This window comes from Camellia sinensis, chromosome 13 (assembly GCF_055761805.1).
Source record: "Camellia sinensis isolate YWXY chromosome 13, ASM5576180v1, whole genome shotgun sequence".
NCBI classification, from domain to species: domain Eukaryota; kingdom Viridiplantae; phylum Streptophyta; class Magnoliopsida; order Ericales; family Theaceae; genus Camellia; species Camellia sinensis.
Window position 1 is genome coordinate 48,012,581 of NC_138973.1, and position 288,358 is coordinate 48,300,938.

At 38.6% G+C, this 288,358-nt stretch overlaps 7 protein-coding genes and 2 long non-coding RNA genes across 15 annotated transcripts; 6 read left to right on the forward strand and 3 right to left on the reverse strand.

Moving 5' to 3' along the window:
- Window positions 1-694: 694 nt before the first annotated feature.
- LOC114279887 (FCS-Like Zinc finger 2) lies at window positions 695-2,299 on the forward strand. Its single transcript, XM_028222171.2, has 2 exons — window positions 695-1,240; window positions 1,767-2,299. The coding sequence occupies exons 1-2, from the start codon at window positions 918-920 to the stop codon at window positions 1,957-1,959; spliced, it is 516 nt and encodes a 171-aa protein (XP_028077972.1). The 5' UTR covers window positions 695-917; the 3' UTR covers window positions 1,960-2,299.
- Window positions 2,300-11,580: 9,281 nt separating this feature from the next.
- On the forward strand, window positions 11,581-16,286 carry LOC114279869 (FCS-Like Zinc finger 2). Its single transcript, XM_082903822.1, has 3 exons — window positions 11,581-12,049; window positions 12,575-12,748; window positions 15,908-16,286. The coding sequence occupies exons 1-3, from the start codon at window positions 11,727-11,729 to the stop codon at window positions 15,924-15,926; spliced, it is 516 nt and encodes a 171-aa protein (XP_082759948.1). The 5' UTR covers window positions 11,581-11,726; the 3' UTR covers window positions 15,927-16,286.
- Window positions 16,287-27,513: 11,227 nt separating this feature from the next.
- Window positions 27,514-178,530, forward strand: LOC114279888 (pleckstrin homology (PH) domain-containing protein). Of its 6 annotated transcripts, none has more exons than XM_028222172.2 (64): window positions 27,514-28,011; window positions 34,967-35,070; window positions 38,621-38,755; window positions 38,842-38,895; window positions 50,658-50,752; window positions 50,826-50,943; window positions 51,999-52,100; window positions 52,186-52,371; window positions 52,459-52,619; window positions 55,293-55,463; window positions 74,857-74,949; window positions 75,046-75,367; window positions 75,476-75,580; window positions 75,661-75,756; window positions 78,241-78,308; window positions 79,164-79,284; window positions 79,376-79,582; window positions 79,697-79,900; window positions 79,987-80,096; window positions 82,043-82,139; window positions 82,250-82,348; window positions 94,151-94,315; window positions 94,413-94,487; window positions 94,570-95,046; window positions 95,123-95,470; window positions 95,602-95,733; window positions 98,004-98,117; window positions 98,202-98,395; window positions 98,593-98,701; window positions 98,995-99,138; window positions 99,272-99,562; window positions 100,610-101,260; window positions 101,358-101,549; window positions 115,245-115,348; window positions 115,656-115,945; window positions 116,072-116,156; window positions 116,239-116,544; window positions 120,825-121,184; window positions 121,305-121,794; window positions 124,172-124,335; window positions 150,246-150,408; window positions 150,519-150,788; window positions 152,621-152,818; window positions 155,194-155,236; window positions 155,888-155,991; window positions 156,117-156,626; window positions 157,367-158,140; window positions 158,250-158,323; window positions 158,419-158,770; window positions 158,846-158,944; window positions 159,023-159,178; window positions 160,552-160,733; window positions 160,827-161,348; window positions 161,825-162,002; window positions 162,087-162,223; window positions 165,701-165,827; window positions 166,768-166,989; window positions 167,072-167,431; window positions 175,521-175,679; window positions 175,799-176,083; window positions 176,157-176,372; window positions 176,470-176,522; window positions 177,193-177,301; window positions 177,669-178,530. In XM_028222172.2, exons 1-64 carry the CDS (start codon window positions 27,915-27,917, stop codon window positions 178,014-178,016), a joined length of 13,077 nt encoding a protein of 4,358 aa, XP_028077973.2. In that variant the 5' UTR covers window positions 27,514-27,914; the 3' UTR covers window positions 178,017-178,530. The 6 variants fall into 6 exon arrangements, with proteins under 6 accessions (XP_028077973.2, XP_082759951.1, XP_082759949.1 ...); XM_082903825.1 differs by having other exon boundaries at window positions 156,120-156,626; XM_082903823.1 differs by having other exon boundaries at window positions 27,639-28,011; window positions 38,597-38,755.
- LOC145806525 (uncharacterized) lies at window positions 40,572-41,865 on the forward strand. Its single transcript, XM_082903829.1, has one exon. It carries the CDS (start codon window positions 40,935-40,937, stop codon window positions 41,646-41,648), a length of 714 nt encoding a protein of 237 aa, XP_082759955.1. The 5' UTR covers window positions 40,572-40,934; the 3' UTR covers window positions 41,649-41,865.
- LOC145806526 (uncharacterized) lies at window positions 170,821-172,182 on the reverse strand. Its single transcript, XR_014349844.1, has 2 exons — window positions 172,065-172,182; window positions 170,821-170,920 (listed from the first exon to the last, which is right to left on the reverse strand). It is a non-coding gene; the product is annotated as an uncharacterized LOC145806526 (long non-coding RNA).
- Window positions 178,531-178,621: 91 nt separating the features above from the next.
- On the forward strand, window positions 178,622-187,950 carry LOC114279889 (uncharacterized). Its single transcript, XM_028222173.2, has 8 exons — window positions 178,622-181,235; window positions 181,315-181,395; window positions 181,481-181,555; window positions 182,545-182,619; window positions 182,714-182,779; window positions 184,881-185,489; window positions 186,146-186,217; window positions 187,599-187,950. The coding sequence occupies exons 1-8, from the start codon at window positions 181,122-181,124 to the stop codon at window positions 187,830-187,832; spliced, it is 1,326 nt and encodes a 441-aa protein (XP_028077974.2). The 5' UTR covers window positions 178,622-181,121; the 3' UTR covers window positions 187,833-187,950.
- Window positions 187,951-227,185: 39,235 nt separating this feature from the next.
- On the forward strand, window positions 227,186-232,208 carry CT-BMY (chloroplast beta-amylase). The gene is made up of 4 exons (XM_028228048.2): window positions 227,186-228,414; window positions 229,136-229,346; window positions 230,597-230,707; window positions 230,985-232,208. Exons 1-4 carry the CDS (start codon window positions 227,882-227,884, stop codon window positions 231,774-231,776), a joined length of 1,647 nt encoding a protein of 548 aa, XP_028083849.2. The 5' UTR covers window positions 227,186-227,881; the 3' UTR covers window positions 231,777-232,208.
- Window positions 232,209-255,563: 23,355 nt separating this feature from the next.
- Window positions 255,564-257,732, reverse strand: LOC114285055 (uncharacterized). The gene is made up of 2 exons (XR_003637143.2): window positions 257,331-257,732; window positions 255,564-255,903 (listed from the first exon to the last, which is right to left on the reverse strand). It is a non-coding gene; the product is annotated as an uncharacterized LOC114285055 (long non-coding RNA).
- A 9,198-nt stretch (window positions 257,733-266,930) lies between these two features.
- On the reverse strand, window positions 266,931-278,002 carry LOC114285054 (Protein kinase superfamily protein). 2 transcript variants are annotated; one of them, XM_028228045.2, is made up of 5 exons: window positions 277,001-278,002; window positions 274,269-274,529; window positions 268,431-268,553; window positions 267,259-267,747; window positions 266,931-267,169 (listed from the first exon to the last, which is right to left on the reverse strand). In XM_028228045.2, exons 1-5 carry the CDS (start codon window positions 277,355-277,357, stop codon window positions 267,164-267,166), a joined length of 1,236 nt encoding a protein of 411 aa, XP_028083846.1. In that variant the 5' UTR covers window positions 277,358-278,002; the 3' UTR covers window positions 266,931-267,163. The 2 variants fall into 2 exon arrangements, with proteins under 2 accessions (XP_028083846.1, XP_028083847.1); XM_028228046.2 differs by lacking the exon at window positions 268,431-268,553 and having other exon boundaries at window positions 277,001-277,979.
- Window positions 278,003-288,358: the final 10,356 nt, after the last annotated feature.

Below are 288,358 nucleotides of genomic sequence, written 5' to 3' on the forward strand. Positions count from 1 at the left end.
CCAAACGGAGGCTGAATATATAATTAGATTTTCCAAGGGTAAAATTTTTAATTTGATAAAATATAAACTAATTTGACAAAAATAAATGTCAAACAAATATTTTTGAATTTTTAAAAGTTATTTATACCTACTAAAAATAAAATTATGTAAAATTGATAAATTTTTTAGACATTTATTTATTTTTTTTATTAAATTAATTTTTATTATGTGTTTAGATGATGATCATGTAAAATTAATTTTAAAAAATTAATTTTGTAATTTTTATTAATTTTACATAATTTTATCATTGGTGGATAAAAATAATTTAAAAATATTAAAAATATTTTTTTGACATTTATTTTTGTCAAATTAGTTTATATTTTATCAAATTGACGATTTTACCCGTAAAAAATCTAATAATATTTTCAATTGTCCTTATTTAGAATAAGATTCAAAATTTAGAATCAAATATATCACAATTAAAAAGTCAAATACCAAAGTGATACAAGTTCCAAACTACAAAAACTTTTAATATAATTAATCCAAAATTATATTATTAATTTTTTTACATGACAGGCTTAGCTTAAGCTACCTCTAATATGTAAATAATTATAAACATAATTAGTACATATAGCGCACGGGTGGAATAGTTACCTTTTAACCCGATTGCCAAGTAGTTGTTTGATTAGTCTTGGCATTATAGTAAATTATTGGCAGATTTAATGGCATTCATGTAAGTGTTCTGGGCCAATAGATTCACTCTCACGGATTCTCGAAACCCGCCGTGGTTTTGCACCTCTCTCTCTCTCACTCAGAGTCTTTCACACCAACCTTCCTTATAAACCACCTCTCCAGCTCTCTCCTCCCAGCTTCCTCTCCCCATCTCTCTCTCTCTCTCTCTCTAACTCAGCAAAACCCACATCAGTAAGAACACATTCATGGACTCTGCATCCACAAGAAGGCCTTGTTTCATTGAAGAAGACGATGGTCTTGCCTCTCTTGCAGACATGGAAGCTGGGTTCTCTGGAAACCATCAACATCCACACCCTTTTGTGTCTAGGCCACTCTATTACACATCCTCCTTGCAGAGAAGAGGTAGCATCAGAAACCTTTCATCGTTCTCTTCCTCTGTTTCTTCTCCCAGATCTGGAAGGTTCTATGATGCTAATAGATTCTATGAAGAACACCAGCCCCATTTCTTGGAGGCTTGTTTTCTTTGCAAGAAGACCCTTGCTAATAACAAAGACATCTTCATGTACAGGTTTGTCCCATTTTCTCTCTCTTCTTTTGAATTTGAGAACCCTCTTTTATGTTTTCTCTCTGTTTTTTTATGGGAAAGTCGAATTTTCTGGGAAAATTTTGTTTAATCACAGAAAATTCTATATATGTTTGGGGAAAGTCCAATTCTTTTTGCTCTACAAAATATGGGCTTACTAATTGGAGATGGGTTTAGGATAGAATAGGAAATTAATGAGATTTTGCTCTTATTTTCCGTTCACTGTGTTTGGATGTGGAGAAAACCAAGTCAAATGAAAGGGGAAAATTTGAAGCAGTAAATGTTTCTTATTTTGGTCTCTGAAAATTGAGAAACTCAAATAAATAAATAAATTGATTGGACCCATGAGAGTTTGCTTTCAGTTTGGGAAATTCAAACCCAAAATTTTAATTTGATCTATTATCATTACATTTTCTCAGCGACCAAACAGGATTGATTCTTTTGTTCTCTTACAAAATTTTTATCTTTGTTTTTGGGGTTATTCTAAATTTGTATGGTTTTTGAATTACAGAGGGGACACTCCATTCTGTAGTGACGAGTGCAGACAAGAGCAGATAGAGATAGATGAAGCCAATGAGAAGAATTGGAAGATCTCTGCTTCCATGAAAGCCTTGAGGATTGATCAGAAAAAACCCAACAAATCCTCCTCTCCAAACAAGACCCAAAACTACCCTCTCCGAGCAGGCGCAGTGATAGCTGCTTAATCACATCATCAGCCAGCCGAGAAAAGAAAAGAAAATGAAGGAAAATGTATCATGGTTTCTGTGATTCTGTCCATTGGAAGAGGAGGGGCCAATTTGAGAGAAGCACAGGAGAAAGAAGACCCATTTTGAGGATTTTTGTTTTTTTTTTTAATTTTCATATAAATAAATTGTAAATCCTTATATGAGGCTTTTTGTGGGGTAAGGGATGCTCTGTAAATAGTTTTATTATTTTTATTTTATTTTGGGTATTCTGCTGAAGTTTTCTTTGTTTCTTGATTTGGGTATTCTCATCATGGTCATGAGAAGCTTTATATAATACAAGGAAATTTCTCCCACCAAATACTGGACCCTTTTAGTGTTTCTCTTTTTTCTAGAGGTAAATAATCCCAATTATTGTTTCGAATCACTTGTTTTGGGATTTGCTTATTTTTTAACTTTTTTTTTTATATTTATTTTCATTTTTAGTGAATTTTATTTTTAAAAAGATTTAAATTAAAATTTTTAGATTCAATTGGATAAGACAAATAGAAAATTTATAATTTTTTTAAAATTTCAAAAAAGACAAAAATAAGTATTTTTTTTATACTTATTTTAGATTTTTAATTTTTTTTTTGAAATTAAAAAAAAAATTAGACTTGTCTTGATAAGTCGAAAAAAATAAAAAATTTAATATTTTTTTGAAAAAAAAATACTAAAAACATAAAAATTCAATTTTTTTTTTTTTTTTTTTTCGAGTCGTCAAAAGAGGTTGTGTGGACCGTTTTGAAGTACACGATTCTTATCTCAAACGGTGAGTAGAATTCTTTGTAGACAATTTAAATACGCGACGAGATATTATAAATAATAGAGTGACTTTGTTGCAACGATCCACTAAGATTCAGCCATGCATTGTTCTGATTCATCTCACCTCCTTCCCTCATAACTAATCACACTTGAGGTTTTGGAACAAATAATATAGTCAAGTGTGTGCCTTAACACATAAAAACAATTTATGTGCATGCCGAAATGAAATGTCTAAGTCTTAAGGGGATTACAAACACTTTACAATGAGTTGTGCATTGGCAAGATACAAAGGCTGGCATCTGGGCGGCCTAGGTTGCGGCACTTGGAAAGGTCGAGGCTTGGCGCACGACCTGGGCAACAGCTAAGGCTGTGGCATTTGGTAAGGTCGTGGCCTGGCTAGTATGCCCATGGCCTGGGTTGCGACAATTTTCAAAGCCATAGCTTGGGCTTGCATGCACGCGGCCTAGGCCTGGTGACTTGACAAGACCGCGTCCTAGCTTCTATGCACGCGGCCTGGGTTGTTGCCAAGGCTGTAGCACTTGGCAAGGTCATGGTCTGGCTAGCATTCATGCGGCCTATGTTGTAGCACTTGGCAAGGCCGCGGGTTGGTATGCATGCGCGCGGCCTATGTCACAATCGAGTGTCGCATGGCACTTGGCAAGGGCACGCCCTGGCTGGCATATGCGCGATCTGGGCTAGCAAGCCTGCGACCTAGTTGATAGCTTGACATGGCCTTTGACATACGTCATGGCACTCTTATTTACCCTTATCGAGCATGTCTTGGAATTCTAGTTGGGACATATGGCGAATGTCACTCAATGCAACCAATGGCCTCTCTTCAATTCAAAATTCTAAAAAGTGAATCATTCTTATAAACTATCGATTTTGCAAAAATGAGGTTTGGTCGGGCAATATCTATTATTTGGCGTGCACTTAATGTTGTTGGATAAGGCACTAACAATACAAACTTAGCTTGGCAACAAGATACAAAAAGCATGGCCACAATGTGAAGGCAATCCAACGATGAACGGCTAATTGATTAAACGAGTATGTCGTCATACATCGAACCGCAATCACTTCTTGTGGCATCATCTTCTTCTCAAAATGTAAATTATTACATGTTGCAATGAACTGGTTGTTTTCTGTCATTTTTTGTGTATTTTTTTCGCTTTGTCTAATAATGTATCATATTTCATACATTTTTACTATTTTATTGAAGACGATTTTGAACATGATCCTTTCATATTTTTATCTAAATCATGGCATATAATTAATAATGCACTAGTATTGATTTTAAATGTTATTTATTTATTTATTTTCTTGAATTTTTTTTCTTTTTTTATGATTATTTATTTATTTATTCAAAATTAAATTAAGATAAATAAAAATTAAAAAATAATATAAAAATTATTATAATTACTGGTGCCTCATCCTTTAATTATTGGAATCATTTCTACTATTTTTTTTCACTATTTTTACTAATTTTTATTCTTTTTTAAATATTAAAATAGAAATAAATTATTCCGATAGCTAATTTTTTTTTTTTATGGTGTCTTTATTTATTTCCTTCAAGTCATTATTAAAAATTAATAAAAGAAAATTATATTTAAAAAAAAAATCTCATTATGAATTCTCAAGTATGGATGATGTTTCCTCCTGCTAGATATAAAAGGGCTTAAGAAGCTATTTTAAGAGGGTAACTCTTTCAAGGTTGGCCAACAAGGCCAGGCGACGCCCATGCCAGGGCGTGTTCTGGGCGTATGTGTGATAGCCCTATCCCGTTTTATGCTAATTGGTCCTTATTATGAATGTGATTATGTGTTTGATATGATTTGGTGTGCTATTCGTATAAATATATGTGGTTTTGAATTTCTATCTGTTCACTGTAAGAAAATCTGTTTGACTTTCTGCTTTGGAAGTTAAATTGAAGGCCTTATCGGCCATAAAACCCGAAATTGACTGCGCCATTGTGATTGGCGTAATTTTTAGAGCCTACGGTGAAATTTAATTGAAAATTGATTCGGATCAAATAAAATAGATTAAATTGGTGTTATGGTGCTCAATTATGTAATCTTAATTAATTGTGACTATTGGGACTTATAAAGAGGGGCACTACACACTCAATTTCTCTCTTTGTTCATTTGAGCCGAAAATGTTCTAAGGAAGGAGAGTGAGGGTCGGCTAGAGAGAGAGAGGGAAACAATTGAAAGTTTGATCTTGAAGCTTGATAATTTGAAAACCAACTCAAGATTTGACCATAAATTGGGAAGATTAAGGCTCCTGGGTGAATAATCCACCTTTTGCTCATGGATTTCAGTTTGTAATTTGTAAATTCAAAGTTGAGGAATGATAAAGAACATGAATTGAGTTGGTTTTGTGGAATTTGAAGTCAATAGATGCATGCATGTAAGAAATTGCTATGAATTTCCATGTTTGAGCATAAAGTGTGTAATCCATGTTGAATTTTGATTGAAGTCCATGTATTTGATCATCTCTTCACCAATTAAGTTGAGAATAATGAGTATCTCCCACATGCAAGTGCAAATCATGGAGGTGTGAGTCTTGAATGTTTGAATTTGGTGTGTTGGTGATGAGTTTGGGATAATTTGAGACATGCATGTAATTGATTCATGGAAATTGAACCTCATAGTGATGTAATTTAATGTTTGTATCATGTTAACATATGTATATGAGGAATATGGGCTGTAAAGTGCAAGAAATACCAACTTGAATGCATGTTTGAAGCTCAAGAACAGTTCTGAAAAACCCATAATTCTTGACGTCTGCTCGAACGGGGGAACCGCCGCTCGAGCGTAAAATATGAGCTCCCAGAATATGTTGCAAGCATGATGTCCGCTCGAGCGGGGAGCTATGTAGACCGACCTTCCGCTCGAGCACCCGACTTCACGCTCGAGCGTAAAAATGCTGTAACCAGTACTTTTGCAGACCCAATGGGTCCGCTCGAGCGGGGAATTCCACGCTCAAGCGGGAACCCCTGTTTTAGAAATTTTGTAAATGTGTTCTGTGTTTCGTTTTCCGTTCTCTTTCTCTTCTAAGCACTCTTAGGCATGCATTAAGCATTGTAAATGAGTTAAAATGATAAGAATGAAGCCTAAAGAAGAATATGTGAATTAAGAACGAATTAATTTGTTTGCAACCCATTGTGTTCATGGAATGTGTAGGGTCGAGCTCCAGGGCAAATCATCCAGCCGATCACTGTGAGTAATATCTTAATAAAGATATCCGAAATATGCTATTTGTCCAATTGCTCATCTTTTTATAAGTCTGTTAAATTGAATTGTGCCAAAAGAATGATTGGGCCGAAGGACACTCTGAATATGAATGAAAGTCTGAATGGGCCAAAGGCTAGTTTGACATGAATAAAAGTCTGAATGGACCAAAAGCCAGTTTGACATGATTGAAAGTATGAATGGGCCAAAGGCCAGTTTGACATGATTGAAAGTATTGATGGGCCGAAGGCCGTTTGACATGAATGGATTGGGCCCGAGGCCGTTCGATGTGTTTGGAACCGCAATTACTTTATCTATATGTATAATTACACTAGTTAGAAATATGAATTGGGCCTAAGGCCGTTTGATCTATGTTGTTTTAATGTATCTTCTTTATTTGATATTATTCACTGGGCTTTCGCTCACGCTCATTCATGTGTTTGTAGGTGAGCCAAGAGAGGTCCAAACCCAGCCTCAGTGAAGTCTGTGTGGAACAACCAAGGTTTTGAAGAGTCAGCCCTTACGTCTCACGCACGAGACCAGTCTCCGCCCTTTTGCTATTTTGTTTTATTTTGTCTTGTGGACGAGGACTTTGGTTTATGTTCGTATATAGTATAATTGACGGACCTAGACTTGAATGATCCTGTATGTACAGAGCTTTGTGTTAGTACGTATGTTTGATGTGAGTTATTATCATGTATATGTATGGATTGTTATGACGTGCCATATAAGCACAGCTTTATGGACAAAAGTTTGAAATTGCTTCCGTTTGGCCCCTTTACTCTGTTGAGTTATGTTTGAAATGGTTTGAGGCCATGGGTAATCCTTCGATTACTGGCCGGTTATGTCCTTAACCCATATGGGCGGGTTCGGGTCATGACAATACGTTAGTACTTGGTTTATGGCACTGAAATTCCATAGGCAAGCATGAGATGTGTCGAGTGACGGCCTGCAGTAGTCTTGGTGGCATGCCTACCTTTGCTGGCAGTGCGACATGGTATGTACGCGGCCCGGTTGGCATACCAGCATGGCGTGCATGCATATAACATGGCATACTTATGGCCTTGGTGGCCTAGCATGTCCACTCCTAAGGTTGCAACCTAAGCAATCTAGCAGCTTGTCATGCGCATGGCTTGGGCTCCGACCTTAGCGGCATAGCAACCTGGCATGCGCATGGCCAAGGCTGCGATCTTGTCTGCAGCCTGGGCAGCATGGCATCCTGGCCTATGCTCGGCCTTAGTAGCATGGCAGCCTGGACTGCACGTGGCCAAATTTGCGACCTGGGTATAAGAGTAGCCTTGCTTGTATGCAGTCCAGCCGTCCCCCACGGTCCATACCAACCTATAGTCTCTTGGTTGTAGGTTCCCTCTCCACAGAGGTCCCCCCTCCTCCTAGTCTCTTGTTTGCGTGCGGTCGTAGCCATTCCCCTGTGGTCTATAACAACTTGTAGTCACTTAGCTGCATTGTTCTCCTATCCGCGGGGTCCCCTCTCCTCCTAGTTCCTCATTTACACGCCGTCTAAACCATTTTGTAGTCTTTTAGCTATAGATACCCTCTCCACGATGTCCTCCTTTCCAGTCCCTCGTTTGCCTACGGCCGCAGTCGTTCCCCCACGATCCATAACAAGCTACTATCTCTTTGTGGCAAGTTGTCCCTCCGCAAGATCTCCTTTCCTAGTGCCTCATTTGCGCACGGGCATAGTCGTTCCCCCGTGGTCCAAAACAACATGCAATCTTCCCCGTCCACAGGGTCTCCCCTCCTAGCCCCTCATTAATGTTAATAAATTTAAAAGAAGAATAAAATAAAATAAAATAAAAAATCATATTATTTTAGTCTTTAATTTTGTCAAAAAGAATAATATTTCTGGATAATAAAAATAAAATAAGATATTAATATTTTGAGACAGATGGAATATAAAATTTATTTTTTTTGGTCAAAATTTTAAAAAGTAGCTATCAATTGATAAATAACACGGAGCATTATTTCAAAATCATCAAATAACCTATGTAGGCCCTTGTTGAATAAGTTATTAGCTGATCTTAAAACAAGGTTATGCGATGTCTTAGATGAGTTGTGATTGATAAAAAAAATGAGATCTATAATTTTAAGTTAAGTTATTAATTAAAGATATGATTACGTGATATGTGAGACATTTAAAAAGAAAATTAATAAATTTTTTAAGACTTCTAATATTTTTCACTCCTTGACTTTGAATTAAATATTTTTTTGGATGATGACATGATTGAAAGAGACAATCATTGGAGGTGCGTAGGGTGGGCCATAATAAGAAACTTTTTTCTGGCTTTAGAAAGGAAAAATCAACAAAAATGAAAGGAAAATGTTATAACTTGAAATAATTTATTAAAAATTTTAATAATTTATTTAGAATCATAACTCAAAAAAACGTCTGGAATCTTTTTTTTTTTGAGATTCTATAATTCTTTTAGATCTCAATTATTGATATATATATATATATATAAGATTCACTTATATATGTATAACGCCTACATATATATATTAGTGAGTCTTGTACATACATGAGTGTGGAATCACACAATGTGAAACTCATACTCATATAAGACATTTAGTATAATTTTTAATAATTTTTTTGATATATCTAATATTTTTGAAAAAAAAATAATTTTCAATCATTGTCGTAACTCAAAAGCAAACGAAGCAATCTTCTTCATGCGGGCAGTTATTTGGGTCAGGAAGGGTTGGAGTCCAGATCCTCTGCCGTGTTTGCCTGCGGTGCCCCAAAACAACGTCATTTTGGGGCCAAAAAAAAAAACCAGAACTAGAGGAAAACAAAAGAGGGAAAGAAGAAAGAAGGCACGACAAAGGATTTCACTATTTTGCAGCCATTTTTCTCTGTACTTTCTTCTCCAAAACCCTTCATTTCTCACCATCACCCATAAGAACACCAACATTAACAACCATTCAAATAAAAGTTTGAGGTTAAAAAATCTGATATATATATATATATATATATATATACACATACATACATACATACATATTAACACTTTGAACATCTATATTTACATACATATGTTCATGTTTCTCTCTCTCTCTCTCTCTCTCTCTCTCTCTCTCTCTCTCTCTCTCTCTCTCTCTTCACCATCCGATTCTCCGACGTCTCCTCCTCCGATTCTCTACCGCCCGATCTTCTCCAACAACCCCCTACTTGATTCTTCTGTTTGTTTCCTGAGAATTTTTTTGAGCAGTTTGTGTTTGGTCCCAGCAAAATAGTGCTTTTTTCAAGCATATCGGAATTATTTGTCAAATTTGAAGTTGGAATTTGAAGGTTAGTAAAGTAAAAAAATTACAAGTTCGTTTTTATGCATTTTGAGCAGAGAGAGATTTGGATTCAATGTGAAAAATAGGTAACTTAAAGGTGTGAAAAAGGGGCACTTAAAGGTGTTTGTTAATTTGCAGCAAAGAAAAAGTTTTAATGGTTTGAAAAAAGGATCGAGATGGTTGTTGGCCGTTGGTGGCGAGACCGACGAACCCATCTTTCTACTTGATTCTTCTCCTCCTCTGTCTTCCTCTGGTTTTGTTTCTTTTTCTTTCATTTTTTTTTTTTTTGAAATTTTGCCTCAAAACGACGTCGTTTTGGAGACCGCAGGACACCACCGCAAGCAAACACGACAGAGGATCCGGACTCGGAAGGGTTGGGCCTAGAGGCTCGGCCAACTGGAATGAGCGGATTCCGAAATGCCCGCCCACACTAACACTACGACTTTCATTCTGTTGCCTCCAACTTTCACCTTAACTACCAAAATGCCATTTCATTTTCCTCCTCTTACAAAAAAAATTATTTTATAAAAATGATGGATTGATAAAAAAATTCTTTCTAAATAGAAGCTTTGTTATGTCATTCTATAATATATATTTTTTTTTATGTGAATTGCATATCAATTGAGAAAAGTAAAATATAATTGTATAAATATAGAGATGTAAGTGAGTTTATGCTCTATTGTAACTGAAAATTGTGACCTTGTTTAACAAAGACTCAATTCATACCTTCATGATTAAGTTTCGGCATTTCTTAAAAAAAAAAATCAAAAAGTAAAAAATTCCTATAACATTTTATTTGTTTGGCCGAAAAATATTTTTTTATATTTTTTGATGTTTAGTACAATAAAAAATGAAAGTCAATAAAAAATATTTATTATAATCAACAGAAAACAAGTCTATATGGCTAAAAAATATTTTTCATTTTTAAAAGATGAAGAATATTTTTCGGACTAAAATCTTACCAATATCATCACACTATCACCGTCACTTTCACCTCCACTACCACACCCAATGCCACCATCATCGTCGCTCTCACCATCGTTGCTGCCCTACCACCATGTCACCATCTCCACCTCCATTTTCGTTTCATCCCCACTATCGTCAAAAATGAAAATAAAAATATTTTTTCTATCCAAATAAATATAACGTAAATTGTCGCATTACTCTTTCTAATTTGTTTTATATATATATATATATATATATATATATATATATATATATATATATATATTTTAAATCCAAAAAACAAGAAAAAAGAAAAAAAGAAAGTAACCCTCAAACACCTTCTATATTTTAGTAGTTACCGTTTTAACAATTTCTTCTAATTTTTTTTTAACAAATTGCATTTCAATAAAATAATAAAGATAATTACACTATAAATATTCAAAAAAAGGGTACAAATTATACCTGTATTTGAAGCTAAACTTAGGCCCTGTTTGGGAAAGAGTTATTTGGATTAAAATAGTCAATAAAAACAAAATAAACTAAAATAGTTAATAAGATAAAATATTACATCTAATCCATAGTTATTTTATTTTTTCTCTTAGAACCATTAAATCAATTAAAAAAATCAATTAAAAAAATCAATTATCTTTATAAACATAACTTTTTTAACGTAGTTAAATCAAAAATTCAAAAATTTCAAATTCAAAAAAACCAAATAAAACAGTCAACTTTTTAAACGAGACCTTACATTAAACACAAATGTGACATGCACAAAGATATATCATGAAAATGCCTTTTTTCTTACAATTTTCTCATGGATAAACTATTAATAGATCTTAATTAGATTTAATTCCCATCAAATTATATTTAAAATAATAAAATAGTAGCTAAAATAATTTTTTTAGACTTTTTTTTACATATGTTGTTAAAAATTGACAATTAGTGATTTTTTTTGTTACTGTTTTTATAAATTATTGATAAAACTTACAATTAGTAACGTTTTTTGTGATAAATTTTTAAAATTGTCAGTGAAAGTTAAAAATTAATGGCTTTTTTATATTTTTTTAAAATTATCATTAAACTCTATAATTAGTGACTTTTTTTATAACAAAAATTTTAAACTATTGCTAAAAATTAATAATTAATAATTTTTTAATAATATTTAATGAAAAATTTTATTAATTATTGTAAAATTTATTGATCAATAAATCTAACTTTCAGTAGAGTAATCCTTTTTTTTTTCCCTTATTTTGTTTGATTAGTCTTGGCATTATAGTAAATCATTGGCAGATTAATGGCATTCATGCAGGTAGTCTCGACCAGTAGATTCACTCTCACGGATTCTCGAAGCCCGCCGTAGTTTACACCTCTCTCTCTCACTCCCTCACTCAGTCTCTCACACCAACCCTCTTTATAAACCACCTCGCGAGACTCTCTCCTCCCAGCTTCCTCTCATCATCATCATCATCTCTCTCTCTAAGCAAAACCCACATCAGTAAGAACACATTCATGGACTCTACAGCCACAAGAAGGCCTTGTTTCATCGAAGAAGACGATGGTCTTGCCTCTCTTGCAGACATGGAAGCTGGGTTCTCTGGAAACCATCAACATCCACACCCTTTTGTGTCTAGGCCACTCTATTACACATCCTCCTTGCAGAGAAGAGGTAGCATCAGAAACCTTTCATCGTTCTCTTCCTCTGTTTCTTCTCCCAGATCTGGAAGGTTCTATGATGCTAATAGATTCTATGAAGAACACCAGCCCCATTTCTTGGAGGCTTGTTTTCTTTGCAAGAAGACCCTTGCTGATAACAAAGACATCTTCATGTACAGGTTTGTCCCATTGTCTCTCTCTTCTTTTGAATTTGAGAACCCTTTTATGTTTTCTCTCTGTTTTTTTATGGGAAAGTTGAATTTTCTGGGAAAATTTTGTTTAATCACGGAAAATTCTATCTATGTTTGGGGAAGGTCCAATTCTTTTTGCTCTACAAAATATGAGCTTACTAGTTGGAGATGGGTTTAGGTATAATCGGAAAAGAATGAGATTTTGCTCTTATTTTCCGTTCACTGTGTTGGGATGGGGAGAAAACTAAGTCAAATGAAGGGGAAAATTTGTAGTAAATGTTTCTTATTTTGGTCTCTGAAAATTGAGAAACTCAAAAACAAAAATAAAAAATGATTGGACCCAAAAGAGTTTGCTCATAAAAATGGGAAACTGAAACCCAAAATTTTTATTTGATCTATTATCATTCTATTTTCTCTGCAACCAAACAGGATTTATTTTTTTTGTTCTCTTGCAAAAATTTTCATCTTTGTTTTTGGGGTTATTCTCAATTTGTATGGTTTTTGAATTTGCAGAGGGGACACTCCATTCTGTAGTGAAGAGTGCAGACAAGAACAGATAGAGATAGATGAAGCCAATGAGAAGAATTGGAAGATCTCTGCTTCTATGAAAGCCCTGAGGATTGATCAGAAGAAATCGAACAAATCCTCCTCTCCAAACAAGACCCAAAACTACCCTTTCCGAGCAGGCACAGTGTGTTGAATTCACCCATGTGTGGTGATCATCCAAGTCAAGTTTGGTTGGTCAACAATGGAAGGCCACCAACCATCTTGAAGAGTCAAGGATGGAGGCTGCCCAAAGGCTCTCCCACCTACTCCCTCACCTATAAATGGAGGTTGAGAGGAGAGAGCAAAATGTGAGTAAGTGAGCAAACCGTGAGACAACAAAGAGAGTGAGAGATGTGAGGCGGAGAGACCGTCTCCCTCGGTGTGAGCGAGGGAGACGGGTGAGTGGCTGAGTGAGGAGAGTGTGAGCTCCTCCTCTATTGTAATCTTTCTGTAATCTCCTCATTGGTATAGTGATAACCGGTTACTCTCCCGTGGACGTAGGCATTGGGCCGAACCACGTAAAATATTGTGTCTCCTTGTGTGTGGGTGTGTTTTTCTGCTTGCAATGATTTCTATAAGGTCTTGGGCGGGATCCCAGATCCCAACAAGTGGTATCAGAGCCTCGTCGGTGGCGTTTCGGAACAAAAACAGCGTGTTGTCCGAAACTGCCCAGAAATCAAGTTGCCCGAAATCAGGTTTTGAACATACCAGGAGCAAGGGCTCGAGAAGAGGAGTCCAACCATATAAAGCAGACACCCAGAGGAGTTGGCACGCGCCCCCACGCGCCTCCTGAAGAAGGCGCGTGAGGCCCAGTCTCGGCACGCGCCTCCACGCGCCGTGAAGGCAGCCGGCGCGTCGGCCCAGTCGCAGGCACGCGCCCCACGCGCGGATGAAGGAAGAAGACGAGTGGGGGAGGCGCGTGTGTGGCACGCGCGTGCCACGTCAGCAGCCACGTCATCTGCCACGTCATCCGAATGAGGAAGAATCCTGTGTTTCGCGGCTACGGTGCAGCCGCAGATCTGAGGCGTACAAAATGTTTTGGCTAGATCGAAGCCATTTGGAGTCCGTTTTTGGTGATCCAATAGTGGTTTCCGACTATTTGGAGTATTCCGGACACATCCGTACGGTCAGATTTTGGAGACGGAGTTTCTGTAAAAAGAAGGCAGATTAGAGTGGCAGACGGCGTCAGGGACATTGGACGGAATATTCTGTTGGTACGCGGAATATTCCCTGAACTTCTGAAAATTGTAATTTGGTCCAGAATTTTCAGAAAATTGTGGTGTGGCCCAGTTTTCGGGGAAAGTTTTCAGTGAGGTCCCTGGAAGTGCAGCGAAGGTTGGTCCTAGCTAAACGGACCGCTCCGGACGCAACCGCGAGGTCAGAATAGTGAAATTCTGAATGGTTTGGAAAGATTGTCAAAACATGGGAGTTTGTCATCTTCAATACTCGAAGGAAGGTTGCCGGATATTGTGGAACGCTGCGGATTCACTGAAAAGGTTAGAATGGGCAGATTCTGACCCGATTGGACAACCAGATACAGATTGAGATAGATCATTGAAGACCAGAGGAGATCAGGCTTGATCAAATGGCAGATCGAGGGAGATCAGGATTGGTCAGGGGCGATCAGAGGATTGCAGACATGATTATCTCAAAGGTCTAGGAAAGTTCTGTCAAAAAGACACTGTCTAAGGAGACTGGTTCTTAAGTGGGACCGGTTGTGACCCCACCAGTCTTTCCTGGGAACTTTCCTGGTTGTTGAGGTGATTGGAGGATCTGGTTCAATCAAAAGAGAAGACCATTCATCGACGGATAGATGATTTGGCAACCAGTACAGGCTCAGGGAAATACTGTGGCTGTTGGAGCTACTGTATACGAGAAAGTACTAATGGTATGTGGACATGTAGAACAATAGTTGCAGAGGAGCATACTAAGCGCAGAAGTACAATTGCAGACGTGCAACAGTGCAAGGGTACGCTAGAGTGTCATACAGAGGCGCGAGAAGAGTGTGCAGCAGCAGGTTGTTAACAGTTCACAGGAACTTCCAGACAGAGAAATTGAGACAGGTAAAACGCAAGAGTGCGTGCCAAGGAGTGGCAAGTCTTATTTCTCTATGGTGGTTTCTTTAGTTCCATGGCAGCAGATGATAGAGTTGATGTAGATCTCTCAAGCAAGCTTGACGCAGGGAGACCAGAAGCCATGGGTGCGAGCACTATGCACGGAGTTGCATAGTGGTAACTTGTACAGACCGGTGGAAGTTGTCTTGACAGAAGGGCTAACTGTCAAACATCAGTACGAACAAGTGAGACAGAACCGAACATCAGGGATTGCAGCACAGACAACAAGCGTATGTGGAAACGCCAGGAGGTTGTTCAGAAGTGCAGAATGGCAAAGGCTGGTTGTTCAGAAATAAGCTCCGAGCAAGGAAACTTGAGGATGTTGATGTGTCAAACTCTGAAGTTTTCTAGTTGCTCCAGTGTTCATCATGCAAGGAGTTGCATGATAGTCAAAGAGCATCCAAGCAGGGGGTGCAGGACATCCAATCAGGGGGTGTCGGATATCTTGGTTGCGCAAGTTCAAGGATAGCAGGTATAGACATCCGAGACAGGAAGCATGGAAGAGATCTGTGGGAGATAGGAGCAGTGGCTCTCTCCAAATCAGAGAGTGGTGTGAGTTGAGTTGAGGATGTCGGATTCCCTCCTCCTCTTGTATCTCTGGTGTTTTATCTCTAGCTTCAGGGGATGCAGCGTCTCAGTGAAGAGATGCAGACTATGTTGAATTTGGGCGTGACAAGATTAGCAGCAGTGTGTGCAGTGGATCACCTCACATGGGTTGAGGGGGTGATTTGTTGAATTCACCCATGTGTGGTGATCATCCAAGTCAAGTTTGGTTGGTCAACAATGGAAGGCCACCAACCATCTTGAAGAGTCAAGGATGGAGGCTGCCCAAAGGCTCTCCCACCTACTCCCTCACCTATAAATGGAGGTTGAGAGGAGAGAGCAAAATGTGAGTAAGTGAGCAAACCGTGAGACAACAAAGAGAGTGAGAGATGTGAGGCGGAGAGACCGTCTCCCTCGGTGTGAGCGAGGGAGACGGGTGAGTGGCTGAGTGAGGAGAGTGTGAGCTCCTCCTCTATTGTAATCTTTCTGTAATCTCCTCATTGGTATAGTGATAACCGGTTACTCTCCCGTGGACGTAGGCATTGGGCCGAACCACGTAAAATATTGTGTCTCCTTGTGTGTGGGTGTGTTTTTCTGCTTGCAATGATTTCTATAAGGTCTTGGGCGGGATCCCAGATCCCAACACAGTGATGGCTGCTTAATCACATCATCAGCCAGCCGAGAAAAGGAAAGAAAATGCATCCTGGTTTCTGTGATTCTGTCCATTGGAAGAGGAGGGGCCAATTTGAGGGGAAGCACAAGAGAAAGAAGACCCATTTTGAGGATTTTTTTAAAAAAAAATTCATATAAATAAATGTGAATGCTTATGTGAGGCTTTGTTTTTTTTTTTTTTTTTTTTTTTTTTTTTTTTGGGGGGGGGGGGGGGGGGGAATGCTCTGTAAATGGGTGTTGTTTTTTTTTTTTTTTTTTTGGGTATTGCGTTGAAGTTTTCTTTGTTTCTTTTTTTGGTATTCTCGTCATGGTCATGACAAGCTTAATACAAGGAAATTTCTTCCACCAAATACTACACCCTTTTAGTGTTTTTCTTTTCTTCTAAAGGTAAATTATTTACCCCTCAATTATTGTCTCGAGTCACTTGTTTTGAGATTTCCTTGGTTTTTGACTTATTTTGTTGCTTGTTTTTGTTTTTAGTAAATTATTTATTTTTAAAAAAAATTGAGTTTTTAAATTCAGCTCAATTTAAAAAATCAAAAATGACAAAAATAAGTAATTTTTTTTATTTATTTGGATTTGTCTCGATAAGATTGATGGAAAAAAATTTTGACATAATTTAAAAAAATTACTAAAAATTAGAAAAATTCAAAAATAAAGGTGAACTTGATTTTGAGTTGTCAAAAGAGATAATCTCTCTCAACTAAAAATTATAATGCTTAATTCTTATATCATTTCATTAATAGGGTAAATTATAATTTACTTATTTAAATTATTATTCAATACCATTTTACCCTCTCAATTAATAAATGTTACATTTATCATTTTAAATTATAAATTTATATCATTTATAAATATTTTGTTAATGATCTGTCACTTAAATAATAAAAAAATTTGACATGTAACGTATATGTAGCATTTTGGATAGAATGTGTAAAATGATATTATTAGTCCATTTAATATAATTTTTAGTGACAAATATGAAAATATATCATTTTTTTTATTTTGTATTTTCTTGTCCATAGTAAATTTTTTAAAAATTATAACTAACATGTGAACAGAACATTAAAAACAAAAAAAATGCTAAAAATTAAAAACAAAAACTTAAAAATTATATTTTAGCTTAAAAATCAAATAATTATTTTCAGTTGAGGGTGTGAAGTGATAGTTTAAGGGGGTAAAGTGTAATTTACTCTTATAGTTTTTCATCATTAAGGTTCAACTTGAAAATAATTAATAAATGAGGGAATGAAGGCCAAGTTTGGGAACTTGTAAAAAAGCTAAAAAGTTAAAAAGTTACTCAAAAAGTTAAAAAGTTAACACTATTCATCAAAAATCAACAATTACGGCTGCACAACTCCCAATTAGAATTTTTCTCTACAAATCAATTTTTACAATTTTTTATTATACATTTTTTTATAAAAGTCAAAAAGTTAATCCAAACATCCATATTTTCAACCTCAATTTTTTAGTCCAAAAAGATAAAAAGTGCACTTATTTAGGACACTCCAAACAACCCCTAAGTGTTATAATTTTTAGTTCAAGAGAGTAAAGTGATATGAGATTTGTTCTAATTTTAATTTATCATTTCTAGAATTCATGGCACAATATCCTTCAACTTAAAAATGTATGTTTGAACTCTTCAATTATATAATTGCATCAAGAAAGGGTATTTATATATTTTTTTAGTAATTGAAGTGTTTGATTTTAGAGTTCTAAAATGAATGAAATAAAGTAATATTTAGTGGTAATTGAAAGATTGTTTGTGTTTTGTTATTTTGTTATTTTATTTTTTAGAAATGCTTCCGACCCAGTGGGGGCGACCTCCAGTCAGACCCCAGTGACGTGTCAACTTGTTATTGGTTAAAAAAAATAAAAAATAAACAGTTTTTTCACCGATCACAGCAGACCCCAGCACCCACAGGGAGTCAGAAGCTTTATTCTTTATTTTTTGTGTTGCTGTTTGAGGGGGGCTTGCTTTTGCTTTCAATGTGCCGTTTGGGTTGGGACTGGGAATTTGCTGGTAGGCAAGAGTAGTGCCCTTGATGTGAGAGTGCATGAATGGTGGGTCTTGATCATCCTGATATTTTGGTATGTGTGTGAGCTGTATCAATCTTGATGCACCTTCAGATTTGACACCCTTTGGATGCTCTATGTATCATTGAAGTTAATGGAATTGACTCTCAATTGATTTTTGTAAATGTCTCTGTTGCGTATGTTATTATGTATGTGAGCTGTAACCATCCTTGGTGAACTCCAATCATAGAGGAGAGGTTATGGAGTGGAGATATTATAATTTGTTATAGGGCAGCATCACACACTGTGCTCTTATATTCCATTTTCATTAACTAGGTCATTTGTTGATGGATTGTGTCAATATATTATTATTCATTCGTTTAAGTATCTAATAAATTATTAGAATGTCAGATAATCTTGATCTTGGATCACCCAATAATTTTTTCATAAAATAATCACGTGACATATTTATTTAGACTCATATATGTTGGGATGTAAATGTGAACCTATATAAATGTATGACAATTGTTATTTATCATGTGTTTTGGTATGGAAGTTACAATTTACACAATAATTCTCTCTTCTTGCACCATAATATGTTCGTTATGTTAGAAATTCTAAATGAGAATATTTTAACCCAATATAGCATAATATTCGTTGATAATTTCCAAATGGCATAGTAAATGCAAACTTCAAATTTCATCTATAATTCGTACTTTTTATTCATATTGAACTTAGATAAAAAAATTATAACTCCATGTATTCTTCCTAATAAATCCTTTTTGTTAGGATATCTTGTCCTTTTTTTAACATTTTAACTATCACACGATAAATGTTTGTGAAGATGTTTGTTCAAAGTGAGTTATGGAACGTTCAATAGTGCTCTACGCGATTAAAAATGTAGCCTGCATAAAGCCGATCTCTAATGAACATGTCCACAAGCAGATAAACATTGTGTTCGGTTATGGGATTTGAAAAGGAAAAGAGAAAATGCGTGTGAAACTAGGTGAAACATAAGCATATTTTATTTACGTTTCACCTACCTTTTCTATTTCTTTTTCCAAATCCCTTCCCGAATCTTTCAACCAAACACAACATTAGAGAAAAAGAGCATAGGGACATGAACACTCTCATGTTGTATTTGGAGTATAGATTTGGATTGAGATTTGAAAATTAAAAAAAAAAATTATAAATAAATTATAAATATATTTCACTTACATTTCATTCACCTTTTTTTTTGTTAACTTTTTATCAAATTTCTATCCAAACTCATACTTGAAAGATGGTATTAGAGTGAAAGCAACTTATTGAAATTACCTGATTGTAGATAGCGGAAACTGTTCTGATTCTGTTGAAATCAAATGTTGGGCTCCTCTTTCGAGTTCCACATCTTTATTTATAATTCTCACATTCATTGGGCTACATAATTGCATTGTGTGCTTGGAGCCCATACTAATTGGGCCAAACTTGTACAAAAACTACCTCCATTCTTAAAATTATAAGGACAATAATTTTTTTTTTTTACTGAAAATGAAAGGACCACAAAAACACATCATCATTATGTATAAGAATTTTGCATAAAAACTCTATTAATATGTTATTACGCATAATAAAATTTATTTATTTTTATATTTATTATCTAAACATAAGCTGGAATAATAATTTCTATCATCAAACCTGGACAAACACATAAGAGAGCTGTTGTCCTTTTTTTTTTTTATTTTTTTTAGGATAAATTACAAATACATCCCTGAGATTTACTTAAAATATAAATTGTCCCTTGTAGTTTAAAAAATTACAAATATCTCACTATCAGAATTTTTTATTTAACAGAATTAACTAAAAAAATAAAATTTTTAACTGTTCATCTATACAACAATAAAATTATCTTAATTATTAATTGAAATAAAATTTTAACATTATTAAAAAAATATTAATTAACTTGATGATTTATTAATAAAATAACCTATTTGTTATGAAATTAGAAACTTTAAGAGGCATAATATAATTTGTAAAGCTACAGGGAATAATTTGTAATCTAAGTAAATTTCAAGAGATGTGTTTGTAATTTATTCTTTTTTTTACTATAAAAAATGACGTTTCATGAGGGTGTTATAATATCTATTTGTACTCCCTGACTCCTAAAAAACTAATTGACGACAAAATTTAATTTAATTCATAGAAAAAAATCCACCGCTAAAACAACAATGGACCTCATCCACCCTTCATAACAAAAAACAGAGTCGCAATCAAAATACAAGACAATTTTTATACCTTCAAATTTGGAGCCCTACTCTCCCATGTGAAAGACTAGGCCAAGTTTGGTAATTGCAAAATAATCTATCTTTTTATTTTTTTTTCATCACATCATTTCTCTACTTTTCTGCACATCTTTTTATAAAAACACAAAAAATATACTTATTTAAATCATCCCAAACAACACGCTACCCCCACCCCGTGGTTTTTGTCCGCCCTTGAAAAAGAAAACTGAATGCCCAACTTTTGTCCCATAATAATGCTTATTTTTTACCCTTTTTGTCCCATAATACTTATTTTTTACCCTTTTTCCACGAGGGGGTCCCCTATGACCATGCTCGGCTAAATCTTTGCCAAGACGACCTCAAAGGCCTAGGGAAGATGGGGCCTACTGGGGATAGATTTAAGATTTTATCTATGAACAAAAATTGAGTCTAATTAATATGTTTATTTAGGGCACATTTTTAAATAATTTAAAAATAATATATATTTATTATTGTACATTTTTTCATATAGTATGTGTAATTTTTTAAAAATATGTTGACATGTTTTAAGAGTACATGCTAATAAAATTTATAAACCAAAATAAAAAATAAAAAGTCTAAAAGTGCCATGTTGAAAATGAAAAATAAAATATAACGATAGCATAGAGTAGAAGCGTATGCATCTTGCATAACAGGTGTATTAATCAATCTCACGTAAATATGAACTCTACAATTGTGGGCTTTGCATATATATGTAAGAGAAAAATACACCATTGTATTATAGTCATTACACGAATTGTACCACCTCAAACAGTAGCGGAGTTAGAAATTTAGTGAAGAGGGAGCATAAATTAATGATAATGCTGATTTTATTTTTTTCTCATAGTAAACAATAATGAAATATTACTAAACGTAAATATTAAGAGTTTATTTAGATAGATGTGAATTTTAAATTAAAGGATTTGAGGTTAAATTTTATACAAATATTGTGGAGTAATTATTTTAGGTGGATTGAAAAATTAAAAAATAAGATAAGTTGAGATATAAAACACACTACAAAAAAAAATATTTATCATATGTCGCAGGTATGATCTTTGTGATCTTTAGTTATGACACATTATAATGTTGGATATAAATTAGTTATAACTTCTTGTGATTGTTATTTTGGTTATGATCGAAGAAGTCTTTGATTATACATCAAGTAATGATTCGTAATAGCTCATTATGATATTAATTATGACTAATTGTAAATTTTTCTTTCTTTTTTTTGTTATAATTGAAGATGTGTGTTTAATTATAATTTATATAGTAATTATTTTTGTTATGAATGAAAATAATTTGATTATGAAAATATATAATTTCAATATCATAAAGTAATAACTAGTATATGGCACACCCTTTTTGAAGGTGTATGATAGGAGGACTTATTTTAGTAGGTTCATTGTAATTAGAAAGAAAATTTATAATAGAAGGACTATTATACTTTAAAAAATATATATTATAATAATTTTATAAAAGATATAATTATCAAAACTTGAGGCACGTACCCCCGGACATACACTGCCTCCGCCCTGACCTCAAAGGAGAGAGATTGCCTAGAAAAAAAAAAAGAGTAGAGAGATTGAAGCTATAAAATATGGAAATAAAAAAAATGGATCAAGAAAAGCTTGGAATAATATCGCCTTTTTATTTTGTGGATATGCTTGGAATTTGTGGGGTTTAAAAAAAAAAAATCAATCAATTGGAAAGTATTACACTGTCACAAATATAAAGACAATATCAAACTTGCAAATCAACCTTTAAGAAAGTTCAACAATACATATTCACAAGTTTAACACTAAATTTTTTTTATCAAATGTGTAATATATTAAATCTTGTCCTTTCTCATAATTTTTTTTGGAATAATTTTACATAATACAAGAAAGAAGAAAAACTCTTATAAGGAAAAAGAAACAAACAAATAAAGAAAAAACCTATGATGAAAAGAAAATAATAATGATTGACAACTTTCGCTGTTATTGAGATTTGAAAAATATATAAATTTTATATTTTTAACATAATTATATTGGCTTCTTTTAAAGTTTTAATTTACATAATAATTAAATAATTTTTCATTAATAATTCATAAGATGTAGCAATGAAACCACTATATATCATCTATTTTTTACTAAAATATATATATTTATATTTATATTAGTTTATTTCAGTATTTATCTACTATTTATATTAATTTCAGTTAATTTAATTTTACTAAAATAAAGATAAACATAATTATGTTAAAAATATATAAATTAATTATATATTTTTTAATTTGAAAGAATGTGAGCATAATGTTACCCTATTTTTTTAAATAATATATAATATATTAATTAATAATCAAACGAAAGCAGGGCTTGAATCTTAAGTGAAAATTTTTGGTGCCGACATGAAATCCATCGCCATCAGTTACCTGCTAGTCCACAACTGTCTCCTATCACCATTAACTGGCTAATGCCATTTACAACCGCGATTGCCTTTTCCAAACTTGGAAAATATCCCTAAATGCCTACCGACATCAATTGTAGGATAATCACCGGGTGGTACACGTGTTTTGTGGGTAATTTAGATACGTAATAATTAAAATAAATAATAGAGAAATTAAAATTATAATATATATATATATATATATTACTTAAGTAATAAGGCTCTTATTAATCAAATCCAATACATTGTTCAAACCTTCTCCACCTCTAATAATAACTTTTTATTTTAGGTTAGAAAAAAAAAATGTCATGTGGCATGATGTAAAGATTTGGACACTAAAACTTACCTTCACTTAATAATAAGTATATATAGATAGATAAATATAAAAGAAGATATAGGTAATCCTCTTTGATAAAATATTTAATAATTCATTTAAGTTTCGTTTGACATTGGTTACGGTAGTCAATTTTTTTGTATTTAGACTTTTTTAGCCTCGTTTGATTTTTATTTTTGGATTTTTTTTTTTTTACTTTTGTGAGACAAAAAATGTAATGATTATGATTTAGATGTGACATTTTATCTTATTGGCTTATATAGCCTATTTTATTTTTTTGTACGTTTTTAGTTCCAAAATATTTACCAAATAACAAAAATAAAATACATTCATTCATCAGAGTTCGTATTACAAAAGATAACACATATAATATACATTCATAAATATATACCATGAATCTATAGCATATAGTATCAGTTAATGATCAACAAAATAAATGTCCTATGGGCTTACATCTTTCCAAGACATTACTTGGTTACAACAAAAAAGAGTCATAAGCTCTATACATATAAAGTCATTGGCTTGAATAAACATTTAAACACAAAATAACAAAATAGAGCCTCTAACTCCTAGGTCCTCCCAAGCTATGTTCTTGGAGGAAACATATCACTAATACCTAAAAATGGTTTCCCAAGTAGGGTCAGCCAAAGCCCAATAAAAATAATCCAACACAATATATAAGATTTAACGAAAATATAAGTGCAATGTGTATATACAAAGGCCAAAAATAAAACATTCACATTTTTTTTATATAGTCATAGAATACTAAGGCCATATTTTATTTAATTCCCTTTCAATTTATTTCAATACATGAGTTAATTTCATTATTTTTCTATAACCCAAATGAGACTACAATTCAATAGTTCTACAATCACACCATTAACACACAAACACTTCAATCTGCCATTTTACGAAAATTTCGTCCACGGGATCAGCACCCATATATAAATTTTAGGACTTTCACCCAGGACACTCTGGTCAATTTAATTATAATGGAGTCCATCTGATTTCTTCTCCCCAACAATGGAGTACATCCCCTTTCTCTTCCTAAACAATCATACATATACGATGTATTTAAGCACATAATCATACCTGGAGTACATTCCCTTTCTCCTCCCAAACAATCATATATATACAATGTATTTACAACATGATCATATTCAATGATAACCAATTATGGATTAGTTTAATTTACCTAATCCTCATGCAATTTCTACAACAATCATAACTATCCACCACCGATAGCTCAATACAGTTATTTCTAAACAAATATATAATCTCAAGACATATAATTTATTCAAATTTTCCAAAGATGAGACGTATCATTCACTCAATCCCACCATGTATTTCAATACTCGTCCAATTTCATGTTTACAAACACCAATTTCATTATTTATACAAAACAAATATTATAACCATTTTAGGGCAAACTCCCTTATTTTCCCAAGTTTCAACCATGTACCAAAATCGACAATTTTGACACCATACAACATCAGTATCAAACCCCACAATCATTTTCCTCTCATTCACCAAAAAACCTTCTTTCCATTTTACACCCAAACCCTAGGTTTGTTCACATTATCCCCAAATCCCACCATTGTTATACAACTACACATAACCAAGTTAAAAACCATATTAAAGTGTAGGAAATCCCTACCTTAAGAAGAGAAGACCAAGCAAAGCAAAGTGAAACTCTTAACAACGCCAAAACCAAGTTCCAATCGAATCAAAATGAGGCTCTTGGAATGCTCTAACTTTTTATCAAAGACACTAGGGTAGAGAACCCAAAGGATCTATGTCAAAATGTAGAGAGAGATAGAGTGTGTTTTGGAGAGAAATAGTCAAGATAAAGATTTTTGGAAAGTTTTAGAGAGAGAGAATAATGAAAAAGTGATATAAAATGTTGTTTTCGTGATCTGATATACGCACAGTCCGCTTGAGCGGAAGAGTTGACACTTGATCGTCAGACATAAAAATTTGTTCCGCTCAAGCGCAAAAGTGGCCCGCTTGAGCGCAGAATACACACATTCAGTACTTTTGCAGATATCATATAAACCGTTCGAGTGCAAGAAAGTCCGCTCGAGCGCCAACCCGGTCGAGCGTGGAAAACACCCCTCCAGTACTTTTGTAAACGTACAAAGTATTGAGAGTTTGCAAATCCCACTCGAGCGCAATAAAGACTGCTCGAGCAGAGAACCAAAACTCTGGACAGAACAAGGTTTGAAAATCAAGCAACCAACTTGTTCCAAACACATTTAAAACTCCCAAATAACCAAATTTAAGGAGAAATAAAGAGGAAAAGACAATGAACAACATTCAGAAACCATAAACCTGAGTCCAAACTACCACAAGTGTTGGGTTAAAATTGGGATCGCTATACCAAACGAGGACTTAGTATTTGAGTATTTTTTAAATATTATTACTTAAATTTTTTCAAATAATGTGTAAAATATTTAATAATTTATTTAGAGTTCCAATAGTTTTGAAATATTATCACTTATAATTGTTTCCCTTTGTATCTTTAAACAAAATTACCTTTTTTAGACAAAAATTTTAAACTTTCATTTATCAATACATATCACTAAATCACTACCATCAACTTCCACCACTCCAATTGCTCCATCTCCTTTATAACACCATGGTTGCTTCATTACCTCACAACCACCATAATTGCAACAACCACCCTTGACGACCACCACCATTGCAACTCCACTCTCAACGATCTCCGCTTTTATGACGTATTACCCATTATTTTCTTATTCTTTTACTTTTTTTTTATTTTTTTCATCCTCCTCATTCTTCTTCCAACATCTTAGATTTGAAAATCCTAATATCTACAATTCATGGTAGAGGAGGGCTACGATGGATTAAGAGATAGTGGAAGAGTGGAGTCATAGTGAGACTAGGATGATGGGTTAGGTATTCATGATGACGGAACAAGAAAAGAGAAAAAAAGAATGAAGAAAAGGTGACAACGATAATAGATGAAAGACGAAGACAATGGGATAATTAAAACAAAAACGATTAACTAAAAAAAAATAAAATTTAAGATTTCACGTATTTTTCACTTTAAAATTTAATATTTTAATTTTAACAAATTAAATTTTAGAGTTTCATCCATATTTCAATTTGCCAATTCCATCAATCTCTGTCTGTGTAAGGTAACAGAGGAGGTTTAAAGTGAAAAATACTAAGGTTTAAAGTAAAAAATGCGTGAAACCTTAGTTTTTTTTTTTTTTTAATTTTTAGTGTGTATAATTAACCATTTAAAAAAAAAATTAAATCACTAAAAAAAAGAGATTAATTTCAAAATAAATCTAAGGGTTTCATTTGTTTTTCACTTTAAACTGTCTTCGTTATCCTATAGAGACGGAGATAGACCAAAGAGACAAATTGAAACACGGATGAAATTTCAAGATCTAATTTGTCAAAATTGAAGTACTGAGATTTAAAGTGAAGAATACGTGAAATCTTAATTTTATTATTTATTTTTTTATAATTAACCTAAACAAAAACATGTAATGGTGTAAATTGAAAAGATCAGTGGTAAATAAATGAAATTTGACATGTCTACTACAAAACTCCAACGGGTTAATTATAAACCATTATTTAAGTGATTGTGTAATACCATTTGATAACTTAAGATTATAAATTTATTATATCAAAAGAAATTGATACCTTTCTTTTGGTTGTTCTACCTTCTCTAGTATCTAACATCTACTAAGGCCAAGTTTGGGAAGACTAAATAAGTGTACTTTTTGTCTTTTTAGATTAAAAAATTGAGGTTGAAAATATGGATGTTTGGGTTAACTTTTTGACTTTTTATTGAAAAATGTGTAATAAAAAATTGTAAAAATTGATTTGTAGGGAAAAATTTGAATTGGGAGTTGTGCAGCCGTAATTGTTGACTTTTGGTGAATAGTGTTAACTTTTTAACTTTTTGAGTAACTTTTTGGCTTTTTGACTTTTTGGGAACATCCCAAACTTGGCCTAAGTCTCTGTTTGGCAGCTTCTGTTTGGCAATGTGGTTGGAATTAGGCCTCGTTTGGGAACAGGCTAATTTAGTAACTTTTTGGTTATTTGGCTAAAAAAGTAGGTAAAAAAAACTTATATGTTTGAGATGCTTTTTTGACTAATTATGAAAAGATGTGTAAAAGTAGAGAGAAAAGACAATCTTTGACTTTTTGGTATGAGTTGTTGACTTTTTGGCTAAAAAGATAACTTTTTGACTTTTTAGCTAAAAAGATAAGTCTCCAAACGGAGCCTTAGGTTAATATATTAAAAAATAAAATAAATTAAAAAATATCATATATAAATTATAATTATTTTATTTTATTTTTCATAAAATTATTAAAAAGTCAAAAATTCGTCCATGCCAGGACTTTTTAAAGACAAGTTAAAAAAATTAAAAAATGAAGTTAAATTTTATTTTTTTTTCAAACGAAACCTCAACTCCCACGGTGTATATAATAGACATATGGAGTGAAAAAAAAAACCCATCCGGAACCAATTACGAACCGCTACTCAAGTCACGTGATTGAACGTTACAAGAAATCCATCATCAGGTGACCATATTGCGACCTTACGTGGCCCGCCACAAACTCTCCACCTGTCATGTAGTTCTTTACCAACGAGGCTTTGCGTTGCGTTGGGTTGGGTTGCGTGTCAAAGAGGAGGGTCTTTAGCTTTTATTCTCTCGACTTTCTCTCTCTACAATCGTCTCTGCTCGCACAATCTCCCCCTTGCTCTTCCCAAATCCCCAACATCTCTCTCTCTCTCTCTCTCTCTCTCTCTCTCTATGTATGCATATATTCACACACACCACACATACATACAACTACACATATATACACACACTTGAATTGTGTACATATGCATAGTCTCTCTCTTTGTCTGTCTATGTATCTTCCACAATCCATTTGAAGATGTTGGAAGATCAGGTGGCATCTCTGTTGCAGAGATACCTCGGCAATTATGTCAGAGGTCTCAACAAAGAAGCTCTCAAGATCAGTGTCTGGAAAGGTTCGATTACTCCTCCTTCACTTCTTCTTTTTCAATTTCAATTCGTGTTTTTTTAATAGATTCGATATCGTGATTGGTCGCCTTCTTTATCGCTGTGATTTTGAAGTAGAGTAGAGTGAATGCCCAGGGTTTGAAATGGTTGAATGTTTAATTGATGATCGAGTATGCGAATTGTGGTGTGTCAGTTGGGTGAGAGTGAGAGAAATGGAAATGCGGACTAACGTTGGGTTTGGTTGGGGATTTGGAAAGGGATATGAAAAGAGAAATGAAAAAGTCTCACCTAGTTTCACGTATATTTTCCTTTTGCCTTTTCAAATTTCTTCTCAAATCCTTCAACCAATTACAACATAAGTGTAATTTGTAGGGATTCAACATTAGGATGATTTTTGTATATATATATATACACACAAATTATCACTCTAAACACGGAACTTGTTCATTTAAAGTTTTTTTATTTTTTTATTTTTAAGTTAAAAACTTTAGAACGATCAAGGTCAATGTTTGATTAAAAAAATAAAAGCTTTAGAGGATCAAACATTGAACTTGGGAAAAAAAATTTAGAATGATTAAACATTGAACTTGATCATTAATTTTTTTATTTTTTATTTTTTTTATCAGGGAAAAAAAAAAAACTTTAGAATGATCAAGTTCGATGTTTAGGGTGATAATTTGTGTCAACCAAAGTGGACTCTTAGTGAATATATATATATATATATAAATGTCAATTGTTTAGGTTGAGTGTATGTGTCCTGTGTGTGTGTATATTGAGCATACTACAATGTCTTTAAGATTTCATTCATTTTATAAGGTTACTTTATTGAGGTGAATAATTTTGAGGCCTTTACACAACGCTGGTCTTGCCAGTGGCTGCACTTGGGTTAGTAGTATTGAAATGTGATAGTTTTAGAGAAATAGAAATGCAGTTCAAATACCACACATTTTTACACGTGGATGAATAATAAATATGGAGGGAGAGAGGGAGATGATGTTGATTATTGACTATGGTTGATCATGTTCTAATAGTTACTTGCAGAGAGATGTATGGAGCACTAGCTTAATAAGAAGCACATACACTTTTAAGAAGGCGGCGTGTCCATGTTCATTGGACACTTCATATACAAGTCAGACCTTAGTTGCAGGAATCGTGCAACCAGGTGACGAATCTTCGTAAGAAACGCGATTCCGCGTTTCTTAAAAAGAAACGTGTAAGAATCGCGTTTCTGTAGAGAGAGAAACGCGATCCTGTCCAAGATGGGATCGTTGGTGGAAATAAAACAACTCAGAAACCTAGATAGAGAGAAGGCCTAACCCATTGAAGACAGAGAAAGAGAAAACAGACAGAAACCCTAACCTATTGAAGACAGAGAAAGAGAAAGGGAAAGGGGAAAAACCTGTTGAAGCCCTAATCGAGACTAGATTAAGGTATGTTCTTCTAATCTATGTGGGTTCGACTATCTCTCTCCCTCTGTTCATCGTCGAAGTCGAACCTGTTTATCTTCTTTGACTCTATCTCTCCCTCTGTTCGATGCTCTTCATCATCGTCTCCTTCGTCCTTCGTATCTCTCTCTCTCTCTGTGTTCATCTTCGTCTTTGTCTTCTCTCTCTCTCTCTCTGTTCGTCTCTCTTGTTCCTCCCCTCTATTCGACTCCTCTCTCTTCCCTCTTCGTTGCTGTCTCTCTCTCCCTCCCTCCCTCTTTCTTTTATTCTTTATTTTATTTTTTTTACCTTTTTTTGTTTTTAGTAATAAAAAAATCATTTTACATCTTTTATTTATTTTTTTATATTTTTAATATTCTCAATATCCTAAACATTAACATACAGAATAAAAAAATTATAAAATAAAATCATATATAATAAAAAAATTATAAAATAAAATATCTAATTTTTCTTTTTGTTTATTTTAACATAATTTATTATTCCTTATTTATTATAATTTTTTATTTATAATATATATCAATTAAAAATAAAAAAATAAATTAACAATAATACATTATTTAAAAAATATAATAAATAAATAAAATATTTAATGTGTATTGAAATAAAAATATTTATAAAAAACTTCTAATGTGTATTAATATATATATATATATATATATATATATATTACCGCTCCCTGATGCGCTCCCAACCTAAGAAACTTCTGTTAGCTCACGCTTCCTTGCTCCTGCCTCCGCTCCCGCTTCGTGCAACTAAGAGCCAGACACCCATCCAAATGTGTGACATTATTTTTAATTTTTAATTTGGACACGTCCAAACAATTGCTGAATAGGCTGAATACTTCAATTTGGGAGTGGTCATAGGCTTCTTTGGGGTGTAATGGAAAAGGTGTTGTAGTAAAATGCTTTGATTGGTCAATTTATTTGAAAATTTGAACTTGATTACTGGAGTCTTCCATTTCTTTCCCATAATGTCGTTATGCATATGTAGTGTATGATTGTTTCCATAATGGTTGCACCTACTGTTGCCATTATATGACTCTATATAAAACTGCCACATCAACGAGTAACAAAAAAACATATTTTGATCTTGGAAACCAGCAAAGCTTCCCATATAAATTTTCTTACTAGACTATGCAAGAACTTTACTGACGACTATAGACAAAATTGAAGGTGGTTTATCCTTGTCAGGAAGAGTCAAGTAACATGAGCATGTAACAGGAGCCCACAAGATCTGAGTAGGCATTATGAGTGTTGGAATAAAGATGCTCTTATTTGATTCGGCAACTTCAGTCGCAGGGAAGTGTGTTAAAGGACCAATATCTTTGATCTCAAACTCCTTAGCTAACCTTGCCTTGAGTTGAGTTACTTTCTCCAAGTCATTGCCGGTCACCACTATGGCATGCACATAAACAATAGGAACAATAATTTTATTCTCATCTCATTTAACAAACATACCGTGATCTGCATTACTTTACTTGTACCCAATTGGTTGCATAGCTCTAAGAAAAAAAACAAACCAAGCTTCAGTAGATTGTTTCAACCTACAAAGAGTTCTTCAACCTACAAACTTTTTCAACAATAAACAGAGATGAGAATCCTGGTGGCACATTCATATATAATTCCTTCTTTAAATCAGCCTGAGAAATGCATTCTTAACATCTACTATTGTAATGGCTAATCTAAATTAGTTGCACAAGAAAGAAGGGTACGAATAGTATTCGTCTTTGCTATAGGAGGAAATGTCTCTTGTTAGTCAATGCTAACAAGTGTTGTCTTCTATCTCTCAATTGTTTCATTTGCTTTTTTGCTTAATGGTAAACACCCTGTAGAGACAAATTTCGAAACATGAAGCGTTTGAGCACATTTCGGAATTCATGTTACAAATGCCCACTATTTAGTTTTTGGACTAAACATATTGATTATTTGAATAACAGGTTCCTATTTCCGATCTGTATTCCAGATCGTTAATTACACATTAAATGAAACCTCTTATTAATAAAGAACAAAAAATTAACAAAAGACAGTTTAAGGAAAAGAAATATTTTATTGAATTGTTGTGGGTTTTTAACCCATGAATACAAAGTACAATTCTTGGGCTTGGAACCCTTTACTTATTGATTGCCATTATCCGTTTGTAGCGTAGGCTCTTGAATTCTCCCGATTTCTCATTCTTCTTCTTCTTTTTGAAGACTTCTTTGACTACTGATTTCTCTCTCTCTCTCTCTCCTTATATCTCTGATTCTTGATCCTTTGATTTTTGATCTTTTGATCTTTGATTTTCCCACCCCCCCTCCTTGTGTAATGGTCCTCATATTTATGGAGGGTCATCTATGTGATAAGAGCTTGCTATCTTCAATTTGAATTACAAATTGAATGATATGCCACTTAAATTTGGCATCATCATATCTAATTAATTGTAATATGATTAACCATACTAATCATTTGGATTTCATCCCATGCGGTGTCCTTGCTGTAGGTTCTACAGGTGTCATCTTTTGTAGGCTCTACGTGTCTTTTGAGTATTTTGGATAACATTGTTGAGATATGACATCGTTTTATTACTGCACTTCAATGGATCATATTGATCATTTTAGGAAGTGATTACCTACAACATTCCTATCATAGGCTCTATATGTGTCATTGACTGATTGACTGTACTTGAAATTTTAACATAAATTTGGTTGAAATTTGTGCCAACACACCCATTTACACCTTACTCCTTACACCTTATTGATTTCTTTCCATCTGGAAGAGGAATCAACTTTCAAGTTTCATTATTGCTTAAAGCTTTCATCTTCTCCGCCATAGCATATTTTTACTTAGGATCATTGATAGTTTTCTTTAAATCTTGTGGAATACACACAGAGGACATAGGTGAAACAAATGCACGAGACAAAATTCAAATTATAGGAAACAAATCAGATATAGAGTGCTGAGTGCAAGTAGTAAACCTATTGGGAGATCAAAATCACTATTACCTGATCGTCTCTAACAAAAGTAATAATAAGAGATTCATTACTTGACAGTTGAGTGAGAGGATTTGAAACTGGTGTCAAGGATGATAGTCGGCAACTTGGCATGGTGGCATGTTACATGTTTGTTCTTTATTTGAGAATCAATTTTGAGATCAATCCTAAGTAATCGCCTACCAATGTCAGGCTCAGGCTTAGGCTCCCCCTTAACTCGTATCATACCCTCCCCCTCATCATAAATAATAGCCATCTAAGTAGGAAGGAACACTGTAACTCCTGTTGAGCAATTGACATCTCTTCCCTTGTATTACTCTCCTCCTAAAGAGATGGCTGAGGTAAAACAGAAAAAAAAAGGTCTTAGCTTTGTGAAAGGTGACATCCATACTGACATACACTCTGTGACCTTGAGGATCATAGCACTTATATCCATTATGGGAAGTAGAGTACCCAAGAGACGCCTCAAAGCCTTAGGATCAAGTTTCCCATGAGTGTATTTTTTATTATGGACAAAGCAAGTATATCTAAATGTTTTTGGAGGAACAAAAGAAGTGGCAAGAGTCATGGGAAGAAATGCGAGAGGAATTTTAAACTGGAGAATACCAGTATGCATAGGGTTAATAAGATAACATGTAGTAAGAACTGCATCGTTCCAAATAGACTGGAACCTATGAAGCACGGACACAGACACGGATACGGATACGGACACGGACACGGACACGGTACACGGCAATTTTCAAAAAATGGGGACACGGACACGGCGGGGGACACGGCGAATTTTATTTTATTTATTTTATATATTTTTATGTGTTATGTAGATTCATATTACATTCATCCTAAATTAAAATTAACAAACACTAACATAGTAACATTAATTGAATAAACATAACTATTACATTTAAACAAATTAATAGATCATCCATTCACAAAAAATTCACAAAAAAGTCATAATAAACGATAACAAGAACTAAGACGAGAAGGGGAAAACATTCAACATCCAACAATATTTTTCACAAAAGCACTAAATAAGAGAGGCAAAAGATTAAAAAAAATAAAAAAAAATTAAATTAAAAAAAAATAAAAATAAAAATAGCCCTGCCGTGTCCCCGCCGTGTCCCATGCTGTGTCCCCATATGGACACGCGTGTCCCCGCCGTGTCCCTGCCGTGTCCCCTGCAAAAAAATCATTAAATTAAAGGGACACGCCATCTGGCGTGTCCCATACGTGTCCCCGGCGTGTCCCCGTGTCCCCGGCGTGTCCCCGTGTCGGACACCGCCACGGCACTAATTTTGGAGTGTCCATGCTTCATAGACTGGAACATTCATACTAAACACAAGAAAGCCAGCAACTTGAAGGAGATGGCCGTTTTTTCGTTCACCAAGCTCATTTTGTTTTGGAGTACCTACATAACTAGTTTGATAAAGAATATCATTTTCCTCAAGATAGGCCCAAAAAGCCTGATCGATATATTTAGAACTCATTCCTATTGTCACTTCGAAGGAATTTGATTTTGGCATCAAATTGGTTTGTTAGCATCTTATGAAAAGTTGTAAAACAAGAAAAAAAATTCACTTTTAGTATGACTTATCTAAGTAAAATGAGAATAATAGTCAATAAAGGTAACAAGGCAACAATAACTAGAAAGAGAGATAACAAGGAAGCTCCCCACACATTAGTATGAATAAGCATAAAAAGAAAATGACTTATTTTATTAGCCGAATGATTTATGTAATGTTGGACCTTCATTTCATTATGAAGTGAACATAGTGTGTTAGCTGTTATTTATTTTTCCATTTTTTTGTTTTTTTTGAAGATTCTATATAAATTTCTATATGAAACTAAGATAGTTACTTTTCAGAACATTCTAACGTTAGGGGGAAATGCCTTTATGGGCCCGCTATGCCAAAATTCAACAGAAACCTCCCTCTCTTTTCTTTTTTCGCCCTCATGTTGCCAATGTAGACTGCTAATAAATATTTATGTCAATCCATAGCAATTAATTTGTTCCTATCAACTCAGTCAACTCTCTCATTCACCAAAGAAAAGAAATACTAAAAATCGAACTAAAAGTCTAAAAATATATATAATTCTCATTTTTTGTTTTTATGGTTCACCCTTTGGATGATGGTTGATCCCAGATACTCTATATATTAAAATAATACACTCCATTGTAACAACAAAATAATGGCCGGTTGACCTCGATGTACCCTATGAAGTAAAATATGGAGCATCATGGGATCTTTTAGTACTATTTGTACTGGGTGTTGGGTGGGGTAATCATATTGTTGAGCTTGATAACAGATACTTAACGAAGTACTTTATCTATTGTTCTTGTTGGTTGATGGGGGGAGCGAGTGAACGGTAGTTTATTTCATTGTAAGTACAAAGATTTACTGTATACTTGCTACTTAGTGGGTGGGATATTGTGTTGTTGGCTCACTAATCTAATAGTTGCTTATATACTTTGTACCTTATTGGTGTATTTATTTTGTGATTGTTTCTTAATTTGTTTATATCTTTTGACTCATTGCTTTAAAACTGTAACAGGTGATGTAGAGCTAACAAATATGCAATTGAAGCCAGAGGCATTGAATGCATTAAAGTTGCCTGTGAAGGTTAAGGCAGGATTCCTTGGGTCAGTGAAGTTGAAGGTTTGTGAAGTCATACTAGTCTTGTGACTCGTCTATCACTTAGATCAAAATGACAAGTGTATATCTAGAAAGTGTTTGTTGAAATAAATATCTTATAATCTGACAGACAAATATATGTTGCATCAAGCTTTCTTGGAAGTTTCCAAATTTTTTTCCAAAATGATGGGAGTTTTCAAACTTTTATTTGTTTTTGTTTCCGAAAAACGAAAAATGGAAAAGAAGAAATTTGTCAAATAAAAAAAAAACCCCCCGAAAACACAACCAAACAGACCCAGATTTTTCTGTCAGGATTTAAGAGTGTTAGAATTTACACTCCACCTATTTACACTCCACCTACCACCTCCACTACCACACACTCCACCTACCACCTCCACTTCACTCCTACACCTACTACCACATTTTCTTCTATATATAGGAATTGTAAATATAGCAATAAATCAATCAATCAGAAAACAATCAATAATACATTGAATTTTACATGGTATCAGAGTAAGCTTAAGAAGCTAGTAATTCTGCTTCCCCGGCGGGCGGCAGCCTCGCCTTGGCCGCCCGCCGGACCTCTACACACTAACCGTCTCTCATCTCTCTCTCTTTCTCTTACTCAAATTTCTGTCTCTCCTTCAATCTTGCGTCAGCTACGGAGGAGCGTCGAACCTGTCAAGCGTGTATTCATCAAGATCCGTGGGCGATAGTTTCTTGTCGGCAGACTCGTCCTTGCGCGGCTCTTCCCGATACGTCGGCGGCGCAGATCCGCTGGGAGGATGGACACCGCAATCTGCTTTCTCCCCGACGAAGACCTTTGAACTGTATTCGTACCTACTATACCGTGGTGAAGATGAAGCATTTTTGAGCCGAAGTTGCCGCAACCCATCCCTTTAGCGTCGTCAATCAAAGAATTTGGTTCTTGTGATAATATCTCATTGTTTGCTGGTTTTACTCTATTTGTCTGTGCCACTGGAGACACTACCAACTGCTCGAGTTTATGACTGGGAAGCTCTCTTGGAGTGAATATGAAGGGGCTGCAGCTATGTTCAAGGTTATGAGAGAGAGCCCATCCATACCCGAAACCTTGTCACCTGAAGGCAAGGATTTGGTACTAGAATTGCGGTTAAAAAAAAAAAAAAAAAAAAAAAAAAAAAAAAAAAATTTGGCAGAAAGCAGACCTATGCACATGGCCACACACTTTCCACACACTCCTGTTGCCCCACTCAAACTTTCTTTTACTTTATCTATGCCCCACGATATTCCACTTTAAAACAAAAAAAAAAAAAAAAAAAAAAAAAAAATCCATACGCACTACCACAACACTATGTGATTTCTTTATTTCTTTCTTTATTTTTTTTTATCTCTTCTTTTTTCAGACATAATCATCTCCCCTCATCCACTTGTATATTCTTTCATTATACATATCTTTTATTATTTTAATATTTTAAACTATGTTAATGTCATATCCCCACTCCATGATACCCATATTCATATTATTATTATTATTTTCAAAAAAAAAAAAAAAAAAAAAAAACAAACCCAAAAACACACCTCATTTTATTCATCTCGGGGCTCACCCCGATCACCATTTTACATAAAAAAAAAAAAAAAAAAAACCCCACACCCACAACGGGATTTTTCTTCTCTACTCTGCTGCAGATCTTTTCTTCTTGCCTCCGTCCTGGGCGGTCCTTGACGGTGCTGCCTCCGTGCTTCCTAGGCTACCCAGCAAGTTGCCTCCTGCCTGCTCCTCCACTGCAGCATATGGCGGACCTCCAAATCGGAACATCACGGTGGCCTTCCGCTTCAGCTCCTTATTTTCTGCTTTCAGCACACTTATCTCTGCTCGCGCATCCTTATACATGCGTTGGAGCAGAGCCAGTTGGGCGTTTAAATGCTGCACCTCATTTGTCCTACTCTGCAGCCGGTTCGACAAGTTTGTGACCGCCGTCATGCTTTCCACACATGCCTTCAAAGTATACTGATTGGCCTCCACATCCGACTGCACTGCCATTCTTTGCTCCACAGACCGCATCGGAAAGTTCAACGGAGCAAACTCCGGGGCGCTTGGTTGAGGTTCCAGTGCCACCGCACCAGTTCTCTCTCTTGTTGACTCGTTGAGGTCGGGAAAGAGAGTGAGCAGACCACGGGAAGAGGAGGCCATGTTCTGGGTAGCTGGACGGGAAGAAGAGGCCATGTTGCTGAGTGTTTCAGAGACGGGTTGGTTACAGAGTATTACAGAGTTTCTTTTTCAGCAACACGAAGGATTTTTCAGAGGTTTCTCTCAGTTTTTCTCTGCCTCAGCCTCTGCCTTCGTCTTAGTTATATAGCCAAGGCAGCCACGCGTATCATGCGCCGCTTGGCGCTAGCCGACAACCTGGGCGCGCAAGCCAAGTCACGCGCCTCGCCATCATGTCCGGTACACCTTTTGATAAAATGGGCACGCCTTTTGATGGCACGCCTTTTGACAAATTGGGCACACCTTTTGAGGGTGCGACTTTTTAAGGGTCCGACAAGACTCTGTAAACTGTCCCGACATTGATTCCGGTTAGCTCCTTTATGGGTCCGACAAGACTCTGTAAACTGTCCCGACATAGATTCCGGTTAGTTTCTACAAGGGTCCGACAAGACTCTGTAAACTGTCCCGACATTGATTCCGGTTAGTTTCTACAAGGGTCCAGCAAGACTCCATAAACTGTCTTCTACAACGGTCCGACATGACCCCATAAACTGTCTTCTACATCGGTTTGACACCCCCATACAGTGTCCTCTACCACGTTATGACACCCCCATACAGTGTCCTCTACACCGTTATGACACCACCATCCAGTGTCTTCACCAACGGTCTGACACGACCATACAGTGTCTCCTATCCTTTTTTATTTTTATGTATTTTCTTGTTTTGTTCCTCTCTTCAAACTCAAGTTGGTTAGTTTCTATCCTCCTTGAGTTTGCGGGGGGCTGTTAGAATTTACACTCCACCTATTTACACTCCACCTACCACCTCCACTACCACACACTCCACCTACCACCTCCACTTCACTCCTACACCTACTACCACATTTTCTTCTATATATAGGAATTGTAAATATAGCAATAAATCAATCAATCAGAAAACAATCAATAATACATTGAATTTTACAAAGAGGTTCTTTGTCGCTTGCTATGTCTTTCAATTAGTTATTTGTCTACGAAAGTGAAAGAATACTCATCTGTTGCATGTTTTCCATTTTTCATATGGCAAAGGTACTTGGGTGGTGAACCTGGATATTAGAAACAAGTGCACACTGCTGATTTAAAAAAAAGAAAAGAAAGAAACGAGTGGACACTACTTGTTAAATATTCTTGGCTTTTTAGATATAATGGAGTTCTGCAAATCACCAGTAAACTTTGAAAAAATTATTAAATTTGGTCAATACCATGAGACAGTGAATAATATATTTTTTTCCGTCAATCACTAAATTAATCTCCATATTACTACAAAACTCAAGCTGCTAACTGTGTATGACTAATATCAATTTCTGTATTCTTCCGCAAAAAGGTGTGTCATGTTCCTTCATTTCAGGTCCCATGGAGTAGGCTTGGCCAAGATCCAGTTTTAGTCTCCCTGGATCGTATTTTTGTGCTAGCTGAGCCTGCAACTCAAGTTGAAGGGTGCAGTGAAGATGCTGTCCAAGAAGTTAAGAAAAGCCGAATACTGGTAAGACATTTTTCTAGTTTGTCAAATTCGATTGTCTGCTTCATGTGGATGTTTAAATGTCTGATTTATTGCTTCCTCTTTGATAGGAAATGGAAATGAAGCTTTTGGAGAGTAGACAACTATTAAAGTCAGAAGAAATGGTATGCTTTCTGATAGTTCTCTTGGAGGGTTATGTAAACATTTGACATAAATTTGCTGATGATACTACTTTATGTGTTAGGGATTCTTAGGTTGTGTTTGGCTGAGCTTTTGTTAAGCCGTAAGTGGCTAATGCATCTGAATTATGGAAAGCAGGTTGCTGCTTATGCTTATAAAGCTTACTTAACAAGTCACTTTAGATCTTTTCCAAAATTTGAAAATTCAAGCTTTTGAGAGTATTCATTTCTGTCAACTTCCCAGCATCCTGCTCAAGCGAAGGGCCACAGAAATCTATCGAGGCTTCTTATGGCTATAGGCTTCATTTTGACTTGTGCTTAGAACGTTTAGATAAGGGCATATCCTTGATAACTGTAATAAGAGATTTAGGCCTCGTTTGGGAACAGGCTATTTTAGTAATTTTTTGACTTTTTACGAAAAGATGTGCAGAAAAGTAGAAAGGTGATGTGACTAGTTTTAGTTAACTTTTTGACTTTTTGGCTAAAATAGCCACTCCCCAAACGAGGCCTTAATGTGATTGGGAATAAAACCGTTTGTTTCTTCTCAATTACAATGCTAAACTCAGCCTTATTGTAGAAAGATCAACTTTGATTGTACTCATTTACTCGTTATTACTTCAATATTATGTTTAAATTTATGGCGGATGTATTACTTCATTTGAATGTGTAAGATATAACATGAGTGGTCCCAGTAAGTCAGTTTTACTCTTTCACCAGTTTGAAAAGTATATCTTGAGTCAAATTTATGAATAGATTGCATTCTAAGTGTCATGGATATGAACATGAGACAGATCCAACAAGATATTGATACGTCAATATGACAATTTTTAAAAAATCAGGATATGGTGTGCCTGATACACAGCATCACACACACACACACATATATACATATATATATGTATACGTGAAAATAATAACTATTTTTGTATTTTTTACGTTACAAATACTTTTTATTTTTTTATATCGTTAAATCATTTTTCACATTCTACATATTGGAAAATTAAGTGTCAACAGAAAGTTGCAATATCTATCTTTGAAAGCTCTGTTCATAGACAAATTGGAAGTTTTGGTCTTTTGAGTTCCTAAAATTGAAATGGAGAATTGGAAGTCAAAGTTTGTTTTATTTTCTCAATATTATCGTTGTGAACATAAAATGGAGAAGTGGCACATACCAATTTCGCTGTAGAAGGGCTGAAAGGGGAAAAAGTAAAACATAAATATGATTGGATAGGTTTCAGCAATTGTATTCCATTGCTGCTGGTTGTTTAAAATATTCCAGAACGCTTTAGCATTCTCAAGAAATCTTAAACACGAACAATCATAAGCAACAACTGAGAAGAGGAGTGGAAGATAGCATGAGGACAGGTGCATTATTTTATGGCTCCTGCAATAATAGGGCCTCCTGTTATTTGGAGTTGATTCAATTAATTTTGATGCTTGGTTGTTGTTCTATATATATATATATATAATAAGAAACAAGATAATGGAGATTTTTTTTCTTCTTTTTTATATCAGTGAATAGAACATTCTAAAACAGATGCACAGCAGTTGAGAATTTGCATTTATCATTGCATACTTTATCTTTTGTTAAGCAGTTTTAAGTTTCATATCAATTATTCTTTGTGGTTCCATGCCACTTCTGCGGGGAATTTTTTTGTGTTAGAATTTACCTTCACCTACACCACTACCACCTCACCTACTACCACTACCACCTCACCTACTCCACTAAACCTAACCCACTACACCACTACCACCTCCACTTCACCTACACCACTACCACCTCCACTTCACCTACTACACCTATATCTCCTATATAAGGAGCCTCTCACATTTGTACTAAAAATATCAAACAATAACATCAATCAATAAATATATAAATTCTTACTTGGTATCAGAGCAAGGTTAAAGATCTTAGTGTTCTTCGCCTTCCGGCGGGCGGCAACCTTGCCTTGACCGCCCGCCGGGTCTCAACCAATTCAAACCTCTCTCTGTTTTCAAATCTCTGCTTTTACACGGTCTAAGATATGGATAGTTTCCTCTTCAACTCGAAATCACCAAAATCCTTCCAAGAAACTTCCGGATCTGACGATTCCGGAGCAACGTCCTCCTTTTACAGCTTTCCTCCGGTGATCTTCGATGCTTCGTCGTCAGGAATCTCTCGGCTGAATGAGATTCGCCGGACCTCAACCAACTTGAGGCTCGCTCTCTGGCGCTACAAGCCTCCTCCTAAGGCGCCTCCAAGGAATCACCCACTATTACTTTTGTCTGGAGTCGGTACGAATGCAATCGGATATGATCTCTCTCCTGATTCATCATTTGCACGTTACATGTCCAGCCAAGGATTTGATACATGGATTCTTGAACTTCGTGGTGCTGGGTTGAGCACTGAAGGAGTGAGATTTGCAGAGGTCAATGAGCCTGTCAATGCTATTTCTGAGAATATCAATCCAGAAACAGGGGTCTCTCCCTCCACAGGTGAAGGGACAGCGAGGGTTACTAAATCTGAAAAATCGCGGTTGGTGACCAAGTTGACTAAAAGTTTAATGAATTTGTCAGAAAGACTCTATGGCTGGCTAGATGAAGGTTTATTAGTGGCAGGGAAAAATTCTGTTATTGCTAGCCAAATCAGGGATTTGCGCCAAAGGCTCATAAATATCATTGAAGATGGTGAACAATCTCCTTTCTCCCACAGAGGCATATATGTGATTCATACCCACACACCCTGTTTCTCTCATTGATGGTCTAACTTTTTATTTTTTTATTACTATTATTATTATATCACATCCTCCCTGCACTCCTGTTCCACATTCTGCCCAACTTGTGGAATCTTGTTGCAGTATGAGTGGTGGTCTCTGCAACGCACATGGGGCACCCACTCAATCTCTCTCCCTCTCTCCTCACGGACATACACTGGTCACCCACTCAATTTCTTTATTTTTTCTTTTATTTCCTTTACACCAAGACAGCCATGTGACTTGTCCCCTCTCTCCTCCGTTTCATTCCCAATTCATTATTTTTATTTATTTTTATTTATTTCTTTACACCAATTTAAAAAAAAAATAAAAAATAAAAAATAAAAAATAAAAAAAAAAAGACGAAGATGACCTGCACACCAAACTCCTTTTATTCATGTCGGGGCTCACCCTGTTCACCATTTTTACATAAAAAAAAAAAAAAAAAAAAAAAAAAAACAACCACACCCACAGTGGGATTTTTTTATCTCTACTCTGCCGCCGGTCTCTTCTTTTTGCCTCCGTCCTGGACGGCCCTTGCCGGTGTTGCCTCTGTATTTCCCACTCCACTTGGCATGATCACTACTCCCTGCTCCTCCACTGCAGCATATGGTGGACCTCCAAATCGGAACATCACGGTGGCCTTCCGCTTCAGCTCCTTATTTTCTGCTTTCAGCACACTTATCTCTGCTCGCGCATCCTTATACATGCGTTGGAGCAGAGCCAGTTGGGCGTTTAAATGCTGCACCTCATTTGTCCTACTCTGCAGCCGGTTCGACAAATTTGTGACCGCCGTCATGCTTTCCACACATGCCTTCAAAGTATACTGATTGGCCTCCACATCCGACTGCACTGCCATTCTTTGCTCCACAGACCGCATCGGAAAGTTCAACGGAGCAAACTCCGGGGCGCTTGGTTGAGGTTCCAGTGCCACCGCACCCGTTATCTCTCTTGTTGACTCATTGAGGTTGGGAAAGAGAGTGAGTAGACCTCGGGATGAGGATGCCGTATTCTGGGTAGCTGAACGGGAAGAAGAGGCCATTGTTCAGATGTTTCAGAGAAGGGTTGGATACAAAGTCTTTACCGAGTGTTTCAGAATGACAATGTTCAGAGGTTTCTCTCAGTTTTTCTGTCTCAGCCTCTGCCTCAGCCTCAGCCTCCGTCTTATAGCCGAGGCAGCCACGCGCATCGTGCGCCTCTTACCACCAGCCGACAAACAGGCGCGCCAACCAAGGCACACACGTGCCTCGCCATCATGTCCGGCACATCTTTTTATGACTTGGGCTCGCCTTTTGATGGCACGCCTTTTTATGGATTGGGCACGCCTTTTGATGGCACGCCTTTTGAAAGATTGGGCACACCTTTTGAGGGTGCGACTTTTTAAGGGTCTGACAAGACTCTGTAAACTGTCCCGACATTGATTCCGGTTAGCTCCTTCAAGGGTCCGACAAGACTCTGTAAACTGTCCCGACATAGATTCCGGTTAGTTTCTACAAGGGTCCGACAAGACTCTGTAAACTGTCCCAACATAGATTCCGGTTAGTTTCTACAAGGGTCCGACAAGACTCTGTAAACTGTTAAAATCCACCCACTACACCACTACCACCTCACCTACTCCACTAAACCTAACCCACTACACCACTATCACCTCCACTTCACCTACTCCACTAAACCTAACCCACTACACCACTACTACCTCCACTTCACCTACTCCATCTACCACCTACTACCACCTACTCTTCTATATATAGGAATCATTGTAACATTCAATATATCAATCAATAATACAATCATTTCTCTTTATACATTAAATTTCTACATGGTATCAGAGCAAAGTTAAGAACTTAGTATTTTTGTTAAAATTTATCACCTACTTCACCCACTTAAACCTACTCCACTAAACCTAACCCACTACACCCACTTAAACCTACTCCACTAAACCTAACCCACTACACCACTACCACCTCACCTACTCCACTAAACCTAACCCACTACACCACTACCACCTCCACTTCACCTACTTCTTACCTACTACACACTCACCCTCTTCTATATATAGGAATCATGAATCATTGTAATATATATCAATATATCAATCAATAATAATACATACAATTTATTCTCTCTCTTTCTCTATACATTATTTCTTACATGGTATCAGAGCTGGTTTAAAACCTAGTATTTTTGCTTCCCCGGCGGGCGGCAACCTCACCTTAGCCGCCCGCCGGACCTCAACCTATTCCGCTGATAAAATCAACAAAGATTTGTGCAACTGTAGTCATGTGTGAGGCTGATGGAGAAGAATTCTTCACCTCATATGACGAGACAGTCTGGAACTGGAAACACTGCAACATTCTGCTCTGGAATTCTGCAGCAGCTAGATTATAGCTTGGTTGAGTGCCAAGCTTTGGTTCTTCCACCCACTCTTGAACTTGCCCAGCAAAGTGTGAAGGTTCATGCTTGTGTTGGAGGGACTAGTGTGCGCGAAGATCAGCGCATTCTCTCCAGTGGGGTTCATGTTGTTGTTGGTACTCCTGGTCGTGTGTTTGACATGTTGCGGAGATAATCACTTCGCCGTGTTTACATCAAAATGTTTGTCTTGGATGAAGCTGATGAAATGCTGTCACGAGGTTTTTAAAAATCAGATCTATGATATTTTCCAGTTGCTGCCACCCAAAATCCAGGTTGGGGTGTTCTCAGTTGCTGCCACCCAAAATCCAGGTTGGGGTGTTCTCTGCCACAATGCCACCAGAGGCTCTTGAAATCACCAGGAAATTCATGAATAAGCCTGGAAAGAGAAAAAGCTCATGCTAGGATTTGCGAAGTGATTCGCTGCAGGAATTTTGGCTTTGGATGAAACCCTTACCATACTCCACTCATTCTCTCCAACTGTTCTAACTTTTTATTTTTATTATTATTATTATTATATCAAATAATCAATGCACTCATGTTCCCCACTAACAGTGTCCACTTTTGACCCAAACCATTTTCAATCCATCATTTCTCCTTCACCTTTTGCACCCCACTCACCGACTCTCTCTCCACTTTATCACATGGGTTTGTCCCTCTCTCTCCTCCATTTGATTTCAAAAATCACTTATTTTTATTTATTTTTTCCAAGTCACTTTTCCTCTTTTTTAAATACCCCACTTTATTTTGAAACAATCGCACTGATGTTTTTCATATAATCCATCTATAAATATTTTTTATCTATTTTCTTTCTCCCTTGTTTTCTTTCATTTTATTTTTATTTTTTTAACAAAACACTCCAAAAAAAAAAAAAAAAAAAAAAAAAAAAAAAAAAAAAAAAAAAACAACAACAACAACAACAACATTTTACAAACTTGTCATTTCTTCATGCCGGGGATCAACCCCGATCAGCATTTTACACCATAAAAAAAAAATAAAAAATAAAAAAATAAAAATAAAAATAAAAAAAAACACAAAACAAAACAAAACACAACCACATTCACAGGTGGGATTTTTTCTTCTCTACTCTGCCGCCGGTCTTTTCTTCTTGCCTCCGTCCTGGGCGGCCCTTGCCGGTGTTGCCTCCGTGTTTCCCACTCCACTGGGCATGATCACTACTCCCTGCTCCTCCACTGCAGCATATGGCGGCCCTCCAAATCGGAACATCACGGTGGCCTTCCGTTTCAGCTCCTTGTTTTCCGCCTTTAGCACACTTATCTCTGCTCGCCCATCCTTATACATGCGTTGGAGCAGAGCCAGCTGGGAGTTTAACTGTTGCACCTCATTTGTCCTGCTCTGCAGCCGGTGCGACAAGTTTGTGACCGCAGTCATGGTTTCCACACATGACTTCAAGGTATACTGATTGGCCTCCACATCCGACTGCACTGCCATTCTTTGCTCCACCGACCGCATCGGAAAGTTCAACGGAGCAAATCCAGAGGTGTTTGGTTGAGGTTCACGGGCCTCCGCACCAGTTATCTCTCTTGTTGACTCGTTGAGGTCGGGAAAGAGAGTGAGTAGACCACGGGATGAAGAGGCCATATTCTGGGTAGCTGAACGGGAAGAAGAGGCCATGTTTTTTGGGTTGCTGAGTGTTTCAGCGAAATAGCAATTTCAGACTGATAATGTTTGGAAGGGGAGTGTTTCAAGATTTGCAGCTCTTAGAGGCAATCTCTCAGAAAAACGAATATCTCTCTCAGAAAATGAAGAGTTTTTCAGAAGTTTTTCCCAAGTTTTTTTGTCTTCGCTTCTGCCTCAAGCACAGCCTCCGCATTGGTTTATATCGACACTGACGACGCGGCCGACACGCCACTCTGTCGCTCACGTGCCTCGCCGCGTCTCCGGCTCACCTTTTGATGGCTCGACGCTTTCTGTCGGGCACGACTTTTGATGAAGTGGGCGCGCCTTTTGAGGGCGCAACTTTTGATGGCACGCCTTTTGAAAGATTGGGCACACCTTTTGAGGGTGCGACTTTTTAGGGGTCCGACAAGACTCTGTAAACTGTCCCGACATTGATTCCGGTTAGCTCCTTCATGGGTCCGACAAGACTCTGTAAACTGTCTCGACATTGATTCCGGTTAGCTCCTTTATGGGTCTGACAAGACTCTGTAAACTGTCCCGACATTGATTCCGGTTAGCTCCTTCATGGGTCCGACAAGACTCTGTAAACTGTCCCGACATTGATTCCGGTTAGCTCCTTCATGGGTCCGACAAGACTCTGTAAACTGTCCCGACATTGATTCCGGTTAGTTTCTACAAGGGTCCAGCAAGACTCCGTAAACTGTCACAACAACTGTCACAACATTGTCTGCTACAACGGTCCGACATGACCCCATAAACTGTCTTCTACATCGGTCTGACACCGCCATCCAGTGTCCTCTACACCGTTATGACACCACCATACAGTGTCCTCTACATGGTTATGACACCCCCATACAGTGTCCTCTACAACGTTATGACACCACCATCCAGTGTCTTCACCAATGGTCTGACACGACCATACAGTGTCTCTTATCCTCTTTTATTTTTATGTATTTTCTTGTTTTGTAACTCTCTCCAAACTCAAGTTGGCTAGTTCCTATCCCCCTTGAGTTTGCGGGGGGCTGTTAAAATTTATCACCTACTTCACCCACTTAAACCTACTCCACTAAACCTAACCCACTACACCCACTTAAACCTACTCCACTAAACCTAACCCACTACACCACTACCACCTCACCTACTCCACTAAACCTAACCCACTACACCACTACCACCTCCACTTCACCTACTTCTTACCTACTACACACTCACCCTCTTCTATATATAGGAATCATGAATCATTGTAATATATATCAATATATCAATCAATAATAATACATACAATTTATTCTCTCTCTTTCTCTATACATTATTTCTTACAATTTTTCGCCTCACCGGCGGGCGACAACCTCGCCTTGGCCGCCCGCCGGACCTCAACCTAGTCCACTAGAATTTTCTACACATACCTTCACTCTTTTTCACTTGAACCTTCACTCCCACTGTCATCACTTTTGGAATAGACTCCATTAGCAGATCCTCCTGAGGTTTTACCAGGTTCATTATTGTTTTCCTGTAATCATATTCAAACTGCCCAAACTTCCCTTAGATCTCTTGATGGGTAGCTTTTCCTTCCCCTCAGATAACTTAACATCAGCTTCCATGCTGCTAGGCGTGTTCCCAGAAGCCTCAGCAATGCCATTAGGGGAAGGAATAGCAAAAGGCTTGAGGGATTGATGCCAAGAACCCGTGTGGAGGCATAGGAGAATATGCCTGAAAAACAGCCAGTCTGGAGCAGCTGTGCCAGTGGGTGTAGATGAAGACTGTTCCTGCGTAGTAGGCGTCTTAGACTCCTTCGCCTCCTTTGGCACCTTTGCAGGTTTATCTATCTCACTACTACCCATGATTCAACAGCACCAACACCCCATCCAATGAGAAGAAAGACCCTCCAAAGCCACCTGTCAAAGCACAGGTTGTTGGTTGGCCACCAGTTAGGTCATACCGAAAGAACATAATGACTCAGACGACTACCACCGAGGAGGTTTTCTTGGCCGAATCCTTGCGCATCACCTTCTTCGGGTACTTGTTTCCATGATGAGCGTGGTCTTTTGTTAATGGAAGCAGCAGCATCTTCACGAAGGACTCTCTCTCTCTCTCGGGTTTTCTCTCTCCCAAGACCCCTTGTGTGCGTATCCCTCTTAGCCACTGATCCGTGCCTTCTCCTCATCTTGATTATTTTTTTATTGATCTCCTCCTTCCACCAAAGAGAGAACCCATCCTGGCAAGAGAGAGCACATGCACATGTGTGTTGCTTTTCTCTCTCCCATGTGACCCACCCACTGTGAAAGGTCACCCAATGCACACCATCATTCAACACGTTCCCCGAAGACATCATGTTGTTCCCCACTTTTTTTATTTTATATATATATATATATATATCTCTTTTTATTATATTACATTAAAAAAAAAAAAAAAACCAAACACAATTTACCAATTTGCACAACAAATCATATTTTATTCATCTCAGAGATCAACCCCGATCACAATTTTACAAAAAAAAAAAAAAAAAAAAAAAACAACAACAACAACAACAGCAACAAAAACAAACAACACATCCACAGGCGGGATTTTGCTTCTTTACTCTGCTGCGGGTCGCTTTTTCTTGCCTCCGTCCTGGGCGGCCCTTGCCGGTGCTGCCTCTGTGTTTCCCGCACCCACTCCACTGGGCACGATCACTACTCCCTGCTCCTCCACTGCAGCATATGGCGGACCTCCAAATCGGAACATAACGGTGGCCTTCCGCTTCAGTTCCTTATTTTCCGCCTTTAGCACACTTAGCTCTGCTCGCGCATCCTTATACATGCGTTGGAGCAGAACCAGTTGGGCGTTTAACTGCTGCACCTCATTTGTCCTACTCTGCAGCCGGTGCGACAAGTTTGTGACCGCAGTCATGGTTTCCACACATGACTTCAAAGTATACTGATTCGCCTCAATATCTGATTGCGCTGCCATTCTTTGCTCCACAGACCGCATAGGAAAGGTCAACGGAGCAAACTCAGGGGCGTTTGGTTGAGGTTCAAAGGCAACCGCACCGGTTATCTCTCTTGTGGACTCGTTGAGGTCGGGAAAGAGAGTAAGCAGACCACGGGAAGAAGAGGCCATGTTCTGGGTAGCTGGACGGGAAGAAGAGGCCATGTTTTTGGGTTGCTAAGTGTTTCAGAGAAGCAGCGATTACCGATTGGTACTGTCAGACAGGGTTGGTTACAGAGTGTTTCAAGATTTGCAGCTCTTCGAGACAAGCTCTCTGAGAATGCAGAGGTTTCAACTGGTTTGTTATGCTTCCAAGCCTCAGCCTCCGCTTCGGTTTATAAAGACCCTGACGAAGAGGCCGACACGCGTTCTGTCGGTCACGTGCATCGCCGCGTGTCTGGCGCGCCTTTTGATGGCTCGCCGCTCGATGATTTCTGTCGGGCACATCTTTTGATAAAGTGGGCGCGCCTTTTGAGGGCGCGACTTTTGCGGGCTCGATATATATATCTACATGTATATCTTTTGGGCAGCCTATATACACACTCATACAGTGTCTTCTACATCGGTCCGACATGACCCCGTAAACAGTCTTCTACAGCGGTCCGACATGACCCCATAAACTGTCTTCTACATCGGTCTGACACCGCCATCCAGTGTCCTCTACACCGTTATGACACCACCATACAGTGTCCTCTACAACGTTATGACACCCCCATACAGTGTCCTCTACAACGTTATGACACCACCATCCAGTGTCTTCACCAATGGCCTGACACGACCATACAGTGTCTCCTATCCTCTTTTATTTTTATGTATTTTGTTGTTTTGTTACTCTCTCCAAACTCAAGTTGGTTAGTTCCTATCCCCCTTGAGTTTGCGGGGGGCTGTTAAAATCCACCCACTACACCACTACCACCTCACCTACTCCACTAAACCTAACCCACTACACCACTATCACCTCCACTTCACCTACTCCACTAAACCTAACCCACTACACCACTACTACCTCCACTTCACCTACTCCATCTACCACCTACTACCACCTACTCTTCTATATATAGGAATCATTGTAACATTCAATATATCAATCAATAATACAATCATTTCTCTTTATACATTAAATTTCTACATAAACTGTCCCGACATTGATTCCGGTTAGTTTCTACAACGGTCCGACATGACCCCATAAACTGTCTTCTACAACGGTCCGACATGACCCCATAAACTGTCTTCTACAACGGTCTGACACGACCATACAGTGTCTCCTATCCTTTTTTTATGTATTTTCTTGTTTTGTTCCTCTCTTCAAACTCAAGTTGGTTAGTTTCTATCCTCCTTGAGTTTGCGGGGGGCTGTTAGAATTTACCTTCACCTACACCACTACCACCTCACCTACTACCACTACCACCTCACCTACTCCACTAAACCTAACCCACTACACCACTACCACCTCCACTTCACCTACACCACTACCACCTCCACTTCACCTACTACACCTATATCTCCTATATAAGGAGCCTCTCACATTTGTACTAAAAATATCAAACAATAACATCAATCAATAAATATATAAATTCTTACTTTTTGGATATGCGTATTATACAGATGTATCCTCCTTGTCTATTGGAGTTCTTCCTGCAGGGGTGATTCTCAACAAATTCTTAGTCATACTGTTATTAATTTTTTGTAGTGATTATTACTGTTTTTAATCATTTGTACATGGTCTCTTTACTATGTTGCTGCTCCAGACAAGAAAATTATTAGTTATCTTCATGCTTTTACTTGCTTTGGTCATTCCTGTCCTCGTCCCCATTTCACATGTGAATTTAGTTACTGTTGTTTCTTGTAATAGGCAATATAGTACTGAAAATTGAATACTTGTAGGCCAATTCATTGAAACAAAATAGTTAACTTTCTTGTGTACTTTAATTATTTTCTCTAGAGTCTTGTTTGTGATATGGTGTGAATTTAACCTCCTGTTGCTTGGTTGTTTTAAAGAACAAATCATGGCTGGGGTCATTGATCGACACAATAATTGGTAACTTGAAGCTTTCGATTTCAAATATTCACATCCGATATGAAGATCTTGAGAGGTAAATAAGTTTGAATCCTGATTTCTTGTAATTTAATAACTTGTGTATAAACCTCATGATTCCCAATTTGTAGCAATCCCGGTCACCCATTTGCAGCTGGTGTAACCTTGGAGAGGCTGTCAGCTGTGACAGTTGATGATAACGGAACAGAGACTTTTGTTACAGGGGGTGCACTAGACCGCATTCAGAAGGTTCTCTCTCTCTCTCTCTCTCTCTCCTTTTTTTATTATTTTAAAAATTATTTTTATTATTTTTTTACACCATTAACTAGTGTTAAAAGGAATTTCCTCTTTTGTCAACTTGCTGCCATATTTGTCTAGGTTCACAGTAAATGTTTAATTTTCTAAGAAATGAAGTCGTTGGTGATTGTTATATTATTGCATCTGTATAAAAAATGGGATTTCTGGACGGTCTGCGTGGCTGGTTTTGTTTCTTAATGCCTTTGGTAATGTTATAATTCTTATTTCTTAGTTAAATATAGAAGGCATTAAAAGGGGATGCCACCTATGTACATCTACTAGTATATGAAGCCAAAAAAACCACAAGAACACTACAAGTCATCTGATGTGGCTCAAAATTCTCTCCAGAATGCCCAAAAAAAAGCGGGAAGGGGGTGTGTGTGGGGGTGGGGGGGGGAGGGAATCCAGCCATCGGTTCACTATTACCCACCTATACAAGAGGCTCATAAATTTATTTTTTATGATGTGTTGACCTTGTGCTGCTATTTTATGAGCATGGTGACTAATAATATCTACCTCGTTGATTTTCTTTCCATTCTTAATATTATAGGGATGACAGTTCCATATGTATGCTATTTTCTATCTGTGTAGTGAACCTCATGTTATTTTTTAACGTAACCTTCACATCTTTCCTGTACTTGTGCCTTTCACTTTACACTCTCCCATGTGGTTTGCCTGCCTGTAAAAACTCGTCATTCACCAGCTGAAAGAAAATAGAAAGCTCAAAGTTTTGTGCTACTTTTGAAAAGTTCATTTTTTAAAAAAAAAAATTTATATGCTTCAATTTCAATACCTCTTTTACTTGATCATCTTTGTTGGAAGTATTTACTTAAACTAGTCAGAATGTGTTTCCTTTCCTTGTTTTACTTGTATGTTTAATTTGGTGTTAATTATGGTGGAGATAATAAACCTTTTGCTTTCCCTTGTCCCAGCTGAATGATTTTTTGATGTGAGGTTTCATCATTTCTGTCCGTTCACATGTTTCTTTTGTACTCATTGTTTTACAGTCCGTAGAACTTGAGGGTCTGGCTGTTTATTTGGATTCTGATTGTTGTCCATGGCATGTTGATAAGCCATGGGAGGATTTGCTACCAGAGGAATGGCGTCAGGTATGTACTGTTTGCTAAAGTTACCAACTTGCACCTAATTTCTACGTTTTGGAACTGAATCATAGGGCACTCCCATGAGCGACAGGTTTTTAAATTTGGCACGAAGGACGGCAAACCAGCTGACAGTCTTAGAAGGCACACTTATGTCCTGCAACCAGTGACTGGAAATGCAAAGTACTCAAAGCTGCGGCCAAATGAATTTGCTAATAGTGGTCAACCTCGACAAAAAGCAGCAGTAAACTTGGATGATGTTACTCTCTGTTTGTCAAAGGTTGATCTACTTATCTTCTCTATGCTGGTTCTGAGGCTAACACATTTTAAATGGTGTTGGAAGGCTAAATACTTTTAATGTTTGCAGAATGGTTATAGGGATTTACTAAAATTAGCTGATAACTTTGCTGCCTTTAATCAACGATTGAAACATGCTCATTTGCGCCCGTTTGTTGCTGTGAAATCCGATCCGAGATCTTGGTGGAAGTATGCTTATAAAGCTGTTTCAGATGAGATGAAGAAGGCTAGGTATCTAACTGGCTCGTTCTTTTCTACTTAAGTCTTCATTTTCTTTTCCCATTTTCCTCCACTGCAACTGAGATTTTAGGAAATTGAGCTTTTGTTTATAGATTACCTCCTTGATGTCTATAGCTGAATGTTTGGCAATGCAGGCTTTCATAATAAATATTTTCGAAGTTGATCCCTCCCTACAGTCCACCGCATAAATATCTGTGCATGCGCGCCTCCCCATTCCACCACATATTGACACACCCAAACACACACCTACAGCAGTCATCTATATATGTTTATATATATATATACATTATTCAGTCAATTGAACTCAAGGTATAGATCTCCCAAACAGTTGCTTGGATAATGGCACCTTCTAATTCATTCTTTCACAGTTGAGATTATATTATTGGGATCTCAATTCAACTCAAATTTCAAACGCGCTCCTCTCCACCCTAAATTAGTTGCAGGACAATTCATTAATGGCCACAAAAATAAAAGAAGCCACAACAAAGCTAAAGAGAGATCAATAGTTTTCTTAGAGAAGGAAGGTTGATGCTTTAATAGAGGTTATAGATGTTGGGTATGGTTTAACATTGACAACTATGGTGATGTTGCTGAAATTTTGGTCTAATTGTAGTGGAGGTATAGTTGTTGCCAGTATATTTGTTGACTGGTTGTGGCAGGGAAGCTGGTTGGGGTAACTTAATGACCAGGAATGAGGTGGTGAGTGTGACACTTTTTTGGGTAGAACTCAACCCCAAAAGCTAGCTCAAGAGGTGAGGGTGCCCTCACGCTTATGTACTTAACATTACTTTAGTACTTAGGCAGTGTGGGACTTTGCTTCACACCGTCCTTCACGCCCAACATGCTCACTTGGCAGCACCTGCGGCGTGCAAGCCAAGGACACGCACCCTACCTATCCTCGAGTACTATGGCTTTGAAACCATGATAGTTGACGTAACGAAAAGAACTATATGTATTATTGATGAATTGAATAATGATTACAATGCTAAACCAATATTAAATAGGTAAAACATAAGAAACCCTAAAATGCTAAATACATAGCTTATGCCTAAACTACCCTCAAATATTAACTAATATAACATAACATCTCACAATGAGATGATGAATTTTTATAGTTTATTTTATTTTTCAATGGGATGACTATTTTTGCACTATATTGTTACTTTTTCCATTGACTTTTCTTACGACTTGGAATGAAGGTGTCATGGAGTTTTTCTGAATTGATAAACTTTAATAAGGGTAAAATGGGTGCTTTATAAAATTGGAGGATGATGTATCAATTCCTGTTCATGTAATTGACATTTAAAGAGGAGTGGCTGGGAAAAAAAAGGAAAAAAGAGCAAGGGAGTGCAATGCAGTGTATTTTCAGAAACCTGAGGCAAGGTCCTAAGAAACTGTTCAGATTTGAGAATTGATTATGTTATAACTTAAAATATTTTTACTGGTATTATTATTAAGTTACATGATATTGGTTTTGATCTATATATGAGTAGGGTAGCTTGTTCCCATTAAAGGTTGACAGAGTCAAATAGCAAATGGCATAGGTTTCAAGAGGATCAAAGACACAGAAAATCAGATAAAAAATTTTTTAGCACAGATTTTTTTTGAAGGAGGGAGGTGGTCTTAAACAAAATTATGGTAAGAGCTCCCAGGCTAGGCAAATAACCAGAAGAGAAATAATTTCAACACAGATACACTCTTCCTTACCCCTCAGCCATTCCTAGTAACTGTCTCTTTCTAAGAAGCATGGACACGGGACATGGTGATTTAAAAAAAAATGGGACATGGACACGATGGGAATACGGAAATATTAAATATATTTTTATTTGATATGTAGATTAATATTACGTCTATAAACAATCAAAATTAACAAAATCTAATACTAATTTAATATATATACAAAACCCTAGACTTAAGTTAACTTTTTACAGTTTGTCTTTTTTTTATTTATGAATGATCTATTAATTATTTAAATCTAAACAAAAAGTAATAAACATTCAATATCGAACATCCATCAAAAGCACTAAAGAAGATGGGAGAAAAATTAGTTGGAGTGTCCCCTCAAAACAAATTAATTAAATAAAGGGGCATGCTAGATGGCATGTCTCGTTCCTATCCCCGCCGTGTCTGACACTACTACGGCACCTGTTTTGGAGTGTTGGTTTTCGTCTCTTATTTCTCCTAGTTTCATACTTTGTTACTTCGTTTCTCCTTCGTACTGAATTCAGCTGAATCGACTCCTATTTTTGCTCTGTTGCTGAAGTATGTTGCACTTTGCACCTGCTGTGGACACAGTCACTTAGTGCACTTTAGTTGTGTCTCCCTTTGAAAAGAAAACAAATGGAGTTTCAGATGATGGAGAGAAAATGGCTTGTGTCGGGGTTATGGATTGTCTGGATTGAGTACTACTTGTGTATCCTTCTTTTGCTGCTGCTTCTCTGTTTATTATTACTTCTGTATTCCTCTATGATAATTTCATTCTTTGCTCTTTTTTTTTTTTTTTTTTTTTTTTTAATCCTTTTGTTTTCCTTCTATTTGGAATTCTCTTTTCATTTATTTATCTATTTATCCTTTTAATTTTATTTCTATCTTGCTAGTCGAATTTGGGTTCTCACTTCTACATGTGGCAATTTTTTAATTTTTTTTTTTTTAATCTGTTGGCAGTGGGAGATTGTCATGGGAGCAGGTCCTTAGGTATGCAAGTTTGCGCAAGAAATATATATCTCTGTATGCTTCACTTCTGAAATCGGACCTCAGTCGGGCAGTGGTTGATGACAACAAAGAAATTGAGGAACTGGATCGTGAACTTGATATTGACCTCATACTTCAGTGGAGGTATCTTCTTTCCTCGCTTAACATTTCATAGTATTATGTTATGGTAAGTTTATTTTTATGTAGTTTTGAGGGATGTGAATCTTTGGTGCGAGTGGGAAATTTGTCCGTATTCCATGTGTTTGTTGACTCGTTTATGATAGCTTTTAGATAATATATACAAAATTTCTGGATTTGAGAAAGCATCATTACTCATTAGTGATTTTAGAATTTTAGAGTCCATAAACATGCTTCACCATGTATACGTGCGGGTACATATGTATTTGGTCTTTGTTGAGAGGTCTACCTTGTATATATATATATATATGTGAGATGAATCACTGGTGTTTTTGTGGTTGATGGGTCGTTACACACACCAAAAATAAATCACTAAACTATACCAAATTCTATTAGAATAATGGCAAGTCCAGGTATCGATCCACAAGGACAAATGTGAAATTAGATTAATTCAATCGCAAAATTCTTAAATTAATTTTGATAAAAAAGATAGGATTGATTTAATAACTAAACAACAATTAAATGAAATTGAGGAATTGTACTGACAATTAAAATTAGGGTTTGAGAGATTAATTTTCGGAAAAAATCCTAGGGCAGAGGATTCACCACTAACCACATGAATGAGACTTAACATTGGCCAACAATTGCGATTTGGTTTGAACTACCCAATATTTCACAACTACAAGTTTGAAATATTGATCAAGAGGGTTATCGCATTCAACATACAGGCACGAATCATCCCGAGTAGTACGAGTCGCTTGCTCTAAACTATGGTAGCAATACGACCCGTCTCTCATAGCATGACTCGTCTCGTACTTTGAATACAAACACAAAGAAAACTAATGTATGGAAAGTATTAAACAATCACAGAGAGTAAAATGCTTGAAGAGATGAAAGAAACAAATATTAGAAACTTCTAAATCATCCATACATCCATTCAAACCAATTCACAATTAAAGCTAATGAAAAATCCTATTACATTGCTAGGGTTTCTTCAAAACCCTAGAAAAGACGACTAGCACTCATGGAGGAGTGGGAAGAGGAAGAAGATGAGGAACAAACCCCCATGGAAGTGCCCTTCAAGCGTTGGTAGAATAATCACCTCTTTAGAACCCTACCCTCCCTTTCATCTGAATTAATTTTTCGAACCCTAGGTTTGGCTATTTTTTTGTCTTTTATTCTCAGCAAAACAGACCAAGAATTCTGTGCACGTGTCCCTAGGTGGGCCGCTCGAGTGCCCACGTGGGCCCCATGAGCGGTGGTGGGCCGCACGTGCGGTGAAGCTTGGCCGCATGTGAGGTGAAGCTTGGCTGGCTCGGATTCTTCACTTCTTCCACGGAGGATCTGCTTTGGCGCCCTTTTTGATTGAGTTTTCATATTTCCTACCAAATCTGTATTAGTGCACGGAACACATCATCTCCACCAAATAAATAAAATTGAAAGATTAAAAATGTAACTTAAGTGGCCTCAATGTGGTACCTTTCGGCCAACATCACACCCCCCAACTTACATTTTGCTAGTCCTCAAGCAAAACAAAAGAAATAAGAAAAGTAAAATACTTTCAATCACTTTCGTAGGGATCACAATTGCATTTAGCATATGCAACATGCCTTTAAACTACAAGGTTACCCCAAGTGGACGAGTATAATCTCGTGAGGGCTTTTAGAAATGATACCCACAAATATCAACATATTCATATCTGCTCAACAACAATTTGAAGCTTGGGTAACCAGCTTAGGGTATGATAGAATATCACCCCCTATTTATAAATAAAGATTAGGGTTTACAAGAAATACAATTACAAGATGATCCCTGAGGGCATAAAATGATTACAGACCCTAGTGTAACTTTCGGCTAATATAATATGCTAACACTCCCCTTCAAGCTGGTGCGAAGATATCTCTCATGCGCAGCTTGCCTAATATGTCATGAAATGGTTTATTCCCAACCCCCTTGGTGAGAATGTCAGCAAGTTGTTCACCAGACTGGACAAAAGGAGTACAAATGGTACCACTAGTGAGTTTCTCCTTAATGAAGTGGCGATCAATCTCAACATGTTTTGTCCTGTCATGTTGAACTGGATTGTGAGCGATGTTGATGGCGGCCTTATTATCACAGTATAACCGCATGGAGTCTGTCTGTCTGATCAATACCTAGATCACTCAACAATAACTTGATCCATAAAAGTTCACGCACACCTTGTGCCATAGCTCTAAACTCAGCTTCTGCACTTGACCTAGCAACCACATTCTGTTTCTTACTCCTTCAAGTAACTAGGTTGCCGCCAACAAATGTGCAATACCCTGAAGTTGATCTCCTATTAGTTACTGACCCAGCCCAGTCAGCATCTGTATAGGCTTCTACACGAAGATGATCATACTTTGAAAAATACAGACCCTTACCAGGAGCAGACTTCAAATACCTCAAGATTCTCATAACTGCCTCAAAGTGAATCTGATGAGGAGCATGCATAAACTAACTACACTGACAGCAACAGCAATATCAGGACGGGAGTGAGATAGGTAAATGAGCTTACCCACTAATCGTTGATAGCTCCCCTTATCCACAACTTCTCCTCCTTCATCATCCCCCAATTTCTGATTGGGTTCCAGTGGGGTGGCACATGCCTTGCAGCCAAGCATCCCAGTTTCCTTCAACAGGTCAAGCACATATTTTCTCTGTGAGATAAATATTGCATCCTTAGAGCGAGCAACTTCAATTCCCAGAAAATACTTCAAGCTTCCCAAGTCTTTGATTTCAAACTCTTTAGTTAAATATTTCTTCAACAGAGGTATTTCCCCACTATCATTGCCTGTAAGAACTATGTCATCTACATAAACAATAAGTGCTGTAGTCTTACCGCGTGAGGAATGTTTCACAAACAATGTGTGATCTGCCTGACTTTGTTTGAAGCCATATTTAAACATAGCCTGAGTTAATCTCTCAAACCAAGCCCTTGGAGACTGTTTGAGACCATATAATGACTTCCGAAATTTGCATACTTTGCCTTCTGTTTGATGATCCTCAAAACCCGGAGGAATGTCCATATATACTTCTTCTTTGAGGTCACCATGGAGAAAAGCATTCTTGACATCAAACTGATAAAGCGGCCAATCTAGATTAGCTGCTAGAGAGAGAAGTATTCTGACTGAATTCATTTTAGCCACGGGTGCGAAGGTCTCCTGATAATCAATGCCATATGTCTGAGTAAACCCTTTTGCCACAAGTCTTGCCTTGTAACGCTCAATAGACCCATCTGCTTTGTGTTTCACAGTATATACCCATTTACATCCCACAGGTCGTTTGCCCGTAGGTAACTCAGTCAATTCCCAAGTGCCATTCTTCCTAAGTGCTTTCATTTCCTCAATCATGGCGAGTTTCCACTCAGAGGTAGCAAGAGCATCCTGAAAATGGTTAGGAATGCTAACAGAGGAAATATTGGATACAAACGCTCTATATGAGGATGACAAATGAGAGTATGATACAAACTGTGAGATAGAATGTTGAGTACAAGATCTCACACCCTTCCTCTTGGCAATAGGAACATCAAGATCAATGGACTCAAGAGATTCAAAGTTACCTAGACTCTCATCAGAAGCAGGAGATGGCAGTGGAGTAGCAGAAACGGTCCCGTGTATCCAGTTAACTTGTTTTCTGTCTATGTCCCGGACATAAACATGCCCGTCCTTATTCTTGGTGACAGTGGGTTCTATAGTCCCAGTAGAAGAGGGGGTGCAAGAACAACTGGTTCCACCATAGGAAGCACAGTAGTAGAGGGTGGTGCAAGAACAACTGGTTCCACCATAGGAGGCACAGTACTCACTTCACACCAAGGCTCTCCCGGAAATAAGGACGGTGACACCGGAGAGGATAAGAAATAGGACTGGGACTCAAAAAAAGTTACATCCATGGACACAAACCACTTACGAGAAGAAGGGTGGTAACATTTATATCCCTTTTGAGTAGGAGAGTAACCAAGGAAAACACACTTGAGGGAGCGAGGGTCCAACTTACCACGAGAGGGAGAGTGATTATGGACAAAACAGACACAACCAAATATTTTGGGAGGAATAGAAAATAAGGACGGAGAACCGAGGAGGACGTGAAGCGGAGCCTGTTTGTCCAAGACCTGGGTAGGGAGACGATTAATAAGATGGGCAGCGGTGAGAACAGCGTCGCCCCAATAGGGCCGAAGCACATTCATAAAAAAACACATGCACCGAGCCATGTCAAGAAGATGCCGATTCTTGCGTTCAGCCACCCCATTTTGTTGAGGGGTATTGGTGCAAGAGGTCTGATGGATAATGCATGAGTAAATATTGTCCTAACCCAGAATCTATGTATTCCCCGCCATTATCAGAACGAAATATTTTGATAGTGGCCCCAAACTGAGTACAAATCATCTTATGAAAAGTGCGAAACACAGAGAAAACCTCACTCTTATTTTTCATTAGATACACCCAAGTAGCACGAGAAAAATCATCAATAAATGTAACAAACCAGCGATGACCTTTCACAGACAGAACACGAGAGGGACCCCAAACATCAGAATGTATTAATGAAAAAGGAACGAAGCTTTTATTCAAACGGGGAGCAAAAGAAGCTCTATGTTGTTTTCCAAGTTGACAAGACTCACAAAGAAAGTCAGACACATGATGATTTGCAAAACTAGAAGGAAATAAATGCTTAAGTAAATGAAATGAGGGATGCCCAAGACGCCGATGCCACAGCCATAAATCAGCGGGGGTAGTAGAAGACGTGGTGGAAGAATAAGCAAATTTTTCCGTTTGATCTAGGAAGTAGAGACCATTTTCTGTACTACCACTGCCAATCGTCCTCCCTGTGACAAGGTCCTGAAAAAGACAATGATCAGGAAAAAACGTCACACTACAATTCAAATCCTGGGTAAGACGACTTAAGGATAACAGATTAACAGAAAACTTGGGAACATGGAGAACAGAAGATAGATGTATGGTAGGAGTGACTTGGACTAAACCTTTTCCAGAAATGGAAGAAACAGTACCATCGGCAATCCTAACTTTGTCCTGACCTGAAGAGGGCTTATAGTCAGAGAAAAGATCAGAGGAGCCAGCATATGATCTGAGGCACCAGAATCAATAATCCAAGGCAAAGATTTATGACACAGGAAAGCACAAGGAGGAGATGCTAAGTTACCTGAGCGGGCAAAGGACGAGGAAGCGGTATTGAGAGCAGTAGAAGATCGGCGGTCCAACAATTGGCGCAAAGCATCCTCCAGCTCAGTATCAGAAGCTTGGGTAACAGAAGTAGAAGTAGAATCAAGGGTATCAACGGCACTAGACTGATGAGCCCGGGAATAGGAACCGCGTCCTCTAGATTGGCCTGACCGACCTCCTCGAGAACCAGACCGATCACCTCGACCCCCGGATGGAGTCCCATGAAGCTTCCAACACGTCTTACGAGTATGCCGCGGCTTCTTGCAATAATCACAGAATACAGACTCCTTAGCAGCAGACGGAGGAGGCAGGCTGAGGCCATCTCGAGGAGTAGACAGTAAAGCGGAACGGTCAGTAGAGACAAGGGACATCATAGCAGACCGGCGACTCTCCTCATTCTGTACATAGGCAAATGCCTCCTGAAGTGAAGGAAGAGTGTCCATACTCAGAACTCGACCCCTAACTGGATCATACTCCACATTTAGGCCGGCCAAAAATTTACAGACCCGTTCCCGTGCGATGAACTTCTTGTACTCGACAGAATCAGTAGGGCAAACGAGCTTATAGTCTTCCAGGTGGTCAAGGCGTTTCCAGCCGTTGGTGAGGAAAGTGAAGTACTGAAGAACAGTCTGCTCTCCCTGAAGTGAGCTCTCAATAGAGCGGCGCAACTCAAATGCCTGTGAAAAATTCCCTTTGCGGGAATAGGTAACAGCCACAGCCTCCCAAACGTCCTGGGCAATCTCCATAGACAAGTAGCCTCACCAAGTTTTGGAACCATCGAATGGATAAGCCAACTCATAATTAAAGAGTTGGTAATCTCCCATTGGTCATAACCTGAGTCAGTGGTACTAGGTGCCTGTATCTTGCCATCAACATATCCCATCTTCCCTCTGCTCTTCAAAAACATAGTCAAACTTTGAGGCCATCCTAGGTAGTTCTGACCATTAAATAGAGAGGTGGTGATTTTCAGACTAGGGTTGGGGTTCTCAATCATGGTAGTAGGTAGAATGGGACTCTCACTCTTTGGTGTTTGAGAAGAAGGGGACACACTGGTGGAATCTGTCATGGATACAATACTACTGAACCCGCAACAAAACTAGTGGCAATCACAAACCTGGAAGGTGGTAGTGAGATAACAGGCACAATGACCACTATAAAGATATAACAAAATTAAGAAATCATTTTTTATTTTTTTTTTATTTTTTGTTTTTATTTTATTTTATTTAATTTATTTATTTATGTATACATGTACGGTGTGATATATATATTTATATATACCAGGCTATATCAGGATATATATATATTGATATATACTAGGGTGTAAGCCAAAAGCGAGGCTATATCATACCAGATCGACGACGACGAGTGACGAAGACGAGCGACAAGCTGAGGACGACGAGGGCGATGAAGACGAGCGATGAACGGTTGGAGGAGATCAACGAGCTGAGGAGCCGAGACGAAGACGAAGACGAAGCAGATGATCCAACGGCTGATGAAGACGAAACAGAGTGACGACGGTGACTGAAGATCGACCCAGCAGATGATCCAACTAGGTACGTTTTGAACCCTAACCCTAGAGGTGTAGCTCTGATACCATGAAGCTTGGGTAACTAGCTTAGGGTATGATAGAATATCACCCCCTATTTATAAATGAAGATTAGGGTTTACAAGAAATACAATTACAAGATGATCCCTGAGGGCATAAAATGATTACAGACCCTAGTGTAACTTTCGGCTAATATAATATGCTAACACAATTAACCATACTACTCCACACAACAACCAACTTATGTGCCACTACAGTATGATATTAAGACATGATGAGTCATTGAAGACACAGTGGACAAGTATGAAGGAATCTATTGAGCCAAAACCACAATTCAGTTTATACAAAAGTAAAGTCCCCTGTACTTGTGAATGCTAGTAGACACATCATTAGTACCCTCGGTGTAGAGTGCAATCTCCATATTAGTTAACTGTCCACTATAATAGCCCAGTGTAACTCATAATAACACTCAACATATACAAAAAAACTAAACTGTTGCAACCCAGATTCTCAAATTTTTTTTTTGTTTTTTTTTTAAAGACTGTGTAATGTCTTGATCCATTAAGCTTTCTAGTCAACCCATATAACAAGCATTGGGTTAATGACTCCCAAACTAGACGGTTTTAGGGCACTAGGTGTAGAGACACCCCTACGGGCTTAATAACTCGAGCTGAAAAAGGCTACGAATCCGAACAAGTCATTCTTATTTTTCCTTAACTGTGCAATGTCTAGATCCCTTAAGCTTTCTAATTAACCCATGTAGCAAGTATTGGGCCAATGACTCCCAAATCAGACGGTTTTAGGGCACTAGGTGTAGAGGCACCCCTACGGGCTTAATAACTTGAGTTTAAGAGGCTACAAACCCAAACAAGTCAAGTGTTTTTTATTTTTATTTTAATTTATTTATTTATTTATTTTTATAGAGAATCTTGGCTACTCATTTATTCTTTTCTGCAATCTTAGCCATTATCAATGATGTACACTAGGGATTATAATAAAGAGGTCACCGCTATGATAGTGTGTTCATGTGAATTAAGGCATACTCATGACAAGTATACTAACACCACAAACACAAACACAAACACAAACAACTATCCTAGTGTAAACATCACATGTGAGTATTTACCCAATAAACCCTTTTCATACAAGCCCACTATGTTCTCCAATTAACATATGCTCATATCATTACCATACTGGCACAAAGTAAACATTAAGTGAAGTGGTGCAATCAAGTGCAGCAAGTACAAACATGAATGGTTATTACAAATACCCTCACCCCCCAACTGGAATATAACATTGTTCTTAATGTAAGCAATGATACAGTAGATAGTAAAAAATGAGAGAGGATCTTACTAGACAACGTGGGTGCACATCCAGCGAGGCAAGGACACCCAAACACACATTTTGAAAAAAAAAGTTCCTTTTTTTTTTTTGGTACAGTATAAAAGAAAATAAAGGAAATATACAGAAATCACTGATGTGGATCTGGCGGTGGTGGGAAATGTTGCTCAAATAGGGCATGCATCAGTGTCCGAGTCTCGAACGCCTCATCATGAACCCTAGTGCCATGGTGATTAAACCGCTGATCAAACTGATCAAATCGCTGCCCACTCGAATCCCGGTATGCATAGAAGTCAGTTTGCAGAGAGGCAACTGACTGCTGGTACCCATCAAATGTCGCTTGTGAGTAATCCTGATAAGCCTGGTAGTCGGTCCTTAGATCAACCACAGATTGCTGAACGACGGCTTGATTATCCAAAAGAGCCTGATATTGCGTCCTCGTCATATGGAATGGTGGTGGCGCTAGCGCTAGTGCGGCGGTGGGCTCGACTGGAGCATCATTAGGATTAGCCGGGGCTTCGGGGAGGACTAGTGGAGGCGGCAGGCGAGCAGTGGTTTGATGCCAGTGGGTTTTACCATAAAATGTGGGCGGCGGAAGTTAAACCTCATTGGCCTGAAGTGGGTATGTCTGTTGGTCTTTGATGAGCGCAGTAATGAGATTGGCAAAAGGAAGGGCCCATGTAGAACTGCCCCGAGTATTGCGTATTTTGACTTCATTAAAGATTCGATGCATCTGGTTGTAGATCAAAGTAGGGATGTCAACCCAAAACCCGAAGTCAAATCGATGCAAGGCACGGAGGAAGTCCCCTCGCCGCTCTTCCTTGTGGCAAAGAGGAATGACATTCTTTTTCAGTACCACATCAAGGAAGAGAAGGCGGCCTGGTAAATTAGCCCGCCGGATACTAGTCTTGTTGTCATCATCCTGCTGCCCCTCATAAAATTTGGTCACCAATTCCGGGATAGTAAGTTCTCGAGTGAATACCGGGAACTGTTCTGCATTAATAGGGTCCATGGAACAGTGGAGGACCTCGGCAATTGAAGCTGGAGTGACTACTAACTCCACTCCATCAACAAGGGAGCAAAGAGCTCCCGGGGCCTCGTCGCTGATGTACATATGTTGATAGAAGAGTCGCACAATGCACTGGTATGCCGGTTCAGTGACGGTGCAGATGCCCAGGATGCCTTGCTCTTCAAGTTGTTGAATGCTCCACGCAGTGGTTTGACGGTGACGAAAGAAGTCCACATCAAAGGATGTATCACATGCAACTGGTTTGGTGGCCCAAGCATTGGTTGGCACATTCTTAAATGCAATGTTCGCATTGCGAGGCCGTTTGGGTTTTCGGCGGGATGATGAAGACATATCTTTAAGTGGTGAAGAAAGAGGGAAAGAAAAATGATTCGCTGGAAAAAATGGTGGTCACCGGAGATTCGACGGACGGAGAGAAAATAGGGCGCCGGCGGTGAGATGGTGGTGAGGAAAAAGGAGGGTGAAGGTTGGTGATGGTGGAGTTTGATGGAGTTTGTGGGTGTGTGGGGTATAGAGAGAGAGAGAGAGAGAGAGAGAGAGAGAAGAAGAAGAAGAATGATAAAGATGGGTGGTAGATAGAGAGAGTTGGGAAAGTGAGGGTCAGCAAAGTGGGTTAGGTTTTGGTTAAAAGACTTTTTATTTTTTTTGTTTTTTCAAAATAAAGAAAAATATATAAATATATATATACACATAATTTTTTTTTTTATAAATTTTTATTTTATTTTATTTGAATGAAATATAAAATAAATAAATAAACAAACTGCAGATTTTTTTATTAGAAGAAGAAGAAATAGAAATAAAAATAAAAATAAAATGAAATCAGATAAAATAAATAATAAAAAATTAAAATAAATTTGTATGTTTTGTTTTTTTTTGTTTTTGTTTTTTTTTTTTTGGCTGGACCATTCGTGCGCCCATTTGGGCCACACGAGCGCCTATTTTTGGCCGCTCCAGCGGCGTGAAAGTAGTACGCTCTAGGGGTTGGGCTGCTCGTGCGCCCAGCCCAACCGCTCGTGCGGGCTCTCTCTTTTTGTTTTTTTTTTTTTTTAACTGGGTCGCTCGTGCTAGGCCGTTCGTGTGCCAAATGGGGCCGCAGAGCGCTCAATTTGGGCCGCTCCTGCGGCGAAAGTGGGCCGCTCCTGCGGCATGAAAGCAATACCCTTTTGGGGTTGGGCCGCTCGTGCTCCCAGCCCAACTGCTCATTCGGTCTGGGTTTTTTTTATTATTTATTATTATTATTTATTTAAACTTGACCAAGTACAAATTTTTATTCATATATATATTTGTTTTATTTATTTATTTATTTATTTTTTAAATTAACCAAGTACAACACACATTTTTTTTTTTATAAATATATATATTTTAAAAGATTAAAGAAAAGAAATTAAAAACCAAGTACAACCCAAACCATGCTAAACCATTTCTACCTTCATTTGACATCCGAAATAAATATAGTATTTTAGAAAATATCGGAATGCCTAACAAGGGTATAATCTTCACGTGAAAAACACGGGTACTACTTTTTTCCCTAACTGTGTTTGCAACTTTTCCTATTCTCCAACAGGGTGACAGACTAGGTTGATTCGGTATCCAGAATCGAGGCGCATAAAGCTACCTCAACCTATGGGGCTGCCATATAGAGTTCAAGCCGGGGTAGTTTTGAAGTAATCTCCACACCCCGGGGTATTTCAATCAGACTCTAGTCTCGGAAATTCCAAACCTTTGTGTTCTAGGCTTTGCCATTAGAACTCTAGTTTCCACCGTCTCAGTTGGTCTCCTAGGAACTCACTACAAACACGGTTAGGTGGCTATACCAGACCGTCAGATGCCGTTCGGGCATGGCTAACACCAAAGGAATTACATCGTTAGAGGATTTAAAGTCTCCTAGACTCAAAGTAATCACTATGGAAGATATATTGGGTCCGTCAGATGGACAACCTCAATCATCTCCCCTTTCTCAATACTATCCACATACTGTTTCAATCTTTGGCCATTGACCTTGAAGGTCGTACCATCTTGTGGGTTTTTAATTTCAACCGCCCTATGCGGAAAGACTTCTGTAACCTCATATGGGCCATCCCATTGAGACCGGAGTTTACCCGGGAACAACCACAATTTGGCATTAAATAGCCACACTTTTTGGTGAGGCTCGAAGGACTTACGAGAAATATGTTTATCATGAAATGCCTTAGTTCTAGCCTTGTAAATTTTAGAACTCTCATACGCATCATTGCAGAGCTCCTCTAACTCATTGAGTTGGAGTTTTTGATGGTCACCGGCTTTGGCCATATCAAAATTGAATTTCCTAGTGGCCCATAAAGCCCGGTGTTCTAACTCAATAGGGAGATGACACGGTTTTTCAAACACAATCCTATATGGAGACATCCCGATGGGTGTCTTATATGCAGTACGGTAGGCCCAAAGAGCATATACCAACCTAGTGGACCAATCTCTCCCATCGGGCCTCACAGTCTTCTCGAGGATGTGTTTAACCTCCCTATTAGAAACCTCTACCTGACCACTAGTTTGGGGATGGTAAGGGGTGCCAACTTTTTGAGTGATCATATATTTGCGCACCAATGCCTCGAAGAATCGGTTGCAAAAATGTTTGCCACCGTCACTAATTATGGCACGTGGGAACCCAAAACGACAAAAAATGGTCTCATGGAGGAATTTAACCACAACCTTATGATCATTTGTTCTGGTTGCCACTGCCTCCACCCACTTGGAAACATAGTCCACAGCCACCAAAATGTATTCAAAGCCAAAAGATGGTGGAAAGGGACCCATAAAGTCGATGCCCCAAACATAAAAAATCTCAACAATTAAAATAGGGGCCATTGGCATCATATCTCGCTATGACATGGAGCCCATGCGTTGACAACGCTCGCAAGCTCTACAAAAGTTATGGGCATCTTTGAAGATAGAGGGCCAGTAGAACCCACATTGTAAAACCTTGGCGGCCGTTTTCTGCCCACTGAAATGGCCGCCACATGCATGAAAGTGACAAAAGGTGAGAATGCTATGGGTTTCACTCTCATGAACATAACGCGGAATCACTTGATCCGGACAATACTTAAATAATTCCAGGTTTTCCCAGAAATGCTGCTTGGCTTGTGAAAAAAATCGGTCTTTGTCTTGCTTAGACCAAGTTTTTGGAATTTGACCAACTGCCAAGTAATTTGCTATATGAGCAAACCACGGGAGGGTCGCGTGTGAAACCGCAAGAAGTTGCTCGTCCGAAAATGAGTCGTGCAAGGATAAGGGACCACTCGTGTGCTCAATAAAGATGCGGGATAGATGATCCGCAACTACATTCTCGGATCCCTTCTTGTCCCGGATTTCTAGGTTGAACTCCTGAAGGAGTAAAATCCATCTAATCAATCTAGGTTTGGTCTCTTTCTTTGATAGTAAATACCGCAAAACAGCATAATCAGTGAAGACGATGACCTTGGAGCCTAGGAGATAGGACCGAAATTTATCTAGGGCAAATACCACAGCTAGCAACTCTTTCTCGGTGGTAGTGTAATTCAATTGAGCATCAGAAAGAGTACGACTAGCATAGGATATGACATGGGGCACTTTATTCACCCTTTGGCCCAAGACGGCGCCGAGGGCATAATCAGATGCATCGCACATGATTTCGAAAGGAAGGGACCACTCAGGAGATTGCATGATAGGGGCAATAGAAAGGGCCGCTCGCAATGTTTCAAAGGCTTTAAGACAAGCCTCATCAAAGACAAAAGGTGCGTCCTTAGCAAGTAAACTACACAAAGGACGGGATATTTTATTAAAATCTTTGATGAATCGACGGTAAAAACCTGCATGCCCTAGGAAAGACCTAACTTGACGCACAGAGTTGGGTGGAGGAAGACCTGCAATGAGATCAACCTCTTTGTCAACCTCTATACCTCAAGGGGACACAAATTGTCCCAACACTATCCCCTCGCGAACCATAAAATGACTCTTCTCCAAACTCAAAATAAAATTTGTCTCCACACAACGAATAAGGACTTTAGCTAAGTTTTGGAGACATTCCTCAAAAGACGGCCCAAATATGGAGAAGTCATCCCTGAAGACCTCTAAAAATGTCTCTACCATGTCAGAGAAAATAGCCATCATACACCGTTGAAAAGTCGCTGGTGCATTACGTAGCCCAAAAGGCATGCGCCTATAAGCAAAAGAGCCAAAAGGGCAAGTGAATATGGTCTTTTCCTGGTCGGCAGGGTACACCGCCGGGACTTGATTATACCCCGAGTAGCCATCGAGTAGCCATCAAGAAAACAATAGAACCCCTGCCCCGTTAACCTCTCGAGAATTTGATCAATAAATGGTAGAGAAAAATGGTCCTTCCTAGTCATGGAATTCAATCTCCTATAATCAATGCCCACTTGCCACCCAGTAGTGGTTCATGTGGGGACCAACTCTCCTCGCTCATTCTCAACAACAGTGATGCCCGATTTCTTGGACACCACTTGTGTGGGACTCACCCACTTGCTATCTGAGATGGGGTATATAATATCCGAATCTAATAGTTTCAATACTTCCTTTTTCACCACCTCTTTCATATTAGGATTAAGCCTCCGTTGCATTTCACGAGAAGGTTTGGTGTCCTCCTCAAGATGTATATAATGCATGCACACGGAGGGATCTATCCCTCTCAGATCAGCCACCGATCACCCTATAGCACTCTGATGTGCCACAAGAACACTCATTAATTGACTCTCTTGCTCTGTAGTCAAGTCAGATGCAATGATGACTGGTAAAGTATCCTGGGACCCTAAAAATGCATACTTGAGTGTGACCGGGAGTGGCTTCAACTTAAGTGTAGGTGGTGTGACTAAAGATGGTATGGCGGGCTCCCTCGACAGAGGAGGAAGTGACTCAAACTGGGCTTTCCACGGAGGAAAATCCGATGTAGAAGAAGCATTAAGTAAAGCTTTTACCTCCTCAACCGACCCGTTAATATCTAAATTCTCAAACCCAAAATGAGCTAGACAAGCCTCTAGAGGGTCCTCTACAAGAATGGAGGGTAAAGCTTCCTCCACAATCTCATCCACGACATCCACAAATAAGCACTCCTCTCTCTCATGGGATTGTTGGGATGCTTGAAAAACATTAAGTTTCACTTGCATGTTGCCAAATGAAACTTCCATAAACCCGGTCCAACAATTAATGCTTGCATTGGCTGTAGCCAAGAAAGGTCGACTTAAGATCACCGGGATTTGTTTCCTAGAACTGGCTACCGGTTCTATATCTAAAACCAAAAGTCAACATGAAAGTAAAACCTATCGACCTTCACTAGCACATCCTCAATCATGCCATGTGGCACTTTGAGGGACTGGTCAACCAACTAAAGAGTGACAGTAGTGGGCTTCAACTCGCCAAGCCCAAATTCCTCGTACACACAGTACGGCAACAGATTGACACTAGCCTCTAAATCTAAAAAGGCCCTATCAATGAAATGGTCTCGTATAATGCATGCAATGGTTGGGGCACCTGGGTCCTTAAGCTTAGGAGGTGTGTCATTTAACAAGATAGAGCTTACTTGCTCCGTGAGTAGGATCTTTTGGGACACGTGTGTCCTAGATTTACGCTTTTGCGTACAAAGGTCCTTCAGAAATTTGGCATAGGAGGGTACTTGCTTAATCGCCTTCAACAGGAGGAGGTTGATTTTTACCTGTTTAAAGACCTCCATCATTGCTTCCATAGATGCCGCTTTCTTATTAAAAGGGGACGGTGTATCAAGGCATTGGGGAAAGGGTGCCTTAGGCACATATGGTGCCTTGGGCTCATGTGAAGTGTTAGGGACTAAGTCATCCCCCTTAAGTGTTTCCCCCTCACCCTTGCTCTCATTGGGTGTACAACCGTGGTCACTCTTCTTAGCTCTAGTTGCATCAGGCACAACTGATTGAGGCTCTAACTTCCTCCTACTTCTCAAAGTAATCACCGCTTGCACCTACTCATGGTGCTTTCCATTCCCACCCGAACTCTCTGCCTCGTATTGTCCCTTAGGATTGACCATAGTTTGATTTGGTAATTTTCCCTCCTCTCTCTGATTCATGTCGTTAGCCATTTGACCCAATTGGGCCTCTAGTATGGGAGTGAACTACCGGTGCTAACGCCTTAAGTTCTGTGAGAACTTCCAACACCTGAGTCTTAAAGGCAGAGTTGCCCTGAGGAACAGGCGGGGGTTGTGGTTGCCGGTACGGTTGTGGGGGTCTATAAGGTTGCGGTGGCCAGTAAGATGATTGGTTGGCAAAATTATTAAAATTTTGCCTTGGTGGTGGAGGATTGTAAGAAGTGCCTTGTGAAGGAGGTCTCCATGAAAAATTAGGGTGATTTCTCCATCCCGGATTATATGTATTAGAGTATGGGTCATTACCCGGGTTGGAGAATCCTTGAGCCGCATTCACATGCTCTTGGACTAACTTCGGAAATTGTGATGCCGAAGGGCACTCACTCAAGTCATGAGTAGGGCTCGCACAAATAACACATGCCTCGTAAAATTGAGGCTGATCTTGCCAGGTAGGGGCATGTCTCGCAGCTAACAATTAGTCCATTTTGTGGGACAGGGCCTCTACTTGTTGGGCTAACTCTAGGTTTTGCCCGACCTCATAAATGCCTCCTCTTTTCGGGGCTCCAACTACTGGTTGCCGGACTTGCCGGGCTGTGGAGGCATGGTGAAGGGAATTATCACTTAGGTTCTCAAATAATTGCCATGCCTCGGCGTCATTTTTGGACATGAATGTCCCACCACAGGATGAGTCCACCATTTGGTGGTGTGGCTCAGTTAAGCCATAATAAAATGTTTGAACAAGTTGCCAATCAGGCACTTGGTGGTGGAGACACTGTTGGAGAAGGTCTCGAAGTCTTTCCCACGTTTCATAGAATTGCTCGCCATCCATTTGAGCAAAGTTTGTGATGGCTTGCCTAAGTTGGTTGGTTTTTGTAGAAATTTAATATATAAAGAGAAATGATTGTATTATTGATTGATATATAGATATGTTACAATGATTCCTATATATAGAAGAGTAGGTGGTAGTAGGTGGTAGGTGGAGTAGGTGAAGTGGAGGTGGTAGTGGTGTAGTGGGTTAGGTTTAGTGGAGTAGGTGAAGTGGAGGTGATAGTGGTGTAGTGGGTTAGGTTTAGTGGAGTAGGTGAGGTGGTAGTGGTGTAGTGGGTGGATTTTAACAGCCCCCCGCAAACTCAAGGGGGATAGGAACTAACCAACTTGAGTTTGGAGAGAGTAACAAAACAAGAAAATACATAAAAATAAAAGAGGATAGGAGACACTGTATGGTCGTGTCAGACCATTGGTGAAGACACTGGATGGTGGTGTCATAACGTTGTAGAGGACACTGTATGGGGGTGTCATAACGTTGTAGAGGACACTGTATGGTGGTGTCATAACGGTGTAGAGGACACTGGATGGCGGTGTCAGACCGATGTAGAAGACAGTTTATGGGGTCATGTCGGACCGTTGTAGCAGACAATGTTGTGACAGTTTACAGAGTTTTGTCGGACCCATGAAGGAGCTAACCGGAATCAATGTCGGGACAGTTTACTGAGTCTTGTCGGACCCATGAAGGAGCTAACCGGAATCAATGTCGGGACAGTTTACCTATGGGAAAGTACTTCTCCAAGAACCGTTGATATAATTGGTCCCAAGTTGTGATTGAATTAGCAGGTAAGGAATTCAGCCAGTGTTTGGCTTTATCCTTTAATGAGAATGGAAACAATCGCAACATTAAGGCCTTATTTGTGAAATTCTGGATCCTCACTGTCGAGCAAATTTCCATAAATTCATTCAAATGTTTGTAAGGATCATCATGAGTTAGTCCATGGAATGATGGGAGCATTTGTATGGTGCTGGACTTAATCTCATAATGAGTAGCAGTGGCGTTGGGTAATTGGATGCATAATGGTGATGTATATGCAGTGGGTGTGAAATAATCTTTAAGGGTCCGGTTAGGTACATTCGGGACATCTGGATTTGCCATCTCTAATGGCTCAATGTATGAATATGAATATTCAAGCCTAGGAACACGAGCAGAGGCCCTAAGTCTCCTAAGAGTCCTTTTTAGTTCAAGGTCCAAACTCCACAATTCAGGGCGATAAGAACGGCGCCCGTGCATACACTACCCACACACACACAAAAAGTTCCGACTCTGTGTACTAAGTTACAAAAACAAAATACCAAAGGGAGAAATACTCACAGCGGTTTAACGAAAATTCTTTACTCGTCTTGCGGGTGCTTGACGTGTAGACGTTGTCTCCAACCTCTAATTGAGTTTTTGTCTTTCTTTTTAGCACTTTGGTGCTTTGCTTGCGAGTGTTTGCTTCTGTTTAGGCACTTTAGTGCTGCGGTTTTTATTTTTGTTTTTATTTTTAAAGCTCGGTTGCGCTCTGCTTGCATTTCGGTGATAGTTCTAATTTCCAACGCTTTGCACACCTAGCAACACGAAAGTATAAAATCTTAAACTAAAAATTAAAATAAGAATGTAACTTCAAATTAACTAATTTTGCCAGAAGTCCCCGGTAACGGCGCCAAAATATGATGGTCGTTACACACACCAAAAATAAATTACTAAATTATACCAAATTCTATTAGAATAATGGCAAATCTAGGTATCGATTCACAGGGATAAATGTGAAATTAGATTAATTCAATCGCAAAATTCCTAAATTAATTTTGATAAAAAAGATAGGATTGATTTTATAACTAAACAGCAATTAAATGAAATTGAGGAATTATACTGACAATTAAAATTAGGGTTTGAGATATTAATTTTCGGAAAAAATCCTAGGGCAGAGAATTCACCACTAACCACATGAATGAGACTTAACATTGGCCAACAATTGCGATTCGGTTTGAACTACCCAATATTTCACAACTACAAGTTTGAAATATTGATCAAGAGGGTTATTGCATTCAACATACAGGCACGAATCATCCCGAGTAGTACGAGTCGTTTGCTTTAAACTATGGTAGCAATACGATCCGTCTCTCATAGCATGACTCGTCTCGTACTTTGAATACAAACACAAAGAAAACTAATGTATGGAAAGTATTAAACAATTACAGAGAGTAAAATGCTTGAAGAGATGAAAGAAACAAATATTAAAAACTTCTAAATCATCCATACATCCATTCAAACCAATTCACAATTAAAGCTAATGAAAAATACTATTACATGGCTAGGGTTTCATCAAAACCCTAGAAAAGACGACTAGCCACTCATGGAGGAGTGGGAAGAGGAAGAAGATGAGGAAGAAACCCCCATGAAAGTGTCCTTCAAGCTTTGGTAGAATAATCACCTCTTTAGAACCCTAGCCTCCCTTTTCTCTGAATTAATTTTTCGAATCCTAGGTTTGGCTATTTTTTTGTCTTTTATTCTCAGCAAAACAGACCAAAAATTCTGTACACACGTCCCTAGGTGGGCCGCTCGTGCGGCACGTGCGGTGAAGCTTGGCTGGCTCGGATTCTTCATTTCTTGCACGGAGGATCTGCTTTGGCGCCCTTTTTGATTGAATTTTCATATTTCCTGTCAAATCTGTACAAGTGCACGGAACACATCATCTCCACTAAATAAATAAAATTGAAAGCCTAAAAATGTAACTTAAGTGGCCTCAATGTGGTACCTTTCGGCCAACATCAATGGTTTTGAGAGATCTACTATGTGCTTGAAGGGCATTATTTTTGTCTCCTTATTTGTATGGTTTGGAGAGATCTTTCCTTTTTCTATGCATGATTTTTGTTGACTTTTTGGAGCCGTTGTATATACATGCTTTGATGGGATTTTTGTTCTTTGATTTTGTATACTTTTGTGTGTACAATAGGTGCCTTTTTTTAGTGGCATTTGTTTAATGAATATTTACTTAATAAAAAAATGTTAGTGGTATTATGTTCTATGCTTCTGAATTTCTTCTTTTCTATCTACTTTCAAGAGTTACTATTATTATTTTTTCAGTTGCATTGTAAGGATTGACGAGTGTCCTTTCTTCTCTCGATTCTTTTTCATTTCATTTTTCTCTTTGAGGAGACTAGTTTTTTTTTTTTTTTTTTTTTGGGTGGATGGGGGGCTGTTATTGCATCTACCTTTACTTCTCATTAGTTATTAGAAATTATTATGGTGTGGCACTGCAGAGCTGAAAGGAGACACTAACTTACTAATACCACTAAAAACTACTCATAAATAAACTCAGTTGCTTATAATTAAGTAATTAAGAGATATTTTCGATATATATTTATATTACTAGTGCTTGTGGTATTTTTCCGTTTTGCAGGATGCTGGCCCACAAGTTTGTGGAGCAGTCAATGGAATCAGACCTATACTTGAGTAGACAGAAATCAAAGAAGTCATGGTGGTCTTTTGGGTGGTAATTTTTTCTATCTTGAGATCCCTTTTTAGTTCTCTCAATTCTTTGGTCTTGCAGATGTTTTAGATTCTAAAGTGAATGCATGCATTATTTCAGGAGTAGTCAATCTGACAAGGATAAAAGTGAGCCAGGGGGTTTCAATGAGGAAGACCGGGAACAGCTGAATAAAATTATTGGATACAAGGAAGATGATGATGGACAATTTCTAACAACCCATGACAAGGGGGATGTGCTTCATATTTCACTGGAAGTTCACATGAGACATAATGCTTCAAAGCTTACTGATGATCAGGAGTGTCTGGCTGAGTTATCCTGTGACAATCTTGATTGCTTTGTAAAGCTTTATCCGGAAGCCAAAGTCTTTGATGTGAAATTGGGATCATATCAGTTGTCATCACCAAATGGTCTCCTTGCCGAGGTCCTATTATCTTATTCTACTTATATGCTCCTCCATCCTCTCTCTCTCTTGTCTGCACATCCAGGTTATGGTTGGCAGCCTAAATTCTTTTGTCTTATCTCCATGCAGAGTGCAACTGCCTATGATTCGTTAGTCGGTGTCTTTTGCTATAAGCCTTTTGATGCTAAATTGGACTGGAGTATGGTTGCTAAAGCTTCTCCATGTTATGTGACTGTATGTTATCATTCTGTTTTTCTTTGACAGTTGGCATTCCTTGAATATCAACTACTAACTTGTGACATACCTTTGACCAGTATCTGAAGGATTCCATTGATCGAATTATCAGTTTTTTTGAAAGCAACACTGTGGTTAGTCAAGCCATAGCTATGGAAACTGCTGCTGCTGTGCAGGTTTGGTTCTGTGAATGCCTTTCCTCTGGATAATAGTTATTACTTTAAAAATAGTTTTAACTCAAAGAGACTGAAATTCATTGAGTCATTTCGAATAAAAAATGATTATAACTTCAAGATTGACGAGTGACATGATGTTGGTAAAGGTTTAAATTTAAGGCTTTAAAACTTCGGTCCTGAATTAATGGTCCGAAGACTTTTGGCAGCTGGATTTATAGAATTGAAACTCAAGGGTACAGTTGGTAGTTTATATTATATTTTAAAACTTTTAATTCCATGAAAGATCATTATATACTCCCTCTGTCCCATTTTTTTTGTCCACCTTTCCATTTTGGTCCATCCCAAAATATTTGTCCACTTTCTATTTTGGGTATTGAAATTTTTATATTTCCAAAATTACCCATTAAACACAAGTATAAACACATTTTAAAATTCAAAATCAAAGGGTATTATGTTAAAAGTATTTTAAATTTTGAATTGATGTGTAATGACTGCTTGTCTCCTTAATAAGTTGGATTTCCTGAAATGGGCAAATAAATTGGGACAGAGGGAGTATATTTTAAAACTACCTGCCATGGAGTGAATTCAGCAATCAGTGAATATGTTTTTTGACTTGTAATTCAGATCTTATTTTAACTTAAATGATGCTTTAGATTTTTTTTTGAAGCAAGTCTAAGTTGGAGTTAAATAACAAATAAAATAAAATGTTCGGGATTTATTAGGAACGAAATGTCAAGAACGTTTCATTTATGTGGAGCAATTATTTGATTGAAATGGAAAAGGCATAACTTGTTGCTGTAAAAATATTTGAAGTTTCAGGAATTGGCCAAATACCTAAATTTTTACAATTTGAAACTCATGCTGTTGAAAATTTACGCATTGTAACTTGTTTATTGTGGTGGATGAACATGTATGTATGATTTAATGTTAGATGTTATGAGAGAGATGGCAAATTTGTTTATTTATTTTTCACAGTTCATTGGAGTAGTTTAATGCAACTTGCCTTGTCTTAGTATTAATGATTAGTAGGCTTTAATTATTTATTCACATTATAATTGATGTAGGGCACGGATTAGAAATTTGGATGCTGCTTCCAGCAATTGGGGTTTTTGGTGGCTAGGTGCTGTAGGACAGCTTGTTGGATTTTTAAACAGAGGCTATTTAAAGGCCCAAACGTATTAAGTGTGTTTCATGACTCCTAGTTTACTACTTGAACTGACAATCTATTAGAAAATGGGCTTGTTTAAGTTAGTGTAACTTGATTTGTCACTGAATGCTGAACACATTTAGTGGATGGTGATTTTAAGTTTTGTAGATTGATAAACAAATATATCGTTTCATTTTGCATTTTCAAAATTTGGATGGTTAAAATTGCAGGCATTAAAATTTGTCAGTACTTTTAAAAAAAATTTAGGCTCATCAATGCTTGTTGTAATTATGATCTCTGACCTACTTATCACAAGTAACAAAACACCTAATGAAAGACAATGTTCGTTCTACGATTGGTATTTGTGTAAGTTTTTGTTTGGCTGCAAGGATTGATTAATTATGATTTTTTATGCCTAGTAATAGAAACTGGTGAAAGAATCATGATAGACTCTTTTTTTCAGTGTTACTAGAAAAAGCTAACATCCTAGCAATTTACCTTTTGGGTTGCACGTTTTGAAACATGTTACATTTCCGTTCCAAAAGTGAATTTAGCGATCCCATAATTTTTTAAAAATGTTTTTCATTAAAAGTTTCTTCTTAATAAGGAAAAAATCAAATTTAATAAACTAAAATCTAGATGGAGTGGAGTTTTGCATTGACAAATTGTAAAAAAATGGGTCATTTGCTCATAGAATTGTGTTATGGAATGATTAGTTTGAAAAAAATTACTATAATATGTAGGATATCAAATTAAGAAGTCTATCCATCGTACTACATTTTAGAGCATGTGGCATACCACATTCCCATTCCCGTTCCCGTTCCTTGTACCAAAACGATCCGCATTCTAGGTAACATAGGCTTTCTTACTCTGTTTGGTAAAAAAATTGTAGAATGAAAAGCACACATAAAACATGTCTTTTGAGGCAATCATTAACTGGGAAATCATTAAAACTTTTAGAAGAGGGAATTCTGATTCAAATATGCATATCCAAAAGTTCTTGAAAGTTCTTTTGGCCCCCCAAAATTGATGATTCTAGCTTCTCATTCCTGTTTATCATCAAAAAAAAAAAAAAGAAAAAAAGAAAAATCTGGTGCACCCCTTGTACTGTAATCTCGGGTTTGTGTCTGATACTGTGTCTGATTCTGTGATTGAAAAACCTGGTCTTAGTGGTTGGTGTACTTTGGTTGTGTTCATTAACGGCTTCACCATCATAGTAGTGCTTGTCTTAATTCTCTTTTGAGTGTGTGTTGGTTCCCTTGCTTATCTTCCAGAATCTACAAGATACCTAGCACTCCTGTTGTATTGCTGTGTGAGTGATGTTTTCATCATTTCAGATGACAATTGATGGAGTTAAACGCACTGCACAACAACAAGTGAACAGAGCATTGAAGGATCGAGCCAGGTTTGTTACTTTGCGTCTTGAAGTTTAGGTAGTTCTAGGCCTTGATGCCTTGATGAAACAAACACATCTAATTGAAGCTTGAAGTTTAATGTGTTTATGTTGGCCGTGTCCATGTCTTTTGTTTTGCCTTATTGCTGTAATGTTTGGCAGAACCTTCTACTTCATGTATAAAGTGTTTAATGACAGGACTGAAAAAAATGCACATCTGTTGTCTAGTTGTGTTTGTTTGAGGTTGTGTATAGCAGGTGAATTTTGAAAAATTCATGATATATTGATACAGTTCTTGGGACTGTGAGTATAAGTTGAAGTGGATCTATATGCTTTTAAGTGGGTGTTTCTCAAAAACTGTAGTTTTACAGTTTCTTCTCTCCTATAAGGTGTTCTTTTGTGACGTAGTAGATTTCTGCTATTAAATATTCAGCTTGCTACATTTTTGTAAATGTCTGTTAGTTACTATGTATAGATAATTCTCACAGCTCTATCTGTGTCCATCATTGGTTCCCTATGGTTGGAGCAGAATCGGCATGTTTTCCAGGGAGTTGCTTGTTCTGTATCTTGGTTAGAAGATAGGTTTTTGCAAGTCTTGTGTGGTTGGGTGTCAGGGCATGTGGATCTGGATTTGTTTACCTTTCTAGATTTCCTTGATGATGTGATTGGCTAGTTGTTTCCCCTTTTTTGGGGCTCCTCATTTCTGTATTCTTTGGCATCTTCTTGATGCTCTTTCTTCAATAAATTTTATTTATCCAAAAAATAAAAATAAAAATAAAAACTAGTGGTTCCCTAGAAATGAATTTTTTTTGTTGGTGGATTTAAGAGAACAAATTGCATTTATATTTAGCATCTGTATGTTGGTAGGTTTCTCCTGGACTTGGATATTGCAGCTCCTAAGATTACCATTCCTACAGAATTCTGTCCGGACAATAACCATTCGACTAAACTTTTAATTGACTTGGGAAACTTAATTATTCGTAGTCAGGTTGATTCAGAAACCTTTTTTTTTTCTTCAAATTATTTGGTTAAAATATCTTGAAGCCAAAGTTCATGTACAACTTGTTCGATATGTGCAGGATGATGGGGAAGGGAGTTCTCCTGATGAGATTAATATGTATTTACAATTTGATCTCATTTTGAGTGATGTATCTGCATTTTTGGTGGATGGTGACTATAGTTGGAGTCAAATCTCTCGTAATAGATCTGCTGGTTCTACCCAGTTTAATGTTGTTAGTTTCTTGCCTGTTATCGATAAGTGTGGGGTAATCCTGGAGCTTCAACAAGTAATATTCTTTTCGCATTATTCTCGATCTGTGTGATATATATGTTCTATTTGACTTTCTTGTGATGACTCAAGCTATTGATTTGAAGCTATATAATTATACCCTCACATCCAGATCCGGTCAGAGAACCCCTCCTATCCGTCAACAAGACTTGCTGTGCGGCTTCCATCACTAGGGTTTCATTTCTCTCCAGCTCGTTATCATAGATTGATGCAGGTTGTAAAGATCTTCCAGCAGGAGGATAATGAGAATGCAGATTTAATTCACCCTTGGAATCAAGCTGATTTTGAGGGATGGTTGTCTGTTCTTACATGGAAGGTTCTCTCTTTTTCGTTGTACTTAATTGTCATTCATTCGCCCTTGGAATCAAGCTGATCTTTCTTGTTCTGCAATTTATTGTGTAGGGTGTGGGAAATAGGGAAGCTGTATGGCAGCGGAGATACTTATCCTTAGTTGGGCCTGGCCTTTATGTACTCGAAAGCCCTGATTCTACATCTTACAAGCAGTATCTCAGGTTCAAACATCTAAGTTTTGCAAATTCTTTCACGAATGGTTGCACTTGTGCTTTTTTTCTTGTTTCTCCATTTCTTGCTCAAGAATGGAATTTGATTCTTGGAAAATAGAAACGAACCATTAGTAGGGCCTCTACAGAACAAATTACAGCAGGAACATTATAGGTTTCTGTTTTAGCAGTTATTTTCTGAAAGAGGCAATTCCAATGCTTGCAGGGTGTGCATTTTTATTTTTTTATTATTAGTATACAACTTATCAGGGTTTCCAAAATGTGTCATCTGCAATCAAATGTGTACTTTGTGGTTTTAACTCAGAAGCTTAAGCTGTTAGCCAATTACCCCTAAAACTCCTCATCAATCAACTTATAGAATATTCCCCCATGTCAACATTACTATCTGGGTGCTGATGGCAAGAGAATAGTTGGTTTCTTTTGTTCAGAGAGCTAATTACATATTTGAACTTGGACAGTTTGTGGAGGCAAAACAGGCTTTGGTTTTGAACTTTCAGCTGGCTGGATTTTCTGAAAACTTGGGTTTTACAGGCAGCAGCCAAAATTTAAATTTTGATGTTAAATCAAAGGCCAAAGGATAGGGGAAGATGTTAGGGTTCAATAGGCCTTGATGCAGAAGAGTTTGAGGTTGATTTTTTGACTGTTCTAATGTTGTGAACTGTAACTTCGTGAACAATACCTGAATGTATGTGCAAAGGAAAAGAAAGATAAGAAGTAGAAGAGAGGAAAATATGTGCTTCACCCTTGCAAGGGTTAGGCCAATTGCACACAAATGCAATCTCAAATTCTCATAATATCTACTCCATTAAATAATTGAGATTACACATATTTATGGGCTAAAGTCTCTCCTACTTCTACAAAGACTGACTCAAATTTAGAAGAACTATTTAGAAACTAAAAATAGATGTTCTTGACCAACTATGGATATGAATTCTAATTGTACTCTAACTATGATCCAAAGCAAAGCCTATGGGCATCCCTTACAACTCATGTCCAACAAATTATGAAATTTCTAAATACCCGTGACTACTAAGTACTACCATGGACATTATTTCTCTTTGGACCAAAAAAGGCTTCTTCATGATTGTAAGACCCTTCGACTTTGTTTTGGGCTTCCAAAGCCTATTGTACCTGTTTAGTCATGCAATAAATTTTGCATCAATGTTTCTATTACATTGCTGTCAGAGCCTCCTACTGTTCATTTTACCTCTTAGCTGAAGACACTGCACAAGTCTCTGTAAGAATCTCATCACTTTTTTTTGGGGGGGGGGGGATAAATAAACAAACTTGATTGATTCAAGGTGATGCAAAGAATACATAAAGTCAGGCCAAAAAGAAGGCCAATCACTAACTAATCAAATCATCTACAAAATCTATAAACGCCAACACATCCAGATCTACTGAGATTGTAACCCAACTATGAAGCACCGTAAACACCAGCCTCTCCAACCATGTAACAGACCAAGACACCCTGAAAAGTACGCCTATTCCATCCCAACCAGACCAGCCACATTAAACACTGGCCAGCAAGCAGCCACATTAAGAATCTCATCAGTTAAAATGCATGCATGGAGCTGATTTTTTTAATTTATGTTAGATGAAATTGCACTTGGCTTATTGGATCTATGTGTGGCTAATCTTTCCCTGTGCTGGTTATCAGGCCACCCTAGAACCTTACAAAACCTGTCATGAAGTTTCAGATGTTTACTATTGTGATATGAATATTCCAACTGATTTTCCAATCTCTTAATAGAAAGTCGACATTGGTAAAAACTATTAGTTGAAAGCAACAAATTGTAACTTTTTTATTTTTATTTTTATAATTAAATGGGATAAAATGATATTGGAGTTGTAGTGAATAAATTCGACTCAAGTGTGCATGTTTCTTGCGAGTTCTTTTATGTTATTTATGCAACCTACGGATATGCTTTTTGTAGCCTACGAGGAAAACAACTGTATCAGGTTCCGGCGGAAATGGTTGGCGATGTGGAACATGTATTGGCTGTGTGTGATCCCTTACGATCCAACAACAAGGTTGTAGTTGGTGCAAATTTGACATTGGCTCTGTAGTAACTTCTTTATTTGAATGGGAGTGTTTTCATGGTTTGGTCATTGTATTTATTTATGTTATGAATTGTATATAGGTCGTGGAAGATGTAAATGCTCTGATACTACGTTATGATTCTGATGAGTCAAGGAGAACTTGGCAGAACCGCTTACAGGGGGCAATTTATCGTGCATCGGTATGTTGTTGTGTAGTCTCTCCCTTTGAAATGATGAAGTCTCTGATTGCTGTAAATTTTATATCTTGTCTAAACTCTGAATTTTCCTCATGAATAGTGATTTATATGGGTTTGGGTTAGTCGGCCTTCTGTTCTCTTCTCCTTTTCTATAAAAGAACTGTAATATACAACAATTCTGTTTTTGTTCTCATAGCACTTTTAGCACTGTGGTTTCTCTCTTTTTCCTCATTGCTATGCTTAGTGCATATCAATTATGCATTGAGGGTGCAATCTCCCTTCAGTATAACCTTTTTTGTCAAAGGAAGTTCATATATGAGGACTAGGAACGTATGTTCTTTTTAACTTCAAAGTATCCTTTATTTATCAATTGACTATGTTTTCTTGGCAGAACTCTGGAATACATGGCCTATGCGTTGTTAATTGTTGTCTGATTGGTAAATAAAACTAACAGATAAATACTCAAACTATTTACCCTCTATAGATATGTGTTGATCTTAACATGTAATGCAACATGCATATATATTTTTTTGGTAGGTGAATAAAATTCACTAACATGGTGGAATGGGCCAACCTCTGTACTCTAGATGTATACGATAGAAGCCAAAAAGCTATCAACAAAATTAAGTTCACTTATAAATCTACTAAAGAAATGAAAGATCTACATAACTTCCCATTGAGCCAGAAATGACTAGTATGAAGCATTGACATACTTGGCCTATGCAAGTTGTAAGATTTTTGAATGTTTTCTGTATATTCAAAATTGTTGATCAATACAATGTGTACATTTGATATATATAGCAATTCTAGGCCTAATCTTAAATAGGAAACAAAATAAACCTAAACCAAAATATTCAAACAATCTAACACAAACTAATTAATCTAAAATATTCATACAATAATATATACTAATATTATTCTCACACCTTGCTTAAACTCAATGTGTTTTAGCAGAAACCATTGAGAGTTTGCTAGGGATAAATTGAAACCGAGTAGTGGTTTGTGTCTTGGTAAAGAAGTCAGCAAACTGTAGAGCCGAGTAGACAAAGGGAAGCAAGATAGAGCCAGATTGTAGATGCTGACGGACAAAGTGAATCAATTTCAATATGCTTCATTCGTTCATGAAAGATGATGTTATGGGCAATCTGAATAGCACTTCGGTTGTCACAGAAGAAAGAGCTCAGAGAGACCTGAGAGATGCCCAAGTCAGATAGGAGACGACGAAGCTAGACAACTTCAGCAGTAGCATGAGCCATAGCATGATACTCAATTTTGGCAGTAGAACGGGTAACAATAGTTTGTTTCTTGCTTTTTTAAGAAATTAAGAAATTGCCAAGAAACATTCAGAAATCAAAAGTGGATTTACGATCATTAACATCACGAACGCAATCAGTATTAACATTAGCATAGCCCACCAAATCTAAGGAAGAAGTAGAAGATAACAGCAAGCCTTGGAAGATTGTACCAGAATTCGAATTAAAGCAGCCCAATGTGTAGAGCGAAGAGTAGAAACGAATTGGCTAACCACATGAACAACATAGGTAAGATCAGGGCAAATAATTGTTAGATAGACTAAGCAAACCCACAAGTTCTCGATATAAAGTAGGATCATCCAGAGGGACGCCATCAGTAGTGTTGAGTTTCATATTAAGCTCAATGGGGTATCAGAAATCTTAGTGTCAGTAAGATTGGCACGGTGAATAACCTAGCACACTTGGATTGAGACAAAAAGTAACCCTTGGGAGAAGAAACCATTTCAATACTAAGAAAATATTGTAATGGGTCTAGATCCTTTATTTTGAAGGTGTGAAAGAGATACTGCTTGACCTTAGAGATATTAGAAGAGTCAGAATCAGTGATGATCATATCATCCACACACAATAGTAAGGTAACAAAACCAGCAGGGGTATGGAGGAGAAGCAAAGCAGAGTTCTGGGCACAAGTTTGAAGGCCAAGCTTAGTCATAATAATCTGAAAGCGATCATACCAAGCACACAGAGGTTGCTTCAAACCATACAGAGCACGTCGAGGACAACAAACCTGTCTAGAGAAATGGTGAAGGCCATGGGAATGACGCATGTAAACTTTCTCAGTGAGATAGCCATTAAGAAAAGCATTTTTAACATCATCAGTGTTGTGAAAGGTATGCCTAGGCGCAAGGCGCATCGAAGTGCAGGTGATGCGCCTTAAGACACCTACGGCGAGGCGAGTTGAATAAGGCGACAAAAAGCGCAAGGCATGCCACTTGATGGGCTTTTTTTTTTTTTTTTTTTTCATGATTGAAATCGACGGTTCATATTAGTGTTTTTAAAGGCTTGAACTAGATAGGATTACAACTTTGATGTATACAACTCAATTCTCAGCCCCAAATACGGCTGAAAATCCCTAATCGATTGGAAGGAAGAAATCTTGCGGTGTCTGAGTTTCAGCTCGATTTGATCATGTGAGTTCTTTTTCTTTTTTGTTTTTTTGATTTTTTTGTTTTTTGCTTCTTTTTCTGGGCTAGGTCCTTCTCCTTCTTCTTCCCTTTCACTGTTGTATTTTTTTTTGCTTCTTTGATGCTGTGTTCTTTTCTTCTTCTTCTTCTCTGCTCTTTCTGCTTTTTATTTTCACTATCTCTATTTTATTTTTGCTTCTCTTCCATGGTGTCTTTTTCTTCTCCTTCTTCCATCTCTGTGTTTTTTTGCAACCATGTCTCTATTTTTTCCTCCCTTCTTTAATGTTGTTTCTCTTCCATTTCAGTTTTGAGTCTCAATCTCTGTTAGGAAAAAAATAGGTACAAATGTAATTAATTCATCACACCTAACAATGAGATTATGAATTAGTTTATGTTAATTTTTCTATTTTTTATAAAGACTGTGCGCCTAACTTCAATAATACCCGTGCCTTGCCTTGCACCTAAGCCCTAAGAGACCTTCAGCGCCTTGGTGTGCTCTAAGTCTTTAAAAACACAGCATCTGATAAAGAGGCCAATGACGAATAGCGACAATAGATATCAAAGTACAGACAATAGGCATCTTGGCAACAGGGGTAAAGGTCTTCTCATAATCAATACCATATTCCTGTGAGAAACCTTTGGTAGCGTTTGAGAGAACCATCAGAATGAGTCTTGACTTTATAGATCCAATTGCAACCAACCAGATTCTTGCTAGCAGGTAAAGGAATTAGCTCTCAAATAGTAGTCTTTTGCAATGCAGACAATTCACCTCCATAGCTCGAATCCAATTAGGATCTTGACAAGCCTCCTTATAAGACTGAGGTTCTGAAAAAGAGTGAATAGTAGACAAAAACGTATAGTATGAAGGAGAAAAACATGTTTTAGCAAAACCAATTTTGGTTACTTGTTTACGGATGCGAAGGGGATACTTACGATTAACAAAATCAAAGTCGTCAGAAGCAGGAGGATCAGTAGCAAGGGCAGAGACAACTGGTGAAGAGAGAGCCTTGCGAGGAGAATAGACTAACAATGGAGGAGGAGAAAGGGCAGGCTGGGAAGGAAGAGGAGGAGGAGAAGAGGAAACAAACTCATGGGGGTCAGTTGAGAGGGACTCATTAAGAGGGGTGGTAGGAGGAGAAAATGGAACAGGCTCGTAGGGAACCGTAGAGATGTACTCATCAAGAGGGACGTCAGAAGGAAATGGATTAATGTGAACCAAATCCTTTTTGGAAACCAGAGTAGTGACAAAAGGAAGTTGAAAGTGAGGCAGATGTTTGAGAAAAGAAACATGACGGGAGATATATAGACTACGGGAAATAGGGTTGTAAGTTAAAACATCAATAGCCTCTATGAGTAAGACGGTAACCCAAAAAGACACACAGGATAGACTGGACACTAAATTTGGTCCTATCTTTACGGGACAGAAGGACAAAACAAGCAGACCAAAACACATGAAGAAGGGAGTAGTTGGAAAGTTGAGAGAACAGAGCCTCATAAGGAGATCGATCAAAAAGAAAGGGAGTACGCATACGATTGAGAAGAAAAGTAGCAGTAAGAACTGCTTTCCCTCAAAACAGAGTTGGAACAGAGTTAGAGAGAAATAGACCTAGCTGTCTCAAGGAGATAACGGTGTTTACGCTTGGCTCGACCATTTTGGGCAGGTGTACAGGATACTCACAAAATTTAGTTTTAAAATATTCCCCACCTAAGTTAGGCCGTAACACTTTAATTATAGATCCAAACTTTGTAGTGATCATAGATTGAAAGGTTGTACGATATATCTGATAAAAATCAGACTTATGAGCCATAAGATAAATCTAAGTGTAACTAGTGCAGTCATCAACAAATGACACATAGTATGCAGAACCTTCTTTGGTGAGAACAAGAGAAGGGCTCCAGACATCCGTATGAACTAAAGAAAGTGGTGTATCAGAGATAGAAGTACTTTTATGAAAAGGTAAGGTTGCCATTTTGGCAAGTTTACACCTTTGACACTTGGTAAGTTGACTAGGAGAAACTTTACCCAATGTACCTAATTGAGCTAAAGACTGTAAGTGGTTAGCAGGCAAATGCCCTAATCTAGAATGCCACAAGCAAAAAGGACTCGCCAGAGAATCTAATTGAAAAGAGAAAAAAGCAGTCGGAAAGGTAGTCATAGGCAGATGCAAGCTCTCCACCACATAGAGGTTTCCAACTCTACGGCTGGTTTCAATCTGCTGCTTGGACATCCGATCCTGTACAAAATAGATAAAAGAAAAAAAGATAACATCAAAACTGGAGGCATCAAGTTGTTTTCCTTAACCTTTAGCCCATATGTCATTTCGTGGGTGACAGGTTCAGCTAAAGTCGAAACTTGGGTGTAGGTCTTTTGTCGAAATGGAATGGCCTTACTTTTTTTTTTAATTTTTATTTATCGTTATTCTTCCAAAGTTACGGGCTATTTTGTTGAGTTCCTTAGAGAGAGTTGTCTCGCACCTCTAGGTATATTCTACTGTCTCGTTGCTTGAGGAATCAGTTACAGTAGAGCCAAAGGCAGTTATTGTGGTGAATTGTTACGATGTGTACCTCATTTTAGAGAAGCGCGCTAAGGAACATAAAGGATAGATGGAATAGAGACAACAAACATATCAGACGGTAGGACAGATCCAATAGATATAACAGACATACTAGACCCATTAGCAACATTAATAGTAATAGGAAGGGGAAGGGGAGTGCGATTTTGAAGTAAAGAGAGATGATGAGTCATATAATGAGAAACACCATAGTCAAAAAGCTAGACTGACGAAGAAATACCTAAAGAAGACGCAAACAAACCTGAATAGAGAGAGGAAATAGCGGAGACATACAAGGATGGCTGAAAGGTAGACAACATATGTTGACGCTGACCAATTTGAGCACTCAAGGAAGACAAGTCAAGATCAGGAGTCAGAGCAGAGGTAGTATAAACGGTTGGAGTCTAAAAAGTACTCTGAGTAGAAGCTCGGAAGCTTGACTGAGGCTGCGGAGCAGATGAACGTCCCTTCTTGGGACAATAGTACTTCTAATGGCCTCTTTGATGGTAGAAGGTGTTAGAATATAATATGTAAAATGTTGCTTTAATAATTAGGTTAGTATAATAATTAGTATGCTTTAATAATGTACCTTTAATAATGTTGTTTGGTTTGTGCTTCTACTTTCGGTTTGTAATTGTTCTCCCTCTCCTCTATAAAGGAGAGAGCTCAACACACCATTATATACATCTATCAATAATACATATAATTTATTCTCTCTCTATTTCTCTTTATACATTAAATTTTACATGGTATCAGAGCAAGGTTAACAACCTAGTCATTCCGCTTCACCGGCGGGCGGCAGCCTTGCCTTGGCCGTCCGCCGGACCTCTACACATACCTTCACTCCGCTGCCACATTTCTAGCTGCCGTGAACCATTACTATTTCTTGCTGCAGCTTTGTTACAACATAGATCTTACCCACGTCGTCGAGCACTCCGTCGGCCCACACGACAGCCACCGACGCCGTGATCTGGCCAACGCCGACCACGCCACCTGTCATAATCATCCATCCCTTTCGCTCCTTTCCCGGTTTCTCTTTTTCACCAGAAAATGTTCTCATCCATCCTCTATTATTGTTGACAGTGAAATCCGATGGGAGGTATTGTGATCTAGCGTTCCGGTCGGCGCTAAACTTGCAGCTGAAAACCGGCTGCCAGATGTTCCTCTGTATCTGGAAAACCACCGGACTACACTCCGGTTCGCCACCGAACTGGCACACAAACCTCGGGTCTGGTTCAGACCGACCCGTCAAATGCAGCCGAGTCGTCGGCTTCTCCTGTTCACTCCCGAGCTCGGTCTCCGACACTTACCCTGGTGAACTATCCTACCAGAAGCGCTCAATTGTGGCAGATACTTATCAGACAGACCTTTTTGTTTCATAACAGTCAATATTTTAGTCTGCCTCTGAACTTGATACCACAACTCCATATCTTCCCATGCCGGTTCCATCTGAGAAGGATGTGAACCAATATACAGAAACAGATCATTTCCCGGATCTTCGATAGGAGATGCAATATAAGTCCATTATTTGGACGGATTCCTCCTGTACTTCAACAATTTCAGGAGAAACACTGCGCTGCTGAAACTGGAACAACCCGTTTCCGTTCACCCGGGTATCACCCAACTGTCTTTCGGATCTTCTTGTTTGGAGACGACAACTGTGGTCGGCAGCTAAATCTTCAACCGAGTTCTTGGGCATTCCGGCATATCCTCCGCTACCGCGGCTTCGACGGCGCAAAGGCCGACGCCTGCATCCAAAAGGGCCCTCTCTCTCTCGGCTAGAAGAGGAAGGGAATAAAATAAAATCAGAGGCAAGGGGGTGAGAGGATGAACAAGTGGTGATCTGCAAAGATGGATATACAAAAATAAATAAAGACACAGGAGGGACTTGACCCTCTTCTCTCTCTCTCCACTTTCTCACATGGGTTTTGTCCCCCTCTTTTCGTTTCTTTTTATTTTACTATTATCTACCCACTCTTCTTTTCTTTAAATATAAAACCCTCTCTCCCCTCATTCATTTTATTATTATTATGCACACACTCCGAATCCAAAATCCATGTGCTCTTTGACCCTTTTTATCCATCACACACATATAGATTTTGCTTTCTTTTCATTAGTTTATACATTTTGCTTCCTTTTTCATTAGTGGTAGGACCCGCCCAAACAAAACACTCTCCCATTTTTTTTTTACCAATTTGAATATCACCTTTCTTTTTTTCTTTTTTTTTATTCCTTTACCATTCACATACAAAAGAAAAAAAAAAAAACACAAAAAAAAAAAACCAAAAAACAAAAAAAAGAAGACGACCTGCACACCAAACTCCTTTTATTCATGTCGGGGCTCACCCCGATCACCATTTTACATTCCAAAAAAAAAAAAAAAAAAAAAAACAAACACAAACAAAACACCCACACCCACAGTGGGATTTTTCCCTTCTCTACTCTACTGCCGGTCTCTTCTTCTTGCCTATGTCCTGGGCGGCCCTTGACGGTGCTGCCTCCGTGTTTCCCACGCCACCGAGCACGTTCACTCCCCGCTGCTCCTCCACTGCAGCATATGGCGGATCTCCAAATCAGAACATCACGGTGGCCTTCCGCTTCAGCTCCTTTTTTTCCGCTTTTAGCACTCATATCTCTGCTCGCGCATCCTTATACATGCGCTGGAGCAAAGCCAGTTGGGCGTTTAACTGCTGCACCTCATTTGTCCTACTCTGAAGCCGGTGCGATAGGTTTGTAACCGCAGTCATAGTCTCCACGCATGACTTCAATGTATATTGATTGGCCTCAATATCTGTTTGTGCTGCCATTCTTTGCTCCACAGACCGCATAGGAAAGGTCAGCGGAGCAAACTCAGGGGCACTTGGTTGAGGTTCACGGGCAACCGCACCGGTTATCTCTCTTGTGGACTCGTTAAGGTCGGGAAAGAGAGTGAGCAGACCACGGGAAGAAAAGGCCATGTTCTGGGTAGCTGAACGGGAAGAAGAGGCCATGTTTTTGGGTTGCTAAGTGTTTCAGCGAAGCAGCGATTTCCGACTGGTACTTTCAGAGAAGGATTGGTTACAAAGTGTTTACAGAGTATTTCAGAATGCAAATGTTCGGCAGTTTCAGACTGGTTTGCACAGCCTCTGCCTCAACCTTGGTTAAATAGCCAAGGCAGACACGCGCATCATGCGCCGCTCGGGGCTCGACGACAACATGGGCGCGTCTTTTGATGGCACGCCTTTTTATGGATTGGGCACGCCTTTTGATGGCACGCCTTTTGAAAAATTGGGCGCACCTTTTGAGGGTGCGACTTTTTAAGGGGTCCGACAAGACTCTGTAAACTGTCCCGACATTGATTCCGGTTAGTTTTTACATGGGTCCGGCAAGACTCCATAAACTGTCCCGACATTAATTTCGGTTAGCTGCTACAACGGTCCGACACGACTATACAGTGTCTTCTACAACGGTCTGGCATGACCATACAGTGTCTCATATCCTATTTTTATTTTATTTTTCTGTTTTGTTACTCTCTCTAAACTCAAGTTGGTTGGTTCCTATCCTCCTTGAGTTTGAAGGGGGCTGTTAGAATATAATATGTAAAATGTTGCTTTAATAATTAGGTTAGTATAATAATTAGTATGCTTTAATAATGTACCTTTAATAATGTTGTTTGGTTTGTGCTTCTACTTTCGGTTTGTAATTGTTCTCCCTCTCCTCTATAAAGGAGAGAGCTCAACACACCATTATATACATCTATCAATAATACATATAATTTATTCTCTCTCTATTTCTCTTTATACATTAAATTTTACAGAAGGCACACTCATCAGAAGCCAGAGACATCGTAATAATCAGAAATCTGACGGGTTCAAGTGTAATAAACCCAAAATAAAACAAATTGGCAAACTAGGGGTCGAAGGGTAATAACCAAAAAAGCTGAGGGGTAAGCTACAATATAGAAATACAAACTAGAGGGCTAAACTCAGATGGGTTACAACTAGACTTGACCCAGAGAAAGAGAACTAGATTTCGAAACAAACCAGATGGGTCGACTACAAGAACCATATGAGTGAATGGTGGTGAACGACGATGACCCAACATCGCAAGTCCGGTAATAGGCTGATGTTGCGATTCCAAACCAAGGTGAACCAGAGAACTTCGAACTAGAGAACTCCGATCGACCGAAACCAGAGAGAGAGAGAGATCGAAGATGAACCATACACCTTCCAGTCATGATTCGATTACAATCAAGATCGAAGACCCTACAATCACCGACTCGCGTATCACGAACTAGAGATACTACTAGCAAGAACCAGAGATGAACACCCATAGCAGAACTCAAGAATCCTAGAACCAGACTCGAGCGCGATTGAGGGAGAAGATGACCCACAACCTACGACTCAGAGAGATGAACTCGAGAACAAGTTTCAACCTACAAATCAGAGAGAGCTAACAACTTCCAAGATTCCAGCGATGGCTCTGATACCATGTAAGATTTCTGAATGTTTTCTATATATTCAAAATTGTCAATCAATACAATGTGTACATCTGATATATATCAATTCTATGCCAATTCCTAAATAGAAAACAAGAATAAACCTAAACCAAAATATTCACACAATCTAACATAACCTAAAATATTTACACAACAATATATACTAATATTATTCTCACATTATCTCTAGTCTCTATATCATTAAAAGAGAGTGCTTATTCCTCTCTCCATACACACAATATCAAGCACAAAGACACCGCCATCTATGCTTTCTTCACCCTTTTCACATGACACCTTCCTGCTCAACACTCATACAAATGTAGCACAACATATTAATCTTGAGAACTTATCTATTCTATGTTGAAACCTGAAGTTTACTCAGCTTGAGGTTTTGTGTAATGAACTTTTCTTTGTCAAAGTTGGAGGCCTTAGATCCTTTCCTGGGGAGATGGTTTTGTTGGAATGTGTCCCACATTGCTTGGAGTTGTCCTATCTGTGCTGGTTATCATGCTGTAGTTTCCCTCTCCTTAATACCTAAATTTTAAGGAGAAGTGTGGGCTGGGCTTTTCAAATTTGTATCAGAGTCTACCAGACCCTAGGCATGGTTCCTGCTAGAATTCTTTCTCACTCAATGTTTTTTGTTATCAAGGTGTTTTTCTCTCTTCTTTAAGTTGACCAATAGTTTGTTGATGTGGTAAGCAAACTTTGTAATTTTTATTTATTTCAGGGCTACCGGTGTGTTCAGTAGTATTGTTCTGTGATACGCCAAATTTTTTGGTTACTTCTCTACCCTCCTTTTTAGGGTCCTTGTGCTGATGTGGTAAGCACATATTTGGTCCTTTTTTATTTTTAGGCTATTGGAGTATTCGGTAGCATTCTTTGTGTGATGTCGTTTTTCGACATTTTTGTTTGTGGTGATTTGCCATTGCTTCGGCCTTGTTGCTTTCTCTCTCTCGGTTGGTTTCTGTTACTGCCATCATGATTGATTCAATGCACGTTCATCTGTTGCAAGATATTGATTCCTTGCTATGTTCATTGAAGTTGTCATTCAAGGGAGTTATTACAATTGTTGTTATCTTTTGACAACTTCATTGTAGTTGTTTGTAATGATCATACTATTTTCAAGTTCAAGTTGGATACTTCACTTCAACCATTCCGTGTTCCAACTTGAGGGAGTGTTGGAGATCAGAAGATACAGAAGAGATTAGAATATATGGAGACCCATGATTTATGCTTATTATGATTTTTTGTATCTTTGATTTATTTCAATTCCTTAATTGAAGGGATTTGATTGTATCCCCCACTCTATATATATGTTGTATCAAGTAAATAAGAGTATCAAGTCAAGTGAATGAAAGATGTAGCCTTTTAGGGCTTTGTGTGTGTGGATGTAGGCCAATATTGGCCGAACCACATTAAACCTTTGTGTTCTTACTTTTCTCTTTTCTATCTCTATTATCTCTCTTTATTCAACCTTATTGTCTTATCACAAAATTCAACTCCACATCGCCTGGAGTTGCTCCATCTGTGCTGGTTATAAGGTTTCAGTTTCCCTCTCCTTGATGTCTGGTTTTTAAGGAGAAGTGTGGGTTGAGCATTTTAATTTGGTATCAGAAGCTTGGTTGTGCTTGTGACTAGTGTGCTATTTGTCTGCTACTGTATGTTGTGGTCCAGGAGGGTGTGTTGGAATGTATTCCATATCACCTGGAGTTGCCCCATCTATGTTGGTTTTAAGGCTCCGATTTTTCTCTCCTTAATACTTTGGTTTTAAGGAAAAGTGTGGGCTGGGCTTTTCAATTGGTTCAACCAAGTGTCGAGCGTAGATTATAAGTGGATATTATTAAAATTTTCTTCATCCATAAGTGTATCTCTCTCTCTGTCTCTCTGTCTCTCTCTCTCTTCCCCAAGCAATAATTGGAGTCTCAGATTCTGACCATCCTTGCTGAAGTACAACAGGGACAATTGAAAAATATGTTGGTGGATAACCTTTTTATCCATCTCGCTCAAAGTAGATCCCAACATGGTTATATACTAAGCTTCTCTTGAATCTGTTAGGAACACATCACAATTAACAGGCTCCCTTAACTTCTGAATGAGAAGGTTCTTCAGAGAACTTTTGCCCTCCTGGTTGCCTTTAGCTAAGGAACTTCAGTATACTTCTGCATGTATTGCCGAAAAGGCAGTATTAGTTGTTTGATTACTAATTAATAGAGTTCCATTTTTTGATAAATAATGCATCGATTAAACAGAAATTCCTTTTGGACTATTAAATCTTGTGTAGTTCACAATTATCTGTTTATCAAAGGAAAAGGGGCAATTTCAAGTAGTTTTTTCTGCAGGTTTCTGCTCCTATTACTGGTCTCTCTGAGACTTCATCTGATGCGGAAGATTCGGGAACAGAACTTGTTGAAAACCATGGTGCAATGGATATGTTGAACATGGAGAAAGTCTTTATAACTGGAGTTCTTGATGAATTGAAGATATGCTTCAACTATAATCGTCTGGTAGGAGGGGATTGATTTGTTTTATGTGGTATCATCATCCTTCAGTCCAGCTTCTGAGATATTTGACATAATTGTTCTGTTCTTTTATTTGATATAGCATAATCAGAGCTTCATGAAGGTGCTTTTAGCTGAGGAGAGTCGTTTATTTGAATTTCGAGCAATAGGTGGTCAGGTAAGATCGATGTTGAAATCTGTCTGTTGTGGATAGTGTGTCGCTTTCCATTTTCAGAATTTAAGTGCTTCAGTGAAAACAGGTTGAACTTTCAATTAGAGAGAATGACATGTTCATTGGCACAGTTCTCAATTCTTTAGAGATAGAAGATTTAGTTTGCCGAAAAGGAGTGTCTCAGCCTTGTTACTTGGCAAGATCATTCATCCGGAGCACAGATGCAACTTCTGGTTTGTATGATGCTGAAAATCGGAGTTATGGCAGCGGTGATTTTGATCAGTGTGAAGGAGATGATAATTTTTATGAGGCATCAGAAAATCTCAATGATTCTGTTGACAGTCCAATGCGAAACATTTCTGCATACCTAAGTTCCCAAGGTTCTCTTGAAAAGTCACTCTTAAAGCCACCCAGTTTTACTCGTGTTGCTGGTCTACTTCCTGACGATTCTTTACAAACTGCAAGTGATGACACTGAGCTGGCAGATACATTGGATAGTTTTGTAAAGGCTCAAATAATAATTTATGACCAGAACTCACGTCTGTATCATAATATTGATAAATGGGTATGTCTTTGAGTTTGGGATTCTTTCCTTAGCTCTGTATGTGGCCACTAACTTGCTTCCTTGATGGTTATTTCAGGTGACAGTGACCCTTGCTACCTTGTCATTTTTTTGTCGTAGGCCAACAATACTAGCTATAATGGAATTTGTAAATGCAATTAACATTCAGGATGAAAGCTGTGAATCTTTCAGCGATAATTCTTCTGCAGTCATTGTGCAACATGATATCTCCAGCGAAGAAATGGTTGATAATTGCCAATCTACTGCAGTTGAGGAGCCTATGGTTAAAGGCTTGCTAGGAAAGGGGAAATCCAGGATTGTTTTTTATTTAACATTGAAGATGGCTCGCGCTGAAATTTTATTGATGAATGAAAATGGAAGCAAGCTTGCGACTCTGTCACAAGATAATTTGCTCACTGATATTAAGGTGTGGTTGACATTTTGGTTTGTTTTATGTTTTTCCCTTTGTTTCCTTTCTAATTGCAAGTTTAGTTTAACCTTCGAAGAATGTGAATCGAATGTACTTTGTGTGGAAAAGTAATATTTTCTCCTTCCTAGGTATTTCCGTCTTCTTTTAGCATAAAAGCAGCCCTTGGAAATCTGAGAATAAGTGATGACAGTCTCCATAGTGACCATATCTATTTCTGGGTTTGTGACATGAGAAATCCTGGTGGCAGTTCATTTGTAGAGGTACTTATATCCTTGATAATTTTATTGTGACATTAGCTTATTTTTGTAAAAGAATTGATGAAAATCATCATTGTTTTGTTTGCTTAAATCATTTTTTTGGATTTTGATTTAAAGTTTAGTTTGAGATCTGTAATCAGTGGGGCACGACCCGGGTCTTAACTTTGGTCCTTTCACAATTTAAATTTTGGTCCCCTATGCATTTTCAATGAAATTGTGAGTCTCGTAGGAGTTGGGAAGAGTGAAAATTTCTTGATGCTGAAATTATTTGGGCAAGCATGTGATTACACCATTCTTAGCTTGAAAAATAGATAACGGTGTAATTAAATTACTGTACAAACTGCTTTCCATTATCCAAAATTTTATGTTTGAAGTGGTATGGGAAGAAGATTAGGGAGACAAGAACAAATATAATTATGAAAAAAGGAGGAAAGAATAATTATGCTGTTGGTTCTAATGGTTGGTCCCTCTCATAATTTCCTTTTCGTTGATGCATTGCTTTGTATATGTGCTTCTTCCCTCTGCTTTTTGCAAATATAAGGTGATGATGCCTTTTGATAGATTGCTTTGCATATGAAAGTATGGTTCTAGCTAGGGGTGTGCATGGGTTGGTGGGTGGTGGTTTCCCTTGGTGGTTTGAAAACTTTCCCCACCCACTGCCGAGCTGCACAATCTCAAAACTGGTGGGTCGGTTGGATTATTTTGGCGGTATCAACTCAATGAATTGGGCGAGTTACTCTAGACTCTTAGCCTTTGTATAATCAAATAATAATAAACCATTTGTTTTTTTCTTTAGACTATTAGTTCACAATCTGTCTTCTTTTGTGATTTTACGGAAAAACAAAATATAAATCTATAAAAAATATATATATATTTTTAAAATGCATCGACCAAAAATACAGCCTTTGATTTCATAAACTTCAAACCCAGGAAAGCAACATAAGTTTTTGGTTTCATTATCATAAATGGGAGAACATAAATTTAGATTAGAGTATTTTTTTGGCAAACTAAGGGATGTTAACAAAAGAAGAAAAAAAGAAGAAGAGAATTATTAAAGCAGTAAGGGGGTGGGGAATAGAGCAATGAGGGAAGGTGGAGGAAGGAGATTGAAGAGCGTTGTGGAGATGAGTCGATGAGACAGAGATAGAACTTGGGGATGAGCAAAACACACGTCTAGTTGAAGGTGGGTGTTTGTAGGTGCTAGGGGGATAGAAATGTGACAGTGAGGGTGGCGGTGGACCTGGTGGCTGCACAAGGGTTATTAGGTAGGTGTACGGAGAACATTTGCCTAGTTGGGAGGACTTGGTGTGTGAGGTGGCATCAGGGAGGCAGTTAGGGTTAGGAGGAGAGGCAAGGGGCTGTGGCTGTTCTGAGATCTAAGTGAGTAATATGAGGGTTGGAGGAAGGGATCCAGTGTGGTTTAGGGTTTAGTGTGAGGGCAGGGCAGGTGTATGTCTCATTATTTATGTATAGCGGGTGGGTTAGTTCAGTTATTAGGTGGGTTGAGAAATTTTAAACTACCCATTCAACTGACCCGCACATTTTTTATCACTAACCTGCCCAACCTTCTCCGCCTACCCTCTCAAACCACTTGGAGCAGATTGGCAGGTGTTTTATACACCTCTAATTCTGGCAATTTGTTTGGCAACAAATATGGCAATGTAGAGTGGTTAATGAACTATTGTTGCAAGTTGTGAGAACAAGGAGAGACCAAAATTGACATGGATTGAGATTTTAATGAACAGTTTGAAATGGATCAGGGGTCATGTGGTTGAGAAATTTTAGACTACCCATTAAACTGACCCGCACATTTTTTATCACTAACCTGCCCAACCTTCTCCTCCTACCCTCTCAAACCACTTGGGTTGGAGCAGATTGGCCGGTATTTTATACACCTCTAGTTCTAGCAATTTGTTTGGCAACAAATATGGCAATGTAGAGTTGTTAATGAACTATCGTTGCAAGTTGTGAGAACAAGGAGAGACCAAAATTGACATGGATTGAGATTTTAATGGACAGTTTGAAATGGATCAGGGGTCATGTGGTTGATATCAGAGGGATGATGACGTTTTCTTGAGTTGAATGTAGTTGTGTATGTGTTTGAATAAAATTTCTTGCGATATCCAATTATATGAAATTAGCTAATTCTTGAAAATAGTCAACCATCTAATGTTGTTCAAACGAAAATACTTTTTCTTGTTATTGCTTCCTTTTGAAAGAATACATTTGTTTAGCTTTCATGTGTGACATCGAACATTTATCCATGAACACAGTTGGTCTTTAGTTCATTTAGTGCTGATGATGAAGACTATGAAGGTTATGATTATAGCCTTTCCGGGCAGCTTTCAGAAGTACGCTTTGTATATTTGAATCGCTTTATCCAGGAGGTAACTGATTTAAAAAAGCTTATTTGTTTTTAATGGCTGCAGTATGCACTTTCTCATGTGGGTATGGAATTAATTGTCTTGTAGATTGTTAGTTACTTCATGGGCCTTGTTCCCAATGTTCCCAACAATTCGAAGGATGTTGTAAAAATAAAAGATCAAGTAACAAACTCAGAGAAGTGGTTTACAACAAGTGAAATTGAAGGTTCACCAGCTGTGAAGCTGGATCTTTCACTATCGAAGCCTATAATATTAATGCCTCGGAGAACAGACAGTCTTGAGTAAGTTCAAACACCCGTTTCTGTACATAAATGTGTGCCAATGAGTTCGCTTTCTATATTGCACCTTCTTTTGTGCCTACTGACTGTTCCGTCCCAGTTTCCCCTCAACATAAATACATACAAAATTAGTGTCTATATTGGATTTTTCTCCTCATGCTGATGATTACAGAATTTAATGTTTTGTTTTACTATTGCAGTTATCTGAAGCTAGACATTGTTCATATAACTGTTCAGAATATCTTTAAATGGTTTTGTGGCAGTAAAAGTGAAATGAATGCTGTCCACATGGAAATACTAAGTGTTTTGGTAAGATTTATATCGTGACATGTATTGCTTTCAGTCTGATTGAGTTATTAGATCAATAAAGAAGTGACACAATGTGATGCTAGCTCTTTTAAATTAATTAAAGAGAAAGAACCTAATTTTTTTAGCGGTTTGAGTTCCAGAATATATTATTACATCTGTGCTTCTTTGTCCTTTTCTCTATGCTTAATATTTCTCAACTAACTTCTTATGAAGTTTTCAGGCACAATTCTCATCAGAGTAATTTGAACTTAAATGTACAATGCTTAATATGTTGTTACTGTTATGTGATCCAGGTTGAAGACATCAACTTAAATGTTGGTACTGGAACAGAATTAGGTGAGAGTATAATTCAAGATGTGAAGGGGGTTACTATTGTTATCCAACGATCACTTCGAGACTTATTGCATCAAATCCCAAGTATGGAAGTTGCAGTTAAGGTATTGCACTTCATTCTAGGGCTAGTGATATTGTCAAGAAGAAATATGTTCTTGATTGCTAGTCATTTTTTCATCTATGATATTAAAAAACGTAAGCTTTATGTGTTGAAAGTGTATTTTGTATGACCTTCAGATAGAAAAACTCAAGGCAGCTCTGTCTAACAGAGAGTACCAGATAATTACAGAATGTGCACTGTCTAATATCTCAGAGACTCCAAATATTGTGCCTGCACTTAATTATGATTCTGGGAAGGCGTCTGTTGATATGGGGGAGCCTCTTGTTCGTCATGATTCAGGTGCTGATGACTCTGAAGCCCAAAATAGGGTAACATGGATTGCCATGAAAATTTCTGTGGACATTGATCTGGTTGAATTGTGCCTGCATTACGGTACAGCGAGAGATGCAACTCTGGCCACTGTTCAGGTATCTGATTTACTCTTTTGACCTCTCTCTCTTGCTTCTTCTTCTTTATTTAGTGCCATCATCATCATCATTGGCCTGGGCTGGCTTTTTGGGAATTTTGTTACCACCGTGCTCACAGCCCGGCTGGCCTTCCAGCGGTGGTGGGAATTCTCCTGTTCCCTGGTCAAAGACTTAATAGATAACCCTAGCTTGGAGTTTGCAAAATACAACAATAATTGAATGATTGGCTTAACTCAGAAAGGTTGAAGCATGGAAATTAAAGCATGAATTTTATATATGCTTCAAGTATTTAAGCCGGTTTTCTCCTGGAAGTCATTTTCTGGTGGAGTGAGGTTTGCCTGATTGCTGTTTGGGCAAGGAACGGGGACCCCTATCCTTGGCATTATAACAACTTCTTCAGGCAAATCTGGGATGTTTTGCCTTTCCTTGTATAATAGGCTGGTTAGTTTAAGGAAGCCTCCTTGGCATATAGTTTTTTATTGGGAGAGAAGAGGTGGAACGTGGTTAGACTAGGTTACCTTATGGGCTTTCATTTGGGTTTGTTTTTCATTTGTGATTGAGAGCCTTGTTCACATCAGCACATGATTACTTATTTTTATTAGTTTTGTAGTTTCATTAATCTTATTTATAGGAAATAGTTCTTGAATGGATACTTTGTTTTTTTTATATAGTTTTTTTTGGTAAAAGGAATTTTTACTTAGATGTGTATTGAGGGGGGAGAGCTAGAACGGGTGGGGGTTTCTCAAATCTATGGAGCAAGAGAGGGAGCTGGTATTTCAGACTTTGCTTGGGTTTGTTGAGCTCTCTGCTTGGGCAAAGATTTCTGTATAGACTCAATCGGATTTGGTAACTGTGTGGTACACATCATAAAGACATCTGTTATCTCGCTGATATTACAATTGATAGTTTCCATTTCTTTTTACCTTGTAAATATATAGTTCATATCTTCTGGCATTTATCTAGATAATTCCTCTGGTTGATAATTGGACAATATAATTAATTTATTATCCTGTGGAGAAATTGTCAATCTTTGTCGTTTTATTTCAGATTAGTGGTGCATGGCTTCTCTACAAGTCTAATACACTAGGAGAAGGTTTTCTTTCAGCATCACTCAAAGATTTTAGTGTGATTGATGATCGTGAGGGGACGGAGCAAGCGCTTAGGTTGGCGGTAGGAAAGCCTGAGAGTTTTGGATATGGTCCTTCGCAATATGAGACTGATGATGAAGACCATCAAGTGTCTGGGAAATATGTTCTGGATATTGACAATGCAAATTTTATTCCTACTATGCTTATTCTTGATGCCAAATTTGGTCAATATTCAACGTCGGTTTCTGTATGCGTCCAAAGGCCACAGTTGCTAGTTGCACTTGATTTTCTGCTGGCTGTTGTTGAGTTTTTTGTCCCATCGGTCCACAGTATGCTGTCAAATGAAGAAGATGAGAACTTTTCACACATAGTTGATGCAGTCATTCTGGATCAGCCAAATTATAGTCAACCCTCTGCTGAATTTTCACTTTCCCCTCGGAGACCTTTGGTTGTTGATGATGAAAGATTTGACCATTATGTTTATGATGGTAGAGGCGGAACTCTGTATTTACAGGACAAACAGGGATGCACTCTCTCTTCTCCGAGTACCGAAGCTATAATTTATGTTGGAAATGGGAAAAGATTGCAATTAAAAAATATCATTATTAAGGTTTGTTTATATGTGCATATTGGTTTTCTTGCTTTAAGTTTTATTATAGAAATGTTCTGTTTGCCTAAACATGCTGAACTATATGTTGGTAGTGCAGAATGGATGGTATTTGGATTCATGTATCGTATTGGGAACCAACAGTAGCTATTCGGCTTCAGAGTACGATCAAGTCTATTTTGAGGGAGCTGATGAAGATCCTCATCTGAATTCTTCAGGACAAAACACTGACACTATGACATCTCAAAATATTCCTGTTCGGAGTTCCACAGAATTTATTGTTGAGCTGCAGGTAAATGATTGTTCAACTGAAATTAAATTGATTATTGCTTCGTGATAAATAGTTTTTTTGTGATTAGTTTCATTACGTGTTCCTTGTCCTAGATCTCTGTGATCTACTATTAGGTTGCTATAAGATGCATTTCAGAGTGCCGATCCAAAAAAAAAAGAAAAAAAGAAAAAAAAAGAAAAAGGCATTTCAGAGCAATGATAAGTGGGTGTGAAATCAATCTTGGAAGGGCACTGATGTAGGACAAGAATTGGAAGAGTTTCCTACTCGCAGCAAGCTCAAAATTGATATATAGCAACAGAAAACCTAAACTAAAGGGGCTGATTTAAATGGTTTTTAAAGGCTGAAATTGTAATAATATTTTTTTAAAGGGTTTGTATGGGGTAATAAATGAGTAAGAGTTATGAAAAGATGAGATTTTTGACACTGTTTAGGAGCTGTTCTGAGTGCTGTGAACATTACCCAAGAAATAGTAACTTTACATATTTTGTAAAAAATTTAAAGAAGAGGAAGAAAATTAGGAATCACTTTTTGCATCTCTTAGGCATCACACCTAGGATCATTTAATCTATAATGAAAGCTTCATAGCTCTGGAAATTCTTGAAAATATCAATTATGTTAAATTAGAAACATTAGATGACTTCAGCTAGACTTTAGATACTTCCTATTTCAACTTCTAGACTAGAATTTGAAAAGAGGAAACTACTAATGTTTGACTTCTAAAACCCATTTAAGATTAAATAAAACTCAAATAAAAACCAAATTGTATAACATGACCCATATAATGACCCATGGGCAACCCCTTCAATCCATGTCAGCAAATCTGAAAATTACCAAAATATCCCTACCTTAAAACTCTAGAAAACTTAAAATAACCATAAATAAGTCTCTAATAACACTAGAAACATGATTGTGTGTGGTTCCTATCGACTTTTCTTTAAAAACATACCAAATTTCAAATATTGTTGCTACTTTGAATTTAATTTTTCTTGAGCTTTTTACAGTCCTGTACCAGGCACTAAAGTTGGTTTTTATATATGGATGATTAGAATGACCATCATAAAATGAATGAACATAGGGACTCGGGCAGTTGTCACCTTTGAAGATGATGCATTTCAAGCATTGAAAATGAGAAATTTCAAACTTAGAATTTGTTTGTTGAATAGTTAAAAATATACCCCGAATATTATCTTATTTAATGGGCTTATTTTGGTCTAAATTAAAATTTAATTTGTTTATTTGTGTTCAATGGTAATTATTAATTTTTATATATTTGTTTATTTATTTTATTCCAACCTTCTTTCTGGAGGACAAAATTTTGAGTCTAGAAGTGTTATTTGTCAATTGAGTATGTACCCAATGAGAAGATAGTTCCGATACTAGGATATTTCTCATCTTTACTTTTTTTGAATCTTATGTTGGCAGTGTGTTTTTTTTTCCATATCAACACAAGCTTGATCTTTTAATCTCTTGTTAATTGTTAATATAATCAATAAGCAGGCTCCATTTCTATATATAAGACAATTCATAATCTTTTGGGAGCTTCTCTTTCCACACACAACTTCTTTTAGTTCATTCCATTTTTGTTCAGAAGTTGATTTTCAAACAAAACTACATGGTTCAGAAATCAACTTCTAAAAGAAGACCAATGGTTTAGAAGTCAACTTCCAAACCAAAGATATAGCTGAATCATAAGGTTTTGTTTGAAAGTTGATTTCCAAACTAAAAAGGTGTGTTGTTAAAATCCACCTACTCTCCACCTACTTCACCCACTTAAACCTACTCCACTAAACCTAACCCACTACACCACTACCACCTCCACTTCACCTACTCCTTACCTACTACACACTCACCCTCTTCTATATATAGGAATCATGAATCATTGTAATAAATATCAAAATATATCAATCAATAATATACATCAATTTATTTTACATGGTATCAGAGCAGGTTTAGAACCTAATATTTTCACTTCCCCGGCGGGCGGCAACCTCACCTTAGCTGCCCGCCGGACCTCAACCTAGTCTGCTAAAATTTTCTACACATACCTTAAAATTTCCTTTCTTCAACCTGCTGAGTGCACAAAACACATAGACACATACAATTCTCTCTCTCTGTGGTTTGATCAAGTTAAGATATGGCTGACGAAACCCAGAAACCGGCTGCTCCGGAGACCCCCGCTACTGTACCCCCCAAAACCCTAACCCTAGCCTCTCTTCTGTTCTTTCCACCACCAGCAGAAATGGCCCCTGCTCGCCCTCTCGTCTCCGTCCATTACACTCTGTCTCCTCCGGATTCTGTGGATCCAACTCATGGGATTGGGCGCACAAGAAAACGAAAACAACCAACCCCTGTTAATCTCAGCACCATACCAAGCAGAACAAGAAGCAGATCTCTACAACCAGCAACAAGAATCCAACAGTGGGCATTTGATCAGACGGACATAGGTAGAGTCAAAGAAGATGTGGCACATTGCTGGACCCTCCATTTTCACCCGCCTCGCCATGTTCTCCCTCACCGTCATCACTCAAGCATTCGCCGGTCACCTCAGCGATCACGACCTCGCCGCCATCTCTATTGTCACCACCGTCATCATCGGCATCACCTTCGGCTTCTTGTTTTGGGACTGTTTTGCTACGTGGGTTGTGGTGGGTGTCCTCAGTCTTGGACTGTTTTTTCCGAACAAGCTTTTGTTGGGCTTTGGGATTTCTTCAAACTGTCTGTGGCTTCTAGGGTCATGCTCTCGTTGGAGAATTTTTATTATAGAGTGTTGATTATAATCTCAGGGAATATGAATAATGATGAAGTGCAGTCAGTGGTGAGGCGCATTAAGAAGGACGTGAAGAGGGCACCAATGATGAAGACCCTCGAAACCCGGAGCCGTCCTTGCCGAGATGAAGGCTTCAGTTCTTGGAGAATATAATATCAACCCCACTCCACTTTCTTTTCTTTTATTATTTCTATGTATATGTTTATTCTCATCTATTCTTCAAAGCACACCCATCATGGTTTATTTATTACAACACCAATCCTCACCCGGCACCCCCATTCCTTTTTATTATTAGAGACCTGACTTGCACCTCCTCGGCCAACCCATTTCCCTTTTCTTCTTATTATTATATACACCTTTTCTATTCTCCATTATGCTCCACTCACCACTATCATCACATTTTCCCACTTTTTCACACCCACTTTAATCATATCCCTCCTTTCCCTTACTTTCTTCCACCCACCATTTCACCATTTTCTTTTCTTTTAATATATATATATATATATATATATATATATATTTTTTATTATGACAAAACAAAAAAAAAAAAAAAAAAAAACATACACCCTTGTTTTTCTTATCCCCCATCCACAAATATTTTTCTCTATTTTCTTTATCCATTGTTTTATTTTATTTTATTTTTCTTATTACACAAAACAACATTCACAAAATCACACCAACAACATTCCACCACCTTGTCATTTTATTCATATCAGGGGCTCAACCCCGATCACACTTTTACACCACCACAAAAAAAAAAAAAAAAAAAAAAAAAAAAAAACAAACAAACAGCAACAAATCAACCACATCCACAGGCAGGATTTTCTTCTCTACTCTGCCGCCGGTCTTTTCTTCTTGCCTCCGTCCTGGGCGGCCCTTGCCGGTGTTGCCTCCGTATTTCCCACTCCACTGGGCATGATCACTACTCCCTGCTCCTCCACTGCAGCATATGGCGGACCTCCAAAACGGAACATCACGGTGGCCTTCCGCTTCAGCTCCTTGTTTTCTGTCTTTAGCACACTTATCTCTGCTCGCGCATCCTTATACATGCGTTGGAGCAGAGCCAGCTGGGAGTTTAACTGTTGCACCTCATTTGTCCTGCTCTGCAGCCGGTGTGACAAGTTTGTGACCGCAGTCATGGTTTCCACACATGACTTCAGAGTATACTGATTGGCCTCAATATCAGTTTGCACCGCCATTTTTTGCTCCACAGACCGCATCGGAAAGTTCAACGGAGCAAAATCAGAGGTGTTTGGTTGAGGTTCACTGGCCACCGCACCAGTTATTTCTCTTGTGGACTCGTTCAGGTCTGGAAAGAGCGTGAGCAGACCACGGGAAGAGGAGGCCATGTTCTGGGTAGCTGGACGGGAAGAAGAGGCCATGTTTTTTGGGTTGCTGAGTGTTTCAGCGAAGCAGCGATTTCCGACTGGTACTTTCAGAGAAGGACTGGGCAACAGACTGTTACAGAGTATCTCTCTCAACAAACGAACAGAGTATCTCTCTCAGCAACCGCAGAGTTTTTCAGAGGATTTTAGCAGGTTTTTTTGTTTTCTGCCTCAGCCTCAGCCTCCGCTTCGATTTATAAAGACCTTGACGAAGAGGCAGACACGCGCATCATGCGCCGCTCGGCGCTCGCCGACAACTTGGCACGCCTTTTGATGGCACGTCTTTTTATGGATTGGGCACGCCTTTTGATGGCACGCCTTTTGACAGATTGGGCACACCTTTCGAGGGCGCGACTTTTGAGGGCTCGATATATATATATTTGGGCAGCCTATATACACCATCATACAGTGTATTTTTTAAGGGTCCGACAAGACTCTATAAACTGTCCCGACATTGATTCCGGTTAGCTCCTTCAAGGGTCCGACAAGACTCTGTAAACTGTCCCGACATTGATTCCGGTTAGCTCCTTTATGGGTCCGACAAGACTCTGTAAACTGTCCCGACATTGATTCCGGTTAGTTTCTACAAGGGTCCAGCAAGACTCCGTAAACTGTCACAACAACTGTCACAACAGTGTCTGTTACAACGGTCCGACATGACCCCATAAACTGTCTTCTACATCGGTCTGACACCGCCATCCAGTGTCCTCTACACCGTTATGACACCACCATACAGTGTCCTCTACATGGTTATGACACCCCCATACAGTGTCCTCTACAACGTTATGACACCACCATCCAGTGTCTTCACCAATGGTCTGACACGACCATACAGTGTCTCTTAACCTCTTTTATTTTTATGTATTTTCTTGTTTTGTTACTCTCTCCAAACTCAAGTTGGTTAGTTCCTATCCCCCTTGAGTTTGCGGGGGCTGTTAAAATCCACCTACTCTCCACCTACTTCACCCACTTAAACCTACTCCACTAAACCTAACCCACTACACCACTACCACCTCCACTTCACCTACTCCTTACCTACTACACACTCACCCTCTTCTATATATAGGAATCATGAATCATTGTAATAAATATCAAAATATATCAATCAATAATATACATCAATTTATTTTACATGTGTGAATTGAGATAATATGGTGTGGAAATAAAATCTCCCGAATCTTTTTTGATTCACAGTGTACATGGGTAGTATTCAGTCTCATTTCATGATTATTTGATGTCAATATGCTTGTAGTTTAGTTTTATTTATTCTAATTTCTGCCTAGAGTCGAGGTATTTTAAGATTTTCTTTTGTGTAGGCTGTGCTGCAGTAGAACTTATGGGTTTTCTGCTGTCAGTGGATCAGTCATCCTTTGAGTGCAAGCATCAGTTACACTAGTACTAGGTGACAAATAGAAGCTTGTAGTCTGACAATTTCATTTTGAGTCCTCCAGATCCAGTAGTAGCTTTGTAAGAACTTGATGGAACCATGGCCTTAGCTGGTGATATCTAAGTATCTAATGGCATGTTTAGTACGCTGGAAGGGGCTGGAATGGAATGCCCATTTTCCAACTTTGTAGTCCTTTCTCTTGTTTGGTAATAGTTATTCTATTGAAGAAGACTTTCAACAAAAAAATGGGAATATCAATTCATTCTTCATTCCTAGGGAATAGGCAATCTATTCCATCATGGAATCACCTTAAAACAGGGTCAGTTGGCCTCTCCTCCGCCCGCCACCACCAACCCACTTTCCTCTACTTTAGCTAGGGCTGCAAATGAACCGAGTTGCTCATGAGCTGGTTCGGTTCTACTCGGCTTGTTAAGGGCTTGGCTTGTTTAAATGCCGAGCTCGAGCTCGAGCTCGAGCTCGAATAAGCTCGGCTCGTCATGCTCAGCTTGTTCATCTTTATTTAAATTATATAATAAATATATTAGTTATATATTAAATTATATATAAATATATATAAATAATAGCATAAATACATTATTTATGTATTAAATAATATAAATAATATTTTTTATTTAAATAATATAAAAAAAATCTTATCGAGCCGAGCCTAGCTTAGCCTAGCCTAGCCGATCTCAAGTTTCATTAATATTAACGAGCTGGGCTTGAGCTCAATAAACGAGCTTGATAAGCAAACGAGCCGAGCTTGAGCTCAGGAAAGCTCGGTTCGGCTTGTTTGCAGCCTTAACTGCGGCCGCCGTTGTTGCCCTATCGCCACATCCATCCTATCACCATGACCACACTACCATCACCATCATTGCCACCCTACCACAATTGTTATTGTCGCCACCCTACCACCACTACCACTATAATTGTCACTGCTGCCGTCGCCGCCGCCACTATCACAATGCTAGCACCACCACTGCCACTAGGCTGCAAATGAGCTGAGTCGAGCTTTGCAGGGCTTGAGCTTGGCTTTTTCATTTATTAAGCTTTAAAATCAAGTTTGAGCTTGGCTTGAGGATTAGTCCAACTCAAGCTTGACTCGGCTCGGCTCGGCTCGGCTCAGCTCAGCTCAAAGCTCGATAATGAAGAAAAAAAAATTGGCTCCAAAATCAAGCTCGGTTGGCTCATTAAATATTATTCTATATTAAATATACATTTTGTATTATTTAATATGTAAATAATATAGATATCATATCATTTGAATAAATAATAAAGGAGTCGAGCTTTATGAGCCAAGTTTATTCTAGCTCTAGCTCGAGCTCAGCGTGTTTATTAAAAGAGCCTAAATAGCTAGCTCAGGCTCGTTTATATACATAATGAACTGAGTCGAGACAAGCTCACAAGCAAGTTGGTTCATATGTATTCCTAACTGCCACTACCCTACCACAACGGCTCCTGCTACCAAAACCACCACAACACTTCTACCACCGCCAATGCCACCGCTGCCCAAACACCACGCTCCCACTATCACCACAGCAATGGCCACCACCATTGACTCAAGCCTATGCCATTGTGCTGGGGTGGATGAGTACTTGCCACCATGCCATGTCCCGACTTCTTGCTTTGATCAACCTTGCAAACAAAAATTCTCTTAAATCTGCCCCAGCTCCAGAATGAGTATAATGGAGATTTTTGGTGTGTTGGATAAGTAATTGTGGAGAACCTGCTTATCAAAAAATAAGAAAGTTTGTGAAGGACCAGCTGCACTATTTCTTTTAAAAAAAAAAAGGTGTGTACTTTAACCAATGGTGTATGACAAAATATGGATCCATGATTAGCTTTTGTGGAATTGCCTAAGCCATGAAATCTAAGACAGAATACGTAAGATTATTAATAAAGCAGTTGCATCAGCATTTAGTGGGAGAAGCAACAGAAGTCACACAAACTAATGCAAATGGTTGCAAAGGAGGTAGGATCCCATTTTTATAAAAACATGAAATTTTCTTTTTTGGCACATGACATGTGAATCAAACTTTATTTTCTTATTTTGTTTCTCAGTCTTATTGCAATAGAACAAATACTCAAAAGTTTAGTTAAGGACCTAGTGACAAAAGTAGCTGCTACATCAAATACTTGCAAAAAGTTTAAGCTCATTAAATTATTTGCTCCACTGAATGTGAGCATGCTGGAAATTTGTGTTAATGCATAGAATATGATAGTGGTGTTGGTGGTAGATAGTGGCATGTATAGAATATGATAGTGGTGTTGGTGGTGGATAGTGGCATGTATAGAATATGATAGTGGTGTTGGTGGTAGATAGTGGCATGTATATAATATGATAGTGGTAGATAGTGGTAATATATAATATGTAAGTGGCATATAATGGGTTATAATGATGTTTGTAATATCTCCTATATAAGGAGTGTCATTTGGTCATGTAAAATAAGAAGTTTTGAATATAACAGAAATATATTCCTTCTTCCTCATATTTTCGGAGTTCTTCTTCCTCATATTTTCTAAGTTGGTATCAGAGCAACAAAAAACGCAGCAGCCCTAAAACCGTCATAGCCATGTCGGAAGTCACGTCCGAAACCACTTCAACCCCTGCCGCTGCCATTCCGGTGAAAACGTCCAACTCTCACTCTGTCCAAATCACCACCATCCGCCTAAATGGTGATAATTTTCTCCGCTGGTCACAATCTGTCCGGATGTATATCCGTGGGCAAGGAAAGATCGGTTACATCACTGGTGACAAGAAGGCTCCTGCTGTTAATGATCCGCTGTTCGACAGTTGGGACGCTGAAAACTCCATGGTTATGACATGGTTGGTCAATTCTATGGAGGAGGATATAAGCTCTAATTACATGTGCTATCCTACTGCACAAGAATTGTGGGATAATGTTAGTCAGATGTATTCTGACCTAGGAAATCAATCTCAAGTTTTCGAATTAACTTTGAAGTTGGGAGAGATTCGTCAAGGAGATGATTCCGTCACCAAATATTTCAATTCGTTGAAAAGGTTGTGGCAGGATCTTGACATCTTCAACACATACGAATGGAAATCGGTTGACGACTGCAACCACCACAAGAAAACTGTGGAAGACAGCCGTATTTACAAGTTTCTTGCCGGCCTCAACATTGAGTTCGATGAAGTGCGAGGAAGAATTATTGGCAGACCTCCTCTCCCATCCATTGGCGAAGTATTTGCCGAAGTCAGAAGGGAAGAGAGCCGAAGGAGCGTCATGCTTAAGAAAAAAGGTACTGGTGAATCAATTGAAATTTCTGCTTTAATTAGCGATGCTGCGGCCAACAAGGCTGCAAATTACCAGCGCAGGTTTGATGATAAGCCACGGGTCTGGTGTGATTTTTGCAACAAGCCTCGCCATACACGCGAAACGTGTTGGAAGATCCATGGCAAACCTGTCAACTGGAAAAGCAGCAAACAAGGAGAGAAGAATCGTGGCTTTCCTACCGCTAATGAAGCCGATTCAGGTCCCTTCAACAAAGAGCAGATTGATCAACTCTTAAAGCTGATAAAATCCAACTCCTCATCCGGTACTCCTAGTGTTTTGTTGGCACAAACAGGTAGAAATCCTAAAGCCTTCTCTTGCCTAAACTTCTCTCCGTGGATCATAGATTCCGGTGCCTCCGATCACATGACTAGTTTTTCCCATTTATTTAGTACCTATTTCCCTTGTTCTGGTCATGACAAAATCAGAATAGCCGATGGTAGTTTTTCACCTATTGCAGGAAAAGGATTTATTAAACTAACTGAGAAAATTAATCTCAATGCTGTTCTTCACGTCCCCAACTTAGCCTGTAACCTTTTGTCTGTCAGTAAACTATCTAAGGATTCTAATTGTCGTGTTACATTTTTTGAATCCCATTGTGAATTTCAGGACCAGAACTCGGGGATGATGATTGGGCGTGCTAGGATGCTTGAAGGTCTTTACTACTTTGATGAAGTACCTGTTAGTAATAAAAAAGCTCAGAGCTTTAATAGTACTAGTTCAATCTCTGTTTGAGAAAAAATAATGCTATGGCACTATAGGCTAGGACATCCTAGTTTTCTTTATCTGAAACATTTATTTCCAGAATTATTTCAAGGGATTGATTGTTCTTCTTTTCATTGTGAAAGTTGCATTTTTGCAAAATTTCATCGCTCTACTTATTTGCCAAAACCTTACCAGACTTCCAAACCTTTTTATTTGATTCATAGTGATGTTTGGGGCCCTTCTAAAATCACTACTCTTTCTGGTAAAAGATGGTTTGTTACATTTATTGATGACCATACCCGCTTATGTTGGATTTATTTGATGAATAAAAAATCTGACGTGAAAAATTTATTCACAAATTTTTACAATATGATTGAAAACCAATTTCAAACCAAAATTGGTATTTTACATTCTGATAATGGAACAGAATATTTCAATGAGCAGTTGGGTGAGTTTTTGGAAAAAAAGGGAATTTTTCATCAATCTATATGTCGGGATACCCCTCAACAAAATGGCATTGCAGAACGAAAAAATAAACATCTACTTGAAGTTGCACGTGCTATAATGTTTTACATGCATGTTCCTAAATATTTATGGGGTGAAGCAATTTTAACAGCCTCTTATTTGATAAACAGGATGCCTACAAAGGTGTTAACATACAAAACACCTTTCGATTGTCTCAAAGCTTTTTTTCCTGACACGAGGTTGTTTTCTGATTTACCCGCCAAAGTTTTTGGATGTACTGCCTATGTTCATGTTCCTAGTCAATTTCGTTCAAAACTTGACCCCCGTGCTATAAAATGTGTTTTTTTGGGTTATTCTTCAAACAAAAAGGGGTATAAGTGTTTCGATCCTCAAACCAAGAAATTTCATGTGAGTATGGATGTGTCATTTGTGGAAACAAAATCCTATTTCCCCAACACTTCTCTTCAGGGGGAGACAAGTGGAGTAGAAGACCGTTTTTGGGATATTTCTATCCCGCTCCCCAATGTCATTTATCCTACACAAAAACCACATCTGTCTGATAATGATCACTTAGGAGAACCAAGTTCTATGGTGCCTAGTCAAGAAGATTCTTGTTTAGGGGGAGAAGTACTACAAAATGATCTAAATCCTGAGCTTCAGGTTTATACTAGGAAGCGATTTCATCTGAAGAATAATGACCTGAATGTCCATCCTAATGACCCGAATGTCCACCCGAGTTCTGGCATCGAAATTTTAGGTAATCCTATTCCTTCTATTTCCGACCTTGATGTTCCTATAGCAATTAGGAAAGGTGTCCGAAATTGCATTAAACATCCTATTGCAAATTACCTCTCCTATCAAAGACTGTCTAAAAACCATAGAGCTTTCACATCTAGGATTTCACACTTGTTTGTTCCAAGAAATATACAGGAAGCATTGGATGATCCGAATTGGAAATTAGCAGTCATGGAGGAGATGAATGCTTTAAGGAGAAGTGGTACTTGGGAGATAGTTGATCTACCCAAAGACAAGAAAACAGTTGGGTGTAAATGGGTGTTTACGATAAAATGTAACGCAGATGGAAGCGTTGAGAGATACAAGGCGAGACTGGTGGCTAAAGGCTTCACTCAAACTTATGGGATCGACTATCAGGAGACGTTTGCTCCTGTTGCTAAAATAAATTCCATCAGAGTACTGTTATCTCTTGCAGTAAATTCAGATTGGCCTCTACATCAACTTGACATTAAAAATGCATTTCTCAATGGTGATCTTGAAGAGGAGGTGTTCATGAGCCTACCGCCGGGATTTGAGCAGAGACTTGGAAGCGACAGAGTATGCAGATTGAACAAGTCATTATACGGACTCAAACAATCACCAAGAGCGTGGTTTGAACGCTTTGGGAAGGCAGTTATCAGTTGTGGCTTCTCGCAGAGTCAAGCAGATCACACAATATTTTATAAACATTCAAAAAACAGTAAAATTGCAATTTTGATTGTTTATGTTGATGACATCATTTTAACTGGTAATGATGAAGCAGAGTTAGCAGCCCTCAAAGAGAAACTCGCAAAAAAATTTCACATTAAGGATCTGGGAGCTCTCAAGTATTTCCTCGGAATGGAATTTGCAAGATCCAAGGAAGGTATATTCGTTAATCAGAGAAAATATGTTCTTGATCTCCTTGGAGAAACAGGTATGCTTGGTTGTAAGACGGTGGAGACTCCGATCGAGCCTAACTTGAAGTTACAAGCTGCTAAGGCTGAAGAAGTCAAAGAGAGGGAACAATATCAGCGACTTGTCGGGAAATTGATTTACTTGTCTCATACGCGGCCTGATATTGCCTTTGCAGTCAGCATGGTAAGTCAGTTCATGCACTCACCAGGGGCAGAGCACTTTGAGGCCGTTTATAAGATCTTAAGATATTTGAAAGGAACTCCAGGGAGAGGCTTACTGTTCAAGAAACATGGACATCTTCAAGTTGAAGTATACACAGATGCAGACTGGGCAGGAAGTGTTACAGACAGGAGATCAACATCCGGATACTGCTCCTTTGTAGGTGGGAACCTAGTTACATGGCGGAGTAAAAAACAGAATGTGGTAGCTAGAAGTAGTGCAGAAGCAGAGTTCAGAGCTGTTGCCCATGGAATCTGTGAAGTAATGTAGATTAAAAGAATTCTTGAAGAATTAAAACTTTCTCACCCGACACCTATGAAGGTCTATTGTGACAACAAAGCAGCTATATCTATAGCTCATAATCCAGTTCTACATGATCGCACCAAACATATAGAAGTGGATAAACATTTCATCAAGGAGAAAATCAATGCTGGCATAATCTGTATGACCTACCTTCCAACAGGTGAACAATTAGCTGATGTGCTAACGAAGGGACTACACAAGAAGCAATTTGATAAGCTGACTAGCAAGCTGGCTATGGAAGATATCTTCAAACCAGCTTGAGGGGGAGTGCTGGAAATTTGTGTTAATGCATAGAATATGATAGTGGTGTTGGTGGTAGATAGTGGCATGTATAGAATATGATAGTGGTGTTGGTGGTGGATAGTGGCATGTATAGAATATGATAGTGGTGTTGGTGGTAGATAGTGGCATGTATATAATATGATAGTGGTAGATAGTGGTAATATATAATATGTAAGTGGCATATAATGGGTTATAATGATGTTTGTAATATCTCCTATATAAGGAGTGTCATTTGGTCTTGTAAAATAAGAAGTTTTGAATATAACAGAAATATATTCCTTCTTCCTCATATTTTCGGAGTTCTTCTTCCTCATATTTTCTAAGTGAGCATTATCTTGGTTATGGATTACCACACAAGCCTCATATTCAGGGCATTCGAGGTGGCTGTTATTGAATCCAGACCCTCATCTCAATCTTGAGTATGCTTAGAATCTCACCCCTACTAAAATTTGATGTTACCATCCCATACTGTTGGGATGTACCATATCATTGGTTTGATTTACCTGAGAGTGTATGGGATAAAATTTGTTTTTTGTTTTTTGTTTTTTGTTTGGGCTTCATTGTTTATGGGTTTTAAGGAGATACATTTGTTTTTATTTTTATCAATAGTGATTGGAGAACTATGTGTGATACATAGATTGATTTTTCCTTTTTTTTACTTTTATTGGTGGACTCCTTTTATTTCATTTTCTTATTGTTTTCCTCATTTGTTACATTTTTTATGCCTATTTATAGGCGAGTCTGCTCCATCAACCATAGCTGGGATGGGAGTTTCATCTGGCTCATCCTGCTCATGCTTCACCCAAGTTGTTAACTATTTCCTCATGCATCAAACAAATTGTTGTTGACTTTTTTTTCTTTCTTTCTCTTTCTTTCTTTTCTTGTGTCCTTTCTTTCAACTTTCTTAGGTGCATCTGTTTGTCCGACTACATCCTTTGTCTTGAAGCATTGCAAAATGCCAAGTTGTTCATGGGTTATTAAATTAGTGGTGTTGATGTGATAGAACATCATGTGCCTTGTCTTTGGTATATATGAAGCTAGCATCCTTTTTTATACTAAACTTGATTGTTTCTGCAAGCTCTAGCTTTTTATTTGATTGTGATGCTTTGAATCATGGTACTTCTTTATTGTGGTATCTTCTAGAAACTGGATTTGCCTCCGCGGTATCTCTAATATGCTAGTTCATTATATCTTATGTAGCTCGGCTATATTTTGCAGGCTATTGGTCCAGAGCTTACCTTCTATAATGCATCAAAAGATGTAGGAGAATCACTGGCCCTCTCTAACAAACTTTTGCATGCACAGTTGGATGCATTCTGCAGGTCACTCTCTTTTGTCACTTCGTTCATGGGTTTAACATTTCTTTCTCTTAGTTGATTAGCAGACAATCTGTGCAATTATGTTGCTCGTGAAATACTGGTGGTTATGTCTAAATTAGTAGTTTCTCAGTTACAATCATAAAAGCTCAATCCCTTGTACAAAACAACACTAGAATTACACTGGCTTAATTACAACAGTTTCTCAGTGACAATTGCCTTCCTGTTATAATAATGTGGAGTTTCTATTACATGGATTTTCTGTGTTCAAAATATGAGAGGCCAGCATCTGATGTAGTTTTGCTGCTTCTAGGCTTGTTTTGAAGGGTGACACAATGGAAATGAGTGCAAATGCACTTGGATTCATGATGGAGAGCAATGGCATCAGAATTCTTGAGCCATTTGATACCTCCATGAAGTTTTCAAATGCTTCTGGAAAGATAAATATCCATTTTTCTGTCTCGGATATTTTTATGAATTTTTCCTTTAGCATCTTGAGGCTATTTTTGGCAGTTGAGGAGGACATTTTAGCATTTCTGAGGACAACATCAAAGAAAATGACTCTGGTCTGCTCTCAGTTTGACAAAGTTGGTACAATTGAAAGTAGGTTGAGATGCCCTTGATTCCATTTTTTTTTCCCTTTCTAATTTCTAATGATAATTCTTGAATTTATAAACCTTCATCAAGCTTCATGCTGTTCACTTGCAGCCCGAATTTTGTGTTTTGCAGATCCCTATGGTGAGCAAGTATTTGCATTTTGGAGACCTCATGCGCCACCTGGTTTTGCTGTCCTTGGCGATTATCTGACGCCACTGTCAGTGTTTCCCAATATCATCTGTTATCATGTTATTTTTTTTATTGAATTAATTCCATTAACATTAGTCTTCACATGACAGCAACAAGCCACCAACAAAAGGCGTTCTTGCCGTGAATACCAGTCTTGCTAGAGTCAAGAGGCCTGTATCTTTCAAGCTAGTTTGGCCTCCCACTGCAAATAATGATATCTCTGAATTTCAAGATGTAGATAACCACAACATCTGCTCCATTTGGTTCCCTGAAGCACCCAAAGGTTATGTTGCATTGGGCTGTGTGGTTTCTACTGGAAGAACACAACCTCCGTTATCTTCTGCCTTCTGCATCTTGGCGTCTCTAGTTTCTCCATGTGCCTTGAGGGATTGTGTTACTATCAGCTCTAACATTTCGTACGTATCTATGCCTAGTTATGTATGGGTGTCTACATGCATGTTTGTCTGCATTCATTATGTCATATGCACCAGCATGCAGTTGACCAAATCATGAAAAGAATGTAGAGATATTTGCACTGGGAGGAAGCTTATTAGCATCCTCTAAGAATTTTACTTGGCTTCAGCCTTTTTCTTTCTAAAATTTGGTGCTGGTAGCTTATCCTTTTTGGTATGCCACATGCATTTCCACTCCATTGGCTTGTTATCTGTTGGTTCATTTTGCGGTGGCTAATGGGGAGTCTACAGTTTTGGGGGGATGTTTGGATGGGTGAGGCCTCTTTAGTACTTTGTTCCCTCGGTTATATCAATTATCTAGTTCTCATAATGCTTCCATTGCATCTATTGCTTCTTCTTATGTAGCCACAATTTCTTGGAATTTCAAATTTTTTTTTTTCCCCTCAAAAATCTTAATGAATGTGAAACTAATCTTATTATCTATTCTTGATGGTATCTCCTTAAGCCATGTATAATGGCTTATTTTCTTGTAAATTTTTCTTAGACAAAGATTTGATTTAACTGATCAATTCGAAATTGGTATAATTGATGATCAAAGTATTCCTTTCTTCTTTTTTTCTTTTGCTTTTTTTTTTTTTTTTTTTCCCACTCCACATGACATGATTTGAGATGCTATTGTTCCTCTTAAACGTAAAAGAGGTTTTGCATGGTCTTTGGTTCATAAGAAGCTCAATTCCAATGATATGATTGAAAGAGACATTATTGCTATGCTTCCTCAATGGTGTGTTAATGTGTAAGGGAAAGACAAATCTATTGATAATTTATTCTTGCATTATCCTGTAGCTATGGCCTTATGCTACTAGTTGCTTATGGTTGATTACAAGTGATTTACTGGTTTGGTTCTAACAAGAAGGCTAAAGTTTTGTGGAGATTTTTTTTCATGTTTTGTTTTGGGTTATTTGGTTGGAAAGATATAGTTCAGTTTACGGGCAAAGCATTTGCAGGTAAGTTTGGACAAAGCTATAGTTCAGTTTTGGGTTATTTTGATTTATGGACAAAGCATTTACAGGTGAGCTATAGATTCCCCCAATGCTTTGTCCATTTTGGGCTAGCTCAGTCAACGATAGAAGGCCTGCTTCTGGATAATTTACTTCTATAGCGGGAGTCTAGTTGCCTGGCACAGTAAAAAGCAAGTAGTGGTAGCTAGATCTAGTGCAGAAGCTAAATTTAGGCCAATAGCTCATGGTATTTGTGAGTTTGTGGCCCCAATTGTTATTGAAGAATTTAGGGATTCATGATGATGGACCTATGAAGTTGTATTGCGACAATAAAGCTACCATTAGTGTTGCTCATAATCTAGTTCAACATAATAAGATAAAGCATATTGAGATTGAGGGGGTGTTATGTTATGTAGTATTATTTCCTATGGATATTTTTTTTTTCCTTTTTTGTACTTTAAACTCATTTAGTATAAACTATGAAGCACATATACTTCAAATAGGGTGGCGTAACCATATCGTATCCGTATCTTATACCGATACTCTTTGGATATTCACGGATATGTATTGGATACTTATGAAAATTATCAAATACTTCTTAATTAATTTTTTTTATTAATTTTGGAGTATCAGATACTTAATTTTGAAGTATCGGATACTTCCAAGTCACATATAATATAATATAATTGCAAGGATAAATATAAGAATATTTTTCTAGTACTTTGTTTAGTTCTTTGATAAGAAGAACATAGTGAGTTAAATAATAAAATTTGTCAAATTGATGTATCCTGCTGGAAATTTGTGTTAATGCATATAATAAGATAGTGGCATGTATAGAATATGATAGTGGTGTTGGTGGTAGATAGTGGCATGTATAGAATATGATAGTGGTGTTGGTGGTAGATAGTGACATGTATAGAATATGATAGTGGTAGATAGTGGTAATATATAATATGTAAGTGGCATATAATGGGTTATAATGATGTTTGTAATATCTCCTATATAAGGAGTGTCATTTGGTCTTGTAAAATAAGAAGTTTTGAATATAACAGAAATATATTCCTTCTTCCTCATATTTTCGGAGTTCTTCTTCCTCATATTTTCTAAGTTATCCTAATTATTTCATGCATTTTCTCTATAACTACATAGAAAGTAAGGATTAACAAGACAACATTGAATTTGCCTTTTGAGAAGTTGCAGAGGGATTTTCTCTAGGGTAATGGGGGGGATACATTTCATTATCATTTATTGGCTTGGGATCGGGTTTCTATTCCAAAGGAGAGAGGAGGTTTGGGGATACAACGTTTGGTTACGTTTAATCTAGCTTTGTTAGGGAAGTGGTTATGGCATTTTGTGGGTGAGGTGGGCGGTTGTGGAGGAAGGTGGCGGCGGCTAAGTATGGTTTGGATAAAGGTGGGTGGTGTTTTGGAAGGGTGGGTCATCCCATGGGTGAGGGTTGTGGAAGAGGGTTTGGTTGGGTAGGGAGGAGTTTTGGAAGAGGGTCTGGTTCAAGTGGGGGTGAGGGACATAGTTCACTTTTGGAGGGATAGGTGGTGTGGTGAGGTGTCCCTTGAGAGGATGTTCTTGTTGATTTTTATCAGTGCTTTAGCTAGGGAGGTGTTGGTGGGTGATGTTCGGAGTGGGCAAGGGGATTCAGTTGTTTGGAATGTCAACTTGCGTTGTGAGGTTCAAGATTGGGAGGTGGATCAGCTGGTGGAGTTATGGGGGGTTTTTGTATGGGTTAAGATGTGAGGTGGGAGGAGAGGATTCTTTGGTGTGGGCTGGGCTGAGGTCCAAAGGGATTTTTCCAGTGTCTTCTTTTTATTCTAGCCTTACATCTGATGATGCTGCCGTTCGGTTTCCTTGGAAGTGCATTTAGGTGGTGGGTTCACTCACCAAGGTGGCTTTCTTTGTTTGGATTGCGGCGTTAAGGCATATTTTGACTATTGATAACTTAATTCGCGGTGGTCATGTTTTAGTTAATTGGTGTTGCCTTTGTTGTGCTGATATGGAATCAATGAATCATTTTCCTCTTGATTGTCCAATTGCGTATCGGCTTTGGATGAATGTAGTGGCGACTTTTGGCTTGGTTTGGTTTGGTTTGGGTTCAGCCAGGTTCCATGTTGTGAGCTTTGCAGTGTTGGGTTGGTGGTCGAGTTAGGTGGAGGCGTCGTAAGGCTTGGATGCTTACAGCACATTGTTCGATGTGGTTGATTTGATTAGAGCGGAATAGGAGGGTTTTCAGGATGTGTCTCATTTTGTTCCTTGGTTGGAGAGGCGGCTTCTTATGATGTTGCATTCTTGGGTTACGGGTTTGGTTGATCCGGATGTCTTACCCTTTGTTGATTTTGTCGAGGATTTGATTTCTTAGTTTAGTTTTATTTGCCTTAATGGGTTGTTTTTTTGTATTTTTTGTGTTATCTTGATGCTTTTCTTATAAAGTTTGGTTATTTATCAAAAAAATAATAATTAAGGATTAACAAGAGAATACGACAATATTAAATAAATAAACAAGTAAACTTGAATACAAGATTTTTTACTAATGCCATAGGGAAAAGCGCATGGATAAGTTGTGAATTGTTCTATTATTGTAATATAAACATATTAGACTTGATATTGAAATGAAATATTTGTAAGACCTATTGAAAATTTAAAAAGTAAATAAGCTTACTAGCTTAAGTTAATAGCTAATTTTTAAAGGTTAGTATTTTGCATTATAAAATTACATTGTGGTTTCTTAACATTCTTTAGCTTATGTGTAACACACTATTAATAATTTTAAAACATATATTTTTCACGAATGTATTCTAGTCGTACCCGTATCCTATTTTTTTTAAGTTTTGTCGTATCGCCATATTTATATCATATCGTATCCGTATCCATGCTTCCTAGAGTATAAATAAGAATTATTGAGAGAGAACCCTAAGTAATTCTCTCCTCCTTTTGCAGCACACCGTTATTCTCCTCTCTTTTCTTCTTCCATTTCACTTCTTCTTGTCCAAAACTAATTGTATTCCTTTTAGGTGTCAGTTTTCCTTTCTTCAAGGGGAGTTCTTTGTTTTTGATTTCTATAAATTGGCTTGCTGTATGACTTGTAATTTTTCTTTCCTTCTGGATGGACTTCTTGTCCTCCTTATTGCGTATGTACCTCTTTCCTTTATATCAATCAAATATTTTGTTGCTTTTGATAAAGGGAAAAAAATATATTTCTACTCCACTGCCAGATATTCTTATCAGATTTCTGATGATTATGGTCTGATTTTTAGTTTACTGTTTGATTTGTAGCTGCTCATCAAGTTTAGCATTCTGGCGTGTGGATAATTCTGTTGGGACTTTTTTGCCAGCTGATCCCTCTACTTTGGGCATGATTGGTAGAGCATATGAACTGCGTCATATATTTTTTGGGTTTCCAGAAACATCTTCAGCATCAAAGAGTTTAGATAATGAATCATTTCCTTCTGATCATGCTGGAACCCTCCAATCAGACAGTACGTCAACTGTAAACTCTGGATGGCATTTTGAGGCTGTTGCTAGTTTTCGGTTGATATGGTGGAATCAAGGTTCGGGCTCAAGAAAGAAATTATCAATATGGCGTCCTATAGTCCCTGAAGGAATGGTATATTTTGGTGACATTTCTGTACAAGGGTATGCAATTTGTACATAAGGGCTTCTTGCTAATTTTTTTATTTTTTGATCCGCCTCTTGCTTATTTTCTTTTTAAACTTAAAGATAATATATTTGTTTTATTTGGTGCTTTGAATATAGGTATGAGCCTCCAAACACATGCATTGTTCTCCGTGATTCTGGAGATGATGACCTTTTCAAACCACCTCTAGATTTTCAGCTCACTGGACAGATCAAGAAACATAGGCATGTGGAAAATATTTCCTTTTGGCTACCTCAAGCTCCCCCAGGTTTTGTTTCATTAGGTTGTGTTGCATGCAAGGGCACACCAAAGCAATCTGATTTTAGCTCATTAAGATGCTTGCGTAGTGATATGGTCACTGGGGATCAATTTTTGGAGGAAAGTATATGGGATACATCTGATGCCAAGTTTATGAAAGAACCATTTAGTATATGGATAGTTGGCAATCAGTTGGGAACCTTCGTTGTTCGTAGTGGTTTCAAGAAACCTCCCAGAAGGTTTGCTCTAAAGCTTGCAGATCCAGACATGCCAAGTGGGTCAGATGACACTGTAATTGATGCAGAAATTGGAACGTTTTCTGCTGCACTTTTTGATGACTATGGTGGCTTGGTAAGGATTCTTTATATGTGAATGGCTGCACAATAACCTGTCATAAATAAAACCTCAAAACTACCCACTTTGTCTGCAAATGTGTGGTGTGGTTGACATAATGATGTAGGACACATTAGGAAACTTGGCCTAATGCTGCCTATGGTTGGGTTTTCAACAGTTTCTAGGGTCAGAGTTCCAACATGAAGTATGGTTTGCAGGTGAAATAGGACTAAAAAATAGGTATTGCTGAAACTACTGGAATGGTTAGAGGGCCTAGACTGTGGGTAGTTTAACATTTAATGATTACATTGAAGAATAACGGGTAGGTGTTAGATAGCTTGATATCCATTGTCTGCCCCATTGCCTATAGTTAAGTTTTTGGGACAATCGGTGATTTTGACCGCAGGGAAGGGGTTAGGGGTTGATTTAGGCTATTTGTTAGTGTTGCTGAAAATAGCATACTATTTATATTAGGCTTTGAACAGTAAGTTGGGAATTCTGTTTGTGTTGAAGAAGAATAGGGAAGCTTAAAGTGTTTATTTGTTTGTGTGCTCTCCTGATATTATTAGTACTATGACTCATAATTAGGAAACTAAGAAACTTTAACCAGTTAATATAATCTTGACCATATAGATGATCCATCATTGTCTCCTACAGCCTATGTCAATCAATTTGCAAAACTACCAAAATGTCCCCAAGTACTAAAATAATAAGTCTTTTTAATGAATCAAGCAGTATTCTAACCCGTAAAGTACTTAAAATAAAGGGCAAATTTCAATTTACCTCTTGTGGTTTGGCCCATGTGCACATAACCCACTGTCATTTAGAACTAAGCACGTAACCTCCTATGGTTTGTGAACTAAAGTGCAATGGCCAGCCTGTTAATGGCTTTAGGTAAAAAAGACTAAAATAACCTTGTATATAAGGAAACTCGTTGTGTATACCATGGACATTTTTGTCACATTGGGAGGCGAAATTCACTTTAACCCACTGTACTTTACTCCGTATGTGATTTATCTCCATGACATTTGGAAATAAGCACATATCCCCTTATATCTTGGCACATGTTTCCCACATCCTCACCCACCGGGAGCTTATTTATCTGCCACCCTTCACGTCAAGATTCTTTTTTTTCTTTTCTTTTTTCTTTTTTTATTTTTAAGAGAGAAATTTTATTAATAATAAAAAAGAAGGTACAAAAGTTGGTGGACAAGGAAGTCCACTAATAATTACAAAAATAAACAAAAATTACTAATTACGTAAAGTCCTCCAATCCCTACTAATCAAAATGAAGAGGATCCCTCAAAAGGAGAAGAAACTAAAGCACAAAAGGAAGCTAAATGACAAATCTTGCCACAAATACTCTTTAGACCCTCATAGTTGTCTTCAAAAAATACTTGCATTTCTTTCCAAAGAAATCTCCCAAGCAAAAGTGACGCAATCCCCAAGAACTTGAGCTTTCTTATTGGTGTTGAATCCCTTGTAGTCAATCAAAAGCATCTATATGGAAGAGGTAGGAGCCACCCACTTCACATCCACCATATCAAATAAGTTACACATTAATGATAAAGCCCCAGGCCCCAGGGCAATGTAAAAACCTGAAGATTCTATTTGGGGTTTTCTTTGTGGATCATGTTCCTTCTACCATTACAATTTCAAAGTTGGCCTTGTAGCTTTATTATAAAATTTCCCAGTGCTTGATAAATACCCTACTTTCATTGCATATATTTGATTCTTTTTCTTTATTGTGTATTCTTAGAGATTTCTTCAGAACTTGGTTTGTAATGCATTCTAACACTTTGTTGCATTTGAAGATTTTTCTTGTAGTAGTCAACTTAATATGCTTTCCATTTGGATGAACAAATTGAAAATTTGTACATTATGTTTGAACAAGTGGATTTTCTATTTATTGTTCTTTTATTTGAAACTCATTAGGTTTTATAAGTCTTAATATTTGCAATGTGCTTGCTGTTCTGTTGTAGATTGTAGTGACCTGTGTTGGATGTCTTGAGATACAATTTCCTAGCAACTTGAGCTTTTGAAATTGGTGATTCATAGTATCAGAGTTTAGAATGGGGGAGATTTTAGGTTCCAGTCTCTCCTTATGCATTTAGTCCTCGCTTGCATTCTTCTCATTCTATTTGTATAGTTTCTTCTCTATATATGGATGTTGCATCTCCGAAGTTCAAGACAGGGTTGCACGTGAGGGAGGGTGTTGAATGGCTTGTTATACATTATTGAGCACATTTGCTGGCAGCTTATACTTTTGGGAAAACTAATGACTTAACAACCTGATGTGCTGCAAATCTCAATTAAAGCTATAACCATATGTAAATCATAATATATTTTTTCGTATTGCACTTCTTTCTCTGACCGTACTCCTGAAAACTTACAGATGGTCCCACTGTTCAATATTTCTTTAAGCGGGATTGGGTTTAGCTTACATGGAAGACCTGAGTATTTGAATTCCACTGTCAGCTTTTCATTGGCTGCCAGATCATATAATGATAAGTATGAAGCCTGGGAGCCTCTTGTTGAGCCAGTTGATGGATTCTTAAGGTGATATTCTGTTCTATGTATTGATTTATTTATTTATTTTTTGAATCTATTGCTGCCCCCCAATTTATGCTACATGGACTCAGATTTGTGTGCTGCTGTGTGTCTAACCTAGGGTTTCTCTAATTCTTTAGTCCAGGGACATTGAGACACGGCTGAATGTTCATGTTTCTTAGTATTCTTCTTTATCTCCTAGGTGAATGATCTTTTTTCTTTTGTAAATATAGCATTAAGCATGAGCACTTGGCTCAAATTGACGGGGTGTCATGAAAATAACATATTGAAAGAATGCACAATTACATAGTAAATTACACAACATGCAGCACGTGCTTGCTGGGTGCATCTTGAACTTGATATGCCAGGTATGTATCCCATATTATGAAGGGTTGAGAGAAATACTCTTTGGCATTATTACTTCGAAGTATGCAAATAGGCACATTAAACAGAGTTCGAATTTCAGCACAAAAAATAAAGAGGAACTCGGAACGTTCTTTCATTAAATATAACCAGATAACCTTGGAACAATCACCCACAAAGGTGACAAAATACCGAAATCCCAATTTTGAAGTGAAACGATTGGAATCTTGAGCATCTGAATGAACTTCATGAAAGGACTTGATTGATGTTATTGACTTGAGAAGCAAGCAAAAAATGATGATGCATTCCCAACTGATATGACTTGCACTCTAAAACTAAAACTGAACTCAATCTTGGAACAGAAAGTTTCAAATTGTTCAAGGATAGATGACTGAGTTGACAATGGATCTAAAGAGGAGATGCAACTGTTGGGTATGCACCAACAGAAACTGCAGGCACTTTATTGTCCAAGCAAGGTTAACTTTATTGTCCAAGTAAGGTTTCAAAAAGCAGTGTTACGTAACGGCTGCGGCTGTTACACAACGGTTGCGGTGGTAGGTGCCAGTGTTTTTAAAGGCGAAAGCGCAAGGCGAAGCGTTTTACCCTTGTTGAGGCGTAAGCCTTTTGGATTTTGAATTTTTTATTTTTATAAAATACAAAATTAATTAAATATAGCATAAAAAGAGTAAAAAAAATAAGAATTACCAAATAAAATTCTTAAAAGCCATTCTACGCATAAAATCAAAGTTAATTAATAATTTCGAGTATTGTAAGAGCTTTCTAAGTCATTCTCATTAATACTATAACAAAAAATAACTTAAGTGATGGTCAAAAATGACTTAAATTCCAATTGTTCAATAAACAAAATACCTTAACTCTAATACTCTATAAACAAAGCAATAAATAAATAATAGGTCACTCTAAGTCATCCTCATTAATATTGTCATCATCTTAGTCCGCTATATCTATAATGGGATAGGTTCCATCATCTATTCCATCAACTTCTTCCAACTCCATATCTTCATTCACAAGCGTACATCTTGTTGCCTTGCCTTTTCCTATATCATTTCCTATACAAGAAATAGGATTTCAAATTAATTAAATAGGCACATATAATAATATATATGCAACTAGTCCATAATTGTTTAACAACTTACTTGAACCTTCACCAACTTTTCTTTTCTTTGCATTCGAAGATGAGTCAACATTAATCGTAGTCGTAGTTGATCGATTCTCCACACTTCTGTCATAGGTAGTGATAGGCACAGTCCTAATTGCTTCAGCATCGAACAATTCTTCTTCATCAAGCCAAGAAGCATCAAGGGGGAGGACATGATCTTCCTTTTTAGCAATTCATTCATCATCCAAATCAATTTCATCAATTAGTATTGGATCGATGGTTTGAGTTAAAAATGATGTATTATTGATTGATATCTGATGTGTTGTTGTTATATTACAAAGCAGAGTAGCTCATTATATAGGAGAGGGTTTGGGTAGTAGGTGAGGAGTAGGTGAGGGTAAATTGGTGGTAGGTGTAGTAGGTGTGGTAGTAGGTGGTGGTAGGTGTAGGTAAATTCTAACAGCCCCCCGCAAACTCAAGGAGGATAGAAACTAACCAACTTGAGTTTGGAGAGAGGAGTAAAACAAGAAAATACATAAAAATAAAAAAAGATAGGAGACACTGTATGGTCGTGTCAGACCGTTGGTGATGGCACTGTATGGTGGTGTCATAACGTGGTAGAGGACACTGGATGGTGGTGTCATAACATTGTAGAGGACACTGTATGGTGGTGCCAGACCGATGTAGAAGACAGTTTATGGGGTCATGTCGGACCGTTGTAGCAGACAATGCTGTGACAGTTGTTGTGACAGTTTACGGAGTCTTGTTGGACCCTTGTAGAAACTAACCGGAATCAATGTCGGGACAGTTTACAGAGTCTTGTCGGACCCATAAAGGAGCTAACCGGAATCAATGTCGGGACAGTTTACAGAGTCTTGTCGGACCCTTGTAGAAACTAACCGGAATCTATGTCGGGACAGTTTACAGAATCTTGTCGGACCCTTGTAAAAGTTGCACCCTCAAAAGGTGTGCCCAATTTTTCAAAAGGCGTGCCATCAAAAGGCGTGCCCACTTTATCAAAAGATGTGCCATGAAAAGGCGTGCTAGTTTGTCGGGCGTCAAGAGGCGCGCGATGCGCGTGGCTGCCTCGGCTATAAGACAGAGGCTGAGGCTGAGGCAAAAAACCTGCGAGAGATATTCTGAGAGAGATTTCTGTGTAACACTCTGGTGCCTAGAAAATGGCTTCATCGTCTTCCCGCGGGCTGCTCACCCTCTTTCCCGACCTCAACGAGTCAACGAGAGAGAGAACTGGTGCAGTGGCACTGGAAACTCAACCAAGCGCCCCGGAGTTTGCTCCGTTGAACTTTCCGATGCGGTCGGTGGAGCAAAGAATGGCAGTGCAGTCAGATGTGGAGGCCAATCAGTATACTTTGAAGGCATGTGTGGAAAGCATGACGGCGGTCACAAATTTGTCGAACCGGCTGCAGAGTAGGACAAATGAGGTGCAGCAATTAAACTCCCAGCTGGCTCTGCTCCAACGCATGTATAAGGATGCGCGAGCAGAGATAAGCGTGCTAAGGGCAGAAAACAAGGAGCTGAAGCGGAAGGCCACCGTGATGTTCCGATTTGGAGGGCCGCCATATGCTGCAGTGGAGGAGTATGGGGGAGTGAACGTGCTCGGCGGCGTGGAAAACACGGAGGCAGCACCGTCAAGGACTGCCCAGGACGGAGGCAAAAAGAAGAGACCGGCGACAGAGTAGGTTGGTGGGTGGCCGTCTGCAGAAAAGAAAACAAAGCTGGTGTTGTTGTGATGTTTTGTGTATTTTTGTTGGTGTTTTTTTTTTTTGTTTTTGTTTTTTTGTTTTTTTTTTTTTTTGTGTAAAATGTGGATCGGGGTTGATCCCGATATGAATAAAATGAGTGTATTATGCAAATCCGAATGGCGTGAAGGGACAAGACGGAGCAGAAAAATTAAACTGGAATGAATGTTTTTTTTTTTTAAAATAAAATCATAATAATAATAATAATAATAAATAAAATGAAGTGGGGGAAATCAGTGGAATCAATTAAGGCTGGGATAATATATTGAAGTGGGAAAAAGAATGATGGGAATGTTGAGTATATAATAAAATAAAAATGGGATTTGAAAAAGATTAAAAAAAAAAAGGATTTAGAGAAAATAAATAAAAATAATAGAGTTGAAAATCAAACAGAAGAAAGAGAGAGGACAAGCCCACGGGAGTGGCCTTTTTTTTTTTTTTTTTTTTTTATAAATAAAATAATAAAATAAAAAAAAAATGTAATAAAGGGAATCAAATAGCACATGGGGCTGTTATTGTTTAAAGAAAAGAACAGAGTGGGGTGTGTGCCCATGTGAAGGCCAAACTTTTCAGTCGGCTGTTTTTAAAGAAAGAGATGCGCATATTGATGGTGGGTCTGGATGCAGCTGGTAAGACTACCATTCTTTAAGGCATGTTTCCATTGTCCCCCACCACCACCGAAAGCGTTCCTGCCTTTTTCTTCTTTTTTTTTTTTTTTTTTTTTTTTTTATTTAAATAACTTCAGCATGTTTTCATCAATGGGTAAGTACCAAACAGCTATACATGCAAAGGTAACTTACACCACAACTAAATTGGGAAAATCTGAGAAAGGCACTGAGATTCTTTTGTCGGGGGCTGAACTCCAACACCCCTTACGGTTGTGGCATGCAATTGTCACTGGTAGGTGGGCAGGAATATCACAGTATGATAAAAACCATAAAATATCGCTTGTAAAAGTAGCAATAAAAATTTGTGAAAGGCTTTCAACAGGATAGAGAAGTTCTGGCAAGGAAACAACATCATGATGGTCCAATGAACCATGTCCCATAGTTTGAAGCCGGTTCAGATAAAACTTATTCCGCGGTGGTGGTGAAGATCCATGAGGAGAGTTTGGATTGTGGGTCGCTGATAGAGTTCTTGAAGCCTTCCAGACACCGATGTTGACATGCCATTGGTGGAAAACTTGAGTAATAAACAAGCCACGATGGAACCAAGCAACTGGGCAATCCAGTAGAGGATGCCACGTAGGAAGGTGATGTGGCCGCCGATGAAGGCGCCGAAGGTGACGGCGGGGAAAAGAGCAAAAACATGGGCGATGGCAGCAGAGATAGCTTGGAGTGGTTGTTTTTGTCCAACTACTGGAAGCCCACTTTTCTAAAGAAAACATAGCTTGGAGTGGTTGTTTTTGTTTGTAAAGACTTTGGAGAGTAAGATAACCAGTGGCAAACCGTGTTACTGCTGGACGGAGTAGTTCACTGTTCTTTGTAAATGATCTCATCATTGAAAGAACCCAACAATGTTCATATATAAACTTGACCACTTGCCTAGCTAACGAGAGACAAGTCCTTCAACATTAAATCAATACAATGCGTAGCACATGGAGTCCAATACAACTTCTTTCTCTTCTCTATAAGTCTTGACCAGGCATTGACATAGTTTGAAGCATTATTAGTAATAACCTGAACAACATTATCTTCCCCAATTTCATCTACGACACTATCAAGATAGTTAAACATCAACTTCCCGTTTTTTATAGTATCAGATGCATCAATTGATTTTAAAAACCAAGTTCTAGCAGGGCTATTCACAAGAAAATTAATAAGAACTCTACTTTTCCCGTCTGTCTAGCCATCAGACATAATTGAGCATCCATATTATTTCCATGCTTTCTTATGTTCCTCCATCATGACATTTATATCTTCTACTTCTGCTTTAAGAATCCAAGTCCTCAATTCATGCATAAAAGGGGGTTTGAACCCAGGTCTATAATTTGGAATTCCATCAGCTGCAACTACCCAATATGGATCATTCACTAAATTAAATGGAAGAGCTTTACAATATATAAAACGCCTAATCTTTTGACACACATCTTTTCTTTCTTCTTGTTTCCATTTGGAGTTCAGTGTAGATTGTCATGCTTGAGAACTAGCAAATTTATCCATTGGACCCCTCGGTTTTGGTGGTTGTCATACTACAAGTATCACCTTCAATAGATTGAGAAGTACCACTATCGCCCTTTGCTCCAGCACCCATTCCAATTTCATAAAGCATTTCATTGCGGACACTTTTTTGCTCAAAGAAATTTTTTAATGCTTGTTGGCATTCCAACTTTACGTCTTCAGGAACTTTTGAACACGGTTTAATGCCTTTATACGTACCGGCCAGATGATTTTTAAATCGACTAGCAATACCACTACAAGTTTGATCACAAAATTTACATCTAAAATACTTTTCCCCATCAACTTCTTTTACATACTTTCAGACAAAATCTTTTCTTTGGCTTTTGGGTTCAGCCATATTTTTTTTTTGTTATCCCAACAAACTTATCAATAGTAGCACTGTTACTATATAAAAATAAACAAATAAAAAAAATAAAAACCAAAAACATACTGGTTTGGTGGGATGGGATAACAAAAAAAAGATTAGAATATTAACAATAATAATAATAAATTAAAGTCCATCAAAAAAATAATAATAATAGTAAATTAAAGAAGAAGAAGCTCAGTTATAATAATAATATATTAGACTAATAATAAATTAAAGAGGAAGAAGCTCAGTTATAATAATGATATATTAGACAAGTACAACAGAGATATCTGTGTGCACAAAAATAGAGATATAGATATATACATCAGTCCTTGATCAAAAACAAAAAAACATATATACATCTCAGTCGAAGTGGTGAAACAAAGAGAAGCAACGAGAACAAAGAGAGAGAGACGATGCAGACAGAACGAGAGAGGTAGAGAGAGATGATGCAGAAAACAGAACGAGAGAGAGAGACTCGACTTAACTCGAGCGAAAGAGAGAGAGACTTCGTACTTGGAAAACCCTAGTTCGTTGGAGAAGATTAGAAGACTGATTCGAACTTGTTGGGACTCTGATTTGAAGAATATTGACTTACAAGGTATTTATATCTTCTTCTTGAGCAATTTTTATTTCTATCGAAGTCATATATAGCAAGTTTCCACCAAATACTATCATTTCCCTTTTTTGATTTTTGAAATCGAACTCCTCAAAGGCTTGTGCCTCGCTGTCGAAAGAGTGAAAATCGCATAAAGCGTGACAGATGCTTACGCCTCTACGTTTGATATGTATGCATAGTTGGTGTCTTGCCCAAAAAAGAACGCATCTGTACGTTTTCCGTATGCCTCGCCTCAAGTCGCGTTTCGTATACGCCTTTAAAAACTTTGGTAGGTGCTATCTGTTACACGCACTTTTGCGGTGTGATGGAAATTCGCATGTTTAATGGCCGTAGTGATATTGTAACAGCCGTAATAGCCCGTTACACACTTTTACAATATTCTGAATAGCTTCTTTTCTAAAAGACAAACAAAAACAAAACTTTACAAAAAAATGAACGAATACTCAAAGGGATTCAAGCCCAAAGAAAAAATGTTGTATGAATTTTTTTCTTTATAATTTTTTTAAAATTTTTATTTTATGACATTACCATGTAAAATAAAAAATATATAAATAGTGGTTGTATTTATTCTTATAATTATTTCATTTAATATTTTATTGTAAATATTTTTTATTTTGTTACCATAATGTGTTGCCTAAAAATGTCTTTTAAAAAAATATATAAAATCAGTAGCTAAAAAATAATTTTTGTTTATGGCACAATTTTTATTTTTATAATCATTTCATTTAATATTTAATTATAAATAATTTTATTTAGTTAGTTGTAAAGTGTTGTCTAAAAAATGTCTTTCAAAAAAAATAAAAAATAAAAAATAAAAATCAATAGCTCAATTTTTTTTTTGTTTTTGTTTATGGCACAATTTTTATTTTTATAATCAGTTCATTTAATAATTGTAATTATTTTTTATTTAGCTATTTCAGGTATTAGTAAAAAATAATTTTGTAAATATTTAAGATCAATTATTTTTAAAATCATTAACTATTGAAATAAAATGTAAAAAGTTCCTTTTATAGTGATTTTTTTTGAACGATTCTTTTATAGTGATTTAAAAATATGAAATATATTAGATCATACTTAAAAACTAATAAAAATTGATCAAATTCTATTTTAAACCTCAATAATGATTTTGGAAAATAAAATGCATATTAGTAAGTTTTTTCAAATTGTGTAAAAAATAAAAAAATTCACGGTTTCGGTTACCGCAACCGTTACACTACGGCCTTTACACCCCTCAACCACAACTATAACTGCAAGTGCGACTGCGCCACCATAACCATTACGGTGACCACAACCGCTTTTCGAAACCTTGTGTCCAAGTAATAGAGACCGGCTGACTCGTATCCTTCTCTAATCTTCTTCCTCAACACCAAAAGCCTTGAATGACAGCCAAATCAGGAAAAAATAATAGTAGAACTTAGAAAGAATATTAACTGTATGAGATGGATTTGCTTTGCTGTTATTTGATTGATTTGTTTAATCACACATTTTACGTCGCAAGCATAAAGAATAAATCAAACACACAAAAATTCACAATTTTAATGTGGAAAACCCTTGTGATAAAAAGCATGGGACCTTGTCCCACGAAACAAACCACTATTGCGAAGAACAAAATACAACTTACAATCAATTCTAATCGAATAAACAAGCTTACATCTCTCAAAATTGGTGACTCCCGGTTGAGCTCGCAAGACCTCGATTGAGTGCGCATCAACCACACTCAAGTGTGCTTCTTTTTCCAGTATACTGACCATGTCCTATACTATTATTTGGCTTGTTTTCACTCCAAATTGATCTCAAATAGTTAAAATTACAAGAACAAGTTTAAGAGTGAGAGAAGGGAAAAGAAAAATAGAAGAGAGAGAATTATTATCAGGAAGAGACACAAAACCTAAGATTAGGTTTTCCCTTTATAACAAAATGCATTTATACTAATCAAATAAGTACATAAAGACAAAACTACCCTTCATCTAACTTAACACTCCCCTTCAAGTTGGTGCATAGATATCTCTCATGCTCAACTTGCACACAATGGGATGATAAACCTTACTACCTAACCCTTTAATAAAAGCATCGGCTAACTAATCTTTGTATTGCACAAAAGACATACAAATCACACCACTACTTATTTTCTCCTTAATAAAATGTCTGTCAATCTCAATATGCTTGGTCTTATCATGCTAGACAGGATTATAAGCAATGCTTATAGCAACCCTATTATCACAATACAACCACATTGGTCCACCATTTAACAATCCTAAGTCAGCCAATAACACTTGAAGTCACATGAGCTCACAGATGCCATTCGCCATTGCCTGGCACTCCGCTTCTGCACTTGATCTGGCTACAACAACTTGCTTTTTACTCCGTCAAGTCACCAGATTATCACCTACAAAAGTACAACAACCTAAAGTAGACTACCTATCATCAACTGCACCAATCTAATCTGCATCAGTGAATGCCTCTATTTTCAAATGACTATGATTGGAGAACAAGATTCTTTTTTTGAGTGTTGATTTGAGATATCTAAGGATCTGATCGACAACATCCAAATGCCCTGTTTGAGGATCATGCATGAATTGACTTACAACACCAGCTGCATATGCAATATCTGGCCTAGTCTGAGAAAGATATATTAATCTCCTTACAAGTCTTCGATATCTTCCTTTATTTGCACAATCTCCATCACTACTGATAAGTTTGTGATTGGCCTCAATAGGAGAATCTATTGGTCTACATCCTAACATACATATTTTCTCAAGTAGATCCTAGATGTCTTTCCTTTGAGAAATAAAGATGCCAATATTTGATCTAGCAATCTCAACTCCAAGAAAATACTGCAAAGAACCAAGATCTTTGATTTCAAGCTCCTTAGAAAGTCGAGCCTTGATTTGGAACATCTCCTCTACATCGTTACTATTCACCACTATGTCATCCACATAGACAATAAGAATAACAATTTTATCTCCACACTTTTTGATGAACATAGTGTGATCAGCATGGCTTTGCTTGTACCCAAATCTGAGCATCGCCTTAAAGAAACCTATCAAACCAGGCTCTAAGAGACTGTTTCAATCCACACAAAGCCTTCTTTAACTGATAAACCTTCCCTTCAGTGACTGAAGAAGAGAAATCTGGAGGAACATCCATATACACTTTTCTAGATCAACATGGAGAAAAACATTCTTTACATCAGGCAGCTATAATGGCCAACCCAGATTTGCGGCACAGGAAAGAACACGAATAGAATTCATTTTAGCCACCGGAGCAAAGGTTTCTTGATAATTAATGCCATAGGCCTTTGTGAGCCTTTTAGCAGCCAATCTCGCCTTATATCTCTCAATAGTCCCATCGGCCTTTTGCTTAATTGTATACACCCATTTGTAACCCACGAGTCTTTTACCCGATGGTAGAGAAACTAACTCCTAAGTGCCATTCTTACTCAGAGTTCTCATCTCCTTTGCCATAGCTTCTTTCCACTTAGGATCAATGAGTGCTTCCTTCCAATTTTGAAGAATAGAGACAGAAGACAAAGGCGAAACAGCCCCAATATGAAGATAAGGAATCATGACACAAATTTAGAAATAGGATGTTGAGTACAAGTTCTAACAACTTTTCTAATATCAATAGGAAGATTTGAATCATCAACAGGAATAGTAGGAGAACCAAAGACTCGTTACCTGAGGATTCCATAAAGGAATTAGGAACTGGAGTCGGAGGTGATGATTAGCATAGCAACACATAGTTCGATTGTTCTCTTTGTCGCCGAGAGTCAGTCTGAAGATTTGGTCTATCTAACCTACTAGACTTTTTCTGAACACAATCGGACTATCCAACTTACTAGATTCCCCTTGATTACACTTAATCATATCCTTCTCACAATACGGCGCCTCCTCCCTCTCACAACAAATAGTAGAAAATAATGGATCAGAAGAAACAATCTCTTCCATTGAAGAAACCTCCCCTTGAAGAGATTGGTCCCTGAAGAATGGCTCAGACTCACAAAAAGTGACATTAATGGTAACATAAGTTTTGCGAGAGCGAGGACCATAGCACTTGTAGCCTTTCTGGGTGGAGGAATAACTAATGAAGACACACTGAAGAGCCTTGGGGTCCAGTTTGCTCCAAGTAGAACAAGAAATGTGAACAAAGCAAACATAACCAAACTCCTTAGGAGGAAGGGAAGGAGGAGGGGGGGAGGGAACATGTGAGGGGTAAGGGTTTGCTAAAACTGGAGGACACTAAGGCATATGGTTAATGAGATAGGCGGCGGTGATAACAGTATCAACTCAGAATGGTTTAGGAAACCGCATCGTGAACATAAGGGGCACGAGCAACTTCAAGAAGATGACAGTTTTTGCATTCAGCAACACCGTTCTGTTCAGGAGTGCCAAGACAATTGGTTTGATAAAGAATACCATGAGCCTCAAAATATGCTCGAAATTCACCGTCAATGTACTCAGTACCATTATCACTCCGAAGGACTTTAATTTCGGTGTCAAACTGAGTATGTACCATCTTATGAAATGTTTGAAAGCAAGAAAAGACCTCACTTTTGGTGCGAAGCAAGTAAACCCAAGTAACACAAGAATAACAGTTAATAACAGTGACAAACCAGCGATAACCAGACACTAACATAACACGAGAGGGATTCCATACATCAGAATGAATAACCATCAATGGAAACAAACTTCTTTTATGATATTTTGCAAACTCACAAACATCACAATGAAAATTATTCCTATCACAATCCTTCACTAAACTAGGAAAAAGTTTATTCAAAATTAAAATGGAAGGATGGCCTAAATGCCAATGCCACTGATATAATAGAGAATGAGATGAAGTATTGGTTGTCTGAAGAGCTTCGCTAGTGACAGAAGTGAAGCTTGAATAATCAGCTTAGGGTATGATGAGATATCATCCCTTATTTATAAATGAAGATTAGGGTTTACAAACAAGACAATTACAAGATGATCCCTGAGGGCATAACAATGATTACAGACCCTAGTGCCTTTCGGCTAATAAAATACTAAGAGACTTTCGGTGATTATAATATGCCAACACTCCCCCTCAAGCTGGTGCGAAGATATCTCTCATGCCCAGCTTGCCTAATATATCATGAAACGGTTCATTTCCAATTCCCTTGGTGAGAATGTCAGCAAGTTGTTCACCAGACTGAACAAAAGGAGTACAAATGGTACCACTAGTGAGTTTCTCCTTAATGAAGTGGCGATCAATCTCAACATGTTTTGTCCTGTCATGTTGAACTGGATTGTGAGCAATGTTGATGGCGGCCTTATTATCACAATATAACCGCATGGAGTCCGTCTGAGCAATACCTAGATCACTCAACAATAATTTGATCCATAAAAGTTCACACACACCTTGTGCCATAGCTCTAAACTCAGCTTCTGCACTTGACCTGGCAACCACATTTTGTTTCTTACTCCTCCAAGTAACTAGGTTGCCGCCGACAAATGTGCAATACCCTGAAGTTGATCTCCTATCAGTTATTGACCCAGCCCAGTCAGCATCTGTATAGGCTTCTACACGAAGATGATCATACTTTGAAAAATACAGACCCTTACCAGGAGCAGACTTCAAATACCTCAAGATTCTCATGACAGCCTCAAAATGAATCTGATGAGGAGCATGCATAAACTGACTAACTACACTGACAGCAACAGCAATATCAGGACGGGAGTGAGATAGGTAAATGAGCTTACCCACTAATCGTTGATAGCTCCCCCTATCCACAACTTCTCCTCCTTCATCATCTCCCAATTTTTGATTGGGTTCCAGTGGGGTGGCACATGCCTTGCAGCCAAGCATCCCAGTTTCCTTCAACAGGTCAAGCACATATTTTCTCTGTGAGATAAATATCCCATCCTTAGAGCGAGCAACTTCAATTCCCAGAAAATACTTCAAGCTTCCCAAGTCTTTGATTTCAAACTCTTTGGCTAAGTATTTCTTCAACAGAGGTATTTCCCCACTATCATTGCCTGTAAGAACTATGTCATCTACATAAACAATAAGTGCTGTAGTCTTACCGCATGAGGAATGTTTCACAAACAATGTGTGATCTGCCTGACTTTGTTTGAAACCATATTTAAACATCGCCTGAGTGAATCTTTCAAACCAAGCCCTTGGAGACTGTTTGAGACCATATAATGACTTCCGAAGTTTGCATACTTTCCCTGCTGTTTGATGATCCTCAAAACCCGGAGGAATGTCCATATATACTTCTTCTTCGAGGTCACCATGGAGAAAAGCATTCTTGACATCAAACTGATAAAGCGGCCAATCTAGATTAGCTGCTAGAGAGAGAAGTACTCTGACTGAATTCATTTTAGCCACGGGTGCGAAGGTCTCCTGATAATCAATGCCATATGTCTGAGTAAACCCTTTTGCCACAAGTCTTGCCTTGTAACGCTCAATAGACCCATCTGCTTTGTGTTTCACAGTATATACCCATTTACAGCCCACAGGTTGTTTGCCCATAGGTAACTCAGTCAAATCCTAAGTGCCATTCTTCCTAAGTGCTTTCATTTCCTCAATCATGGCTAGTTTCCACTCAGAGATAGCAAGAGCATCCTGAAAATGGTTAGGAATGCTAACAGAGGAAATATTGGACACAAACGCCCTATATGAGGATGACAAATGAGAGTATGATACAAACTGTGAGATAGGATGTTGAGTACAAGATCTCACACCCTTCCTTTTGGCAATAGGAACATCAAGATCAATGGACTCATGAGATTCAAAGTTACCTAGACTCTCATCAGAAGCAGGAGATGGCAGTGGAGTAGCAGAAACGGTCCCTTGTATCCAGTTAACTTGTTTTCTGTCGATGTCCCGGACATAAACATGCCCATCCTTATTCTTGGTGACAGTGGGTTCTATAGTTCCAGTAGAAGAGGGGGGTGCAAGAACAACTGGTTCTACCATAGGAGGCACAGGACTCACTTCTACCATAGGAGACACAGGACTCACTTCACACCAAGGCTCCCCCGGAAATGAGGACGGTGACACCGGAGAGGACAAGAAATAGGACTGGGACTCAAAGAAAGTGACATCCATGGACACAAACCACTTACGAGAAGAAGGATGGTAACATTTATACCCCTTTTGAGTAGGAGAATAACCAAGGAAAACACACTTGAGGGAGCGAGGGTCCAACTTACCACGAGAGGGAGAGTGATTATGGACAAAACAGACACAACCAAATATTTTGGGAGGAATAGAAAACAAGGACTGAGAACCGAGGAGGACGTGAAGCGGAGCCTGTTTGTCCAAGACCTGGGTAGGGAGACGATTAATAAGATGGGCAGCGGTGAAAACAGCGTCGCCCCAATAGGGTTGAGGCACGTTCATAAAAAAACACATGCACCGAGCCATGTCAAGAAGATGCCGATTCTTGCGTTCGGCCACCCCATTTTGTTGAGGGGTATTGGTGCAAGAGGTCTGATGGATAATGCCATGAGTAGAGAAATATTGTCCTAACCCAGAATCTATGTATTCCCCGCCATTATCAGAACGAAATATTTTGATAGTGGCCCCAAACTGAGTACAAATCATCGTATGAAAAGTGCGAAACACAGAGAAAACTTCACTCTTATCTTTCATGAGATACACCCAAGTAGCACCAGAAAAATCATCAATAAATGTAACAAACCAGCGATGACCTTTCACAGACAGAACACGAGAGGGACCCCAAACATCATAATGTATTAATGAAAAAGGAACTAAGCTTTTATTCAAACTGGGAGCAAAAGAAGCTCTATGTTGTTTTCCAAGTTGACAAGACTCACAAAGAAAGTCAGACACATGATGATTTGCGAAACTAGAAGGAAATAAATGCTTAAGTAAATGAAATGAGGGATGCCTAAGACGCCGATGCCACAACCATACATCAGCGGGGGTAGTAGAAGACGTGGTGGAAGAATAAGCAAGTTTGTCCGGTTGATCTAGGAAGTAGAGACCATTTTCTGCACTACCACTGCCAATCGTCCTCCCCGTGACAAGGTCCTGAAAAAGACAATGATCAGGAAAAAACGTCACACAACAATTCAAATCCTGGGTAAGACGACTTAAGGATAACAGATTAACAGAAAACTTGGGAACATGGAGAACAGAAGATAGATGCATGGTAGGAGTGACTTGGACTAAACCTTTTCCAGAAATGGAAGAAACAGTTCCATCGGCAATCCTAACTTTGTCCTGACCTGAAGAGGGCTTATAGGCAGAGAAAAGATCAGAGGAGCCAGACATATGATCTGAGGCACCAGAATCAATAATCCAAGGCAAAGATGTATGACACAGGAAAGCACAAGGAACAGATGCTAAGTTACCTGAGCGGGCAAAGGACGAGGAAGCGGTACTGAGAGCAGTAGAAGATCGGCGGTCCAACAATTGGCGCAAAGCATCCTCTAGCTCAGTATCAGAAGCTTGGGTAACAGAAGTAGAATTAGAATCAAGGGTATCAACGGCACTAGACTGATGAGCCCGGGAATAGGAACCACGTCCTCGAGAGTGGCCTGACCGACCTCCTCGAGAACCTGACCGATCACCTCAACCCCCAGATGGAGTCCCATGAAGCTTCCAACATGTCTCACGAGTATGTCGCGGCTTCTTGCAATAATCACAGAATACAGACTCCTTAGCAGCAGACTGAGGAGGTAGGCTGAAGCCATCTCGAGGAGTAGACAGTAATGCGGAACGGTCAGTAGAGACAGGGGACATCATAGCTGACCGACGACTCTCCTCATTTTGTACATAGGCAAATGCCTCCTGTAGTGAAGGAAGGGTGTCCATACTCAGAACTCGACCCCTAACTGGATCATACTCCATATTTAGGCCGGCCAAAAATTTAGAGACCCGTTCCCGAGCAATGAACTTCTTGTACCCGACAGAATCAGTAAGGCAAACGGGCTTATAGTCTTCCAGGTGGTCAAGGCGTTTCCAGCCGTTGGTGAGGAAAGTGAAGTACTGAAGAACAGTCTGCTCCCCCTGAAGTGTGCTCTCAATAGAGCGACGCAACTCAAATGCCTGTGAAAAATTTCCTTTGCGGGAATAGGTAACAGCCACAGCCTCCCAAATGTCCTGGGCAGTCTCCATAGACAAGTAGCCCTCACCAAGTTCTGGAACCATCGAATGGATAAGCCAACTCATAATCAAAGAGTTGGTAATCTCCCATTGGTCATAACCTGAGTCAGTGGTACTAGGTGCCTGTATCCTGCCATCAACATACCCCATCTTTCCTCTGCTTTTCAAAAACAAAGTCAAACTTTGAGACCATGCTAGGTAGTTCTGACCATTAAATAGAGAGGTGGTGATTTTCAGACTAGGGTTTGGATTCTCAGTCATGGTAGTAGGTAGAATGAGACTCTCACTCTTTGGTGTTTGAGACGAAGAGGACACACTAGTGGAATCTGTCATGGATACAATACTACCAAACCCACAACAAACTAGTAGAAATTACAAACCCGGAAGGTGGTAGTGAGATAACAGGCACAATGACCACTATAAAGACATAACAAAAAAAATTAAGAAATGATTTTTTTTTTTTTTTTTTTGGAATATATATATATATTTTTTTTATTTCATTTTATTTTATTTATTTATTTTTTTTTTTATTTTTTTTATTTTTTTTTTTTATTCTAAGTTGATTTATTTATACATGTCTTTATATATCACTATATATATATCCGGCTCTATTTATATATATATATATATCAGGATATATAGGTATATATATATTTATATACCACAGTGAGATCAGAGGCTGAGGACGACGAAGAAGAGGATCGACGAAATGGCTGGAGGAGGTCGCCGAGCTGCGGTGCTGTCGGCCGAGTGACGATCGACAGAGGAGGTCGACGAGGAAGACGGCTGAGGAAGACGAGCTGAGGGGATGAGGAGATCGACTGAGGAAGAAGGCTGAGGAGATCGACTGAGGAAGATCGACGGAGGACGACGGCTGAGGAAGATCCACCCAGGTAAGCTTCGAACCCTAGAGTGTTGTTGGTGAGAAGGTCTACCAACGAGGGTGAGCCGAAACCCTATAGGTTAGGCTCTGATACCATGAAGCTTGAATAATCAGCTTAGGGTATGATGAGATATCATCCCTTATTTATAAATGAAGATTAGGGTTTACAAACAAGACAATTACAAGATGATCCCTGAGGGCATAACAATGATTACAGACCCTAGTGCCTTTCGGCTAATAAAATACTAAGAGACTTTCGGTGATTATAATATGCCAACAAGAAGATCCATCTTCCAGAAAATACAGTCACCTATGTGCTCTCTACCACTGCCAATCGTTCTCCCCGTACCCAATTCTTGAAAAACACAATGAGATTGGAAAAAGGTTACAAAATAATTTAAGGAATTGGTAATATGACTGATAGATAGTAAAGTAGTAGAAAATTTGGGAACATGAAGAACAAAGTAGAGAAATAGAGGGAAAACAATGAATAGAATAGGGCCCAGACACAAAGGATAAAGACCCATTAGCCACTCTTACTTTATCCTTGCCAGTACAAAGAGAGTAGGAGTGGAAAATGGTGGACAAACCTATCATATGATCGGTGTAAGACTACTGTATTCTATATTTTGAAATTGTGTAATTGATTACAAGAAGACCCTAGATTATATAGCCCTAATGCTAAAACCAAAAAAAAGGAAAATACAATCACGCCTATACACAATCACGCCTATAATATGTACCATCACAATCATGCCAAATATAGAATATACACATATATTTTCACTCCCCCGCTCAAACTCAAGGTGCTTTAGCAGAAAACACTAAGAGTTTGCTAAGAAGTCCACTAGTTGCAAAACCGAAGAGACAAAATGAAGCAAAATAGAGTCAGACTGCAGATGTTGTCGGACAAAGTGACAATCAATCTCAATGTGTTTCGCCCGTTCATGGAAGACAATATTGTGGGCAATCTGAATAGCACTATTATTGTCACAATAGAGAGAGGTCGGAGAAGATTAAGGAACACCTAAATCAGACAGGAGACAGCGAAGTCAAACAATCTTAGCAGTGGTATGAGCCATAACACGATACTCAGTTTCGGTAGTAGAGCGAGCAAGAACGAATTGTTTCTTGCTTTTCTAAGAGATCAAGGAGTCACCAAGAAACGTACTAAAACCAGATGTAGATTTGCGATCAGTAATATTATCAGCCCAATCAGAATCGACATAGGCTACCAAGTCCAAAGAAGACGTAGAGGACAATAGTAAGCCCTGAAAGATGGTACCCTTGAGATAGCGAAGAATGCGAACCAAAGCAGCCCAATGGGCAGAGCGAGGTGCAGAAACAAGCTGACTAATCACATGAACCGCATAAGCAAGATTAGGGCGTGTGACAGTCAGATAAACTAAACAATCCACAAGCTCGCGATATAAAGTAGGATCATCCAAAGAGACACCATCAGTAGAGTTGAGCTTTACATTAAGCTTTATAGGTGTCTCAGAAACCTTAGTATCAGTAAGACCAGCATAGTGAATGACCTCATTAGTATACTTAGCTTGAGACAGAAAATAGCCCTTTGGGAAAGAAGCAACCTAAAATACCGCAAGGGACCCAGATCCTTCATTTCGAAGGTGAGGAAGAGATGCCGCTTGACATCAAAGATAGCAGAAGAGTCAGAGCCAGTGATGATCATATCATCTATATATAGTAAGAGAGCAACAAGACCAGCCGAAGTATAGCGCAGAAACAAAGTAGAGTCGGAAGCAGAAAGACGAAACCCAAGCGCAGTACCAGTAGTCTGAAAACGATCATACCAAGCACGAAGAGATTGCTTGAGATCATATAGAGCACGCCGAAGACGACAAACCTGTCCAGAGGAATAGTGAAGGCCAGGGGGAGGATGCATGTAAACCTCCTCAGTGAGATGACCATTAAAAAAAGCATTCTTAACATCCATCTAAAAAATAGGCTAATGGCAAATAGTAGCGACATATATTAAAGTACGGACAGTAGTCATCTTAGCGACGGGGGCAAAGGTCTCCTTATAATCAATAACATACTCTTGAGAAAAACCTTTGGCAACCAGGCGAGTCTTGTAACGCTCAAGAGAATCATCAGAAAGAGTCTTGATTTTGTAGACCCATTTGTAACCAACCAAATTCTTACTAACAGATAAAGGAACCAACTTCTAAGTACGAGTTTTGTGTAAAGCAGACAACTTATCCTCCATAGCTCAAACCCAATTGGGATCCTGACGGGTCTCCTTGTAAGACTGAGGTTCTGAAAAAGAATGAATAGCAGACAAAAAAAAAGTACAATAGGAAGCAGAAAAACATATATTAGACCAACACAACCAGTTTGGAGGATGATGCTCTCGAGTAGGATATCGATGTGTTGCAGGATCAGAGTCTTCAGAAGCAGAAGAGGTAGCAATTGGAGCAGAGACAACTGGTGGAAGGGGAGCCTTGCGACGGGAATAGACTAGCAACGGAGAAAGAGAAGAAGCTGGAGGAGAAGTAGGAGAAGAAGATGGAACAAGTTCAGGAGAAACAGTGGAGATGTACTCATCAGATGGGACCTTAGAAGGAAATGGGTCAATGTGAACCAAATCCGCTTTTGAAACTGGAGCAATGAGAGAGGAAAGCTGAAAGTAAGACAGACGTTCGAGAAAGGCAACATGGCGAGAGACATAAAGGCGATGAGAGACAGTGTCGTAACAGTGGTAGCCTTTTTTAATAAGACTGTAACCTAAAAAGACACAGGATAGACCGGGCACTAAGTTTGGTCCTATCTTTGCGGGAAAGAAGGACAAAACAAGTAGACCCAAAAATACGTAGGAGGGAATAATTAGGAGGTTAGGAATACAGAGTCTCATAGGGAGATCGTCCAAAGAGGGGAGGAGTCAGCATGCGGTTGAGTAGAAAAGCAGCAGTAAGAACGGCATCACGCTAGAATGGTGCCGGTACAGAGGCAGAGAGGAGAAATCGAGTTGTCTCATGGAGATGCCGGTATTTACGCCCAGCACAACCATTTTGGGCAGGTATATCAGTACAGGAAGTTTGATGAAGGGTACCTAAATTGGCCAAATACTCACAGAATTCAATTTTTAAGTATTCCCCACCTAAGTCAGACCGTAGCATTTTAATTGTAGCCCCAAATTGTGTAGTGATCATAGATTGAAAGGTACAGTAGATCGAGTAAAAATCAGATTTATGAGCCATAAGATAAATCTAGGTATATCGGGTACAATCTTCAATAACGGACACAGTATACAGAACCCCTTTTAGTGAAAATAGGAGAGGGTTCCTAGACATCAGTATGGACAAGAGAAAAAGGAGAAACCGAAATAGAGGAACTTTTATTGAAAGGTAAAGTTGTCATTTTAGCAAGTTTACACCCTTGACATTCATTAATTTGGCTCGGAGAAACTTTACCCAACAATCTTGATTGAACTAAAGACGTAAGCGGTCAACAGACAAATGACCGAGGCTAGAATGCCATAAATAAAACCGACTCAACTGAGAATCTAACTGAAAAGATGAAAGTGCAACGAGGAGAGGTAGATAGAGGAAGATGCAGGCTTTCCACCACATAGAGATCTCCAACTTTACGGCTTATCCCAGTCTATTTCTTGGACACCCAATCCTACACACAACAAACAGAAGATGAAAATATAACATCAAAACCAGAAGTATCAGGTTGATTGATAGAAAGCAAGCTGATAGACAGTTGAGGAATGTAAAGGACAGAGGGAATAGTAACAGCAAACGTGGCTGAGGGTAAAACAGACCCAATAGATAAGATAGACATACCAGAGCCATTAGCAGTATTAATAGTAATAGGAAAATGAGGGGGGATACAATTTTGAAGTAAGGAAAGGTAAGGAGTCATATGATGAAAGGCATCAGAATCAAAAAGCTAGATAGAAGAAGGAATACCTGAAGAGGACCCCAGCAAACTTGAATGAAGAGAGGTGAGAGCAAAGGCAGATGAAGATGACTGAGAGGTGGATAATATCTGCTGAGAGGTGGACAATATCTGCTGAAGTTGAGCAAGCTGAGTACTCAAGGAAGCCAAATCAGGACTTGGAGCCGGATTAGATGCGGTATAAACAACGAGAGGCCGTAAAGAACTCTGAGTAGGAGCTCGGGACTGAGACTGCTGAGAAGATGAATGTCCCTTCTTGGGACAGTTGTACTTCCAATGACCCTTCTGATGACAGAAAGAACACTCATCTGATACTAGGGCCCTTTTTTTTGGTTTGGCAATGGCCTAAACTGATGGGGTCAATAATAGTGGAGGTTGAGCAGGAGCAAGGAAGACGGATGGAGACGAAGTCTAACTGGCCGTTTTGAGACAAGTTTCCTCGGAGAAAAGCCCACGAACAATAGCATCCACAGAGGGAAGAGGAGACCAGTGAAAGATGCCACCACGAATAGCCTCATACTGAGGGGAGAGAGCCGTTAAGAACTGCACTAAACGACCTTGCTCTCGAAACTCAATATAAGCATCTAGAATGTTGAGGCTGAAAGGTTCCATAAGAGCCAACTGATCTCAGAGACCTGTTATTTCAATATAGAAATCTTAAATAGACAGATCCCGTTGACAAGCTCTGTGAATAGCTGTTTCCAACTCATACCGTTTATCAAAGTTGGACTGTTGATAAACACTTTTTAAGTAATCCCACACCTCTTTGGCAGTGCTATATTTAGAGAACATCATCCTGATACGGTCATCCACAGAGTTGTGGAACCAGGTCAAAACTTGAGCATTATCACAATCCCAAGAGTCACAGGCAATTAGATATTCGTCTTGTTTGGGATCCAATGGGTGAGGAACAGAACCAGAAACATATCCCTATTTTTTTCGGCCGAGAAGAAAATTTCTCATAACACTAGACCAATAAGCATAGTTGTCACCTGTAAGATTGCACTTAATAGCTTGAATTTTATCTTCCGACATTGTAATGAATCAGAAATAAAAGAGAAGGGAACTGATGGGGCAAACAGATAAAACCTAATAAATCTGGGGGTCAAACCATAATAACTCAAAGTTGAGACAGAGGGGTCAAATACTGGCGGACTAAAATCAGAAAATAGAGAGTAGAAACTAGAGACCAGAGACTAGAGAGAGAACCAAAGCCTATACACAATCCTGCCTATAATATGTACAATCACAATCATGCCAAATATAGAATATACACATATATTGTCACAGTAGCAGCAGAATCAATAATCTAAGGGAATGAAGAGACAACACTCAAGGCATGTGTAGTAGTAACTGTGGAAGCAAAGTGGGAGGAAAGAGGATCAGAAGTAGGTGTAGGAGCAGAAGCAGAATCAAGCCTAGCCATTAGACATTGAAGAGTATGTAACTCATCTTGGGAAAAAACTGCAGGATCGCCCAAAGTACTAGTAGAGGATTCTGACAGGTGTGCATGAGAGCGAACAGTCCCATCGCGGCCACTAGTACCACCATGGCCACTATCTTTCCTGTGGTTAGGTCGATCATGTAACTTCTAGCAGTGTTCTCGATCATGCCGTTCTTTCCCACAATAATAACAGATAATTTGATCACCAGCACTAAAAGGCCCTTTACCCCTAGATGGAGACCGACCAAATTTCATGTCCTTGGGAATATAAGAAATAACTAGAGCAGACCGGTCTTGAAGAGGCCGATGAACTATAGCACTTCGCTGGCTTTCTTCTTGTAGAACATAAGCATAGGCCTCCATACAGTAGGAAACAACTGGTGACCGAGAACCTGAACACGAATCTAATTAAATTCCAAATTGAGACCAGCAAGGAAGTCATAGACCTGCTCCTTGGACACCATTCGCTGAAGGTAACGGCATCTTGAAAACAGATAGCTTGGAAGTTCTGATAATAATCAAGTTCTTGCCGCAAATTGCTCAACTCAGCAAGAGACCTATCCTTCTAATCAAACCCCCGAATCTTTTTCCGTAGTTCATATGCTTGGGCATCATTACCTCGTTGAGAATACATCTGAGAGGTGGCAGTCCAAATCTGATGAGCAGTATCCATCAACACAAAGGGCTGGCTAATGGTGGGGTGGATGGAATTGATTAACGAAGTCATAACAAGTGCATTCTCCTTATACCATTTGTCATGTACTGGTCCATCCGCGCTAGGAACCTTAGTAACTCCAGTTATGTTACCCAATATACCACGAGCAGTAATGACCAACTGAAAGGAACGTGACCAAACTAGATAGTTGGTGCCATCTAACTTGACAGAAGTCAGATGAAGAGAAGAGTTATCACCCAGAGGTACAATAGGACCTAACCCTTTTGCTTCACTGGTTACAGGGTTCTTGTTATCATCAACCATGGACTAAGAACACAACTATACCAAAAAAATAGAGAGGAAGGTGGACCAACCCCAACAAACCACAAAACCAGTCCCACGAGACCAAAACAGCCCAGAAAAAGCAAAATAGTGTGGTAGAGGGTAGAAAAAACACTCGTAACTGGACTTGGAGACCAAAAAACAAACCCGAAGCAACAACCGAAGCCAAGGAAGGCTAGAGAGGGTCTAGTCGGCCCCTAGGGATTAGGACCCAAGCCACGAATCGAGCAATAACCTCACAGAACAAGCAGATCAAAAAATAGGGTCGATTTTTTTCCAAAAATAGAGAAAAATTCGAAAAATAGGCAACAAACATTAGAAAAAATTTGAATTTTTTTTTGGGAAGTCCTGAGCCCTAGTCGAGCATCCTGGATTTTTATTTTTATTTTTATTTTTTTATTTTTTACATTATCAAATAAAAAAAGAAGAAGAATGAACAAGAAAAAGGAAGAACAGAAGATTACCACTTCACAGCTCTGATACCAAGTTAAAATTACATGAACAAGTTTAAGAGTGAGAGGAGAAGAGAAAAATAAAAGAGAGAATTATTATTCGGAAGAGCACAAAACCTAAGATTAGGTTTTCCCTCCATAGCAATATGTATTTATACTAATCAAATAAGTACATAAAGACAAAACTACCTTTCATCTAGCTTAACACAAATCATACTCTAATTCCTATCATGACTCAACTTGGACTTCTAATATTATTTACAACTCAGATAGATAATTACAAATTAAATAGGTTTTATCTAAGGGATTGACAAATCAAGCTAGAATAAAATTCTTGCACTAACAAGAACAGTTAAGATTTTTGCTAAGTTGGCTCACAAAAATCAAATTAAATGGAAAGCAGGGAATATAAAGAAGAAAAGACAAAGAAAGGGAAAAAGGAGGTCGCACTGCTCCTATTCCCTGAATAGAAGTGTGAGAACCATCTGCTAAGATGACACGAGGTAAAGATGAGAAAAAAATGTGAGATATACCTGATATATAATCTGTGGCTCTAGGATCAATAACCCATTGACATGGGAAAGTGGAAGACACAAAATAAGCAGTTGAAATACCTTTCCAATCTAAAGATGCAACTGAAAGGGATGCCTACAAAAATGCTTGATACTGAATAAACTTAGAATACTCTTCTTCGGTGACAACCATTGTCTTCTCCTCAACATGAGAACCTCTACCATGGCCTCCTGACTATAACAAGAGTTACCACCACCTTGATGGCTAGAACCACCTTTGCCACCACTGTAGCCACTATACTGATTACCCTTAGAACTACCACCGTAGCCACTATACTGACTACCCTTGCCACGTGAAGATTGTTGCATAACTAGGGCGTAGTGATCTAGAGTACAAGTTGCAAAACTTAGAGAACAGTCTTGACAAGTAGCACATAAGACTCTAAAACTACTGTCTTGACAAGTAGCACATAGGGCTCTAAAATATACTTCGGCGAGGGGCAAAATCTCAACAATGACTAAAATCTGAAATTAAACCGACTCAAATCCTCCGTTGTTGCATTTTTCAGATATCATTAGTAATTGGGAGAACCACATTTAACTCTATGAATCCGATGGAGTGCGGCAAAATAATCTGTAACTGATTTGTCAATTTGCAGCTACTGGACGTAATCAACAGACAATTCACACATACAGTAAGGTTACTAGAATATAACATGTGGACATACTTTTAAATTTCCTTACAGGTATTGAGATGGGTACTCATATCATCAATCTTGTGTTCCATATAATTTTATAACAGAGTAACAAGTGCAGCATCCTCTTGGTCCCATTCCTGCTTCTTTTGCTCATCCGACGCGGTAGACTGATGGGGTAGACTCTATAAGATGGCGATGTCTTCCCTGACCTGTTAAAGAAACCTTTACAGCCTTGGACCAATGTAAATAATTAATCTCATTCAACTTCAAGTGGTAAGTTGCAGATGAGTAGAAGAAAATGTGGAGGAATCCATAACAAATAAGGATTAACAACATTCTACACACAAATACAATAACGAACTTCCACAACTTACAATATTCAGTAACCACAGTAACCCTGACCAATTCTTAGCATAATGTTGAGTTTCTATTAACAAGTAAGAGAAACTGAGAAGGCACCATTGTGGAGACTTAGTATGGATTAAAAAAGCAATCTGAACAGAATCTGAACTGGATCGAACTGGGTTGGATCTGAACTGGTTTGAACTGGTTTTGAGTGTGAACTGGGTTGGATTTGAATATCTGGTTGTTCATCGAGATCAAGAGTCTCAGGTCTGGTTGTTTCAGCAGTGTTGATGGAGGTTGCAAGGTCAAGGGAGGTCACGATGATGATGAAGGTCGTGACGATCGCAATGATAACTAATGATGAAAAAGGTTGCACTGACTATTCTGTTGTTTTAATATATTTTATTTAGGAGAATGAAGAGAAGAAAATAAAAAATCAAGAAAAGTAATGTTATCATGATTCCAGGCAAAGCCTGTTTTGACACCATGTTAGGTGAAGAAGAGGAAGATTAGAAGAATGTGAGAGCTTAAACCTTAGGGTTAGCTCCTCTAACTATTTATATTAAATACGTACCAAATTACATTGATTTAAATACCCTCAATAGTCATTTAAACAAGAAAAGAAAATGATAATAAATCATGTAAAATTGCTAATTATAATCGAACTGAGCTATGACTTTTCGGTTCGGTTCGGTTCAGTTGCTAAGGTGTGACAATACGGTTTGCACCTTTAATTAGTATTTTCTCATTTTTGGCCTTTAGGCTAACATGGATAATGTTGATTCAGAAAATGAAAATGTTTGCAAGGGACTTCCTGTGGAAACTAATAAACCGAAGTTCATCCACCTTGGGTTGAGAAAATTAAGCAGTTAAAATGATTTATTTATTTTTTGAATAATAGTAGTCGACTGTAAACTCCTTTAATCTCTCATTGAAGTTACCAGCTCTTTCACACTAACAGATTCATAGATCTTCTATTGTCTATGGTCTATGTTCTTTTCTCCACCCCTTTACCATGTAGTGCATTTTTGTCGGTCACAGCTCTCCTTCATTAATGATTATCTTTTGCTCTTTTCATGTACTTTGTTGTCATTCTCTGTAAAGTTTCATACATTTCAAATTTGTATCATTTATTTCTTCCATTTGATGCATTGTATATTGTCATGCGTAGGTACCAATATGACCATAATGCCCCAGGTGCTGCTTCTCAGTTACGTCTTACCTGTACAAGGGATCTGAACTTGAATGTTTCAGTGTCTAACGCTAATATGCTTTTTCAAGCTTATGCAAGCTGGAACAATCTTAGTCATGTGGATGAATCCTATAGGGAAAAAGTAAATCTGCTACCTCTTACAAATCTGTATTTTAGTATACTGATTTGATACCCGCTTTAACTTGCCTTGATCTGCTAACAATAGTTTGTTTTTATTGGTTATTCAAACAGGATGTAAATTCTCCAACGTATGGTGGAGGACCTTTCATTGATGTTCGTCACAGGAGAGATTATTATATAATTCCACAAAACAAACTTGGTCAGGACATTTTTATTAGAGCTACTGAAGTCAGGGGACTTCAGAACATAATAAAGATGCCATCTGGAGATATGAAGCCTATTAAAGTTCCAGTTTTGAAAAATATGCTAGAGTCGCATTTAAAAGGACATCTTTGCAAGAAACTTAGAACAATGGTGACCATCATAATAGCGGAAGCTGAGGTGTGTTTCTTGGTTTTGTTTTACTTGTTTTTTTAGTTTTGGATATGATGCCAGTGAATTCTGTGATTTCCTGCCTTCGTGGGGGGAAATTTTTTGTTGTATGGCTTGGTAAATAATTTTGTGTCAGTTAAATTAATTAAGGATGAGAAAAGGAGAGAATGAAGATGAAGAATATATACAGAAGTTTTATTTTTTATTATTATTTTTATGTTAGTGGTTCAAAGTACAATATTACCCTCTAGCCTATCAGGCATCTAAACATAACATAATAAACAAAACACATAACAGTGTCCTTGTGGCTGCATCAATTTTGGCCTTTTTGTGACCTCATGTATGTGTCATGGGAGTGCATCAAATAGGACTGCAGCTCAAGTGCTATTTTATTTGATTCTTCTTAAATAGGTACTTTGAGCAGACAATGGTTAATCATTCATTTGGCAAGGAAGATATTCTAGTGTTTGGTGGTGGTTGAAATGATTTTTCAAGATACTGTTGTACTGATTTTCTAGAAGCTAATATTGCAAATGCAGGTTTTACACAAAGCATGATCCGAAAAATAAATTTTTAGCTGGCACAGCAAACTTGTTCACAGTAGATAAAGGTCCATATTCGTTGATGATAACTAAGTCTGTGTTGTTCAAATGTGGAAGAGAGTCTTATTTAATCTTCAGTGGCAACTGTTCAGAAAGTGGATTGGTTAATTAAGACTAGTTGAAAAAGTGTCAGACACGCATTTAGGAGTGTCTGAAGAGTGTCGGTGTCCGACGACATAGGTGTTGCACGTGACATGCTTTCTCCATAGAAGTGTTAGTGTTACTTTGGGTTGACATGTATTTAAATTTTTCATAAATGTTTTTAAAGAACATTATTGCTGCTGTAAGAAGATTTTTTAGCCGTTATTTCATTGGGATCTTACACACTTGTATAATTGTTTACAATTGTATTTAATAAAATTAAGTTATTTGACAATACTTGACTATTTTTTTTTCCCCTAACAACATTTATTTTATTTTATTTTAATTTTACACTCGTTCCTTTATGTCAATGACTATACAAATTGCAATATGTTTAGTTAATTAATTATTAGGTTTTTATACATTTATATATATTTCAATTTATCTTTCCAAGCATTTCTAAGTATTTTCAAATTATTTATGTTGCTTCCGAAACATTTCAGAAATATTCCATGCTAATCAAAATGACACACCGAAACGAAACTTTGTTCCTTTTCTACAACAATGAATAATTACTAAAACATGATAATGTTGATTTAGTCAGGGGTGCTACGAGAGTGAAAGGTTGACATGTGGTGGCTACTACATGCTAGTTGATATGGTGCTGACCAGAGTGATTTGGTGAAAATGGTTTGTGCCAACAACACCAAGAAATTAGGCTTTGTTGAGTTGAGTTACGGTGCAATAGGAATATTACAACCATTGATGATTGCATATTTTGAGAATAAATAAGACAATTTTGTTTTTGAGGACTCTGCTTGAAACAATTCTACTGCTTCATTACAGGGAAGGAGTTAATTATCATTTAAAGAGACAGTATAGGGATATACCACAAGCTATCAATTGTTTCCGAGAAATTGGAGAAATTTTAAATAAATTATAAATTTTGAGATTATACAAATGTATCTAGGTCTTGAAACAAGGATCCATTCACGGGTATATTGTGAATATCGCGGATATTTTATTTTATGATTGCAAGCATAGAATTTGTATTTTTTGCTGCTACTGGTATGGATGACCATACCTAATCCATTTCCATACCTTTTTCATATGAGAATTATCTTTTGTATTTTCTCAACTACTTCTGCGTTTTTACAGTTTCATAGAACTGAAGGGTTGTCATCGCATCAATATTCTGTAGCAGTCCGTCTTAGTCTAGACCAAAGCCTTCCTGGAGGATCACTTATAAACCAACAAAGTGCACGCACTTGTGGCACCAGTTCTGATCACATTGCATCTTCTGGACTTGAATTGGTGAAATGGAATGAAATATTTTTCTTTAGAGTTGATTCAGTGGTAAGCAAGGAACTCATTCTTTTGTGCCTTCCATCTATATATTATTCACTTTTTTCCAATGATGTGCTTGAATGAATGAGGGTTGTGCATCTCCCCCGCTTCCTTTTTGATCTGTAATTATGGTCATTGTCCTTTACATCACTGCTCAAGTTGTGAGTTGCCTGTCCATGATGCACTAGTGATGTCATAAATTGTACCATATGATGGATTGTCTACTCTTTCTGTGCTGAAAGCTAAATTGTCCTACCCAAAAGGATGTATTTCTATAGATTCCAGGGATTTAGTGTTTTATGCAAATGTCAATACCCCTTCTGTACAGACATCTACCATTCTTCATCTTAACAAAAGGGGTATATACCTTATCATGTGAACTTGAAATGATATTTGGATTGCAAACATGGCATAATGATAAGAATATGGTAGGGTAATGGAAGATATATCAAGCATGATTGACAAATTGTAATGAGAGACATTTTGACAATACTGTAAGGTGATTGCAACTGATCCAATGAACTGGAAATCATATGTAAATTGGGTTAAAGGCAAGTGATAGACGTACATATTTTGAACATTAAATTAAAAAGATTATGATGATGTATTATGATGAAAGACATTTTGACACCATTGTCAACATATTGATAAATTGGTTGATGATGCTTCTTATGTTTCGTTAGCATGTTGATTTACAAATCGTTCTCACAATTTTGTTTGTTGATTTTAGAAAATTCAGCATTTCAAAGAGACAATGTGATGGATTCATTTAACTGCTAGGCTGGTATATCATTTTGTAGAAACTGTCCTCTTCAACCTGGAATCAAGTATGGATTCTTCAGCATATATGGGGACTAGGGACACAAACGTGACATGTCATGGACACGCTGACACTACAAATTAGGACATAACTACGAGGATGCGTAATAATACTCATCTATATATACATTTATCATCCATGAAGCACTGACATTTCAAAACAGGTGCCGTAACGGTGTCGGACACGGGAACAGGTGTCCCTTTTTTAAATTAATTTGTTTTCAAGGGACATGCCGGGTGACACATGAACTAGTTTTTTTTCACCTCTTCTTTAATGCTTTTGATGGATGTTGAATGTTTATTACTTTTCACTTAGATTTAAATACTTAATAGATCATCTATAAAAATAAAAATAAAAAAGATATAAATGATAAGAGTTTGCTTAAGAGTGGTTTATATATATATATATATTGATGTAGTGCTAGTTTTTGTTAATCTTGATTGTTGGTGGATGTAATATTAATCTACATAGTAAATATATATATATATATATATATATAATTGAAGTGTTGTTACTTTTCTTTTCAGTTAGAAAATTTTGAACATAATTTGATTATCTATCCATGATTGGGAGGTTGGGCAGTTGGGCAATTGGTGGACTTGTTGACCTTTTTATATGGGGTAAAGGTTGGGCGGGTGGGGGAGGATGCTATGGTGTGGGGGGTTCCTAGTGCCAAAAGTGTTTTTTCAGTCTCGTCATTTTATTCGATTTTGTGTGATGATCGTGGGGAGGCTTTCCCTTGGTGTTGTGTGTGGGTTCCTAGTGTTCCTTCAAAGGTGGCTTTCTTTTTGTGGATGGCAGCTTTTAACTATTGACAATTTGATTCATCGGCATCATATTTTGGTTAATATGTGTTGCATGTGTTGTGCGGATGCGGAGATAGTGGGCCATTTTCTTATTCATTGCTCGGTTGTTTCTTGCTTGTGGGCACATGTTATTTCTGTGTTTGGAGTGGTGTGGGTTCAGCCAAAGTGGGTCATGGAGGTTCTTCATTGTTAGGGGGGTGGTCGTGTTGGAAAGCGGTGGCGGAGAGCTAGGGTGTTAGCTCCTTTGTGTTTGATGTAGTTGATTTGGTTGGAGCGGAATCACCGGACTTTTCAGGGGATTGCCCAACCTGTGCTCGATTGGAGTCTCGATTTTTTGGTGTTTTGTATAGTTGGATGTTGGGTAGGGTGGATCCTGATTTGTTTGTTTTTTCCGACTTTGTTGATAGTTACTTGGTTAGGTTCCCCTGTTTTGAGGGGTGGTTTTATTTGTTTTCTCTTGGCATCTTCTTGATGCTTTGGTAATAAATTTTATTTATCAAAAAAAATTATGTTTTGCAAACCAACCAGTCTTGGGCATGAATTTTTCTCTTCCAGTGCTTGCAAAGTTTTCATCAAATATTTATATATGTGACAACAACTTAAGAATATGCATTATTGGCGTTGAGATTATGTATCTATATTTTGCATATTAATTTAAATCAACTTTAAGGTTGTTCTTCAGCGATTATTTCTGACATTTACTTCTTGTACATCTTTCTTTTGCTACCACTTTATGGTTTGCCCCGTTAATTTAACAGGAGGGCTACACGGTGGAACTAACAGTTACTGACATGGGAAAAGGTACTATCTTCATCTACAAGGTTCTGTTCCACTTATTAATTGTTGATCCTTGTGTTAAGATGCAGTTGGATAGAACTCCAATCTTTATAATTTTGCAATAGGTGTTGATACCTCATTTTCATCCCTCAAAAAAATTCCTTAAATATCCTTTAGTAATTTATAGCAGGTATTCTAATAACACAAGGATCTTTCAGACCATCTTACATGGTAATATTGCATGAGGATTTCTCAAGCCACATAATGCTAATATGAAAGTTCCTCTGGACTTTTTGCATAAAAAATGACATTAATTTGACCAAAATAGCCTTAATCAGTGGAACCTAACCTCTACTTTTGAATTATCGAGATTCGGTAATAGCTTTGTATGGATGGTTCGGAAGCTTATCTGACTATAATTGTTCATAATGTCGAAACCAAATCATGATTGAAATTTTATGTCATTTTGCACCCCTCTGACATTCAAATGGATACTAAATTTCCAAACAGCACGGTATTAGTTTGTATCGACAGAAACCTAATTTTGAAGTTTCATGATGAAACTTGTTATTCTAAATTAAGTTTTCTTTGAGACTTTCCAGGGAAAGCGCAGCCCTATATGATGCAACCCAACCTACACTTTTTTGCGATTTGACATTGCCTTTTACATAACAGGTGATCCAGTTGGATATTTTTCTGCTTCTTTGAAGGAGATAGCCAGAACTTATGATCATTCAGGTGAATTTACTTGGATAGACTTGTCTCCAGCAGAATCTATGGTGAGCAAGCATCCTTTCTTATATTGCTTTTTTGTTTCTTCAAGATTGGACAAATGTTAGATATTTGTTCTCTCTTTTCTGGGGTTCATCTTTAGGAAATACTCACCTCATTGATTTTCATGCAGAAGATGACTGAAGGAGATCAATCTCAGAAATCATCTGGAAGAATAAAATGTTCTGTACTGGTACTGCCAAGATTTGAAGTTGAAGACAGTGAGCTGTCCTTTACTGGCGGCAGAAAATCTGGTTTTATTCAAATCAGTCCTGCAAGGGAAGGACCTTGGACTACCGTGAGGCTAAACTACGCTGCACCTGCTGCTTGTTGGCGGTTAGGTTATGATGTTGTTGCCAGTGAAGTCAGCATAAAGGACGGCAATAGATATGTGAATATTAGATCACTGGTGTCAGTTCGTAACAATACTGATTTCACACTAGATGTGTGCCTCAAACTCAGAGGTCATGAGGGAAATATGAGGCCACTAGAAGATGCAAGCAAGTCTGAGGAGACACAGATTGATGTTAATAGATTAGAGACAGATGTGTTCTTTGAAACTGAGAAGTATAACCCAACTATTGGCTGGGGTAGTGTGGTGCAACCTAACCTAGAACACTCAGATGGTGTGGATTCTCATCAGGTAAGTGGCTTAACATGAATGTTGCGATATGACATCAATTTTATTTTGCATTTCGCACTTTCTTCAATGTGATTATTACTTCATCAGCTGTTGTTTGTAGAATTGGTTCTCATTATTGTTCTTGTCAGAGTGTGAGAGATCATCAACTGCTATTTGTAGATTTGGTTCTCATTATTATTATTATTATTATTATTTTGTGTGTGTGTGTGTGTGTGTGAGAGAGAGAGAGAGACAGAGAGAGAAGAGTTGTCCAGAACTTTCAGCAACCACAGTTTTGAAAATCCACAAATGCTACATAGATCCATTGACTCTTACATTCATGACCTCCTCGATCTGTTGACTAATAGTACAGATTCACTATTTAACGTGCAAACCCAAAAAAATAGAGGTTGTAAATCCTTAGTGTTTGTAAGTTGCCTTGAAGACAAAGTTGCCACATAGAGCCATGTCATCCCAAACTTTGTAGCAGTAGATACAAGCTTGGATATCAAACTGAGAAATCTGATTTTATGTATCATGTCATTCAGAGCTTGGTCCTGATGAATCACAGGTTGATGTCAAAATCTTCCCAGGTGTTCTGAATGTGGTAATATGGTTTAATTTGAACTTCATTAAACATCCATACCATTACCTTATTCCATTTTGGTACTTTTGATGTTACAATTTTACAAATATGGCACCTGCTTAATTAACTGCTCCTGACTGCTTGGGCTGTTATCTAATTCCTGTCAATTATACAGGGAACTTTTGGAGTTGAGTTGCCATCAGGTTGGCAATGGGTTGATGATTGGCATATAGACAAGGCTTCTGTTAATACCACCGATGGGTGGATTTATGCTCCAGATCTGAAAAGTCTGAAGTGGCCTAAGTCACATGATCCTATTAAGTTTGTGAACTATGCAAGGCAAAGGAGATGGATCAGGAATAGGAAACATATATCAGGAGATGTTAAGCCGCAAATATTTGTTGGGCAACTGAAACCTGGTGATACTGTTCCCCTTCCTCTATCAGGCTTGACCCATTCTGCATTGTATATTCTGCAGTTAAGGCCTTTGGATTTCAATAGCCCTAATGAATATTCTTGGAGTTCTGTAATGGATTGGCCTGGTCAATCAGAAAACTCTGGTAAACCTAACGAAAATTCTGAAATTTGTGTCTCAACTCTTAACGAGTCTGAGGAACTATTATATTGCTCTGAGATGAGTGGGACTTCCTCAAATAGTTTGCATGGAATGTGGTTTTGTTTAAGTATACAAGCAACAGAGATTGCCAAGGACATTCATTCTGATCCAATTCAAGATTGGAGCCTTGTGGTCAAATCTCCACTATCCATTACCAATTATCTTCCTCTGAAAGCTGAATTTTCTGTTCTTGAGATGCAAGCCAAAGGTCATTTTCTTGACTGCTCTAGAGGAGTTTTTTGTCCAGGGAAGACTGTAAAGGTTTATAATGCTGACATTAGAAAACCTTTGTACTTTTCGCTGCTTCCACAGAGAGGATGGCTGCCAGTAAATGTAAGATTCTGAGGCCCAGGCACTTTGTTTAAATTTTTCACTTTTTCTTTCTTTCTTTTTGATGCAACACATTTTAAACAGTAGCCTTTTTGTTTTTCATCTCTCGTAGGAGGCTGTTCTCATATCACATCCTAGCATAAATCCATCGAAAACAATAAGCTTGAGAAGTTCAATTTCCGGAAGGTCCATACCTTTCCTTGGCCCTCTTGTGCTCTTTTTTTTTTCTTGTTTGCAATTAATTTCTTGTTTCATATGCCTCAACTTATTGTTATGTGCAGGGTTGTTCAAATCATTCTTGAACAAAACCATGACAAAGAAAGGCCACTTCTAGCAAAGATCATTAGGCTCTATTCTCCTTACTGGTTTGCAATTGCAAGGTGCCCACCACTTACACTTCGGCTTTTCGACACGGCTGGGACAAAACAAACTCGGAAGATTCCTTTCCCTTTTCTGTCAAAAGAAAACAATGTAGTAATCTTTGAGGAAATTACTGAAGAGGATATATACGAAGGTTATACAATTGCTTCTGTCTTGAATTTTAAATTGTTGAGCCTCTCTGTGTCTGTCACTCAATCTGGCAGGGAGGGGCGATTTGGACCTCCTAAAGATCTTTCTCCGCTCGGTGACATGGTAGGTAATCCAAATTCTATGTTGCTTCACCTCTCAGTAAATTGGAACTCATATGGAGCATTTCTTCTATTTTAGGATGGGTCATTGGATATTTGTGCTTATGATGCTGATGGCAATTGCTTGCGGCTTTTTATATCTTCAAAACCATGCCCACATCAATCTGTTCCAACAAAGGTCCTTACTGGCTCTTACATAATTTTTTTTGAGCAATATGGCATTTGGATCTTAATTTTTTCCGTCCCCTTTCTTCAGGTGATATCTGTCCGACCATTTGTAACTTTTACAAACAGAATTGGTCAAGACATATATATGAAGTTAAGCATTGAAGATGAGCCAAAGATTCTGCATGCTTCTGATTCTCGAGTCTCCTTTGTTTATCGTGAAGCTAGTGAACCTACTAAACTTCCGGTAAGGATCTATCACTCTTTCAAGTTAACCCTTCACCATGGATTAATATATCAGTAAAAAGGACATACGGCAATATCAAAAGTATGATTGCTTTGACGGATACAAGTATTTTTCTTTTTGAAAAAGTAGCAAGACGTGGAAATTTTTGAAGAATGCAAAGGTTACATATTATTTAGTGCATTGTTTACATTATGGTACAAATATAATTGACTAGTATATAGTATTTAATGCACAAAATACGACAATCAGTACAACACTAGCTATTTGTTCATTAGGTACTAGCTAGAAGGGTAGTAATGTAATCTTCCATGTAAGTATAAATATAAGAGATTAAGGGAAGAGAACCCAAATGTTCTCATTCTCCCTTTTCTGATAATGTTGTTACTCTTCTCTTCTCTTTCCTCTCTATTAGTTCTTGTCTCTTTCTTTTATTTTTTCTTTAATTCTTCACTATTAAGTGCTACCATTCTCTATCATTCAAGTCTAACGTGGGTGTATTATTTAAATGGTCAGAGCAAGTCCGGTTTAAGGTGTTAATAGATTGAACAGAAAAATGAGGGTGAAGGAAAAAGTTGAGTTATGAAGCACTTGTAGTTGGCACCAATTTCTTGGAATTTTAATTTCTTGATCATTTTATGGAAGAAAATAGAAATATAGACTCCTCTATAAGAAAGCAAATGCAGAATTGCGGATGAAGTGTCTCTAAGTCCTTGTGTAAGTTGAAGCTTAGTAGGAGGAAACTCCTGCTTAGGTGATGTTTCTTGTTGAGAAACACGTTTCTACGCTCCTAAGTAAGAAATTGTAGGAAACTTGCTCCCATCAAGGAAGAAACTCGCTCCCAATTGAGATAGAAACTCTGAAACATACAAATCTTAAAGAAACAAAAGAAAAACAACTTAAACTTATTACAGTACTTCCTATTTACATAATATTTGTTTATACTAGACAAGGATAATTTGTGGTTGACATTAATTTCAAATATTTATTCATATTTTAACACATTTTTACACAACGACGTAGAAAAAATAGTTGTTAGAATGTCTTTATAAATTTAATAGATAAAACATATATATACTCTCCCATAGGTGCTCCTAGCCTTATAAACTTCTATAGGCTGTGCAATTAAGACTTGAAGTCTCCATTTATGTTTCCTTTTAATTTACTATGCTGCTGGTCATTTTCATTTGTGTCTTGTTATGTTTTAAGAGACTTGTGATCATTTTTAGTCATGGCTTGTCATTTTTAAGAGACTTAGTATATTGGTAATTTCATGTTTTGTTTGAATTGGCTGTGGTTCTGTGGTCCCTGGGTCTGGTTTTGTCAATGCGATTTGGTCAATCAGTTGTACTAATTGCCCTCGTATCTAACTATAGGTCCAATTAGAAAATACAAAATGGTCGTTTCCTGTTCAAATCATGAAAGAGGACACTATCTCTTTGGTTTTGAGGAAACATGATGGTGCTCGTAGAATTTTGAGGGCAGAAATTAGGGGCTATGAAGAAGGTTCACGCTTTATTGTTGTGTTTCGCCTCGGATCAACAAATGGTCCAATCAGGTACTTTTGTATTTGTTTAGCCATTAACATAATAATTTTAAGTTACCATACTAATTTTATTGCATTTTATGATTCTGGCTAATTATTCGACAGGCTTGAGAACAGAACAATTAACAAGACAATAAGCATTCGCCAGTCTGGATTTGGTGATGATACATGGGTTCAGTTAGAACCTCTTTCAACTACCAATTTTTCTTGGGAAGATCCCTATGGCCAAAGATTCATTGATGCTAAAATTCATAGTGGCAGTAGTACTGTAGTCTGCATCCTTGACTTAGATAAGGCAGGATCATGTTCTTTAGAGGATGGCGGGTTAGGTTTGTCTTTTCATGTTGTTGAAGTGGGTGATATCAAGGTTGCTAGGTTCACAGATGACAGGGCATCAGGATCTAGTTCAAATGAAGTAGGTAGGTCACTGACATCTGCTGGCAATTGGAAAAATTCTCACATGCAGAGGAAGACACAGGAGAATGCAGCTCCTTTTGAGATTATCGTTGAGTTGGGAGTTGTTGGCGTTTCTGTTATAGACCATAGACCAAAGGAGCTCTCATATTTGTACCTTGAGCGAGTCTTCATATCTTATTCAACTGGGTATGATAGTGGGACTGCAAGCAGGTGAGAGCATTTCTTTCTGTTCAATTTCCTGTAGTTCAATTTTTTATTACAACACTTGCTGCATCAGAAGACTCTGGTATGACAATTTCTTACTCCATACTCGATCTGTTCTGTTGTGTCTGAACAAGTCTGGTTTCCTTCGTATTAGTACAGTAAATTATATACTATGCTTTTTGAATAATGGATGCTTCAATGAATGATTTAATGCTATAATGCTTATCCAAAATTTCAGACCTGTATGCATCCAGTGTGAGCTTTATTTGGATTTGTCAACTGAATTATATAAATTGCATAGCTCTTAACTTATCCATGACGGAAATGATTTCTTTTCAGTCTTTTCTGAACAAGATCCTATCAATCCTTCTAATTGTTTGGTAGAAACTTGCAAAGAGGCTTTAGATTTCCAGTCATATATTTCAATGTTTTGGGGATTATGATGGTTTATTGCTGAGCTGATCTGTTTTCATTTGAGCCAGGTTCAAGCTCATATTGGGTCACCTGCAGCTTGACAATCAGCTCCCTCTGACATTGATGCCTGTGATGTTGGCACCTGAGCAGACCACTGATATGCATCATCCAGTTTTCAAGATGACTATAACAATTCGCAATGAAAACCCTGATGATATCCAGATCTACCCATATGTGTATATAAGGGTAATGTTTTGTTAACAATAATGTGAAAGTTGTAGTTTAACCATAGTGCACACAGAAAACATCAACCATATCACTTTTTGATAGGTAACGGAGAAGTGTTGGAGGCTTAACATTCATGAGCCAATTATCTGGGCTTTTGTGGATTTCTACAATAATCTTCAACTAGATCGTGTCCCCCAAAGTTCTAGTGTCACGCAAGTTGATCCAGAGATACGCATAGAGTAAGAATCCTTTTGTTGCTTGTTTGTACCCAGCTAAAGTTAAATAGTTTGTTTACTTTTTCCAAAAGATGATTCTGCTGTGAAGTTTCTCAATAATGTGGCTTATGTGAAACTTGACACCTGCTTAGGCTCCAGCTCCTGTAATAGTGTCTTGGCAATTGCTTTCTTTAATTGCATTTATTAGTTGACCTTGGTATTGCAACCAAATACCAAAAGATTTTTAGAGTGCCTGTTTACACTACTTCAAGAAAGGGAGATTTTTGTTAGAAATGGTGACCATCTGAGACTTACACATATTGTTGAAGGACTTTGTTGACTTTTTTTTTTTTTCCCTACCCTTGAAGAAAACTCTCTCTCTCTCTCTGTGCTTTTTTCCCTTCTCTTGTTTGTTTGAGAGAGACGGGGGTGTTCTTTCTATGGACCCACCCACTTATGTATCTTGTTAATTTGTCAACCACCATCTCACCTAAAAGTTTAACTGCTAGAGGGAGAGGTAACTTTATTGTATCCTCAACATAAAGAAAAGGGGCGGAAGAGAAATGGAAGTAGGTGGTCACCATGGTGATTATTTGTTTCCACTATAGTGACGGCCATTATATACGTGCTTCCTAATTGAGCTAATTTTAGGGTTAAACTAAGAAAACGATAATCTAAATGGGAGGAAAACGTGGAGAGAGAAAACCATTGACAATTTTCTCTCTTCATTGTTTTCTCTCATCCTCTTTTAGGTCCCACCATCTTGTCCTACGACGCCCACCAGCCTTCTTAGCTTGGTATTGCCCTCTCAAACAATGAAGAGAGAAAATAAACTAGAAATATTTAAGAATCGAATGGATAAAGAAGGTACTTGGGACTTAGAAAGTGATGCTAACACTATGTGGAACTCGATGGCCAATTGTATGAGGAGAATCTCAAGGGAAGTGCTTGGAGAATCGAAAGGAACGGGACCCAGTTCTAAGGAAATTTGGTGGTGGAGGGAAGAGGTTCAAGCGGTAGTTAAGGCAAAAAAGAGTGCTTTAAAAAGTGGCAAAAGGATAGAACTGAGGAAATCCTTAAGAGCTATAGATTAGCTAATAAGGAGGTCAAGAAAGTAGTGAGAGAGACCAAGTTGAAAGTATATGATGACCTATACACTAGACTAGATAGTAAGGAGGGAGAGAAGAGGGTATACAAACTTGCTAAGATACGAGAGAGGAAAATAAGAGATTTTAATCAAGTAAAGTGCATCAAGAGTGAGGATTCTAAGGTATTGGTGAAGGATGATGAGATTAAGAAAAGATGGAAGAATTATTTTGAGAAACTATTAAATGAGGAATATGGAGGTACGACAATAAGGGAAGAAATAGCCAGTAATACGATAAACCAAGACTATAGGTTCTATCGCAGGATTAGGAACTTTGAAATGGAAATTGCACTTAAGAAGATGAAATCAAATAAGGCTTTAGGACCCGATAATATCCCTATTGAAGCTTGGAAGTGTTTGGGTAAAAAGGGAGTTGGTTGGTTGACTAGGTTGTTTAGCAAAATTTTGTTGACTAGGAACATGCCAGATGAGTGGAAGAAGAGTATTTTAGTGCCAATCTATAAGAATAAAGGTGATGTCCAGAATTGTAACAGCTATAGAGGAATCAAGCTAATGTGTCATATAATAAAAGTGTAGGAGAGGGTGATGGAACGCCGATTGCGAGATATAACAGAGGTGTCAGAGAATCAATTTGGGTTTATGCCTGGTAGGTCAACAATGGAAGCGATCTATCTTTTGAGGAGAGTAATAGAAAAGTATAAAGAAAAGAAAAGAGACATTCATATGGTGTTTATCGACCTTGAGAAAGCATACGGCAGAGTGCCCCGGGATATAATATGGTGGGTGCTAGAGAAGAAAGGGGTGACAAAAAGTTACATTGACGTGATTAGGGACATGTATGAAAGGGTGGTGACCACCATTAGATCGCCAGCTGGAGAAACAAATGAATTTCCTATCACTGTAGGGTTACACCAAGGATCTACCTTAAGTCCTTATCTTTTTGCTTTAGTTATGGACGAGTTGACGATAAATATTCAAGATGACGTGCCATGGTGCATGCTTTTTGCAGACGATATTGTGCTAGTGGATGAGACTAGAGAAGGAGTTAACACAAAGTTAGAGATTTGGAGAAAAGCTCTTGAATCTAAAGGATTTCGGATGAGCAGAACTAAGACAGAATACATGGAGTGTAAATTTAGTAACAGTAACAATGAAAGCAGAGGAGAAGTGAAGATTGAGAACCAAGAATTGCCTAAGAGTAAACATTTTCGTTATCTAGGGTCGATTATCACAACAACGGGAGAGATTGATGCAGATGTGGCCCATAGGATTAAGGCGGGATGGTGTAATACGCCACTAGATTAAAAGGTAAGTTTTATAAAACGGCTATTAGACCAGCTATGTTGTATGGGACGGAGTGTTGGGCAACTAAGAAACAACATGTAGATAAGATGAGTGTGGCTGAGATGAGGATGCTAAGGTGGATGTGTGGTAAGACTAAACAAGACAGGATTAGGAATGAGTGTATTCGGGAATGGGTAGGAGTAGCACCGATAGAAGATAAGTTGAGAGAGAATCGTTTGAGATGGTTTGGTCATATTCAACGGAGACCAACAGAGACAGTAGTGAAGAGATGCGATACTGTAATGGTAGATGGAAGTGTTAGGGGACGGGGTAGGCCTAGATTAACGTTGACTAGCGTTTTAAATAGAGATATGAATCTACTTAATTTGACTAATGAAATGGACTTTGATAGGGCCGCATGGAGAAGAAGGATTCATATAGCCGACCCCATTTGATGGAACTTAAGGCTTGGTTTGGTTTGGTTTGGTTTATTGTTTTCTCTCATCTAGGCTATCATTTTCTTAGTTTAAACCCCAAAATTAACTCAATTAGAGAGGACATGATATAATAGGATAGTTTGAATAGCACAAGCATCAAGCAATGCCATTCTTGTCGCCCTTTAAAAGTCTGATACATTTTTACTAAAATTTTAATACGAAACTATAATTGTGAATAATGTGCATTTATCATTAGTTTATCATGCATCTTTTTGTTTATTATGTATTATGTAAGTCAATTAAAGACGGTCCCCCTCAAGAAATTGTCCTATTTTTTATTTCTTTTGGTAGTTTGGGGGGGGGGGGGGGGTGGTGGGGGTGTTTGCCTTTGGCAAGCTCCATGTTCCTAATGCTATTTCCGTGCAATACGTGGACCAGGTGGGCTTCATTTTCATCCTCACAACATATATTTTGGCTTTACAGTTAATAATTTCAGGGCAATGCCCATGCACACTTAGTTGGAAATCCTTTAAATAATGTTATAACCTTGATATGCAAAAGTTTTCTACAGAAGACAATCATATATTTTCCTTAGATGTCATACCCACTACCATTAGTTGCATAGTTTGGGATTCGCAAGTGAAAGATTGTCATTGTTACTTGTCTTTTCAGCCTAATAGATGTTTCAGAAGTGAGGCTAAAGGTGTCTTTGGAGACAGCACCAGCTCAAAGACCACATGGGGTTCTAGGTGTGTGGAGCCCTGTATTGTCAGCTGTTGGAAATGCATTCAAAATTCAGGTCAGATTACCTATTTTCCTTGATAACCAGAACTGTTTTATTTTGCATGTCAGAAATTCTCTGACTATTTATAATGGAAGTTATGTAGTCTCCACCCAGGTCCAACACTTTACTGGTCTTATATAAGTCTAATTTTTTTTGGGGTGAATAATAAGTCTAATTTTTTAATACACATATAGAGGCAATTTCTTGAATTAGTTGAAATTTACAATTTTAATTTTTCCAATCTGGATTAGAGAATGCCAAACATGATATGCATTTAGAAGGGAATCATACCCGTATCTGATATTGATACTCGTTGAATACTCATAGATACATATCCGATATTTTTTAACTGTATCTAATACAATATTATTTTTGAGAAGTATCGGATACTTTTAAGACACTACAGGTCACATATCTGAACTATTATGAAATTGAGATTGTAATAATTTTTGCATAGTATTAGAGTATAATTGTTAAAATAAATACAAGAATAATTTTTTAATACTTTTCTTACTTCTTCCCAAAGAAGAAAATAGTGAAATTAAAGTAGTACCTTATCATTTTTGAATTTATTGAATTAACGTATCCTTAATGTGTAGTGTATGTGTCCCATATCCATATCCATATTTTTCATAAGGATAAATATAAATATATAAGATGATACTATAATCAAGTTTCAACAATTAAATAAGCAAGTGAACTTGCATGCGATATTTTTGCATATAACACTTTTAAATGTGTCTGCTGCTTAATTATTATTTTTTATGGCTGTTCTTTCAGTCTTTTTCATGAAGTATACTTTCTCTCAGACATGTTTTAGTTCCTGCCAATATGATATCTATAACATTGATTCAGGGGAATTAGCTTGTAGAAGATGAAGGCATGTTATAAAAAATTCATGCATAATTGATGTAACACCTCTGTTTATTTTAACACTCTGATTTTGCTAATTTAGGTGCATCTAAGGAGAGTGATGCACAGAGACAGATTTATGCGGAAAAGCTCTGTCATTCCTGCTATTGGAAACCGTATATGGAGAGATCTAATTCATAATCCTTTACACTTAATTTTTTCAATAGATGTACTTGGTATGACAAGCTCAACATTAGCTTCTCTTAGTAAAGGTTTTGCTGAACTCTCAACAGATGGCCAGTTTCTGCAACTTCGTTCAAAACAGGTGACAATATATTGGTATTTATTTAGTCAAATACGTCAATAATACAATTCAAATCTGATGACAAATTGAAACTTGGCATCAGGTATGGTCAAGAAGAATAACTGGGGTTGGTGATGGAATCATGCAAGGAACAGAAGCTCTTGCACAAGGAGTTGCTTTTGGAGTATCTGGAGTAGTGACGAAGCCAATGGAAAGTGCTAGACAAAATGGGCTTATTGGGCTTGCTCATGGGCTGGGACGAGCATTCCTGGGAATAATTGTACAACCAGTGAGTGGTGCATTAGATTTCTTCTCATTGACTGTTGATGGCATTGGGGCAAGTTGTTCCCGGTGCATAGAGGTTCTCAATAACAAGGCTACCTTAGAAAGGATTAGAAATCCACGGGCTATTCATTCTGATAATATACTTAGAGAATATTGTGAAAGAGAAGCTCTTGGGCAGGTACATTTTCTTTTTTCTTTTCCATAAAATTCATGTGGTATACTGAAAAATATTTAGTATTACATATGGAAGAGGGAAATCTGGTATGAACCTAAAAATGATTTATGTTAAGAACAAAACTGTTTATATGTTTTTCCAGTATTGATGTTTTTGTAGTTGCTAAATGCACCCTGTTGAATGTATGTAACAATAGAGACAAGCCATGGTAAATTCACCCACCATCTAAATAAGATGTCACGTTGCAAAGTTTGGCCTGATTACTCATGCCTTGAAAATGATGACTAAGTGAGGAGCATTTTTTATGGATGAACGTAACTGTAGTGTTACTAGAAAACATTGGCACCCTAGCGAATTACGTTTTGGAACGCACGTTTTGAAACATGGTGCACTTTCGTTCCAAAACGGTAAATTTAGTGATCTAAAGTGATCTCAAAGGTTTGTTTCAATATATTTCCTTAAGGTTTCCTTCGGAAACAAAAATTTAAGGTGAGTGAAATTTTAACTTGACAAAACATAAAAAAATGAGAAATTGTTAGAATTTACCTACACCTACCACCACCTACTACCACACCTACTACACCTACCACCAATTTACCCTCACCTACTCCTCACCTACTACCCAAACCCTCTCCTATATAATGAGCTACTCTGATTTGTAATTTCATATCAATCAATCAATAATACATAAATTCTTACATGGTATCAGAGCAAGGTTAAGAAGCTAATAATTCTGCTTCACCGGCGGGCGGCAGCCTCGCCTTGGCCGCCCGCCGGACCTCTACACCTGCCTTTACTCTCTCTCTGCAAGTTCAACCAACCTCCATGGCTTTTCTAGCTCGAAACTCACCTTGCTCCATTCTCATCAATAAAAACACTAACAGACACATACAACAAGCTCACTCACTGCGACCCTACGCCCAGCCGGGTCGTCGACATCTCCCTCCGCGGCGAGTCCGAAGACCCCATCTTCGAAAAAGCCGGCCGGACAGGGTTCATGACCGGTTCAATCTCCCCTTCCATCTGCGCTCTCGACCGCCTCACCACCCTCATCGTCGCCGACTGAAAAGGCATCACTGGCGAGATTCCGAAGTGCATCACTTCTCTCTCCCATCTCCGGATCCTCAACGACATTGGAAACAAAATCTCCGGCAAACTTCCGGCCGATATCGGTCGACTGAGTCGACTCACTGTTCTCAACGTCGCCGACAATGTCCTCTCCGGTCCAATCCCCACCTCCATCGTCAATCTCCAGAGCCTTATGCAGCCTTCGACCTTACACTTTTGTCCCTCCACCATGCCGAATACAAAGCCCACTCCATGCCACCATTGCCGCAATACCGGAGTTGGTCACGCAATGCAGGCCATCTCTCTACCGGCCCTTCACTTGGTCTGAATACAAGAAATCTGCGTATTCTCTACGCCTCGGAGAGAGTCGTCTCAATCTCTTTAGAATACTGGAAGATGATGAAATTGCCTTTTTCTTATTATTTTTTTTATTATTCTTAAACTTTAAACCCTCTCTTTCCAACCCACCGCCCCACAATTTTTTTTTTTTAATATTTCCACCCACTTGGCCATCACTCACAGATGCACATTGATTTCTCACTTTAAACTGTCTCTTTTCCTTTCTTTTTATTTTACTATTTCAATCTCCTACTTTTTTTGTCTTTCCAATCACGCCAGTGTCTGCCTCCACTCAAGCACACCCCACTTTCTCTTCTTATTTTATTATTTACTATTTCAATCCACTACCTTTTTGTCTATTTTTTTTATTTTTTTATATCCCCTTTATTCGCTCACCGATTCCCACGCCTTCTGATATTTCCACTCTTTCTTTTATTTCCTTTCCCAAACAAAAATAAATAAATAAATAAATACATAAATAAATAAATTAAAAAAAAAAAAAAAAACAACACAGAGGAAGAAGACGAACTTATTTTATTCATGTCGGGGCTCACCCCGATCACCATTTTACACCACAAAAAAAAAAAAAAAAAAAAAACCAAATCAACACAAATCGGCACAGTGGGATTTTTTCTTCTCTACTCTGCTGTAGGTCTCTTCTTCTTGCCTCCGTCCTGGGCAGCCCTTGACGGAGTTGCCTCCGTACTTCCTAGACCACCAAGCAAGTTGCCTCCTGCCTGCTCCTCCACTGCAGCATATGGCGGCCCTCCAAATCGGAACATCACGGTGGCCTTCCGCTTCAGCTCCTTATTTTCTGCTTTCAGCACACTTATCTCTGCTCGCGCATCCTTATACATGCGTTGGAGCAGAGCCAGTTGGGCGTTTAAATGCTGCACCTCATTTGTCCTACTCTGCAGCCGGTTCGACAAATTTGTGACCGCCGTCATGCTTTCCACACATGCCTTCAACGTATACTGATTAGCCTCCACATCTGACTGCACTGCCATTCTTTGCTCTACAGACTGCATCGGAAAGTTCAACGGAGCAAACTCCGGGGCCCTTGGTTGAGGTTCCAGTGCCACCGCACCAGTTCTCTCTCTTGTTGACTCGTTGAGGTCGGGAAAGAGGGTGAGCAGTCCACGGGAAGACGAGGACGAGGCCATTTTCTGGGCAACTGAGTGTTACAGACTCCCTCTCTCAACACAACAAAGAGTTTTTCAGACTCTTTCTCTCAGCACAACGAAGTTTTTTTTTCAGAGGTTTTTCGCAGCTTTTCTCTGCCTCGGCCTCAGCCTCCGTTAAATAGCCGAGGCAGCCACGCGCATCGCGCGCCTCTTGCCACCAGCCGACAAACGGGCACGCAAGCCAAGGCGCCCACGTGCCTCGCCATCATGTCCGGCACACCTTTTGATGACTTGGGCACGCCTTTTGATGGCACGCCTTTTTATGGATTGGGCACGCCTTTTGATGGCACGCCTTTTTGAAAAATTGGGCGCACCTTTTGAGGATGCGATTTTTTACAAGGGTCCGACAAGACTCTGTAAACTGTCCCGACATTGATTCCGGTTAGCTCCTTTATGGGTCCGACAAGACTCTGTAAACTGTCCCGACATAGATTCCGGTTAGTTTCTACATGGGTCCGACAAGACTCTGTAAACTGTCCTGACATTGTCTGCTACAACGGTCCGATATGACCCCATAAACTGTTTTTCTACAACGGTCCGACATGACCCCATAAACTGTCTTCTACAACGGTCCGACATGACCCCATAAACTGTCTTCTACAGCGGTCTGACACCGCCATCCAGTGTCCTCTACACCATTATGACACCACCATACCGTGTCCTCTACAACGTTATGACACCCCCATACAGTGTCCTCTACAACGTTATGACACCCCCATACAGTGTCCTCTACAACGTTATGACACCACCATTCAGTGTCTTCACCAACGGTCTGACACGACCATACAGTGTCTCCTATCCTTTTTCATTTTTATGTATTTTCTTGTTTTGTTCCTCTCTTCAAACTCAAGTTGGTTAGTTTCTATCCTCCTTGAGTTTGCGGGGGGCTGTTAGAATTTACCTACACCTACCACCACCTACTACCACACCTACTACACCTACCACCAATTTACCCTCACCTACTCCTCACCTACTACCCAAACCCTCTCCTATATAATGAGCTACTCTGATTTGTAATTTCATATCAATCAATCAATAATACATAAATTCTCTCTCCTATATAATGAGCTACTCTGATTTGTAATTTCATATCAATCAATCAATAATACATAAATTCTTACAGAAATAATGTTCATAAAAATGTGTTGTGAGAGTAATCAGTATTTATCAAATCTCTTCCTATCTTCAGAAGAAATGAAGTCTTCCACAATGGAATCTTCACACACACCAATTTTTTTCAGGGGAGTCCATCATGGAATCAATTGATGCTAATGACGATTGATCCCACATTAGCCCCAAGTCGTTGGTCTCTAACTAGAAAAGTAAATGTGTTGAATGTCCAACTGTTAAAAAAAAACAAAATCTCTAGACTAAAGGTACCTTAAATTCTCATAGTGTAAATTATACAAGCCTACTCCTATTGTACCACAATTTAGAGCATGTGGCGAACCGTGTTCTCGGTCCACGTACTAGAACAGTCCATGTTCCAGGTTGCAGCCACATTTGTAAGCTAGGTGTATGATTGCAAAAGCAATATTGGGGACACATCAGTTACCAAATTTATCACAAGATTCTAAAGCATACACAAATCAAAGTAAGAACAGTGATCATATTAGTCACAAGTGTAAATATCTCTTCATAATCAACCCCATACTCTTGAGAGAAACACTTTGCCAACTAAGTTGGCCTTGTAACACTTAAAAGAATGATCATAGTGGGTTTTAACATTGTAAGCTCACTAACCACCAATAAGATTTGGAACTTTCTCCCAAGTACTAGTCTTTTCAGGAACACTCAACTTATCGTGCATTGCATTAACCCAATTAAGATCAGTAAATTTCAGTTGGGTTCATTTTCATCATGTTGCCATTCTTACCAACTCTTTATCATTTCTTTTTGATATTTAAATTTTTCCATGGTTGATTCTTTCTCTGCTTGCCATGATCGATGATACGATTTTTAAAGTTTCATAAATCTTTCTTTCCAAAGCTGCCTATACAAGGAGAAAACACCTGAAAATTCTTCCTTCTTTTTTTAGAATTTACCATCACCTACCACCACTACCACCTCACCTACTCCACTAAACCTAACCCACTACACCACTATCACCATCCACTACACACCATCCACTACACCTACATCTATATAAGGAACCATTTGTAATAGACAGAAAAGAACATCAATATATCAATCAATAATACAATTCTCTATTTCTCTTTATACATCATTTTTTTACATGGTATCAGAGCAAGGTTGAGAAGCTAGTAATTCTGTTTCACCGGCGGGCGGCAGCCTCGCCTTGGCCGCCCGCCGGACCTCTACACATACCGTTCAGTTCAGTTCAATTCAATTCCAGTCCGACAAAAAAAAAAAAAAAAAAAATTCAACAATGGCAATGGCGTCCGAGAGCAACAGTCGGAGAAGACGGGTCGTACCTGACCGAATTCCTGCTGAAGAAAGGGTACGAGGTCCACGGCCTGATCCGAAGGTCGTCGAACTTCAACACCCAGCGAATCAACCACATCTACATCGACCCCCACAACTCCCACAAGGCCCTCTTGAAGCTCCACTACGCCGACCTCTCCGACGCCTCCTCTCTCCGCCGCTGGCTCGCCACCATCCTCCCCGACGAGGTCTACAAGCTCGCCGCCCAGTCCCACGTCGCCGTCTCCTTCGAGAACGTCTCACTTCTTCTGGCATCATTTTCGTCTCTCGATGATTTCGGCCGGAAAACGACAGTTGATTTGCTGTCCATCGCCGGATTTCGGCCTTGCTGACTCTGCGTCGTCGACGTTAGGGTTTTTTTGAAGTTGCCGGTGTCTGATCGGAGTGGCAAGAGTTACAACCTTCAAATATTCACCAGCCGGACCACCGATTTTTGAAGGCGAAAATTACCATTTTTGGAGCACTCAAATGAGAACCTTTTTCATCTCCACAGATCTGTGGGATTTGGTTGAAAATAGCTATGAAAATGAGAACCTTTTTCAGCCACTATCTCTCTCTCTCTCTCTCTCTAAACATGGAGCTAGTTCCATATTCAGACCCCAAATCAACCTCAGCTTCTTCAAATTCGGCAGCATAGAAAATATTATATAAATAAATACATATAATATATCTACTAAACACAACTCTGTGCCATACCGAGCATACTTCGCACTTCATCATTTCCACACGTCTATCTCATCTTTTGAGGCCAATAGGTAGACTTCTACATAACCCACGTGCCTACCTTTAGGCAGTAGCAAGCTGTACCAACTATATATAAATATAGTAAAACAAAACCAGCCCACAGAATTGAAAACCACTCTTATTTGAATTTTTCCTTTTTTTATTTTTTTTCTTTTCTTTTGCCTTTTCCCACATGCCATGTCTCTCAACCTTTTGCAAAGTTATTATTTTATATTTTTTTTTCTTCTTCTTATCCTCATATTTATCCTTTTCGTTTTTCATATATATATATATATATATTTAATCACAAAAAAAAAAAAAAAAACAACAAAAAACAACAAAAAACAAACAATATATATATATATATTTCACAAAACCTTTTATTCATGTCGGGGCTCCCCCGATCACCATTTTACACCAAAAAAAAAAAACACACAAACCAACAAACAAAAAAAAAAAAAACAAAACACCCACACCCACAGTGGGATTTTTCTTCTCTACTCTGCTGCAGGTCTCTTCTTCTTGCCTCCGTCCTGGACGGCCCTTGCCGTTGTTGCCTCCGTGTTTCCCACTCCACTGGGCATGATCACTACTCCCTGCTCCTCCCCTGCAGCATATGGCGGACCTCCAAATCGGAACATCACGGTGGCCTTCCGCTTCAGCTCCTTGTTTTCAGCCCTTAGCACGCTTATCTCTGCTCGCGCATCCTTATACATGCGTTGGAGCAGAGCCAGCTGGGAGTTTAACTGCTGCACCTCATTTGCCCTACTCTGCAGCCGGTTCGACAAGTTTGTCACCGCAGTCATGGTTTCCACACATGACTTCAATGTATACTGATTGGCTTCCACATCCGACTGCACTGCCATTCTTTGCTCCACAGACCGCATCGGAAAGTTCAACGGAGCAAACTCCGGGGCGCTTGGTTGAGGTTCCAGTGCCACCGCACCAGTTTTCTCTCTTGTTGACTCGTTGAGGTCTGGAAAGAGAGTGAGCAGACTCCGGGAAGACGAGGCCATTTTCTGGGCAACAGAGTGTTACAGAATATCTCTTGCAACAGAGTGTTACAGACTCTCTCTCTCAGCACAACGAAGAATTTTTCAGAGGATTTCGCAGGTTTTTTTGCCTCTGCCTCGGCCTCAGGCTCCGTCTTGGTTAAATAGCCGAGGCAGCCACACGCATCGCGCGCCTCTTGACGCCCGATAAACTGGCACGCCTTTTCATGGCACATCTTTTGATAACGTGGGCGCGTCTTTTGAGGGCGCGACTTTTGAGGGCTCACTATATATATCCATATATATATATATTTGGGCAGCCTATATACACCATCATGCAGTGTATTTTTTTGGGGTCCGACAAGACTCTGTAAACTGTCCCGACATAGATTCCGGTTAGTTTCTACAAGGGTCCGACAAGACTCTGTACACTGTCCCGACATAGATTCCGGTTAGTTTCTACAAGGGTCCGACAAGACTCTGTAAACTGTCCCGACATTGATTCCGGTTAGTTTCTACAAGGGTCCAGCAAGACTCCGTAAACTGTCACAACAACTGTCACAACATTGTCTGCTACAACGGTCCGACATGACCCCATAAACTGTCTTCTACATCGGTCTGACACCACCATACAGTGTCCTCTACCACGTTATGACACCCCCATACAGTGTCATCTACACCGTTATGACACCACCATACAGTGTCTTCACCAACGGTCTGACACGACCATACAGTGTCTCCTATCATTTTTTTTTTTTTGTATTTTCTTGTTTTGTTCCTCTCTTCAAACTCAAGTTGGTTAGTTTCTATCCTCCTTGAGTTTGCGGGGGGCTGTTAGAATTTACCATCACCTACCACCACTACCACCTCACCTACTCCACTAAACCTAACCCACTACACCACTATCACCATCCACTACACACCATCCACTACACCTACATCTATATAAGGAACCATTTGTAATAGACAGAAAAGAACATCAATATATCAATCAATAATACAATTCTCTATTTCTCTTTATACATCATTTTTTTACACCTTAACATAAAAATATTCTTCTAGGAATATCTTCCCGTTCGCTTTCAGGAATTCTATCAAGCAGATGAAACTTTTAGACTGAGAACTTCATGAAATCTGATTGTACAGAAATCGGAGATAATGTTTTATTTTCTTTTTTGGTCAATCATTACATGTGCATCTGTTACTTGGGATCTTAGTTGAGTTCGTAGAAATTCGGTATATTAAAAAAATTTATATATCAGTTTCTTTTATCCCTCATACCTTGGAGATCAGTTGATATGGGGGTTGTCTGTTCTAATCTTTCTTTATTTTGGTTTCCAGATGATACTTTGCCTTGCTGAAGCAAGTCGGCATTTCGGATGCACTGAAATATTCAAAGAGCCTTCAAAATTTGCTTGGACTGATTATTATGAAGACCATTTCATTGTCCCTTACCAAAGGATTGTTTTAGTCACTAATAAACGAGTCATGCTGCTACAGGTTGGCCCATGGAACTTAGCTCTATGTACTTTCTACTCTTTTTTAACTCTTAATTTACTAGTTATGATAAACATCTGATCACTGTCTATTGACTCTGTTGTCTTTTTCTGCATGGGAAGTGCCTGGCCCCTGACAAGATGGATAAAAAGCCTTGCAAGATCATGTGGGATGTGCCCTGGGAACAGCTTCTGACTGTGGAGTTGGCAAAAGCAGGCTGCGCTGTACCTTCTCACTTGATCCTCCATCTCAAAACTTTTAGGAGATCAGAAGTATTTGTTCAAGTCATAAAATGCAGTGTGGAAGAAGAATTAGAGGGACAAGAACCACAGGCTGTTAGGATCTGTTCTACAGTGTGTAAGATGTGGAAAGCATACCAGTCCCACACGAAAAGCTTAACATTGAAGGTCAACATTGTACATGGATTCAGTTTTGTTATAAAGTAGCATAAGTGATTCACATAAGATTCTCCATGTACAGGTTCCTTCAAGCCAGAGGTATGTGTGCTTTGCTTGGAGTCAAGATGATAAGAGGGACCCACGTAGCCAGAACAAAGCCATGATCAAGTCAAGAAAACTCTCATCATCAAGTTCGTTATCTGAAGACAGGAGATTTGTTAAACATACTATCAACTTTTTAAAGGTTTGGAGCAGTGAACAAGAATTAAAAGGTCGATGCACATTATGCCGAAAGAAGGTGATTGGTGTTAGCCTTGCTTTAGGCATTCTCATCTCTACTTTTAGGTTGCCTGGAAGTTTCAGTCCCTGGTTTAATATGCTTCCATTCTTTTCAGGTTTGGAAAGATGATCAAATCTGTAGCATTTGGCGACCAGTCTGTCCCGATGGGTAATCACTGGTCCTTTTTCTTTCTATATTCTGTTTTTCCTTTTACCAGTGACTTGTGTTATTGCACTTACAAGCCTGCTGTCATTGGTCCTTTGAAGCTAGTCATGAAAGTTTTCAACTCTCTGTTGATCCTAACAGTCATATGTTAGGTTTATTAGACTTGATGTCATTGTTTGCTAACTATTAGATGCTAGGATGTGTGCAAACTCTTTGTTACCTGTTGAACTTGATAAATTATTGACACAAGATTTAAGTTCCCTTCAAAATCTTTTATTTTACAAGACACATTGTGGAACTTTTGATTCAGCAGAGATTTAATTTACCCCTAACATATTTAGCATTCTAAATTAGATTCAGATATTGTCTTTTCCATTGTGGTTTTAATAGAAACGATGAAACTAATTTCTTATATTCAGTTAGCTGTTTGATGTAGATTTTTTTTTTTTTTTGAAGTAGAGGATTTTACTTTTCTTTTTTTTTTTTTTTTTTGTGCTTCTAGAATTTTGAAATAGGATTGCTGTAGTTGAGGTGATGAACTTTCTTTATATTTTTGAGGCAGGGCTCTGAATTTTTCTCCACATTTATTTGAATGCAGTATTTTAAACTTTAAAAGCTATTAATTTTCGTAGGAACCATTAATGGAATCTGAACATAGGATTTCAATTTTCAGGTATGTCTCAGTTGGGGATATAGCTCGTGTAGGCATCCATCCTCCAAATGTTGCTGCTGTGTATCATAACAGCGACAAACAGTTTGCACTTCCAGTGGGTTATGACCTGGTAAGAAGCAATTCAGAAAGTTAACATAATTGTACTAGCATAGTTTGTCTTTCAGAGTTTATAGTCTTTGGGCACTTATCTGAACATGGCACCTGTTTCAACGTTCTAAGTGGAACTAAAAATATTCAACTTGGTAATGTGTTTAGACACTGGTGCTGTTTGTATTTTCTGTTGCTGCGCCCACTGTAGTCTACAATTTGTTGCATTTTATTATCATGATCTAAGCACCAAACGGGAGAGCGAGCGAGAGCAAGGGCTTCCTTTGTGAAACTACTTTGCTATAAGTGGCGATGTTCTCTATTAAATTTCAACTTTCCACATTTGCTAGTGTAGAAGAATTTAGAATAATGTCGAGTGTGCTTTACAGGTATGGAGGAATTGCCCAGATGACTACGCAACTCCTGTATCGATATGGCACCCACGTGCTCCGGAGGGTTTTGTTTCTCCCGGCTGTGTTGTGGTACCCAATTATACAGAGCCTGAATCCGATTCTGTATACTGTGTTGCAGAATCACTTGCTGAGGAGACAGTCTTTGAAGATCAAAAGATTTGGTCAGCACCAGATTCGTATCCGTGGGCGTGTCATATTTATCAGGTGAAAAGTGACGCTCTTCACTTTGTTGGATTGAGACGACCTAGAGAAGAATCCGATTGGAGGCCAATGAGGGTTCACGATGATCAACATCCTCGACTGCAAGCATCAGAAGCTCAATGATTTGTGTGTTTGAATTTGGCAAGCACATTTGCATTTTGGGAAATGGTTTTGCTTCTTAGAATCATCAAGGATGCGAATTTCTAGTAAGTTTGTGGGTATAGCTCTCATTTAGCCATTACCTGACAACTTTAGGGAGATTCCGACCTCAACAAAAATGAACGATAACCAGCTTGTGTTTTATGATTGTGCTGGGAAAAACCTTAATTCTTGTGTGTAATGTCGACCCTGTAAATGGTTGTAGAAAGCTTTATAACAGAAAAAACAAGTTCATAAACTATGGGCTGTGTAAAGTTTTTCTTTTTAACGATGGCCTCCCGGTATAATCTGGTACTGTTGGACATGAGAGTAGGCTAGAAGACAATCTTATGATTCTAAAGTTTTGAGCAATTTGTTTGCCTATAGATCGGATGGACACTGTTCTGGGTTTTGGGACAGTGGACTCCAGCTCAGAAGAGTCTTTAGACTTGTATTATGAACAAACAGAATTTGAAAGTATAGATGATGATTGTATCTACATGAAAATGTGGTGAAAGTTATTTGGTTTTGAAATTGGAAATTTCATTGAAATTTTGCCTTTACCTCACCAACATGTTCATCTTTTTCAGGCTTATTGGTTTTGTGATGTAAGAGTATGGGGTGAAAACAGATTTTGCCCAAACCGAAGTGCTTGCCAATTTTAATGTTAAATACTGCCCTGGTTCTGTTATGTTATACTTTGGCCAAGGTGTTCCTGAGAAAATAAATAAATAAAGGTTCTATCTACCTCATGCAAAAATCAATCAATAATAACAAATTTTAATAAATAAAAGAAAAGGAAAGAAAGAAAGAAAAGGTGACAAGTTGAGATGAAAAAAAAGCATTTATATATGTATTTTAAAAATCTTAAATGCAGTTTCTTGCACAAGCTCGAACTGAGAGTGAGAGGCAGGAGATGGGGGGTTTGGCTAGAAGTAGAAGTTTAAGCAGAAATTGAGTTTGTCCGGTGTAATTTTCATAAATTAAAATATAATAATTAGAAATTAAAAGCACTTCTCTATTTATTTTATTTTTTTCTTGATAAAACTCTATCTACTGTTTAATAATTAATAATCAATTACTTTAGCTTTTTAATATGAAATATACTAAGAAGTTCTAATTGAGCACCTCTAATTCACCTCTAGCAATGTAGAATGAGTCTCACTCCTCATCTTTGCTTTCTCTATCTCTTTCTATTATCTCTTTTCTACCTAATTAGAAGTCAAAATAGTGGTTATATATTAGAGATCAGAAATGATAGAGACCCTTTTTTTTTTTTTTGACCCTCACAACCCCTACAAACACATGTCAGTGAGTGATAAGAGGAAAAAAAAATAAAAAATAAAAAATAAAAAGCAAAAAGTTTGTCAATCTCAATACATTAGGGGTGGTGGAGGTCAAGGAAAAATGAGGTCTCAACCTTTTTTCATTAGAGATATAGCATCACTCTTTTAATATTTTATACAAGAAGAAATTATAATAAATATTCTGTTAAAGTCTCAAAACCATCCACTTGTCAACAAATGTCTCACGCCCTAAAACTGGAGAAGTTATTAGTTGGTCTTGAGTATCGCCACGTGGTGCCCTAATACTGTTGTAATTGGTGGAAGAGATGAGGCTTACGAATTTGTATTGGGTGATTAAAGAATATAAGGAGACATGAAAGTTTATGAAAGTTTGTGATCGATGAGGAGTGCCGCCACATAGAGCCCAGAAGCACCGAATAATTTTGAGGGTTGCTATTGGCACCTATTTAATTTCTTTGTATCCTTTATTTCTTTGAACCCCACCTTAAACCCTAAATTTTAATAAAATTTATTTGAATACTCCACTTAATAACAATTTTACCTATATTCATAATATCATCACACTCAAGTGCACACCCATCAAATTTTGTACACACTCTCTTCTTCATCTCTCAATAAATGACGAACGATTGAGAGACGATTAAGAATAACAAATGATTGAAAGACGAATCGACTGTCCCTCTTCTCTTTCTCTCATAAACAATGGTCTCTTTCTCCTTGTCATCGTGAACAATGGTATCTTAGTCAGAAATCTCGTCGAAAATCTCTTTGACTTTCTTCTTCTCTCAGGTAACTTCTAACTCCCCATCACATATTATTCCTTTTATTTATTTCGGGGTTAGAGGGAAAAACCCTATAAAAAAATAGAAATAGAGGAAAATTTCTAAAAAAATGGAACTGTTCGGTATTCTAGTGCTGAACAAAATATTTATGTTCAGCACTGTATTACAGAACTAAATATTTCTATTCAACATTGTATTATTGAACAAAACCTTAACAGTCGGCAAACTAATACCAAATCGAAAACAATCCAAAATCGTAAATGCAAGATAGAGAGACTTATCATTGCAACGCCAACCTCATCAATGTTGTTGTCATCGTCCTCCATTACTCTATAAGTATCAACGAATGGTGAAAACGATCACAAATATAGAAACTCGAAGTTTGTAATTGAATTGTTTGCAATGTTAACTAATTTGGAACACTAACACATTTGAAACCACCGAACAAAATATTACTTGTTTAGATAGTTTCAAATGTTTTTCATTAAAGATAAATACGTGGGTTTAGAATGGTGCTGAAGAAGAATATGATTAGGGTTTAAATTTGTAAGAAATATGTATAGATGGGAATAAAGGTGGGTGTACAATATTATAAAATATTATTTTAATTATTTTCATTTGATGGATAAATGTTTCATTAAAAGTTATCTTTTAATATAATTTTACTTTAGAGTATAATTATAATTAAAAAAAAGAAAAGAAAAAAAAGATGAGAATTAAGAATCCAAAGCAATTAGGTATTAGGTAACCGCTAAATAGAAGCTTTCATAATTTTTCTTAAAACTGTCGGCCCAAACGCGTACTGTACTTATTACAGAACTGCCATTACCCGCCATTTCAACTAGCTTTATTCAACTACCATATCTATACACATTTATATCTATATATATATCTATCTTATCCTCAACGACGATTTAGATCGCTGTCCTCTCTCTCTCTCTATATATATATATATATAACGCACTATTCGCTTCACACACTCTCTCTGAATTTGTCTCTGAATGGACGGTCTGATTAAGGGCTTGATCGATGTGGCACTGGGTCACAACGACGACAGAGACGAAGAAAGAAACTCTGAGTCTCGCGAAGATCGGTCCAGATCCACTTGGGCAGAGGTTAGCTTCGGCTTCAATATGTTGATGTTATTATATAGGTTGTGAATGTGGTGATGATTCTGTGATATATAATGCGCAGGTAGTGTCTGGGGAGCAGGATAACGACGAACCGAGCGGTGATCGTAGACATGGTCACGATCATAATCAGTGGAATAAAGAGGTTTGGTTTGCTTGGTGTGGTGAAATTGAGAATTGTGATGAAATTTTGAACGAAATTGTAATGAAATGTAGATGTGATTGTGCAGGAGCAGGAACAGAGTTATGGCAGGAATGAGGAGTGGGAATCTGGTGGATCGCGGCCTTCAATGCGACCTCATAAGGTTATTTTTCTCCGATCTCTCTCTCAGTAACTTGATTTCATTTTTTATTTTTTATTTTTATTTTTATTTTTTGGTACTTAGGGTTTATCACTTTCTTGGACGTGTAGATTAGTGAATTAGTGACTTAAGTTGGGATTAAGTGATTTATATTAGTGTTCGGATATTTAATATTGTGAAGAATTGGTTAGTTTTTATTTTTTAGCTTTTATCTTGAATTTAAGTGAATAAGATAACAGGTCATTGATCTCATCCCTTGTTTGTGAGAGTTAAAAAGTGAGGATTACATGGTTATTTGTGTTAAGGAACAAATGGAGGTGAGTAAATGGGTTTCTGGGATGACCCATGTGTGTCAAATGTCAATTACACGTCTTGCATCAAAATTGAAAGTGAGAAAGATGATTTTTCTTGATAAGACGATGGCTTGGTTGTTTGGGGAAAAAAAAAATAAATAAATAAAAATGAAAAGCCCTGCAAGATGGCCAGTGAAGTAGATGCTAAATGTGAAACCATATCAAAGTAACAGATATTTTGCTGCGTTCTAGATAATTGCGAACATTAGTGGCAACTTTCTTACACTTTAGTTGCAAAAATGGTCAGTTGAATGATCATTGTAAAGAAATAATTTAGCAAAGAATACTGTCATTTGGATTTTAAATGTGGTGCTTTGATTACTGTCATTTAGTTTTGAGGCCCTGGAATCATAAACAGGACCTCTGGTTCTACAGTCATAATTAAGTGCTCCTTTTATCTTCTATTTCATTTAACTTTCCCCGTAACCTTAGTCTGTGCTATATCAAAATACTTTTTCTTTTGTACCCATTGATAGGTTTGCACACATTCACAAAACATAGACATATGATTTGCAGTTTGAAATTTTATATTCAACAATTTAACCATCACTGTATAAATTGTTTATATTCTCTTTCTACTATATGATTTCTCTTTGGTCTTCCAAAACCGTGAGTTTCTTAGCAATGTCTTAAATGCAGGCTGTTCAGGAAGGATATGAAAGGAATGAAGATAGTGGGCAGGCAGATTATAAACAAGGCCGTTGGAACAGAAAGGTAAAAAGACTTAATTTTGATACTTTTGTCTTTTATAATATTAGTGAAAGTTGCACATAAAGTTGGATCTTAATTTTAGTGGAACATGTAACAGGATGAAGAGGAGAACAATGATGGTTGGCAAACTGTCTGCAAAAAGCCTCCAAAGCGACCCCATGAGGTTTATTTTATATCATTCATGAAACTCACATGAAAGAGAATTTTGGATGTTGAATTTACTTGCATATGAATGGAACCATATTTCCTTAACATTTAGAATTTGAAAACAACATAGAATTTTGTCACTTTTTAATTTGTATAGATGTGAGTAATGAATATTGAAATGCTAGAGTGATAAATTTTTAATCAAAATTTTTGCTTACTTGATATAGAGTGATGACCTGTCCTCCAATTATTGATGGTCCTAGGACTGGTGCTTGGCCAGATAACTATGGGGATTTTTGTAAAGCCAAGTCTAGGAATCCTTAGGTTAGACTTGGAGTATAACTTGTTTAGCTCATAGCAATGCACTCTAATTGATGTAGTTATGCATTAACTATTGGTCCTTGCCCTTTGCTTTCACCTTGAGCCACACTGCTTTCTTCTGACAAAACAAGTGCTGATATTGTAGTAGCAGAAGATTTTATAAAGATTTCTACAAATCCTAGCAAGAAACACCTTTTCAGTTGATTTATACCTCATTAAATGCAACCTTGATTATGCACCACATATGGTGTAACTCATTGGTTTGCCAACACCGGATTTCCCATATAGTGTCCCCCTTTCAGTGTATACTCGATTGTTGATCCCCATAAATGTGAGTTTAATTCTCTACAAAAAATTTCTAATATTTTTGTTGATTTTTTTTCTGTCATGGTTTTGGGGTAGAATAAGGATTATGCTATTGTTTTACAAATAGCTTTCAGACTTCTAAAAGATTATTCAAAAATCAGGAGGAAGCCAATGAAAGCAATCTTGATTTAAAAGTGTAATCTTTTGAAGTTTGAAGTTAAGGAAAGTGCAGTAACAAAAAAGAAGACGAAGGTATCGGTAAAATACTTGTATTGGATAAGGAGGATGGAGATGAATAAGATGGAAATGGCTTTAGATCGTTTATAATGAAGAAAATTAATCAACCTCCTTTGAGAAAGAGCTACTTATTTAAAAAGCAATAGCATTGTATGAGCTTGTCTATCGATTTTTTAGATGGCTTTTTAAAGGTTGTCACACAAATCATTAAAGATGAACTTAAACCAACCAATCAGTCATATAACAAATGGAAGTAAGTATAAAGGTATGTGGTCAGGGGTTAGTATTTTATATTTGCATTAAATTCAAGCGTAACTTATTCTTCTTCTAGATTCTTTGTGAACTTGCCAGCTTGCTTGGACATAGTAAGTGAAGTTGAGTTATACTTGAACACAAATAAATAAAGTTTGCATGCGAAGTGTTTTTTTCACTGTCAAATTGTTGCCATCCAAGTATTTTTGCTCTCCATAATTGCATGATCATTTATCCAACAGAGGAATATATATAGAGAGAGAGAGAGAGAGTTCTTTTGTTAACAAAATATATAAAAAAGCCCAATTAGTACACATTAATGTGTGTTTGGGAGAGGAAAGATTGGGTACATACCTAACTTTTGGCTTAGTGCACAAAGTGGTTGTCCCATGACTTAAACCCATAACCTCAAGGTTATTAGGCCGAGATTTTACTATTGAACCAATGGTCACCCCTGGAGAGAGTTCTTTCATTATTAGAGTTAAATTTCGTGAACCCTTGTTAGGTATCCAATATCAACTGCTTATGTCATAATCAAGAAAAATTAGGGTTGGATTGCTAGTCGGGTATTTTCACAGTTTTTACATAACTTTTTTTAGAAAATTCAGCAACTGAATTTAGGAAAACCCACACGACACCAGTAGGAAATCTCAGTGAGGGCAGCAGTAAGGTTCTTCTATTGAGACCTAGGTGTCGCGGATTCGAAACACAGAAAGTGCATGCAAGTTCAGGGCTACATACACTAACCCTCCCTAGACCGTGCAATGGCAAGAGCCTTGTGCACTATACAAGGCACCAATATCTAAACTGGTGCCATATATGGTAGTTCATATCAAATGGGCAAAACTTTTTATTCATGTTGGCCCCCAAAGATGAAATCTTGGTTCCATGCCTGAGTATATCTATAAGTTTCATGATAATCATGAGGTTAAAGGAATTTATGTTGATCAATGTTTTTTTTTTAATTTTCATGCAATACTTCGCCAACAACAAATTAACAGGTACAGATCACTCACTGGCATGAATACAAGCGCCCCCCTAGTGAGCAAGAATACTCTGATCACGTTGAACATAGTGTCAACCTGGAGCCTTCGGAGGAAGAGCTTTCTGACCTTGTAAAAGCTTGTGACAAGCTTTGGGAACTTGATTTAAACCGTTTAGTACCTGGAAAGGACTATCAGATTGATTGTGGTGAAGGGAAGAAGGTTTACCAAAAGGACGACATGGCACAAGGAAGTCTATTCTCTTGGCTGAGTGAAAACGTATTTAGGAGGCCTACTTTTTCTCGTTTCTGTTCACTTCTAGATAATTACAATCCACATGAAGGCTATAAAGAAGTTGTCACATCTCAAGAGATGCAAGAGCAAGAAGCATTCATAGAAGAGATCTGTAGAACTGCACCAATCAAATATCTTCACCAGTATCTGTCATCCAAGGACATTGTGTCCGAGAATTATCAAGATTTTAAAAGAATCATGACTAGCCTTTGGTTTAATCTTTATGGCCGAGGTGGTACATCTAGTTGTTCTTCTGCTTTTGAACACGTTTTTGTTGGGGAAATCAAGAACCGCGGGGAGCAAGAAGTTTCAGGCTTCCATAACTGGATTCAGGTGCATACCTCAGTATTGTTTTGCTTTCTAGACAACAACCTCGTTCATTATCAAACATCAATTAAGGATTATAAGCAACTGCACTCATGAATCATTATGACCGTGATTATTTAAATCCCCTTTTTTAACACATGCAGATCGGGTGGTGTTTCAAGTACTGTAGAATCTTTTTAAAAATGAGATCCTATTACAGGCAAAGAAGGGAAAGATTTGAACATCTCAAAATGCTGTGCTCACAATTGATGATGACCCTCGAAACAAAACAATTTAAAATAAAATAAAATTTATATTTCAATGAAACATGCTCTGGATACACCAAAATCATTTTAGCTTCCTCAGTATTGATTTTTCACTTTTCGCACTGGCTTTCAAATGCACAATAGATTTTGTTTCTTCATGGTTGGTTAAATTCCATTTCAATGGGTTAATTAATTAGCTCACTATTTTCTTTTAATGTTGACTCAAACCCATGTTATTTAATTATCATGTTGAGATACATTTGAGTACATTACTTTATGATAACCTTGCACAGGTCATCTCTCTTACTATCTTACTATATCTGTCTCCTGTGTTTGTGTCTCATTTTATATATCTTTTTTTGTTTTCCTAATCTTTTTGTTGGTGTGAGCATCTAACTTCATTTTGTCCTCCTGCAGTTTTATTTGGAAGAAGCAAAAGGGAGGGTTGACTATCAAGGTTATATTTTCCCCCGAAGACGTGGAGAGATTGTAAGTGATTTCATTCTCACTTATGATTCTTCTGTTTTCTGAAAAAATGAAGAGTGAATTTGGAATCTTACACCAACTGCTCTAAACCCAATATGTAGAATTTTATTTTCTTTTCTTTTCCGTGTTTTGTCTGCAGTGATAGGGGGCATTACATCATATTCATTGCTATATAATTTCAATTCTTGAGAAATTGCATTATGAATATCCTTTTAACATTGGGAATGTGCTCCATTGTTTGGCTGCATGAGTTCACTATATGCCATTCTATTTGGGCCCAATTGGAATAGAGAATTTTCGTGTCATTATAATATGCAATTTTATGAATATTGCTTAGTGGTTATAACTATGAAAAATCTATATGATTAGTTTATAAAGAAAAGAGTGTAAAGCTTATGGAACTTGTCCAGGCCATATATAAAAACCGATGGATGTACAAGAGCCCCAGTTACGTTCATGTGCTGTTGTGCAGTAGATGAAGTATTATGTTTAAGAAATTCATGTAGCTTGATTGTCTATAAGTTCCAGGACACTAGTGTTTTATGCCAACCCAAGTAGTAAATGTAAAAAGTTGCATCATTTATAATGGACTTGGGGGCCCTCTTACAGCAAGTGAACTTGATTATACATATTACATCTTCAATGAATACTATAATTCATGTTCATAGGGGAATTAGTTTGGATTTACGCCCGGTAGATCAATTATGGATGCAATATATTTACTAAGAAGATTAATAGAAAAGTACAAAGAGAAAATGAGAGATCTACATATAGTTTCTGTGGACTTGGAAAATGCTTATGATATGGTGCCTAGATATATAATATAGTGAGGTGTTAGAGAAACCAAGTGTGACCAAAAGGTCTATGGTGTGATATAAGACATGTATGATAGAGGTCTGGCTATAATTAAATCACACAGGAGAAACTAGTGAATTTTCAATTACTGTAGAATTGCATCAAGGGTCAGCTTTGAGTCTTCACCTATTTTCCTTAATTATGACTGAATTAACTAAACACACTTAGGATAATGTCCCATGGTGTATATTGTTCCCGAATGATATTGTTCTAGTAGATGAAAAAGGAATTAAATTAATACTAAGTTAGAAATCTGGAGATAACCACTCAAGTAAAAGTAAGTTTAAAATTAGAAATAAAACTGAATATTTGGAATGCGACTTTAGAAACAGTATTCACCCAAAAAAATCTTTAGAAACAGTAGAAGTGGAAATTGGTTAGTTTGTTAACTTGATTTTCCCCACCTTACTTGGACAATGTATTAATGCCTCATGTATGCCTTACGTTAGCTTAAAGATAGGACTGTTTTCCCTGAGTCAATTGTATCTATCCATGTTGTTAAGTTTTTGTTACTTGTGTCAACCTGCAGCCTGACTCCGAGACTCAGTTGCTTACGATTCAGTTTGAATGGAATGGTGTTCTCAAATCTGTCTCCAGCACTTTGATCGGAGTGAGCCCAGAGTTTGAAATTGCCCTCTACACTCTGTGTTTCTACATGGGCAGGGAGGACAATCATGTTCAGTTGGGTCCATACTCTGTTAATGTCAAGTGCTATCGTTTAGGAAACAAAATCGGGTCTGCATTTCCAATCGCAGAGTGCTGATTCAAAGTAAGGTTACTTAGAATGTTTGACAAATGTTTTTTATTTAAGTCAATGGTGTTCAGATTTTACTTCACTGATTTGATCTTATAAAATATATGCAGATAAACCTTTCTACTTCCATAGTTTTTATGAGTCTTTTAACAGTTATCATGCATCTTTTGGAGTTCAACAGAATATATGGGTATCTTAATTGGTGTATTTCTTTCCTCAAGTTAGCCATCTGGCTTACGGACACCATAAAAAATAGGGCAAATTACATATACACCCCTCCAGGTTTGGTTAAATTACAGATACCCCCCTGAGGTTTCGGAAATTACATCCCGCCCCCTGAGGTTTGTATTTTTATAACAATTTACCCCCTGAGGTTTATATTTCATAACAAATTACCCCCTAATTTCTTATGCAAATATAGCATTCAGGGGGGAATTCGTAATTTCTCAAACCTCAGGGGGGTATCTGTAATTTTGTCAAACCTGGAGGGGTGTATATGTAATTTGCCCTAAAAAAGAAAATAAAGTAGAAAGAGACGTGAAAAGGATGTGAGAGAGATGCTTCAAGTAGGGTTTGCTGTATTGTTGTAAATATCATGGGGCATTTCCCTAAATAAGTTAAAATAATAAATCAATTCCCAAACTAAGCCTAGTTTTGAAAGAATTCCCAAAATAAATTAACTCGCTGTTTACAATCGCGATTTCAACATATTTGCACCTATCTCGCGTGAAAGTTGGTAAATCTTAAATTCGTTGTTACAAAAAGCGCTTTTGATTAAGAAATCGCGGTTATAAAATGCGGTTTTAATTAATTTTTTTTTCTTCTGAACTCGCTGTTCTGAATCACGATTTTATCCAAAAAAAATTTTCTTCTGAATTCGCTGTTCCTAACCACGATTTTATGAAAAAAAAAATTTCTTCTGAACTCGCTGTTTCGAATAACGCTTTTAGACCAAAAACTTTTTCTGCTGAAATCGTGGTTGTGAACCACGATTTCAATACTGATTTGCCAACCACGCTTGGACCAACTGATGCCTGATGTAAAGTAAACACAGTTGGTCTAATAAAGTTATTTCATAAATAATAAAAAAATTCTAACAAATAAATTTTTAAAAATAAAAATAAAAATAAAATTCTAAAAATTTAAGCTACCTTAGTGTTAGGGATAAAATTTATTTTTTTTATTTTGCTAAAATAAAAATAAATAAATTTTAAGAATTAAACCCTAAATCCTAAAATAAAAAAAATAAAATTTATCCGTAAACACTAAGGTAGCATTTGGTAACGTTTACGTTTTTTGTTTATATTTATGAAAATTTTATAAACTAGTTTTTATTTATTTTTAGAAAAACATAAATTACAAACGAGTTTGGTTTGAACAAAATGTTTAAAAATTTTTATAAAATAATTATTGAAAGAAAATAATTATTTGAAAATTTTATCCCTAAACAATTATTTATCCCTAAACAAATAATTGAAAGAAAATTTTATAAAATAATTATTGTTTAAAATTTTTTTATAAAATTTAATTGAAAAAAATAATTATTTGAAAAAAAAAATTAAATGGGAAAAAAAATATTTGAAAAAAAAATTTAATAGAAAAAAATAATTAATTGAAAAAAAATTATTTGGTCTTAATTTCAAATAATTGAAAAAAATAAGACCAAATAATTGAAATTAAGACCAAATAATTTTTTTCAATTAATTTTTGTTTCTATTAGTTTTTTTTTCAATTAAATTTTTTTGAAATATTTTTTTTCCCAATTAAATTTTTTTTCAAATAATTATTTTTTCAATATTTTAGGCTTGAACAAACATATTTTTTATTTTACATTTTTAAAATTTTTTAAACATTTTAAAACTAAACGCATTTAAATTTTATAAATTTTTTTAAATATTTTGTTCAAACCAAACTCGTTTGTAATTTATGTTTTTCTAAAAATAAATAAAAACTAGTTTATAAAATTTTTATAAATATAAACAAAAAACGTAAACGTTACCAAACGCTACCTTAGTGTTTACGGATAAATTTTATTTTTTTTATTTTAAGGTTTAGGGTTTAATTCTAAAATTTATTTATTTTTATTTTAGTAAAATAAAAAAAATAAATTTTATCCCTAAACACTAAGGTAGCATAAATTTTTAGAATTTTATTTTTATTTTTATTTTTAGAAATTTATTTGTTAGATTTTTTTTTTTTGTTTTATGAAATAACTTTATTAGACCAACTGTGTTTACTTTACTTTAGGCATCAGTTGCTCCAAGCGTGGTTGGGAAATCAGTATTGAAATCGTGGTTCACAACCACGATTCAGCAGAAAATATTTTTGGTCTAAAAGCGTGATTCGAAACAGCGAGTTTAGAAGAAATTTTTTTTTTCATAAAATCGTGGTTAAGAACAGCGAGTTCAAAAGAAAATTTTTTTTGGATAAAAGAAAAAAAAATTAATTAAAATCGCATTTTGTAACCGCGATTTCTTAATCAAAAGCGCTTTTTTAACCACGAATTTAAGATTTACCAAGTTTCACGTGAGATAGGTGCAAATATGTTGAAATCGCGATTGTGAATCGCGAGTTAGCTTATTTTAAAAATTCTTTCAAAACTAGACTTAGTTTGGGAATTGATTTATTATTTCAGCTTATTTATGGAAATGCTCCAAATATCATTGCTTCAAAAACATCTGTTGCCGTACAGAAGCTGCAATTGTTGCTTTGCCGTGTTTTGTGAAAATATCTAGCAACAAGTCCGCAATAAATTTTTTGGATTGACGGGTTCCAACAAGCTTCATTCAATCTGAGATATGATCATTTTTTGGAGTATTTAATTTTGTATCAATTTAAATATCCGCATGAACTCTTATGTGATATTTCAGTTCTATCTTAGAGGTTGTTTTCAGCACTCCATCAATTATTTTGGATCTCTCATTTTTCAGTTTATTTTTTATTACAATAATAATCTCAAATAAAACTATTAAAAAAGACATCAATAATTTTGGGACATCTTATTTCACAATTAAACCCACACACTCAATGAATTATAATTTGTGAGAGCACTTACCTCCATTACCACCCCATCTATCTTTTCCAAATCTTACCTTCAAAACTTATCCGCCCTCAAAATCTTGAAAATCCTTTGGCAGTAATATTCCGATGGTATCGGTGGCAACCATTTGATTATTAACACTTCTCTGGCAATGATAATGAATGGAAACATTTTCTGGCAATCACAACTCCATAAGACAAGAGGAGTACAATAATAAAAACTTAGAGGAAATTCATAACTTTAAGGGCAAATTACATATACACCCCTCGAGGTTTGGTTAAATTACAGATACCCCCCTGAGGTTTCGGAAATTACATCCCGCCCCCTGAGGTTTGTATTTTCATAACAATTTACTCCCTGAGGTTTATATTTCATAACAAATTACCCCCTAATTTCTTATGCAAATATAGCATTCAGGGGGGAATTCGTAATTTCTCAAACCTCAGGGGGGTATTTGTAATTTAGCCAAACCTCGAGGGGTGTATATGTAATTTGCCCTAACTTTAATGGTGTTCTTAGTTCAAAGAAGATTGACATGATAAGTTTCTTGAAAAAAATAATAAAAAGAATAAAAATTATTCGTTATTTTTTAGACTGAACTCCTAAACATATGACTAAAATTCAAGAACACAAGTTCGAATGTTGTTTATTTATTCAGGAATAAGTAAACGAACATTTCTTACTTGTTCGGAAACAGATAATCAGAATGGTCAAACCGAAGAAAAAAATGAGGTGACAGAGATCATAAACCAAGCCAGTCTTGTTAGGGCAATTGACGATAATCACACTTAGCTCTTCTTCTTCTTTCTCAAGTACAAAAATCCCAACCCAATTTCTTGCTAATATATTCTAAGGATTGAAGATTAAAAACCCTATATTTATTTTCTCATTGTAAGGTCATGTATGTAGAGATAAAATAGTAATTACTTTCGTGGGTTTTGTTAGGATTTTTGAAAGAGATTTTTTGAGGTGTGAGAGTGTGCATTCAATTGAATTAGTGAAATGTTTTCACAAGAATAATTTTGATATTATTTGAGCGGAAAAAAAAAATTTAAGAGTTTTAAAATTTATAAATGAGAGTTTAAAGAAATGAAGAATCCAAAATATTTAATGAAATAGTAATAATAGCCTTCCTTATTTTATCATTACACGATAATATTTTCCTTTTTTCCGGCCTCTGTTAGCCTCCTACTAATTGTATTTAGAAAAATGTTGGACTTATTTTTTAAATCTAAAGCAAGACGTTAAAAAAAGGGTCCATGTGATGCTTGCCATCTCTCTCACGCGCCCAAAAACAGAGTTTTACGTAGAGAGCGGTGGCATATGCCAAAGGAGAGGTGAGAATGTCAAGGGCGGTGAGAAGTTCCGTGTGGAGATAGAGGTGATTACGTGTTTCAATTCACACAATCTAATAGAGAAAAAAGTGAGGGTGGTCTTTTGGAAGTCACTAGGGGACCACTGCAAATAAGAAACTGACAGACAGCTGATAGAGAATGGTAGCCAAAAAATTGGGGTCTTTGTCTTTGTCTCTCATAATTTCTTCTTTTCCCACCATGTTAAGTATGAGATGATCATCTTAAATTTTCTTCATGAAGACGTAACAATCATTGGGACTGAAGACTATACATGACAGGTGCCTTACAACGAAAGGTTGTGATTGAGGAATCAAATAATCAATACAAACAGGAAACCTATCTGCATAGTGCTTGCTACAAACATGGATCCAGCATCACTATTTGGTTGCATGTCTCTGTAACAGTAACGATTTAATTTTGATACTCTAATAAACAAAGAAAATAAAAAAAAAACAAACAAATAAATCAAAATCAAAATCAAAATCAAAATCAAAATATCACATTACAGTAGGTGATGCCCACTACCAGCTCATTAGAGCTGGCTTTAGAACTCAAGAATTAGAGCTCTAAAGTATTTTTCGCCTCTATAATTATACACTGTTCCAAAATAATAGTCTATTTTGAGAAATCTAACTTTTTTTAATAGTACTGAGAGAGAGAATTATGAGCTGGTTATGGGCCGAGTTAGAAGCCGAGCAAATTGGAGGCCCAATGGTGCGTGGGGCCGCGATAACTTTGGATTTGCCCGGAGTTGGAGCTGCTCAGAGATGGACCAAGCCACTTGGATCTGCGCAGGTGATAACCGCGCAACCTGCGTTTCTCAGTCGATGGCGCACACCGTTAGCCCGGTCGAGAAGCTTGTGCCAGAAGCCTGGCTGGATGGCCCTTTGGTTGACCGGTACGACCAGTCTGAAGGTCGGCTCCGCCGGAATGCTGCCGAGCATGGCTGGAAAGGATCTCGGTTCTTGGAGCAATGGGGCATGGAACACAGCATGGCCGTCGACAGCCGAGAAGATTCAGCCCGGCTGCCGAGCTCCCAGTAGAGTGGGCTGGCAGTCGGGTTAGGTGATGTTCAGCAAGATTTGTGCTGACAGATAGGATAGCAGAACCACGTGTTGAGAGATCACTAGGAGTAGATTTGAGGCGCAGAAGGTATATAAGCAAGTCTGCGCCCCCTATGCTGATGGACGAACATTTTTTGGTAAGAGAAATACCTACACTCCATTCACTCCTCACTCTATCCTCAGGTGTGTGCTAACTTGATCGTCGGAGGGGTTTTCCGGCCACACACCGCCGGGTAGCTCACCGCTATTGTGCACGCAGGTGATCGGATAGAAACGGAGCTCGGAAGCAAGGAGTGCGGGCTTGCTTGGATATTTGCTTCCCGCACAATTGGCGCCGTCTGTGGGAAGTCGACAGACAAAACCTTGTCTTCCAGGCTCATCTGATCGCCATCCATGGCGAACATCGAGGAGATTCCACTGTCCGCCGTCGACGGAGTTACCCCAGAGTCAGGCAGACGGAGAGAAGGACATCCCACCATCATTCCTCCGATGGCGGACCTGGAGATTTCGCCAGGAGGACATTCAAGGGATGCGCGGGATAAGCGCGGAAGAAGTTATGGTCATTCACGAAGTCCAGATGGTCATCGGCGGTGGAGAGAATCACATGCCAGACGTCTGGAACACAAGTTAAGGGACCAGGACGCCGTCATTCGGCGAATGGCGGCGGAGATGGAGGAGCTGAAGCGGCATGTCAAAGGAAAGGGTGTAGCTGGAGAGAGAGACCACAGTGAGCGCACCCAACCTCGCCGTTCAAGCAGTCAGAGCCAGCGGCGTACACCGTCCATCTCAATCACCAGAAGTTACAAGGTTGGAGATTTCGACGCACACGAAGAGAAATCCAGCGCGCAAGATAGTACCTACCGACCCTCACGTCCGGCGACGACGTCGAGGTATTCTTATTCTGTTCATTCAGAGGATTTGCGGGCAGTTTTGAAGGAACGGGCTCGCCGACGAGAGGCCCAAAGGGTGCCGGCGTTCCAGTGACTATCCTATGGGGTTCACGCCAGCGAGGAGGTCAGAATGCCTCTACCCCGCCCAGCCGCGCCTCTCCTTGTAGATACAGACTTGGCAAGGCTTAGTGCCACTCCATTTTTTGTGGATATCGAGACCGCACCGCTTCCGGCGGGTTTCCACCAGCCAAAGTTCACGCTCTATGACGGAAAAACCGACCCGTATATGCATGTAAGTCATTTCCGACAGGTCATGGCCGGACATAGGCGGAATGACCCTCTTATGTGCTTGATCTTCCTGTCAAGTTTGGGCGAGCTGGGTTTGAAATGGCTCGAGAGGCTGCCGGAGGGGAGCATTGAAAGGTGGCAGCAATTGGCCGAAGCCTTTGTGACGCGCTTCAAAACCAACACCAAAACACCAAAGGAAGTTGATCACCTCCTGAGTGTCAAAATGGAACCGAGCGACACATTGAAGGCATACAACTCCAGATATTGGGAGACCTTCAACGAGATTTTAGATTGCCCGACCAACCTTGTAATCACACACTACAAGCGTGGTCTCCCGGTCGGACATAGACTGCGAGACTCGCTTACCATGCACCAGCCGACATCCATGGGCCAGCTAATACAGCGTATCAATGAGAACATCCGAGTGGACGATGATGCGTCAGCATCTACCGTGAAGGCAACTCCAGTAGCAACAGACAAGCGGTCAGCTAGCAAAGTGCACACGGTCGGGCAGGAGTCCGGCCGATTCGGCGACCACGCTGAGGAATCGGACCGTGGCACTAATTGCAAAAACCGCGGTAGGGGACGTCGGAATGACCGGGATGACTACCCCCGGGATGACGTAGCCGATGCTAACAGAAGGTTGAAAGCAAGGACAGGTATCACCACGGTCTTTAAGATTCCAATCTATCGTATACTTAGTGAAATCCGTGACAAGGAGTATGTCTGGTTTCCTGCTAAGTTAGGCGATGGACAGAAGGGCTTCAATCCGCAGTACCGTTGCACGTTTCACCGGGAGCGAGGCCATCGGACAGAGGATTGTTTTCCTTTGAGGCAACACTTGGAAGAGCTAGTCGGAGCCGGACACTTGGACCATTACATTGATGGCGCCGTGAAGGCCAATCAAGCTACGATTGATCTGCGGGGGCTGGATGACCGAGATGTGCCTCCCCAAGGGGTTATTAATGTCATCCACGGCATAGTGGAACCGGCGCGTGTATGCAAACTCCGAGAAATGATCAAGAAGGCAGAACACATGAGGGAAGTTTTGTCGGTTCAGCTCGCAATCAAAAGGGGGAAGACCGAAGAGAAAGACGTGATGAGTTTCTCCTCAAGAGACCTAGAGCGCATTCAGACGCCGCACAACAATGCCCTAGTGGTAACACTCCACGTCAAAGAATTCGATGTCAAACGAATCTTGATCGATCAGGGAAGCTCGGTTGAGATTATGTACTACGACGCTTTCAAACAGCTCAAGCTCCGGGATACAGATTTGGCCCCGGCAACTTCGCCACTAGTTGGCTTCAACTCACAACCGGAGTGGCCTTTGGGAAAGATTATCCTGCCAGTCAAAGCGGGATCCGTTGTCAAACAAGTGGAGTTCTGGGTGTTGCAAGTGCCATCCACTTATAATTTGATCCTTGGAAGGGGATGGCTTCACGTTATGCAAGCCGTAGCGTCGACCTATCACCAGGTGATGAGATTCCCCTTGGTTATGGGGACAATCGAGGAGATTTGGGGCGATCAAGTCATGTCGAAGCAATGCTTCGTGGCGGTCAACGGGAGCCGAGCTGCCAAAGGCTTCGTTCAAATGATTGAGGGACCGGGAGACCGGGGAGTCCTTGACGATGTGGGCACCAGGGCCGAGGACAAAGCTGTCGAGGAATTGGTAGAAGTGCGCATCGATACAAAGCATCCGGACAGGTTCTTCTTGCTCGGCTCAAGCCTTACCGCCCAAGAAAGGACCTGCATGGTTGAATTTTTGATGGCCAATATCGAAGTCTTCGCATGGTCACCTTACGACATGCCCGGTCTTGATCCAAGTTTTATATGCCATCATCTCAATGTCTTCCCCGGAGCGAAGTCAGTCATTCAGCGCACAAGGAGATCGGCGCTGCATCACGCCGAGGTAGTTGCGGAGGAAGTGAGGAACTTGCTTGAAGCGCGAGCAATTCAGGAAGTGCACTACCCTCGGTGGATTTCAAACACGATTGTGGTGCCCAAGAAGAATGGAAAGTGGCGAGTTTGCGTTGACTACAAGACCGTCAACCGAGCTTGTCCGAAAGACAGCTTCCCTCTGCCTAAAATAGACCAGCTTGTAGACTTGACGGCTGGGCATAATAGGCTCAGTTTCTTGGACGCCTACCGCGACTACCATCAGATTGCCATGCATGGGCCCGACCGAGAGATCACCTCGTTTACTACACCAAGGGGACTCTTCTGCTACCGAGTCATGCCTTTTGGTTTGAAGAACGTCAGGGCAACTTTTCAAAGGATGGTGACCAAGATGTTCGCTCCGCTGTTGGGCCGGACAATGGAGGCTTATATTGATGATATGGTGGTTAAGAGCCGGCATCAAGCAGACCATTTGTCCGATTTGGCCGAGATGTTCGCCATTCTCAAAAAACACAAGCTACGCCTGAATGCGTCTAAGTGTGCCTTCGGCGTGGGATCCGGAAAATTTTTGGGTTTCCTAGTCACGAACCGAGGTATCGAAGCAGACCCTACACAAATTCGAGCTGTGCAAGAGTTAGAACAGCCTAGCTCGGCTAAGGATGTGCAGCATCTGGCCGGAATGGCCGCCGCGTTTAACCGATTTATAAGCTGGTCATCAGATCGCCGCCGCCCTTTTTTTCAAGCCTTGAAGTCAAAGTTCTCATGGGATGAAGACTGTAACCGGGCTTTGGCCGAGCTCAAGGAGTATTTGTCTTCCGCGCCGTTGTTGGTCACACCGAAACCCGGAGAAGAACTTTACCTTTATCTGGCCATATCGCAGCATGCAGTTAGTGCAGTGCTTGTCCGGTCGGAAGGAATCAAACATCTACCCATCTTCTACGTCAGCAAAACCTTGCTACCGGCGGAGTCGAGGTACTTGCCGCTGGAAAAACTTGCGTTAGCATTGATGATGGCTTCAAGGAAGTTAACACACTATTTCCATGCCCATACCATCATCGTCTTGACCGAGTTCCCTCTCAAAGCTTTGTTCGAACGGGCAAACTTCTCCGGTCGGATTCTTAAGTGGGCGGTCGAATTGGGACAGTTTGATGTGAAGTTCCAGCCGCGCACAGCCATAAAAGCCCAGACTCTGGCCGATTTCGTTGCTGAGTTCTCACCTGGAACTCATCCGGCGTGCCCGGTCGATATTGCCGTGGCAGATGAAGAAATGAATACAAGCTCGACCGAAATACCACAGGCGGCGTTGGCGACGCGGAGCTTGCGCACCCCGCCGAAGCCCCTTCAGTTAATACGGTACTACAACCTGGTGATGCAATGGCCGAGTTGGCTGTCATCGACCAACCCGCTTTGTCTGACACCCCATCACCGAGGAGGATAGAAATGGCACCACTCAGCACAGAGCCTGCGGTCGGCATAATACCACAACCTGCCAATTCGCCTACGGACTTAAGCATTATGGAGCAACATGCCGAGTTCGACGCCGAATCACCAAGGGGGGCTGAAGTGGAACCGCTCAGCATGGGACTGGAAGTCGAATAGCCGAGCAACCGTGAACCCATCAACCTTCAAGCTTCTCAGGACCCCTCAGAGTGTTGGAAGCTCTTTGTTGGCGAAATGTGGAAACTTTTTGTTGATGGAGCCTCGAACCGTCACGGTGCCGGGCTGGGTATAGTCCTGATTTCGCCCGACGGACTGACTATTGAACATTCTATCACCCTTAGCTTCCCAGCATCCAACAATGAGGCCGAGTACGAGGCGCTATTGGCCGGTCTCAAGAGCGCACTTCAGATGCAAGCATCCGAACTAATGGTTTACAGTGATTCCCAGCTTGTGGTTAACCAAGTTTCTGGGGTTTACGAGGCGAAGGATGACAGAATGATGAAGTACCAGGCTCTAGTCAGAGACCTCATCAAGCGATTTCAGGCGATCAGGGTCCAACAGATTGGCCGAGAAGACAACGGCCGAGCAGATGAGTTTGCCGGCCTTGCTTCTATGGTCGACAGCACATCTCCCAATCCTCTTCTGATCGAATTCCTTCCGCGGCCCAGCATTGAAGATGCCGGGCAGACAAAAGTACTCTGCGCCGAGCTAGGTCCTTCTTGGATGGACCCCATAATTCTCTTTCTCAGAGAATGAACCCTTCCAGCGGACAAGAAGGAAGCGCATAAAGTGCGGGTGAAGTCTGAGCGGTTTTGGCTCTCTCCATTAGGCGTTTTATACAAGAAGTCTTTTACCGGCCCCTACCTGAAGTGTGTGCACCCTAGTAGCGTGGAAGCCTTCCTTTGCGAGATACACGAAGGCATCTGTGGCAGTCACATAGGGGGCAGGTCCTTGGCCTATCGAGCTATTTCGCAAGGCTACTGGTGGCCGTGCATGCAAGCCGACGCCCAGAAATATGTTCGTAGGTGTGAGAAATGCCAGAAATTTGCCCACCAGATCCATCAGCCGGCTAGGGAACTTCTTCCCCTCACTAGCCCTTAGCCCTTTGCTATGTGGGGGCTAGATATAGTGGGGCTGCTCCCAACAGCACCAGGCAATCGGAAGTTCTTCATCGCGGCCACAGACTACTTCACCAAATAGGTTGAAGCGGAGCCTTTAGCAACAATCAAGGAGAAAGACGTGAAACGGTTTGTCTGGCAGAACGTGGTCACGCGATTTGGCATCCCCAAAATTTTGATCTCTGATAACGGCACCTAGTTCGACAGATGCCTATTCAGAGGGTTTTGTGAGGATTTGAAGATTGAACTCTACAACTTTACTCCGGCTTACCCGCAGTCCAACGGTCAAGCCGAGGCTTCGAACAAGACCATTCTTGATGGACTGAAGAAGAGGCTTGAGAAAGCCAAAGGAAAGTGCGTTGAGGAACTCCCCAGTGTCCTTTGGGCATACCGAACAACCCTGCGGCGATCTACCGGGGAAAATTTTTTTGCTTTGGCATATGGCATGGAGGCGGTCATCCCTTTGGAAGTTGGTATGCCCACTCTCAGAAGTGAAAGTTTTGAGCCCGAGCTAAATGCTGAAGCCATGGCCTTGGAATTGGACCTAGTAGAAGAACATCGGGAAAAGGCTTTTATCCATGTGGCCGCCTACCAACAAGAGCTTTCAAGGAAATACAACAAATCCGTGCACCCCAGGCCGTTCAAAGTAGGTGATTGGGTCTTGCGGAAGGTCATGGGCAATACCCTGGTGCCAGGCGAAGGCAAACTAGGGGCAAATTGGGAAAGACCCTACAGGATAACCGGTCTGGCGGGTAAGGGGGCATATCACTTGGAAGACTTGGATGGTAGAGGAATACCTCGGCCATGGAATGCAGCCAACCTCAAGTTGTATTATTTCTAGCTTTTGCCCTTTTTTTTTTTTGTGCAAAGAAATTTTTTGCCGTACACTTCATGTAATATTCATTTTTGTCAATATATATAGAAGTGACTCATCTTTGCCTTGTCATTTTTTGTTGCTTTGAGTCTTGCGTATTCTCGACCGAGATGATTAGTCCGGTTGCAAAGTTGATGTTTTGTTCAACTTAGGCACTCTCAACCGAGATGATTAGTCCGGTTGCAAAGTTGATGTTTTATTCAACTTAGGTACTTTCAACCGAGATGATTAGTCTGGTTGCAAAGTTGATGTTTTGTTCAACTTAGGTACTCTCAACCGAGATGATTAGTCCAGTTGCAAAGTTGATGTTTTGTTCAACTTAGGTACTCTCCACCGACATGATTAGTCCAGTTGCAAAGTTGATGTTTTGTTCAACTTAGGTACTCGCAACCGAGATGATTAGTCCGGTTGCAAAGTTGATGTTTTGTTCAACTTAGATACTCGCAACCAAGATGATTAGTGCGGTTGCAAAGTTGATGTTTTGTTCAACTTAGGTACTCTCAACCGAGATGATTAGTCCGGTTGCAAAGTTGATGTTTTGTTCAACTTAGGTATTCTCAACTGGGATGTTCACTCCGGTTGAAAGACTTGAAGTTTTGCTCGACTCTGGGTGTACTACCGAGATGATTTATTCCGGTTATATGAGTTAATTAATGAAATTTGTCTTGCCAACATATTCTGTCCAGTTGAAGTTACTCAGGAGCGTGCAAACACTTGGTAAAACTAGATCTTTTTCATTAATTAAACAGAAAAGTACAAAAGGAGGGGCAGAGAGCCCGGTTACATTTGCAAAGTAAAAAATGAAAGAAAACTACACAAGGGGGGAAAGATTGGAGAATTCGTCATCAGCTGCTTCTAGGTCAATCGTTGTTCGCTCTTGGACACCGGTCACAGTTTCTCCGGGCTGCTCTTGGCCGCTTCCCTCATCGGTATTTACCTCGGTTTCTGTGGCAAGCTCTTCCTCGGCCTCAGCTTGCAACGCGCTGAAGACATCATTAGCATAGGGCATGAGGTAGACCGGTAGGAAGGCAACCGGGGGAGCGGCAAACACATCGGTGTCAGGACCTTGACCAAGATGTTCGCAGGCTGACTTCCAGCCGGCTTTGAAATAAATGTCTTGAGTTGCGAAGACCTACTTCTTGTAGCTGTCCTCGGCTTCCTTGATGCCGGTGTTGTTGGCATCTTCGCACTCCTTCTCCCTTGACGCCTTGAGTGCGTCCAGCTCGGCCTGGAGCTCATCTCTCTTCTTCTCAGCCTCCTCAAGCTGGCCGAGCAACCTGTTGTTGTCAGCATTGGCAATTTGAAGTGAGGATTTTCCTCGGCCGAGCTCGGTCTGCAGGCTCTAGACTTGGCCGACTGTGTCATTCGCCTTCTGCCGCAGTCGATAGATTCGCTCCATGACCAAGTGTTGCTTCTGGATGGCCTGCAAGAAGACAGTCTAATCAGAGAAGAAACCATGCAAACACTTGGTAAAAATTTTAGTGAAAGATTGAGACTTACCCTGGCCATGGACTTAACAGAAGATTTCACCAACCGGGTGTCAGGAACGTGGTCCCTGCCGACCACGTCGCTCAATATGAGAAGGGCTTTAAAAAGGTCAAAGGCGAGTAGGTGCTCTTTGTCGCCTTTGATGGAAGCGGTTGCCGGAATGTCCTTTCCCCGGTGCTTCAACTGCGGTCGCCATGGTGGTGTTGGGTCGACAGTAACGGTGGGTTGCTCGGTGGTCAACTCGGCAACCAGCTCAGCTGATGGGTCTGCGCGAGGCCTTTTGCCAGCCTGGCGAGCTTCTTGTCTGGGTTGCCCGGCACCTGGAGATGCCAAGGCGACCACGGGGCCGCTGGATTGTCTGGCAGCTTGCGAGTGTGTGGTAATGCTCGGTATCTCGGCTGAGGTGGCTGTTAGGAGGTTCTTGTTGCGGCTTCGTTTTGCCATCTCTTGTTCCTCGGTCAGCCGGATTAGTGGCACGTCCGGTAGAGATGGGTCCGGATGAGGTGTTGGAGCACGGAGAAAGTCTGTGACTTTGCTCCAGCGTGGAGCTGAGTATCTGTAGGTTGGAGTGTAGCCGAGCAACTCGTTACAATCTCGGTGGCTGTAACGGAGCACGGTTCGGATGGCTTCAACGTTGGGATATTGGTAGTTGGATTGCAAGGCTTGAATTGCTGCAAAAGAAACAGGAAAAATAGTAAGTACAGAATGTTGAAGGCAGGGACTTAACCGAGCAAATTAGCGCGGCTTACATGTGGAACCGAAGTTCTTGCTGATGAACTAGCCTGGTACGTTGGCTGTTTCATAGTTGCCAGACACCCAGAAGAAGTCGTCATCGTGTAAGTTCTTGTCTGGGGTGCCGGTTACTATCTTCTCTTTGCCCGGTCTTATTTTTAAATAGTAGGCCAGGCCATCACCGGTGTGCCCAAGGGTGTATTGTCGTAGTATCTCGGCTAAACCTAAGTTTGTTCCTAGCCGGTTGTTTAGCTCGTGCACGTCATTGATTATTCGGTAAGTGTTGGTCGAAACCTGGGTGGGTGCTAGCCCGGTGCGACGCAGAAATTCGGTCATCAAAGGGTTGACCGGGAAGCGGAGGCCTCCTTCAATTACTGACAGCACGGTGAAAGGGCATTGGTCAAGCCTGCCCCAAGGGGTTGTTTCCATCTCGGCGAGCTCTATGTGGACGTATGCCGAGATACCGTATTCTTCTCTAAAGGCAGCCAAGGCAGCAGGTGTGTCCATAAGGAAGCGGAATTTCCCCATGTTTGACTGACTAATCTAGCTCGGCTGAGGTGGTTTGGCACAGGCTGGGAATTAATGGCTGCTCGGTCCTTGAGAGCCTCAAGATTGGTCTTTGGTCCCCTTGGACTCTGCAGGAAAATGGAGGGTAATTGTAAGTGGGAGCGCGGTCGCGCGAAACGAGCTAGAGTTGAGCTCGGTCGTGGATTATGCCAAACCACCTCGGTTGTAAATGTTAGCCAAGAAGCTCGGTCGCCCGAGCGAACCAGAAATTAGCCCGGTCGAGCGGCCAAGCCCTTTTTGCTACCCCGATTTTTCCTAAGGATTGGGACAAACTAAAGATTTGCTCGGTCTGAGTGATTTTTTGGATCGAATGAAGATCTGGAGCCCGGTCTGCCCCAGATCTTCATTGTTCATCAGGGAAATTGAAGAACAGTGAAGAAACTAAGGGGCATTGAAGGTTTTGGGTGGGGGAGGCCCTAAACCTATGGATCTGGTGCTATAAAGAAGAAAAATATGAAACGAAAATAGTAATAACAAGGGTTTGGAGAGCTTACCAAGAGAGGGCAAAGTCTTCTTCTTCGAACACGAACTCAACAATGGCAAGCAAGCGTAGGCAGAAGCTCTGGATCGATAAGGAGGAGAGAGAGTCGGTAAGGTTGGAATGAAAGAAGGTTCAATATGTTTATAGAGATGAATAAGACCGCCAAAAATTTGAATCTGAACGGACGTGATGTTTGGCTGCTCGAGTCCAATCAACCCACGACACGCATCCCTATTGACGGCGGCGTCAGTACTGAAGAGACAAGAAGGTGAATCGAGGCATCGACCAGGCAAGTTTTGAAGACAGGCATGTCAAGTAGCTCGGTCACCGTGTTGCAAACCGAGGATTGAGGAAGTGTTACCCCGGTCAGATCTGGTAATCCCAGTCACGCTTGTACGAACGGAATTAAGGGGCAATTGAGAGGGAGAATTATGAGCCGGTTATGGGCCGAGTTAGAAGCCGAGCAAATTGGAGGCCCAATGGTGCGTGGGGCCGCGATAACTTTGGATTTGCCCAGAGTTGGGGCTGCTCAGAGATGGACCGAGCCACTTGGATCTGCGCAAGTGATAACTGCGCAACCTGCGTTGCTCGGTCGATGGCACGCACCGTTAGCCCGGTCGAGAAGCTTGTGCCAGAAGCTCGGTTGAATGGCCCTTTGGTTGACCGGTACGACCAGTCTGAAGGTCGGCTCCACCGGAATGCTGTCGAGCATGGCTGGAAAGGATCTCAGTTCTTGGAGCAATGGGGTATGGAACACAGCATGGCCGTCAACAGCCGAGAAGATTCAGCCCGGCTGCCGAGCTCCCAGTAGAGTGGGCTGGCAGTCGGGTTAGGTGATGTTCAGCAAGATCTGTGCTGACAGATGGGATAGCAGAACCACGTGTCGAGAGATCACTGGGAGTAGAATTGAGGCGAAGAAGGTATATAAGCAAGTCTGCGCCCCCCATGCTGATGGACGAACATTTTTTGGTAAGAGAAATACCTACACTCCATTCACTCCACACTCTATCCTCAGGTGTGTGCTAACTTGATCATCGGAGGGGTTTTCCGACCACACACCGCCGAGTAGCTCACCGCTGTTGTGCACGTAGGTGATCGGATAGAAACGGAGCTCGGAAGTAAGGAGTGCGGGCTCGCCTGGATATTTGCTCCCCGCATAAGTACAATTATTATACTTTAAAAAATTGATAGGAAAATGAGTGAGAGCACTAATTGGTGTTATCACTAATGATGTGATAGTGGGTCCCACCCACTGTCACAGTGCCTTTGTGCCCTTTTTTTTTTCTTTTTTTTTTTTTAAATGGATGCCAACTCATTAGTGCTAGTTTAGAGCACCACTTTTAGTGGTCTCTATCATTGTTGTTTTCAAAATTAACCTTTGATAATACATTTTTTGAGAAATATCAATTGTCATAATTGTACTTTGTATTGTTAATAAATTTAAAAGAATAACAAAATATGAAATTAATCAGTGTGTTTGGTTTCAGTTTTCTGAAAATTGAGTTTTTGTTTTTCGTGTTTTTTTTAGTGAATATTTTTTAAATTTTAAGTAATTTTTTATTTTTATTTTTTTAGATGCACCTTACTTAGATGTATCTAAATAATAAAATATTTGTGAAAAAATATTTTAAAAAATTTATAAATACAAAAATAAGAAAAATGTTTTATATTTTTGCATTTTTTTTGTATTTTTTGGCATTTAGTGTATTTTTTAAAGATTTTTTTCACAAATATTATGGTTTTTAAGTGTATTTATGTTAAGTGTGTCTAAATATTAAAAAAAAATTGCTTAAAATATTAAAAAAATTCATTAAAAACATTAAAATACGAAAAATAAAAAAGTAAAATTTTCTAAAAATTGTTTTCTAAAAATCAGAACTAAATAAGATGAATATTATTTTAGCCCTTGATTTTTTAAAAGGACCTAATATTTTGGAATAATAAAAAATCATATAAAAGACTAATATTTTGAGACTGATGGAGTAGTTTATTTTGGTTTAATCATTTACTACAAATATACTGTGACATCAAAATTGACTCAATCACCTCTAAGACCCATTCAAGACAAGTTCTTTTTGTCCCCCCTTTTAGAGAGAGAGATGAGGAGATAAGGTCCATAGCCATCCACAAAAAGATGTCATGGTAGACATGAAAACTACATGGCCCACTGCTAGCCTCAATAACCTGCATTTTGAACAAAAACCAACAATCAATTTTAAGCAGCCAGATATTTGGTATAATCTTAATCAGTAGAAAACAAAAAAGATTACACCATGCACTAAATTCCGTCAAATTTAACTACATGATTGATAATAAACACAATGCAAGTTGCATTACACCAATATTTCATCACTTGATATATATCCAATGGAACAAGTGGGGTATGAATCCAACCAGTAACCTTAAAAAACAATTTAGTTTTCTTTATCCATGCTATCTCTAATTTTTAGTGTTAAAAAATTAAAATATTAAAAAATAAAATAAAAAATAGGACGAATAAACATGATGATACTAGGATTGTAGGGCATTTAACATTAAATAAACCAAGGCTAACTCCTGATCAAAATGTGCTTACTTCTTTGAAGAAAATGGATGGCTTGCACATATGGCTCACAGTGGTGCTCACGGTTCGATTTTAGACGGTTCGATTTGTGATTTAGACCCACTTACATATGTGTAGTTTGGGAAAAATTGAACCCGCAACCGCTCACAGTGCGGGTTGTGGTTTGTGTGAATAAGGTTTGAGGATGTGCGAGCAATTTGTGGATTAGACTTTTTTCTTTAAAAATTTATTTTTGGGCCTTTTTTTCCCGTTTTATAAATATTTATTTTGGACTCTTTTTCCCTCCATTTTCTAAAATGCTCAACATTAATAATTAATGAATTAAAATTTATAAAATTAAAAACACAACAAAATCAATTCTTAACGCAAGCAAATCATTCAAACTCCTAAACTTTTAAATAATATCATAAATTAACACAAGTACATCTTTCAAAATCTTAAATTAAATCATCATAATCATTCACTACCCAACAATACAATTAAAGTAAAATCATTTAAAATCTTAAACTTACCTAAGTAATTATTCATTAACTTTTACATTCATCCAAAATGCAATAATAAAATAACAATAAATTGTTGTCAAACTTCATCAAATTCAAACCCATTAAATAAAATAAAAACATTTTCAAACTCGCAAACTCCATGCTGGGCAAAAATATTTAGGATAGGATGAATAAAATCAACGGTTCAGGTTTTTAAAAAAAAGTGCAGGCGGGTTCTTGTGGGTGCTAGTAAAACCCGTTACCCGCCTGCAACCTGCAATAATGTCATATTTCAAATCGTATCCGTTCACCTTGTGTGTGTGAAATTGCCTATTTGTATACGGATCGATTTGAATTGGGTAAGTTAAGCAATTCGGATAATCCTATGTCCAGCCCTAGTGGCTTACATGGGCATTAAAGAATGACTCAATGCTTGGAGTGCTTCCAAATTCATGGAAGGCCACAATTGTGTGGCTTGAATACTCAATTATAGTGAGGGGTACACCTGTCCTGCCTTCTTGCAGCTATGGCATCAATCCAATTTGGATCCTGAAAAAACTTCGATCAAATAGGAAGTAATGTTTTTTTTGTCCCTAATGTATGATATATATATACACACTAGCAAAAATTTTGATCAAATGGGAAGTAATGTTTTTGGATGGTTTGGCGATTGAGGGGTGTTATGATGAATGAGGAAAAGCGTTTAGCAATTTTGGACAGTTTGACAGTTAAATGTGAAAGGCATTTTAAAAAAAATAATAAATAAATAAAATCGAAGTGACAGAGTTCACACCAAATAAAATGTACACTTTATATATGCCCATTCACATGAAGGTTTTGAGTTGACATAAAGAAGGGCATATTAGGGGGAAAAGCAACCAATACTCAATTGATATGCATTTCCATGTAGAATACAAAAATTCATAATACCATATGTACATACAAAATCTCTTATATGCCCATGCAAATGCAGAGCTGTGAACAGCAAACTCTCATACTTACACACAACATCAATTATTTGGATATTTAATTTATTTTGAATCAATTGATGGCATTTGCTAACATTCCATACACTATTTGTCAGTAGTTTTCATATATGTAACAAATAACAAACCAGTGTGAAAATATGGAAAGAGACAATAACAACAAATATAGAACTATATGATTATGTATTATCTTATAAATGGGTCAGCCGACAAGTAGAAGACAATGCCATCCCACCTAAATTTTCCCCAACTTTTCTATACCATACAAGATGTTCTTTTTCAACAACTGAAACTTGATCGAGGGTGATCTTTTGTTGGTCAAAGAGAGGCAATGCCCAAATTAGCTTCTTTTGAAAAAAACAAGCAATGGATAATGCCTTATGCCTAAACTAGAAATATTTTAATTCCAAACTCAACTAGACGATGCCTTATGCCTACTATTTGGAGCCAATCATATGAATTCCATTTCCCTAAGCTTTCACTTCACACAGCATTCCTCTGTCAAAAGAGGAGACTTCCTAATTGCTTTTGCCAATTTCTCTTACATGCCAAAGTCTGGTTTTCTAGAGTTTCATGCAAATGCCAATTGACAATCCTCTTCTTCAGGCTTATGACCATGTGAAGAAATTGAGATCCATAGCTCGTGACTAACAGAGTTATGCTCCAAATTAAACTATCAATATCTTTTATGAAGAATCTTTTTCATGGAATGTCAATTTAATCGGGATTTTTTATGCAAGAGTCATTTTTAGCTATGTTTGGAAAGCAGGACATGCGCATCAAAAGACACTTAAAATTTTACATACAATTTTCTTTACATAGTGATGTTACTGCGAGCTCCAGAAGGAACAGGTCGGGTCGATCCACGCTTCTCAACCGTTGTCCGATTGATGATGCCCACAGAGAAACCTATACAAGAGTTCAACGGGGAACGGGGAGTCCCCCAGCGAACCCTCCGACGAGCAAGTTAGAGAAGTGAGAGTGATAGATGGTAGAGATGGAATGGTGATAGAGAACTTAACTTTCTCCTTGTCGTCGAAGCCTACTTATATCATTTGTTCATCATTTCCTTGTTCACTCCGAGCTGTCATGTTGGCCGAAAGTCTATGTTCTAGCTTGCCTTGTTCGTGGTGAGGCTATTCTGTTCCGACGTGAAGGGGTTATCGTAATAAATGTTGCAGGGCTCATTAATGGCTGATGTGTGGTGCAATAACTCTGCAGGATCTTTGTCTGCTGATGTGGATGGTTCTTCTCTTGACACGTGTTTAGGTGTCGTTGGTCCTTGATGCAATGTTGGGCTTTAGTGTTTATATTATGTCTTGGGCTCTAAGTGGTGGGCCAAAAGCTCCTATAGGCCCGCCTATGTCAGTAGTCCTCCATTCCCAGGTGCAGTTTCAGTCCAACGAAGGGAATAAGGAAGAGGACGCGTTTTAAACCCGTGAGGCCGACAGGGCCCTATGCCCACCTCGGCAAAGCGAACAATATCCTACCGAGGCGTGAGAAGTCAGGGGGTTGTGAGAGGTCAACGGAGAAAAGACCGACCGAGAAGTAGGCCGAACGCGAAGGATGACCGAGTGAGGCGACTGGCCGAGAGAGGGCCAACCGCGAAGGGTGGCCGAGTGAGAAGGCCGACTGAGAGGAGAGTCGACCACGAATGGTGACCGAGTGAGAAGGTGGAGTGGTGGTGCGCGGGGCTCGAGAAGCGGCAGGAAACATGGTGATGTGAAGTGGAATAGACGGGGTAGGGGAAAGGGGCAGTGGATCGTGGTCGTACATATGGCGGAATCCCATGGTAGGGAAGGCAATGCGTTTAACAAGAAACGAAGGGATAGGGTAATATAGGACTTTGAAAAAGCGGGTTTGGAAATTTTTTTGAAAATTTTCAAGCTGGCGACATTTAATCTTGACCCTTGGAATATAGGCAAACCATGGGCATTTGAGGTTGTTCGCTTTACCTACCTTTTTGCAAAAAACCAACACGTCCTAGAGTAAGCTCATTTGTTTCCAGTGATACACCTCTGTAACACTTTGTGAACTTCCTCGTGCCAGCGTCTGAAGCTATACGCAGACATATAGGAGAGATGGCTTGAGACGAAGTGCCAACCACGAGACTAGACTCTTTGGGGGACGACGACACAGTGGAGCTAACGGAACAGTATCGAGCGGAGCGAATGGAAGAGAGGGGAACGGGGTAAGTGGTGCGGTCCTGTCCGACGACGATGATCGTTGTCGCTAGGCCAATTAGCCAAGTGGAGCCAGACCACTGGCACACCAAGGCCGACAGGTCCACATTTACGACGGAGGAGTTGGAGGAGGTACAAAGGAAGTACCAAATTCTGGTAGAGATAGAGTTAAGGGTGCCCACATCCAAAGAGAGGGCATCAGATGCGCGGCCAGTAAAGTTCTCGTTGTAAGAAGAAGCATTGCAGGTGGGGCTAAGCTTGCCCATCCCCCTAGTAGTGGTAGATATACTAAACCAACTGGAGGCAGCGCCGGGGCAGCTGATGCCCAACGAATGGAAAATTATAATGACCTGCGCGATCACATGGCTACGGGCGACCAGGGAAACAGCGATGACAGTGGAAGAATTCTTTTCTTGTTACAAAGCGTCCGGTCAGCAAGAGACGTGGGTGACTTTGTAGGCGGTGGCAGGTAAGGGGTTAGTAGCCGGGCTACCGTCGTCTGTAAAGGGTTGGAGACCGAGGTGGTTCTACGTATCGGCAATAGGGGGGAGGGGGTACGCATGACATGGGAGGTCCCCACGAAGTCGACAGAGCCAAAATTGAGGGAGGAAGCAGAGGGTAAGGTCAAAAAGGTGAAGGAGTGGAGGGAGAATAAGGGTGTTAGGTGGGACGACCTGGCGAAAGGCAGAGGAGGCGGAAGAGCGGAGGACCCTTGCTAGGGCATAAAGGTTTAAAGAGACAGAGTTGGGGCCTGCCCCTAAGCTGGTGATGAGGGAGCAGGTTTGACCGCGTCCCAAGCAGTTAGGCGACAAGGACTTGACTGGCTTCTCCCCACTGCCGCCCCCAGTAGACCCGTTGAAGGAGAGGGGCAAGCAGGAGGTGGAGGCACTGTTGAAGAAGACAAAAAAGAAGAGGGCGGCTATAGAGGGGGGAAAAAGCGCCCCCGTCTTGAAGAAAATGAAGGTTGGGAGCGAGGACGCCCCTATGGTGGAGATGATGAAGGAGGGAAGGGTGGAGGCAGCTCCAGAAGGGGAGACCGCCCGAGTGTTAAAAGAACACGTGGAGATCGCCCAGGTGGCGACGAAAGACGAGGGTCCAGGCACCCAAGTGCTAAAGGAAAACTTGAGCCCAAGTGCCCAAACGGTGGCGGCGTTTCCTGTGCTAGAAGTAACCCCTAGTCCTAGCGGAGGGAATACTGGGACCAGCACTCCAAAGGTGAGTGTCGCGCTAACGACCGCGTTGTACCACACGCGCACTGGCAGACGAAGGGGGGAGAACCAAGATGGCAGCCGACCGCCTAGTTGGGGTGCTAGAGGACGCCGTCGTGCGATCGATGGCACGGTTGGGGGAGGCCGACCTCTTGAAAGGGCTGTGCTCGGCCTAGATGAAGGCAACGACCTTGGTGGTTGCCCTGTTAAATAAAGCAGCGCACGCGAAGATGGAGATAGAGCCACTGAGGGTTTAGCTGGAAGGGGTGAAGGGGAAGTTTCAAAAATTACTAGGAGAGACAACGGGCTGGAAGAAAGTCGCTTAGAGCGCATGCGCGAAGGCACTGGAACGTGCGCAAAGAGCAAAGAAAATGGAAGTACTGGCGGTGGTGCAGAGCCATGCAGCAGACTGTGCTGGTGCTGAGCTCCTTGCGACAAGATCGGAGCTGGAAGCGGAACGCCGCAAGGTGGTAGCGCTGAAGTTTAAGTTGGTGAGCTAGATGAAGCAACTAGAGCTGGCCTAACAGGCCTGCACCACTGCCAACGAGAGGTAGGAGGAGGCCATGACCAATAGTGAAGTGCTGCGCGACCAGGGGATCAAGGATAAGGAAGAGGCCGATGCCCGGATTGCAGAGTTGGAGAAGGCCCTGGCGGAGGAGAGGGCCAAATTGGCGTCTAAGAGGGCGGCATATCCCGACTTGTGTATGGCGGCCGTAGAGCAATTCAAGGGATCCGCCGACTTCCAGATGGCCATTGATGCTGCTGTCTCCAGTAGCTTGGCGAAGGAGGGTGGTGGGGGACTGGGCCGTCGGGAGTGGCCGCTAGAGGAAGGAGTGAAGAATAAGTGATCCAAAGCTTCCAATGGTCGGACTTCTATAAGCACGAAATGAGCGAGTTTTGGGACAGCGGCTGGAAAACCTTCATGCACAAGGCGCAAGAGCTGTTTCCGGACGTCGACTTCAACCTCGTGAAGATAGGAGAAGACGACGTCGCCTAGACCCTCCTGGACGAAGGGATTGAGGAGGAAGATCTGGCCTCAAGTGAGGAAGAGTGATCTATGTAAAAAAATTTGTGTTTGTGTTTGTGTTTTGTTTGTTGTTTTTTTTTTTTTTTTTGGACATGTAATTTTGTGCAATTCTAGCAGCGAAGTGTATGAAATTGTAAGTGTGTAAATAAAACAACGAATTTTGGGTATTATTATTGTCGCTATTTCTTGTGAGTTGTAAACTTAGAAATAATGAAAATGGCAGAGCAGAATTCAATGAAAAATGGTTGAAAGTTGCTAGCAGATTGTGATGTAAAAAGTGTAGAAATGGGAAGCCAACCTAACTTGTGAGAAAACCATGATGCAAAAAATCGTTAAAAATCGGTCATGCATGGAGATGCTAAAGCTGTTAGGAATGAAAGACTATGGACCTAGATTTTAGCTAAATTAAAAATGTCAAAAATGTCAAAAAGGCAGTGGGGCTGGATTTTCAACTAAGTATGGCAACCACACTGTAACGTTAAGTTACGAAAAATAGGCCGGCTGAATTCTTTATTCGAGTTCGAACTTGAGACTGGGAAGGCCTTTCTTCTGGTTGAACTCTTCATGCTGAGTCTGGCTGAAGCTTTAATTAATTCAGTCTGACTGAGCCCTTCGTGCTCAGTCTAGCTGAGGCTTTGATTAACTCAGTCTGGCTGAGCCTTTCGTGCTCAGTCTGGGTAAGGCTTTGATTAACTTAGTCTGGTTGAGCCCTTCGTGCTCAGTCTGGGTAAGGCTTTAATTAACTCAGTCTGGCTGAGCCCTTCGTACTCAGTCTGGCTAAGGCTTTAATTAACTCAGTCTGGCTGAGCCCTTCATGCTCAATCTGGCTGAGGCTTTAATTAACTCAGTTCGACTGAGCCCTTCGTGCTCAGTCTGGCAGAGGCTTTGATTAACTCAGTCTGGTTGAGCCCTTCGTACTCAGTTTGGCTGAGGCTTTAATTAACTTTTGTTTAACAAGTCATTATTGAAACACGACACAGATAATGGATATATAAAATCATTATCATTTAAGGCGTAGCTTACTGATCATAAATTTACATCATGTCTGAAGAGGACAAAAATAACCAAGTGCGTAGATTTTCAAAAAAAAGAAGATACAGCAAATGATCAATACAAAAATAGGACATGACACTTTATTGGAAATAACGCTTCAAGTGCTCGGCGTTCCGTAGGTGGAGGAGGTTTCGGCCTTCCATATCCTGTAGTCGGTAAGTGCCCGGGTAAGGTTTGGTCTTAACAACGTAAAGTCCTTCCCACTTGGCTATTAGTTTGCCCTCGGCAGGATTTTTGATGGCAATAGTTGCTTTGCACAAAACTAGGTCCCCAACTACGAACTCCCTTGGTCGGAATTTGCGGTTGTATTGTGCTCTCATTTTTTGTTGATACAAGGCCCGTCTGACCGCAGTGGTTTCTCGGAGCTCTTCAATTAGGTCTAAGTCAGCTCGACGCAATTCTTCGGTTAGTTTTGGATTCGGGTGCAAAACCCTCGTTGTTGACATGCCGATTTCCATTGGGATGACCGCCTCAACCCCATATGTTAAGTGAAAGGGGGTCTCCCCAGTGGAAGTCTGGGCGGTAGTGCGGTAGGCTCAGAGTACATTTGGTAATTCCTCAGTCCAAAGTCCCTTAGCAGCTTCCAACTTAGTTTTAATGATTTTCAGGAGAGAACGATTGGTAACCTCTACTTGCATATTGGCTTGGGGATGACCTGGGGAAGAGAAGCATGGCTGAATGTGAAGCTCTGCACAGAATTTTCTGAACTTGGCATTGTCGAATTGTTTGCCGTTGTCTGAGACGATGGCTTGAGGGATTCCAAATCGGCATACGATTGACTGCCAGATGAATCTGGTTGTGTTCCGTTTGGTGATTCTGGCGATGGGTTCCGCTTCCACCCACTTGGTGAAGTAATCAATGGCGACGATAGCAAACTTGGTTTGGCCCCTACCGGTCGGCAACGGGCCAACTAAGTCGACCCCCCACTTGGCAAATGGGTAAGAACTACAAAGTGTGATCAATTCTGTAGGAGGAGAATTGGGGATGTTGGCAAAGCGTTGGCACTTATCACACTTACGCACAAATTCAGTGACATCTTGGTTGAGAGTAGGCCAAAAGTAACTGGTGCGAACGATTTTGTGGGCTAGTGACCTGGCACCCGAATGATTACCACATACACCCTCGTAAACCTCTCTCATCACGTAGGTCGCTTGGGCAGGATTAAGGCATCTGAGGTATGGCTTTGAAAATCCATGTTTTTACAGAAGGCTGCTAATGAGGACGTAATTGGATGACCAGGCCCTGACTTTAACGGCCTGCTGCTTGTCATCTGACAATTCCTCACTTGTCAAAAACAGAAGGATGTCCGCCGCCCATGGAATAGGTTCATTCTGGAGGAAGTGGACCTCCTGCTGGTTTGGCGAAATTGCAGGTTGAGCCAGGTATTCAAGGCGAACGCCACGGTTGAGGTCTGACTGGTCGACAGAAGCTAATTGAGTCATTTCATCTGCCTTGGAGTTTTCTGACCGAAGAATGTGTTTGATGTGGAAAATGTTGAAAAGGCAAACAAGGAGGAGTGCAATATCTCTATAGGCTCGCATTGTGTCGTCCTTGGCATCGAATTCCCCTGTGATTTGTCCAATGATCAATTGGGAATCACTGAACACTCGGATATAGATCACACCAATGTCTCTGGCTAGGCGAAGACCTGCTATCAAGGCCTCATACTCGGCCTCATTATTGCTTGCGTCAAATAGGAAATGGAGAGGACATTTGAAATAACCACATTCGGGGGTGGTGAGGATGAGACCAGCCCCACTGCCTTCTTTGCGGGATGATCCATCGACATTGAGGGTCCAAGAGTGGAGATCTTTTGCCTCAGTGTTGAATTACTTAGGCGGGGGGTCCGTGGTTGGAGTTGGATCAGTGAATTCCAGGATAAAATCGGCGACAGCCTGTCCTTTGATCGATGTTCGAGGTCGGTAGGAGATTTCAAATTGGCTGAGCTCGACTGACCATTGCATAAGTCTGTCGGACAACTCTAGTTGTTGCATTATCTTCTTCAAGGGTTGGTCAGTGAGGACCACTATGGAGTGAGCTTGGAAATAAGGTCGGAGTCGTCTTGAGGCTATGACCAAGGTCAAGGCCATTTTTTCCAGCAATGAGTAATTCTGCTCTACTCCTCTGAGAGCCCGGCTAATGTAATAAACCGGACACTGTACTGAGCCGTCCTCCCTGATGAGGGCCGCACTGACTGCGGTGCTCGATATGACTAAGTAGAGAAAAAAGGGCTCACCCGTGAGCGCCTGAAAGAGTAGGGGGGGTCGGCCATGCACTGCTTCAATTGTTGGAAGGCCTCCTCGGATTTGGTCGTTCACTCAAAAGCCTGCCGAAGGACTTTAAAAAAAGGAAAGCAATTGTCTGTTGCACAGGAAACAAAACAGTTAAGGGCTGCGATACGGCCAGTAAGCCTTTGAACTTCTTTAACCGTTCTGGGTGACTGCATTTCTATCAGGGCCTTGATCTTTTTAGGGTTGGCCTCAATACCTCGTTGACTGACCATGAAACCTAGAAATTTCCCAGATCCGACGCTGAAGGCACATTTCTCCAGATTCAGCTTCATTTGATACTTACGTAGGATACCGAAGGTCTCCCGTAGGTCTGCCAGATGATCAGAGGAGAGTTTGCTCTTGACTAGCATGTCATCGACGTACACTTTTATGTTCCGACCTATCTGGTGATGAAAAACGGCATTGACTAACCATTGGTAAGTTGCTCCGGCATTTTTTAACCCAAATGGCATGGCACAATAATGATAGGTTCCCCGGTCAGTGATGAAGGAGGTATGTTCCTGGTTAGACGAGTGCATCAGAATTTGATTGTAGCCAGAGAAGGCGTCCATGAAACTGAGCATTTGATGTCCGGTCGTGGCGTCGACAAGCAGATCTATGCGAGGTAGTCGACACAGAGTCTCAATTTACCATTGTTTTTACAAACCAAGGCCACATTTGACAGCCATCTGGGATAGTCCACATTCTTGACAAGTTGTGTGTCCAGTAGCTTATCTACCTCAGAAGCAATAAGAGCGTTGCATTCCGGGTGAAAGATGCATTGCTTCTGGCAGAAAGGGTCGAAAATGGGGCTCGATGCTCACATGATGAGTGATGAAGGAAGGATCGATACCCAGCATATCGGCATGGGTCCAGGCAAACACATTATTGTGCTCGGTCAAGAGGGTTGTTAGATCAGCCTTAGCTTGGGGGGATAGTTGGCTGCCGATCTTGGTCATTTTTGTTGGGTTGGTGGGGTCGATGGGAACTTCAACAAGTTCTTCCACTGGTTCCCTTTTGACTAACTCATCTTTGTCTCTAACATCGAGTCCTTCAATGATCATAATCTCCTTCAGCTTAACCTCTTTGAGTAAAGCAACGTAGCATTCTCTGGCCACGGTCTGTTCCCCTCTCACGGTGCCGACTCTGAGGTCGGTAGGGAATTTCATGGCCAGATGGTACGTGGAAGTGACAGCTTGAAAAGCGTTGAGGGCGGTGTGGCCGAGGATGATGTTATAAGTAGAGGGATAGTCAACGACGAGAAAAGTGAGCAACTTAGTGGTCCGCCGTGGGTATTCTCCAATGGTGATGGAAAGATCGATAGAGCCTATGGAGGTCACCCTATCTCCAGTGAAGCCAACCAGTGGGGTTTAAAGAGGAGACAAACTTTCTTCCCCGACCTTGAGCTAGCGATAGGCGTTTAGGAAGATGATGTCCAAAGAGCTACCGTTGTCAACAAGAACCCGTCTGACTTTGTAATTGGACAGGAGAGCAGAGATGACGATGGGGTGGTCATGAGGGTAACGAATGCCTGTACAATCAGCCTCCGTAAAGGTGATGGGCTCCATCCACTGCTTGGGGTGTTTGAAGGGGCAGTCCAATGTTGCGACTTCTTTATCTAAGCCCTGCCTGATTTTTCTAAGTTCTGCCCGTTAGGCCGAACGGGATGGTCCTCCACATGCAAGCCCGCCGGCAATAACTCTGATCTCCCCAATCGGGGGGGCAGGGTTGCCTTGTGCCCGGGGTTGTTATGGGAGCCAGTCATGGCCTTGGTTAGGTTGTGCGGGTTGTCGAGGATGGGTGCGCCGGTGGTTGTTTTTGGTAGGTTCGGTCCATGGCCGTTGCTGAGAGCGAGCTGCCGTGAACCAACTGAAACACCCCTAGCGTATCATGCCCTCGACCTGGTCTTTGAGATTAACATACTCCTCGGTATTATGGTCGTGGTCCTAATGGAAACGGCAGTATTTGGACTGGTCTCGGCGGTTGGAAGGAGACCGCAACGGTTGGGGCCATTTTAAGGGATAATCTCGTTGGATCTGGTTCAAAACTTGTTCCATGGGGGAATTAAAGGGTGTGTACCGTTCGAACTGGCCGGGCGGTCGGGTAGGTGTCGACCAGTCGGCTTGAGCAGGTTGGTCGGTATACTGAGGTGTTTGTTGTATGTACTGGGTGTTTCTGGTTTTAAAGTCCTTTCTCTTCTCTCTGGGGGTCGAGTTTTTCGCTGTTGAATCTTGTCGGGCGACTAGGGAATCTTCGGCGTTCATGTATTTTTGGGCTTTAGAGAGAAGGGTTGCCATGGAGGTTGGAGGGTTTTTTGAGAGGGAGAAAAGGAAATCAGATGATCGTAGACCGGCCATGAAAGCCGTGAGAATGACCTTGTCGTCGTTTTTCGCCACCTACAAGGCTTCGGTGTTGAAGTGGGTGACGAAGCTGCGCAGCGACTCCCTTTCTATCTGACGGATATTGAGGAGTTGGGTTGCCGGGCCACCAATGAAGTGGCTGAGAAATGAGTCACTTAGGTGCTGAAGAGTAGAGACAGAGTCTGTCGGCAGTTGACTAAACCAGAGTCGGGCCGTCCCCTTAAGTGTTACGGGGAAAGCCCGATACATGATCTCATCAGGGAATGCATGGAGGACCATGAGGGTCCAGTAAATCTCCAAGTGGTCGACTGGGTCCATTGTACCGTCGAAAGAGTTGATCAAGGGCATTTTGAATTTAGGAGGTAAGTGTTTGTCCTTAATAGAGGCAACGAATGGTCAGCTGGCTGTGGTAGAGGGTTTATTCTGTATGTTCTGCATGACTCCTTGAAGTTGGAGTTTTATGGCTCGTAACTCGGCATCCCAAAGGGGAACGTTGTCATCACCGGAATGCAATGAAGGCTGGACACTATTGGCTTCTCCCTCGAGGGCAGGTGCTTGGAATGGTGGGTGTGGGGCCCGAGGTGGCGAGTTCATATCTAGAGGAGGGGGTTGCAAGCCCTCCAAGTTAGATGGGTGGGATTGTTGGATGAGATGGCTCGGGGCTCGTTCTTGGTTGGGTGGGATATCTTGAGGTGGTGGTGGAGGTATGGGAAGGCCTCTTTGAAGCAAAGCATTGATCAAGGCTTGGTTTTGCTCAGCTAAGCGGTTAATGCTGTTGGTGAGTTTTGTGAAATACTGCGGTGGGTTGTTTAGGTTAGGAGGGTCGACTTGGGGGTTGGTAATGTTGTGTTGAGAGGCCATGGATCTAGTTGTAACCATCCACCTGGGTAGGTAGTAGGTAGGGATTATCGGGAATGGGTCTCTGGCGACAATGAGCGTAGTTGCCACACGGAGCAAAAGGATTCCCACAGACGGCGCTAACTGATGTTACTGCAAGCTCCAGAAGGAACATGTCGGGTCAATCTACGCTTCTCAAACCGTTATCCGATTGATGATGCCCACAGAGAAACCTGCACAAGAGTTCAACGGGAAACGAGGAGTCCCCTAGCGAACCCTCCGATGAGCAAGTTAGAGAAGTGAGAGTGATAGATGGTAGAGATGGAACCGTGTAGGCGTCCCCGAACACCCCAGGAGGATGAGTCCCGTTCTGTTCATATTGGGTTCACTACAGTTCAGGACTCTCAAATTGTCACGGTTCTTAATCTGAACCAAAGAGTCCAAATCCGGCAAATCGTTTTGAAAAACATATTTTTAGAAAAGAAGTGTCAAACATGGACTGCTTTTCCAGATACAGAGTCGCCACCTAAATATTTTATTTTGGGAAATTTAGAAAACCCTGACTTGGTGCCAAAGGCCACGTGTCCGTCATCACCAAAGTTGCCTCGGCTCGGGAACTTGGGTACGATTGGGGAAGGTCAGCTATGAGCACCCCCTCTCGCCCGATCAAAGATTGGCCTCTATTAACCGTGATATCTTGTTTTGAAAGCATTATGTATTCTTATTCCGGTTATTAACCTAGAATTACTATGTGATGCGCACAGCAAAACAAGTCTAGACTAAATTGCCTAAGTCGGAACAAAGCATCGCATTTCCGTTTGTTTGGAAAATGGTTTGAATTTTGCTACTCGTGAGTAGGCTAAAATACGGATTTCGATGAATTATCCCAATTCAAACAATCCAACCTTCACCCACAGGCACTCATTCAGTAATATCACATAAGCACATAGCTACATGGTAAGCATGCTGTCATGTTAACGTTTACACTCATGCGAGATGCTAAAGCATAAATACTTACATCGTACTCCATGCCAAAACAATGAACTAGTTAGTAATCATGCATGATCCTAGTTCATGTTAAAGTGGCTAATGCATCACATACAAAAATGTCATTAGAATGGGCTCGGCTAATCTAAGGATGACATGTGAAATACGAGAAATCGATGCACGTATTCAAGTTTGGAATTGAAATACTATGCGGTTAGCATGATGCGCCGAGCCCGGTGCATGCGAGGCTGATGAATGATGCACGCATGCATAGCATAAGGTATGCTAAATTAAACGTGCCCTAATACTAACCATCAAAAGCAGGTAAGTAAAAGGGAGAAAGAAGTGGGGGTTGGAAGACATGCACACACGCACCCACACTTATTACAAATCCGCCCTCGCTCGGAGGGACCAAAAGAATAGTACAGATTTAACTAACCTACAAGCTAATTAAATATTACAGATCACCCAATTAATTAACAAATCAATTAAGTAAAGAAAGCGATAAAACACCTCGGGAAGAGGGTCCAATGCATGCGTGCTCGGATTTGCTCGGAAACCCGTTGCCATGCACAAGTTGCCTCTGTTTTCCCTGCTCTGCTCCTCTGAAAATTGCAAAAGTCCCAGGGAGCACTCTATGGACACTGTGGAACACCACTGGCTAGGACAAATGGTCACCGACCATGGCAGAATGGTCATTGACCATTAATTGAGCTCTCGGCCACAAACTTTTGGTTGATCGGCACTCTATGTAGTTGACCGGCCATCTTTGTCTGCAGAAACCTGTTTTGACAACAGCAGAGGGCAAAACATGGCATAGCAATGCATTTCAAGCAATGTTTGCACTAACCACACTCCTTATCATATTCATGACTCAAAGGAGCATGGTACTTGATTCTCGGACCACCAATCGCGCATTTCAATGCGTGATGGCCCAAGGGACCAAGTGTGTCGCTTTGATTTCAAATGTAATGCAATGCATATAAACATACAATGGAGCCTTCAACCTCTATCATGGCTTGATCAAGAGGTGAGGCATGCATGTCAATGTAATGCAACCTAAGCATGTGAACTAGGCATGCAATATGAACATGCAAGCAAGTAATGATGCTAGGCACACAACCTAAGGAATCAATCATATAAGGCATGGAATGACAAGCGTACAAAATGTAATGTGGGCATGCAAGTAGGCAAGGCATGTGACAACATGTTAGGCAACTTAACCAAGATAAATGCATGCCAAATGCAAAGCCACTTAAACATGCAACAACACATGATAAGCTAAGTATGCAATCAACACACAAGGTGAGCACACCACAACATGCGAGAATGGACTTAGACTAATTTAGGCAACCCTCAAACAAGCCTAAAATAGTGGCCAACATGCTCAAGGATGGAAGTCAAAACACATACAGATAGACATGCACGCAAGGTCCAACACTTAGGCACGTAGAGACAACTTTTAAGCACACTTAAAAGAGAATAAACATGGACCAATGGCATGCAGTATAAGCTCTGAAATTGCATGGAAAAGAGGTGCCAAACCAATCAATCAACACAAGTAAAGCATGCAAGCATGGCCAAAACTCAAGGCAAGCTAAAAGGGTATTGAACTACACTTAGCAAAACCAAACATGGTAGGATTTAAACAACCGAAGTCAGGGTTTTAGCATGTCAAAATGAACCCCAAAAACCACTTAGATGGCATCTAAATGAGTTACACATGGAAGCATACAAGAAGCCGAACATGGAGTATAAGATGGCAACCTTATAAAGCATTAAAGAGACATCAAATGCAAGCATACGAGCATGCCATGAGGACTGAAATGACATGCTAAGCGGTTCCGAACCACTAAATGATGCAAGCAATGCATGCTCCACACTCACACCCCCAAGGCCTACAAACCAAAATGCAAGGTGGCTATACTAAGTATGTCATGGTCGACCAAAACGACCAAAAACAGAGCTTAAGCATGCTAAAACGAGCACAAAAGCTTCACAAAGCTAAGCCAAAAGCATGCTAGAAACAAGGCTCAAAGCACAAGGCATGTTAAGGCAATCCATGACATTACAATACATGTATGCAAGGCAAGCATGGTGTGTCCAAACCAAGTAAAAACAGAGGTAATATATGGTAAAATACTACCAAATAATACTTAAGACATGGCCAACATGCACTTAGAAATGATGCTCACACATGAGGCTATAATGGCCATTATTGAAGACAACAAGGAGAGGGGATGGCCCTCTCCTTCGTAGGACCTTAAGGCACCATCTTCACCACTAAAATCCCTCAAGATTTCAGTGGTGAGGAGGCCTAAACAAAGTGGTCCCGGAGCTCACCAAAATAGCACAAAAATAGGGCCAAACAAGGCCTAAGAGGGGTCAAATAACCCCAAACAACAAAACACTCTTAAACAACTATTTAGAGCAAGCAAAAAAAAGACTTTTATATGTTATAAGCTAAGCTCGAAAACAGGTGTAAGGTAGTCAAAAAAGCTATGAAAAAATGGGGTATAAAAGGCAAGAACACTCACTCTTGAAGAACACTTCCAAGATCACAAGACCAGACCTCTTCTTGGATCAAAACTAGCTTAAAAAGTTCAAGATCAACCCTCTAATGCCTCAGCAACTAAGGAAAGGTGTAATGGTAGGTGTTTGTGTGCAATAGTAAGAACAAACACACACTAATACACCAAAAGGAGGAAGAGATATAGAGATAGAGTATATGTAAACCCTAACCCTAAAACTCAGAGCTCTGGAGCTTTATTTGTCAACCCTGATGGAGGGAGAAGAGGTTCCCTCTTATAGAGCTCACTCTTGCAAAGCTTCTCAAGTAAGCTAGTCAAGAGGGAGATCCCTCCATACACGTGTGTGGAGGGGAGCAAAGTGGGTGCCAGCTATCACAGCTGGCACAAAATATCTGCCAAAAGCAGATGCACAGTAGTCGGCCGGCCAGAAATGCAATTTGACCAAAATAGATGGCCAGTCGACCATCTAGAGTGCCAGTCAGCCAAACATTTGTCCGATGGAAACAAAACACGGCCGGTGGAGTGTGGGGATGGTCAACAAGCCATTCCCTGCCCTCCAAAGTAAAAACACAAGTGTTTGGTGCAAAACCAAACACAAAATAGTTGAGCCGAGAGATCTTGAGGCAAGGCGCGTAACCAAAACCTTCGGGAACTCAAGACAAACACAAACAAGGATGATCACCGAGTGTTCAAGCAGTGACGTCCAAGTCTTGAGAACGGTCAAAAATGGGGTGTCTACAAATGGTGATAGAGAACTTAACCTTCTTTTTGTCGTCGAAGCTTGCTTATATCCTTTGTTCATCATTTCCTTGTCCACTCTGAGCTATCATGTTGGCCTAAAGTCTATGTTCTAGCTTACCTTGTTCGTGGTGAGGCTGTTCTGTTCCGACGTGAAAGGGTTATCGTAATAAATGCTGCAGGGCTCATTAATGGCTGATGTATGGTGCAATAACTCTGCAGGATCTTTGTCTGCTGATATGGATGGTTCTTCTCTTGACACGTGTTTAGGTGTCGTTGGTCCTCAATGCAACGTTGGGCTTCAACGACGTTAGGCTTTAGTGTTTAAATTGTGTGTTGGGCTCTAAGTGGTGGGCCAAAAGCTCCTATAGGCCCGCCTATGTCACATAGTTTTCTGTCAATCTTGCATTAAAGCATCTCCCTTATGTGGATTTCAAAACACTGGTGTGAAAAGAAATAACAAATAGCTATATGCATCAGCGCCGTGTATTATAATATCCCAACGGCGAGTACTACGTGGCATTAGTCAGTTCACAATTCTGGTGGAGCCCATCAAGCCCGGGATCAATGGGTGAAGCAATAAACTACCAATACTTTCCGTCAATCAAATAAGGGCATTTACACACAAGTCCTAATTTATGAATTTGGGTGATTCTACTTACCCCACTACTTTACTTCTTTACACTCTCTATATGAGTTCCCCCCCCCCCAATTTTATCCATGTATGAAATTACCTTTAAAGACAAAACATTAAAATTAAATATATTTTGTTATCTCCTTACACCACTTGGTCTTCAATCCCTTCTCCTCTTTTTCCTTTCTTAATTTTGCTTTTCTCTTACACATCTCTTTTCAAAAAGTGAGAATCATAATATTTTGATCATTAAATAAAGCAATGGATGAAGAAACGGTGGTGAAGAACCATCAAAAAAGTGAAATTGTGAGTTTTTTTTTATTTATTTGGTAGGTTTTTACTTCGTTTTTTTTGGACTGATGTTCGACTTTCGTTCGGTGGTTTGAAATCGAACAAAATAAAATAGTCTGGCATCACATTACCGAGCAAAAAATATAAGTCTGTTAACCAACTACAAAATAAAAGATACATTTTTGATAACCCCAAACCAAATTTTTTCAATTTGTTCGACTTCTCATTACCATGTATTTTTAGTTTTATTTTTTTATATTTTTTATTTTTTTGCCTGGAAGAATTATACTTATACTCATTGCAACAAATACTACAATATTAATGGACTCTAGTCATGAATTCATTACAGACGAGGTTTGTTAAGTTTTTTTTATAAATATGATTTTTTCTTATTTTTAATTTGTACTGAGTTTTATTAATAATTTGACGTATAAATGTATTCATTATCTTTAGATTTTTCGTAGTCGTGAAGCATTAATTAAATGGGTTTTTGACGTTGGAAAGAATACTGGATTTGTCATTGTTATAAAGATATCAGCTATGAGAGGCAATGATAGAAAACCAAGACTTACACTTGCTTGTAAATGAAGTAGTTACTATAGAGACAGCAGGAAGATCAAGGGGGAACGATTAAGGTTGACATGTTTTAAAAAGTGTGGATGTCTATTTCTATTTAGGGAAAAAAAATTATCTATAAATTACCAAGACGAATTGTGATAACATGTTTGATTGATAGATGCAAACAATGACAGATTTTATGGATGTGTGTTTGATTTATGAATTTTTTTATGGATGCTTCAAGGAAAAAGTAAATTTTTCAATATACAGTGACGGGGGCCTAGACAATTCTATTGTAGTTTGGCAATATGACACTAGAGTGATCACATTTGTATAACAATGTATCACTGAACATGCACTTCACAAGTGGTCCAAATTAATTTCTTGTTATCATCTAATTAGACGTCAACATAGTGCTGAGAAAAAAATATTGGCCGGTAACATGGCACTGGAGTAATTCAAATTAATTAACGTTGTATTATCAAACAAGCCCACCACAAATTAAAAAATCATTGTTTGGAAGAAAATGTCTCTGTAAATGTATAGCAACAAAATGCTGGAGAGATCTATTTTTTTCGACAGCATAACACCGGAATAATGTAAATTGTTTAGTACCGTGTTACCAAAATTAGTGATTTAAAGTGATGAAATAGTTAATTTAGGATTAGTTTTGGTAATATATTGGGGGTGTAATGAGAATTACATTTTTTTTTAATAGTGTAATGAGATAAAGGGTGTAAAGAGGTTAAATAGTGGTGTAAGTAAAATCGCCCTATGAATTTATATCTCATTATTAAGTTCTAATTAAGATTTTTTAGACTTTCAAGTTCCATTAAATTTTTAATAATCAGAATTACCCTTCAAATAATGATTGTTCATCCTTTATGATTATCTATAAAGGAACATAATGATTTGATATTTATTTTGCTTTTCAAAAATTTAAAACATCAACTTCCAAATTGAATATATATATATATATATATATGTGTGTGTGTGTGTATAAAAAAAAAACTAATTTTTTTTTTAAAAAAATTGAAAAAACTAAATTATTTTCTTATGCAAAACTAAAAAATTTATGTCTATAAAAGAGTATGATGATGAAACATTGATGTGCAAAAAAAAAATAAAAAACACTTTAAAAATGAAAAAATTGGTAATATTCTCAGTTTTAAAACTAAAAAAAATTGTTAATATTCTCGGTTTTATTGGATAGTTGAATCAAACCAATAAGTAAAAGGATAAAAACATTTAGTCTCATACTCTGTTTTTTTTATCAGTTAGTGAAACAATTATCTGGAACATTGCTATGCAAAATTAATAATGTTCTTAATTTTAAAAATTGGAAGAAACTGATAACATTTTCAATTTTACTAAATAAGATTTATTAATTCAAAAAAATTTAAATAGGACTTAAACTATCATAAGATTTGTAAATAAGATTTTAGATAATTAACTTATTAAGGCTTGGTTTGGAATACCCAAAAAAATTCAAAAAGTTAAAAAATTACTAAAAAAGTTATCAATATTCACCAAAAAAAATATAAAAAAATTAATTTTACACAAAATTATTTCATACAACTCTGACGTCCCTACAGACACAAAGCTACCTTTTTTGGAAAAATTGCACAGGTGTGTGCACAAACAACATGGTGTTGTTCGGCCCATGGGGGCCTATCATGGGTCCCGTTTTGATAATCTGAACCATTAATGTGTAGAACTCGTCGAGTACTATATGTCTGTAAAAAATCACGTTGATTGAATATTGCTAACTATATGATCAAATCAGTTTTGTATAAAAAATGGATGGTGTTATAGTTAACGGTTGAAAAAAAAACTAATATAATCAGATAGCTATCGATATCCAATCAATATGATTTTTTACAAACATATAGTACCGATAAGTTCTACACATTAAACGGTTCTGATTACCAAAACAAGACCAGTGGTGGGCCTCCACGGGTCGAACAATACCGTCCAATTCAATGCCCGAAAATGAGGGAACCATTTCCTAGCCTATACTTTGCACATGTCGTCCCTTAATCCATTCCACTATACAGCCTATTTTATCCCAATCTTCTCCTATACACTAATTTATACAATTTTTTATTACACATTTTTTCAAAAAAAATTAAAAAATTATCCCAAACAATCATATATTTTTTTCTCAATTATTTAGTCTAAAAAATTAAAAAATACATTTATTTTAGACACTCCAACCAACTCCTAAATAAAATCCATGGAAATGAAAGCAGAGATGTCATTACATCCACGTGTTCCCTCATGAAAAGAGACTGCAGTTTCTTATCTTAAACCAACAAAAAGAAATGAAAGTAGAAAATTCAAGGATTTTCTCATCCACATACATAAACCAAAGAGAAAACTACTCATTGGTTATCAGATAAACGTATGCAAAAGGGGACGTGGCGTTTTGTGGTTTTGGTGGATTGTGGCAAAACAAAACCACCCATTGGTTATCAGACCAAAAGATATGGCTCTTATGTTGTGTTTAGCTAGAAAATTTAGAAACGGAGAGAAAAAAAGTGTGTAAAATTAAATAAAATGTAAATATATTTTATATATATTTCACCTAATTTTTTTCTTTTCCTTTTTAAATTCCTCCTCAAATCTCCCAACAAATAATTACCAAATCTTCTCTTCCTCGGACTAGCTGAGTAAAGGTCACTCTTTCCTTTTCATTATTTTCCTTTGTTTTAAAAAATAAGAAATTAATGCAAAAAAATTGAAGGGTTAGAAGGTGCTGTGAAATAACCAAATAGTTTTATGTAAACCCAAGCTAATTTCAGCATTAAAGGAGACAAATCAATCAGGAAAGGAGCCATTAAGTGAAATTGAAGAAAGCAAATGATGTAAGAAACAATACATGTGATGGATGCAAAATTCATTAGATTTACTATAAAGCACAAGAAGTTAAACCCAACAAATAAGCAATCCTATAAATAAGGACATTTAAAAGGAAAAGAAAATAAAAGCCAAAAATTATATATATATATATATATATATGTATATAAGGCAGCTTCCAGGATTCCTGGTCTACATATAAAATATCTACCCTGTTTGTAGCCCAAAAGAATATCTACCAACTCACTTAAGCTAAATGTCCACAAAAGAAGCACTTAAAACTTATCTCAGATTAGGATAGGTGCAATTAGCATGGCAAGTGATTCAAAATATCAAGATGGGGGACTATCATCTAAGATATTCTCAATAGGTGTTTCATTCACCAAGTCAAATCCTGGGGAGAAATTAGGCTGTGTTTGATTATGTTTTTGAAACGTAATTTCACACCTTGGTTTGAGTATTGTGTTTGGTTAAAAATTTTAAAAATTGATTTTACATCCACTTTTGAAAACATATCTACCTGGATATTCCCCGAATGTCCGGCCGGTTGATCGGAACAGTGTTTGTTTGTTTTTTTTTTTTTTTGCACCTATAATTTTTATATTTTAAATAAAAAATATTTTCAAAATTTTTTTTAAAATTTTTTATGAGTTTTGAATAGAATTTGTGTTATGTGTTTGGTTATGAGTTGTAAGTTTTTTAGTCAAATATCATAACTCACATCAAAAATTCCAGACTCAATTCAATACTCTTTTTAAAACTCGTAACCAAACAAATTTTTCACACTCAAATCGTAATTTCAAAACTCATAAATTCAAAATACAACTTTATTCTTAAATCATAATGTTAAAACACTATTAAACACTACATTACAATTTTATGAGCCAAACCAATCTTTTTACTGTCCCAAAAGCCCAGCTTGAGGTAAAATAACAACACTCACCAAATTACAAATTCTATGATGATTAATTTACCTTCCAGTAAATTAACCACATCTAGGGCAGATTATTCAATTCCCAAATTGAAAGTTAAATTTTTACATTTTTTATTTTCCATCCCTGTATTTGACAAGAATGCAATGACATGTAAACGCGTACAAAAGAAGAAAAGGTGAGCGGACGTATTTTGCACTTTTCACTTTAAGCTAGAGCCCACCAACATTATCTTCTTCAAAAAAAACTTTATATATACTAACACACTGCCTTCATCCATTCTCACATCATTCTTTATCTCTTCACAAAACCAAAAACAATACGACATGGCTTTCACACTCCGTTCTTCGACTTCTTTTATCAATTTAAAAGATACCAGAAGTTCCAAAACTCTTGATGACTTCTTCTCCGGCATGGTTTGTTTTGCACAAATCAGGCCATCATGCCGTCTCCGAGCAAAGAGTTCAATGCAAGAAGCTCAACTCTTACGTGAACGAAGCCTGAACTTGGAAGATAACAGAAATGACAAGTGGGAGAAGCTTCACATGCTATCGGATACTCATGGAAAAAATGATTCCAGGGTACCGGTGTTTGTGATGCTGCCACTCGACACCATATCATTTGGGGGAAACTTGAACAAGCCACGAGCAATGAATGCCAGTTTGATGGCCTTGAAAAGCGCAGGAGTTGAAGGGGTCATGGTTGATGCTTGGTGGGGATTGGTAGAAAAAGATGGGCCTTTGAAGTATAACTGGGAAGGGTATGCTGAGCTTGTAAACATGGTACAAAAGCATGGCTTGAAGCTCCAAGTTGTTATGTCCTTTCATCAGTGTGGTGGAAATGTTGGAGACTGTTGCAGGTATGACAGCATGCACTCTTTTTTTTCATATAATTTATTGTTGGAAAAAGATGGATGATTTTACTTACAGTGTTTGGTTGGGAATTTGAGAAGGAATTTGAAAAAAAAAAAAAAAAAAAAAAATACTTAATTTCACACATTTTTTCCTTTTCAATTCCAAATCTCCCAACCAAACACAGCATACGTTTTTTCCTTTCTATCTCTAAATCTCCCAACCAAATACAACATAAATTTTTCCCTTTCCATTTCCAAATCTCCCAATCAAACACAGCATAAGTTTTTCTCTTTCCATTTTCAAATCTCCCAACCAAACACAGCAAAAGGATCTTGAAGTGACTTTCCATCTCCAAATCTCTCAACCAAACAAAGTATAAATTTTTTCCTTTTCATTTCTAAATTTCTCGACCAAATACAACATAACTTTCAGGATTCCTCTCTTTTCCAAAGAGAATAGCCTTGTATTAAATCGTTATAACTTTCTCAGTCTTCAATTTTCTCTAATGGGTCAAGTCAGTTTCACCTTTCACCTCCACTAACATCTCCAGCATCTTCCTCCAAGGAAGAACCACTTTCAGCGGGGAGTAACCTAACTGAAATTTTCAATAACCTTTTTAACATTAGATTTTCTTTTCTGGATAAATTGCTCATAAATTTTTATCATTTCCAGAGAGAGTAATCCAGCTGTAAATTGTGATAACCTTTTTTTGTATTCAATTTTCAGTATTCCTCTACCCCCATGGGTGCTTGAAGAAATCAGCAAAAATCCAGACCTTGTGTATACAGACAGATCAGGCCGGAGAAATCCTGAATATATCTCCTTGGGCTGTGATTCATTACCAGTGCTTATGGGAAGAACGCCCATTCAGGTCTACTCTGATTACATGAGAAGCTTCAGTGAGAGATTCAAGGATTACCTGGGAGAGGTTATTGTGGTAAGGATTAATTTTCGTATCGCTTACCATGATGTTAATTTTGAAGGTGTCGAAACCAATTATAATAATGAACAATTGAAAATATATATATATTATATTATTTTGCAAGAAATTCGAAAGCAACAACAATAAAATTCAGATCTACTCAAATCAGTATTTAAAAAAATAAAAAGAAAGAAAAGAAAATACATGGTTCTTGTGTCTTTGATTTGTTTTTCTTTTCTTTTAGTTATTTACTGGTTCATTCAAATTCAGTTCTTAATTCATTTATTCTTTTTATGGCCAAGTGACAGATCATTTTATTTTATTTTTTTTGGTGTCAAGTGATGGAAGACAAACAAACCCCAAAAACAGGGACCTAACCAACTAGGAAGCACATAAATTGGGATCTGACATTTCCCGCCACCCAAATATATAAAACACCAAAAAATGGAGATTCTGTTAAACAAATTTGAATGAAATCAAATAGCAGAAATCAACATCAAGCTCATTTTGGAAATATGATCCAACCAGTCGGCCCCATAAAACTCGACTCTTTATAGGTTTAATGGTCACTTGATTATACTTGATGTGGCTCGTAGAAGAAGAACCAGGTCTAACGAAGAAATACTCAAAAAGAAAGAAAAAGAAAGAAGTGATCATCAGATTTAATCAGTCACCTGGTGTTGGCACAGTAGAACCTACAAGGACTATGTGATTCAAATAGTGGACCACCAACAATCTTAGAACCAGGGTTAAAATATCCCATTTGGGAACACAGTTGTTCCGTTTTAATTTTCTAAATTTAATTTTTTTTAAATTGAATTTTTTGTTTTTAATGAATATTTTTAAAATTTTAAATATTTTTTTATTTTTTTCATATGCACCTTGTCTAAAAAATAAAATATTTGTGAAAAAATATTTTACAAAATTAATAAATATACAAAAATACAAAAAAAAAAAATACTAAATTTTTATATTTTTTTGTATTTTTGGTATTTATTTAATTTTTTAAAAATTTTTTCACAAAAATTATACTTTCTAAGTATATTTATGTTAGGTCTGTATAAAAATTTCAAAAAATTGCTTAAAATATTAAAAAATTTAATAAAAATAAAAAAAATACGGACAACAAGAAAGTAAAATTTTCTAAAAAGTGTATTCAAAAAATTGGAAACAAACATGGTGATATTCTCCTTTCATTTTCATTTCCACAGATAAGGATATAACTTCTTTTAGCTTTAGAAACTCAAATTCTATTTCTATTGCAGGAAATTCAAGTTGGGATGGGCCCTTGTGGAGAGCTCAGATATCCATCCTATCCAGAAAGCAATGGAACTTGGAGGTTTCCTGGCATTGGAGAATTTCAGTGCTATGACAAGGTAACTCCTTGCAACTGCAAGTGCATTATTTCATCTATGATACCCCCCAAAATTGAATCATATTTTCACCCCTTTGTAGTATTTGTTTTTAATGAATTTTACTTACTAAAAAAATAAAATAAAAATGATGGCCTAGAGTTTAAAAATCATTACTGTGCGTTTTTTGTAGGCTAGGAACTAAAGCATCATCTAACTAAATATGTAATCATAGTATCATTAAGTCAATAAAACAATTCTTGCATGTAATTTTTTTCTAAACAAGCTACTTTCAAAACAGTACATGAGGGCTTCACTGCAAGCATCTGCAGAGGCAATTGGGAAGAAAGACTGGGGAACAAATGGGCCTCATGATTCCGGCCATTACAACCAATTCCCAGAAGATACCGCATTCTTCCACAGGGATGGAACTTGGAACAATGAGTATGGACAATTTTTCCTAGAATGGTATTCTGGGATGCTTCTAGAACACGGCGACAGAATCCTAGCAGCCGCAAAAGGAATATTCCAAGGAACCGGAGCAAAATTATCTGGAAAAGTAGCTGGGATTCATTGGCACTATAGAACTAGATCCCATGCAGCCGAACTAACTGCAGGATACTATAATACTAGGCATCGCGATGGTTACCAACCAATAGCACAGATGATGAGTAAACACGGAGTCGTACTGAACTTCACATGCATGGAAATGAGAGACAGGGAACAGCCAGAAAATGCAAACTGCTCACCAGAAGGGTTAGTTCAGCAAGTAAAGATGGCAACTAAAACTGCACGAACAGAACTTGCTGGAGAGAACGCATTGGAGAGGTATGATGCAGGTGCATATGCACAAGTTTTGGCCACAAGCAGATCAGATTCTGGAAATGGATTGTGTGCATTCACGTATTTAAGATTGAATAAGAGCTTGTTCGAAGCGGACAATTGGAGGCACTTAGTGGAATTTGTGAAGAACATGTCGGAAGGCGGTCGGAGCACAAGACTTCCAGAGAGCGACTCAAGCAGAACAAACCTTTACATTGGATTCTTAAAAGAGAACAATGTGAAGAAGACTAAGGAGGCTGCTCTTGTGTAAAGATATGTATGCATGTTCATGTATAATGATTAAAATACATACTATACCAGCAGAAGAAGAGAAGGGATTGAAGAACTCATATATTTAATTGGACAGACTTAGCTAAGCTTTGGCTATGGTTCACAACAAAAATAGAATAAAATTGCATTTCTATCTTCAGATCCAGAAAGGAGAAAGCTTTAACATGCTGCTATCACTAAAATCTGCTTATGAAGTTGAAACGGGCTCACCTTTATGAGGGTGCTTTGCTGGCCCAAGGAAACTTCATCCATAGTGTTTTAAAAAAGATTTTTAATGAGTATTCTTTTTTTTTTTCTTTTTTTTTTTTGGTGATGAGTAATTTTTAATGAGTTTTGTTCTTGATTACCATTTAATTAATGCTTTTTGCTATTTGTAATATTTGTCCGAATAAAGAGTGTTTGCAGATTTCAAGTTTTCTTTTCACTTCAGTGATAAAGTGATAAACACTGTCAATTTGCAAATACAAATGTTACATAAGCACAACTACACATGTTCCATTAGGAATCATGGCTAGTGGTATCAACCAACACCAAGATGTTGCAACCATGACCAGCATAACTACCTACATGAATCAACCCATTTCACAACATGCTTTACCCATTAGCTAACTAAGTTACCAACAGATATAAATAGTACTATTACATGCTCGGGTTCAAATCTACCTACAAGATCAAACACCGTCTTCAACAATCTCCCTCCTCTCCTCCCCACCGGAAAAGAGGTGCTCGTGGCCCAAAAAAGGTGAAAAAATGCAATAAGCAATACACAAATTGTCCATGGCATGCATAAATGTAAATTGGTAGCAGAAACCAGTGTCATCAAAATCATATGACACGTGATACATATCGTATTGTATGGAAAAAGATACGTATAGTGGACTCGTATCGTTGGTGACTTGAATCGTGAGATACGTTTCTATATTGTACAATTCCGTATCGTATCGTGATTTTTTTTTTTTTTTTTTGGTGAATAAGTCATAAAATAAAACAAGAAAACTTACAAGAATACAAGGGATGTACCCCACGCCCTACCAAAGCTATACAAAACAAACCAACTAAAACATTTCTGCTAGCATATATCTAGCTAGCACAACAAAAACAAGCCTATCAATGTTATGTTTTCCATAGCAGCCACATACACCATGTTCAGTAGCATTATCGAGCCAGCAGATTGGCTTGCCTCCATAAACCATGTTCAGTAGCACATACAACAAGAAGCCTATCATTGTTATGTCTTCCATAGCAGCCACATACACCAATATACATGTGTGGGTGAGAAGTGTGGTTAGAGGTAGTCCGAGAAGATGGCGGGCACTTCAATGGCTTGGGATCACCGAAGGTGGAGAGGAGGAGGTCAAGGCAAGCTTGCAGAGGGAGAGGTTGGCAGTGATAGACCTTTGAACACTAATGTAAAGTATGAGAGGGTGTTTAAGCACGAGGCTCGGTTGTACTGTTGTTGTTGTTTCGTTGCATATACAATACGTTATATAGGCCACAGGAGTATTGGAGTCCAAGAGAACTGTTGGACAGGTGGCTCGTTCTCCTCAACTCTGCCAGAAGTGATATAAGCCCTTCTACCGTCTGTGGCTTGCCGGCAGGCGGAGAGCAACGTTTCATAGCAGGCAGAAAGTAACGTTTCGTATATGCATCGGATGACATGAACGTAAGGTCATTGTTGCCTCTTCTCCAAGCCTGGTCGAGATGGAGTTGTCTTAGCAAGAAGACAACCATCTCGATGATCCCATGACCTCAGCCGCCAGTCCAGTATCCTCTGATGATTCCAAGCAGTAGTGCCTGGGTCCTACTCCCAACCCAGGCATCCAAGTAGATAAATGGGCCAGGGCCTACCTTAGTGTTTAAGAGAGCCAAGGGCTCGCTTCCAAGTGACCAAGTAGGAGAATGGGCCGCGGGCTAATCTCAATGTTTAAGAGAGGGGCTCGCTTCTGAGCGATCAAGTAGGAGAATGGGCCGTAGGCCTATCTCAATGTTTAGGAGAGCCATTGTTTATCAATCCAAGTCCAAGTGAGCCGGGGGCTGATTGTATTGTTGTTTGGCTTTGGAGCGAGGTATGAAGGACCATGGGCCCTGCGGAGCCATGGTGCTGCTTGTTGCAGGGCTCTTCATATCTAGATATATTTGGGCATGTATATATGCTCCCACTTAGGCTAAGCATATAGTTTTGGTTGCCTTAGCACATGGCGCCCATAGGGCTCGCCATGTATTAAACATACGACATGCCAGACGTGGTGCCTTATTCGTCTGCCACATAGGTGGGGTTTTGGTGACGTGGCACTTGTAGGGCTAGCCACGTATTGAGCTTGATACAAGTACCCAAAATAATGTGGGTGAGAAGTGTCGTTAGAGGTAGTCCGGGAAGATGGCGGGCACTTCAATGGCTTGGGATCACCGGAGGTGGAGAGGAGGAGGTCAAGGCAAGCTTGGAGAGGGAGAGGTTGGCAGTGATAGACCTTTGGACACTAATGTAAAGTATGAGAGGGTGTTTAAGCATGAGGCTCGGTTGTATTGTTGTTGTTGTTTCGCTGCATATACGATACATTATATAGGCCACAGGAGTATTGGAGTCCAAGCGAACTGTTGGACAGGTGACTCGTTCTCCTCAACTCTGCCAGAAGCGATATAAGCCCTTCTGCCGTTTGTGACTTGCCGGCAGGCGGAGAGCAACGTTTCATGGCAGGCAGAAAGTAACGTTTCGTATATGCATCGGATGACATGAACGTAAGGTCATTGTTGCCTCTTCTCCAAGCCTGGTCGAGATGGAGTTGTCTTAGAAAGAAGACAACCATCTCGACGATCCCATGACCTCAGCCGCCAGTCCAGTAACCTCTGATGATCCCGAGCAGTAGTGTCTGGGTCCTGCTCCCAACCCAGGCATCCAAGTAGATAAATGGGCCAGGGCCTACCTTAGTGTTTAAGAGAGGTAAGGGCTCACTTCCAAGTGACCAAGTAGGCGAATGGGCCGCGGGCTTATTTCAATGTTTAAGAGAGGGGCTCGCTTCTGAGCGATTAAGTAGGAGAATGGGCCGCAGGCCTATCTCAATGTTTAGGAGAGCCATTGTTTATCAATCCAAATCCAAGTGAGCCGGGGGCTGATTGTATTTTTGTTTGGCCTTGGAGCGAGGTATGAAGGACCATGGGCCCTGCGAGGCCATGGTGCTGCCTGTTGCAAGGCTCTTCATATCTAGATATATTTGGGCATGTATATATGCTCCCGCTTAGGCTAAGCATATAGCTTTTGTTGCCTAGGCACATGGCGCCCATAGGGCTCGCCATGTATCAAACATACGACATGCTAGACGTGGTGCCTTATTGGTCTGTCACGTAGGTGGGGTTTTGGTGATGTGGCACCTGTAGGGCTTGCCACGTATTGAGCTTGATACAAGTACCCACAATAATGCCCCCCTATACATGAGAGTATTTGTACATGACTATGTTAAAAAGTTTTGAAAAATATTAACTCATGCAGACAAGTATTCCGATAGAGTCGTCTAAAATTAGGCTTTTGATATAATGGGGGCATTTGGATTGCTCATGGAGAGTTTACATTTTAAATTTCATCCGGTGCGAGCCGGCCGGATAAAGATGTGGGCTTGTTGGGCGATGGCTTGATTCCGGGGAATTTCCACTACTTCACAGGAGATTTCGGCTTCGTTCCATAGGCACCAGATTCCGCCTCTCACCCTTTCCATGCCGCTAGGAGGGGGGGGCAATGGTCTTGGTGTTAGGAAGCCCATGATTTGGCTCATGAACTGGGCCTCGCTTCCTTCTTTTTTTGTATTTGTGATGATGACAAGGTGGAAGCGTCTGCTAGAATGTAGGTGCATGTAGTGTTGGAGGAAGTTTGGGCGAGCGACGCCCTTAGTGTTGAAGAAGAGGATGTTAAGCGGAATGTTGTAGGGGATGTTTGGCTGAGCACTGCGGGAAACGCTCTCTTCTCCTATGTTGAGATCTGCAAAGCTCTCTATGTTCCACCCAAGTCCCAAATCTTCATTTGGGTTTTCCAATGGTGCTGACATGATGGAGATATGGTGGTCTAGATCTCTCTCTGTCGGCCTTTGCGAGAGGATGTTGATGCGGATCCTCTCGAAATGTGGGACTAACACCTGATTTGCCTGGCAGGTGGATCCCTAGAGAGTTAGGTTGATTTCTTGGTTTAGCAAAAACCAAGTATGGGACAGCGGTATTGTGTAAAGTTCTGGAATGGTTAGTGCCTTGTACCATCCTCTTATTTTACCCCGGAATTCTTCCGGCACCTCTACGACTGTATAAGCAGATATTGGGTGTTGGATCCAAGGGGATTCGAATAGCTGATCTTGGAATTGCCATGGAGGCATGGAGAGCATCTTTCGAAAGAATTCACACACAGGGCGACGGCGGTGAGTAGGAGTGGAGCTTGAAGCTCTAGAGTTGGAGCTTAAAGCTCTATAGCTTGGACCTCTAGGGTTTGGAGCCTTGTTCACCGGCCGCCAAACGGTGTTATCTTGGTGCCCCTCTCTTCAGGAAGCCATTTAGAGAGAATGGGTTGTTGAAGTTTGGCAAGTGAAATATGAATTTGCTTGCGTTTTTTTTTTGTTTTGTGTTGTTGTCCTGCATTTGTGCTCTTATAAAGACAGGGTTGCATCGGAAAAAGGGGGTGGACTTACTGACTTTTGCAACTTTTGTTAGGAAAGAGCGATCTATGGAGAGGACAACTCATCAATTGGAGTTATAGTTTTAGAGCAGACCATTAAAGGCTACTGATGGGAGCTGCCATGGCAGCGTGTAATAGCTTTTTGGAGAGTCTAAGGTTGTTGCAGTCTAGGTTTTTTTTTAATGTTTGTAACAGGCAAAGAGAATTTTTTGATTGGTTTAAGGATTTTCCTTGGGAATGTACAACCTTAGTATGCGTGTATACAAACTCTTTTTTTTATTATTTTTTATTTTTTATTTTATTTATTTTTTATTTTTTTTGAAGTTCGTTTGCTTAAATATTGCATTGTTGCCACGTAAAAGTTGTGTATATTCTGGGTATAACTTGAACTTGTTCGAACCATTCCAAAAGTGAGCTTGCCGTTTTATAGAAATAAGGACTCTTTATATATATAGATATATAGATATATATATATATTTTTTTTTTTTTTTTTTGAATCAGGATCTCTGTTTGTTCCTTTTACCTATTGTACAGAAGGGTGTGTTATGGACTTGGTTACCCGTAGCTGGGTTTCTTATACCATTAAGGGAGGGGCTTGGCAAGTTTGTGTTGGGTAGACTTTTCAGTTCTCTTTCTAAAAACCTAGAATTCAACTTAGTGGGAAAGGCTAGAAAATCCAGAATACAGTTGGGAGAGGAAGGTTGACAGCTACGAAGGAGGAAAAGGGTTGCCGCCGATGAGCTCCAAAGTGAGACCTGACAGCGCCTGTGTGGTACGAAGGCATCACGGCTTTTCTCGCACTGTTGTTACGGGATCGAATTGGGAGGGGCTAGATTTTTGTATTGTTTGTTTGAGGGTGGTGAATCGGGGCTATTTCCCAAAATAAGCCAAATTTACAATTCAATTCCCAAACTAAGCCTAGTTTTGAAAGAATTCCCAAAATAAGCTAAATCGTGGTTCACAACCACGATTTCAACATATATGCGCCTGTCTCGCATGAAATCTGGGAAGTCTTAAAAGCGTGGTTACAAAACGCGATTTTGATTAAGAAATCGGGGTTACAAAAGGCGCTTTTAATTAAATTTTTTTTTTTCTGAAATCGCTGTTCTGAATCACCCTTTTATCCAAAAAAAAATTTCTTCTGAACTCGCTGTTCTGAACCACGCTTTTTGACCAAAATTTGTTTCTGCTAAAATCGTGGTTCCTAACCACGCTTTTTGGTCAAACACATGCACTCACACAAACACTCTCACTCTCTCACTTTGACTCTGACACAAACACAAACACAAATAATTCATAATTTAATTATAAATTATTATATATATAATATTGATTTCAATTTTATGAAATAAAATTTATATATATATATATATATTAAATTATAAATATACATTAAAATTTATATATATATATATATTGAGTGTGACTGTGTGTGAGTGGTTGTTTGTGTTTGTGTTTGTGTCAGAGTCAAAGTGAGAGAGTGAGAGTGTTTGTGTGAGTGCATGTGTATGACCAAAAAGCGTGGTTAGGAACCACGATTTCAGCAGAAACAAATTTTGGTCAAACAGCGTGGTTCAGAACAGCGAGTTCAGAAGAAATTTTTTTTTGGATAAAAGCGTGATTCAGAACAGCGATTTCAGAAGAAAAAAAAATTAATTAAAAGCGCCTTTTGTAACCCCGATTTCTTAATCAAAATCGCGTTTTGTAACCACGCTTTTAAGACTTCCCATATTTCACGCGAGACAGGCGCATATATGTTGAAATCGTGGTTAACCACGATTTAGCTTATTTTGGGAATTCTTTCAAAACTAGACTTAGTTTGGAAATTGAATTGTAAATTTGGCTTATTTTGGGAAATGGCCCGGTGAATCGAACCTCGAAGTCGCGAAAGAGGAAGAGAGACGAGTCGGGTAGAGAGAGGAAGGAGGGAAAAAGAGTGCTGCGAGTCGCAGAAGTCGCCGTTAGGTGACCCGCAGGGGTGCTGTGAGGCGATCGGTTGGGCTGTTGGAAGTTGAGTTCTGATTCTGGGTTGGCTGCTAGGGCTGGGTCTTGCCAATCGCGAGTGGGTTTGCTCGTGATTGAAGAATCTGTGAGTCATTGACAGAGGCTGAGGTTTCGATCTGTTGGAATCAGTAAAGTTGGGTTTCTAAGGGTTATTGCTATGGGTGGAGCTTGAGAGGAGCAATCGAATCAGGAAGAGGAAGAAAGAGGAGCTGCAGATACGCGCAGAGCTTGTCGCGGTTGCTGCCGTAGGTTGTAAAGGTATGGGTCAGCTCATAGTTGATTTAAATTATGTTTTCATATATAGATTCTTATATATATATATATATATATATATATAAGGTATTGTTTTGAGAAAAATAGAAGGCTATTGAAAAATAAAGGTGAGCCACGTAATATAAAAATAAAATTATTTTTTTATTATTATTTATTTTATTATTATTATTATTATTTTTTTTTTTTTGAGCATGAGGCAGATCAAAAAAAGAGGGTTGCGTTTTGGAGAATTTGAGAGGTCTATAATAAAATGTTAATTAGGTAAAGAGTGAAAAGGTTGGAAAGTTATTAATAAGGAATATTGGAGAGGTGTAAGCTTAGGAAATAATAATAAATTGTTAGAATAAATGTTGGAGAGCTATGGAGTTGGAGACATGTACTTGGCAAAATTTTAGGATTGTATGGGGAGCTATGAGGTTTTATTTTTTTATTATTGATAGGTCGTAAACAGAAAAGTTGAACCAAGGGAAGCCCACAAAATGATTTGGAGAAGTATAAATAAATAAAATAATGAAGGGGCTATTTATTTTGTTTTATTTTTACAGTGATGAGGTAATAGAGGGTTGAAAATAAATGAGAGCTATGAAAGATGAAGCCCATAAAACAATTTCGGGAATTTTAAGAAAATGAGGCGAGGGAGGCTCAAGAGTTTTTTATTTATGTATTTATTTATTTTTACAAAAACGAATTTCGTGAAATAAAGAAAGATGAAGCGAGGGAGGATTGGTGCGAGGGAAGTGGCGAGGGGAAGTAAAAATTAAAGGAGGGATGGTGGTTGTTGCGAGAGATGGGTTTGGTTATGTGAGGGAAAGGGGCCATCCCAAAATATGGGTTTTGTTATGCGAGGGAATAGGGGCTATCTCAAAATATGGGTTTTGTTATGCGAGGGAAAGAGGCTATCTCAAAATAGTGCCTTAGCCTTAGTGAGGGAAAGAGATTTTTTTTTTTTTTTTTTTCGATGGGAAGGGTTATGCGAGGGGAAGGGGCTATCCCAAAATATGGGTTTTGTTATGCGATGGAAAGGGGCTCTCTCAAAATAGTGCGTTAGCCTTAGAGAGGGAAAGAGGTTTTTTTTTTCGGTGGGAAGGGTTATGCGAGGGGAAGGGGCTATGCAAGGGATGGATTATGCGAGGGTTTTTTTTTTTTTGGTGGGAAGTGTTACATGCGAGGGGTGAGGAGAGTTACGAGGGATAGGCTTGGTTGTGCGAGGGAAAGGGGCTAGCTAAAAATATGGTTTTTCTTTTTTTTTTCTTTTTTTTAAACAAAAGAATTTGGTGAAATAAAGAGAAATGAAGAGAGGGAGAAGTGGTGCGAGGGAAAGTAAAGATTAATGCGAGGGATGGGGGGAGCTGCGAGGAATAGAGGCCTAGCGAGGAGAAGAGGCCTAACTCAATTTTTTATTTTTATTTTTTATTTATTTATTTATTTTTATTTTAATTTTTTTTAACTTCGGTGGAAATAGTTAGAAAATTTGCGAGGGATAGAAACATATGTGCAAAGTGAGGGAAAGGGGAATTGGAACGAAGGGATACTTCATGCGAGGGATAGAGGCCTAGCGAGGGGAAGAGGCCTAACTCAATTTTTTTTTTTTTTTTGGGTGGAAATAGTTAGAAAATTTGCGAGAGATAGAAACATATGTGGAAAGCAAGACAAAGGGGAATTGGAACGAAGGTATACTTCATGCGAGGGATAAAGGCCTAGCAAGGGGAAGAGGCCTAATTCAAAAAAAAAAAAAATTTTTTATTTTTTTATTTTTATTTTCTTTTTGGGAAGGGTTAGAAATTTAGGCAAAGAATAGAAACATAAATGTAGGCGAGGGATAGAAACATAAATGTAGGCGAGGGGTAGAAACATACCTGGAAGGCGAGGGAGAGGTGAATTGCGAGGGAAAGGCCTAACTCAAAATAGTGCCTTAGCGAGGAGAAGATGACTTTTTCTTCTTTTTTTTTTCTTTTTTTTTTTCTTTTTTTTTTTGATAAAATGCACCTCAAAAGTGAATGCCATTTCTGATTTGTAAATCTTGTGTTGATGTAGGAAAGGCGAGTTTTTGTGATATGGCTAAAGTAAAAAAGGGAAGTGTTGTGTCCCGTCGCAGCGCGCAACAATCACTAGCAGGTTCTTCTGGCATTTCCAAGTCAAAAGTGGGTAAATCCAAGAAAAATCTTTTTAAGGCCAAAAAGGACACGGATCCTCCGATCGTCCTTCCAGCAGAATATTGGTGTAGGGCACCTTTCTTTGGTGCCATGGATTTGTTTTGGGCGAGGGTGGACTTATTTGATGACAATGGCGAGGGCCCAACTGATTTTCTTCTTGGTGGGGTTGAGCCAGAGAAAGGGGTTGAAGCTTTTGTTCCTCCAGAGTCTATTGTACGTTTTCATGTGGAGAGGGGCACTTATCCTTATTCTTTTCCGGCTTTTGAGGATTATACAGGGCCCAAAGATGACTTCGATGTGTGGAGTGCAGCTATCTTTCGCCATCCCTCATATTGTGAGGTGCTTACTGGGGCTAAGATTGCTACTTCTATTTCTCAGTGTATGCGGATTAGACAGGAGCCATCTTAGCTGGAGTTCGCATTGTCACGTTGGAGTTCAAGTTCTCATACTTTTATTGCGCGGTGGGGCGAGACGACCCCTACTCTAGAGGATGTGGCTATCTTGACGGGGTTGGAGCACCTTGGATCAGCGAATCCTAGCGCAGGAAGTTTGTCCCTTAGCCAGATAGCTATTGTTGGGAGATTGGAGGAGGCCATGGCACCGGCAGCGAAGTTATTGAGTCGTTATCAAAATAAAGTGTTAGTAACACCTCGATCACGAAAACGACCAAAAAACACTTTCAGGGGATGGCTTCGGTACTGGTTTCGAGATCTTAGCCATCAGGTGCAAGGAAATGCGGAGGACGGATTCATAGGTCCAGGGATGGAAGGAGACAAGTGGGGGAGTATTGAGCATTTAGCTGCTTTTATTACATATTGACTGTCGCGGTACGTCTTGATGGGTAGACCCCAAGACAGTATTTGCCATGAACTCTTTCCTCTTGCTGCCATTCTTGCTTCCGGCCGTCCGATTCCGTTGGCTCTTTTATTTCTGGGGGGGCTGTATAGGAGGTTAGATATGTATCAGGAGGGTGTTGATCGTTCCAAAGGACGATACGATGTTACCAGCTTCCTCCCTACTACCTTTCTACAGTTGTTTTTGTATGAGAGATTTCCTCGCTTGGCCCCTATGCTAAAGGTGTTTTCCATTGAAGAAAGTGAGCCGCGTTCTGCTAGGTGGGCTGAGGGATGTGTACAGGGGAGTTTGGCCAGCATTTTTGATTTTCAGGACAAGTTTGTTGCTCGTCCTTATGTCATGCCAGTTTGTAAAGTATCTTCTACCATTGCCTACCGCGTAGATGATTGCGAGCTTGTTCTCGAGCCGGGTTTGTCTTATTTGGGGGATGCGGATTCAGTGATGGTTCTTAGCACCGTTTCTGAGTATTTACCTTATTTTCTGGATGGCACATACGGTGTGGTGGCCTATAATCCTTTGAGGGTTGCTCGACAGTTTGGTTTGGACCAAGGGGTTCCTCAACATCTTCCTTCTCCTGTACCTTCGGCCGCCGACTGTATGCAATTATATGTATACTCTTTTCTTTCAGAAGAATTAAGGCGTCGGGGGCGAGTTGTGCTAGCAAGTAAGGGTAGAATTGGCGGAACCACCCCTAGTTGGAGGAAGTATTGGAGATGCAATCTTGCATTATTTCGGGCTTTCTTGAGTAGTGATCTTAATCCTGTCCATGTTGAGCTCATTCCGTCTGATGACCCTGAGTTATGTATGGCTCGCGGAGAGCGGGGCTTGTCAGCTGCAGATAGGGGGGAACTCAGCCCACTGACTCGCTTATCTAAGGTGACTATTGCTTTGGAACAAACCCAGATAGTTTCTCCTGACTGACCTTCTAGTGCCAAGCGTAAAAGGCCACCCCCTTCCTCCGTTCTTGTTCCAGTGCCTGGGAGAGTACCTCCAAAGATTAGAGGTATAGATCCGCCTACTAAAACCAGGGTTGCCTGCCAAGCGAGGGGTTGCTCGACTGACACCATTGATTCGTCACAGGTAAACTCATATTTTGTATTTTGGAATTATTTGTGAGTTTGTGGCGTTTCCAATACGTTTGTATTAAAATACCTGTATTGTTTGCAGGGGTCGGCTGGCGCATGTCAGATAAAATTGGCGCGGCATAAAGTCTTGCCCATAGGTGCTGAGGACGATGTAGAAAATTCAAAGGATGATGAAGAGGATTTGGATCAGAGTCTTGAGGTTATGGGGGCAAGGGATGATGTTGAAGACGATGTTGAAGACGATATTGGATGTGACATGGTTAGTGCGAGGCCTTCTTTGTTGGATACACCAAATTCTAGGGATGCATTAGTTCCTTTGCGAGCCAGGATTGGAGGTGGTGTCCCTATTGCTCGTTTGTTTGAAGGTGGTTGTAATTTTTCACATAGCGATGTGCTTAGCTCACGAGTTGGAGGTGCGAGTACATCCGTGAGCTTGTCATACGACATTGGTTCTTCTGCGGCTATTTCTTTGCATGCTTTTACGACCTCTGCGAGCCTAGAGAGTAATGTGCCCACCATTCCTTCGAGCTCCGAAGTTGGGGTCAACGCGCCTATTGTTTCAACTGGTTCAGACTTGGGTGGTGTGCTCGTACGCGAGTTGTTTGGCTTTATTCAAAAGGATGCCAGTGATATTGGGAGTAGCCTTCAAAAGCCGTCACTGCCAGCTATTGATGGAGATTATTCCCTCATTCATGCTACTGATGGAGATTTTTCTCTTATTCATCTTCCCTGTGGCAGTGTGGTTCTTAAAGGGATCGATGCGAAGGAAAGGCTACTGGATCCAGTTGTGTTGTTTGCCGGGGTAAAAGCAAAGTTAATTCCTCGACTACTCTTTGTTCTTCATTATAAACCTACCACTTTCATGCACTTGGGTAGCTCTTATCTTCGGACTTATTTTTTGGATGGTTTTGGAGAATTCCTTAAGGAGCTTTACAAGTTATCTCCGAAGACAGCTTCTCTTGATGAGGTGTTGGCCCAACTGTTGTTTTGGGCGAATTTCGAGATGGTCGGATTAACAGATTGGAGGTGGGTTGGTTGGATGATTGGTTATCTCTTCTCGAATCCTGGGTCAGGAGGAGGATGATCAAGGTTGAGCTAGGCAAAGTAGATAAGGCTTTGGTTGTTGCTGTGCGAGTGGAGGAGGAATGTAAGCTATCTTTTGAGCGAGCACAGAAAGCTTTGAATGAAGCAGAATTGGCGACTTCTAGCTTGAGAGAAAAGAGAGCGATTCTTGAAGCAAGATTGGCGGGTGAGGAAGAAGAAGATCAAGATTCCAGAGTCTTGATTTAGTTGGATCATAACTTTGTAGCATATGATAGCTTTATAGCCTAAAACTTTTTTGTATGTTGGAGATTTGGGCCTCCCTTTCTTTTTTGTAATTGAAAATCTTCAACTACTTAATAGAGCTGACTTTATAGTTAGAGCGTCATCTTTTATTATTTGTGATTATAGTTAGAATAAGTGTGGAAAATGACGATATTCATTGAAGAAACCCAAATGGGCACAATACATCTTGGTGTAGTACATCATATAGCAATGAGTAATTTCTAAGGATAGTAAGCCTTTAACCATTTCGCATTGATAGGGTTCAAGAGGGTTTGAGAGTCAGGCTCAGAAATTCTGTAATACCCATTTTCATTGACTTCCCTTACTACATAAGGACCCTGCCACTTGGGTGTGAACTTGTGGGTTGATGTTCCCCTCATGACGTGAGGTGCAGCCCGTAATACTAAATCACCTTCTTGGAACTGTCTTGAACGTACCAGAGTATCATAAGCTCTAGCTATACGGCTCTGGTAAACTCTAAGATTAGTCTGGGCCTTGTCCCTTCTTTCATCAAGGACTTCCAACTCTGACGGTCTGGAGTACGGGCTGGTTCCACTTCGGAGGGCCATACGAGCTGAGGGTATGGCAATTTCCACTGGAAGGACGGCTTCCGTGCCATATACCAACGAAAATGGGGTCATTTGAGTTGGTCTTCTTTTGGAAGTTCTGTATGCCCAGAGCACTATTGGAAGCACATGTGCCCAGTCCCTTTGATAATCCTTGAGAGTCCTTGAAAGGATTCTAAGGAGTGTTTTGTTGGTTGCTTCAGTTTGTCCATTGCCCTGGGGATAGTAAGGCGTTGATTTATGGTGTGTGATGTCGTAAGAGACTAAGAGTTTCCTCACTTGGCGGTTGACAAAAGGGGTCCCATTATCCGACAGGATTACTCTAGGAATACCAAAACGACATATAATGAATTCTCGAATGAAATTGGAGACAGCAGCTCCTGTTGCCTTCTTCAGGGGGATGGCTTCTACCTACTTAGTGTAAATCTCCGTGACCGCTACGATCCATATGTGTCCCTTTGATGGTGGAGAGATGGGGCCAATAAGATCCATAGCCCATGTGTGGAAAGGCCATGGTGAGCTCGAACTATGCAGATCAGTGGCTGGTGCGTGAACAAGGTTACCGTGGAGTTGACAAGGTTTGCAGCGTTTGGCATATATTTTGGCGTCCGCTTCCATGGTGGGCCAATAATAACCTATATGCAAAAGATGTTGGAATAGCTTGGCTCCGCCTTGGTGCTCCGACCCATAAGCAAGTTCTAAAACTTTATGGATTTCTACTCCCGATAAGCAGCATAAAGGCTTCCCGTCAAAGCCATGCCTGAAAAGTTGCCCTTCCTGCAAAAAGAATTTCGAAGCTCGCTTCTTGATTATTGCAGCTACAGAGCGATCTAGCGGCAATGATGCTGCTTTGAGGTAATGTATATACACCTGACGCCAGTCGGAGGTGATTTCTGCGAAATTGCATTCAGCTTTTGGAGGGAATTCCTAGCATTTGGTGCACTTTCCCTGAAGGTCGTTTGCTTCTTTGGCCATAGTAGGCCAATAATATCCATGTCGTTGTAGCCTCCTGTAGAGGCTCACGTCTCCTGTTCCACAAGAACGATTGTGAACCCCTTCTAGCTTAGACTTGGCTTCGGTAAAGTCGATGCATCGTGCTAGCAGACCCCCAGGCCCTCTCTAGTAGAGGACTCCTTGGTAAATCGTGAAGTGTTTGATTTCGCACAAAGGTAGTTTACCTGAGAGGGCGCGGAGCTCATCGATGATTGGGGCTCTCCAGTCGGCGGGTTCTTTTTCAGGAAAAATAGTTGTTACCGAGCACGGCATGGAGTGCTTCAGCACTTCTATCTTAGTTGATTCTTCCGCAAATTCTACTTTAGAAGCCAATGTAGCAAGGGCATCTGGGTGTCAATTGTTGGAGCGAGGAGCGTGTTCTATCCTTACCATGTCAAATTTGTCTGTCAACCTTTGGACAATTGTTCTGTACGAGGCTAAAAGGGGCTCTTTGATAGCATAGTCTCCATTGGTTTGCTTGACCACCAAATTAGAGTTGCCTTTGATACATAGGATACTTACTCCTAGGTGGAGTGCTGCCATAAGCCCTAATATCAGGGCTTTGTATTCCGCCTCGTTGTTAGAGCATTTAAAATCCAGTTTATATGATAAATTGACTTCAGTTTGATTTGGGGAAATAAGGACTATTCCAGCTGCTCCCCCTTTAGAAGTGGACGATCCATCGAAACTCAAACTCCATTCTCCTTCGGTGTTTACTTCGGCTGCTTGGAACTCATCTCCTGGCAATTCGTCCGAAGGCGGTTCATGTTCTCCACTAGGAAAGTGAGCCAAGAGGTCGGCAAGCGCTTGACTCTTGATGGCCTTGGGAGCTTTGCAAGTGATGTCATATTCTGCTAATGATAGGAGCCAGCGAGCTGGCTTGCCGGAGAGTGTTAGTCTAGTGAGGAGAAAGAGGATGGGATCGGTTCTGGTCATGAGATGGATGGGGTAAGAAAGAAGGTAATAGCGGAGCTTTTTAGCGGCAAAGACTAGGGCGAGGCAGTGCCGCTCAATGGGGGAATATCGGATCTCAGCTCCTTAGACGACTCTACTTATGTAGTACACGAGTCGTTCGAGTCCGTCAATTTCCTGGGCGAGCAGAGCTCCGACTAATTTCGGCGTGGAAGTGATGTAGAGGAGTAAGGGCCTTGCCGGCTGAGGAGGAGTCATGGAGAGAGGGGAAATTAAAGCTGACTTCACTCCTTCAAATGCTTGTTGGTGCTCCTCATTCCAAATGAACCTAATGTCCTTCTTTAGTAATGAATTGAAGGGTTGTGTTATTTCGGCCATAGCTGGGATAAACCGTCTCAAGTAAGATGCCCGACTAAGGAAGGTTCTCAACTCGTCTAGATTGGTTGGTCGTGGCATATTTGTGATGGCGGCGACCTTTGTTGGGTCGGGGTCTATCCCATGGCGATGAACGATGCAGCCAAGGAACTTGCCGGCAGTGATTCCGAATGCGCATTTAAGCGGGTTCATTCTGAGCCTGTATTTCTTACAGCGTTAAAAGACTCTTTGAAGGTCTCTAAGGTGACTGGTCTCCTCCTTGGATTTCACTACCAAATCATCAACGTAACATTCCAAGGATTTGTGCAGCATGTCATGAAAGATGGCTGTCATAGCTCTCTGGTATGTTGCTCCCGCGTTTTTTAATCCAAAAGGCATTACAGTATAGAAAAAGTTACCTATAGGAGTGCAAAACGCCGTCTTTGGGGCATCCTCTAGGGCCATCTTAATCTGGTTATAGCCGCTGAAGCCATCTACGAATGAGAACATATGGTGCCCCGCCGCTGAATCAATCAAGGTATCTATGTTTGGGAGTGGGAACTCATCTTTGGGGCAAGATTTGTTTAGATCTCTGAAATCGACGCACACTCGAATTTGACCATTCTTTTTGATAACTGGGACGATACTAGAAAACCAGGTGGGATGTTGGATGGGTTTGATAAACCCTGCTCCAAGCAGCTTCACCACTTCGTCCTTGATGTTGAGCTCCACCTCGGGCTTATAAAATCTTACTCCTTGCTTGACTGGGCGAGCCAGGGGGATGACGTTCAAACGGTGCATGGTAACATCTTTGTCTAATCTTGGCATTTCTTCATATGTCCACGTGAAAACATCCGAATATTTCCTGATCAACTCGATGAGGGGCCCCCTTTGTTCTGCTGGAAGATCTCTGCAAATGAAGATAGGACGTCTGGGTTCTCCTTCAGGGGCTATGTTGATTTCTTCCAGTTCTTGCTTTTGGGGCCAAGGGCCGTCCTGTAAACACTCTGGAGCAGGTCAGACTTCTTGCAATCCATCTTGCTTGGCGGGGACTTGGTTAGGAGATGAAATGGCAGCCTTGGCGAGGGGTTTAACTTTTGAGCCTTCGGCTCTATCCAAATGAGTTACCGCAGGACAATAGAATTTGTCAGAGTGTTTATCTGTTGCTGGAAAAGCCACAGCTTTTTTTTTCCTTCTGCTCTTCTTGTCTCTACTTTTTTTATTCTTTGCCATTAGCGGGCGTTGGGCCAGCGCAAACAAGGTGTAGCAACAGTGATCTTCTCCACTTAGTTCACGACGGACAATTGCTACGTCGTCTAGCTGGGGGTCGGCATTGGTAACATTTGTCAACCCCTCGCACCGTCATAAACGGTATACCACTCTGCCATCTTTTGTTTGAAACCTGGTGACTTTAGGGAGCTTTCTTGAGGGCTCTGATTTGGTGAATGTCTTTCTACGAGGTGGTAATGAACCTTCTTCAGAGAGGTCATCCCAGTCAGGTATAGGAGTCCCTCGAAGTAGCAGAGGAGGTTCATCTTCATCGACATGATTGTAAAATACTGCATCTGCCATGTGAGCTTCATCTACTCGAAAAGGCTTTTGAGAGCCAGCTATTGCTACTACCTCATTGTTGTAGATTGCTTTGACACATTGATGGTAGGTGGACGGAATCGCAGCATATCTGTGAAGCCAAGTTCTCCCTAGGAGAGCCTGATAGGTCGTCTCTGCTTCTATAACATGAAACTTAGTAGTAGAGCGAATTGGTCCCACTGCTAAGTCTAACTGGACATGACCTATGGTTTTAATTTTTTGGCTTCCAAAACCGGTGATGGAGATGGGTTGTCTGACTAAGTGCTTTTGTGGGATCCCGGCTGCCTGGAAAGTAGAATAAGGCATCACATTGAGTGAAGCTCCTCCATCTATGAATCCTCTTTGAAACTCCATCCCATTTATGATTACTGGGACGTAGAGGGGACGGTTATGTGGAAATGGTACTTGTTTGTCGGCCTCGGTAAAGGTTATTGCCAAGGAGTTATCCCGAAATACTTTCTTTACTGATCCGCTTACACTCATGCACGTTTCACCATTCTGCTCTGCAAGTCTTAAAAAGGCCTTGGTGGCTTCAAAGCGTGTTGCTTCAGACAGGCCGAATTAGTCGAAGAACCACTTGAACTTTGTCGATTTCTTAAGTGCTATCACACGTCTGGTCTCAAAGTCCGGACAAGTGGGAGCTGGGAGTTCAGAGAGCTCGCACACCATTGGCTCTTCCATCTCGTCATAATGCGAAAGCATCATGACCGTCTTGCTATTATCCTTATGGCGCGGGAGAGGATCTTTCAAGAAATCTTCTGTTTGGCGAGGTAGCTCCAAAGCGTCTTCAAACATCATTTTTCGAACTAGGGATCTGAGTGCCCAACATTCCGTAGTAAGATGTTTAACGGAACGATGGTATATGCAATAGTCTACCTGCGCTTGATCCTTTTTGTTAACAGGTTGCCTTGGCTCGGGGAGGTGAACTTTTCCATCTTCTACCCAGGCGTTAAGGAGTGCCTGTGCCTCGTTCACTAAGATAGGTAATGGCGGGGGAATTTGATCGAACTTTCTCCTTTTTGCCTGCAGGTCTTCTCTTCCACCAGAGGAGCCTTTGGCTGCATATACAGCGTGGTTGCGTCGGTTAGGCCTCCATGAGGAAGGTTGAGGTGTCGTTAGTCGCCATGAGTGGGGTTGTGGTGCTATCATTCGTGCCCCTGATCTTACTATTTCACTTATGTTTCGGGCCGCAGCACATAAAGCGGAAAAGTCAGAGAAGTGGTGGTTAACCAACTGGAGTTTATAAGTCGTGAGCATTACTTCAATGCACAATTTCACCAGGTGGTGCTCTTCCATCGGGTCTTGAATGTCTACTGCTTTTTCCCTGAAACAGCGGACGTAAACGAGGATATCCTCCCCAAGTCGCTGTGTTTCCCTCATAAGATGAAGGGTGGTTAACCTTTCTTCAACGTAGAAGAACTTGATGTAAAAAATTTTTACCAAGTCTTCCCATGAAGAAATGGAGCCAGCAGCGAGGTTAGCATACCACAAGAATGCTCGATCTGTGAGGGATTTGGAGAATTCCCTCATGCGGAGGTTTCGGTCCTCTCAGTGAGCTCCAAGGGCGTCAAGAAAGCGTGAAACATGCTCCCTGGCGTTCCCTTTTCGTCCGTCGAAGCGAACAAACTTGGGTACTGTATATCCCACCGGATATGGAAGACTTGCGATGTGAACAGGGTAAGGGGGACGAAGGTCCAATTCTGGGGAGGCAGGGATGTGACCTTTGTTTGTTTGAAGTAGACTGTGTATGTGCTCTTTTACTACTTCCAATGTTAATGGCTGGGAAGGGTTCTGATCCACCGGGAGAGCAAGAGCGCTAGTCGAAGTCATTACGGTGGGAGCTCCGCTGATGGATCCAACTTGCGGTGGGGGTATTTGGCTGGGAGCTGTCGAAGGGAGCGGGGCGACTGTTTGTCCTCCCGCCTGGGTTCGCAAGTTGTTTTGCGTAGCAAGGTTGGCTTTCGAGCCATTCTGGGCTAATGGCGGAGCGCCATTTTGTGATGTTGAAAGAGGGTTAAACGATGATGGAGGTATAGGTGCCTTTTGTAAGGCTAGTAGGGCATCCATTAAGAGTTGTTGGTTCTGTTGAAGAGAGGTGACGCTCTCAGTCAACGCACGTAGTTGGTCCGCTATGACCGGTTGGGAGGATTGTTCTTCTGGGGAGCCGCCGGAGTTGTGTTCCGAGGTCTCCGCCAGGGTCTCCCTACCGCCACCTTGGGATGTCGCTACTCCAGTTCCAGTGTTCTTTTTGGGTGCCATGTGAAGCGAGCACCACTCTTCCCTAGCAGAGTATAATGTGGCTGAGAAGTGTGGTTAGAGGTAGTCCGGGAAGATGGCGGGCACTTCAATGGCTTGGGATCACCGGAGGTGGAGAGGAGGAGATCAAGGCAAGCTTGGAGAGGGAGAGGTTGGCAGTGATAGACCTTTGAACACTAATGTAAAGTATGAGAGGGTGCTTAAGCATGAGGCTCGGTTGTATTGTTGTTGTTATTGTTTCGCTGCATATACGATACGTTATATAGGCCACAGGAGCATTGGAGTCCAAGCGAACTGTTGAACAGGTGGCTCGTTCTCCTCAACTCTGCCAGAAGTGATATAAGCCCTTCTGCCGTCTGTGGCTTGCCGGCAAGCGGAGAGCAACGTTTCATGGCAGGCAGAAAGCAACGTTTCGTATATGCATCGAATGACATGAACGTAAGGTCATTGTTGCCTCTTCTCCAAGCCTGGTCGAGATGGAGTTGTCTTAGCAAGAAGACAACCATCTCGACGATCCCATGACCTCAGCCGCCAGTCCAGTATCCTCTGATGATCCTGAGCAGTAGTGTCTGGGTCCTGCTCCCAACCCAGGCATCCAAGTAGATAAATGGGCCAGGGCCTACCTTAGTGTTTAAGAGAGCCAAGGGCTCGCTTCCAAGTGACCAAGTAAGAGAATGGGCCACGGGCTTATCTCAATGTTTAAGAGAGGGGCTCGCTTCTGAGCGATCAAGTAGGAGAATGGGCCGCAGGCCTATCTCAATGTTTAGGAGAGCCATTGTTTATCAATCCAAGTCCAAGTGAGCCGGGGGTTGATTGTATTGTTGTTTGGCCTTGGAGCGAGGTATGAAGGACCATGGGCCTTGCGAGGCCATGGTGCTGCCTGTTGCAGAGCTCTTCATATCTAGATATATTTGGGCTTGTATATATGCTCCCGCTTAGGCTAAGCATATAGTTTTGGTTGCCTTGGCACATGGTGCCCATAGGGCTCGCCATGTATCAAACATACGACATGCTAGACGTGGTGCCTTATTGGTCTGCCACGTAGGTGGGGTTTTGGTGATGTGGCACCTGTAGGGCTTGCCACGTATTGAGCTTGATACAAGTACCCACAACATGGAACCAAAAGATTAAGAAAATAAAATAAGACCCCAAGCACAATCCGCAAGGGAATAGGTAGAAGCCTTAGAACATGAGCATAAAACCAATCGGAATTCAGCTCCATACCTCCTATCCATATGTGTAGCACCATCAAAATAAAAAGGACAACTGTCAAGCACACTCCATGCATTCAACTGGCGCAGATTGCTGCCTGGCTCAAGTTTGCATTCCTCATAACTTTATTTTTCCAAGTTTCAGCATGACCTGTTAAGACCACCCAAACAGATCCAACCAAATGAAATGAGTAATAACCTGCAGCAAAACTCACACATTTTGGCCACTGAATCACTCAACCCATATAGAAAGCAGTACTCTGAAATGATATCAGGTGAGTAACAGAAAAATACTCTGATTCAACAAACTTAGGGCTTCCTTCACTTGACCCACAATGAAAAAATTTCCTGTAATAAGTACCAGCCATAAGTACTGATGTAGGCCGAAACGTACCATATTGAAGCCGCTTAAGTTACATTTATAGTCTTTAAATTTTGTTTATTTGGTAGAAATGATGTGTTTTGTGCACTTGTACAGATTTGGCAGGCAACACGCAAATTCAAGCAAAAAGTGGTGCAAAAGCAGATTCTCCGTGCGAGTAGTGACAATTCCCGGCTTGCCACCTCACCATACGTGCGACTAGACCTCACCACACATGCGGCCCACCACCGCTCGAGCAGAAATCAGGGCTGCTCGAGCAGCCCACCTAGGGTTGCGTGCACAAAAATTTCATTCTATTCTACTGGGAATAAAAGGAAGAAAAGAGGCTGCTCTTAGGGTTTGAAAAGATTTCAAAGAAAATGAGAGGTTAGGTTTTGAAGAGAGGGGATTCTCAAGCTTCAAGGATCATTTCATGAAGGCTTCTTCTTCTTCTACTTCTTTCCACTCCTCCATGAGTGGCTAGGCTCCTATTTCTAGGGTTTTAATGAAATCCTAGCCAAGTAAATAAGTTTTCTTTTTGGTTTTCTTTTATTTAATGGTTTGAACAATTGTATGGTTCTCAAGAAATTTTCAAATATAATTTTTCATTATTTCTTCAAGTATTCTTCTTTCTGTGATTGTTGAATGCTTCTCATGCAATGATTTTTTGTGCTTTTATGTTCAAGGTATGAGACAAGCCATATTACGAGGGACAAGTCGTGTTGCTACCCTAGTTTAGAGCAAACGACTCGTACTACTTGAGATGGTTCGTGTCTATACATTAAATGTGTTAGTTTTCTTAATTAATACTTTAAACTTGTAGTTACGAAGTATTATTTGGTTCGAACCGTAAGATAATTGATTTTCAAATTAAAACCGTGTTTATGTAACCAGTGGTGAATTCGTTATTCTTGGTTTTTTCCTAAATCAGTAATTTCATCTTTATTTATAATTGCTAGTTTATTCGCTTTGTTTAATTTAATTATCATTAGGTTATGAACAACCATCTATCTCATCAAAATTAATTTAGGAATTTAATAATTAAATTAGTTTAATTTCCCGTTTGTACCTACGGATCGATACTTGAACTTACCACTATTCTAAAAAATTTGGTATAGTTTAGTATTTATTTTTGGTGTGTGAAACAACCCATCAAATACTTGCAGTAAATAGTTAGAAAGGTTTTGAAACTAATTCACTCAACCCACAGCTTACAACACTCACTCAATATATAAGGGCACACTATCTCTCAACCCACCATCCCTATAAAGGAGCCAGATTGGCAACTTGCCCAACAACTTGTTAGTTATAAACATTTAAAACAGTAAACCGCACTATATGGCTCACATCACTTGACCCTCCTATATGTTCTCACCAGCACTCAACCCTCAAAAGCAACACTCAACCCTCATTTGGTTTCTCCCCAACACTCAACCCTCAAAAAGTTACCCTCCACTCAAATTTATAATGGTAGCTGGAAGCCTCAATTCTTGCTGAAACCAAGCATCAGTTGGTGAATTCTTAATGTTCTTCAAAGCCAAACATCTGTACCTGATCAAGCTAATAATGATCTTTATGACAACCTCTTCAAGTTTCCTTTCTTTATTAAACACCCTGTTATTTCTCTCCAACCAAATATGATAAACAGTGCAGCAGAAACCAAGCTTTTTAAGAATGGTAGCTAGAGATTTACCCTTGCAATCTCTTGCCACCACATCCACCCAATCAGTCCAGCTATTACAAGTCCAGTTCACATTGCATTTTCTGAGGATGGCATCCCAAACTCTAGAAGAAAATGGACAGTGGAAGAACAAATGATCATGATCTTCCCCATTATAACCACGCAGAGGACATATGGGGGCAGGGTTGATACCAAATATGGCAAGTCTATCACCAATATAGAGTCTACCAAGGATAGCCATCCACACAATAAAGCTGGCTCTAGGTATAGAATGTGGGCCCCAGAGCAACCCAGCCCATTGGTTCTTAGGCTACTTAGTTCTCCATTGCTGCCAAGCAGACCCAATACTAAATTTACCATCACAAGTAGGAACCCAAATGCTTTGTCCACCCTAAACAAAGAAGGAGTCAAATCAAGAGGAGTGTTAGAAATGAGCTCTTGCACCTCTCAAGAGGACTCATTAGGCCACCTCCACCTAGTATCAAAAACAATGGACCTCAGCCAATAGCAATGTCAAAAATGAGCCTATCCCCATACTTATCCCCAAGAGGACTTAATGGATGCCAATTGTCATACCAGAGGAAAGTTTGCTCACCAGAGCCTATCAAACATTTGATCAAAGGGTATGTAAGGACTCTAAGAGACAGCAATTTCCTCCAAACCCAATTGTCATACCAGCAGTATTGTGATTCAACTTGTATTGCACGATTAATTAATTTTTACATTCTTTTTCACCTTTGGCCCCATTAGCTACTTTTCTCACTATTAATCACCATAGCTAACACTCATTGAATAGTCGTGAACTATATTATCAAAATATCCCACACAAAGGAGAGCCAAATTCAAAAGAAGTCACAAGAAAAAATGACTGCCATATTTCTTTTGCTACAAGAAATTAAATTACTATCATGAATCTAATTTGATTGAATTTGTATATACCTTATTCACCAATTTGGTCATTAGTTATATGATTTAGTAGTTTATTTTTTGTAGTATTTTTTTTATCTATATTTATATATGTTAACGTATATTATGATACACGATATGATACGATACATGATACACAAAGTGATACAATGATACACGATACGCATCATGATTCGACAACACTGGCGGAAACACACGAAGCACACAGAAATTTATGAGATAGTAACCTACTATACCAGGGCCAAGTAATACCACAACCAGAATTGATACTTAAAATCATGTGGCATAAAAAAAAAAATTAAAAATAAAATAAAATAAGACATAAGCCCCATACCAATTATACTAAGGCTCAGTGTCCTACATACAAGGTCAACACTTAAAATCATGTGACATCTCCAAACTCCTCACCCATATCTAAATAGGTTTTCATGACCAAAAACCAAACATTATGGTCTACTTGTTCCTCCTAATAGAATGGATCACAGTTCCAACGCAATACAAGCTTGTTCATAATGCTGTAGATTCAAAACTATCTATGTAATAATTCAATGTTCAAAGCCACATAAAAACAATTGAAGCCCAATCACATTCCATAGATTAATGCTTTTGAAGCACAAGCATATTTTCTTTGTCATATTTGTTTAACCATCAACTAATTTTCCACCAAACAGTACCGTTCACCAGGATTCTGTATGTAGGGTCAACAAAATCAAAAATTGAAAAGAAAAAAATCATATGCAGTAAAATTTACTTGTCAATCAAGGTAACATAACAAAACATCAAACATACATTGATTGTGGTCACTGAGAGAACATCAGCAAATATCTAAGTAGCTTCAGCAATAGGACCCCTGACCTTTTTTGGAAGAAACACATCAGACCCCTTTCTTACAGTCCACTTCATGCTGTCAACCTTGATACAAGCACATGCATATGCCATAATCCAGATTAAAGGCTTGTAGTTTAAACTTAAAGCATACATCAAGATCCAAAATGATTTCCACATGACTTTATAAAATTTATAAATAAAAAATAAAAACTATTCTCATCCAAATCCATCGAAAAAGATAAGCATGAAAATAAATAAATAAATAAAAATAAAAAGAGGTGAAACAACAAAGAAAGCCATTAATTAAAAAATATTTCTTTTCGTGGGAGGGGGTATCTGCATCTGTCCACAATCCTGGGTTCTACAACTATCTCGATGGAAGCTATAGGTACATTTAAGTGTTCAGATAGAATTGAGATAATTAGAACTTAAAAATATGCATGATTCAATTTCCCTACATGTGGATGGTAAGGAAAGAAATGAGTAAAAGCATATCTATTACAGCAAGCATAAAGATTCTAAGACCTAATAAAGTGATAGCCATCCAACCACGTCATTCATAATGAACACATACAATACAAGAAGAGGAACCAGATCTAGCTTTCCAATAATTACAACCAAGGAAATTATTATTTGCTCCATTTCCTTTATGCCTTCTGAAGTTAAATGGCAATAATCAAATCACAGGTTCCCTTAGTCCTCTGAAAGAAATTTTGCATTATCACCATCATAACTTTAGGTGAGGAAGAACGGAAATTTCATTCTAGGTCTCCTTCATTTTGTTGCTTGGGTCCATCGAAGAAATGAAATGTGATTCCAAGTTACCACCTTTCCAAGTAAAAATGAGATTACCACACTAAGTGGAAATCTCATTCCCCCACCCCAATGGAAAGTTCACATTCAAAGAGCATTCAAGAGTAAAAAAGAAACATGAGCCCACCAGATTTAAATTGTACCATTTTCCTGTATAAGGAATTCTAGACTAATCCAAACACTTGTATAGCAATGGGTTTCCAGGTAAATGAGATTCTCGTTTCTTCTCTTTGATTTTTTCCATACAAAAGATAGACATAAGGTATTTCTAGTTGAATATGAACCAGGTTAAATGACTGAGATATGGGCCTCATCGAGTTTCAATTGGATCAAAGCATAAATGGTAGCCTTGCTGATAATTAATAAACAAAGAAAAAGCCTTAAGGTGTTTCTTGTGCAAGATGTGATTTAAGAAGTTCCTCAATCTATTAAGAAGTCCAATTATTAAGCTCGTCTACAAGCAAGTATGAACTTTACATTCAAATCGATTAATTTACCTCTTTCCTTTTAACACATACAGGGAGATAGAGGTGGTAAGTTTTGGTAGGTGGCACTAGCTAGTGTTACAAACAACATGATATGATTATTGCGTCAAAAAATGTCAAACATTGCAGTTGAGGATAAGTATCCTACATCTTATGGGATATTCTTTGTTTTGGTCAAGACTGAAAATTACTAAGAAGAGAAAGATTTGTTACCTAAGTTTAATCCTGTACTAAACAGTCCAATCTCAGTGACCATAATTTCAACCCAAACTTCAAAAATTCATCAAATGACAGATGCGCAGTTGGGATGCAATATGGGCCTTCAACTCTTGATGTTGAGCTCGAGTACAACTCCGACCAGATCCCACAGCATAAGTTTCAAACCCAGTAGTCACCACACCAGCATGCCACTAACCAAACCCGCCTCATGAAAAGGACTTAGAAAACAACCCTTCCTTCCTTTTTCGATACAAATTTTTCTTCTTGCTGACTTTTAAAAAATTACTCTTTCCATTATTCAATCTTCATCACACTGAAATTATTCACTCCATTCTTGAAAGCCCAATTGCTAAAGATCTTTGCTTTCAAAATCAATAAAATCACCTCCAGAACGCTCTAATCAAACAATATCATCACATAAATCACAACATTTCCTTCCAATACCCATATAAACACAAAACCATTATTCATTTACAATTAAACAGAGTACAAGCCAAGAAATTACAATTTCACGAATGTGGTGGAGAACCAGTTTCCGATTTTCCACTGCGAAGTTTTTCGATCAAATCCCCGAGCTCCTTGCGGGCAGATTCTCTGCCAAACATAAAACCGTACCTGAGAACATCAATTGCATAGAAAATCAAAAATCAACACACCACCATTGAATTGAAGAGAAGAAAGAGGGGGGAAAGGGATTACCAGAAGGAAACAGCAGAGAAGACTCCTGCTGTGGCAATTGTTTGAATGAGAGTGAAGCTTTTCTCCATCGCATCAATGGTGTTCTCTGCAAACACTTTTACCACTGAGCTCGGAGGAGAGAGTAGAGATTTTGGATTGAATGAGTCTGGTGAGCTCTCTCTCTCTCTCGGGTTCTAATTAGGGTTTAAGCTGGTGAACAATGGTCTGAAAATTAAACAAAAACAAAAACAAAAACAAAAGCAAAAACAAATACGGGTCGACCCGCTCCATCAATCCATTTCAACCCGTTTTGTTTGAGAAGACGAGTGGATTGAGTTTTTTTTTTTTTTATCTGGACGAGTGGATTGAGTTTGGTTAAAAGAAAATTGCAAATCAGTTTTTCAAAAATAATTTTAAATTAGTGTTAAACTTTATCAATTTTAATAATTAAAATATTAATTTTTTTTATAAATTTATAAACATTTTATGATGGTATTACTGATTTGTAATTTTTCCTTGGTTAAAATTTGCTAGCTCGCTTACGGAAAATTTTATTTCCACACACAAAGTTCTCTCACTTTACACACTTGATGGAAAAAAAAAAAAAATCAATTACATTTTTATCCTAAAATAAAAATACCAATATATCCTTACATCTTACACATCCAAAACCCTAATTTCCAAGCCACCCAAAAATTAAATTTGTCAGTAGTTTGGTTGGGTTAGTCATCTCCTCTCTTTCACTTCAGGTGAGTTTGTTTGCAAGGGATGAATCATCTATGTATCCTTACTCTCTCCTCCTACTCCTACTTCTACTAATCTGACGGTTTTTTAGCTCCACCTCTAACTCAAGCTCAAGTTCTTCTTAATATTGTTTTATAGACATTTCATGTGAATTTTTTTTAATTAAAATTAAATTTAAAAAGAGATCAATGTAATGTATTCAAACTTAGAGAGTGGGATTGCACTACGTTTTAAAATAGCAAAAATACGCGTGGGGTTGTGATTCCAATGTGAGCCATAGAAAAATATTAGAGAGAGAGAGAGAGAGAGAGATGCATATGGAAGGTGTGGGAATCGATTTGAGAAATGGGACAAAAATTGTAAGTACAGCCACCGGCCTCCTACCTTGATCGCTTCAGTAGGGGTATGAATTTAAAATTAGGCGACAGTGATTAGTTAGGGTTAAAAATTAGGGTTAGTGATGAAACGATGAAGAAGAGTATTTCTAGTATAAAGGGTTGTGTACTGAGTAAAATATTTTTTTTTAAATTCATTAAGTGTGTGAACTAAGATATAATATACACAGCGATAAAAATATATGTGAAAATAGAATTTCCCCTTGCTTACAAATCAATTATTTTGGATAAATTAGATTCTATGTCCTTTATGTTTTATCATTTCTTCTACTTTGGCTTTTTAAAAAAATTCTCAATTTGGCCTTTTTATCTTTTAATATTTTTCTCTATTACACAAGTTTTTTCTCACTTAAACTCAAACATAATAAAATATATATATATATATATATATATATATTTATGCCACGTGACAATCAACATGATATTTTTTCTCACTTTGAACTTCATTTTTTTTAAGAAAAATTACCATCCAATTGCATTTTTATAAAATTATTGCATATTGATGAAAAAATTTAAGAATTTAATTATTAGTATTTATAAAATTTATCATTGATTTGTAATTATTCTTTTAAATGGTGAATTACACTAACAATCCCTATAATTTAGGACTTGTGCCACTTTGATCTCTGACTTTTTAATTGTAACATATTTGACTATGAATTTTGAATCTTGTTCCAAATAAGGACAATTAAAGATACTATTGATCAATTTCAAGGGTAATGTTGTCAATTTGATAAAATATAAAATAATTTGACAAAAATAAATGTCAAAAATATATTTTTGAATTTTTAAAAATTATTTCTACTCACCAAAGATAAAATTATATAAAATTGATAAATCTTTTACACATTTATTAATTTATTTATTTTACAAAATTAATTTTTATTATGTGTTTGAATGATGATCATGTAATGGTTGGTTATTTTTATTTTCATTAAATTAATTTTTATTTTTTCAAAAGTCAAATATGGTGACAACTTTGATATCATTATTAAACCAATCCATTAAATTAAAAATTCAAAACTAAAAACATTTCATATATTAAATATATCAATTATATATTAAAATCTTAACAACCGCACATTACATGATCATCATCCAAATACATAATAATAATTAATTTGGTAAAAAAAATATGTAAAAGATTTATCAATTTTACATAATTTTATCTTTGGTAGATAGAATTAATTTTTAAAAATTAAAAAAAAAAATTGACATTTATTTTTGTCAAATTATTTTACATTTTATCAAATTGACGATTTTGCTCTTGAAATTGAGCAATAGTATCTTTAATTGTATTTATTTGAAATAAGATTCAAAATTTAAGGTCAAATGTGTTACAATTAAAAAGTCAGGGACTCAAGTGACACAAGTCCCAAACTATAGGGACCATTAGTGTAATTTGTCCTTTTTTAAATATACACTGCATTTGTTAGGTTTTTGTAATTGGCAATCTCGTTTGACAAAACTCATTTTTAGTTGTAATTGTATTCGCTCTTGTTTCAGTGAGACTATGAGTGCTTAGATATAAATCCAACTCAAATTGTGCTTATATAGAAGAGTTTGTGATCTTAATCCTTTTATGTTTGCCACTTCGCTGACTAAATATGGGAATACTTGAAGCAAAAAGCAAAAATGCAATCAAAATTATTTGACCGCTCGAGTGGTCATTTGTGTGCTCGAGCGAAGAAACAAATCATCCAGTATTTTTGCAAAGCGCTTGAACTTCTGGGAATAAAGTTTTACTGCTCGGGCAGTGAAAGTTGCGCTCGAGCAGTCAACCTATATGTTTTGCACCGCCTTTAGTCACATCGTTCGAGCGGTGAAATATGCGCTCGAGTGGTCTGCATGATCCTATTTTCTATAAAGTGCCTTGTTTGTTGTTTTTAGGGTTTGAGCTGCCCAAATTTTCAAAGAGGAAGAAAAAAACAAAGTGTTTTATATTGGAGGCTATTTTATATAAGTTTCCTTGGTGTATAGAAAGTAATCGATTGATCAACAGACTTTAGATTGTCGAACATCAAGAGTTATTATTGTTTTATTCACAAGAAAGAGAGAGTTATTTTTCAGTAGATTCCAGAAAACTTGAGCCTGAAGCTTTGGTGGATTATGTAGTGGCTCATTGTCGTGGATTCGACATTAGCATTATGGATTCAACGTTGGACAAGACAATTCGGAGGCGAATAAGGTGTTAGTAGAGACACATTAGGGTCGGTTCAATTCAGGCGTGGATTTGTTAAAACCTACCACTACCACTTCACATCTCCATCTCCTATATAATGTACATACAATACATCACAACATACAACAATCAATAATACAATCATTTCTCTTTATACATTAAATTTCTACATGGTATCAGAGCAAGGTTAAAGATCTTGGTGTTCTCGGTGTTCTCCGCCTTCCGGCGGGCGGCAACCTTGCCTTGACTGCCCGCCGGATATCAACCATTTGAGACCTCCATCAACTCGCAAGACCTCTCTCACACCAATTTGATGTTAGCTTCAACCACCTCCAGGGTTCACTGCCTTCTACCGTCGGACGCATGAGGAGCTTGAAGCAGCTGGATGTACTGGCCTCATCCCTGCAACTGTATGCCAGCTTTCAAGGCTTCACAACAACTCCGAACAGCCAATGCCAAGCCCAAGATGGTTGATGTATCTATTTCACCAATGTAATACTTTTCCATCTTTATTTCACCAAACTCAAGTTGGTTCGTTCCTATCCCCCTTGAGTTTGCGGGGGGCTGTTAAAACCTACCACTACCACTTCACATCTCCATCTCCTATATAATGTACATACAATACATCACAACATACAACAATCAATAATACAATCATTTTTCTTTATACATTAAATTTCTACATGGTATCAGAGCAAGGTTAAAGATCTTGGTGTTCTCGGTGTTCTCCGCCTTCCGGCGGGCGGCAACCTTGCCTTGACCGTCCGCCGGATCTCAACCATTTGAGACCTCCATCAACTCGCAAGACCTCTCTCACACCAATTTGATGTTAGCTTCAACCACCTCCAGGGTTCACTGCCTTCTACCGTCGGACGCATGAGGAGCTTAAAGCAGCTGGATGTACTGGCCTCATCCCTGCAACTGTATGCCAGCTTTCAAGGCTTCACAACAACTCCGAACAGCTAATGCCAAGCCCAAGATGGTTGATGTATCTATTTCACCAATGTAATACTTTTCCATCTTTATCTTGGACGAGTTTGTAAAGATTTTCTTGATCTTCTTCGTGAAAAGCAACCCTGTTCCAAGAATTTTGACCATTTTCAGTTGGGAGGGATTTCTTTCTCCTGGATTCGGCTCCAAGATAACCTCCTGACACAAACCCAGATTTATAGCCCCACCAGTTTGGTGAAACATCTTTACTTTCATTTCCTTCAACATCAAAAACGTGATTTGCAGATTCTTCCACCAACTCCAATACACTGTCCTGATTATAGTTTGTCTGTGGGCATTCCTCGACTTTTTTGACAAGTATTCCTTCAAGATCCTTAGAAGAATATGTCTGCACAAATTTCTCTCTCTCTCTCTCACACTCACACGCCTTTTTGAAAAATCTTATCACCACCACTGAGCTGAGACTTGGCTGTGTGAAAATCTCCACCGCCATTCCCTAACCCACATGGGCTTGTTCCCATCTTTTCATACAACCCATCTTTCCCAAATTGTTTAATCAATCAGTCTGATCCCACTATCCCCACTTTTTTTTATTTTATTTTATCTTCATTTTTCACATTAAAAAAAAACAAAAAAAAAACAAAAAAACAAAACAAAAAAACAAAACCAAAAAAAAAACAAAAAAAAACAAAAAATACCAAATTTCATTCCAGTTAATTTTTCTGCATTACCACACCTACCATTCGAGTTTGCAAAACACACTTGCTTTATTCATATCAGGGATCAACCCCGATCACAATTTTACAACAAAAAAAAAAAAAACAAAAACAAAAACAAAAACAAAAACAAAAACAAAACGATTTGTTTTCTTTTCTGCAGACGGCCACCCACCGACCTCACTTTCTCTACTCTGCCGCCGGTCTCTTCTTCTTGCCTCCGTCCTGGGCGGCCCTTGCCGGTGCTGCCTCCGTGTTTCCCACTCCATTGGGCACGATCACTACTCTCTGCTCCTCCACTGCAGCATATGGCGGACCTCCAAATCGGAACATCACGGTGGCCTTCTGCTTCAGCTCCTTGTTTTCCGCCTTTAGCACACTTATCTCTGCTCGCGCATTCTTATACATGCGCTGGAGCAGAGCCAGTTGGGCGTTTAACTGCTGCACCTCATTTGTCCTACTTTGAAGCCGGTGCGACAAGTTTGTGACCGCAGTCATGGTTTCAACACATGACTTCAAAGTATACTGATTGGCTTCAATATCAGTTTGCACCGCCATTTTTTGCTCCACAGACAGCATTGGAAAGTTTAACGGAGCAAAACCAGAGGTGTTTGGTTGAGGTTCACTGGCCACTGCACCAGTTATTTCTCTTGTGGACTCGTTCAGGTCTGGAAAGAGCGTGAGCAGACCACGGGAAGAGGAGGCCATGTTCTGGGTAGCTGGACGGGAAGAAGAGGCCATGTTTTTGGGTTGCTGAGTGTTTCAGCGAAGCAGCAATTTCCGACTGGTACTGTCAGAAAAGGGTTGGTTACAGAGTGTTACAGAGTATCTCTCTCAAGACAACGAAGAGTTTCTCAGAGGTTTTTAGCCAGTTTTTTGTCTTAGCCTCTGCCTCAGCCTCAGCATCCGTCTTGGTTAAATAGCCAAGGCAGACACGCGCATCGCGCGCCACTTGACGCTAGACGACAAAACGGGCGCGCAAGCCAATGTGGTGACGCGCCTCGCCATCATGTCCGGTACATCTTTTTATGACTTGGGCTCGCCTTTTGATGGCACGCCTTTTTATGGATTGGGCACGCCTTTTGATGGCACGCCTTTTGAAAGATTGGGCACACCTTTTGAGGGTGCGACTTTTTAAAGGGTCCGACAAGACTCTGTAAACTGTCCCGACATTGATTCCGGTTAGCTCCTTCATGGGTCCGACAAGACTCTGTAAATTGTCCCGACATTGATTCCGGTTAGCTCCTTCATGGGTCCGACAAGACTCCGTAAACTGTCCCGACATTGATTCCGGTCAGCTTCTACATAGGTCCGACATGACCCCGTAAACTGTCCCGACATTGATTCCGGTCAGCTTCTACATCGGTCCGACATGACCTCGTAAACTGTCCCGACATTGATTCCGGTCAGCTTCTACAACGGTCCGACATGACCCCGTAAACTGTCCCGACATTGATTCCGGTTAGTTTCTACAAGGGTCCAGCAAGACTCCGTAAACTGTCACAACAACTGTCACAACATTGTCTGCTACAACGGTCCGACATGACCCCGTAAACTGTCTGCTACAACTGTCCGACATGACCCCATAAACTGTCTGCTATATCGGTCTGACACGACCATACCGTGTCTCCTATCCTGTTTTATTTTATTTGTCAGTTTACTTTCCTGTTTTGTTACTCTCTTCAAACTCAAGTTGGTTTGTGTCTAACCTCCTTGAGTTTGAGGGGGGCTGTTAATGTACACCTAAATCTACTCCACTAAACCTAACCCACTACACCACTCCACCTCCACTTCACCTACTCCACTACACACTCCACTTCACCTACTCCACCACTCCACCTCCACTTCACATCTCCATCTCCTATATAATGTACATACAATACATCACAACATACAACAATCAATAATACAATCATTTCTCTTTATACATTAAATTTCTACAGGATTCGTTAGGTAATTGAAAGTACACTTGTGTAATTCTTTTTTGTCTTCTTAGTAGATTGTTTTATGGTTTTGGTCCGTAGTTTTTTATCACAATTGGAGCCACTCCAATTATGATTTTTTCACATTAAATCGTTGTGTCGATCTATTTTTAATTATTTGATTGAGATTGTCATTCGTTATTTAAAATTAAAATATAATCACAAGTCAATATCTTGGGTTTTTAAAAAATTTCAACAATGAAATTTTCCTATTTTTATGCCTCATTTTACTTAATTATTGTGCGACCAATCACGCGGGGCGGGGGATTTAATAAAAATGCTTTAGGCATGTGGGCATGTGAATTTAAATAAATTGCAATATTATTTATGTGGGTATGAAAAAGTGATAACTTATTTTCAACCAGACTTATCGTTAATGTTTCTATTAGGATGTGGACCACATGGGTTTTTTTTTTTTTTTTTTTTTTGGTGAATATGGACCATATGGTTATTGCCAAAGCAATGGTGATTTGTAGAATTGCTTTGCTGAAAATATTCTTGCTCGGTCAAAAAATGTGGCCATGTTAAGTCCAGAGTTACCTTTCAATTTTTGAATGACTCAAATGGAATCTAAGGACATAGTGCATTCACTGATGATTAACAAAGTCTTCTTTTTTTAATTCTCTCTCAAAAGAATATGAAGGTGCATAATCACTCACAAAATAATTCATTTGTTAAGACAAGAAAGTTGAATTTCATATTTGACCCATTAATTAGGCCAACTCAAAGAGAAGAATATTAGGATTAAAAGCACTAAGCCTTACCATCACCACAAATCAACCACATGTTGATTAAAAAAACACTTTGAAGGGTTTTTTTTATTTTGTTTTTGTAAGGGAATAAGGAATGAGAAATGTCGTAGCGTAACAGTAAGACTGAAACTTAGATATCATGCTCGGTAAGAGAGTGTCTCATCTATTATGCCAACTCTTTTATTTTTTAAACACGTTTAGGATTCAATTGCAAAAAATTCACACAATTTATACAAGGATACTTGCACAATATATATATATATATATAAAATAAATACATAAAACTATTGACTATTTAATTGGGTTAGGAAACTTGTGGGGTAAAAAATGAATAGGCATTTGTAACTCAAAAAATATGAACATGTATGAGTAATTTTATTTTTTATATATTTATTTTTCTTGATAAATATAAATTCTAAACATAACATTAACAAAATAGTAGTGAAAGAGTGAATTTACAATCCTGGATACATAAGCCCGAAAAGATTCAAGTGGTTCGGCTTTTAAGTCTATCTCCACGGCGAAAACGACTGAACAATTCCACTATAAATTTAGAGATTACTATGAAGCATCTCTCTCTCTCTCAACAACCCTCTTATAGAAACTCACAAGATCACAAGATCATCATAACTTTAGGATTCTAAATAAACCCTTATACAAGGAACCGAAGGTAACAAACCAAGTCAAAATAGACCCAAATATAAATATCAAGTAGGATCTGTCATGCCATGCAAGTTGCTAACGGGTGATAAGCATAATCTGAGTCAAATTCGAGACACTCACAACAATGTCAAATATCCATATCTTAAAACATATCCTAGCATTATCATAGCTCGCAAGAAGCCATTTGGTTAGATACCCTACTTCTCAATATTTCATATTCCAACTCAAAAAATTGCGACATTGGATGCATTTGCTTCACAATGTCGTTACAAATAAAGTACACCCTCGTCACGGCAAATTAGGGCTATGCTTGGATCTTAAATTTATAATGAGAAAAGAAAATTTTATGTATTAATGTCAAATTGCAAGCTGCCTTATGTCAATACATTCCATGTTGACAATATAATTGCAACACTGAATAGTGGTAATCTTTATTTCCAATGCTCAATGAAAAGATGTAAACAATATGATGTCTAAATTAGCAACTGAAGGAGACTATTATCCAACCAATAAAGCAAGAAGAAAAATCACTTCACAAGAACAACGTTTTATTTTTGAAATTTACAATCAATGTGTACAAAGTTCCCTCTAAAGGCATACCGTTCTATGCATCAGATTTGGTTTGTTACCTTTTTATGCTTCCCTGTTCCATATATAAATATAAATCTCTCAACAAAAATAAAAAAACAAAAACTCAAACCTCATTAGTCAAAAGGTAGTCTCTCTTCTCTTCACGGCTGTATATGTATTCAATGTTCAAGCATTTATACCTGTCAAAAATAAAAAATAAAAAAATCAACTATAAAAAGTCTATTGTTCTTTCTCCTCTTTAAGATCAAAAAATTCTTCATTTACTAACCCTAGCTGAATTATCTCTTGGCTGAGGTAAGTGCGAAATTTTTCTTGTAGTATCGCTAACTCCCATTTGATGTGAGTGCTTCCTTGAGGTAACAACCGGGTTAGATGCAGATGACTCCGAAGAATTTCCCTCTTCTGAATCTGCTATTGCTTCCTTCAAGCTCTCCACCACCTGACTCATTGATGGTCGATCTTTTGGATTCTTGTCTAGGCAACTATCTGCCAACTTGGCAATCTTCCGAGCTGCACTGAAAGAATATTGATTTCTTAGCTTTGGATCAATAATCATGCTAAACCTCTTGCTGTCAGATGGGTACTGTTTCACCCATTCTAGAAGCTTCTGCTCCGCCAATGGCCGGTTTCTTTCCAATGTCCGCCTGCCAGTTAGAATCTCATAAAGCACTACACCAAAATTATATATATCACTCTTGATTGTAAGACGGCCGGTCTCAACATATTCTGGGGCAGCATATCCATAAGTCCCAACCACCTGACATAAAAAATTTGGAAAATTAGCTACAAAAAAGTTCTCAAGAGTACCGCAATAATAATGCACGTAGCCAAGTGACATCAAGCAAGCATATGCTTCTCCATGGTAGAAAGAAAGAGGATTCGAGAGACCCTTGCTTGATTCCTCAAAAGATTATCTACTTCACAAGCATAATAGTTTGTTCATAATGTGTTAGTCATTGTTGGGGATGTCTCATATAAATTTCTTTTTTTTATGACTGGGTGTCTGGGCCAGCTTACACGCACCTTAACTAATCCTGGGATGTCTCATATTCTACCTAGTTTGTGCATATAACTCATTTGTGACCTGCTCGGCCCGACTAATGGGCAAATGCTAGATCCAACATGGTTATTGTTGTATGCAGATCTTAGAATATATGTAGGTTATTTCATGGATTATGGTAAATATTGATACAGACAGCTTTGAAGAGAGACAGCCGTTCCTTTTGTATTTTCTCCTTCTTTTGATAGTGAAACCCTCTGTCGTTCTTCACCTATGGACGTAGGCTTATAGCCGAACCACGTATATCTTTGTGTTATTGTGTGATTCCTTGTTTTATTTTCTCATTTTTTGTTCGTTCTGTCATAACAGTCATAGAGTTCACCAGTTATGCAGTTTAACCATGCCATTATATGGTCTTTTTTCATACAGTACACACCTACCGCTGTGGATACATGAGTACGGTCACCAATTGGGCCTTCCCTAGCAAGCCCGAAGTCCGAAAGCTTTGGCTTGAAGTCTTCATCCAAGAGCACATTCGAAGCTTTGAAGTCTCGATATATCACCTTCAAGATTAACACAAGAAGAAATAGTTCAACAATTTCTACATTAGCCCAAACAAATGAAAATTATAAAAGTTTATGCTAACTAGGACATAGTACGTGTATATCTGTTGTACTTGTGAATATGTATTTTTTATATTTCTGTTATTCTCTATCTCTCTTAAGGGTAGTTTAGTCTTTCTCTTATAATTAGGATATTAGGGCTTTGTTAGTTTAGGCCTCGTTTGGGAACTATCCCATTTAGCTAAAAAGTCAAAAAGTTATTCAAAAAGCCAAAAAGCCAACAACCCATACCAAAAAGTCAAATATTCTCTTTTCTCTCTACTTTTTGCACACTTTTTTGTAAAAAGTCAAAAAGTTGTCCCAAACATACTAATTTTTTTTAGCTCATATTTTAGCCAAATAGTCAAAAAGTTCCTAAATTAGCCTGTTCCCAAACGAGGCCTTAGTATATATATTGTATTCAACCATTCTGATTATTTATTCAATAAAGAGATTATTATGTTTGTTATCATGGTATCAGAGCTAGGTCACATCAGCAGACTTAGCACGTTGATGTTGCCTTCTCTCGTTTGTCATCTTCTCCCTTTGCATACGTCCTTCGCAGGTGTTCTCTTCTCCCATACGACTTGTGAATCATTCTGAAGCATCTGTTCTAGGCATCGCAAGTGGTCTCCTCCCACATACGACCTACGAATCCTTCTAGAACATCTATTCTAGGCATCGCAGCTTTTGTTCCAGGCATATCGACTCTTGCAGTTGTGTTTTCTCCAGACTTCGTAACCTTTGGGTGAGTGGTTCTAGCCCAACGCAACCTGCAGCTCTTACGAAAGTCCTTTTCAGCCACTTTCGACTCATCTGGATCAGTCGAGTTGATATGGGTAGCAGTCGAACCTCTGTTTTTGCCTTCTCCCTGGTTTGATCAACTCTCTGTTCATTATATGGTTGTTTTGCATTGCTGAGTACTTTGATTTGCTTCATATTAGTGCAGAATACGTTTTGGGCTGCTTGATATTGCATATTATGCTTCTACTATTTTGCAACTATGTGTGATGATAAGTTCCACAATTCAATTAACATTAAGTTGGATGGGTCCAATATTGGTCGCATGTTATGAAGAATTTTGTAGTAGGCAAAGGCATGTGGGGCTATGTTGGTGGTGTTACAAGACGACTTGATGAAACTAAAGAAACAGAGGGTGCAGTTGCCCAATGGGATAAAGAGAATGCTCAGATTCTCACTTGGTTTCACAATGCCGTGGCATTCACCATTGGTCAGAATTTTTCTAAATATGATACATCGCAGAAAGTTTGGGATTATTTGAAGACTATGGATCTGGAATCCAATTTTGCCAAACAATATGACCTTAAGATGTCTATTCGCACTACCACACAGAGTGATAAGTCAGTTCAAGAATTCTATAATATGATGACATCTTATTGGGATCAGTTGGCCCTCGTGGAACCTTTGAAGCTCCAGGCACTTGATAGCTATGTGAGATATCGGGAGAAACAACGGCTTGTCCAGTTTCTCATGGCTCTTCGAGATTAGTTCGAGCCTCTTCGGGAGGCTATTTTGCATCGCTCTCCTTTGCCTTCTGTTGATGGAGCTGTTCGCGAGCTTATTGCAGAAGAAACCCGGTTTAAGGTCTCACATGTTTCTTCCCCTTCTCAGTCTGTCTTTTCTGCACCTCTCTTGCCAACTCCTGCTGCTTCTAATTTGATTCAAGTTACTGGGAAACCTCAGCCTCGGGTTTCCATGGATGAATGTAGTTTTTGCTGTCAGAAAGGTCACTAGAAGCATGCTTGTCCTAAGCTTTTGCAGCCCAAAAGTCGTCACCCCCTTATGCCTCATCTCATCAGCAATCATCTCACCATGCTCCTCCCACTGCCCATGCTACTACCATGTCTGATCCTATGTAGTCTATGTTTGAGCAATTCAAGTCTTTCATGGTGGCCAATCCGAATTTCTCATCTCAGGCCTCTGCTATGACTACTACTAAGTCAGGTTTGCCTAATTCATCCTCCTCAGGTAGTGTACCCACTTCATGGATTTTTTATTCTGGTTGTTCACATCATATGACTCCTATTGCATCTCTTCTTAGTAATCGCGTGTCTCCCTTTTCTCCTATCAATATTGCCACAGCTAATGGTTCTTCTATGAGTGTTCAATCTATTGGTTTCATTTCCTCTCCTCATTTATCTATTTCTCATGTCTTTTATGTGCCTCATCTCTCTATCAGTCTTATCTCTATTAGTCAATTATTTGATTCCGGTTTTGATGTTGTTTTCTCTTCTTCTCATTGTGTCAGGCAGGATCGAGTATCCAGGAGACAGATTGGGATCGGGCGTAGAGTTGGTGACCTACATATTTTGGAAAGCTTGCATGTTCCTCTAGCTGTGTCTTCTACTGCTTTATCTTCTTTTTGTTTAAACAATAAATCCTCGTTATTCTATATATGGCATTCTAGGTTAGGTCATTTGTCGAGTGATCGCTTGAAGTTGTTAGTTAAGTCTGGATATTTAGGCAATTTCCCTCTTTCTGATATTTCTGAGTGTAGTGGTTGTAAATTGGCTAAAATGTCTGCTCTTCCTTTTAATAAAAGTAATTCTATTTCTTCTTCACCTTTTCACTTGGTTCACACTGATGTCTGGGGCCCTTCCCCTATCATTACAAAAGGGGGTTCCACATATTATATGTCTTTTATTGATGATTACAGCAAGTTTACATGGGTCTATTTGATGACATGCAAATCTGATTTTTACAAAATATATTCCAACTTTCACTCCATGATTCGCACTTAGTTTTCTACCACCATTAAAATTCTTCGTTCTGATTTGGGGGGTGAGCATTATTTGTCTGAATTTACTGAGTTTCTAGCTGCTAATGGTACTATTCATCAGTCCTCTTGCTCTGACACTGCTGTGCAAAACGGTTGTGCTGAACGCAAACATCGGCATCTCCTTGATACAGCTCGCTCTCTGTTGCTTTCGTCTTCTGTCCCCTCTGTGTTTTGGGGAGAAGCTGTGCTCACTGCTGCATATCTTCTCAATCGGATGCCTACTTCTCTTCTCTCAGGTTCATCTCCGTAAGAGCATCTTCTTGGTACTATTCCCAATTATTCCCTTCTTCGTGTTTTTGGTTGTGCATGTTTTGTTCTCCTTCCCAAACGGGAACGCACTAAGCTTAGTTCTCGCTGTGTCTTATGCGTGTTTTTAGGGTATGGCATTAATCAAAAAGGTTATCGGTGTTATGATCCTGCCACCAAAAAGCTATATGTGTCTAGACATGTCACCTTTTTAGAAAAACTACCCTATTACACTATCCCTTTCCCACCTGTCCCCATTGCCAAGAATGAATTGGTTCATATTGATCCATTTCCTTTTATTGTTCTTTCCGACACATTTGTTTATGATCTTGAGGTGTCTACTTTGTCTCCTACTAGTACCCCTGATCCCTCCCCCACTCCTATTGCCCCTGCTCCTCTTCTTGTTTACAAGCGTCGCAAAGCACTTCCGAGCCCACCTGCTGCTAGTTCTATCGCCCCTTCCATTGGCTCTATGGATCTCGCTCCTTCTACGCATCGCTTTCCCAAGCGAGCTCGACATCCTCCAAATAGACATGGTTTTGGTAATACCTGTTTCTCCTCTTTGTATCAATCTTTTCTTTCTTGTCTTCATACTTACTTTGAGCCCAGGTCCTACAAGGAAGCCTGTCATGATCCGAATTGGATTTCTGCTATGAATGATGAGTTAACTGCTTTGGCTAAGACTTAGACTTGGGATTTGGTTCCGTTACCTGCTAACAAGAATATTGTGGGATGTAAATGGGTTTACAATGTCAAAACTCTTTCTGATGGTTCTTTGGAATGGTACAAAACTCGTTTGGTTGCCCAGGGTTTTTCTCAGGAATATGGCATTGATTATGACGAGACTTTTGCCCCCGTTGCTAAGATGACTACTGTTCGTACTCTTATTTCTGTTGCTGCTGCACATCAATGGCCTTTGTTTCAGTTAGATGTTAAGAATGCTTTTCTTAATGGGCATCTTACTGAATAAGTGTATATGCATTCTCCCCCTGGCCTCTCTCACCCTCCCGGTGTGGTTTGTCGTCTTCGTCGTGCTCAGTATGGTCTCAAGCAGTCTCCTCGTGCTTGGTATGAGCGTTTTCACTCTGTTGCTCTTCAGCTTGGATTTCGTCCTAGTCTTCATGATTGTGCTCTATTTGTTCATCATACTTCTGCTCATCATACTTCTGCTGGCCTTGTTTTCTTTCTTTTGTATGTGGATGATATGATCATCACTGGCTCTGATTCTGGCACTATTCGGGCGGTTAAGCATCAGTTGTTTCAGGAGTTTGAAATGAAGGATTTGGGGTCTCTTCGGTATTTTCTTAGTATTGAGGTTGCTACTTCTCCTACTGGGTATCTTTTGTCTCAGACTAAGTACGCCCATGATATCCTTTCTCGTGCCAATCTCACTGATGACAAAACGATCGACACTCCTATTAAGTTGCATGCCAAGTTTTCTCCATTTGATGGAGTTCCTCTTGAGGATCCTACTATGTATCGTGAGCTGGTTGGGTGTCTTGTTTATCTCACTGTTACTCGTCCTGACCTTTCTTATGTTGTGCATATACTCAGTCAGTTTGTTTCTACTCCTCGCTCCACTCATTGGGCTGCCTTGCTCCGTACCTTTCGCTACCTTTGTGGTACTTTGTTACAGTGTCTCTTGTTGTCTTCCTCTTCAGACTTGGTTCTTCGTGCCTATGCTGATGCTGATTGGGCTGGTGACATCTCCGATCGCAAATCTACTTCTGGCCTTTGTGTCTTTCTAGGTGATTCTCTTATCTCTTGGAAAAGTAAGAAACAGTCTGTTGTTACTCGCTCCACTGCTGAGGCCGAATACCGTGCCATGGCCCATGCTAGTTTTGAGATAGTTTGGCTTCGTTGGCTTCTTTCTGATATGGGTGTCTCTATCTCTTCCCCTACTCTGTTGTACTGTGATAATCAGAGTGTTGTACAGATTGCCCATAATTCCGTTTTTCATGAGCGTACGAAGCATATTGAGATAGATTGTCACTTTGTTCGCCAACATCTTCAGGCTGGCACTATTACTCTCCCTTTTGTTCCCTCCTCTCTTCAATTGGCCGATTTTTTTACGAAGACTCACACTGCTGCTCATTCTCATTTTCGTTTCTTGGCAAACTTTCGATACTTTCTGCACTCGCATCCTCAGTTTGAGGGGGGGGGTGTGAATATGTATTTTTTATATTTCTGTTATTCTCTGTCTCTCTTAAGGGTAGTTTAGTCTTTCTCTTGTAATTAGGATATTAGGGTTTTGTTAGTTTAGTATATATATTGTATTCAGCCCTTCTGATTATTTATTCAATAAAGAGATTATTATGTTTGTTATCAGTACTATCAATAACTATTAATCGGTGCTTCTCTTCTTTCCATGCCAGTTTATATACGTTTTTACTCCACTGTAAGCTTCTTATGTCCATTTCAGAAAAGCTTTTTGAGTTAAAATCCTGCTATAATGTAGAGTATGTTCAGTGCAATTCTTGAGCTGGATTAGATGATATGAACTTGCATTCCCATCCCTAAGACTAACTAGTTAGCATTATGGCTCCAAAAATTTAGATCATGCGAGCTTAAAGACTCAGTGAAACTGCAATATGTGATCACTAACATAAATTGACTAAAATAAATTGAACCTGGACTTCCAATTCCTCATGCAGATAAACCAATCCTTGAGCTGCACTGAGCATAATTTCAAGCCTTGTTTTCCAAGGCAGAATTGCCGGAACCCTGTTGAAAAGATGATCTTCTAAGCTCTTATTGGGCATGTACTCATATACCAATAGACGTTGTATCCCTCTTTCTCCATCAACAGAACAGTATCCTAGGAGTTTTACAAGGTTAGGATGATCGACAACACCAAGAAATTGAACTTCAGCAAGCCATTGTTTATGGCCCTACACAAGCCCGCGCGCACAAAAAAAAAAAAAAAAAAAAACAGAAAAAGAAACAGTTAATAAGGATCAAAGTGCAAAAGCAGCAATAATTTCCAAAAAAAAAAAAAAAAGAGGCGGAGAGAGATAGAGTTAGTAATCAAGTACGAGAGTAAATAATGATTTGTTTAATAAGAACCAATTTTTTTTCAGAACACAAATGCCAATCCTCATTATGAAAGAACATCAGACCATGAAATTGTTGATATTGAACAATGTATGTCTACATTTTACAGAAATATGAATGGGCTCAATATTTGATTTTGGTTGTCATCAACTTCTACTCAACTTCTTCCTTTTTGGTTCCACAAGAACTAATACTTGTCAGAGGATATTTGGGAGTGTATAGCTTCTTCTTTTATTCGTTTGACATCAAGTTCGGTTGTGAGTGATGGAGTGAGTTATCTAATTGGTTCCATGCTGGGCCAAAAAGTCTCACAAATAAGTGCAGCGTAATTGAGGATTGATTTTGCTAAGTAGCACTAATAAGCTTTCATTTACCCAGAAAGTTAAATTGCAATGTGTTTCGGACAGCCCATTCAAATGGCATAGTCCTCTGCATGTAGGACAATATAGTGGGCATTTCCCTATATAAGCCAAAATACTAAATCAATTCCCAAACTAAGCCTAGTTTTGAAAGAATTCCCAAAATAAGCTAACTCGTGGTTCACAATCACGATTTCAACATATAAACGCCTGTCTCGCGTGAAATTGGGGAAGTCTTAAAAACGTGGTTACAAAAAGCGTTTTTGATTAAGAAATCGCGGTTACAAAACGCGCTTTTAATTATTTTTTTTTTCGTCTGAACTCGCTGTTCCAAACTACGATTTTATCCAAAAAAAATTTTGTTCTGAATTCGTTGTTATAAACCACGCTTTTATGGAAAAAAAAATTTCTTTTGAACTCGCTGTTTCGAACCACACTTTTTGGCCAAAAATTTTTCTTCTGAACTCGTGGTTATGAACCACGCTTTTAGCCTAAATTTTTTTTCTTCTAAAAGCGCGGTTCTGAACCACGCTTTTTTAGCAAATTTTTTTTTTTAGTTTCAATTTAACTGAACTCTAAAGAAGAAATTTTTTATTTATTTATTTATTTTTTTCTGTTGTCATTATTTTGGTGATAATGTATTTCAAAATAATTTTTTGGGTTAAAATTATTTTACTAAAACCGTTCTCATGTTAATTTTTTTTTCTTTTCTTTTGTCTTTATTTTGGGTTAGAATGTGTAATTCAGTATTTTTTTTTGGCTTGACTAAAGTAAATTTATTTTATTTTTTCTTGTGTTTGTTTTGGGTTAAAAGATAATAATGTAATTCATAAATTTTTTGAGATTTAGTAAAGCCGTTTTGATGTAAATTTTTATTTTATTTTATTTTTTCTTTGTTTTGGGTTAGAAGGTGTTATTCAGCAATTTGTTTGGGCTTTAATAAAGCCGTTTTCATTTAAATATATAAACACAAATATATTCACAAATATAAACCCTAACCCTAATTTATTCGCATTAAAGTAGATGATAGAAGCCATACCAACGATAGAGAAACAGTACTGAAGCAGAGGGAGCTCGACAAAGAGAGAGCAGGGAGCACAGAGACAGAGAGAGAGGAGTAAGAGCGAGAGAGAGACAGCAGGGAGCGAAGAAGAGAGCAAAGAGGGAGAGAGGAAATGTAACAAGCGTGAATGCAAAACACGGGGCTGGGAGATTATATATAAGTTTTAAAATCGTGGTTGTGAACCACGATTCACTTAATGAAAAAAAAATTTGCCAAAAAACGTGGTTTAGAAAAGCGATTTCAGAACAAATTTTTTTTCTTCATAAAAGCGTGATTTTGAACAGCGAATTCAGAACAAAAATTTTTTCGGATAAAATCGTGGTTTGTAATAGCGAGTTCAGAAGAAAAAAAAAAATTAAAAGCGCGTTTTGTAACCACGATTTCTTAATTAAAAGCACTTTTTGTAACTACGATTTTAAGATTTTCCCAATTTCACACGAGACAGGCGTATATATGTTGAAATCGTGATTGTGAACCACGAGTTAGCTTATTTTGGGAATTCTTTCAAAACTAGGCTTAGTTTGGGAATTGATTTACTATTTTGGCTTATTTAGGGAAATGCCCCCAATATAGCACTATCTCAAATAGTATGTACAACAAAATTAATTAGTTTCCAATGATATGTAAAGCCTCAAATGAGTACTCAATTTTCTGAAATGTGAAAGGGATAACCCATGGCCCAAAGAAAAAGGCACCTTCAATTGTCTCTTCAAAGTCAAAATTCAGCCTCCTTCAACAACCAAAGGTCTTATACTATCCTAATAATTAAAGATTAAACAGGACAATTGCAGCAAGTAATAAAACTTAATTCAATTATACACTAAAATAAGTGGAAATGTTATGTTTCAAGAAAAAATTGTCAAAGAAACTTGAGAGGGAGTAGTACCTGCAAGCCATGTTTGTTAAGCTTTTTAATGGCAACCACAATAGGGTCACCCTCCCCATTTGGAGGCCTAATTGTACCCTTATATACATTCCCAAATCCACCTTCTCCAATCTTTAGCAACTTGTTGAAATCATTAGTTGCAGTTCTGAGCTCTGAGAAAGAGAACACTCTCAAATTGTGTTCCTTCTCTTTGTACAATTCCGGTATGCTCCGCGGCGATGATACCGAACCTACCGACTGTATGGCCTTGTTTGCCGCCGAATTATCCGATTTACTACTCTGCTTTTTCAACTCCGGTGCTGATTTCTCTTGCTGGGACTCGGACTTCGCCTTGAAGGGAAAGAAACAACACTTCATTCTTTAAATAAAAAAAAACTATTATATGTTACTCAAAACTCAGTAACACAACATAAAAAGGCTCAACCAAATCAACAGTGTCTGCAATTCAGAGAGAGAGAGAGAAGGAGAGGCAAAATTGGAAAAGAAACTCAGATGGAAGAATACCAGAGAAAGGCAGATAGGATAGGAAGAGAGAAAACCCAGAAGGAAAATGAAAGAAAACAATATTGTTTGACAGAAGCAGGTGGAAATATGAAGTGGAAGTGTGAATAAATCAAAAGAATAACGGAAAAAAACCCAAAAGCCAACTAGGGAATTGAAAGGAAAACAAAACCCAAATATTCAAAGAGTACTAAATGGGAATTTGAACATATTGAAAAGATAAGATTTTTAGCTTTAAATAAGGGAAAACCCAGATGAGAACAAGAAAGTAAAATGTGGGAATTATATGAGAGAGAGAGAGAGAGAGAGATGCGACGTGTATGAAACGAAATGGAAAGCGAAGAAGAAGAAGATGACGACGACGACAATCTACAGAGGACTCTGAAATTTTCCAAAAAAGATGACAGTCCGAAACGCCTTTATTACGCTATGGTTTTGTTTGGTTGATCTTTTTCGCGCGTTTTAATGGGGTGTTGTTGGTTTTTGGGTACTGCTACCACTAGTGAATAGTAATGGGAACGGGGACTTTTGACAGCTGTGGTGTGGATTTCCAAGGTCGACGCGTGGTGGGAATGGGAGAAATTATTAGGTGTTCATAAACCACAGCTTGTATGTTGGTCCTGGCCAATCAAGGTTGGCCACCGTCGATAAGCTATCCGATAGTGTTAGAGTATTGCTCCACCACACCACTCAAAATAACACATTTTTGTTGTTGTCATTTTAAATATAGCGTTCTCGGTTTTGATTCGACCCGTTTGATATTTTGAACTCGGATTTTATGATTTTCAAATGTTGTTCGTTGTCGTTTCTTCCATATTCTTACTTGAATTTGGCTTTTGGTTTGTTATAGTTGTGTTTGGGACGGATTGATCTCTTGATTTTCAAACCTTATGTTATTCAGATTTTTGATTTTTCGCTCGAGCGACACTTTTTGCGCTCAAGCAGACTTTGCGAACTCTCAGTACTTTTGCAAGTCTACAAAACTACTAGAAGAGTGTTTTTTACGCTCGAGCAGGTGGGCACTTGAGCGGCCCTTATTACGCTCGAGCATTGGTCTGTTGTTTGCAAAACTACTAAGAGTGTGCATTGTGCACTCAAGCGTCATTTCTTGCTCTCAAGTAGAACAATTTAGTGTATCTGACGCTCGAGCATCACTTCTTACGCTCAAGCGGACTATGCATATATCAATCCGCAACAGCACCTTTTTACATCACTTTTTCACATCAATTCCTCTCAAAACCCTAGATCTAAGAGCCTCTCTCTCTAAAACTCACTCTCTCTACATTTTTATCTAGATTTAGTGGTTTCTATACTCTACTCCCTTTATTAAAAAGGTAGAGTATCTCAAGGGGTACAGTTTTATCCGAATAGAGTTGTGTTTGAACATCTTTGAAATTTTCTCCTTGCTTCCTCGATTTCTAATTTCGAGGTAGGGACTTTCTACGCTCTTCTATGGGTTTTAATTTAGCTATTTGTTGATGTGTGAGAAATATTAGAATTTGGAGTGATTTGAACAAACCTAGGATTTTGGTTTAAAATCAAAAGAGAAGTTTTGAATGGTTATATTGGAAATGGTTATGGGAGTGAATATAAGTTTGTGCTATATTTAGATAATTGATGTTGGTACTTAGAGTGGATGTTGGAAAAAGAGGAAGTTTGCCCTAAAATTATCTCAATTAATTATTTTGTATAAATAAATAAAATTAGCATCAGAAATATGAAATTAGATGGACGTTTATATAAATGGTGACATTAGGTATGTATTACCTCTCATCTATGGAAATTTGGATAATTTATCTGTCTTTGAGATTTTACATCTGTTTAGAAATATCTTCTTTGGGCTATCGGTAGAGGATAGTTTTGATTGTTGTAGAAATTGCATGAGGATTAGATGAATTGAAACTAATCTCTTATTGGTTGTCATTAAATATGACTGTGTCTTAAATACATTGTATATGTATGATGTTTAGGAGGAGAAAATGGATGTACTCCACGTTTGGGAGAATAAAAAGAATAAATTCTATTAAATTAAGTTGGCATGTGTGTCTAGAGTGAAAATCTCGAAAACCGCGCGTATACATGGTGCCAATTTTCACCGACAAAATTTTCGTAAAATAGCAAATTGAAGTATTTGTATGATAGTTATGTTGATTTGAGACCCACTGAGCTATGTCCTTATTTTGGTTGTCTGAAATGAATGGAATTGACTAGTGGATTGAGGTAAAATAAATTGAGACAAAACGAATGAAGATAATATGAGTTGTGATATAAAGTTTGGCATAATATGGTTTTATAAAAGAGTCATAAATGCTTTTATCATGGGCATTAGACATGCATCTCATACTTATATTTTTGTTAAGACTTATATACTGTGTTAAATTGTTTCTGCTGAGCTTTGGCTCATCCTACTTTAGAAAAACCATTTTCAGGTGCTGGTAGCAAGCCTCCGCTAAGACAGTAACTTGGAGAGACTTGGAGTAAGAGCTCATTTTTGTTGTATTTAATTTGTATAGCGAAGGGCTTTAACTGTTTTGAGTTAGACTCATTTTGTTATAACCAAATAATGACTTGAAAATATGTAAGCCATTAGGGCATTTAATATCTGTTCAACTCTCATCCTTTGATTATTAGTAACACATGTGGAGATTCAAGATACGACATTTATAAATATATATCGCATGTGTCACATTTTGTACATTAACTCTAATGAATGAAAGTATGTTGTTTCAATTCTATTTCCGCAAATGAGATGGGTTTGTCATATTTATTTTGGGGCGTTACATTAAAAGCGACACAAAAGTGGTAAGCTATATTGTTTTAACCAATTAACTTCAAGCATCATATAGATTTGCTATTGGAGCAAAATATAATTTCTTGTGATAAATGTGGTTCCAAATTGAGAAATTATCTAATGTTCTTAGAACAAGGTTATGCGATATTCTTAGTAATAGTTATTGGTGTAAATCATTAAACTCATCACATTTTTATTGATGGAAAAATATTTGGTAACTTGAATTTGTGTGATCCGAATAGCTCGAATGTCTCAAAACGACGTCGTTTTACACCTAAAACGTTCGGATCATGAAAATCCGGATTACCAAACATTGTTGATATTAAATGAAATGGAGCATTATTGTAAGATCATCAAAAAAATTCCTCTCAAAACCCCACTTTGGTTGGATTACAAAAATAATAATTATATATAAACAAAGAAACTCATATAGAATGATATGACTCAATAGATACCTTTCACTTTAAATTAACATACTTATAAAAATAATTTATATTTATGACAATATTAATGCCACGTTATGCTTATGGTGTTTTTTTGGTATAGATTTGATGTATACATAAAAATCTTCTTACAAAAATGAGTATATTCTGTAATTGGTACAATGTGATATAATTCACGAAGAATTAATATAATACACAACAAAAATATTTTATATGCTCAACTATCATCTTTTGTGATAATTATTATGACCTATTATGATTACGAACGAGGAGATTTTTTTGGTTATGCTGATATATAAAGTTATGGTTATGCTGATATATAAAGTTAAATTATAAATATATATATTTACATATATAAGTATATATTAATAATGTAGGTATCAATGATGAGCCATTAGAGATATCATCCACTATTGGTTGTCTCCGTATATAAATCCTAGCACATGCCTTCTTAAATTTGATTTTGTTATTTAATTCTATCTACACGACATTATTCTTAAAAAAATATAAAAGATTGTTGGTGTGTAATTTTATATTTATGCTATTTATATATTGTGCATGTTTGGCAGAAATTATTTACAGCTTATTTCAGCTTTCAGCTTAATTTAAGCTATTTTGATGTGTTTGGTTTAGCTTATAGCTTATAGCTTATAACTTTGTGGAAGTCAGAAATCAGCTTATTCTTTGAGTGGGACAGAAGATGCTTTAAGAATAAGCTGGAAATCAGTTTAAGCTGAAAGTTATAAGCTATAAGCTGTTTAAGTATAAGTTATAAGCACTTTCCTACAGTTCTACCAAACAGGACTATTATAATGTGAAATAGAAGTTGTGTAACATTTTTTTTTATTCTAAAATATCTCAAAATTTTGTCTTTTATCATCCAAATAATAATATCAACTTTGCCTATTATTCTCTCATTGCATTTGACTAAATACTTCAAATACACACGGCTCAACTAGACCAATCCAACCAAACCTAGTCCAAAATGCTGTTAACTTTGCAATCAAAAGTTTTTAGATAACTTTATTAAAAAGCTGGTCAAATATGAAAAGCATCATTGCTTGTAATAAAGTTAACAAAGGATGGGGTTAGGAACACAATAGTCAAGTATTGCCAACTAAAACCAATTATAAACTTTCACTGTATTTGTTGGGAAAAGTTAGAAAAAGAATTATACACTGTGCTTGGTTTGAATTTTCTGTATTAAATTTTTTGAAAATTGAATTTTTTAATTTTCGTATTTTTTTATTTTTAGTGAATATTTTTAAAATTTTAAACATTTTTTTTACTTTTTTAGATGCACCTTACTTAGATGTGTCTAAAAAATAAAAAAATTGTGAAAAAAATATTTTAAAAAATTAAGAAATACATAAAAATATAAAAAATGTACTAAATTCTTGTATTTTTTTATATTTTTGGTATTTACTGAATTTCTAAAAGATTTTTTTTACAATTTTTTTTACTTTTTAGGTGTATTTATGTTAGGTGTGTCTAAAAAGTAAAAAATTTGCATAAAATATTAAAAAATTCAGTAAAAACAAAAAAACACGAAAAATAAGAGTGTAGAATTTTTTAAAAACTGTTTTTAAAAAATGGGAACCAAGCAAAGTGATTATATATTATGGATTTTTCTATCTTAAGAAAGAAATAAATAAATAAAATAAAATAAAATAAAACCATTTTTGTGTACCATATCCAAAAACAACAATGTTAGGTATCATGAAAAACCTTTCATGAAAATAATCATGAAACCTTTGTGACCCTTGAATTACACTTAAAATAAAGTACCACACACTAATCAAGATAATCCAAAGATCATAAATCTTTCATGACCATTTTCATAATTTTTTTTTTATAAACCCTAACTTTTCTCATCCAAAAATCATTCGTAGTGCTCATTTGGGAAGAGTAGATTTGGGTTTTTTTTTGTTAAAATAGCCACAAAAAAATAAAATAAGTTTTTTAAGCCTAATAAGATAAATTATCACATTCAACTCATAATCATTACATTTTTTCTCTTACAAAAGTAAAAAAAGTCAAAAAGTCCGTCCCAAACTAAGCTTTTTAACCCTAAGCTAAAATAGTTAAAAAATAAAAAAACCAACCTACTTCCCAAACAAACCCTTAATATTTATGTATGTATCCGTAAAATTTTGCCATTGATTAATAATGAGTAAAATTGAATATAAAAACAAAGTATTTTTCTTAAAAAATGAAATGCTTTTGTGATTTCACTTGGGGATAAGTTCCTCTCCACATGGCTACATTTGAGAAGTGGGTTGACTTTTTGGATATAGCTTGGGACTAAAAAGTCTCATTTGGATTGAACTTTTTAGTTTTTTTGACTATCATAAGAAAAAAAAAAGTGAAATGATTTGAATGTGATATTTTGTTTAACTTTTAATTTATTTGATCTTTTTGTAATTGTTTTAGCCAAAAAAAACCCCTTAAATTTTCATACCAAAAGAGGGCTAATGAAATTGACTATACTTTTCACACAACATACACCTATTAATTTTTTTGGATATGATACCTAAAATTGTTAGTTTCGTACCATAATTGGACCTTTCACTTTTTTTCACCTCCTATTGAGATTTATGCAGCAAACATATGTAGACATGTCAAATTTATTGTATGATTTTTTGTAATATGTATTTACACGACGAAATGAAAATTGGTCAAAATTAATGCAAGTGAAAAATATCACTTATTATTTGGAAATTATTTGGCTTATATTTGTAATCACAAATTAAATAACAAATCTTAGAGCAACGATAAAATAACTCCATTATGGCTTGAGGGTTACCAGTCTAGATTTTTGAAAACAATGTGAGTGTTTGGGAAGTAAGTTTTTATGTAATTTTTTTAGTTGTAAGATATTATTGGAGAAATTTTTTTTTGTATTTAGGAAGATAGTTGAATTTTTTTGTGATTGGATGCGATATTTGTGAGAGAAAAAATAAAATAATTATAGAATTTGATATGATATTTTATTTGAATTTATTTTTTTTAATTTTGTAAAAAATTTATCTTTTAATAAGAAAAATAAAAAAAAAAATTCAAAAAAAATTACTGCCAAACACCGCCATTTCTTAGTTTACGCGTCGATTTTCTAGATTACCTAGACTAATCCAAAATGACCAGGACTAATGGCAGTCAATTTTTGCCACAAAAAGGTTTTAGGTAACTCGAGACAAAAGGTGGCATAATATGAATGGGAAAACTGAATGGCTTAAGGATGGAGTCAGAGAGTTGGAATATACCACTGTATCACTTTTTGTACTTCTTACTTTTTATTGAACCTCATATAAAAAATCTAAGAAAATGCTATATATAATTTATATTATGGGGCATTTACACATAATACTAATTTATAAACTTATATTTCGTTAAGTTTTAATTAAAATTTTTTAGATCTTTAAGTCTCATCAAATTTTTAATAGTTAGAATTATCTTTTAAATAATTATTGTTCATCATTTATAATTATCTAGGGCGAATTACACTAACAGTCCCTATAGTTTGGGACTTATATCACTTTGGTCTTTGACTTTTTATTGTGATACATTTGACTCTGAATTTTGAATCTTGTTCCAAATAAGGACAATTGAAGATATCATTACTCAATTTCAGAGGTAAAGTCATTAATTTTATAAAAATATAAACTAATTTAACAAAAATAACCATCAAAAAAATATTTTTAAAATTTTAAAATTATTTCTACCTACCAAAGATAAAATTATATAAAATTGATAAATATTTTAAGCATTTATTTATTTTATCAAATTAATTTTTATTATGTCTTTGAATGATGATCATGTAATATGTGGTTGTTAAGTTTTTAATGTGTAATCAATCTATTTAATATATGAAATATTTTTAATTTTGAATTTTTTAATTTAATAATGATATCAAAGTTGTCGTCATATTTGAGTTTTGAAAAAATAGAATTAATTTAATAAAAATAAAAACAATCATCTATTACATGATCATTAACCAAACACATAATAAAAATTAAATAACAAATCTTTGAGCAACGATAAAATAACTCCATTATGACTTGAGGGTTACCGGTCTAGATTTTTGAAAACAATGTAGGTGTTTGGGAAGTAAGTTTTTATGTAATTTTTTTTAGTTGTAAGATATTATTGGAGAAATTTTTTTTAAGCTTGGGAAGATAGTTGAATTTTTTTGTGATTGGATGTGATGTTTGTAAGAGAAAAAATAAAATAATTATAGAGTTTGATGTGATATTTTATTTGGATTTATTTTTTTTTAATTTTGTAAAAAATTTATCTTTTAGTAAAAAAAATAAAAATAAAAAAACCTAAAAAAAATTGTTGCCAAACACCCCCATTTCTTCGTTCACGCGTCAATTTTCTAGATTACCTAGACTAATCCAAAATGACCAGGACTAATGGCAGTCAATTTTTGCCACAAAAAGGTTTTAGGTAACTCGAGAGAAAAGGTAGCACAATATGGAATGGGAAAACTGAATGGCTTAAGGATGGAGTAAGCGACTTGGTATATACCACTGTATCACTTTTTGTACTTTTTGGGCATGTTTGATGGGGTGGATTAGAGCATGGGATTAGGATTATTAATCTGTGGGCCCAATTATCTCATGTTTGTTTTAACATTTTGGTTTAGGATTATTAATCCAATGGATAATTAATCCAACAAATTTGTAGGATTATTAGTAATGGGGTAGGGGTGGGATTATTAATCCAATGGATATTAATCCAATTGGATAGTGAGTCCTACACTAATTTAATAGGATTATTAATACTTCACTATTAGTCTTTTGAATCAAACATGACCTTTACTTTTTATTGAACTTCATATAAAAAAATCTAGTGATGCTACAGAACCTGAATATAGGGGTTCGAATTTAGCTCGAAATTAGAGGGAAGAAGAAAGAGGAGGAGGAGGAGAAGAAGGAGAAGAAGAACTCAACTGGAGGGGCCAACAAAATAGGGCGGAGGTGGAGGTGGAGGCGGAGGGGGAGGTGGATGCGGAGGTGGCGGCGAGCGGAGGCAGAGGTGGAGACGGGGCTGCGATGCCGACGAGCGACGAGGGACGAGCTGCGAGATCGGCCGACGAGCTGGGACGCCGACGGGCTGCGATGCCGACGACGACCGGCGTTCTCGCTCTCGCTCTCGCCTCTGTGTTCTCTCTCTCGCCTCTATTCAACTCAACGAAGAAGAAGAAAGAAAAGGAAGAAAAGAAAAGGAAGGAAAAAAATAAAAAATAAAACCCAAAACGACGTCGTTTTGGGTTTTGAGCCAGATTCGAGCCCCTAATTTCGGGCCCTCAAACATTATTCTAAAAAATCTAAGAAAATGCTATATATAATTTATTTTATGGGGCATTTACACATAATACTAATTTATAAACTTATATTTCGTTAAGTTTTGATTAAGATTTTTTAGATCTTCAAGTCCCATCAAATTTTTAATAGTCGAAATTATCCTTCAAATAATTATTGTTCATCATTTATAATTATCTAGGGCGAATTACACTAACAGTCCCTATAGTTTGGGACTTATATCACTTTGGTCTTTGACTTTTTATTGTGATACATTTGACTGTGAATTTTGAATCTTGTTCCAAATAAGAGCAATTGAAGATATCATTACTCAATTTCAGAGGTAAAGTCATTAATTTTATAAAAATATAAACTAATTTAACAAAAATAACTATCAAAAAAATATTTTTAAAATTTTAAAATTATTTCTACCTACCAAAGATAAAATTATATAAAATTGATAAATCTTTTAAGCATTTATTTATTTTACCAAATTAATTTTTATTATGTCTTTGAATGATGATCATGTAATATGTGGTTGTTAAGTTTTTAATGTATAATCAATCTATTTAATATATGAAATATTTTTAGTTTTGAATTTTTTAATTTAATAATGATATCAAAGTTGTCGTCATATTTGAGTTTTGGAAAAATAGAAACTAATTTAATGAAAATAAAAAAATCATCTATTACATGATCATTATCCAAACACATAATAAAAATTAATTTGGTAAAAAAAAATAAATGTGTAAAAGATTTATCAATTTTACATAATTTTATCTTTATCTAGTGGATAAAAATAATTTTAAAAATTTCAAAAACATTTTTTGACATTTATTTTTATCAAATTAATTTAAATTTTTAGGGATTAAAATAAAATTATATAGATTTTTAATGGACAAAAATGTTAATTTCTATTATATACACTCAAAAACAACATAGGTCAAACGAGATTTTTGTATAGCATGGTAGGCTGAGACAAAAAAATTTAATTTTATAGAGGCCAAAGTAAGACCATATAAATTTTGCACTAACCAAAATACAAATCTTTATCACAAATATTAAAATAATATTGGGCAAATAAATTTTGAAGGAACCAAAGTAAAACCATATCAATTTTGAAGTTTATGGAGTGGTTGCCCTATCAACTATTGTGTCCGCTAATGATCACCGGGTTTAAATCATGAAAATAAATTCTAATTCTTTCTGAATTTTAAAATGACAGGTAACATAATACACCGGGTGACTACTTTTGTAACTACAAATTATAAAATGATGATAATATCACAAATAATGCCAAAAAAAAAAAAAAAGAGACTATCACAAGTTTAAATTATAAAATCTCTTTACACACGTATGTAAAGTAACATTGCATACAGCTTATTTTTTCAAACTCAAAAATAAAATAAAGGAACATGATGCCCTATAAATTATCAATGAATAGTAGAAGAAAGCATTTTTTTCGGCACTTGCCATTGAGGGGAGGGGAAATGATCTTTGTTTGGTTGCATTGCACAGCTAGGACTTTCTCTCTTATCTCTAATGCTGTGTTTGGTTGGAAGATTTGGGGAGAGATTTGGAAAGGGAAATGGAAAAGATAGGTGAAATGTGAATAAAACATGCTTATATTTCACCTAGTTTCACACACCTTTTCCCTTTCCCTTTTCAAATCACTCCCCAAATCCCCCAACCAAACACAGCATAAATGTTTCTTCGTAGTGATATGTTTTTGAGAAGTAGTACTTAGGTTAGGTTTGGCAATCTAAAATAAATATACATTATTTATTTATTTATTTATTTTTTATCACATCATCTCTCTATTTTTTTACACATCTTTTTATAAAAAAATAGAAAATATATTTATTTAGATCATCTCAAACAACCAGTTACTATTACTGGGGTAATAATAATTGATGTGAGTAAAAAAAAAAAAAAAAAAAAAAAAAAAGTTAACAAAGACTCAGTGGATGGATGACCAAATCTTGGACCACTGGCCCAAAGTTGGACCCCCCAAAAGTCCTCTCACCTCGAAGATTGTGTTTGGCAGCTTGGAAATTCAACGTGATGTTTCGGATTCTCATGAATTACAAACCATCTTTATATTCCAACTTACTACTCCAAATAAAAAAAATGTACACCCAATCTTACAAAAATTATTAATTCATCATCGTATCTCTGATTCTCATGACATTGCAAATCATCTTTTGGTTATTTTAAAAAGATGAATAAAAATTAACTATTTCACTTTTTTTTTAAATATATATATATATATAAATATAAAAAATAATGTGACTCAAAATAGACTAAAAATTAAAAG

Bases quoted from the DNA above. Each gene is read 5' to 3' on its own strand.
- LOC114279887 (XM_028222171.2), top strand. From the start codon at position 918: ATGGACTCTGCATCCACAAGAAGGCCTTGTTTCATTGAAGAAGACGAT. The intron at 1,241-1,766 runs GTTTGTCCCATT...TTTGAATTACAG, and splicing joins AAAGACATCTTCATGTACAG to AGGGGACACTCCATTCTGTA.
- LOC114279869 (XM_082903822.1), top strand. From the start codon at position 11,727: ATGGACTCTACAGCCACAAGAAGGCCTTGTTTCATCGAAGAAGACGAT. The intron at 12,050-12,574 runs GTTTGTCCCATT...TTGAATTTGCAG, and splicing joins AAAGACATCTTCATGTACAG to AGGGGACACTCCATTCTGTA.
- LOC114279888 (XM_082903823.1), top strand. From the start codon at position 27,915: ATGTTGGAAGATCAGGTGGCATCTCTGTTGCAGAGATACCTCGGCAAT. The intron at 52,620-55,292 runs GTATCTAACTGG...ATCTGTTGGCAG, and splicing joins GATGAGATGAAGAAGGCTAG to TGGGAGATTGTCATGGGAGC. The intron at 158,771-158,845 runs GTAGGTAATCCA...CTTCTATTTTAG, and splicing joins TTTCTCCGCTCGGTGACATG to GATGGGTCATTGGATATTTG.
- LOC145806525 (XM_082903829.1), top strand. From the start codon at position 40,935: ATGGATAGTTTCCTCTTCAACTCGAAATCACCAAAATCCTTCCAAGAA.
- LOC114279889 (XM_028222173.2), top strand. From the start codon at position 181,122: ATGGACGGTCTGATTAAGGGCTTGATCGATGTGGCACTGGGTCACAAC. The intron at 181,556-182,544 runs GTTATTTTTCTC...TCTTAAATGCAG, and splicing joins CTTCAATGCGACCTCATAAG to GCTGTTCAGGAAGGATATGA. The intron at 182,620-182,713 runs GTAAAAAGACTT...AACATGTAACAG, and splicing joins AAGGCCGTTGGAACAGAAAG to GATGAAGAGGAGAACAATGA.
- CT-BMY (XM_028228048.2), top strand. From the start codon at position 227,882: ATGGCTTTCACACTCCGTTCTTCGACTTCTTTTATCAATTTAAAAGAT. The intron at 229,347-230,596 runs GTAAGGATTAAT...TTTCTATTGCAG, and splicing joins ACCTGGGAGAGGTTATTGTG to GAAATTCAAGTTGGGATGGG. The intron at 230,708-230,984 runs GTAACTCCTTGC...CTTTCAAAACAG, and splicing joins AATTTCAGTGCTATGACAAG to TACATGAGGGCTTCACTGCA.
- LOC114285054 (XM_028228045.2), bottom strand. From the start codon at position 277,357: ATGAAGTGTTGTTTCTTTCCCTTCAAGGCGAAGTCCGAGTCCCAGCAA. The intron at 274,530-277,000 runs GTACTACTCCCT...GGGCTTGTGTAG, and splicing joins TTAACAAACATGGCTTGCAG to GGCCATAAACAATGGCTTGC. The intron at 268,554-274,268 runs GTTCAATTTATT...TTAATCTTGAAG, and splicing joins ATGAGGAATTGGAAGTCCAG to GTGATATATCGAGACTTCAA.